We start from the raw sequence: 288,358 nt of genomic DNA, 5'->3' as shown, positions 1-288,358 counted from the left end.
TACACACAACGGCCAGTGCTCATCCCAACAAGTGCCCTCCTTAATACTCATCACCCATTTAACCCATCCCCCCCCAATCCCCTCCAGAAACCCTCAGTTTGTTCTCCATATTTAAGAGTCTCTTAAGGTTTGCCTCCCTCTCTGTTTTTATGTTATTTTTCTTTCCCTTCCCCTTTGTTCATCTGTTGAGTTTCTCAAATTCCACATACGAGGGAAATCATATAATATTTATGTTTCTCTGACTGACTTATTTTACTTAGCAATATACCCTCTGATTCCATCCGTGTTGTTGCAAATGGCAAGATTGTATTCTTTTATATTGCCGAGTAGTATTCCACTGTGTGTGTGCGTGTGCGTAAGATTGTATTCTTTTATATTGCCGAGTAGTATTCCACTGTGTGTGTGCGTGTGCGTGTGCGTGTGTGTGTGTATACACACACATCTTCTATGTGACTTTCTTGGTTGATGCAGCCAACTGTGGGCCCAAAATAGTCCTATTGCCAGATAGGAGGGATGAACTTTGGAGGACATGGTCTTTGAGACCTCGCCCAAGTGAAGCAAGAATCTCTTCCTCAGCTCTTTTTGCAAGTGGCCAAACCTTTAGTTGTTCTGGGAGAGAAATTCAACTGGAAACCAAAAGAAATGCCTTGAGAAAGAAACAGACTCCTCCCACCTCCACCCCCCTCAAGATAAAAAGTGAAATAACACACATCACAGTAGACTCTTACAAGCCAAATTAAACAAGCTAATAAACACCAGTGCTGTTCAAATGTTCAATTCATCTAAACATAAAGATTGCTGGTTTCCAGCCTGTCTGGCCCTAGTCCAACAACTCTCACTAGAGGCCTTCATTCAGCCTGATAGGGTTGGGGGTTTTGTTTACGGGTATGTGTCTTTTAAGTATATCTGGAGAATTTCCTCACTGAAGACCGTTATGTTGCTCAAGGTGCCTTGAATTCTGTTGGATGAGTCCACGTTTTGAACCTTAGCCTCCTGCAAGTTGCAGAGAGAAGCATCTTTTCTTATGTCCTTATAGTGCTGAATATCCACCCAGCAATCCACTCAGTCATTCATTCACTCCTCAAGCACTGAATGAGCACAGCCATGTGACAGACAACGTGCCTGACACAGCAGATATGAGCTCCCATCTAGCAGTGGGGTTTGGGGGTCTGGACAAATAATCAGGCAAGGAGTGTAAAGGGTGGTTGGCCCTGGTCCCTCCAGGTCTGGGCTCCATCAGTGATCTCTCTTCTGAAGTGTGATCAGCTTCTCCCTCTTCTCTGCTTCTCCTTCTCTACCAGTTCTTTTTAAAAGCCTATTTCATATCATAAAGCTCCACACTGAGCTGGTGGTCCTTCTAGGTATCATTCTACTTTTCTCCCTCCTCATTCAGACTTGTAAGCAGAAGAATCTACATTCTCAGTGTCCACCTCTTCACTTCATTCCTCAACCCATGGCAATCCATTCACCAACTTCAGTCATTACTGCTCTTTTGTTGTTGTTATCGTTGTTTAGCTTTTATTTCATGATCATACTCTTCGCTCTGCAATCCAACTGAACTTGGAGGGGAGTGAGGAAAACAAGGGACCGTGGAACTGCAGAGGGAGCACAAAGATTTTAGGAGATTTCGAGCAGATGGGGGCAGAAGGGCTCTCTCCCGAGCTACAGAAGGAACGTTCTGGTAGTTAAGATAAAAGTCAAGTCAAATTTATTAGATTTGTCCACAGTCAGCAATGGCGATCTTCTTGCTGGTCTTGCGGCTCCTGGACCCAAAACGTTCCATGGCTTTGGCGATGTTCGTGCCTTCCTTCACCTTGCCAAACACCACGTGCTTGCCATCCAACCACTCCGTCTTGGTGGTGCAGAAGAAAAACCAGGAACCATCGCGTTGGGTCCAGCATTCATCATGGACAGGATGCCAGGACCTGTGTGCTTCAGGACGAAATTTCCATCATCAAATTTCTCCCCATAGATGGACTTGCCACCAGTGTGATTGTGGCGTGTGAAATCCCCACCCTGGCACATAGATCCCGGGATAATCCTGTGAAAGCAGAGACCTTTGTAGCCAAATCCTTTCTCCCCAGTGCTCAGAGCACAGAATTTTTCTGCTGTTTTTAGAATTTTGTCTGCAAACAGCTCGAAGGAGATGCGGCCCAAAGGCTCCACGTCCACGGCGATGTCGAAGAACACAGGGGGGTTGACCGTGACTGGGCGGCGTGGGTGGTTCTGGGGTGGCAGCGTCTGCAAGGCCCATTACTGCTCTTTCTAAAGACTCATGACCTACTATGTTCTGACCAGCAGCTGCGCTTATCTTTTTCTTTCTACAGTATTTAATGGTGTTGGTCCTCTAGCCTCTGCTCTCAGCAGCTTCATTCTCCTGGCTCTCCTCGTCTTCTCTGGTCTCTCTCCTTGTCTGTCTCCTTTGTAGTGCTTCTCCTCCACCTGCTTCTCGGTGCTAATACTCCCAGACAACTTGGCTCTCTTCTCTGGACACTCCCTCTTCCTGGGACATCTTATTCACTCTCATGGTGTTAAACTAGAATTTACCTACTGATGGCTTTGCTGTCTAAAGCTGTAGATAGAGACTAATCAGTATTTGGATGCAAACCAGAATATCTGCTAGATATCTACATTTTGACTTTTCAGAAACAACTTAAATTCAACTTGTCCTGAATGAATCTTGGTCATCCAAGAGGATCCTGGCTTTTGTCTTCACTAAGAACCACCAATTTCTATCTTTCTGTTTTTATTTTTTATTATTTTTTATTTTTTTTAAATTTTTTTTAACGTTTATTTATTTTTGAGATAGAGAGAGAGACAGAGCATGAATGGGGGAGGGTCAGAGAGAGGGAGACACAGAATCTGAAACAGGCTCCAGGGTCTGAGCTGTCAGCACAGAGCCTGACGCGGGGCTCGAACTCACGGACCGCGAGATCATGACCTGAGCCGAAGTCGGCCGCCCAACCGACTGAGCCACCCAGGCGCCCCTATCTTTCTGTTTTTAAAATCGAAGCTTAATCTCTTTCTTTCATTCTATTTATGCCCTTTCCCAGCTCCTTGTCATCTTTCACCTGGATACATTCCATCTCCTTCTATCTCTGTCTCTTATTCTTCACCATCTCTCACCTTGGCCCTTCTTTTCCCTGATCCAGCAGGTCTCCCTAGCCCATGCCACACTGCTTGCAGCTCTGTCCACTGAATTACTGCCATAGAGGTCTTTGTGAAAACCCGTATCTGACCAGATTGCCTCCCTGTGCAAAACCCTTCAATGGTACTCATCACTAATGGGATAAAACTCCTTAACCTGGAAGTGCTGGGTGGTCTCCATCTGTCCTTCCAGATCGACTTGCCACCTTTCTCTACCCTTCTCTGACCTAGGAGACTGACCTCATAGACTGGTTCAGCTGGGCTCATTCACCCTCTGGCCTCTGCTTGGGTTTGGCCATGGGGAAGCACCAGAAAGATGTCAGGAGGCAAGAGGAGAAAGAAGCTGGATATTTTCCTGCTTCCCTCTGGACTGGCCAGAGGTTCTCTTACCAAAGGCTCCACATCCAGTGGGGGTGGGGGGGGGGGGTGGGGGGGTGGAGTCTCTAGGGTCAAAGTCACCATTTCCACCTTGGGTTCTAGTAAAATCCTCTCTTTTTGCTCCTTCTGGGTGAGCGCTGGCTGCCTGGCTCGGAGTTGCTGGCCCAGGTATCCCACTACTCCTTGGTGATTTCCCTCAACTCTGGCAACATCTTGCAATAGTCCCTTCATTAAACTCCCTTTTGTTGCCCTGCATCTTACATGCATCTTACACCTGTATCTGGCAAGCACTCACTCGATTGGTGGCAAATGAGGCTTTCTGTAGGCTGGCCACTGCTTCGTCTTCTCCATTCCATCCGCAGGCATTGCCCCCCAGCAACATCCTGCTGCTTGAGGCTCTCCGTGGAGTCACGCTTTCACTTACCACCATGCCCTCGCCCATGCTAACCCCGTGTCTAAGTCCTGAGGCATCACCTCATCTGACAAGGCATCCATGTGTCCAAGCTGGGTTTAAGGTTCTGTGTGTTTTCATTGTATTTGTCGCTTTCTTATTAAACTCGTCTTTTACCTTGACATTTAAGAGCATCGGATTTAATGACAGATAGCTTGGGTTCAAACCCCCATCCTGCCTCGATTTTTCCCTCTGAAAATCAAAAGTCCCTCCCTTGTAGGATTGCAGTGTTGGTTAAGTGAAGTAATACACGCTGAATGCATAATGCAATGCCGGGCACGTAGCAATGTCCGCTAACCGTGAGCTTTTAGCCGATGTCTGCCTCTTGCCCTTGAGAATCAGTTCTATGAAGAAAAGGATCTTTACTTGGTCAACTTTCGTCGCCCGGATGTGATTTAATGACCGGCATAGGGTGGGTGCTCAATGCAAAATTGTTGAAATAAAGAAGGAATAAAAGATGGGAGGAAGAAGGGAAAAGTTAAAAAAGAGAGAGGAAAAGGAGGGATGCCAGACTTGAGGGAAGCACAAGGGCACCAGAAGTCAAGAAAAGGAATCCTGGCTCAGCTGGAGACGGGAAGGGAACAGAGGGCGGGGAGGAGCGTTAGAAAAGGACTCTTACAGTTGGCCACAGGCGCAGTGTAGGGGGAGGGTCCTCCAGGCAGACACAAGCATGGGCAGTGGACAGAGGCAGTTGGCTTGAGAGGGCACAGGGCACTCTGGAAAGGGAAAGCGGTTGGATTTTGTTGGACGGTTATCTAGCAAGAGCTGAAGGTCATGGGAAGAGGGGATACTGGCAGGGCAGGTGGGGCCGAGCACCTCCTATATGCCGCACTGCATTTGGATTCTATTCTGAAGGCGATGGGGAGCCACTGAGGAGTTTGAAGCAAGGGAGTGACCTGACCAGATGTGCTGCCCACCACCCTTCCTGGTCTCTGAGCAGTCCATGCCAAGCAAACAACACCTGCCCAGCGTCTGCCTCTCCCAGCCAGCATCATCTGTCACCAGCTAGCATCTTTGACATTTGTCACATCCAGGGTGACCGTTGGGAGAAGGAGCTTTGGAGTGAGACGGACTTAGGTTCTAGGTTATTGGACTTGTTCAAACCTCATTTTTCTCCCCTGTAAAATGGGCATGAGGTCCTGCACCTTCCTGAGGGAGATGTTATGAGCTAATGTGCTAAGGCTCTCGGTTGTCTCCTGCCTTTCCTGATGTTATAGTTATAGCCTCAGGGCTGTGGTGTCCCAGCTGCAACACCCACCCATAAGACATGCTCCTGGTGAATCAGAACAATTTCAGCCATCTGTGAGAGGCCCTCCAAGTCCCTGGCAGGCTCTGGAATGTGAAGAGCCTCGGGCTGTTTTTCATCAGATGCTGCCGAGATTGCTTAAGTTTCTTTCTTATCTCTTCAAGTGAAAAAAAAGATTGCACAGAAGCCCTGGGAACAGATAGCTCCCACCTCAATCAGTGGCGGAGGGATGATTGGCTTCCAAGTTTGGGTTTGTTTTGTGCCTCCGGCAGCATGTGGAGCTGACGGGAGAGCAGACCTGGCCTGGCTCTAAACTCTCCTTCGTTTTGAGTGCATTTAACAGTCCATAGAGTCTTGAGAATCAAGAAGCCATTCTTGGAGACTCTTCTGAAAGAATCGAGCTCATGGGATGTTGCCTGAATTTCATCTTAACTCTGAAAGGACAACGAATCGCCCTGATACTGGAGGGGGTGATATATCACTGGTCACCTTCTTACTGAAAATGTCAACTCCAAAGTCGCATTCCAATATAATAGCTCTTCCTGACCATTTAGAAATTAGTTACTTCTTCTATCCGTAAAGGAATAGTACCATAAACCACACGAAATTGCTGTTTTGTGGGTCAAAAATGACGGAATGTTGGCAATGTCATGTGGCTTAGATTATTCCAAAGCACAGTGAATGAATTTTAAAGTACAAAGTGTAAAGAGATCTCTCTCCTATTCCAGCCACCTGCTTCCTCTCCCCAGAGGCCATAGCTGCTGCTAGTGACTTGAGAAACCACTGGATACAATTTGAGACATGCTTTCCACACGTATTAGTTTATAAGCATATGGAGAGGCCTGATAAGCATGCTGTTTCATTAAACCTTTATTTCTTTAGTTGCATCTCTTAGAAGTCATTCCAGGTAGCTCATTCATGTTTTTAAACTGTGCCTATGGATATGTCCATTGTTTCCAGTGTTTTGCTATTATCAACAATGCTGTACAAGCATCCACACATGCGCATCTTTGTCACGTGTAAGTAGACTTAGCTTAAGTCTCTGAAAGGGAAATTATTAGACTAAAGGGCTTAAGATTTAAAATTTTGAGGAATCCTGACAAATTGCCCTCAAAATGGCTTATACAATTTACATTCTCTCCAACATAAGAGAAGTGAAGGCATGGGGGGCTGAAGCAAACTCATCTTCTAGACTCCCTTGCCCACTGGCTCCTGTTAGGATTGGCCAGTGCAGCAGAGAGAGGGAAGAAGCCAGGACACTGCTCTCTCTCTCTCTCTCTGTCTATTTCTGCTGTCATTCCCAGTAGTCACTGATGCTAGTTCCCCCGAGGGATTCCTTCCTCCAGGGTCCCAGCTCCAGATGGGTGCCCTGGCTCCTGGACTCACTATGCCTTGTTTGTCCTTTTAGCTTTTCCAATATCTTTGTGACTAATTCCCCATTCTAAATCACCTCTATTGAATTATTTGCTTTAGTTTTGTGTGTTTGATTCCTTCCTGCCTCCCCACCCCTTAACTGGACACTGAACCGGCACACCCAGAGTTGGCAGAAGTGAGGAGAAATGGCCATGTTCTTATACCGTTGGGAAGAATGGAAACAGTTGCAAAATTTTTTGGTAGGCAGTTTGGCAATATGTGCCGAGAGCTTTAAAAATGAGTGTGCTCTTGCCCTATCTTTTAGAGATATGTGTTGAAATGTTTATGAATGAAATGATGTACGTCTGTCACTGACTTCTAAACAATCCGGGGGGGGGGGGAGAATAATTGGGACATCGTGTAGATCAAATGAGATTTGGGTTGGTAGTTGTTTAAACTGGGTGAAGGATACTTAGACATTCATTACGCCCATCTCCTTCCTTGTGAATGTTTGAATTTTTCAATAGTGAAAAGTGTCTTTCAAAAGCAAATCTTGGGCATTGCAGTCTACTTTTTAGGGATTTATCCTAAAGAAAACAAGTTCCTCAATGTAAAGACAAATAAATATTTTTAAAGATAGTTTTTTTGTTTGTTTTAGAGATGGAGTGAGTGAGTGAGACTAGGGGAGGGGGGCAGAGGGGAAGAGAGAGAGAGCCAGAGAGAGAAAGAGAGAGAGAGAGAATCTCAAGCAGGCTCCAGACTCAGCACAGAGCCAGTTGTGGGGCTCAATCCCATGACCCTGGGACCATCACCTGAACCAAAATCAAGAGTCTGACGCTCAACAGACTGAGCCACCCAGTCGCCTCTAAGGATAGTTTTTAACAGCATTGTTTATAATAAACAATTGGCAACAATCTAATTTTTCAACAGTGGAAAGGTTCTACCGTAATTTCAATATATCACATACCGCAAACTGTTTAAGCTTAAAAAAGATGTTGCAGAAACAAGTCTATCATCAGAGATGTTCTTGCCTTTTTTTGGTTTGTGACGATTTAAGTAAAAAAAAAAAAACAAGTTATAAAAGCATGAGATATTGTAATCCAATGAAAATATTTTTACATGTCTCTAAGGGAGGATGTGAGGGATCCATACCCAAGTATGATCAGTGTTGTCTCTCTCTCTCTCTCTCTTTTTAAAGTTTATTTATTTATTTTGAGAGAGAGAAAGGCAGAGGAGAGAGAGAGAGAGAGAGAGAAATGTGGGGTGACCGGGAAGGTCAGAGAGAGAGAATCCCACACAGGCTCTACGCTGTCAACACAGAGCCCAGCTCTTGATGTGGGGCTCGACCTCATAAACTGTGAGATCATGACCTGAGCTGGAATCAAGAGGTGGATGTTTAACTGACTGAGCCACCCAGGTACCCCAATCAGTATTGTCTCTTGACGGATGGGGCTGTGTTCTTTCTTCCTTACTTGTGTGCACTTTCTGGTTCATTTGTTATTGTTCTTGTTACGATGTACTACTTTGGAATTACCAAAAATGACTAGCACATTCTTTCCCTGCCCCCCTCCACCCCAGCCCCCCCTTTTTTTTAATGGCCCCTTTCAAATGGACACTGCCCTGGATGGAAGGTGTGCGTGCACTCATTGTGATAAGGAGAGGAAGGGGGTCACACCTTAGCTTCTTTCTAGTAAATGCCAATTATCTGTCAACCTTTGCCAGGCAGGGCTTAGGAGAAAATGAGCAGTTTGGGGACAGAGGGAGGGAAGAGAACAGTGGGTGCTAAGGGAGATGGGGGCGACCACAGTGGCTTCCACACTTGGCTGACACCTGTGATCAGGGACTCAGGGGTGAGAGGCTGTGGATGACAGGGACAGACGCTGCCTGGCATGGCCCCATCACATGATCCTGGCTATGCTGGCCTTGTCCCCTCTTACATGCCTCTGTCTATCAGACTACTGGTCCCCCCACCTGGGATTGGCTTCAGTTTTGCCTTTGCTTGCCCTTCAGCACATGATGCCTCCTATTTCGAGTGATGCTCTCTTCTTGATATCTGCTATCCCACCTGCTGACCCATTTTTGTAGTCTAATAATGATAAAGAACCAAGAAATAAATGATGCGCCAGAAAGACTATAAGAAGCTTCACAAACACCATCTCATTAAATCACCAGTGCTCTGTAAAAGTGACAACATCCCCCTGTTCAGCAGATAAGAAACTGAAAGAAGCAGAGAAATGAACGGACTTCCCCAAGCAACTCCCCCCACCCCGCCCAGGCACTAGGGGGGCTGGAGTGGGTTTCAAACCGAGGTCCTCGCTCTTCCCGTTATGTGGTAGGTGCTTTCATGCCTGTATTTTTGCCTGTGCGTGTGGGTTCTGGAGGCAGGCAGCCTGAGGGAGATTCTAGGCTCTGCCTCATTCCCACTCTGACCCTGGTAAATGGCGAACTTTCCTGCACCCCCGGCTCCCTATCTGTAGGACGGTCTTGACCACAGGGTGGTCACTAAGATGAAATGAAATCATGCAGGGAAAGCACGGTGAACAGTGCTGGGCGGAGCAGATCTCAACCTTAACCAGGCATCGCTATCATCTGCGGAGCTTGAAAAATCCCTGTGCTTCGATGACACTGGTCTGGGAACAGCCCGGGCAGTGCGGTTTTCTCAAGATCCCCGGGTGATCCTGACCTGCAGACAGGGTTGGGAGTCACAGCTTCTAGTATCAAAAAGCACCCTGTCTAGTCCTTACACCTGCTTCTGTGTCTGGTCCTGCCTGGTTCCCAGAGTCCGAGGTTCCAGGCTCAAGCTGCCCGGACCACAGTGGTGTGTTTCTTCTGGGTTCTTAGGCTCCTCCTGGAACCCATCTGGGTTCTCGGACTCCTGCTTTTGCTGAACCCCAGCCTGCCCTGGGGCTCCCAGTACTTGGCTCAGAGACACCCCCCTGCCCAGTTCTGGGAAAGACAATTCCAGAGCATTTGTGCTGCCAGAAGGGCGTGCAGAAGGTGTTGAGGCTTGAGCACCCTGGATGCTCTGGAAACTCCCCGTGGTCCAGCAGACACACCCCCTCCCCTGCTGGTCATTATGGGGGCTGTCACTTGGCTTTGGAAGCCAGTTCTGACTGCATACAGCACACCACTGCCATTGCCGAGTCACATTGCACATGGCGGTCAGGTTCTAGGGTCAGTGCCTGCTTTGTAGAAATTCATTTTAGTCAAAATTGCCTTGGGGCACCTGGGTGGCTCAGTCAGTTGAGCAACGGACTTCGGCTCAGGTGGTGATCTCACAGTTCCTGAGTTCAAGCCCCGCACGGAGCCTGCTTTGGATCCTCTGCACCTCTCTCTGCCCCTTCCCCACTCTCACTCTCTCAAAAATAAATAAAACATTGAAAAATTATTATTTAAAAAAAAATGCCCTTATGGACTTTCTTTGGCGGAGCGCCAGAAGAAGTCATTGGTTTGCATTTAAAGCTGAAATAAACAGGATAATTCTCAACACTGGGAGTGACGGAGTAACAGCAAAGTCACCTCTTCCACGTCGCGTGGAAACCCCTGCGGACCACCTGCTGCATTCTCACCTGGACACTTCTGTCTCCACCCCAGGCCCTCCGCGGTGTGGAATGCACTGTGCACCCTGAGGATGTGTCACAATTTCCCTGTTGTCCAGTTGTTCTCTAATAGGGAAGAGTCTGTCCCCAGGGCACCTAGGAACCCCACACCTAAAGGCGTGCTGCCTCTTTGTGCAGGTGAGGCTGCAGGAGACAAGGGATTGAATCAGAGACCCCCGTGTGGCCAGGACTGCTGAGCAATGTTTTGGTCCTTTTATGATGACGGTTGAGAGAGTCTCTCCAAGCTCCGCAGGGGTCACTCTCTGTGCACATTTGGTTTGCTCAGGGAACCCCCTTTCCCTAAAGGTCCACCATCATGTCTTTAGGGAAGGCTTCTCTGACCTTGCGACCACTCCTCCCCCTCCTCCGGCTACACTTGCTGCCTAAGCTGATTGCACTTCCCACCCCACCAGTTGGCCCTACACCATGCTTCCAGCCCCATGGCATGTTTACACTGGAGCTTCCAGCTTTCGAAAGTGCTCTAGTGGCCAAATGAAGGGCCCCTGCAGCCAGAACGCTTCGACTTGACTTCCACGTCTGATACTATGACCTCGAGCGAGTTTCCTAACTTCCTCGGCTCCTTCAGAGGAAGAAGGGTAGTGCCTCCTTGTGAGGGATTCTGAGGATTAACGGAGATAATACACATGGGTAGAGCAGGGCCTGGCTTGCGGTCCACGCTCCGTAAACACTGGCTATTCTGGTGATTTATCCCGTTGCCCCTGGTGGCCAGCACACAGAAGGCACTCAGTCGCACTTGCTGGATGAAGGAAGCAGGGTCTCTGAAACGTTGAGGAACACGCCAGGGTCGCACAGCTAGTAAGCAGCAAAGTCAGGATCCAAATCCATATCTCAGGAAACAGCGCCCAGGCTCTTGCCTCCAAGCCGGTCTGCCTGCAAATGCACAGCTCCTCTGAGCCTCTCACCCCACCCCCCTCTACTCACCTGGAGGAGATGGTAAGCCTGGCAAGAGCTCTGAGCCACGGGGCAGAACTGGCACCCCTTCCGGAAAACAGGGCCCTTTGCTTCTTGCCTACCAGAGAAAGCAGCCTGCTCTGGTCCTTTCTGATTTCTCCTTGCACACCCCCACTCTGTCCTGGCCCCTCTGCTGGCTAAGCTTCTTTCCTGTTCTCAGCAATCAGATTATCTGGGGTCCATGCTACACTGATGTGTTCTTTCACTTATCCTTTTTTCTTTTTTAATGTTTATTTATTTTTTGCCCGAGGCCAGCTCCAGCAGGTCCAGGGGTTCCCGAAGGAAGAACGGCGTCGGTGAAAATAAAATAAAACTAAAATAAAACACTGGAAAATAAAAAACTAAAATAAAAAACTAAAACGAAAATAAAAATGGACACAGGCAACAGCAGTGTGTTGAACTGGCCGATTTATTGTAGCAAACGTGGCATTATATTTGCTAGCGATTTCCTTGGAACATACGCCATCTATGTTTTTCTACAATTACCTAATTTTGAGAATGTTCCTATGTGTAAACAACCTTTAAGAAATAACATGGTGATTTTCCCCTAACTTTCCCGCATACCCTTTGATTATAGATTAATTTCTTACATTATCCCATTATGCATCTGCATTTATCTATAATGTACAAAGCATTCGCTTTGCTGTTCTCGTGAAAGGCCCTCCATTTCTCAACACCTCAAGCAGGACAGTTACAGGGACATGACCTCCTAACCACATGAGGCCAGAAGAACAATGTGTTTGCCTCGGTCCGAGGTGCCAGAAAGGGGCCGAAAAAACCTTAGAAACCCGTGCCTCATACATTCCGAGAGAGACAATGCATCTAGGAACCAATGAGCCATTCTGTACCTTAACCAACTAGGTTCAGTCATCATCTGGAATGCCTCCGGAGGCCAGGTGGGCCTAGGGGTTGAAGTCACCTGTGCCCAGAGATACACTCCTTAGTTGTCGGAGTGGGGCTTTCAAATCCATATGTCTCTCCTTCACAGGCCCTCTTTGCTGGCAAAGGGATGAGCCTATCTTTCCTGTAAGTAGAGGAGTCTCCATAGGGGATGGCAAGGGCTAACGTAAGGCCACGCAGTTTCTTGCGGAACCTTATTTTCTTCCTAATGGTTCTTTCCCCAGGGGGCCTGCCGAGGGCAATTCCCCAACAGACAACACCCCAGGTAGTTTTTAGGCCAAATTACCTAAAAGCAGGAGTACGAGAAGCTTCCCTGTCGGCGGGCCGCCCTGCAGTCACCCATCCGTCCACAGCCCCGGCCCTGCCACTCAGGCCGGGTAGCTCGGCTTCCAGCAATTTTTGAGAGAGAGAGAGATACAGATTGCAAGTGGGGGAAGGGCAGAGAGAGAGGGAGACACAGAACCCGAAGCAGGTTCCAGGCTCCGAGCTGTCAGCACAGATCCCGATGCGGGCTGTGAGATCATGACCTGAGCCCAGGTCAGACGCTTAATCGACTGAGCCACCCAGGTGCCCCTCCTTCACTTATCCTTTCAAAACATTTTCGTAAAATCAAAACCCCCTGTCTAATCAGGTTAGTGGAATGGAAATCACAAAGAAAGCGTCTTCATAATAATTGAAGCGTCTCCCACATAAGCTGGGAGAAATACAGAGTTTTCCATCTTTGGCAGGAACCCAGAGACCAGGCAACATGCCCTTTGGAAGGCATGATGTTTAATAATAATAATAATAATCTCGGCAAAACAAGAACAACTAGCATAGTTGTTCAATGACTTGGTTCCGAGCAGAGAGGTTGCTACTTTATATTTATCGACTCATTTAATTCATAAGAGTTTCCTAAGTATTATTCTCCAGATAAGGACACTTAGACTTATTAACGGAAGCACTTTAACCTCAATCACCTTTCACCTGAACGGGAATTGAGGCCGAGGGCTGTCTGACAGACAGAGAGCTTGTCTCTTGATTCTCTTGTGGTTACGTTGTTTTTTCAAAAACACGGTAAAACCTTGGATGGCAAGTAACTTGCTCTGCGAGTGTTCTGCAAGATGAGCAAACATTTCTAATAAATTTTAACTTGAGAAACGAGCGATGTCTTACAATACGAGTAGTAGCTGATGCCAAATATCACATGATCACAACTGAGCCAATGGTTCTTCTCTCTCTGTGGGATTGTGGGTGATTATCTTCTGTGCTCGGATACTCAGTCTCAGACCACAGTGTTTGGCAGAAATCAGTGATTTTTCAGAACGTCAGAAGGTTTCCACAACTGGCAGTAGTGTATTTTTTGTCACTTCAAAGCACCTCGGACAGTCCTTTGCTTTTCCATACAAGAGGAAGCTTAGGAATGCTTTGCTTCATTTTAGGTCAGGTGATGCCTGCAGATATAGACCCTTGCCTCTGCTGTTTCCTCTAATTGCCAGTTACACTAAATACAATATATGACAAGAGTTTGTTAATACTGGAGTGAGGTCACCATCTATGAAAGAGTACACAACGGCCCCCATGCAGAAAAAGTTTTAAAAGAAAGGCAGTAAGAAGAAGGAGATGATTTACGGTGGAAGTTAAGAAGGAAACCATCGAGAGGTATGAACGAGGTGGGCGAGTGGCCGAAATTGCAAGATTTTATAAGAAGTCTATGTCGGCATCTCGTCTGCAGAGGAGGAGGAGAAAAAGGCAGAGGAATCCCTCACTTCAAATGAGATTAGGGAGATGTGTAAAATGTAGGAAACCGTGCAAAATTTTGTAGAAAAGCACCATGTGAATAAGGCTGTAGCAGTGCGAGCGATGAATCTATTTGACGACAATGCGATGTCACACTTCCATGAAATCCGCAACAGGAGGCAGAAGCAAGTGTCATTGGATAGATTCCTTGTTAAAGTTGCACAAAAAGAAAAAGATTTCATTGAGCCAATAGATAGCAGTGATTCCGTTAGTGAAAGTGAAAGTCGTTTTACGCAGTAACCCTCCTCTCTTGTTTTCCTCATACCAGCCACAAAGGTTTTCAAAGGCAAGTACATGTTAATGTGTTTATTTTTCTTTATATTTTGTATTTTCTTATTCTTTTGTATTATTTTACAGTATTGTAATCATTTTTATATGAATATTTTTGGGTTGTGGAACGAATCATCTGAGTTTCCATGATCTCTTATGGGGAAATTCTCTTTGCTGTACAAGTGCTTTGGATTACAAGCATGTTTCCGGAATGAATTATGCTCGCAAACCAAGGTTTTGCCCTAGAGTTAAACAGGTATCTAGAGCTACACTTTTTGCAAAATGCTGGAGGAACAGCAGTGACCAAAACAAAGTCTGCTCTCAGGGAGCTTATATTCTGAGGGGAGGCAGCAAGAAACCGATAAGCAAGTGAAACAGGTAAATATAGTTACCTGTCGGGTGGAGAGAAGTGGTATGGGGAAAATAAAGCAAAATTGAGGACCAGGGTGACATTTGAGTTGACGTCTGAAGGAAGGGAGTTCTCTAGGTAGAGAGAATAGCAAGTGCAAAGGGCCTGAGGCAAGAGAGTACAGAGTGAACTCCAAGAACAGCAAGGCCAAGATGGCTGGAGCAGAGCACCCCAAGGATTATATCATAGGATATTAGGTCAGAAAGTAGTGAGGGTCTGGCTTATAGCCTTCTGTAAGGCTTTGTGACAATTTTTGGCATTTACTCTGAGTGAGATGATGAGCTGGGTAGTTTCAGCAGAGAAGGGGGTGCTCCTACAAGTACTTTGGAAGGGATACCACTGCTGCTGTGCTAGAACAGACCCAAGGAGGCAAGGCCAGCAGCAGGGAGATGGCTTAGAACCCTACTGCAATTATCCAGAGGACAGGTTGGGGCTTGGTCCAGACTGGCAGCGATTAGGTGGCAAAATGTTATGTTTCAGAATATCCTCTGCGGGTGGAGATGGCAGATGAATCAGATGAGCTCAGTGAGAAGAGTCAAGTATGACCAGCAACAGTTCTGACTTGACTCATGGGAGGGATGGAGTTACCATAAACTAAGTTGGGAAGGACATGGAAGGGTAAGAATTAGTGGGGGAGGTGGGGGGAAGATCGGCAGAGTGTTTGGGTATATGATGTTGAAGGCACCTTTTGGGTATTCAAGCAGTGAAGCTGAATGAGGCCGGAGGTCAAGAGAGAGGTCTGGCTGGAGATGCAAATGTGGGAATCACTGGTGTGCACGTGGCATGTGGAACAGCGCCTTCCAGGGACAGGACCCAGGCAGCCAGTGGTGCACTGAGGCTTGCAGCACTCAAGCCATAGACGTGTGTGAGACAAAGGGGTAGCACCGTGGTGGGCCACTGAAAGGCAGGTTGAGAAAGTCTCAAAGGTTGCCCCAAAGAACAGCTTTGCCTTCTTCCTCCTCCTATTTCTTGGAAAGTGCTTCCGTCCGTGTGTGTGGGATGCCTCCAGGGCCGTTAGGTAGAGGGTGGTCTTTGAGAGGTGATAAGGAGCAGCCAGGCTCCATTTGGCCGGCATAGTGAGTCTTGAGTCTCATGTAGCCTTCCTAGAACATTTCCTCCTTGTCTTCTCTCTCATCTAATTGGCTCATTCATTCATTCATTCATTCACTTAGAACCAAATCTTAGTGAAAATCTAATGTTGTAAGGATCTCACTTTAGACTTTAGTTAAATCATGTCTAATTCCTATTGGATGGATATTCAGACCCCTTTTATAAACAGGGAATCTGAGACTAAGAAAAAATAACCTGTCTCAGGTCACACAACTAGAAACTCAAACCCAGTTTCATTTACTCTGAAGCCCATAATCTTTGCCCTTGCCCTGATTTTTCTCCTTCTCTTTTATTCACTCAAGCAGTATTTACTGAGGATCGATTATATGCTGGCCTAAGTGCTGGGCTGTAGTGATAGATGAGACCACTTTCGCTGTGTGATTTCCCACATATCCAACTGTCTTGATGAAAATTCCCCTTGGATAACCCACTTCAAATTCATGAGATTCTGAAACACCCTTTTTCTGGAATCTCTTCCATTTTTCATCCCGATCCCTCATTTAGCAGGGTTCCTGATGGGTGTTTTCTTGCACATTGTTCATGAAGTCTCACTTCATGAGAGACATTTCACGGGGAGTACTGTGTATGTGGCATTATGAGAACCAACACCACAGATGACGGCTATCCTCGCGTTTGTCGGTTCCAAACACTTTTGCCTCCTTTCCTTGTTCTGCCAAGAACAATTCCAGAGGGAGCCTGGGGAAAGAGGTGAATGGGTAGGAGGCCAGTGAGATGGGCTGGACTCCAGAGATTCAAGTCAGTACCGGTATGGTTGTGAATTACTACACAGAGCCAGTGCTGGAGGCAGGGAAGAGGCTCTCTTTCTGCTGAGAGGTAGTTTTATAAGGAATACAAGACAATCCCATTGCTGAGCTTCTTAGGGAATGCAGACATGCCATCCTGAAGCACCTCTTACCTATCTGAAAGTGTCCTGTCTCTTGCTATTAAGAGGGAATCGTATCTTAAGCATACACACACACACACACACACACACACACACACACACACACACAAGCTGGCCTCTCCGCTTCACATTCAGAAAGTCTCCAGAGAGAAAATATTGAGTGGCAAGTTGGATGGAAGCTAATGAAAAATCTTTGTTGTGTTTTAAATTTGTTTTTTTTTTGTTTTTTTTTTACTGTGTTTTTAAAACATTGCCTTGGGATATGACTATGAAGGAAGGCTGAGCATGAACAAAAGCTTTAGCTTCTGGAACTTACTTTTTGTAGAGCATGGAAGGGGATATGTGCATGGAAGTGACAGGCATCCTGTTCACTTCACATCTTGGTCCAAGTCTAAAACCACAAATTTCATTCTTCTCCCATCAAGCGAAGAATATCATGAGCTTCAGACACAGAAAGGGCGGGGGGACCTCTGGACCTGGCTTTCTCACTTACAGCCTTTGCCATTTCATGCTTTGTGACCCTGGAAATTTGCTCAGCTTTTCTGGGCTTCAAGTTCCTAATCTAGGAAATAAGGATGGATAACACTTACTAGACGGGGGTGTTGGGGATATTACATAAAAGAAGAGGCAAAGCCACTGGCACATATTAGGTTATCAATATACTGGTTCCTATTCCCTTTCTGTACTAAAAAAAAATAAACTCTAACTTTTAAAGGACAAGAACCTTTTCAACTCCCTCCACAACTAGTGCTGTGAACTTTAGACAATCACTTGTGTTGAACAGCTCCTGAGCAAGCAGTGGGTCACTAGGTGCTTGAGATTTATTGACCAATGTGAGTCTTACAGCAGCCCTTAAAGGTGGGTTTCATTGTCCCCATTGTTGAGATGGGTTCATTGGAGTTCAGAAGAGTTAAATACCTGGCACAGTGATGCTGTACAGGAAGAATTAGAGGCAAACCTCCAGCCCAAGTCTAGATGACTCCACCATGTTGGAAACAAACCACCTCCCAGTTTTTCCAGTGGCCAAAGTCCATGAGTGAACAAGAAAAACCACCACCTCCTGGGCTGTAAATGACCTTAAAAGTCTCTGAATCTAGTTTGGTCAGTTCTTCAATGTTTATGTCACTCGTAACATAGTGTTATTTTTTAATGACCCCGGAAGTGTTCAACAGGACTATGTAGAACCGAAGTGTATGAATCGGGGAGAAGATCCAGAAAGCTCACAACCTGTGTCCCTCCTATGGAGTGGCTAGGAGAAGCTTGGGACAGACTGGGATGGTGGTTCAGTTCTCTTGCAAATGGGGTAAGGTTCATAAATCAGGTCCTGGGTCCTGTCCTGCAATGGTTCTGCAACCTTTGATGTTTCTGAACATGCCAAGCATGAGCTAGTCATTGGAATATAAGAACCATGAAAAAGAAAGATTTTTTTTCTTTTTGTTTGCTGCCATTTTCTAGCCCTAGAACAGTGTCTGGCATATAGCAGGAGCTCACAGTAGGCAATAAATAAACTAAGTAATTTCAGGGCATTTGCACTGACTGTTCCCTCCGCTTGGAACATCTTTACCCCAGAGAGTTACCAGCCTTGCTTCTTCACTTCATACACATCTAGTCTCAAAAGTTACCTCCACAGAGAAGTCTTCCCTTACCATCTTGCCTAAGACTGGGTACCCTTCATCACTGTTACCCTGTTCTCCTTTACTTTCCCTGTCTCTTGTATGTTTTTGATTTTTTCATCGCTTTCTCTACTGGTAGCTGCATGGGGGGTGATGCAGAATATCCACGCTGTGGACTGATGTATCTCCAGTGCCTAGAACAGACTCTGGCAGAGTCAGTGCTTAATAAGTTACATGTTGAATGAAGGAGTGAATGAGTGAATGCATGCAGACGCCATGGAAAGAGCCCAATGTCTGGAACATAGCAAGTGGGAGAGAGATGTTAGTGGTGATAATGTGAACAATGACATTCAAATGTATCTCTGAGGCTGTCACACTAGATTGGCCACTGACAATCCTCTGTGTAGGTCCTGGTAATTTGGTGAGTGTAAATGTCCACTCTTCCATCCCACATGCCATTCCTCCTTGTAACTTTCAGAGATTCTAAAGTGCAGGGTTTTTTTTTAACCATCTTTTGCTCCTTTTGCTCTTAGTGAAATTGTGACAAGACATTGGAGCTACAATCCTCCTTTCTCCCCAGCTCCTGAATGAAAACAGTTTCAGATCCTTCTTACTAACATGTGAATGACTAACAGTAGTGTCATCCCTACATCCCACCATATTCCAGCCACATGTCTTGTCCCAGCTTCTAGGATTTTTACGTCTCTTTGCTTTCACACATGCTGTCATCTGTCCAAAGTGCTTCCGTTCTGCCCTATTTCCTACCCAAGGATACTCTTTCCAAATTCCAGCTCCATAATACCTCCTCCATGAAGTTCAACCAGAGTTTTTCCAGTAACTTTCACCTCCTCTCTCTGGTTTTCCACATTGTCTTTTCCTCTTTCCTTTGGAATTTTCATCACAGGACACTGTACTTAACCAAGTCCCTTTTCCCCAGGCCAGAAATGAGCTTCTCAAAATCTGGGGTCCTAAATATAGCAAGAAGTTAATGTCCAGCCCTGACCTAAGTGGAGGGCATTCCTCTAGCTGTGTACTTGGCTGTACAGAAGTTCTGGGTTCAAATCTTGCCTCCCTTGTTACCATCTGTGAGACCCTGATTTGTGTTTTTAATTATACCATGCCTTATTTGTCCCACTTGAAATCAGGGATCCTAATTATTACAGTGCAGTTAGCCACAAACCCCATGGACCAATGGATGAAAAGACAAAGATAAGGATTCTGGAATGGGTCATCTTTGGGGATGACTTAGGATGGGTGGGAAACAAAACATCATTACTTAGATATTTTTTTTCCACGGATATATGGGGACTGTTTATGAGTTCATTGAAAGTTGACATAAAGAAACAAAAAAATTGTCTGAACATATTTCTGAAAAACATCCAGAGCTTTATTAACTTTGTTAATTCACCAGAAAGTGCATTGCACTGAAATCATCACTCTGGCTCATTCAACTCAGAAAATGGTCCTTGCTGCTCGTCTACACATAGCTTTGTGGGCCATGGTAACATATGCTGAGGGAAACAACCCCTGAAAATAAAATTTAAGGAAATGAATATAAAGCAAATTCCAAAACACAAAAACAAAAATTATAAAATCTGTTTAAATATTCTACTGCACTCTCACAGCACAAATGTTCATCTTACTCGGAGAGCTTTACCACATGCTAGAGAGGTTTACATAGCACCTCCTAAAGGACTCTGTTCTCTTTTGATCTCATTAGCATGTATTGTCCTGGATCATGGTGATGAAGAATTTGCAGATGGAGCTCCAGGATTCCCCACAGTAGTCCAGGGCCATCTTCTGCTTTATCAAGTCTGGGTCCTCTGCACACTTGGGATCCTTGGTGGCTGTGGTCTGGATCTCTGCTGGGCCAGAGGGGATGTGTTCTTTGACCTTTATCTGCTCCTTAAGGGAAAACCCTTTGGCTTTGTTAGGCTCCATGAGGGAGGCTTCACTGGCTTTGCTCTGCTCCCTGGATGAGGGTTCCATTAACTCCTGGCTGGGTTTCTTGTTCCAAATCAGAGTGGAATTCACCAGCTTGAGATTGGATTCTGGAAACTTCTTTCTGCACACCCTGGTTTTCAGGATGGTTTTGGCATCCCCACAGAGGACCTTCTGAGAGCGCAGGTTCCGGCCAATTTGTTTCCAATAGACATTCTTCTTGTTTGACTCTAGGCAGGAAGTTGGATTGCCCGTAAAGACACAGGAAAACTTGTTGTCCTGTCGGGTGCACTCGACCTTCAGCACTATGCCCTTTCCTTGCTCAGTTACCTCCCATCTGCATTTGGCATGGTCTTGGGTGACAAATTTGCCTTTGGTCAGGTGCTTGGGTGGCTCAATCTGGGGCTCTCCCAGAGTATGCAATTTCTCTGTGGTGCCTTTGCTGACATGCCTATTCTTTGCTTCCTTTTTGCTCTTCACCAGTGACACCTGAGCAGCCAGAAGAAGGAAGAAGAACAGGGTGAGGCTATGGATCCTCATGGCTTCAGTGTGGTGGGAACCTGTTTGACAAGAACAGGTGAATCAGTGCTTGGCAATAGTTCAGCAATGCAGGGCTGCAGATGACTCTCCCTTCATCCCGACATGTGTCTCCTTGCTTAAGAGTGAGGTCAAGAATCCTCTGGCTCCTGGAACTACTAGACCAGCAGCCCATCTATTCACATTTCTGCTTGACCAGAGTCCTGAATGTCAAAAACCTACTCTTCCTTCCTTCATTCACCACGTCCTGAGCCAAATGAACTCTCATCCCTCGCTCACTAGTCCTTTACTCCTGCATTTGCTCACTCACTCGCTCCTTCATTCACTCATTAAACAAGCATTTATGGAACATCTACTATATACCATGCACTAGACTAGATGTTGGATTTATCAGTGTGAATGAGGAGGTCGCATCTTAGAGATTAGAAGCAACTTTTTGAGGAATTTAAATAGCATTGACAAGTAGTCTGGCCCAATTTGGCCCCCAACTTGATCTTGGCCAAGTCACTCTCCTCTCTGGTCTCAGTTCCCCTGGATATCGAGGTGTTAGGTGAAATAATTGCCAAAGTCGCCTCTCGCTCCATGTGCTGGATTTCTAACCCAGTTCTACATGGACTCAGGTGATCACACAACGAGAAAGAACATGGAAAGTGACATGAAAGGTGATGATTGGCCGAAAGTTCAAGATGTGTGGCGTTTGGCCACTCTGAGATAGATGGGTTTGTGAGAGGGGGCATTTGGGGGTGCAGTAAGAGCCTAAGGAAAGGCATGAAGGAGCAGAGGTAATCCAATTTGACTGTACAAAGTAAACCAGATGGATGGGGTGAATTTCTACCACAGCATTTAGACTAGGAAGTTGAAGGGAAGGGTGATACCTAATTGATTTCTTGAGCCTTGTTGTGGCACAGTGCTGACCATGTAGAAAGCTCTTGACCAATGCTTTTAAAAATAAATAACTGAATAACTAGGATGACCTTGAATGCTACACTAAACTGCGTGGATTTTATCAGGTTAACATTAAAAAAAATGTTGAGGGAAGAAGAGAAATAGTGCTTCTATTTGACACCTACTATGTGCTATGCCCTCAACCACTATTTGATTCTCACCTTGTTTAATCCACTCAACAGCTGTCCCTGGTAAGTAAAAATAAATCACCCCCAGGTAACAGATGTAATAGTTCAGGCTCATCCTGGCAAATAAGTTGCTCAATATCCCTTATTGGGCAAGTGAAAAGGCTGGGAAAGAAGCCAGGCCTGATCTCTTTGGTCTTTTGTATACGACCAACTTTGCTCACCTCTTGCCTTTCAACTTTACTCTGTCCTTTGGAAAATATTGACAACAAATAAGAAAAGTTATGGATTACTCAGGGTTTCATTTGGTGTCATTCATGATAAGATGATTCATATTGTCCCTGCTCCGTTTTAAAAGAAAACACAGATTTTTCTTGTATAAGGAGCAGGCCCAGAAAATGGTTGAGATCTTATTTCCACCCTGGGCATGTGGCCTCTCCTTAAGACTGAGAGAGGGAGACAGTCACAGGTGTGTGGGCTCCTGAATGAAGGGCGGACAGGGGCCCCAGGTATACCACGTGAATACCCCCTTGTTTATTAGAGCATTGGGACTCTGCCTCCATGTGTCCCTGATGGGATCCATCGCCCAGGCTCCTGATGTCCTCAGGGGTATGAGAAAAAAAAGGTGGAGAATGAAACTCTTAAAAGAGCCAGGCTCTTACCTTGCTCTCAGTATGCAGATCCAATGCAATCCCAGATGTGAGAGTGAGCTTGCTGGTCCTCCCTCAGCTGTCTCGTCTGCAGTGCCAGCCACGGAAGTCCCTTGTTTTAGGGAGCCCTGGAAGAAAGGGATTTTATAACACACATACCTGTCAATCTTTATCGCACACCTCCCAGCCACGCCCCTTGGGAGGGAGCCAGTTCCTGCAAGGAAAGTGGTTGATGTAATCCTATGCGAGTGGGGTACATGCAGAGCATTACACTTACTTCTTCTAAGTGCTTCCCTTTCCCCCAGGGCCAGGATAGGAGGACAGCTCAGCCTTGCAGAGACCCTCCTTGATGGGATAAGGACCCCAGTAGCAGTATCTGTGGGAGAGTGATAAACAATAACAAAAACTATCATAGCTTCCAAGCCCTGTGCTGCCCATTTTACCTAAAGCTCTCCCTGAATTCCCATCATACCCACCCCCAAGATATGGTAACTAGGATTCTTACCATTTTACAGCTGGAAAATTGGAGTATATTGATAATTCAGGGCTTGTCCAAAGTCACAGAGCTGGGAGGATGAGGAACCCAGAGTTGAACCCTAGGACTACCAGCATGCGTTGTCTGAACTTTCCTACCTGTCTCTCTCAAGAAATACTTGGTGAATGATTGACTGAGGCTGGGGAAGCCATCTCAGTTTGAGCCCATTTTCACTGAGGCACCTGAAGTTACTGTGTGGGCAGAGGAATCCATGGGCTCTGAGAGGCTGATAGAGAGTGTGTTCCTGGTCTGGGGGGTTTCTGCTGAAAATATTCACTTTCAGGTCCCACAAAAGGACTTCTCTCTGGTTGGCCTTCTATTGGCAGGGTCTCGTACCAGAATGACCTATGTGGAATCTGGAGATGGCATTCTTTTAGCTCTGCGACCTTACCCCAAACAATAACCTCTCTGAATCTCCATTTATTCATCTACAGATTGCTGACAATAACAGTAGTTTATTTGGGGCTACATGCTAAGTATTTTATGGGGTTGAGCTATTCACAGAGAGTGAAGCAGAGTAAGTTTGGCTCATATTGGGGTTTCAAGTTGTATTCGTTAAAAACAGACATGCTTGTTTTTTACAATAAGTATATTGAAGGAGACTCATGTCATAAAGAAGGTGTGGACATTGCTACATGTTGTCACCCCACTTTTCATGCTATTCGGGCACAAAAAATTATTTATTTATTTTTATAAGTCAGGTATAAGGAAACAATAACACCAGAGTGATAGTGAATGCCAATTGACCCTTGCCTTTGGGACAGGGATAATAGAAACAGTAGGGAGTGTGACAAACTGGATGGTTCCTGATATCTAAGTGTTAACACACAGCAACAGTTGACTGAGAACATGTTGGCATGAGAGTCAGTATTTTCAGATCTCATGAATTCTTTTCACATATAGTTTTGTAAAAATAAAAGAGGAGACTTCATGTACTTCTAAGAGGTACATTAACATCCAGACGTGTACATATGAAATTGGGTTGGCATCTAATAGAAATTTTCTAAAAACACAGTCCTGGCCCACAATAAAGATACCAAAGGTCACAACTATGGTTGGTTTCCATTCAAAATCCACCTGTTTGGGAATTCCAAGGTCACAGAGATAGGGATATTGACTGGTTCACTCAGAGGTTCAAAGAGTTTCTTCATGAATTCCATCAGAGGTGGCTCTTTCCCCCAAACTCCAAGCTTCTTATAAAACAAGATCACCCCAAGATCCATCCCCATACACCTTATTAAACCATGACCTCCATATACACACGCTCACAATGTGGTATTTAGGGGGATTATTTGGAAATAGGAAAAATGAAACTGCTTTGTTTCCCAGGGAGCTATAGGCCACAGTGGTCTCTTGCAAAACAAGAAATTTGTCTTGATCCTCGGGTGGCAGCCATATTCTTTCTGGAAGGAGACTGTAGGTCAGAACATGAAGTATATTATAAGGAAACATGGACCCCAGAATATTTTTCTGAGAATTGTTTCTGGCCTTTGCTAGGGAGCATGGAACATCCCCCCACTGGCTTTGCATGGACCTTCAGCCTTCCTGTGATCTCATTCCAACTTCTGCCTTGATTGTTCTTTTCCAACCAGATGGAAAATATTACCCTAAGCTGTGTAGCTCTTCCCCTTTTGGCTCAGCCTGTCATTCCAAACTCATTTACACACACACACGCACACACACTCTCTCTCTCTCTCTCTCTCTCTCTCTCTCCATTCTGGACACACTCAACACCCCCACCCCCACCCCACCAACATTTCCTGAATACTTGGTGCATTTGCTTCTTCCTTCCAGTTGTTGATTCTGCTGTTCCCCTTACATGGAATGCCCGCAGTCCTACTTTACCAGGCACATACCTGCTTATCTTCAAGATTCGGCTCAAATGTCACCTCCTCTCTGTTGGTGTCATTGGTCCCTTCATCCTTAGTTATGCCCTCCACCCTTTCATTGATGTTCGTGGAGAGAAATAGACCATCATTTCCAGTTAGTGTATACAGTGTGCCAGCACTGTGCTGAGGCTGAGCTATTATTTCACATGTTGATATACTCAGAAAATGTTACGCTTGTACTACAGTGCACTGGGGAGACTGGAGAGGCTTGGGGCCCCAGCAAGGCTATCCACAACGGGTTCCCTCCAGCTCCCCATGCTCCCAGGACCAAGGGGATTACTGACTCCTGGAGAAATATGTGAGGCTCATTGACTTTTTCCCACATGAACCCTAGGAGGAAGTACATGTGGATCTTCATGGTATAGACATGGAGCTGAGGCTCAGGTGGGCAGAGCACATGCCTGGCACACCACTGGAGAAGAATTAAATGCAGGCCGCTTCCAATGTTCTTATTAAAAAGAAATTAATACTCTCAAACTTTGGTAAATTGTAAACTCTCATTTTTTTCTCTTCTCGTTCTAAATTCACGTATTTTCAAATATAAGAATATTATTAGACTTACAAAATAATTGGTATGTTTTTAAGTTTATTTATTTATGAGAGAGAGAGAGAACACATGCCTGAGCAAGCGAGGGGCAGAGAGAAGGGGAGAGAGAGAATCCCAGGCAGCCTAGTGCTGTCAGCTCGGAGCTCGATGCAGGGCTTGAACCCATGAACCGCAAGATCATGACCTGAGCCGAAATCAAGAGTTGGACACTTAACTGCCTGAGCCACCCAGGCACCCCTAGCCTTATAAATAATTGTAAAGTTGGTTCTCTTGCTCCACTTCTCACCCAAGTTTTTCTAACATTCATCTTTTACATTATAGTGCTACATTTATAAAACCATTGAGCCAATATAGATATATCATTACTAGTTGAACTTCATCCTTTGTCCAGCCCTCCAGAAAAATTCCCAGAGAATTACCACATATACCCTGTCACTCTCCGACACAGCTAATGACACTTGACAACATCGTCCACTGGAGAGGTACAATTATTGTAGTTGATGAGCCTTTCTTGGCACATTATAACTACTCAAAGTCTACAGTTTCCAAAATAGCTCACTCTTGGTGTACAATCTATGTCTTTTGACAAATGTATAATGACATGTTTCCACAATTATGGCATCATACAGAGTACTTTCACTGCCCTAAAAATCCTGTGTGCTGCCTATTTATCCCTTATGCCCCCATCACCTGGTAATCTTCAATCTTTTTTACTGTTTTCATAATTTTGCCTTTCACAAATATCATACAGTTGGAATCACACCAAATTTATTCTTTCAGATTGGCTTCTTTCACTCACTAATATGATTTCAAATTCCTGCCATGTCTTTTCATGGCTTGATAGTTCATTTCTTTTTAGCACTAAATAATATTTCTATTGTCTGGATGGACCACAGTTTATCCATTCTCCTACTAAAGGACATATCGGTTTCTTCTGACATGTTTTTGCAGTTATGAATAAAGCTGTTATAAACATTCATGTGGGGATTTGGATGTGAACATAAATTTTCATCCCCTAATGGATTATCCCAGCCAAGATTCCACATGACAGTTAACATCATGACTCTTCAAGTTCCTCTCGCCTGTGATGACTCTTAGCTGTTCCTTCTTTTCTGATGACCTTGAGAGTTTTCAGGAGGACTGGACAGGTGTTTTGAGATTGTGTCTCTTTTGGAGCTTGCCTGGGGTTTTTCTCATGATTGGGGTTATGTCATTCTTCTCTTCATCAAAGATTTAAATGATGGATGTCAGGTTTCCATGGGGGGGTGGTCCATAAAGTCTGAACATAATTGGTGATACCCACAGATTAAGGCTGGTAGTTGAATGCATGCCTCATGCATTCTGGTCACTGGCAGGTGATTTTAAGTTAAAAATCTGATTTTACTTTTTACTCTCATTTGTTTGGTACTACAATATGGTTCTTTGACATAGGGGGCTGGCACCTGTAAGTGCAGTCATCATTCTATTACTGGGTGCGATTTTGTTCTGAGCTGAATCTTAACTCCGCAGTGATACCAGGCCATACTTGGTAGAAAATCAGTCCCTTTGTCAAAAGTGACCTCACGTTTAGACAAAATGCCGAGTTGCTGCATCAAAGTGATATTAATCTGTCACATCATGTGCTTTGAAAACTTAATCAATGGCAGAAAAGGAGGAAGTTGGCTAAACAACATCAGCTGAAAGCTAATTAGGTGGCAAAAAACATTCATCTTAGACCTCCTGAACAGTATTGGCATTCCAAGCTTAAACTGCTCATTAGTCATGGGATTTCTGAATTCCTATTTAGCAAATCAGGTGGTGCATAGTGCTAAAGGTTTACTTTAGAAAAATACGAACCTGCAGAGTTGGTAGGGGATAGCATTTGGTATGAATGCAAATTGAAAATCTATTAAAGTTTATTAATCCTAGCTTTCTTGCAGTGGGTTTGCCACCAGAACACAGGTATCATGAAAGCCACCACTAAACCTAAACCAAAATGGGAAAGGAAAAGACTCATTTCAACATCATCGCCCTTGGACGTGTAGTTTTGAGAAGTCTACCACTACTGGTCATCTGATCTACAAATGTGGTGGGATCCACAAAAGAACTTCAAAAAATTTGAGGAGGCTGCTGAGATGGGCAAGGTCTCCTTCAAGTATGCCTGGGTCTTGGATAGACTTAAAGCTGAATGTGATCATGGTAACACCATTGATATCTCCCTGTAGAAATTCAAGACCAGCAAGTATTATGTGACCATCATAGGTGTGCAGGGACACAGAGACTATCAAAAACATGATTACAGGCACATCTCAGGCTGACTGTGCTGTCTTGATTGTCACTGCTGGTGTTGGTGAATTTGAAGCAGGCCTCTCTAAGAATGGGCAGACCTGTGAGCATGCCCTTCTGGCTTACACACTGGGTGTGAAACAACATATTGTTGATGTTAATAAAAGGATTCCACTGAGCCCCTGGAAGTCAGCACCTACGTTAAGAAAATTGGCTACAACCTTGACACAGTAGCGTTTGTGCCAATTTCTGGTTGGAAAGGTGACCACATGCTGGAGCGAGTGCTAACATGCCTTGGTTCAAGGGATGGAAAGTCACCGTACAAAGGGCAATGCCAATGGAACCACTCTGCTTGAAGCTCTGGACCAACTCGTCCAGCTAACGAGCCCTTGCATCTGCCCCTCCAGGACATCTGCAAAATTGGTGGTATTGGTGCTGTCCCTGTGGGCCGAGTGGAGACCGGTGTTCTTAAACCAGGCATGGTGGTCACCTTTGCTCCAGTCAATGTTACAACTAAAGTAAAGTCTGTTGAAATGCACCATGAAGCTTTGAATGAGGCTCTTCCTGGGGACAGCGTGAGCTTCAATGTCAAGAATATATCTGTCAAAGATGTTCGTTGTGGCAATGTGACTGGTGACAGCAAAAATGACCCACCAACGGAAGCAGCTGGCTTCGTGGCACAGGTGATTATCTGGAATCGTCCAGACCAAGTCAGTGCTGGATAGGTACCTCTGCTGGATGGTCACAAAGCTCACATTACCTGCAAGTTTGCTGAACTGAAGGAAAAGATTCATCATTGTTCTGGAAAAAACCTAGAAGATGGTCCCAAGTTCTTGAAATCTGGTGATGTTGCCATCATCGATATGGTTCTTGGCAAGCCTAGGTGTGTTGAGAGCTTCTCTGACTATCCTCCTGCGGGCTGTTTTGCTGTTTGTGACATGAGACAGGTGGTTGCTGTGGGTGTCATCAAAACAGTGGAAAAGAAGGCACCTGGAGCTGGCAAGGTCACCAAGTCTGCCCAGAAAGCTCAGAAGGCTGAATTAATATTATCCCCCATACCTGACACCCTAGTCTTATTCAGTGGTGGAAGAATGGTCTCAGAAATGTTTGTGTGAATTGGCCATTTAAGTTTGATAGTAAGAGACTGGTTACTGATGACAATGTATTGTAAAACCTTCAAAAGGAAAAGAGAATGTTTTGTGGACCATTTGTGAGCGTGTGTGTGTGGCAGTTTTAAATTATTAGTTTTTAGTCAGTACTTTTTAATGGAAATGTCCAAAATCCTGTCACAGAATTTTGAGACCCATGTGCAAAACTTGGTTCTTTTTCTGAATGCATCTAAAAAGTAACTCATGGTTTTGTATTAAATTAAGCCAAAAGAAATTGCTGTTCGTGGTAGGTAAAATTGGCAGAGGAACAGCAGTTTTTAATAGATAGACCTAATAATAATAGTTAAGGGCTTTTACCTTAAGTAATAGAGCTGTTTCAATGTTTTATATGTTCCTTAAAATTTTTTTTAGTGTCTTATAACAAATTATCCATAGAAGGCAAGTTCATTGATCATTTTTGTGTTCTTCATACCTTTAAAAAAAAACAGAATACAACTCTAAAACATCGTAAACATCTTTTAAAAAAGTCTGATCCTTTTGGATAAAATTGCCAAAGTACACAGATGGCTGTGCACCTATGAAACATGCACATACATGCACACACACCTATATCACATGTGGGTATACACATGTATACACACCTGCCACCTCAGTATCTCGGGGCAGAAAATTCTCCCTTTTAAATTTCCATTCTCTAACTGATGTTTGTTACAAAGCGTGCCAGTTGCCACGCTGGAAAGCTGGCAAAGGGAGAAGACAAGCTTCCCTTTTTCTGTGTTACTGCTGTGAGTCACCATGAATTTGGGCAAAGGAATTGCTGCTTCTGTCACATGAAGAGGTGAAGATATTTAGATGAAAGTCATCGGAAAACAGCTCTGAAAAGGATTTTAAGGCACCTGGGGCCAATGGCACCCATGCCCAGAGAACCAAACACTCTCACATGCTGACATTGGTTGGCTCTAGGAAGTACAGGGCTGATCTCTAACCGAACATCATTCATTCTGCCATGCAATCATTCATTCATTCTGTCATTCCTTCATTCTTGTATTCACACAAAGAGCACTCACGAAGCGTCTAAGGTGTCAGGCTCTCTCTGTCATTGGCTGAAATGCAGTTCAGAGTGACATGTCTTTTTCATTAAAATGATGGCAGACAATGGGGGGAAGACAAGGATATCAATCATGACAATATAGGAGTAATTGCTATATTGGAGGGAAAGCTGGGGTGATCTGGGTGAAGACATCTAACCTAGCCAGAGGCAGAGAGAATTTCTTAGCCTGAAACTGGCTAAGAGACACTCAAGAGCTGGAGGAAAAAGAACAGTATTTATTCAGTCATTACTCAGTAACCACCCTATGCAAAATGCAATATTAGTCATGGTGGGGAATGCAAGATGAGTGTGATTTGTCTCCTACTCTTGAGACTGCCAGCTTAGTCTCTGGCTCACTATCTGATGATTGCTATGGTGGTGACATAGTGTCACTTCCTAGCCTCAAGCTTCTGATAGTTTTTTATCCGCTTATAGAATGGGGTCCAAATTTTTGAGTCTGATATATGTGGCCTTTCCCTTCTCGATCCCAGTCAGCTTCAAGGTCAATACCCACTACACTATACACACATGTCCTTGGGCTTCAGCTGTATCTTACTGTCCACTCTTCTCCCCACATATCAGGCTGTTTCAGGACACATTACCTCTGCCCAACTGCTCTTTGCCTAAGATTCCATCCCACCCTTATCTACCTGGCAAATTCTCCCAGTACTTGACACCCTGTGTCCTTGACAGATTTCAATATTCTTTCATCTGGGTTCTCTTAAAATTTTTCACAGACTTCACCATTATTATAGTTGATTTGTCACCTTGTTGTGGTTCATTCATGTACGTGCCACCATCATCCTGGGAAGTGACATCTCTAGCCCAAAGCTCAAATATGAAGCTTAGAAAACATTTAGCACATACTTATTAGATCTAATTGAATTTTGCATTTATCATATTGTTCTGATTGTAATAATAGGAAGAAAATTGAAAAAAGCAGAAACAAAATTGGGAATTCATTAGAAGTTTCTTATAACTCATGGAGGGTACGAGTTGTGTAGGACTACTGTCTCAAAATGTACCTTTGAGATTTTAATTTATGGGAGTGACTAAATGGCTGTAGGAGAGGCTAATGCAATTGAAAGAAAAAATTATAGCTTACATTTCCCAAGAGAAGGGGGCATGCCATGCCATGCAGGGCCACATAGGGAAGCATCTGGTTTGGACAGGAAGTAGAATCAAGAGGGAGGGGGAAGCTGGAGCCAGAGCCCTTATTATGGTTTCCAGGGGAAAGGTCAGGCTGGGCAAAGTAAACAGTTTTGGATTGGCCAGTTTGAATAATTTCAGCGGGGCTTTGGGGCCTATAGGTGTTCCTAGCTGTCAGGTACTTGGCTTTGGGTGGATTTAGGGTGGGGTGAATATGAGCTTGCTCTGTGAGGGTCCATCTTTCTTGGGATAAAAGAAATGCTTAACTTGCACATGAGAAGTATTCTCCCAGTTGCTATCATCAGGAAATAACTAACCCTGGGAGGGGCAGTCCATCCTCAAGTTTGTAATGCCCTCCAAGATATCAAAACGTCATAAAATACAGAATATTAAAGCATACTTAATTCAATCTATCATCTGATATTTTGACATCATATTAAAGAAATCTTGGTGTGATGGTCATGGAAACTTTTAGGGAGTAGGGCATCAGTTGCCCCAAATAGCAAAGAAAATATTTTATTATGAAGGTAGTATGGAGGAACACAAGTAGAGGTATATGGAGTCCTTGTAGGCCAGCCCATAAATATGATTTTTATTATATGGCATAATCCAAGAAAATAGATCTAGAGCTTTGGGAGGTCTCTAACAACAATACCTTGGTGGAATTAGGAGCTGTTAAAAAGTGTAAGTTTGACAATAATATCTCGGTGCATTTTTTGGGTCAAGGTGGCAAGTCCAGCAGTTATGTTGTTGGAGGGTATGAACTGATAAGTTAGTAAAGTATACGTAAATATTAGTGGGATTGTGTGTAACTAAGGGGAAGGACTCGTATGGTGATCATGACTGGAGACCAAGGCAGCAGGCAGTGGTGCTAAGCTGGTCGGGGTGGTAAGAGAAGGCACTGAAGAGTGGGTGGTCCTTTACCCAGTGGGTCATGGGATTGACTGACAAGAGGCAGGTATCTCCGGGTGACAGCCATAATTTTCATTAATTTCTTGAATGGCACGGGCAGTAGTAACCTTTACCAGACTTCCCTTTAGATACTGGGGGGAGGGGTTTCATTTTGGCAAAGAGCAAGGAGTATAACAGGATCATGAGCTAAACACATGAGCTCAGAAACACAATAGATTCCTAATATCAAAGGAAAAAAAGCAAAAAATGTACCGTGTTCAATTTGTATCTTAGGATAGGCAGCCCATGGGCATAGATTTCAGATTAAAATGAAGTTGTCTGTGGCACAGGGGTTGGATTGGAGTCTAAGGTGAAGTCTTGGGTAGGGTGATGTCAACTGAGGCCGTGTCATTTCCAGGGATGAGCTGGGCCAGGTGATGTCGTCTGGGATGTGGGACAGGGGTGTCTTTCTGAGTAGGAACCCACTTGAATTGATATGGGTCTAAGCATATTCCATGTTTGATTGAAAAATTGGCTTATTTGGGGTATTTGGACCTCTAGACTATACCCAGGAAAACCCCGAGACCAGGAGTAATAAAACCACCATCCATAGAAGGTATACAGCTGCACTAGACCAGTTTTGTGTTCAGTGCAAGTATAGGTTCAAATCAGTCCTATGTCACATGAGCAACCACTTGACTTTGGAACAACGTATGGCGTATGGGTTTCAGAAGAATATGCGCCCTGGATCTGACCTCCAAACCTTAGGGGCTGGGGGCAAGATAGAAAATCTGTTAAAATAGATTAAGGCCTGGTACAAAATAGAAGCTCTTTTAGAGGTTTATTTGCTAGTCTGGAATAGTAAAACCAGTTATTTGAGAAGTGTCTCTCAATTACATTGGTTATCTGGGAACTGTCGGGGACATAGCAGATTTATTGTTTGTTTGTTTGTTTGTTTGTTTATTTATTTATTTATTTCCAGGAGCCCATCATTGTGTATTCCGAGAAATAAAATGTGTGTCTTAGTATTTGTAAAGCCTGTAACTCTGACGGGAATGTAGAATGCCCTGGCAGGCCTTGGGTTGTGGCCTTAGTATACACAGAGTCATGATTTTGATTGATGTTTTGGATATCCGTGAGAAAAGAGAATCCCGAGTTCTTGAACCTGAAGGGGACAATTTTTAGGCAATGGGCCAACGGTTTATAACAAATATGAAGATAGAGCCACTTATCCAATTAAAATTAAAATAAGTCTCTGGCCCTTGTTTTGTTTTGAGAGGCAGATTAACTTCCAGAGACTGGGATTATCTTTGCCAATGATTTAACTCAAGTTTGGTGCAAGAATTTTACAAGGAAATAAGCATACAGGATAATGTCTTTTAATAGGCTGTAAAGAAATAACATACCCCAAGCCAATGACTGATTAATCATATTGTCATTTCAGGCAAGGAGTGATGAAAGGGATAAAGTCCAAATTTAGTTGGGGTGGACCTTTATACTAGTTGGTATTAGAGAGAGAAGTTCAACGGCCAGTACAAAGTAAAAGTCTCTCATTGCTAGACACGTTGCTAGGGAACAATGGTGCTGGTGTTGACAGGCAAAAGTGTCTTTTTAGAGCCAGGCTGCTGCAAGGCTTTTGCCACTGCAGGTAAATAGTGGCCTTTACTGTGGCAGGAACTCATTGCCCCATGTCTTTGGAAAGCTCTTTCATATCAGCAAAGTGTAGCCTTGCCCAGACCAAACACTCTCAGATTGTCCTCACAAACTCTTGGTGTTGAGTTAAAGTGTCCCCTTGCCATAATGGTTTCTTCATATGTTTTTTCTGGATAGAACCCCAGTGGGGCCCCTCACCACATGAACTGCTGACTTCTTTTCAAGGGCAAAGGATAAGATGATGACAATCTCATACGGCTTACTTCATTTTTGTATCGGAACAACTTTGCTTCTAAAAACAAGTTCATCTTTCTGTCTTTGTCATGAACAAATGGGTTCGAAATCCCATTACACCAATACATAACAATACATATATATTTTTTATTTAATTACCCTTTTTTCTCTCTCTACTTATACGTAGGGATTTTTTGGTTTGCTTGTTTAAACTTTTTGTTGCTTACAGCCACAGTTTTCAGTTTCTGTCTCTGGCTGACGGGAAAAAAATGGGAAAGGAGAGGGGCCAGTGCCTTCGAGTAGCATCCTCCCCCTGTGGCAGCTCTGCCTGCAAATTAATCATCCCTTCCACTCTACTCCCTCTTTTTTCTCTTAAACAAAATATTTTAGAATGACATATCTCCAGAAGACTAAAATTGTCTTTTTTTTTTCCTCTCCTGTCTGGAGGACCATTTTTTCCCCCTCCCTGGGTATTTACCCAATAAGCTCCTGGTGGTCTTGAGTAGCTTCGGTTGGGACTGGCAACCTTCCTTAATAGGGGGTCCCAGTCAACCTCAGAGGGTCTGGGGTCTACATAAAAGAAAGCAATGGTGGCAGAATCCTGAGTTTATTTTTTATTTTTTTAATATGAAATTTATTGTCAAATTGATTTCCATACAACACCCAGTGCTCCTCCAAACAGGTGCCCTCCTCGATGCCCATCACCCACCCTACCCTCCCTCCCACCCCCCATCAACCCTCAGTTTATTCTCAGTTTTTAAGAGTCTCTTATGGTTTGGCTCCCTCCCTCTCTAACTTTTTTTTTTTTTCCTTTCCCTCCGCCGTGGTCTTCTGTTAAGTTTCTCAGGATCCATATAAGAATGAAAACATATGGTATCTGTCTTTCTCTGTATGACTTATTTCACTTGGCACAACACCCTCCAGTTTCATTCATGTTACTACAAAAGGCCATATTTCATTCTTTCTCATTGCCACGTAGTATTCCATTGTGTATATAAACCACAATTTCTTTATCCATTCATCAGTTGATGGACATTTAGGCTCTTTCCATAATTTGGCTGTTGTTGAAAGTGCTGCTATAAACATTGGGGTGCAAGTGCCCCTATGCATCAGCACTCCTGTATCCCTTGGGTAAATTTCTAGCAGTGCTATTGCTGGGTCATAGGGTAGATCTATTTTTAATTTTTTGAAGCACCTCCACACTGTTTTCCAAAGCGGCTGCACCAGTTTGCATTCCCACCAACAGTGCAAGAGGGTTCCTATTTCTCCACATCCTCGCCAGCATCTATAGTCTCCTGATTTGTTCATTTTAGCCACTCTGGCATAAGGTGATATCTCATTGTGGTTTTGATTCGTATTTCCCTAATGAGGAGTGACATTGAGCATCTTTTCATGTGCCTGTTGGCCATCTGGATGTCTTCTTTAGAGAAGTGTCTATTCATGTTTTCTGCCCATTTCTTCACTGGATCGTTTGTTTTTTGGGTATGGAATTTGGTGAGTTCTGTATAGGTTTTGGATACTAGCCCTTTGTCTGATATGTCATTTGAAAATATCTTTTTTCATTCCGTTGGTTGCCTGTTTCCTTTGCAGTGCAGAAGATTTTTATCTTCATGAGGTCCCAATAGTTCATTTTTGCTTTTAATTCCCTTGCCTTTGGAGATGTGTCGAGTAAGAAATTGCTGTGGCTGAGGTCAGAGGGTTTTTTTCCTGCTTTCTCCTCTAGGGTTTTGATGGTTTCCTGTCTCACATTCAGGTCCTTTATCCATTTTGAGTTTATTTTTGTGAATGGTTCAAGAAAGTGGTCTAGTTTCATTCTTCTGCATGTTGCTGTCCAGTTCTCCCAGCACCATTTGTTAAAGAGATTGTCTTTTTTCCATTGGATATTCTTTCCTGCTTTGTCAAAGATTACTTGGCCATACTCTTGTGGGTCCAATCCTGGAATGTCTATTCTACTCCATTGGTCTATGTGTCTGTTTTTGTGCCAATACCATGCTGTCTTGATGATGACAGCTTTGTAGTAGAGGCTAACGTCTGGGATTGTGATGCCTCCTGCTTTGGTCTTCTTCTTCAAAATTACTTTGGCTATTTGGGGTCTTTTGTGGTTCCATACAAATTTTAGGATTGCTTGTTCTAGCTTTGAGAAAATGCTGGTGCAATTTTGATTGGGATTGATTTGAATGTGCAGAATGCTTTGGGTAGTATTGACATTTTAACAATATTTATTCTTCCAGTCCTTGAGCACGGAATGTTTTTTCATTTCTTTATATCTTCTTCAATTTCCTTCATAAGCTTTCTATAGTTTTCAGAATACAGATCTTTTACATCTTTGGTTAGGTTTATTTTTAAACAATTTAGTTGTAAGAGAAGGCTCTTAGTGCGTTGATAAGCAGGAGAACTCAGGAGTACCCAAACACTTTGTCCAGGTGAGAAGCCTCTTCAGGTGTTTCAGGAAGAGCAGGAACCAAATGATCTTCCTCTTTTCCTTTTTCATTAAGCACTGGGCAATCAGTATTCAAGGATGTGATCCCTTATATCACACACAGAAGACTACAAATTACAACAAACAAACAAACAAACAAACAAACAAAAATCACCCAAAACCTCAAAAACCCACAAGCCCATGGATGCTAAATGACATACTAATAACCAATCAATGGGTCAATGAAGAAATAAGAGAGGAAATGAGAAAATACTTTGAGAAAACTAAAAATGGAAACACAATGGTTCAAAATCTTTGGAACACAGCAAAAGTACTTCTAAGAGGTATGTTTATAGCAAGCAGGCCTACCTCATGAAACAAAAAGTCTCAAATAAACAATCACATTTTACATCTGAAAGAACCAGAAAAAGAACAAAGCCCAAATTTAATACAAGAATGAAAATAAAAATCAGAATGGAAATAAATGAATTAGAGACTAAAAAAAACCGCAAAACCAACCAACCAACCAAACAAACAAAAAACGCACATAAAAAAGATCAATGAAACTAAGAGCTGGTTCTTCAAAAAGAGAAACAAAATTGATAATCCTTTAGCCAGACTCATCAGGAAACGAAGAGAAGACTCAAGTAAATAAAATCAGAAATGAAGAGAAGTTACACCAGCACAACAAAAGATTATAAGAGACTACAAAAAATAAATGCCAAAAAATATAAAACTTAGAAGAAATGGATAATATTTCAATATTCCAATGTTGAAACAGGAAGAAAAATAAAAGCTGAAAAAATTAATTACTAGTAATGAAATTGAATCAGTAAGCAAAAAACTCCCAACAAACAAAAGTCCAGGACCAGATGACTTTGCAGGTGAATTTTACTAAACATTTAAAAAAGAGGAAACACCTATCCTACTCAGATTATTTTAAAAAATAGGAAAAGGAAGAATGCTTCCAGATTTATTCTACAAGGCCAGCATTTCTCTGATACCAAAACAAGACAAAAACATTACAGAAAAAGAAAAGTACAGACTAATATTCTTGGTGAGCATAGATGAAAAATCCTTAATAAATTATTAACTAAAATAATTCAAAAAATAGTAAAAGAAACAGTCATATGATCAAGTGGAATTTATTACAGGGATGTAAGGATGGTTCAATATTCACAAATCAATCATGATACAACACACTAGTAAAATGAAGGATAAAATTCATATGATCACCTTAAAATGTGCAGAAAAAGCATTTGACAAAAGTCAACATCTGTTCATGATAAAAACTCTCAACAAATGGCTATGGGGGGCACATACTTAACATAATAAAAACCATATATCACAAACACATAGCTAACATCATAGTGGTGAACAGCTGAAATCTTTTCCTCTAAAATCAGGAACAAAATGATTGTTCACTCTCACCACTTTTATTTAATAGAGTGTTAAAAGTCCTAGCTGCACCAATCAGATAAGAAAAAGAAATAAAAGGCTTCCCAATTGGTAGGGAAAAAGTAAAGCTATTTGCAGATGACATGATAGTATATGTAGAAAACAGTATAGACTCACCAGGGGCGCCTGGGTGGCGCAGTCGGTTGAGCGTCCAACTTCAGCCAGGTCACGATCTCGCGGTCCGTGAGTTCGAGCCCCGCGTCAGGCTCTGGGCTGATGGCTCAGAGCCTGGAGCCTGTTTCCGATTCTGTGCCTCCCTCTCTCTCTGCCCCTCCCCCGTTCATACTCTGTCTCTCTCTGTCCCAAAAATAAATAAACGTTGAAAAAAAAAAATTAAAAAAAAAAAAAGAAAACAGTATAGACTCACCAAAAACTATTACAACTGATAAATGAATTCAGTAAAGTTGCAAGACATAAAATCAATATACAGAAATCTGCTGCATTTCTATCCACAAATAACAAACTAGCAAAAGGAGAAATTAAGAAAATTATTCCATTTACAATTGCATCAAAAATAATAAAATACTTGGAATAAATTTAACCAAGGAGGTGAAAGACCTGTACTCTGAAAACTGTAAGACATGAATGAAATTGAAATTGAAATGGAAAGTGATATGAATAAATGGAAAAATAGAGCATGCTCAACCCCTATCAAAATACCAATAGTATTTTTCACAGAACTAAAATAAATAATCCTAAAATTTGTATGGAACCACAAAGGTCCCGAATAGCCAAAGCAATCTTGAGAAAGAACAAAGCTGGAGGTATCACAATCTCAGATTTCAAACTATAGTAAAGCTGTAGTGATCAAAACAGTATGGTATTGGCACAAACATAGACACATAGATCAATGGAACAGAATGGAAAGCTCATAAATAAATCATACATATATGGTCAATTAATGTATAAGAAGAGAGGGAAGAATATACAATGAGGAAAAGGCAGTTTTGTAAATAAATGGTGTTGGGAAAACTGGGCTTGCAAAAGAATAAAATGGATCACATTCTTATACCATATACAAAAATAAATTCAAAATAGATTAAAAACCTAAATTTAAGACATGCAACCAGAAAACTTCTAAAAGAAAACATAAGCAATAAACTCTTGGACATTGACCTTAGCAGTATTTTTCTAGATATATCTCCCCAAGCAAGGAAAACAAAAGGAAAAATAAACAACTGCGACTTTCAAACTAAAAAGCTTTTGCACAGTGAAAGAAACTATCACAAAAAGAAAAGACAACCCACCGAATGGAAGAAGATATTTGCCAATGATATATCTGATAAGAGGTTAATATTCAAAATATATACATTCATACAATTCAATACCAAAAACCAAATAATTTGATTGAAAATGGGCAGAGAATAAAAATGTTTCCAAAGAAGACATACAGATGGCCAACAGACACATGAAAAGATGCTCAACATCACTCATAATCAGGGAAATATGCAAATCAAAACCACAATGAGATATCACCTCACAACCTGTGAGAATGGCTAGTATTAAAAAGACAAAAAAAAAATAACAAGTATTAGCAAGTATGTGGAGAAAAGAGAACCTTTGAAACACTGTTGGTGAAACTGGTACAACCATATGGAAAACAACATGGAGGTTCCTCAAAAAATTAAAATTAGAAACTCCATATGACCCAATAATACTACTACTAGATATTTACCCAAAGAAAATAAAAACACTAATTTGAAAACATATATGTACCCCTATGTTTATTGCAGCATTAATTATAATAACCATGGTATGGAAGCAACCTAAGTACTCACTGGTAGATGAATGGGTAAAGAAGGTATGGTATATAGATACACAATAGAATATTACTTGGCAATTAAAAAGTAAGAAATCTTGCCATTTATGACAACATGAATTGACCGAGGATATAATGCCAAGTAAAATAAGTCTGAGAAAGACAAAATGCCATATAATTTCATTTATATGTGGAATCCAAAGAACAAAACAAATGAACAAATAAACAAAACAGACTCACAAACACAGAGAACAAACTGGTGGTTGCCAAAGGGAGGGGGCTTGGGGAAATAGGCAAAATAGGTGCAGGGGATTAAGGGGTTTGAACTTCAGGTATAAAATAAATAGATCACAAGAATGAACACCATAGCATAGGGAATGCAGACAATAAGATTGTAATAACTATGTATAGCTGCAGAATGGTAACTACATTTATTGTGTTGAGCATTTTGTAATGTATATAATTGTGGAATCACTATGTTGGACATTTAAAACTAATACTATATGTTAACAATATTTCAATAAAAGTGAAAAAACAACCTATTAGGAAAAAAGAAATGGAAAGGAAAAAAAGACATGATCAGTGTCTTTAATAAATGTGAAGTCGTTTCCAACTCTATTTTCTAAAGTATTGATAGATATATGACTTCAGGGGAATGTAAAATAAAATACTATTAAAGGACCAGTCACAAGACCTCCCAGATGCCACCAGGATCAGACTTGAGCTCCACAGGCAGGAAAAAGTCCTTCATATATAGTATCATGTTATCTTCAAATAATGAAAGTTTTACTTCTTCCTTACCAATTTGGATGCCTTTTATTTCTTTTTCATGTCTGATTGCTGTGGCTAAGACTCCTGATACTATGTTTAATAAGACTGGTGGGAGAGGACATCCTTGTCTTATTCCTGACCTTAGGGGAAATTTTTCAGTTTTTCACCATTGAGTATGACATTAGCTGTAGGGTTTTCATATATGGCCTTTATTATATTGAGGTATATTCCCTCTAAACCTACTTTGTTGAGGGTTTTTATGAATGGATATTGTACTTTGTCAAATACGTTTTCTGCATCTATTGAAATGATCATATAATTTTTATCCTTTCTCTTGTTAATGAGGATGTATCGTGTTGATTGATTTGCAAATACTGAACCACTTTTGCATCCTGGGAATAAATCCCACTTGATCATGATAAAAGAAACTGAAGATGACACAAAGAAATGGAAAGACATTCCATGCTCAAGAATTGGAAGAACAGATATTGTTAAAATATCTATAGTATCCCAAGCAATCTACAAATGTAATGCAATTCCTATCAAAATACCAACAGCAGTTTTCACAGAACTAGAAACTACAATTCTAAAATGTTTGTGGAACCACAATAGACCTCAAATAGCCAAAACAATCTTGAAAAAGAAAAACAAAGCTGGAGGTATCATAATTCTGGACTTCAACTTACACTATAAACTATAATAATCAAAGCAGTGTGGTACTGGCAGAAAAACAGACAAAATAGCTCAATGGAACAGAATAGAAAGCCCAGAAATAAACCCATGATTGTATGGTCAATTAATCTTTAACAAAGGAAGCAAGGATATACAATGGAGAAAAAGACAGTCTCTTCAACAAACAGTATTGGAGAAACTGGATGGCTATATGCAAAACAATGAAACTAAATCATTTTCTTACACCATACACAAAAACAACTCAAAATGGAATAATGGCTTCAAAATAAAAGGCTTCTGCACAGCAAAGGAAACAATCAAGAAAACTAAAAGGAACCTACAGAATGGGAGAAGATATTTGCAAATGACATACCTAATAAATGTTAGTATCCCAAATAAGTAAAGAACTTATACAACTCGACACACAAAAAAGGAAAATAATCCAATCAAAAATGGGCAGAAGACATGAACAGACATTTCCTCCAGAGAAGACATACAGGTGACCGACAGACACATAAAAAGATGCTCAAAATCACTTGTTATCAGGGAAATACAAATCAAAACCACAATGAGATATCACCTCAGAATGGCTATAGTCAAAACCACGAGAAACAACAAGTGTTGGTGAGGATGTGGAGAAAAAGAAACCCTCGTGCAAACTGGTGCAGCTACTGTGGAAAACAGTATGGAGTTTCCTCAAAAAAATTAAAAATAGAACTACTATATGATCCAGTAATTGCACTACTGAGTATTTACCCAATGAATACAAAAACAGTAATTCAAAGGGATATATGCACTCCTATGGTTTATTGCTGCATTATACACAATAGCCAAATTATTGAAGCAGCCCAAGTGTCCATTAATAAGTTAATGGACAAAGAAGATGTGTTATGTATACACAATGGAATATTATTCAGCCATAAAAAGGATGATTTCTTGCCATTTGCAATGACCTGGATGGAGCTAGAGAGTATTATGCTAAATGAAATAAGTCAGTCAGAGAAAGACAAGTACCATAGGATTTCACTCACATGTGGAATTTAAGAAACAAAACAAACAAAAGAAATAAAAGAGGCAAACCAAAAAACCAGGCTGTTTAACTATAGAGAATAAACAAATGGTTACCAGAGGGGAGATGGGTGGGAGATGGGTAAAATAGTTGAAGGGCATTAAGGAATACACGTATCATGATGAACACTACTGGGTGATGTATAGAGTTGAATCACTACATTCTACACCAGAAACTAATATAATGCTGTATGTTAACTATACTGGAATTAAAATTTAAAAAAATCTTCCAAAGGGTTTCTTTAGCTGATTATAAACTACAATCATTCTGGAACTCACAGACCTGAATATATTTGCAACTAGACACATAGCAAGGGACTTCTCATGCTTATACTTTTCTTAGCCATTTTATTCAAAGCAGTAACATCTATCCGTGATCCTATACCTCTCTCAGACATTTATTAAATGCTCCTCACATACTGGGATGGTGGTTCAAAAGGTCAGTAATTGTCCCAGTGCCCAATGTTCAAATACTGTTTGGATCATTGAATGTGAGAGAAGGAATATGTATCAGAGATAATGTAGTTAAAGGTCATCAGTTTAAATTTATCAATTCAGTTAATTTGACGAATATTTACTGATGTTCCTATATGAAGCCCAGACAGATTATGCGCCACTCACGAGGTCCTAGAGTCTGTGAAGCAGCAGAGGGTAGTAGCTGAGTACTGCCCATTGCTATAACAGTAGCACCCTAACCGTGGAGGCTTCACACACGGAAACGTCCATTCTTCCTCACAAGAATCCAATATGGGGGTGTCCATGGTGGATTATCGTGAGCTAAATTCAGTTGTTTTCTCTAGAACCATGGCCTTGTCAGACTTTGTGAATGCAGCTAAATTGATTATGCATTTTGGCGGATTCTGTCTCGAATATGGCTAATGCCTTTTGTTCGATCTTTTTGGCACAAAGTGTCAAAGATCATTTGTGTGCAAGCTCATCTGGACCTGCAAACATGTTTCCTGTCCTGCCACAGGGACCCTGGATGCTCACACTCGGTGCCACCAAGGCAGGGCCAGTAATGGGACAGGTCTTCCTCCCTCAGGGGTGACTGCACTCATGACCTCAAGCTGATGGGCTCCCAGGAAGAGCAGGTGGAAACCACTTAGGAGAAGAGTCCTGAGGGACCAGCCTCTAATCAGTCTTAGGAGGACTTGTGGACTGAGGCTTGAAGATCTGGTCCTGATACAGGAAAGGAAAAGTTAGTCTCCCTACAGCCCCCACAAGCCAAGTGGGAAGCCTGGACTTAGTTCGACTGTCTAGGATAAGAGTGAATATGTGCTTCATCCTGGTATTTTGTTGAGGTTGAGCCCTGTGTACAAATGGACCAGAAAATCTGCCATGTTTTCCTGGGACCCGGGTAGCAGGTGTGTTAAAGGCAGCACCACAGGTCACCTACCCCGGGGCCTGTAAACCCCAAGGACCATGCTGGAATCCAGGATTCTGATTCTGGGAAGTGTGTTGAGTGGCACCTCTGGCAGTGGAGGCACTTCTGCCCAGAGTCACTTCTTGGGGTCTGACTTCCTGCCCATATGGCTCCCTGCTGTGCTGTACCTGACACACTGCTGCTGGCCTACTATTGGGCACTTGTGGAGAGCGAGTGGCTTTAGGGAGGACTGCCAGTTATCATTGTGTCCAGGTGTCCCCATCCTGCACTGGCCCCCTCAGATTCTGGGAAGGTAAACAGATTTCTCATAAAAAATGGAAATGGAACATTCCAGAACAGCAAGTCAGGTCCCACAGACAGGTGCTCTTCACACAAGGGGATAGTGCCTCATCTTTAGGGACCATTGTATCTCCCTTGATGACTCACAGGGGAACTTTTTGCTACCTGGAGATGGCTCCCAGGAAGGTCTCAGGATGCCTGGGCCTGGTTCACTGAAGGCTCATCCCAACTATAAGATGATGTGTCCATGGTGTAGCAGCAGCCCTTTAAAGCCAATGACAATTCTGTAAGACCTACTGTGGTAGAAGCCCATCAGCCAAGCAGCTAAATTCAAGGAAATTGGTAAATTCAGGAAAGCATTTTATCCCCTCTTCTTAGGCTCTGGTTGGCATGGCAATCTTGTCAGTAGGTGACAATAACAGTTTCAGTAGACACCCGTCTGTGGATTTAAGTGCTCTGGAAAGCTGTTGCTGCAAGCTTGGATGACATTTTCTGTCCCCCCATGCGGATGCCCATGGGAAGGTGCAAGCTTGGAGCAGACTCACTGGAGCAATGTAGCAGCATCAGTATCTCCACCCATTATTGGACTGGGCATACTAATCTGCCATAACCCAACAGGCTGTAAAGATGGGCCTCCCTATTCTTGCCAAGGAGACTGAAATGGCTTATCAGGACTGGCTCCTGTCAGCAGTTGATCTGTCTGTCTGAAGGTGAACCAGGACTCAGGTCTCTGCTTGGCCCCGCCCATGTCTAGCAAATTGAACACATTTGTCCTCTACTGCCACCATGTGGCTACTCTGGCATCTCTCGGCTTTTAACAACCCTATAAGGAGTTGCCATCCCGGTGCATGGGGTGGATTCTGGCCACACCAGAGTAGCACCGGCAATTAAACTGTGCCATATATTTTAGATATGGGAATCACTTCTGGTCACATGATGTCATTCCATTCATAGCAAAGAGGCTCTGACAGTGAGCTAATGACAGTGAGCTAATTCGATGGACATTTCATGTTCTTTTTCATTCTGAGGCTGGTGGCATCATCGAGTAGAATAAACTTTAAAAGAAATGATTGGAGGAGATTTCTAGATAAACCATGTTATCAGTACTGCACACTACTCAAATATACAGAGAGTGTGAGCATTAATTCAGGTGATGCTTATAAGGAACATTCCCTTTGAAGCTATTGCTTGGAAAGGATTAAAGCAGAAGATACAGGGGTATGGGAAAATTGGCTCTTCATATCCATGAATCCACCCTAATAACCCAACCACTGCTCTTTTTTTTTTTCCAACTAACCCGAAAGTGTGGGAAGCATGACTCTTTTCATTATCAGGTGCCATCATTGGTGAAAACATGGAGAGGATGTTGCTTCTACACTACCTGGTTTTGGTAACTGGATATAAAGCATCACACAGCATGAGAATTATAATCAGTAGACAGAATTTGTAAAGCCTGGAGTACTCTTACATTGGCTCAGTTGTGAAGCAATAGATGATTCCATTAAACAATGGAAGTTCTACTATGGTGCCCTGGCCCCTATGGTTCTGACCCATCTGGATGAAAAGTCTGAAGGTGACTGAATCATGGGCTGGCAAAGGGAGCTGTAGTAGTTGCTAGATTAGGACAAACAGATTATGTAATTATGAAGGGAAAGCACATACCTAACTCCTGGGGAAGGAACACCTTTTACATTTAGGCATATAATTCATTTTCAGTTAACGTTTATGTGTGAGGTGAGGTAAATTTTTATTTTTAAATTTTTATTTTTTTAAAATAATGTTAAATTTTTATTTTTTTCCTCATATATATCTAGTTGTTCCAATGTAATTTCTTTTCCTTTACATTTACATAAAAACTAATTTTTAAAAAAATTTGGTAAAATACACGTAACATAAAATTTACCATCTTAAACATTTTTAACAGTTCAGTAGTATTAAATACATTCATAGTGTTATATAACCATCACAACTTCTATCTCTTGAACTCTTTTCTTGCAAAACTGAAAACCTATGACCATTAAACAATACCTTCCACCTCTCTGTAGCCCCTGGAAACCACCATTCTCTTTCTGTCTCTATGATTTTGACCGCTCTAGGTACCTTATATAAGTGGAAACATACAATATTTGCCTTTTTGCCCCTGTCTTATTTTTCTTAGTAAATGTCTTCATGGTTTATTCATATTGTAGCATAGGTCAGAATTTCCTTTTTATGACTGAATAATATTCCGTTGCATGTATATACTACATTTTGCTTGTCCATTTATTTGTCGATGAACATTTGAGTTGCTCCCACATTTTAGCCATTATAAATAATGCTCAAAAATCCTGTTTTCAAGTATTTTGAACATATATCTAGAAGAGGAATTTCTGGATCATATGGTAATTCTAATTTTTAATTTCTTAGGAAATATCATACTGTATTTGACAGAGCTGTACTATTAACCTTTCTATGAAGAGTACACAGGGTTCTGATTTCTCCACAACCTTATGAACATTTGTCATTTTCTGTCTTTTCTTGACATAGTAACCATCCTAATGGTTGTGAGGTTGTAAATCATTGTGGTTTTCATTAGTGATACTGGACATTTTTCATGTGCTTATGGCCATTTGCGTATCTTCTTTGGGGAAATGTCTGTTCATGATCTTTGCCCATTTTTGTGTTGTACTGTTCTTTTGTTGTGAGTTTTAGGAGTTCTCTATGCATTCTGGCTGTGAATATTCATATATCCTAGATACTACTTCTTTATCACACATACTATTTGCAAATGTTTGTTTAGGTTTTAGACAAATAATTGCTTTTGTTTAAACTTACTAATCTTTTAAATCATGTAGGAAAAACTGACAGTAGACTTACAATTTTCTTTCAATTATACTAGCTCCTATAATTGCTCAATTATTTACCTTGAGATCTTTATTTTTTCATATAGCTTGGAGTTACCGTCTAGTGTCCTTCATTTCTACTTGCAGGACTTCCATTTACATTTCTTGCAGAGCTGATCTAGTGGTAATGGACACCTTCAGCTTTTGTTTATTTGGGTAAGTCTTCATGTCTCTCACTTTTGAAGGATAGTTTTGCTGAATATAGGATTCTTGCTTGACAGGGTGTTTGTTTTCTTCTTTTTAGCACTTCAAAGATATCAACCTACTACCTTTTGTCTTCCAAAGTTTCTGATAGGAAATCTGTAAATAATCTTTTTTGAGGATCCCTTGTATGTGAAAAATGTCTTCTCTCTTGCTACTTCCAAGATTTGTCTTTGTCGTTTGACAATTTGATTATAATGTTTCTAAGGGTAAGTCTCTTAATTCATCCTACTTGGAGTTTGTTGAGCTTATTGGATATTTGTATGCATGTCATTCATCAAATGTATTTTGGCCATTTTTTCTTCAAATAATCTCTGCCTTTTTCTCTTTTCTTCTTTTCTTTCTTTTCTTCTAGAACTCCCACAAGGTATGTTTGTCCACTTGTTGATCCCATAGGTCCTTTAGTCTCTGTTAACTTTTTAAAAATAGTTTTTATTCCTGTTTCTAATACTCAACAATTTCAATTGTTGAGTATTGTCCTATCTTGAAGTTTCAATTGTCCTATCTTGAAGTTTGCTGATTCTGTCTTCTACCTACTCAAATCTGCCTTGATTCTCTCCAGCAAAATTCCCACTTCAGTTATATTTAAGTTGTAGAATTCTTTGGGATTTTTTAAAGGTTTTCTATCACTTTTTTGGGTGTTCCTATTTTGTTCATATATTGTTTTGACTTTCTCCATAACCTCTTTCAGCTCCCGGGCACCTTTAAGACAACTGTTTTAAGTCTTTGTCTAGGATATCTGTCCTCTCCTCTTTCTAAGGCACAGTTTTGGTTGCCTATCCTCCCCCCCCCCTTTGAATGGGACATAATTTCTGTTTCTTGATATGCCTTTTTGTTGTTGTTATGTTGAAAATTGGACATTTCAATCTAATAATGTAGTAACTGTGGAATCTAGATTATTCTCATTTCTCAAGGCTTGCTGTTTTTATTGTTGTTCTTTTTGAATGTTGTGGCCTGTCTTCATGCCATATATCAGCCTGGGGTGTAAATCTAAGATCTTCTCAGTTCTTTTCTGAATCTGCATCTGTAACTGGGTGTGCCAATGACTTTGTAATTTCCTCTTATATGTGCAGTTGCTTTGGAATGTCCTAGTTTAATATCTGGCTTTGAAAAGGAGAAAAAGGGAAAAATGAAAAAATACAAAAAAGGCACTGGTTCTCTAAGCACCCTGGAAATTTCTCAAGCCAGAGATGCAGTGAATTGCAACCATGGGGAAGAAGTGAAATAATGGCTGGTGTCTCTATGTTTGTATCTCTGTAATTAGAAGAAGCAATTTGTGATCAAAACATAAACCCATATATTTGGAAGATAGAATCCTTATTTCCCAACCGATAGTCACAGGCTGCATGCAAACTGGCTCATGAACATGTTTAGAGCTGCCTGCCACAACACTGAGGTAGAAGATGCATAGCCTCTGCCCAGCTAAGAGAGGAAATTGATTTCAATCAATCACAACTGACTGTGCAAGCCATCCCCTAGAATTTGCAAGTTCTCAATAGACTAAAGAGTGCCAAAATAGTACACTGGACAGATTCTGCTAATATAATTGTTGACTGGGTGAGAGACAAATAGATACCTGGTGCTTCCCACTCTGCCATCTTCCCTTCCCTTTCCTTTCTGAATTGAATGAGGACACTTCTTCATTATATGTCATGATAGGTTAGCCAACCTATGAATCTTCCAGTAATTCCAGTAATAAGGATTTCACTGCATCACAGAGAACCTTGATCTGTTATTTATTGAAAGCCTACTATAGGCAAGTGGTATTGGCCCATATTTATTAAGCCTTATTCTGTGCCCAACATCACGTAGGCCATCACATCTACTCAATGAAGTGGGTGCAATCATCTCTCTATTTTTCAGAAGAGGAAACAAGACAGGATTTTGCGTAATTTCTCATGGGAGACTCATATTTAAAATGTGGTTCTGAATCTAGCATCTGTTCATACTGCCTCTAATGGTAAAGCATCAAAGAAATTTAAGATATAAGCCTTGTGTACAAGCATTTGAGATCTTGTTGGGGGAGAAGATTATGAAATAGGTGCTTCTTTAGGGAAGAGAGAGAAGTGATAGAACAACTGCTTTGGCCTGGGGAAGCATAGCAGTAGTTCAGGAAAGGCACAAGATGGAGCAGAAGCACTGTATACAGGAAGATGGGAATGGAGACAGACATTTCCAACTGAGAGTGGGCTTTGATCATGGTGGTTAGTCCTGTAAAGCTCTCCCATGGAAACACTCTTAGGATTTCCTCCCCCTTCTCCATTTTCTTGTACAAAAGTTATATATGCATAGATTGCTCTGTCAGCAATCTGTTGTTTTTGATTGGGCTGAGCCACAGCTTTGGGACAAATACTAATTTTTAAAAGGATCAGGACCTTTCTCTTTAGGGTGATTTAAAATATTGCTTGGCCAACTTCATTGTACTTAAGACTCATCTGTAAAGCTGTTAAAATACACATTTGTGTGTCACACCTTCAAAGACTTTAGTTCAGTATGTCTGGGTTGGGACCTGAGAAGCAGCATTTCAAGCTGCCCAAGTGATGCAGATGTGTCTGCTCCTCAGGCCACACTTTGAGTAGCACTGATTTAAAGTGCATTTCATCTTTTAAAAAATACCAGGCAGCTATATAGTGGTTTTTCTTTGTACTTTTTTTCCTTGAGAGTTGTTCTAGTGAGTTTGAAGTTGGGCATAAAGCAGTCGGTGCCCAGACTCATGCTAGACTGTGATATTTATGTATTAAAAGCTACAAGCTATAGAATTGGGCAGGCCTAATTCCCCTTTTTAGTGTAAAACCTCACGATCTGTTGGATTTTACACGACTCACACCTCTCTAAATTGCTAGAGTGTAGTTTATAATTAGGAATAAAACTGCTAACCTCATAAGGATGTGGTGAGGATTATATTAGGGACAAGTGAAAGTTACAAAACCTTTTTAATAAACAGAATTGATAAGTGTGTCATAATAGATGGTTGTATATTTTTGTTAGAAACTCAATGGCAGTAAACCTCCTCTGTCCTCTATCCCTCACCCATCATACTTCTGTATCTCTACACACTCATCAAATGTGTTGTCTTGGTCCCACCACTGACTCTGAGTTCCTAGGATGTTAGACATAGTCTGATACATCATAGCAGATCATAAATAACATAAAAGGACAAAATACATGTACAGGTTGAATTAGTATTTCTTAACAGATTTCATGTGGAAATCACCTATAAATTAAAAGAAAATACCACTGCCTGGGGTACACTCCAGAGATTTTGATTTAATTAATCTAGGGCAGTGTTTCTCAACCTTGGATGTGCTTTAGAATCAGCTGGAGAAATTTAAAAATCCACGTGTCTACCAATTACTTCAGAATCTCTGGTGAGGGGACCCAAGCATCAGTTCTTAAAAGTTCTCATACGTAAGTTCATTGTGTAATATGGGCATCACTTGACTAAATGGAGAGACAACTAAAGTACATAAGCAGTGGATTCCTAATGTGTTCTTAGATAAAGAGAAATATAAAATTAAGGGGAAGTGAGTCACTATTTTTCATGTGCCTGATAAAATCTTATTGTCTGCCTTTTCCAACTTTGTTCACTTAATTTACTTTCTGAGTGTTTAGAGCTGCTCTCCTTCATGTTCACTTCTCTCTCTTTTTGGCTATTTGCTATTGCTATTGGGTGACTGTGTTGGGTTGAATACTTTCTCCCAAAACTTCACGTCTATGTGGAACCTGTGAATGTGACCTTATTTGGAAATAGAAACTTTACGGATGTAATCAAATTAAGATGAGGTGGTAGTAGATGAGGATGGACTCCAGTCCAATGACTGTTGTCCCTCTAAGAAGAGGGAAATCTGGATACAAGACACACAGGACATGACTCCATGTGGTGACAGAGGCCAGGATTGGAGACATACTCTCCAAGCCAAGGTGTGCCAAGGTTTGTCCGCAGCCACCAAGAGCTAGCTGACAGGCCTCTATTGCTTGTGTGGCCCAAAACAATTGTATAGGGAGGCTGGGGAAGAAGGTGGATTGATGGATGGCCAGTGAGATGTGTTGGCACTGCCGTGGTTGTGGGTTTCTGTGCAAAGCCAGTGCTGAAATGTGGTTTTCTGAGGGAGGAGAAACCTTTCCAACACTGAGCAGTGTTGAGAGATGCAGACATGCCATCCTTCAGTACCTCTTACCTACCTGAAAACCTCCAATCTTTTGGTATCCAGGGGAATTATTCTTTAAGGGACACACACACACACACACACACACACTTTTTCACTTCATATTCAGAAAGTCTTCAGAGAAAAAATATGGAGTGCCAAATTGTACAAGGTAATGCAAAGTTTGTGTTATAGCTTTCTTTTTATTTATTTTTTGTACTGTGTTTTTAGAGGAAACTTTCAAGATGGGACGTGATGAGAAGGTTGAGCAGGAAGGGAAACTTAAGTTTATGGAACCTTCTCTTTGTACGAAAATGGAAAGGGACATACTCATGGAAGAGATTGAGGCATCCTGTTCACTTCACAGCTTGGTCCACATCTAAAACCACAAATTTCATTCTTCTCCTACCAAGTGGAGAAAATCATGAGCTTCAGACACAGAAAGGCCTGGGGGGCCTCTAGCTTTGGTTTCTCACTTACAGGCTCTTCCACTTCAGGCTTTGTAACCCTGGTAAGTTGTTCAGGTTTTCTGAGCCTCAGTTTCCTCATCTAGTAAACAAGGATGATAACACCTACCAGACAGAGTTGTTGGGGGTATTATATAAGAGAAGAGGCAAAGCCACTGTGGCATGTAGTAGGTTATCAATATAGTGGTTTCCATTCCCTTTTGTACTAAGAAAAGATCCCCATTAACTTAAAGAGTTTACATCAGGAAATGTTGATCTCCCTCCACAAATGGTTCTGTGCTGTGAACTTTAGACAGTCACTTGTGTTGAACATCTCCTGAGCAAGCAGTGGGGTACTAGGTGCTTGAGATTTATTGACCAATGTGAGTCTTAAAACAGCCCTTAAAGGTGGGTTTCATTGTCCCCATTGTTGAGATGAGTTCATTGGAGTTCAGAAGAGTTAAGTACTTGGCACAGTGATGCTGTGCACGAAGTATTAGAGACAAAACTCCAGCCCAAGTCTAGATGACTCCACCATATTGGAAACAAATCTCCTCCCAGTTCTGCCAGTGGCCAAACACCATGAGTGAACTAGAAGAATCATCACCTTTATGGACTGGAAGAATCTTAAGAAATCCTTGGATCTGGTCTGGTTGGTTCTCCAATGTTTCCATCACCCAGACCAGACCAGGGTTATTATTTAATGACCCCTGGAAGCATTAAACCATCTTTTATTATCTCTAAACTATATGGGACAGAGATGTATGAGTGTAAGAGGGGAACCACAGGGATGACAGTCTGTGTAGAGTTTAAGGAATATGTCTTTCCTATGGTGTGCCTAGGAGAAGCTTGGGGAGGATCAGGGATGTTGGTTCAGTTCTCTGTGGTGTGGAGAGGTCCTGGACCCTCTCCTACAATGGTTCTGCAGCCTTTCATGTTTCTGAACATGCAGAACTTGAGCATGCTTATATTCATGGAGCATGCTTATATTCATTGGAATATAAACACCATGAAAAGAGGGATTTTTGTTTATTTGCTTGCTTCTATTTCCTCTTCTTAGAACAGTGATTGGCACATAGTAGGAGCTCAGACTAAATAATAAGTAAACTAATTAATTAATTTCAGGGCATTTGCACCGATTGTTCCCTCTGTTTGGAACATCTTTACCTTAGACACCTGGGTTGATTCCTCACTTCACTCATGGTAGGCTCAAAAGTCACCTCTAGGGAGAGGTCTTTTCTGCCATTGCATCTAATACTGGCTACCCTCCATTGCTTTTACTGCTTTCTCCTTTACTTTTTTCTATTACTTGTATATATCTGAGTTTATTATCACCTTCCCCACTGGTAGTTTTGTGGGTACAAAGCATCCATCTCCTGTTCACTATTGTACTTCTAGCACCTAGAACAGAGTCTGGCACAGTCAGTGCTCAATAAATTATGTGTTGAATGAATGAATGTATGTAGACTCCATGGAAAAAGCTTAGCACAATGCCTGGCAAATAGCAAGTGAGAAGTAAATGGTAGTTTTGATGATGCTGCTGATGACATCTAAATGTCACTGTGAGGCTGTCACACTCTGGATTGGCCACTGATGGCCCTCAGCATTAGTTCTGGTAGGCTGGTGGGTGTAAAAGGCCAGCCTTCCACCTCACCTACCATCTTCCCTGCCACCACAGGGACTCTACAGAACAGTGCTTTCACCATTTCCTGCTCCTCACTTTTTGTTCTTTGTGGAATTGTGATGAAGTATTTGGGGGGGCACATCATCCTCTCTCCCCAACTCTTGAATTAAAACACTTTGAGATACTTTATAGTGAGATGTAAATTACTAACAGCAATGTTATCCTTGCATCCCACCATATTCTAGTGATGGCCTCTCCCATGTTCTAGGGTTTTCTCATCTCTGTTTTCACACATCTGCCTAAAGTGTCTCCATTCTTCCTCATTTTTTACCTAAAGGTACTCTTTCCAAATTCTAGCTCTAATATCACCTCTTCTGTGAGGTTCAACCTGAGGTCTTCCAGCAGTTTCTACCTCCTCTCTCCAGTTTCCCATGCTGCCTTTCCACCCTGCCTCAGGAACCTTAAACTCAGGACACTGTACTCACCCAGGACCCTACCCCCTAGATCAGAAAAAAGCTTCCTAGGGTCAGGGTTTCCACAAATTGAAGGTGGCAATGGACCTTGACTTGAGTCAATGGCAGGCATTCCTCCAACTTGTTGACTTGGCTTACAGACCTCTTGGGCTCAAATTCTGACTCCCCTCTTATCATCTGTGAGACCCTGAGAAGTGTCTTAATCACTCCATACCACAGGTGTCCCACTTGAAATCAAGGATCCTAATTATTACAGCTCAGTAAGCTTCAAACATCTCAGTGTTTCAACAGTGCTTCCAAGTATAAAAATAGGGATTCTGTAATGTGTCACTTTTGGGGTGACTTAGAGAAATAGGAAGTCACTCCTGAGAAATTTTTTTCACTTGGAATATGGTACCTGTCTATTAATTCATTTGGAACCATATGCAGAGCAACCAAATAAAACCATAATTATGTATTTAAAAAATTTTTAATGTTTATTTATTTTTGAGAGAGGGAGAGCGAGCAGTGGGGGGGGGGGGGGGGGAAGAGAGAGAGGGAGACACAGAATCCGAAGCAGTCTCCAGGCTCCCAGCTGTCAGCACAGAGCCTGACATGGGGCTCAAACTCACGTACTGTTAGATCATGATCTGAGCTGAAGTCAGACGCTTAACCGACTGAGCCACCCAGGTGCACCAGCCATAATTATATTTTTTTTGAAAAATGCTGTATTTTTTTACTAATTCGGCAGAAATTGTTTCACACTGAAATTATCACTATGATGATTGAGCACAAAGACTCATCCTCAGTGCCTTTATATGCACAACTTTGTGGGTTAGGAAAACATGTACTGAAGTAAACAGCCTCTGAAAATCACACACAAGGAGGTGTGACAGCAATTTTCAAACACAAAAAATTACAAATCCTGTTTAAAAATCTGCTATATTCCCATAGCATAAGAGTTCCTATCTCATGGGGAACTTGGAGAGCTTTACAGCCTATAGAGGAATAATAACATGACAACTCCTAATAGTCTCCGTTTACTTTCACCTCATTACAATTATTTGTTCTTTTTTTTTTTTTTTTAATTTTTTTTTTCAACGTTTATTTATTTTTGGGACAGAGAGAGACAGAGCATGAACGGGGGAGGAGCAGAGAGAGAGGGAGACACAGAATCGGAAACAGGCTCCAGGCTCTGAGCCATCAGCCCAGAGCCTGATGCGGGGCTCGAACTCACGGACCGCGAGATTGTGACCTGGCTGAAGTCGGACGCTCAACCGACTGCGCCACCCAGGCGCCCCTATTTGTTCTTTTAATAAAGGGCTGAAGATCTTGCAGAAGGAGCTCTCTGATTCACGATAGTAATTCAGGCGTCTCTAGTGGACTGTCTTCTCATATATACTCTGGTATGTCTGGCAGATTATCTATGGAAAATCTGCTTGATCTTGATATTTGAATTATCCCTACAGTTGGATTTGGTGGCAGTAACCTCTGGAGCGGTGGTCTGTTCTGGGGTGGTTCTCTTTGATCATGGTCTGCTGTGTAGTGATGGTGTCTTCCTCACTCAACTGCTCTGTGGTTTCTTCAGTTACATGTGGGCACTGTGGGGGGGGGGTCTTTAGGACTTTAATCACCTTTTTAGGTAAGGGCGGAATAGTCTATATCTGCTTCTTGGGAAAGTAATGTTTCACATTTTTAAAACTTGTTGGGGGAGCTCTTTTGACTATGATAGGCCACCAGGGATTAGGCTCCACATGATCATAGCTGGGACGGTAGATATAGTTGGATAACAACAATTTGAGACTGGATTCTGGAAACCTACCACCACATACTGGCTGGACCTCAGAACATGCTTTGAGTCCTCATAGATGGTAGTCTGGTGGCTCAAGGAATGAGCAATTTGTCTCCAGTAGATCATCTTGGGTTTAAAACACTCCATGCAGGAAGCTGGATTACCAGCAAGGACACGGGAAAACTTGTAGTCCAATTGGGAGAAAACAGTTTTCATGGCAGTGCCTTCTTCATGCTACATCACAATCAAACTGCATGTAACCTGGTATGGAGTGATAGTCATGATAAGGACCATGTACTTTTGTTGCCAGATCCCCTGCACATACTGGGGGCTTGCCCAGAGGGATCCTTGGTTGCTGTGCTGCTTTGCCCTTTCCCAAATTCCTGTTGGGCCTCCAGTGAGAATGCCTGAGAGCCAGGAGGAGGAAGAGAGCACGGTGAGGCTATGGATCCTCATGGCTTCAGTTTGGTGGGGACAAGGACAGGTGAGTCAGTGCTGAGAAGTAATTCAGCAATGCAGGGCTGTAGGATGACCCTCCCTCCACCCTGACACATGCCTCCCTGCTTAGGGAGATCAAGAATCCTTCTGGCTCCTGGAATCACTAGACCAGCAGCCCATGTATTCACATTTCTCCTTGACTTGAGTCTTGAATGTCAAAAACCTCTTTCACCATTTTCTGAGCCAAATTAGCTCTCAACCCTCACTTACCGACTCTTCCATTCACTCCTTCAATAAGCACTTATGCAGCACCTACTGTGTGCCATGCACGAGACTAGATATTGAATTAACCAAAGTGAATAAGAAAGTCTTATGTATTAAGAACTTAAAGGCAATTTTTTTGGGGAATTTAAATAGCACTGATGAGTTTGCCCCAGTTCTGTCACCAGTTTGATTTTGACCAAGTGACTCTCCCTCTGGCCTCAGTTCCCCTGGATATTGAGGTGTTAGATGTGATATTTGCCAAAGGAGAAAGACTGTAGGTTAGAACACAAAGCAAATTTAGAAGGAAACACATGGACTCCAGGCTTTTTTCTGAGAAGTGTCTCTAAGCTTTGGCAGAGAACATGGAACTTCCCCTCAAGAGCTTCCCATTGACCTTCAGCCTTCCTGCCATCCCAAACTCTGCCTTGATCTTTGTAAACAGGTGGCACAATATGAGACCAGGCTATGTAGCTGTTTCCCTATTGGCTCAGTCTGCTCTCAAAACTCATTTGCAGCCACACACATGCATACACCCTCCAATCTGGCCACACTCAACCCCTCACCCAACATCTCCTGAATACTTGGTTCACTTGCTTGCTCTTTTCCACCCTTTGATCTTGCTCTTCCACTTACTTGGAATGCCCTTACAGTCCTGTTTTGCCAGGCACACACTTGCTCATCCTTCAAAATCCAGCTCATATGTCATCTTCTCCTCATTGGTGTTATTGATCCCTACATCCTTGTCTATGTCCCCAACCCTTTCATGGATGTTCATGGAGAGAAATAGACCATCACTCTTAGTTAGTGTATACAGTGTGCCAGCATTGTGCTGAGGCTGTGCTAGTATTTCACATCCATATACTGAGAAAATGATGCACTTTTACTACAGTGCACTGTGGAGACTGGAGAGATTTGTGTCCCAGCAAGGCTGTCCATAGTAGGTTCTCTACATCCCCATGCTTCCAGGATCAAGGTGATCACTGATTCCTAGACAACTATGTGAAGTCTCTTTTGACTTTTGCCCCCACACAAACCCCAGGAGGAAAGTGCACCCTGGATCCTCATGGTAGAGACATGAAGCTGAGTCTTAGGTGGGCCAAGTCCCTTGGCAAATGCCCTGAACATTGTATGGCAGAACCTGAACTGATGGTGGGTCTGTTGTTGGTTAACCTCCCAACAGAGTATTTTGGATGTTGCCTTATGGCTCTGAGACTTGAATATTTCTCAATTCTACATTGTGAGGAGAAGACAATGCCCTGCTGTCCTATGTACTTCCATGTCCTTATTATCCACAGCAGTTCCTGGCTTATACTGGGTGTTTTCATGAGAATTGTTGAAGTGATGAGTTCAACAACTCAATTTCATCCACTGAAAAGAATAGACGAGGAAAACACTTATTGACCTATTTGACTGGGCTGTAGTAGGAGTAAGATGGTTCAGATACATATAGATCCAAGGGGTGAGATACATCTCTCTGTCTCTGTCTCTCTCATTATCTCTGTCTTCTGTGCACTCTCTGCCGTCTAGCTTCATCCTCAGGCAGGTCCCTTCCATTTGTCATAGAACAGAACATGACCTTTCATCCCTAGCACCATATGAATGCCCAGAAGAACTCTGATAGACCATCCCTGGTACATTTCACTGAGTCTGTTGCAGGGAGCAGAGACACGTGGTGGACAGCCCACCAGAAGCACAGGGAGTGGAGGATGGACAGTTTTCAACCAGAAAAGGGGCTTCTGTTATCCAGAGAAGGTGAAAAAGTGGACAAAAACAACCAATCTACATTTCAGCAGGTTCTCATTTAATGGGGACAAAGGCAGATAATGAATTATATTGGAATTCGCAGCTGTGGGTTAGTTGGCTACCCTCTGGAGAATGACTTCCTTCAGGCTAGGTAGGACTTCGCTAATTAGGGAAGCCATATCAGATTCATGGGACAGAACTGTTCCTAATCTGTTTGAGGATCAGTAAGTAAACTAGTTGCCTAAGGAGAAGGTTTGTGACAGAAGGAGAAGGTTTGTGACAGGAGAAGGTGGATGATCAGATCTCAAAGTCAAAGAGAGGTCTTGAATGCAAAGCTGAGGGTTTTGTTCCACAAGCTGGGGATGACAACTATTCAACCCAGGATCCCTCACTTTCCCTTCCAGTGTCCTTGGCAGACTGCCAATAGGCTGTGCAGGGCACTCCTGCTGAGCTCAGAGACAGCCCCAGAAGTCATTTCAACCCAGTTCTCCATAAAGCCACTCATCATCTATCGGTATTGACATGAAGGACAAAATCTATTTGCCATTCCTGTCATAGATGGGGCTTTTGACTATTTCTGGTATTTTTACCCAGAAGAGTGAGCAAACTCATACCTTAGAGAATCCACAAGCTTTACAAAAAAAGTGAACCTGTATCAGGAGTGGGACTTACACTGAAAATTTGCCCTTCCTTCACATTTAGATTCAGATTAAATAACCCTTGAGAAAAAGAAAAACAAATAGCATGTGTACCCAAGGGTCATGTGTCTTTCATTGATCTAAGAAAAGATTTATCTTTGGCCAACCAATCCCCCAGTGGAGATGGGAGGTAGAAACAATGCTATAGAGAGGAGACCATGGAAATGAATTCAAGGAAGCATGCCTGGCTGGTTCATTTGGTAGAGCATGCAGCTCTTAATCTCGGAGTTTTGGGTCAAGCCCATTTTGGGTGTAGAGATTACTTAAAAATACAATCTTAAAAAAAAAAAAGAGTTCATGGAACCAGAAATCTGAACATTGCCTTGATGTCATCAAGACTGTCTGTTGGGGATATGATGTTTAAAAATATTCACATAACTAAAATCATTTTATCCTTTCATCAAACTGTGAGACATTATCCCCATTTGATAATTGAGGAAAGTGATATTAAGCACATTAATATCACTCAAGATATCTAGATGATAATGATGATGATCCTGATAGTAGCATCATAACATAGTGCTTCTACATTCCAAGCATCAGTCTAAAGTGACCTCACTTCAAATCATGACAACTCTATTATGACTCCATTTCTATAATTACAGAAACAAAAGCACAATCAAGATAAGAAACCTTCTAGATAAGTTACTTAAACCTGCAATGTCAGATTATCTCATCTGCAAATGAGGAGAATTTGTACCTACCTCACAGGGTTGTATGATTCTTAAATGAGATATGACAACCGTGCTTAACACAATGCCTTACACAATTAGAGAAGAATTAAATGAGGGCTATTTCTGGCATTTTTATTAGAAATGAACTAATGTACCCACACTGCAAAAAATCCCCCTGTCCTTTCTTTCTTTTTTATTCCTCTCATTCTATCATAATAGTTTTTCAATCTTAGAATAATTTCAGATTTACAGAAATATTACAAAGAGACTTCTATTGCCCCACCTCTCACTTAGGTTGTCCTATCATTAACCTCTTACCTAATTAAGCTACATTTATAAAAACTATTAAACCAATATTGATATTTTATTATGAAGTACAGACTTTATTCAGACTTCCTTAAATTTCACCTAATGTTCTTTTATAGTTTAATAAAATTAATAGATTTTATTTTTTGGAGCAATCTTAGGTTAGCATCAAAGCTCATCAGCAAGTACAGAGTTTCCATACATGGCTTCCCCATACATGCATATCACTCACATGTAAACACCCCTACCAGAGTGGCACATTTGGTCCAATTGATGAATTTACATTGATGCCTCATTACCATCCTAAGTTGACAGTTTCCATTATAGTTCACTCTTAGTGTTGTGCAATCATGGGTTTTGACAAATATATAATGACATGAATCCACTACTAAAGCATCATACAGAATAATTTCATTGCCCTAAAAATCCTCTGGGGTCCACTGATTCCTCCTTCTTCTCCCCAACCTCTGGATATCCTCAATCATTTTACTGCCTCTTTAGCTTTGTCTTCCTGAATGTCATATAGTTGGAATCACGTAGAATTCAATTTTTCAGATTGGCTTCTTTCACTCAGCTTTGTAATTTTAAGGTTCCTCCAAGTTTTTTTTTTTTTTTTTTTTATGGCTTGACAGCTCATTTCTTTTTACCACGGAATAGTATTGTGTCATCTGGATGTATCACAGTGCAGTTATCCATTTGCTTTCAGGAAGACATCTCAGTTGCTCCCATGTTTCGACAATTATGAATAAAGCTACTATAAACAACTGTATGCAAGTTTTGGTATGTACCTAAGTCTTCAACTCCTAATGGTCTTTTCTGTCCAGGATCTAATTCAAGGTTAGCTGTGACAGTTTCTCAGCTGTTCCTTGTTTTTCACAACCTTGAGTTTTCAGGAGGATGGGGCAGGTGTTTTAAGACTGTCCCTTTTGGAGCTTGCCTTGTGTTTTTCTCATGATCAGATTGGCATTAGTCATTCTTCTCTTCATCAAGGATTTAAATGATGGATGTCAGGTTTCCATGGGGGTTTCCTTAAAGTCTGAACATAATTGGTAATCACTCACAGGTTAAGGTTGGTAGTTAAATGCATGTCTTAGGCACTCTGGTCACTGGAAGGTGACTTCAAGTTTAAAAGCTGATTTTACTCTCATGTATTTGTTACTGTAATATGGTTCCTCGACCTAGGGGGTTGGGACCTGTGGGTGCAGTCACCAAAATTCAACGGTGGGTGTGACATTATTCTGAGGAGATCCTTAACTGTGCCATAATACCAGGCCAAATTTGGTCAAAACCAGTCCTTTCTTCAAAAAAGACTGCATGAACAGGAATAGAAAATGCTTAGTTGCTACATCAAATTATATTAATTTTGGGGTCAAATCATGTGCATTAAAAGTGCTTTCATTGTCAGGAAATGAGGAACTTGGCTAAATAAACTTCAGCCAAAATCTTATTAGTCTGGCAAAAAGCATTAATCTTAGACCTACTGAACAGTATTGGCATTCCAAATTTAAAGCGCTCATTAGTCATGAGGTTTCAGAATTCCTGCTCAGCAAATCAGATGATGCATAGTGTTAAAGTTCTACTTTAGAAAAATGAAAAATGATGAAGGGTTGATGGTACAGCATTTTCTATGAATGCAAATTGAAAGTTATGAAGTTTATTAATCTTAATAGGAATATCCCATCTCACACCCCATATATTGAACCCATTTTGTTAGAAACCATGTGCAAGATTTTATTCTTATTCTGAATCTACCTAAATAGTAACTCATAGTTTGTGTATTAAGTTAAACCATCTGAAATCGCTATTTTTAGTGGGTCAAAAATGGTAGAATATCAACAATCTTAAATGAACCAAACTAATAACAACAGGTTTTTTTTTTTCTCAATAGGACTGTTTCAAAACCTTATATGTATTAAAAATAGTTATTTTTAGCTCTTTGTAACAAATTCTCCATACAATCAATCAATCTCCATTGATTATATCTGGGTTTTTTATATCCTTGTTCTTAGGGATATCAATCTTACAACATCCTTTTATTTTTATTTTTTATTGTTAAATATAATTTATTGTCAAATTGGTTTCCATACAACACCCAGTGCTCATCCCAACAAATGCCCTCCTCCCATCACCCACTTTCCCCTCCCCCCCATCTACCATTGGTTTTTTCTCAGCCCTTAAGAATGGAGGTTCCTCAAAAAATTAAAAATAGAACTACCCTATGACCCAGCAATAGTGCTGCTGGAATCTACCCAAAGGATACAGAAGTGCTGATGCAGAGGGGCACATGTACCCCAATGTTTATAGCAGCACTTTCAACAATAGCCAAATTATGGAAAGAGCCTAAATGTCCATCAACTGACGAATGGATAAAGAAGATGTGGTTTATATACATATCTTTTTAACGTTTATTTATTTTTGAGACAGAGAGAGACAGAGCATGAACGGGGGAGGGTCAGAGAGAGAGAGGGAGACACAGAATCTGAAACAGGCTCCAGGTTCCGAGCTGTCTGCACAGAGCCTGACACGAGGCTCGAACTCACGAACCGCGAGATCATGACCTGAGCCGAAGTCCGATGCATAACCCACTGAGCCACCCAGGCGCCCCAGAAGATTTGGTTTATATATACAATGGAATACTGCTTGGCAATGAGAAAGAATGAAACCTGGCCATTTGCAGCAATGGGGATGGAACTGGAGGGTGTTATGTTAAGTGAAATAAGCCAGGCAGAGAAAGAGAGATACCATGTGTTTTCACTCATAGGTGGATCCTGAGAAACTTAACAGAAGACCATGGGGGAGGGGAAGGGGGAAAAAAGTTACAATATCCTTTTTTTTTTTTTTTAATTTTTTTTAACGTTTTTTATTTATTTTTGAGACAGAGACAGAGCATGAAGGGGGGAGGGGCAGAGAGAGAGGGAGACACAGAATCGGAAGCAGGCTCCAGGCTCTGAGCCACCAGCCCAGAGCCCGACGCGGGGCTTGAACTCACGGAGTGCGAGATCGTGACCTGAGCTGAAGTCGGCCGCTTAACCGACTGAGCTACCCAGGCGCCCCACAATATCCTTTTAAAGAAAGCTGCTCCTATTGGATAAGATTTTCTAAGACACATGAATATCTGTGATTCTCTCACACATACACACACACACACACACACACACACACACACACACCATTCTGCCTCAGTATTTGGGGATAGAAGGTAAGGTTAGAGATTCTCTCTTTCAAATTTTTAGGCTGTATCCTATTTTTGTTACAAAGAGAGCTAGTTACCACCCTGGAAAGCCTGCAAGGGGAGAAGACAAGTTGCTCTTTCTTAGTGTTATCTTGAGCCACCATTCATGTGGACGTGTGTATTGCCCTCTGTCACAGTGAGAGGTGAGGATGTTAAGATGAAAAGCACACCCAGGACCAGTGGATCACACTCACACCCAGAGAGCAAAGCACTCTCACATGCTGTGGCTGTGGGAAGTCAGGGATGGGCAGGGGAATAAGACACTGGTTGACTCCAGGAAGAACACGGTTGGCTTCTAAGAGACCTAATTCTTTCTGCCACTCAATCATTCATTTATTCTGTCATTCACTCATTCGTCAATTCATCCAAAGAGCACTCATGAAACACCTAAGGTCTCAAGGTTACATGGTCTTTGTCCTCAAGGAGATGCAGACAGTAAGGGGAAAGACAAGGATCTCAACCATGACAATAGACAGGTAATTGTTATGTAGGAAGGAAGCCTGGGGTGATCTGGGTGGGAACACCTAACCTAGCCAGAGGCAGAGAGAATTTCCTAAGAGCCTGTAACTGGTTAAGGGACACTCAACAGCTGGAGGAAGAGATGTCATTTATTCAATGCTGACTCAGTAACTGCTCTAAGTCAGCTGTTAATATCAGTTTAGAAAATCAAAGGTGAATAGGATTTGGCTCCCGCCTTCAAGGTGGACTGGTCTAGTCTGTACCTCATTATCTGATGATGACTATAATGGTGGCACCTGTCACTTCGAAACATTCAGCACCAGATGTTTTTCATTTTTCCACAGAATAAAGTCCTAATTTCTGGGGGCAACATATAAGAACTTGCTTTTTTAAATTCCAGCCAAATTAGGTCCAGCATCATCACCCCCTATATGACATGTCTTTAGGCTCCATTTACATCTAAGTGTCTATTTTTCTTCCCAAATATTAGGCTATTTCAGAAGACTTTCTGCCAGACTATTATCTTTGTCCAAAATTTCCAGCCTGCAAATAGTTATTCTGATTTCTTTTTTTTTTCTTCTCTTTTTTTTTTTTTTTAATTTTTTTTTTCAACGTTTATTTATTTTTGGGACAGAGAGAGACAGAGCATGAACGGGGGAGGGGCAGAGAGAGAGGGAGACACAGAATCGGAAACAGGCTCCAGGCTCTGAGCCATCAGCCCAGAGCCTGACACGGGGCTCGAACTCCCGGACCGCGAGATCGTGACCTGGCTGAAGTTGGACGCTTAACCGACTGCGCCACCCAGGCGCCCCTAGTTATTCTGATTTCTTATACCCACAACAGAATCCTTGGTTTCTTTATGTGGGATCACCTAATTTTCTATAGACTTCATTGTTATTATAGTTCATTTGTCATTTTACTGTGGTTCATTTACATTCTTGCCAATGTCTTTCTTCATCCTGGGAAGTGACATATCTAATCCAGATCTCAAGCATGAATCTTAGATAGTAGTTAGCAAATATTTTCTGGATTGAATTGGATTTGTATTACCCGAGAGCCTTCTTGCAATAAAAAATTATTAAATATAGTAAAACACAGAAAGTTGAGAATTTATTGAAAGTTACTTATGAATCATGGAGGCAAGTATTGGTCAGGACCTCGCAGACATACAGAACAGGGGACTTAAAAGCAGGAGAACCACCTGCTTTATGTCACATCGCAGTTTTCTCTGCATGTGTGCTTTCTTTCCCTGCTTTTCTCCACGTGGTTGGAAACATGGGTGTCAGTAGCTCTGAGCTGAGCTGTAGTATGGAAATCTCAGGCCAAGACTTTGATACTTTGGGCTTGAGTCACATTCCTGCCATTGGATTCCTCCCCCCTGGCAAAAAGCAGGATTCTGGGGTGGAAGGCCCAGTCACCTAAAGCATGTAGTTGGATTTACAGGAGGAACAATTTTTCTCAAAGATGTGGAGAGCTGTTCCCAGCAGGGAGGGATTCTGTAGGTTTCATGTCTACACTGGAAGAAAGTTATGGATAAGGTAGAGAAGAAAGTGGGCAGGAGGGCATTCTAGATTCACCTGAGGCTACATCCAGACCAATGGCTCCCAATCTTTCCAAGCGTGAGAACCATCTATGACACCCACAGCCTGGGCAGACCTCCTTACAGCACTCACACATTTACTAAAAGTGCTGGATCAACAGGGATGCCTGGGTAGCTCAGTCAGTTAAGTATATGACTCAGCTCAGGTCATGATCTCGCGGTCCTTGAGTTTGGGCCCCGCGGCGGGCTCTGTGCTGACAGCTTGGAGCCTGTTTTGGATTCTGTGTCTTCTTCTCTCTCTGCCCTTCCTCCACTCACACTCTGTTTGTGTCTCTCTCTCTCTCAAAGGTAAATAAACATTTTTTAAAAAGTGTTGGAACAACAATTTGGTGAGGGTGACAGCAGCTCTCACATGGGCTATTACTACACATAGTTTGTGTTGTGAGCTCACTCAGTACCTGCTTAGCAGAGGGGTGATAGTCCTAGCCACATGCTGAGAGGAGGAAATGAAAGATCACAGACAGCTAGTGACTGGTGAAGCCAAGGCCCCAAATCAGTTCATGGAGACTCTAAAGAAATCCTTGCACTTACCATAGGCTGCTGTCAGAAGGTGCCACAAAGGAAATGGTAATCTATTTGCATTGGATTAACTACAATGCTATCTATTGTCATTTGAGCATGAGTTGTGCATCTATTTACAAGATTATCAGTAAGATCCTCCTGTACCCCTGCCACACCTCCCCCAAGTCCCACACCCTCTCCACTCCTTCCTCCTGGCCCCTGCTCTGGGGCCTTTGGTCCAGTGATTAGAAAACTCTGAGATCACACAGGCTGCCAGCTTCACATGGGAAAGGCTTGGAAACTCCATTCTGGATGGGGAGGGGGTGATGGGACCAGTAGTTTGTCACCAGCCCATCCAGGTTTGTCTTCAGAACCGAACACAGTTTTCAAATAGGAGAGCTGAGCTCTGAGAGTGACAGTGTCATCTGAGTGTGCCAGGGGGAAGGGACAGACAATAGGGCTTCAGCCATGGGGACCCAGATTGTTTTGGTGACTCTTGGGACTGTCTTATTTCTTCTGCTTAGTGAAGCTGTCCATTGTGACCCTAACTTGTCAATAAAAGTGATATTTATTGAAGAAAAAGATGTTCAACTGAAAGTGGTTAGACTCCACTCATAGTATATGCACCTCTCGGGCTTGTCTTAAATCCTTCCTACACACAGTAGGATGGTTTTTAAAAAAGGTCAGGAACCAGCCTGTGCCCAAATTGTCCCATGTTCATATAAACTTTGACTCACCAAATGTAAGAAGAAGGATATGTATTAGAGATGAGGAGGTCAATATCATCAGTTTAAATTCATTAATTCAATTAATTTAACGAATATTTATTGATGATCCCAGATGGGGCCCAGATTATGTGTCTCTGACAAAGACTTAAGAGCCTGTGAATAGCACAATGTGTAAATTAGGGGATGCAGTAGCTGTTCCAAATGCAGCCCCATGTCTTGGGGGCTTCACACACCAAAAAGTCAATTCCTCCTCACATGAATCCTATAAGGGGGTTTCCACAGTGGATTATCATGAACTAAATTCAGTTGTTGTCCCTAGAACCTCAGCCTTGTCAGACTTTGTGACTGCAGCTAAACTGATTATGCATTTTGGCAGGATTCTGCCTTGAATATGGCTAATGCCTTTTGTTCAATCTCTGGCACAAAGTGTCAAAACTCATTTGTGTGCAAGCTCACCTGGACCAGCAAACATGTTTTATGTCCTGCCACAGGGACACCTGGATGCTCACACTCAGTGCCACCAAGGCAGGGCCAGTAATGGGACAGGTCTTCCTCCCTCAGGGGTGACTGCACTGATGACCTCAAGCTGATGGGCTCCCAGGAAGAGCAGGTGGCAGCAGCCTAGAAGAGTCCTGAGGAACCAGCCTCTAGTCAGTCTTGGGAGGACTGTGGACTGAGGTTTGAAGATATAGTTCTGAGATAGGAAAGGAAAAGTGACTTCCCCTACAGTCCTCACAAGCTAAGTGGGAAACCTGGGACTTACTTGGACTGTTTGGGAATAGTAGCCAATATGTGTCTCATCCGGGTATTTTGTTGAGGTTGAGCCCTGTGTACAAATTGACCAGAAAATCTGCTAAGTTTGCCCAAGGACTTGGGTAGCAGGTATGTTACAGGCAGCCCCACAGGCCACCTACCTCTGACCCTGTAAACACCAAGGACCTTGGTGGAATCCAGGATTCTGACACTGGGAAGTGTGTTGATTGGCACCTTTGACAGTGGAGGTGACACATCCGCCCAGAATCACCCCTTAGGGCACCAACTTCCTGCCCACATGACACACTGCTGTTGGCCTACTATTGGGCACTTGTGGAGAGTGAGTGGCTTTAGGGAGGACTGCCAGTTATCATTGTGTCCAGGGGTCCCCATCCTGCATTGGCCTCCCCAGATTCTGGGACGGCAAACAGGTTTCTCATTAAAAATGGAAATGGAACATTCCAGAGCAGCAAGTCAGGTCCCACAGACAGGTGTTCTTCACATAAGAAAGTAGAACCTCATCTTTAAGGGCCCTTTGTATCTCCCTTGATGACTCACACAGGAGTGTGGAGTCCCAGGAAGGTCCCTGGAGATGGCTCCCAGGAAGGTCTTGAGGATGTCTGGGCCTGGTTCACTGAAGGCTCATCCCAACTACAAGGTGATGTGTCCACGGGGTGGCAGTGACCCTCTAGTGCCAGTGACAACTCTTTAGTACCTACAGTGCTAGGAGCCCATCAGCCAATCAGTTAAATTTAAAGACAACCCCTTCCCTTAGGGAATACTCTTAACTACCTAGAAAGCCTTTTATCCCTTCTTCTTTGGCTCTAGCTAGCAATCTTGCTAGAGGGTAACAACCAACTGGTGTATCTTTTTGGATCCTGTGTGGATGCCCGTGAGAAGGTACAAGCCTGGATGAGGCTGACTGAAGTGATATGGTTGATCAGCTCTGCCTAGCCCACGTGGCAGCATCAGTACCTCCATCTATTATTGGACCGGGTATACTAACCCTGCCGGCATACAACGGGCTCTAAAGATAGGCCTCCTTTATATGCCAAGGAAACTGAAATGGTCTACCATGGTTGTGGTACCTGTAACTGATCTGTCTCAGGGTGAACAAGGACTCTCAGGTCTCAAGGTGGGTCCTGTCCATGTCTGGCAAATAGAGCACATTGGTCTGCTGCTGCTGTCATATTGTTGCTCTGGCATCTAGTGGCCTTTGACACTTAACCTCACAACTAGAATTGCCATTCCTGTGCATGTGGCAGATTCTGGCCATACCATAGTTGCATTTGAGACCAAGCTTTGCCATAGTTTGGATATCTGGGACATTTGCAGTCATATGCTGCCACAATGCCACATATGCTATCACAGCAAAGGGACCCTGACAGTGGGCTTAAGAAACTAACATTCAGGGGACATTTCATATCCCTTCTGATTTTCAGGATGGTGGAATCATCAAGAAGCGTAATGAACTTTAAAAGACTTGACCGGAAAGGATTGCTGGATAGACCATGTTACCAGTATTGTACACTACCCGCATGGCCAGGCAGTATGAGTGTAATGCAGGTGATGCTCAGAGGAAGCATTCTCTTTGGAGAAGGTGTTTGGATAAGTTTAAGACAGAAGCAGTGGGGGGTGGGAGAGACAGCTTTTCATATCCATGATTCCACCCTCACAACCCCAACCACTACTGTCTATGTTTTCAAATGACAATACTGCTTTTGAAGCCTGTAGCAGGTGGCATCATAAGTGACAACACAGAGACTGACTCTAGTCTGTTGTTTCTATGGCCCCTGGTTGATTATTTAATATGGAATATTACAGGCAATTAGAATTACAATTAGTTGGCTGAATTTGCAACCCCAGTGTAGTCTTACACTGGCTCACAGGGAAGCAATAGGGATGTCATTGAACATCAAAAGTTCTCTTATTTTGCCTCTGTCTCCATGACCCTGATCCATCTGGATGGAAAATCTAGTTTTGGGTGGATAATTGGTTGACAAGGAAATAGTAGTGGCTACTGTATCAGGACAAACAAGTTGTGACCATGGAAGGAAGGCAATACACCCAGTGGTTGGGTAGGGAATCCCTTTTACAATTATGTCTATAATCCACTTGCAGTAGATTTTTTTTTTTTTTTGCATATGGTTTGAGACAATGGTCAATTTTCATATTTTTTTCTTATGGATATCTAGTTGTGTCAGTAACATTTGGTGAAAAGAATTTCCTTCCCTTTCTGAATTGAATGGAAACATTTCTTCAGGGTATCTCGTGCAGAAGTGGACAGGTCTGCCAGTCTTTGTTTGAACCCTTAGTGAAAAGGAGTTTGCTGCCTCAGAAAGAAACCTGATCTGTTATTTATTGGAAGGCTGCTTATGGGCAGGTGACATTGGTTCCCTTTTACTGAGCCCTACTCAGTGCCAGACCTGATGCTGATCATCTGCCCAATAAAGTAGGTGCAATCCCTTCCCCTTTACAGAGGGGGCATGTGGCTAAGGGAGCCTGTACTGCTTCTCAAGGGAGAGCCACATGGGAACCCAGGCTTCTGAGTCTGATACCAGCCCATTCTGCCTCTAAAGGACCATGGGAATCAAAGGAACCTAAAGACATGGTCTTTGTGCACAAGTGTTTGAAATCTTATTGAGGGAGAGAGAAATGAAATAATCACTCATTGAGAAGATTACAGAAAAGGAGTGGGAGTGTCCAATCTGACCTAGGGAATGGTAGCAGTAGCCCAGGAAAGGCACATGGGGGTGCAGGAACCCCTACCCTGGGAGGACAGGAATGGAGACAGTTATTTCAGATTGACAGTGGGCTTTGGGGCTGTGGTTAGACCAGTAAACCACCCCCCCCCAACCCCACCATGAATACACACTCAGAACCAACTCTACCTCTCCCATTTCCCCAGCAGTTACATAGCTACTGATGCTCTGTCAAAAATCTATAGTATGCAGTGGAGCTTAGTCATATATCTTGGGCAATAGCTATTTTCTAAATGGATCAAGACCTTTCCCTTTAGGCTGATTTGAAATATTGATTGACCAACCTTACTTTGCTTCAGACTCATCTGGAAAGCTTGTTAAAATACACATTCTTGAGTGATATCAATACGTTGGCAAACTAGGATGCTCTATGTCCTCTGTTTCCAACAGAATTAACAGCAACGTATAGCCAGAATAGTGTCATGAAAACTCAAGAGACCAGTTGAGAAACTACAGTTTCCAGATAAAAATAAAACCAAGAATGTATTCTTGTGAAAGCAGTAGAAAATTGTATGGCACTTTGCATTCCCATCTATGCCCCCTTCTGCTGCTTAGGCATAGTGTGGTACAACTAAGAGGAAGCCTCTCAAACTGGGGCTCCGCTCTAGGGAGAGACCTGTGCCCAATGTCCTGGAATGTCTGGGGGCTGCCAAAGGTACTGTTTCCTGTCTTTCCTGACTCAAAGCCTGGATGGGATCAGACTTAATTTGGTAGCCAGTGAAAACAGTGAGCACCTTAGCCAAGTTAGAATGCAGTCCCACAGGAAGCCACCAAAGAGAGGAAGAGACCATGGGCTTCTGAGAAGAAGCAGGAACAAGCTCCTTAGGGAATATGGGACAGTTTAAAGCTCATGCAGGATCAAAAAAGAAGACCCATCTATATGTTGTCTATAAGAAACCCACCTTAAATATTAAGACATTTATAAATAAAATTAGATTGATGGAGAACAATGTACCATGCTAACACTAATCAAAAAGAAAAAAAAGCTAGAATAATTCCATTAATTTCAGAGAGAGGAGGCTGTAAACAAGAAAAGTTGTAAGGGATAAAAAAAAAAAAAAAGGCATTACATAATGAGGGAGAGCAATGGTCTAAGAAAGCATAACTATCCTTAATGTACATATGCCTAACAACAGAGCATCAAGCTATGTGAGACAGAATAATAGATTTGCAGAGAGAGGAAGCAGTCCACCATCATAGTTGGAGACTTCAACATACCTCTATCAAAAATGGGAAGATTGAGGAAGAAAATCAGTAAGGACAGAGCTGAACTCAATACCACTAACAACGAACTGGATCTAATTGACATTTATAGACTATTTTATCCAACAACAGTTCAATACACGTTCTTCTCAAACTGACCTAGAACACTCACCAAGGTTTTAACAAATTTAAAAATGTAGTCATCAGTTTTCTCAACACTCTTTGTTGAAGAGACTTTTTCCCATTGCATATTCTTGCTTTCTTTGTCATAGATTAATCGGGCATATAATTGTGGGTTTATTTGTGGGTTGTCTATTCTGTTCCACTGATCTATGTATCTATTATTGTGCTAGCATCATATTGTTTTGATTACTACAACTTTATAATGTATCTTGAAATCTGAGATTGTGATATCTCCCATTTTGTTCATTTTCAAGATTGCTTTGGCTATTCAGGGTCTTTTGTAGTTCCATACAAATTTTAGGATTATTTGTTCTAGTTTTGTGAAAAATGACATTGGTGTTTAATAGGGATTGCATTAAATCTGTAGATTGCTTTGGGTAGTATAGACATTTTAATAATATTTGTTCTCCCAATCCATGGACATGGAATATCTTTCCATTTGTTTGTGTTATCTTCATTTTCTTTCATCCATGTTTTTAGAGTATAGGTCTTTTGCATCCTTCATTAAGTTTATTCCTAGGTATTTTATTATTTTTGGTACAATTGTAAATGGGATTGTTTTCTTAATTTCTCTATTATTTCATTATTAGTGTATAAAAATGCACAGATTTCTGTATATTGATTTTATATCCTGTGACCTTACTGAATTCATTTATTATTTGTACTTTGTTGGTGGAGTCTATAGGGTTTTCTATATATAGTATCATGTCATCTGCAAATAGTGTAAGTTTTACTTCTTCCTTACCAATTTGGATGCCTTTTATTTCTTTTTGTTTGATTGCAGTGGTTAGGACTTTTAGTACTATGTTGAATAAAACTGGTGACAGTGGACATGTTTGTTTTGTTCCTGATCTTGGGGGAAAAGCTCTCATTTTTTCACCACTGAGTATGATGTAAACTGTGGGGTTTTCATATATGGCCTTTATTATATTGAGGTATGTTCCCTATCAACCTGCTTTGTTGAGGGGTTTTATTATGAATGGATGTTGTACTTTGTCAAATACTTTTTTCCATCTATTGAAATTATCGAATGGTTGCTATCCTTTCTCTTGTTGATAAGATGTATCACACTGATTGCTTTGTGAATATTGAACCACACTTGCATCCCAGGAATAATTTCTAGTTGATCATAGTGATCTTTTAAATGTATTGTTCAATTTGGTTTGCTAATATCTTGTTGAGAATTTTTGCATCTATGTTCAGTTACATGCAAAAGAATGAAACTGGACCACTTTCTTACACCACACACAAAAATAAACTATAAAAATGGATTTAAGACCTAAATGTGAGACCTGAAACCAAAACATCCTAGAGAGAATGTAGGCAATTTCTCTGACATCAGCCATAGCAATGTTTTTCTAGATATGTCTCCTGAAGCAAGGGAAACAAAGCAAAAATAAACTATTGGCACTATATAAAAATAAAAAGCTTCTGCACAGCAAAGGAAACAGTCAACAAAACAAAAAGGTAATGTATTGAATATGAGAAGATATTTGCAAGTGATATATCCAATAAAGGATTAGTATCCAAAATATATAGAAAAAGGAGGCATCTGGCTGGCTCAGTTGGTTAAGTGTCTAACTCTTGATTTTGGTACAGGTTGCGATCTCACAACCATGAACTCGAGTCCCACATCAGGCTCTGCACTGGGCGTGAAGCCTACTTAAGGTTCTCTCTCTCTCTCTCTCTCTCTCTCTCTCTCTGCTCCTCTACCCACCACCTCTCTCTCTCTAAAATTACAAACAACAAAAACAACAAAATATATAAAAAACTTATACAACTCAACACTGAAAAAAACCCCAAATAATCCAATTAAAAATGGGCAGAAGATGTGAAAAGACATTTCTCCAAAGAAGACATACAGATGGCCAACAGACACATGAAAAGATGCTATCATCACTAATCAGGGAAATGCAAATCAAAACCACAATGAGGTATCACCTCATACCTGTCAGAATGGCTACTACTGAGAAGACAGGAAATAACAAGTGTCAGTGAGGATGGGGAGAAAATGGAACCTTTGTGCACTGTTGGTAGGAATGCAAACTAGTGCTGCCACTGTGGAAAACAGTATGGAGTTTCCTCAAAAAAGTAAAAATAGAATTAGCATATGATCCACTAATTGTACTACTGGGTATTTACTCAAAGGACAAAAACACAAATTTTAAAAGATATATACACCCTGATGCCTATTGCAGCATTATTTATAATAGCCAAATTATGGAAGCAACCCAGGTATCCATCAATACATTAATGGATAAAGAAGAGGTGATACACACACACACACACACACACACACACACACACACATATATATATATCACATGTATATATGTATATATGTATAATGGAATATTAGCCACAAAAAGAATGAATCTTGCCATTTACAATGACATGGATGGGTTTAGAGGGTATAATGCTAACTGAAATAAGTTAGTCAGAGAAAGACAAACACCATTTGATTTCACTCATATTTAGAATGTAAGAAATAAAACAAAGAAAAAAAGAGACAAACAAAAAAGCCCCAGAGTCTTAGCTATAGAGAGCAGATGGTCACCAGAAGGAAGGTGGGTGGGCAGATGGGTGAAATAGGTGAAAGGGATTAAGAGAGGACTTATGAAGATGAGCACAGGGTGATGTATGTAAGTGTTGAATTACTATATTGTACACCTAAAACTAATATAGCACTATATGTTAGTTATACTGGAACCAAAAAATAAAAATGTATTTAAAAAGTATAATTTACATACACTAAACTGTACATATTAAAACTGAAAGAAAATACTGGTATATACATCTACATGCTAAAAATTTATATTAAAGAGAGCAGATTAAATTTGCTGCTTAGTTCCTCACATTAAAATACATTTTGGATTCTTTTTCTAGCTGCATATAGACACTTTCTTTTTTTCTTTCTTTCTTTCTTTCTTTCTTTCTTTCTTTCTTTCTTTCTTTCTTTCTTTCTTTCTTTTTCTTTCTTTCCTTCATTCTTCCCTCCCTTCTTTCTTTCTTTCTTTCTTTCTTTCTTTCTTTCTTTCTTTCTTTCCTTCATTCTTCCCTCCCTCCCTCCCTTCTTCCTTCCTTTCTTTCTTTCTTTCTTTCTTTCTTTCTTTCTTTCTTTCTTTCTCTTTCTTTCTTTCTTTCTTTCTTTCTTTCTTTCTTTCTTTCTTTCTTTCTTTCTTTCGAGTGTGCAAGCCAGGGAGAGGGACAGAGGGAGATAGAGGGATAATCTTAAGCAGGCTCCACATTCAGCAAGGATCCAAATGCAAGGCTCAATCCCACAACCTTGGGATCATGACCTAAGTGAAAATCAAGAGTTGGATGCTCAACTAACTGAGCCACCCAGGTGTCCCATTTCTTCATTCTTTTTAATTAAAAAAAAGTAATTATATAATATCTGCTTTCAGGCCCCAATGGAATTGAACTAGAAATCAATAACAGAAAGATAACTGAAAAATCCCCAAATACCTGGAAATTAAACAACACCATTCTAAATAATACATGAGTCAACAAAGAAATCTCAAGAGAAATGTTTAAATGTTTTGAACTACATGGAAATGAAAATACAACTTACCAACACCTCGGGATACAGAGGAAGTAGTACTTAAAGGGAAACTTATGGCAGTGAATGCATGTATCAGAAAAGAAAACAATATGTAATACAAAATATTTAAGTTTCCACCTTAGGAAACTGGAAATAGAAGAGCAAATTAAATTTGCATTAAGAAGGAAAAAAGAAAGTATTATTATTAGAGAAGACATCAATGAGGTTAAAACCACGAAATCAATACAGGAAATGAATGAAACCAAAAGGGGATTGTTTGAAAAGGTCCCTAAAATTGATAAGACTCTAGTCAGACTAATTAAGAAAAAAAGAAAGAGAACACAAATGACTAATAGCGGAAATAAAAGAGGGGTATCACTCCAGATCCCATGGACATTAAATGCATTAAATGCATAATAAAGGAATGCTGTGAACAACTTTATGCCCACAGATTTGATAAACTATATGAAATGGACCAATTCTTGAAAGACACATTTGCCAAAACTCCCATAAGAACAATTGATTGGGCCTATATCTATTAAAGAAATTGAATCAATAATTAATAACCTTCCACAATAGAAAGTATCAGGCCAAGATGGGTTCACCAGTGAATTATACCAAACATTTAAGGAAGAAATTATACAATTCTCCATAACCTTTTTCAGATGACAGAAGCAGAGGGAATACTTCTGAACATATTTTATGAGGCCAGCATCACCTGAATGCTGAAACCAGACAAAAACATTACAAGAAAGAAGGCTCAAGAGCAATGTCTCATGAATATGAATGTAAAACTCAACAAAACATTAGTAAATCAAATCCAACAATGTATAAAAAAATTATATACCATGACCAAGTGGGATTTATGTGCTGTTGTCTCTTTCTCCCTTCAATTCTAGTCTTTTGACTAGACTTCAATTTTGACATAACCTCAATTCAAATGAAAGTTTGTTTCATATATTTAGGAGCTCTGATGTTTGGCCTAAATATTGGTTTTTCTTCTTGGTGAATTCACCCCCTTATCATTACATAGTGACCTTCTTTGTCTCTTGTAACAGTTTTCGATTTACAGTGTATATTAGTGTGGCCATCTCTGCTCTTTTTTGGTTGCCATTTGCATGAAATATCTTTTTCTATGCTTTCAATTTCAATTCACATGTGTCCTTAGATGTAATCTGAGTTTCTTGTAGACAGTATATAGTTAGATTATGCTTTACTGATAAGGAAGGACTCACTCTACTGTTTTTAAACATTGTACAGGTGTTGGCAAGGATGTGGAGAAAGGGGTACCCTCTTGTACTACTGGTTAAATGAAAACTGATGCAGCCACTCTGGAGAACAGTATGGTGGTTCCTCAAGAAACTAAAAATAGAACTAGCCTACAATTCAGCAATTGCACTGCTAGGTATTAATCAAAAGATACAAAAATGCTGATTTGAAGGGGCACATGCACCCCAATGTTTATAACAGCACTGTCAACAATAGCCAAATTATGGAGAAAGGCCATATGTTCATCAACTGATGAATGGATAAAGATGTGGTATATATTTATAATGGAATATTTCTTAGCCATTAGAAAGAATGAAATTTGCCATTTGCAATGACATGGATGGAGCTAGAACGTATTATGCTAAGTGAAATGATTTAGTGAGAGAAACACAAATATATGATTTCACTCCTATGTGGAATTTAAGAAACAAAAGAGATGAACATATGGGAAGGGAGAGAAAAAGAGAAGAGAGGGAAACAAACTACAAGAGATGCTTAATGATGGAAAGCAAACTGAGGGATGATGGAAGGAGGTGAGTGGGAGATGGGCTAAATGGGTGAGAGGTAATTAGGAGGGCACTTGTGATGAGCACTGGGTACTGTATGTAAGTGATGAATCACTGAATTCTATCCCCAAAAACAATATTGCATGGTATGTTAACCAACTAAAATGCAAATTTAAAAAAGTTGAAGAATTAACAGCAACCCTCCTCAAGCTCTTCTAAAAATTTGAAGAAGAGGAAAACTTCCAAACTCATTCTATGAGGCCAGCATTACCCTGACACAGAGCCAGATAAAGACACTACAGGAAATTAAAACTACAGACCAACATTTCCGGTAATTATCAATACAAAATTCCTCAACAAAATACTAGCAAATAGAATGTAACAGCACATTAAAAAGATTATACATCATGGCCAAGTGGGATTTATTCCTGGGATACAAGGATGGTTCAAAATAAGGTAATCAATCAATGTAATACACCACATTAACAAAATGAAGAACAAAAACCACAAGATCATTTCAACTGATGCAGAAAAAGCATTTGACAAAAATCAACACCCTTAAAAATCCCCAACAAGCTTGGATTAGAAGGAAACTATCTCAGCATAATAAAGGCCATTATTAATCTCACCACATTAAAGCCCACAGTGTACATCAAATTCAATGGGGAAAGACGGAAAGCTTTCCGTCTATGACCAAGAACAAAATAAGGATGCCCACTGAAAGCACTTCTCAGTAGTATCAGAAGTCCTAGCCAGAACAATGACACAAGAAACAGAAAAAAAGGAAAAAAAAAGTCATCTAAATTGGAAAGAAATAAGTAAAATTAGCTCTGTTCGGAGATGACATGATTGCATATGTAAAAAATTCCAAAGATTACACACACACACACACACACACACACACACCATAAATAAATTTAACCAAGTTGCAAGTTACAAAATTAATATACAAAAATCATCTTTGTTTCCATACACAGACAATGAACAACCCAAGAAGGAAATTAAGAACACAATTTCATTTACAATAGCATCAAAAAGAATAAGATACAAGGAATAAACATAATCAAGGAAATAAAAGAGCTGGGCACAGAAAACTACAAAACACTGCTGAAAAAAATTGAGGAAGTCACAAATAGAAAGACATACCATTTTTATGGGTTGGAAGACATGATATTATTAGGATGTCAAACTACCCCCAAGATTTAGAGATTCAACACAATACCTATCAAAATCCCAGTGGCATGTTTGTAGAGGTAGAAAAAATCATCCTAAAATTCATATTGAATCTCAAGGGACCTAGAATAGCCAAGGCAATTTTGAAAAAAAAAAAGAACAAAGTTGGAGGGCTCACATTTCTTGAATTCAAAACATATTACAAGGTTGCAGTAGTCAAAACAGTGTGGTACTGACATAAAGACAGATACATAGACCAATGAAATAGAATAGAGAACTCAGTAAAAAAAACCAGCAACACATATATTGTTCAATTATCATCAACAAGGGTGTCAAGACCATTTGGCGAGAAAAGGACTATCTTTTCAACAAATGTTGTGGGGAAACTGAAAAGTTACATGTAAAAGAGTGAGGTTGGACCTTTATTTTACATAATACACAATTATTAATTCAAAATGAATTAAATACTTAACATAAGGTCTCAAACTAAAAAGCTTCCAGGGGACAAAAAAAAAAAAAACAGGAGAAAAGTTTCATGACATTGGATTCAGCAATGATTTCTTGGATAAGAAAGCAAAAGCATAAACAACAAAAGCAAAATAGACATAAGGGACTGTCATATGTACATCAACCGACAAAATCCACAGAGGGAAAAGGCAACTTGTGGAATGGGAAAAAATATTTGCAAATCACATATCTGACAAGGTGTTAATACCCAGAATATATAAAGAATACCTACAGCTCAACAACAACAAAAATGATATAGCTCAATTAAAAATTGGGTGAAGGAGTTGAATAAACAGCTTTCCAAGGTAATATATGATTGGTCAACAAACATAAAAAGGCGCTTAACATCACTATTTTTTAAAAAGGTGGTCTGTGCATAGTTTTGACCCTACGAGGCCTCATAAGAATGAGCTTGGGCCTGAAACACTTTTTCACCAAGAGATAAGGAGTGTATACAGCTTGTGCTGGATTTATCACCTTGTGTGGGATTATCTTTCCTTGTTTCAATTTGTGCTCCTTTGTTCTGCTTAAACATGTACATTATGTGGCAATGGGGCCAATCTCATTACTGTATCTGTTCTCTGCGGAGAGGGGATAGAGTCCTTCTGCAAGGGCATAGGAGGGATGTGCTATATGCTAATAGCCCTGAACCAGCTGCCAGGAAGGACCTATTGGACATAGGGAACTGATGCCCATGATGCCCACTGCTAAAACTGATCTTGCTCTTTCTCTTTTCTACGTGAGTAAAGCGTCTTTCCATCCAGGGTTTGACTGCATGGTTTTCCTTGGCGACTCCAATACCACGATGCAATGGGCAGAAGTGCTTGAACTTCCACTCTTGATAGCAGGCAAGAGGTATCACTTGCTCAACACTTATCACTACACGAATAAAAATGAAAACCACAATGTGATATCAATTCACACTCACTAGGGTGGCTTCTATCAAAAACCAGAATATAACTAGTGTTAGCAAGGTTGAGGAGAAACTGGAACCCTCTTGCACTGTTGATAGGACTATAAAATGGCACAATCTCTATTGACGACATATGACTGTTCCTCAAAAAATTAAAAATAGAGCAATTATGTGATCCAACATTCCTATTTCTGGGTATATTTACAAAAGGATGGAAAGCAGGATCTTAAATACATATTTGCAGACCCTTATTCATAGCAGCACTGTTCACAATAGTCAAGAGGTGAGAGTAACTCAAATGTCCATATGTGGATGAACAGAGAGACAAATTGTGGCATACACATACAATGGCGTACTATTCCACCCGAAAAAGGAAGGAAATTCTATCACATGCTATAGCATGGGTGAGCTTTGAGGACATTATGCTAAGTGAAACCAGCCAGTCATAAAATGACAGTGTAGGGTTACACTTATAAGGTATCTAGAGAAGCCATATCCATAAACACAAAAAGTAGAATGGCAGTTACCGAGACTGGGGGTAGAGGGGAAGGGAGTTGTTTAATGGGTCTAGAGTTTATGAAGAAGAAATTCTGGAGATTTGTTTCACAACAATGGGAATATGCTTAACACTACTGAATTAGAAATAGTTAAACCACTTAAAAATGGTTAGGATGATAGATTTTATGTTGTGCTTTTATTCACAATAAAAAAATAATTTTATAAAGTAGACCTTCTTAAGCCTTAGCCTCCGAGATTCTGATTCAGTATGTCTGGGGCAGAGTCTGAGAATTACCATTTCTGAAGCTACCCGGGTGCTTCTGGTGTTCAGGCCACACTTTGCGTACCACTGATTTATATCACATTTCATCATTGGAAAACACCAGACAGCTACAATATGGCTCTAGTTTGAAATATTAGGAAATGTTAGGAAATGCTTTGTGCTCAAACCCACCCTAGCCTGTGATGTGCATGGACTGAGAGCCAGGGGTTTACATTCTGGGGGACCTGGTTCCTCTTCTGGTCCAGACACATGATCTGTGTGATGTTAGACAACTCACCTCTCTGAGCTTCAGGTCACTTCATTTATAATTGGGAATAAAACCGCTGACCTCATAGGGATGTAGTGAGGATTATGTGAAGTGACAAGTGAAAGGCACAGAGCCTTTATAAGAAACAGATTTGATAAGTGTGTCGAAGTAGACGCTTGATTCATATAATTTTAGAAACTCAATGGCAGCAAACATCCCGTGACCCCCACCACCACCCAGGCTTCTCTGTCTCTCACACACCTCCAATGGGTTGTCTTAATTCCAACACTGACACTGAGCTTCTAGGAGGTTATGCCTTGTGTGTTAGATCACCTTTGCTTTATCCAGTGTCTTGCACAGTGCTTATATGATAAATAAATATATATTAATTGTATAAAATACATACAGAAGCTGTATTAGCAGTTCTCAACCAGGGTATCACATGGAAAGTACCTGGGAATTAAATACAAATATGGCTGCTGGGGTACACTCCAGAGATTCTGATTTAATTAATCTAGAACAGTGTTCAACCTTGGTTGCACATGTAGAATTACCTGGGGAAATTTAAAAATCCACTGCTCGGGCCATATCTCCTACCAATTATATCAGAAGCTCTGGGCATGGGACCGAAACATCAGTATTTTTAAAAAGAATCTTCAGGGGCGCCTGGGTGGCTTGGTCGGTTAAGCGTCTGACTTTGGCTCAGGTCAGGACCTCACGGTCCGTGAGTTTGAGCCCCATGTCGAGCTCTGTGCTGACAGGTCAGAGCCTGGAGCCTGTTTCAGATTCTGTGTCTCCCTCTCTCTCTGTCCCTCCCCTGTTCATGCTCTGTCTCTCTCTGTCTCAAAAATAAATAAACGTTAAAAAAAATTTAAAAAAAAAATAAAAAGAATATTCAGGTGAACCCACTGTGTAGCAGGACTGGGCAGATTGGAAAGACAATTTACATACACAAGCAATGGACTCCTAACCTGTTCTTAGATGAAGACAAAAATAAAATTAGGAGGAGAGTGAGTCACTATTTTGCATGTGCCTAATAAAATCTTATTGTCTGCCCTTTCCAACTTTGTTCACTTAATTTACTTTCTGAGTGTTTAGAGCTGCTCTCTTTCATGCTCACTTCTGTCTCTTTTTGGCTATTTGCTATTGCTCTTGGGTGACTGTGCTGGGTTGAATACTTTCTCCCAAAACTTCACGTCTATGTGGAACCTGTGAATGTGACCTTACTTGGAAATAGAAACTTTACGGATGTAATCAAATTAAGATGAGGTTGTAGTAGATGAGGATGGACTCCAGTCCAATGATTGTTGTCCCCATAAGAAGAGGGAAATCTGGGGGCACCTGGGTGGCGCAGTCGGTTAAGCGTCCGACTTCAGCCAGGTCACGATCTCGCGGTCCGTGAGTTCGAGCCCCGCATCAGGCTCTGGGCTGATGGCTCAGAGCCTGGAGCCTGTTTCACATTCTGTGTCTCCCTCTCTCTCTGCCCCTCCCCCGTTCATGCTCTGTCTCTCTCTGTCCCAAAAATAATAAATAAAAACGTTGAAAAAAAATTTTTAAAGAAGAGGGAAATCTGGATACAAGACACACAGGACATGACTCCATGTGGCGAAAGAGGCCAGGATTGGAGACATACTCTCCAAGCCAAGGTGTGCCAAGGTTTGTCCGCAGCCACCAAGAGCTAGATGACAGGCCTCTATTGCTTGCACGGCCCAAAACAATTGTATAGGGGGGCTGGGGAAGAAGGTGGATTGATGGATGGCCAGTGAGATGTGTTGGCACTGCTGTGGTTGTGGGTTTCTGTGCAAAGCCAGTGCTGAAATGTGGTTTTCGGAGGGAGGAGAGACCTCTCCAACACTGGGCAACGTTGAGAGATGCAGACATGCTATACAATTGTAGATGTTTCTGAACATGCCAAACATGAGCCAGTCATTGGAGTATGAGCCCTATAAAGAGAGTGACTTTTTTCTTCTTCTTGGTTTTCTACCCTTTTCTACCCCTAGAATAGTGTCTGGCGCATAGTAGGAGCTCACAGTAGATAATAAATAAACTAAGTATTTTCCGGGCATTTACACTGAATGCTTTCTCCCTGTGGGACACCTTTATGCCCGAGAGTCACCTGGCTTGGCATTTCGTTTTACTCAGGTAGGCTCAAGTCACCTCCACAGAGTGGCCTCCCCTGTTGTCTCATTTAAGACTGGTTTTAGTCCATCACTTTTACCCCTTTCCCCTTTCTATCACTTGCATGTTTGTGACTTTATCATCAGCTTCCCATTGGTAGTTCAACGGGGCAAAGCGTCCATCTCCTTTGAGCTACTGTATCTCCAGGACCTATAACATGAGCTGGCTAAGTCAGTGCTCAAAAAATTATGTGTTGAATGAATGAGTGAGTGAATGAATGCATGCTGGCTCCATGGAATAGCTTAGCACAGTGCCTTGTACATGGCAAGGGAGAGATAAATGTCAGTGTTGATGTTGATAACATCAAATGTCACTCTGAGGCTGTCACACTCTGGATTGGCCACTGACAATCCTCAGTGTAGGCAGTGGGTATTGGTGAGTGTAAAAAGTCACTCTTCCACCCCACCTGCTATTCTTCCCTGCCACCAGGAAAGACTCTAAAAAATAGTGCTTTTACCATCTGCTGCCCCTGACTCTTTGTTCTTTGTAGAATTGTGACAAGGCATTGATTATCACATCTTCCTCTGTCTGTAACTCTTGCATTAAAACACTTTCCGATCTTTCTCACTAACATGTAAATGACCAAAAGCATTGTCATCCCCGCATCCCATCTTCTAAAATGTTCTCTTTTCTTTCCTTTCACATATGCTGTCATCTGCCTTCACTCTGTCTCATTTCCTACCTATGGATACTCTTTCCAAATTCCACCTCCCCCACCACTTTTCTGAAAGTTCAGTTGATGCCTTTCTGCTGTTTCCACCTCTGTTGTCAATGCCACTATGGCCCCTTCTGTTGGTGTTTTCACACAGGTCATTGTATTTTCCCGCGCTCCTCTCACCCAGGCCAGATGAATGTTCTCAAGATCACGGGCCCCACATATGGTGGGCATAATGGACTCTGACTTAGGTCAGTGAAGGGCATTCCTCCAGCCTGTGGACTTGGCTTACAGACCTCCTGGGTTCCAATCCTGCCTTTCCTACCATTTGTGAGACCCTGACAACTGTCTTAATCACCACATGCCCCATGTGTCCACTTGAAATCAAGGATCCTAGTTATTATAGTTCATAAATAATCAAATGCCTCAGAACAATAGATGAAAGTATACAGAGAGGAATTCTGAAATGGGTCACCTTTGGGGACAACTTAGGATGGGTGGGCAACAGAATACTATTTCTTAGATATTTTTCAGTGATATATTGAGAACTGTTTATGAATTCATTTGGAACCAGACATAGAGAAGCCAAACAACCATTGGACATATTTCTGAAAAATGCCCAGAACTTTATTATCTTTGTTAATTTGACAGAAATAGCGTCACACCGAAATCATCACTCTGGCTCATTCACCTCAAAGGCGGATCCTCCCTGGGTATATACACATAGCTTTGTAGGCAATGGAACTATACTCTGTGGTAACAGCCTCTGAAAATCACCTCACAAGTGAATATGAAGGAAACTTTAAAACATGAACACAAAAATTACAAAATCTAAATATTCCACCGTACTCCCATAGCACAACACTTCATATTCATGGACAATTTGGAGAGCTTTGCAGCATACAGAGGGACAAAGGACATGACATTTCTTAACTGACTCCATTTGCTTTTGCCTCATGATGATTATTTGTCCTGTAATTCAATGACTAAAATTTTGTCAAAGATACTCTTACTCCTCACAATAATCAAGGGCCATCTGCTGGGCAGTAACTGGATGTACCTGCTGTGCTGTCTTCTGAACTGTACCCTACTATGGCTGCAGGTCTGTATCCAGGTATGTCTGCTGGAACATATCCAGGTCAGACTGCTGGAACGCATCCAGGTCGGACTGCTGGAACGTATCCAGGTCGGACTGCAGGAACGTATCCAGGTCGGACTGCAGGAACGTATCCAGATCCGTCTGCTGGAACGTATCCAGGTCCGTCTGCTGGAAAGTATTCAGGTCTGTCTGCTGGCTTGTCTTCGGCTTAATTTTGATGGTAGAGTCGTCCTTAAAATTAGGTTTGGTGGTAGTGGTTTGTATCTCCACTGGAACGGTGGTGGTGGTGTAGAATGATTCTGTGGGGGTGGTTTGTTTTGGGGTGGTCTCTCTGACTGTGGTCTGCTTTGTAGTAGTGGTCTCTTCAACCAACGGTTCGGTGGGGGTGGTCTGTTTCGGGGTGGTCTCCGTGGTCGTGGTTGGCTGTGTAGTGGTGGTCTCTTCCACAACCAAACGTTCTGTGGGGGTGGTCTGTTCTGGCGTGGTCTCTGTGGTCGTGGTTGGCTGTGTAGTGGTGGCCTCTTCCACCATCAACGGCTCTGTGGTGGTGGTCCGTTTTGGAGTGGTCTGTTCTGGGGTGGTCTCTCTGATCGTGGTTGGCCGTGTTGTGATGGCCCCTTCCATAACCAACAGTTCTGTGGGGGTGGTTTGTTCTGGGGTGGTCTCTCTGACTGTGGTCTGCTGTGTAGTGGTGGTCTCTTCCTCAACCAAATCCTCAGGGGTGGTGGTTTCTTCATTAACAATGGGCACTGTGGGAGTGGTCTGTGGGACGGGGATCACCTTGGTAGGGAAAGGAGGTATGGTTTGGGTCCGTTGCACGGGATGGTAGTGTTTGACATCTTTGGAGCTTGCATCAGTGTCTCCTCTGACAAAGATACGACACCAGGGGTTGCCCTCCACATTAGAATAGCTGGGATCGTGGATCAGAGAGGAGTACACCAGCTTCAGATTGGATTCTGGAAACCTCCAACTGCACACCCTGGTCCTCAGGACCATCTTGGAGTCCTCACAGATGTTGTTTTGCCAGCGTAAGTTCTGGACAATTTGCCTCCAGTAGATTATGTCATTTCTAAAACATGATATGCAGGAGGTTGGGTTGCCAGCAAAGACACAAGAAAACCTGTGGTCCAGTCGGGTGCACTCCACCATCAGGGCGATGCCTTCCTTCTGATCAGCCACAGTCAAATAACATGTGGCTTGGTCTCGAGTAACAATTACGCCCCTGACCACGTGCCTTTCTGGCCATCTTCTCTGCACAATTTGAGGCTTACCCAGAGGGATCCATTCATCCTTGGCTTCAGTGCTGCTTTGCCTTTTCCATAATTCCTGTTGGCCTTCCACTAAGTGTGCCTGAGCAACCAGGAGGAGGAAGGAAAGCAGGGTGAGGCTTTGGAACCTCATGGCTTCAGCTTGGCGGGAACCTGTTTGGCAAAAGCAGGTGAGTCAGTGCCTGGCTGTAGTTCAGCAACACAGGGCTGCAAGATGACCCTCTCTCCACCCTGACACATTTCTGCCTGATTAGGAGTGAGATCAGGAATTCTGGCTCCCGGAATTACCAGACCAGCAGTCCTTCTATTCACATTTCTGCTTGAGTCCTGAATGTCAAAACCTCCCACTCTTCCTTCCTTCATTCACCATGTCTAAGCCAAATTAAATCTCATCCCTCATTCACTATTCCTGCATCTGCTCACTCACTTCTTCATTTACTTATTCACTTAAGAAGCACCTACTGTATGCCACGCACCAAACCAGATGTTGAATTAACCAAGTTGAATAAGAAAGTCTCATATCTTAACCTCTTAGATAGAACTCTTTGGTCAATTTGAATGACATTAACCAGAAGTCTGTCCCAACTCTGTCTTTAACATGATCTTGTGCAAATCATCTTCCCCCTCCAGGTCTTGGTTTTGTCAACTGGATATTGAGGTATTGGATGCAATGCTTGAGACTCTCTTATAGCTCTGTGTACTAGATTTGTAGTATAGGTTTATATGATGTCATTAGACCATGTAATGATAGTGGACATGGCAAGTGACAAGAAAGGTGATGATTGACTCAAAATTCAACATGGGTGGAGTTCAGACACTCTGAGATAAATGGGTTTGTGAGGCTGGGCATTTGAGGTGTAGTAAGAACCCAAAGAAAGGCATAAAGGAGCAGAATTTATCTAATCTGAATGGGCTAAGTGAACCAGGGTGGATGGGGTGAATTTCTGCCAGAATGTTTAGACTAGGAAATTGAAAGGAAGGATGATGCCGTCTCAATTTCTGGAGCCCTGTTTTGGTACAGTTCTGGGCGGGTAGAAAGCTCTTGACCAGTGCTTTTAAAAATAAACCATCGACTAGAAAGGGTGACCTTAAGAACTTAAAACGGACAGAGGGCCTGAATAATCATTTTTCCAAAGAAGACAAATGGCTAACAAACAACGGAAAGATGCTCGACATCACTCATCATCAGGGAAATGCAAATCAAAATCAGATCTTACATCTTATACCTGTCAGAATGGCTAGAATAAAAAAGACAAGAAAAGTGCTGGCAAGAAAGTGGAGAAAAAGAAACCGTTGTGTGTTGTTGGTGGGAATGCAAATTGGTGTAGCTACTATGGAAAACAGTACAGAGGTTCCTCAAAAATTAAAAATAGAATTACCATATGATCCAGTAATTGCACTACTGGGTATTTACCCCCGAAAATGAAAACACTAATTTGAAAAGATATATACACCCCTATGTTTATTGCAGGATTATTTGTTTTTAAAGGATTTTTAAAAAATGTTTACTTTTTAATTTATTGTTATTATTTTTGGCATGAATAGATTTAATGAAGACCTATAAATTTGCTAAATGTAAGTCACAAATCAATTTAGCACAAAGGTATTTAGCAGGTTAAACATGATCAGTTGTAAGATCCACGCAGCTTCCTGGAAGGTAGCAACAAATTCACTGATGCAGACACTCATGATCATTTCTAGTCCTGCAAACAGAGAAATTCATATCTAGGATGTAGTGTCATTCCTTCATATAGGTGGATTCATGCAGTATTTGTCTTTCTGTGACTGGCTTATTCCACTTAACATAATGTCCTCAAGGTTCATTGATACTAATGTCTATTGCAAAATGTCCTTTTTCAAGGCTGAAATATATTCCAGAGTATGTATACACTATTTTTTCCTTATCTATTCACCTGTTGGACATTTGGATTGTTTCCATGCCTTGACTCTAGTGAATAGTACCACAGTGAACATGAGAGTCCTAATATCTCTTCAAGACCCGATTTCAATTCTCTTGGGAAATATCCAGAAATGAATGGAATAGCTGTATCATATGGTAGTTATATTTTTAATTTCTTGAGGAATTAAAAAAAATTGTTTTCCATAGTGGCTGCACCATTTTGCATTCCCACCAATAGTGTGCAAGGGTTCCAATTTCTTTACATCCTTGCCAACACTTTGTTGTCTTTTTTTTTCTTTTTGTATTTTATCCTTAGATCTTTATTACTTACAGATAATATCGTGTATATATTTAAAACAAAACAAAGGTCAAATTAATATGATTTAACCCCCAAACTGTTGATGATATTGTAAAATATAGGCAACAGAGGCTCTTACAAAATACTTAAGAGAAAAATTGGCTCACTATTTTAGACTGAAATTTAATTAGTACACAAATGTTCAAGCTTAAAGAAAATTTCTAGTATTGATTTCTCTCAATTTAGACATTTTTAAATGGTTACATTATTTTCTTTAAATATGGTCAAACATTCTCTCAATGGTTTATACAAAACATGTTTCTCTGGAATAAATATGATTATCTCAAAGTTCCTATTTAATGATAGCAATCATAAAAGCAAAATAATAAAAATAATGAAAGCTCAGTTACCAAAAAACCTTGGACATTTTTCCAGTATTTATAATGAATCAATTGGCTTCCTGGCATTGTTCTATGGAACCATGATTGAATAAATAACCTTAGTGGTGCTATCTCATCCCTGTGGAGAGCAGCTGGATTTTATTTTATTTATTTATTTTATGAGAAATAAATTACTTTATTATCTAATTTTTAAAAATTTAAATCCAAGTCAGCTAACATATAGTGTAATAATGATTTCAGGAAGGGGTGCCTGGGCAGCTCAGTCGTTTAAAAGTTTGACTTTGGCTCAGGTCGTGATCTCACATTTGTGGGTCTGAGCCCCATGTCAGGCTCTGTGCTGATAGCTCAGAGCCTGGAGCTTGCTTCAGATTCTGTCTCCCTCTCTCTCTGCTCCTCCCCCGCTTGTGCTCGGTCTCTGTCTCTCAAAAATAAATAAATGTTAAAAAAATAACGATTTCAGGAATAGAATTTAGTGACTCATCACTTACACAACACCCAGTGCTCATCTCAACAAGTGTCCTCCTTAATTCTCCTTGCCCATTTAGCCCATCCCCTCAGCTAACACCCCTCCAGCAACCCTCAGTTTTGTTCTCTGTATTTAAGAATCTTTTATGGTTTGTCTCCCTTCTGTTTTTACATTATTTTTGCTTCCCTTCCCTTATGTTCATCTGTTTTGTATCTTAAATTCCACATATGAGTGAAGTCATATGACATTTGTCTTTCTCTGACTTACTTATTTCACTTAGCATTATACACTCTAGTTCCCCAAAGCAATCTACATATTCAATGCAATCCCTATCAAAATAACACCAGCATTCTTTACAGAGCTAGAACAAATAATCCTGACATTTGTATGGAACCAGAAAAGACCTCCAATAGCTAAAGCAATCTTGGAAAAGAAACCAAAACTGGAGGCATCACAATTCCAGACTTCATGCTGTATTACAAAGCTGTAATCATCAAGACAGTATGGTACTGGCACAAAAACAGACACATAGATCAATGGAACACAATAGAGAACCCAGAAATGGACCCACAAATGTATGACCAACTAACTTTGACAAAGCAGGAAAGAATATCCAATGGAAAAAAAAAGACAATCTCTTCAGCAAATGGCGTTTGGAAAACTGGACAGCGACATGCAGAAGAATGAACCTGGACCACTTTCTTGCGCCAAACACAAAAATAAACTCAAAATGGATGAAAGACCTCAATGTAAGACAGGAAGCCATCAAAATCCTCGAGGAGAAAGCAGGCAAAAACGTCTTTGGTCTTGCCCGCAGCAACTTCTTCCTCAACACATCTCCAGAGGAAAGGGAAACAAAAGCAAAAATGAACTATTGGGACCTCATTAAGATAAAAAAACTTCTGCACAGCGAAGGAAACAATTCAAAAAACTGAAAGGCAACTGACAGAATGAGAGAAGATATTTAATTTATCAAAATCAACACCCCAAAAAACAAATAATCCAGTGAAGAAATGGGCAAAAGACATGAATAGACACTTTTCAAAAGAAGACATCCAGATGGCTAACAGACACATGAAAAAATGATGCTCAGCATCATTCATCATCAGGGAAATGCAAATTAAAACCACAATGAGATACCACCTTACACCTGTCAGAATGGCTAAAATTAACAACACAGGCAACAACAGATATTGGTGAGGATGAAGAAAAAGAGGAACCCTTTTGCACTACTGATGGGAATGCAAACTGGTGCAGCCACTATGGAAAACTGTATGGAGGTTCCTCAAAAAATTAAATACAGAACTACCATATGACCCAGCAATTGCACTACCAGGTATTTATCCAAGGGATACAGGTCTGCTGCTTCAAAGGGACACATGCACCCCCACGTTTATAGCAGCACTATCTATAATAACCAAAGTATGGAAAGAGCCCAAATGTCCATCGATGGATGATTGGATAAAGAAGATGTGGTATATATATACACACACACACACACACACACACATATATATATTTATAATGGAGTATTACTTGGCAATCAAAAAGTATGAAATCTTGCCATTTGCAAAAACATGGATAGAACTAGAGTGTATTATGATAAGTGAAATAGGTCAGTCAGAGACAGTTGAAGCTAGAGTGTATTTATGTATTTTTGAGAGAGAGAGACAGAGCGGGAGAGAGTGTGTGCACAGGTGGGGGAGGGGCAGAGAGTGAGGGAGACAGAATCTGAAGCAGGCTCCAGACTGAGCTATTAGCTCAGAGCCTGACATGGGGCTTCAACCCATGAACCGTGAGATCATGACCTGAGCCAAAGTGGGATGTTTAAGTGGCTGAGCCACCCAGGTGCTCCTACTGCAGTATTATTTGCAATAGCTAAGATATGGAAGCAATCCAAGTGTCCATCCATAGATAAATTGATCAAGAAGATAGAGTGTGTATATACAACAAAATGTTACACACTCATAAAAAAGGAATGGGATCTTGCCATTGCAGTAACATCGATGGATTTGGAGGGGATAATGCTAAGTGAAATACATCTGATGGAAAGGCAAATACTATACAATTTCACTCATGTGTAAAATTTAAGAAACAAAACAAATGAACAAACAAAGAAAAAAAGAGACAAACAAAAAACAGACTCAAATACCAAGAACAAAATGATGGTTGCTAGACAGGAGGTGGGTAGGGGAATGGGTGACATAGGAAAAAAAAAACGCATCACCTTAAACAGTACATTAAACCTCATGGATTTTATCAGGTAGCCAGTAAAAAAACTACACTTGAAAGAAGAAAAATAGCATTTGTCTTTGTATTTGATCCCTACTACATGCTATGCCCTTGACTGGCATTTGATTCTCACCTTGTTTAATCCACTCAAGAGCTATGCCTCATAGGTAATAAAAAATCACCCCCAAGTAACAGATATGACAGTTAAGGCTCATATCACACAAGATCCCCCAATGGACAAGTGACAAAGATGGGACAGGCAGCCAGACCATATCTTTCTGGTTCTGAATGCCATCACTTGATTGATGGTTGCCTTAAACTTATTGTATTTTTCAGAAAATATTGGCAACAAATAAGAAAACTATGAACTACTCAGGATTTGCTTTGGTTTAGATGATAAGATGATCTATATTATTGTGGATTCACTTTAAAAATACATTAAAATCCATTTACAGTGCTCTACCATAAAAATAAATTCAGAATTTTGTTTGCATTAGGGAGACAGTCTTCTGTCTTTTGAGGATTGAGAAAGGGAGACAGTCTCAGGTACGTGGGCTTCCGAATGAAGGTTGGTGGGGAACTAAGTACACCAGATGAATATCCCCTAATTCATCAGGGTATTGGGACTCAACCCCTAAGTGTCCCTGATGGCTTCCAGACTTAGGCTCCTGAGGTCCTCTGAGGAGCTAGAAGGAGGATGGGGGCAGGTAGTGAAACTCTTAAAAGAGCCAGGCTCTTACCTTGTTCTCAGTATGCAGGTCCACTGCAATCCCAGATGGGAGAGTGAGTTGTACGCTTACAGCTGTCTCCTCTGCCATGCCAGGCAGGGACAGCCCTTCTTATAGAAGCCCAGGCAGATGGATTTTACAGCACAGATATCTATCAATCTTTATCACACTCCTCCTAGCCACACCCCTCGGGAGGGAGCTAGTTCCTACAGGGAAAGTGGATGGTGTAATCTTGTGTGGGGGGGGATGTGGGGGGGGAGTACACGCAGACATTAGACCTGCTTCCCTCAAGCCCTCTCTTTCCCCTAGTGGCCACAATAGGAAGATGATTCAGCCTTGCAAAGGCCCTCCTTGATGGGATGAGGATTCCAGCAGCAATATTCCTGGGAAGAGTTATAAACAACAACAGAATTATCATAGCTGCCAAGCCCTGTGATGCCCATTTTACCTAAAGCTGTCACTGAATTGATGGCAAATGACATCTGATCTTTTTCCTTGACACAGCACAATGGAGAATTGTGTGGACTGTGGTGAACTAGAGATCGTCTGCCTCTCTAAATGTCAACTCTCAGTTCCATTGGCTGAGTACACTTGAGGGTGGGGATCAGCATTGTGAGACTTTCTGAATTTCCAAATGCCTGAAATCCAGATGTTGATATGAAATTGGGTTGGCATTTAACTCATATCTTCCTAACGTAGTAATATGTTCCAATGATATACAGATCAAAAGTCGTAACTGTGGTTTTATTTTATTCAAGATTCACTTGTTTGAGAATTACAAGGTCACGGAGACATGGATGTTGACTTGTGCACTCAGTTTTTCAAACAGTCTCTTCATGAATTCCACTGGAGGTGGCTATGTCCCCAAACTCCAGGCCTTTTGTAAAATTGTTCATTAGGGGCCATCTCTATTATCTTGGTCACCACCGTTTAAACCCCTGATCTCCATAAAGGCAGATTTGCAGGGTTATTTGAACAAGGGCAACATAAAGCAACTTTGTTCCAAAGAAAGATATAGTTCAAGGTGACCACCTAAAAAACGAGAAATTCATCTTGGTCACAGAAGGCAATCAGATACTGCTTGGAGGAAGGCTGTAGGTCAGAATACAAAGCAAATTTAGAAGGAAACACATGGACTCCAGGATCTTTTCTGGGAAGGGTCTCTAAGCTTTGGCAGAGAACATGGAACTTCACCCAATGGCTTCTCATGGATCTTCTGCCTTCCTGTGATCTCAAATTCTGCCTTGATCTTGTATTACAAACAGGTGGCACAACGTGAGACCAGGCTGTGTAACTTCCCCTGTTGGCTCAGCCTGTCTTTCCAAATTCTTACAGACACACACACACACACACACACACACACACACACACACACACACACATATCTGGCCACACTCAACTCCCCAACCAACATTTCCTGAATACTTGGTGCACTTTCTTGCTCCCTTCCCGCCTTGATCCCACTGTTCCCCTTACTTGGAATGCCCTTCCAGTCCTGCTTTACCAAGCACACACCTGCTCATCCTTCAAGATCCAGCTCAAATGTCATCACCTCCCTGTTGGTGCCATTGGTCTCTTCATCCTTGTCTACGCCCCCCACCCTTTTGTGGATATTCATGGAGAGAAATAGACCATCACTCCCAGTTAGTGTATACAATGTGCCAGCATTGTGCTGAGGCTGTGCTATTATTTCACATGGAAATCCTGGGAAAGTGGTGCACTTGTACCACAGTGCACTGGAGAGACTGAAGAGGTTTGGGGCCTGAGCAAGGCTGTCCACAGCAGAATCCCTCCACGTCCCCGTGCTTCCAGGACCAAGGGGAAACCTGCCTTCAGCTGACTGACTATGTAAAGACTTATCCCCTTTTTTCCACAGGAGAAATGTGGGATCACCTTGGAGTCTCATGGTACAGAGATGAACATGAGGTTTGGGTGGCCAAGTGCTTTTTGCCAACCTCTGAATGGCAGAGCCTGAAATGATTGTGGGTCTGTTGTTGGTTAACCTCCCAGCAGAGTATTTTGGACATTGTCTTATGATTCTGAGACCTCAATCTGTCTCAATTCTACATTATGTGGAGAAGACCCTGCCATGCTGTCCTATGTACCTCCTTGTCCTTATTATCCACAGAAGTTCCTGGCATATAGTAGGTATAGTAGGTACTTTCATCAGAATTGTTGAAGTAATGAGTTGAAACCCTCAACTTCAACTGGCTTCAAAGACAAAAACATTTGACTGGGCAGTTGTAGGAGTAAGGTTGGTTCAGATACACATAGATTCAAAGGTTTAAAAGTCTCTTCTCTGTGTCTCCATTTTTTTTTTTTTTTTTTTTCTGAATCTCAGACTCTGTCTCTCTCACATTCTTGCTTTCTCTTCTGTGCACTCTCTGCTGTCTAGCTTCATCCTCAGGCAGGTCCCTTCCATTTGTCATAGAACAGAACATGACCTTTCATCCCTAGCACCATATTGAATGCCCAGAAGAACTCTGATAGACCATCCCTGGTACATTTCACTGAGTCTGTTGCAGGGAGCAGAGACACGTGGTGGACAGCCCACCAGAAGCACAGGGAGTGGAGGATGGACAGTTTTCAACCAGAGAAGGGGCTTCTGTTATCCACAGAAGGTGAAAAAGTGGACAAAAACAACCAATCTACATTTCAGCAGGTTCTCATTTAATGGGGACAAAGGCAGATAATGAATTATATTGGAATTCGCAGCTGTGGGTTAGTTGGCTACCCTCTGGAGAATGACTTCCTTCAGGCTAGGTAGGACTTCGCTAATTAGGGAAGCCATATCAGATTCATGGGACAGAACTGTTCCTAATCTGTTTGAGGATCAGTAAGTAAACTAGTTGCCTAAGGAGAAGGTGTGTGTCAGGAGAAGGAGAAGGTTTGTGACAGGAGAAGGTGGATGATCAGATCTCAAAGTCAAAGAGAGGTCTTGAATGCAAAGCTGAGGGTTTTGTTTCATAAGCTGAGGATGACAAAAATTCAACCCAGGATCCCTCACTTTCCCTTCCAGTGTCCTTGGCAGACTGCCAATAGGCTGTGCAGGGCACTCCTGCTGAGCCCAGAGACAGCCTCAGAAGTCATTTCAACCCAGTTCTCCAGAGAGCCACTAATCATCTATCAGTATTAACATGAAGGACAAAACCTATTTGCCATTCCTGCCATAGATGGGGCTTTTGACTATTTCTGTATTTCTATTTCTATTTGACTATTTCTATTTCTATATTTTTACCCAGAAGAGTGAGCAAACTCATACCTTAGAGAATCCACAAGCTTTACACAAGAAAGTGAACCTGTATAAGGAATGGGACTTACACTAAAGATTTCACATTTAGATTCAGATTAAATAACCCTTGGGAAAAAGGAAAGCAAATAGCATGTGTAGCTCAGGGTCATGTGTCTTTCATTGATCTGAGAAAGGCTTTGTCTTTGGCCAACCAATCCCCCAGTGGAGATGGGAAGTAGAAACAGTGGTACAGAGAAGAAACCAGACAAAAGAGTGTGAGAGACCAGAAATCTGACCACTGCCCCCATGTCATCAAGATTGTCTCTGTTGGGGATTTAGTTAGAAATATTCTCCTAATAAAGTTCTCTCGTTCTTTCCTCAAATTTGTGAGACATCGTCCACATTTTGCCTTTGCAGAAAGATAAGTTAAAGATACTGATGGAGTGTTTTCCCCTCAAGATAGCTACCTAATGATGGTGATGGTGGTGATAATGATGATGATGATGATGATGAAGATGGTGATGACGGCGGTATATAAGCATGGTCACAGCGCCTCTACATTTCAAGCACCATTTTGAAAGGTCACCTCGCTTTATTTGTACAACAACCCTATTATTACCTCCATTTTACACATGTAGGAACTAAACTACACCAAAGGTAAGGATCTTTCTAGACAAGTTACTTCAACCTGGGAAGTAAATATCTCAGCTGCATATGAGGGAGAATTATGCCTACTTCATAGAACTGTTTTATGCTCCAATGCAATACGTACAGAAAGTGCCTTGACCGTGGATTGACACACATTTTAAATCTCGTATACGATAGACACTTCCAGTATTTTAAAAATGAAATAATGTACTTATACGTTTAAAAACTCTCCCTGTTGTCCTCTTATTCTATTAAAGTAAAAAAATTAAAGTTTTAGATTTATAGAAAAAAATAGAAAAAATAGGATCCCTGCCCCATGTCTCACTCAGGTTGCCCTATCATTATTCTCTTATATTATTATGGTACATATATGAAAATTTGGGGGCTGATATTGATACATTATTATTAAAGTCCATACATTATTCAAACTCTTTAGAATTCACTTAATGTTCTTTTTTATTATTTTCTTATGTTTACTTATTTTTGAGAGAGAGAGAGCACAGGCAGGGGAGGGGCAGAGAGAGAGGGGGACAGAGGATCCAAAGTGGGCTCTGCACTGATAGCAGTGAGCCCAACGTGGGGCTCGAACTCATGAACTGTGAGATCATGATATGAGCTGAAGTCAGATGCTCAACTGACTGAACCACCCAGGCACCCCCTTAATATTCTTTTTAAGGTTGTTAATACAGTATTTTTTAAGGCAGCTTTAGGTTCACAGCAAAATGGCTAGAAAGTATATAGAATTTCCATATACCTCCCATCTTCACACATATACAGACACCCTAATTGTCAACATCCAGCACTGACGTGTACATTTGTTACAGTGTTTGAACCCACATTGACACATCATGGTCAATGTTTCCAGTCCATAGTTTACAGTGTAGTCCACTCTTGGTGTTCTACGTGCCATGGGTTTCGACAGATATAATGATAATGTATCCACCAATATGGTCTCAGAGAGAATAGTTTCATTGCCCTAAAAATTCTTTGTGTGCCACCTATTCATCCCTCCTTCTTCCATAACATCTGCTAATCACTGATCTTGTTTCAGACTCCATAGTTTTGCCTTTTCCAGAAAGTCATATGGTCAGAATCATAGAGAATTTAGTTTTTTTAGATTGGCTTCTTTCACTAACTTTATTATTTTAAGGTTCTTCTGTGTCTTTTCATGGCTTCAGAGCTGACTTCTTTTTAGTGCTGAATAATATTCTAACATCTGGATTCACCACAGTTCACTTATATGTTTACCTACTTAAGGACGTCTCAGTTGCTCCCATGTTTTGGAAAAATAAATAAATAGCTGTTATAAACACTCATGGTTTTATCGTGACCATAAGTTTTCAACCTCTCATGGTCTTTTCTGTCCAGGATGCCGGCCAATGTTCCACATCACAGTTAGCAGTCCTGACTTCATAGACTTCTTTGACTGTATGGTTTCTCAGCTGTTCCTTGTTTCTGATGATCTTGAGAGTTTTCAGGAGGACTGGGCAGGTGTTCTGAGAAGGTGTCCCTCTTGGAGTTCACCTGGTGTTTTTCTCATGATCAGATTAGTGTTATGTCATTCTTTTCATCAATGATTTAAATGATGGTTGTCAGGTTTCTGTGGGGGGTTTCATAAAGTCTGAATACAATTGGTAACACACAAAGGTTAAGGCTGATTGTTGAATGCATGTCTCGTGTAGTCTGGTCTGGCAGTTGACTTCAAGTTTAAAAGCCAGTTTTAACTCTCATGTATTTGTTACTGCAATATCATTCTTTGACTTAGGAGGACGGCACCTTAGGGTGCAGATACGAGAGATTCCTCAGTGGGTGCAATTTGGTTTGTGAGTTGAGCTTTGGCTGCAATAATACCAGGCCAAATTTGCTTAAAAAAACAAAAAACAAAAACAAAAACATAGCAAAAACAAGCAAACAAAACAGTCCATCCTTCAAAAGTGACCACATGAATGCACTAAGAAAATGCTGAGTCAGTGCATCAAAGCAATATTAATTTGTTGGGTCAAGTCATGTGCACTAAAAATTTATTGTCAGAAAATGAGGAAATCGTCTGAAAAATCTTAGCTAAGATCTAACCAGTCGGGCAAAATGTGTTTATCTTAGCTCAACTGAATGGTATTTGCATTCCAAATTTAAAATCCTCATTAGTCATGAGATTTCGGAATTCCTGTTCAGCAAATCAAATAATACATAATGCTAAAGTTTTCCTTTATAAAAATAAGAGACAGTGAAAGGTTGAGAGTACTTGGCATTAATGAGAACTGAAAGCCTATAAAGTGTTTACCTTAATAAGACGTCCAGATTCACACCCCTTAATATTGAACCCATGTTGTTAGAAGTCATGTACAATGCTTCGTTTCTATTCTAAACCCATCTAAAAAGAAATGCACATTTTTGATACCATTTTAAACCATATGAAATTGCTGTTTGTAGTAAGTCAAAAGTCTTAGAGTATCAGGCTTTTTTTTCCCCCTTCAAGTAATAGGGCTGTTTCAGCCTTATATGTCATTACAGTTTTTTTTTTTTTTTAGTGTTTTATAACAAACTCTCCAGGAAGCAAGTTCCTTGATCACCTCCAGGTTTTTCGTATCTTTGTTTTTAAGGAGAACATTGTAAAACAGGTTAAGCGTGCTTTAAAGAAGTCTATGTTTTTTGAATAATATTTCTGAGACATTCAGAAAAAGGCTAGTGGCCCTTTTCAATTTTCATGTGTTACAAAGAGAGCTAGTTGCCACCATGGAAAGCTGGCAGAGGGAGAGGACAAGTAGCCCTTTCTCTGTGTTACTTCGGTGAGCCACCATGCATGTGGGCATATGAAACACAGCTTCTGTCACAGGGAGAGGTGAAGATGTTAAGCTGAAAAGCACACCCAGGACAAGTGGATCACACACCCAGAAAGCAAAGCTTTCTCAAATGCTGTGGGCTGTTTAGGGGAAGTCAGGGATGGGCAGAGGAATAAGACACTGGTTGGCTCCAGCAAGAACAGGGTTGGCCTCTAACCAGACCTCATTCATTCTGCCACTGAATCATCCATTCATTCTATCATTCACTAATTATTCCATTCATCCAAAGAGCACTTATGAGACACCTAGGGTCCAAGACTCTCTGTGTCATTGCCTGGAATGCAGTCAAGGTGACATGGTCCTTGTCCTCAAGGAGATGCAGACAGTAAGGGGAACGACAAGGATCTCAACCATGACAATAAAGAGGTAATTGCTATGTAGGAAGGAAGCCTGGGGTGATCTGGGTGGGAACACCTAACCTAGCCAGAGGCAGAGAAAATTTCCTAACAGCCTATAACTGGTTAAGGGACACTCAACAGCTGGAGGAAAAGGAATGTTGTTTATTCAGTGCTGACTCAGTAACTGCTCTATGCCAGTTGCTAATATCAGTTTAGAGAATCAAAGGTGAATAGGAGTTGGTTTCTGACCTCAAGGTGGGCTGGTTTAGTCTGTGGCTCACTATCAGATGATAGCTCTAGTGATGACACCTGTCACATCCAAACATTCAGCAACAGATGATTTTCATTTTCCTCAAAATAAAGTCCTGATTTCTGAGGGTGACACAGGAACTTTTTCTAATCCCAGCCAAATTTGGTGCGGTATCCTCTGTTCCTTTTAGGCATATCCTTAGGCTCCATTTACACCTGAGTATCCATTCTTCTGCCCAAATATCAGGCTATTTCCAGAGACTCAACCTCTGCCAAACTGTTACTTTTGTCCTAAAACTCCATCCTACCATTGTCTACTTGGCAAATAGTCATTCTGATTTCCCGTTCCCACGTACACACACACACACACACACACAAAATCCATGGTTCTTTACCTGGGTTTCCCTAAATTTTTACAGACATCACTATTATTACAGTGGACTTGTCATTATATTGGGTTCATTTACATTCTTCCCACTATAATCATCCTGGGAATGAATCTCCAGCCCAGATCTCTGGCTTGACACCTTAGAAAAAACTTAGCATATATTCCTTGGATAGAATTGGACTCTGTGTTTTTCAAGAACCTTCTGCTTTCAGTAATAGGAACTAATTATTTTTAACATATTAAAACAAAGAAAGTTGAGAATTTGGTGGAAGTTTCTTAAATCAGGGATGCATGCATTGGGAGACCACCCAGACAGAGTTTGGGCTGGAAACTCTGTGGTCACACCACATCTCAGTTGTCTCTGCATCCGTGCTTTGATTTCTCTCTTCTGCTTTTCTCTATGTGGTCAGAAACATGGGTGTCAGCAGCACTGAGCTGAGCTGCAGTGTGGAAATCTCAGGCTGAGACTTTGATAAATTGGGCTTGAGTCACGTTCCAATGCCATTGGACCCCTCCACCCTGGCAAAGAGCAGGATTCTGGAGTGAAAGGCCCAGTTACCTAAAACATGTGGTTGGATTTGCAGGATGAACAATTGTTCTCAAAGATGTGGAGAGCTGTTCCCCAGCAGGGAGGGACTCTGTGGGTTTCATGTCTGCACTGGAAGAAAGTTATGGATAAGGTAGGGAAGCAAGTGGGCACGAGGGCATTCTAGATTCACCTGAGGCTACATCCAGACCAATGGCTCCCAATCTTTCCAAGCGTGAGAACCATCTATGACACCCACAGCCTGGGCAGACCTCCCCACAGTGCCCACACTTTACTAAAAGTGCTGGAACAACAATTTGGTGAGGGTGACAGCAGCTCTCACAAGCGCTATTACTACACATAGTTTGTGTTGTGAGCTCACTCAGTCCCTGCTTAGCAGAGAGGTGCTAGTCTTACCCACATGCACAGAGGAGTAAATGAAAGATCACAGACAGCTGGTGTCTGGTGAAGCCAGGGTTCCAAATCAGGTCATGGAGACTCTAACAAATTCTTTGCCCTTACCCTAGGCTGCTGTCAAAAGGTGCCACAAAGGAAATGGGAATTTGGTAATCTGTTTGCATTGGATTAACCACAATGCTACCTGTTGTCATTTGAGCATGAGTTTACATCTGTTTACAAGATTATCAGTAAGATCTTCTTGTACCCTGTCATACCTCCCTTCAAGCCCCACATCCTCTCCACTCCTCCCACCTGACAGCCCTTCCCCTGGGGCCTTGGGTCCAGTGGTTAGAAAACTCTGAGACCACACAGGCTGCCAGCTTCACATGGGAAAGTCTTGGGAACTGCACTCTGGACAGGGAGGAGGTGAAGGGACCAGTAGTTTGTCACCAGCCCATCCAGGTTTGTCTTCAGAACCGAACACAGTTTTCAAATAGGAGAACTGAGCTCTGAGAGTGACAATGTCATCTGAGTGTGCCAGCAGGAAGGGACAGAAAATAGGGCTTCAGCCCCAGGGTTGGGGGAAGAAGTGGGGTGGGGGGTAGGCTGGGTTTAGTAACATGATGCCCTCTTCAGTGAGCATCAAATGACCTAAAAGCAGAAAAGCATCAGTCACCTTTTCTTAATTTCTCTTTAAAACAATCATCTGGGGGTACCTGGGTGGCCCCGTTGGTTAAGCATCCAACCTTGGCTTAGGTCATGATCTCACGGTTTGTGAGTTCAAGCCCTGTGTTGGGATATGTGTCTTCTCTCTCTCTGCCCCCCCCCCCCACTCATGCTCTGTCTCTCTCTCTCTATCTCAAAAATAAGTAAACATTTAAAAAAATTAAAAAAAAATAAATAAGCATCTGAATGAATTCAAAGATTTATTTTGTCTGAGATTTAAACTTGTTCTAACCACCTTCTGTAACAGATTATTTATGGTTCAAGTCAGGCCTATTTAGGCTGATGGCCTTCTTGGTGTGATTGGGGGACCCAATTTCACTGTTTTCACGAGCATTGGTGACTCTATATCATAGCTATGTGGTGATCATATACTGGAAAAACAGATTGGGATGTAAAGAGCTTTTCCTCTCCCTTGAATATTTCCATATCTTTTCTCTTGATTGATGATCATACTACACTCCCACATGGCACCATGTCATTTCTAAAGCCTTCACTGCACCTTGCTATGTGAGACCTTATCACAACACCATCAGGAATGGCTGTTATTTCAAACAGAATTAACGAGGAGCTAACTGACCTAAACGACTTCCCTAAAGTCCCAAACTCATTTCTCTCAGTTGCACTAGATCTCCTGCTCCAGGTGCAGCCTTCTTTCTGCTCTGATATAATAAGATGAAGAGTGATACCATAACTCCAGACCAAGCCTGATGGCACCTGAGTGCAGAATTCTGGAAGAATCCAGGAGGAGAAGTCCTGGTAAGACTCTGGCTTTCAGCCTGGCCTGGAGTGGCTCCAGGGGAAGAGGGGAAGGAGAGGGAGAGAAGCAGAAAGGGAACAGGGATACCTGGAGGTGTGGTAGGGTGGTATTGGAGATGGAGAGGTATTGGGTGTGGAGATGGACCACACAAACATGGTCACTATCTTTAATAGGTCTGAAGTTTTTCCCAGCTCTAACTTCTAGAGCATGGCACGCATGACTTCAGGAGACCATTAAACAATATAATATATATATTATATTATATACATATATAATAATATATATATTATTAAAGGACCAGTCAGAAAACCTCCCAGCTGCGTCCCAGATGGCGTCCGACTTGAGCTCTTACAGGCAGAAAGAAGTCCTTCCGAGGGTTCCTCTGTGCTGATTATAAACTGCAATTTTCCAGGAGCTCACAGACCTGGATGTATTTGCAAGTGGACACAAAACACGGATTTTTCATTCTTGCATTTTTCTTACATATTTTATTCAAGGCAGTTAGACCCCGACCGTAATATATGCATCCCTCAAGTCATGTCTAAATCCTCCCAGCAAATGGTGGGATGATTGTTAAAAGCAAGCAACTGGTCTGTGCTTAAACTGTCCCATGAACATATAAACTTTGATGCACCAAATGTGAGAGGAAGAGTATATATTAGAGATGAGGAGGTCAACACCATCAGCTTAAATCCATCAACTGAATTAATCTGACAAATATTTGGTGATAGTCCTTTAAGATACCTAGTCAGATTATGAGCCACTCGCAGGGTGCTAGAATATGTGACCCAGCAGAGTGTGGTACCTGGGTACCGACAGTTGCTGTAACAATAACATCCCAACCTTCAGGGCTTCGCACGTTGAAAACTCATTTCTTCCTCACATGAATCCAAATGGGGGTTTCCACAGTGGATTATCATCAATGAAATTCAGTTGATGCCTCTAGAAGCCCAACCTTGTCAGACTTTGTGACTGCAGCTAAACAGATTACGCATTTTGGCAGATTCTGTCTAGAATATGGCTAATGCCTTTTGCTCGATCTTTTTGGCACAAAGTGTCAAAGATCATTTGTGTGCAAGCTCATCTGGACCTGCAAACACGTTTCCTGTCCTGCCACAGGGACCCTGGATGCTCACACTCAGTGCCACCAAGGCAGGGCCAGTAATGGGACAGGTCTTCCTCCCTCAGGGGTGACTGCACTCATGACCTCAAGCTGATGGGCTCCCAGGAAGAGCAGGTGGAAACCACTTAGGAGAAGAGTCCTGAGGGACCAGCCTCTAATCAGTCTTAGGAGGACTTGTGGACTGAGGCTTGAAGATCTGGTCCTGATACAGGAAAGGAAAAGTTACTCCCCTACAGCCCCCACAAGCCAAGTGGGAAGCCTGGACTTAGTTCGACTGTCTAGGATAAGAGTGAATATGTGCTTCATCCTGGTATTTTGTTGAGGTTAAGCCCTGTGTACAAATGGACCAGAAAATCTGCCAAGTTTTCCTGGGACCTGGGTAGCAGGTGTGTTAAAGGCAGCACCACAGGTCACCTACCCCGGGGCCTGTAAATCCCAAGGACCATGCTGGAATCCAGGATTCTGACCCTGGGAAGTGTGTTGAGTGGAACCTCTGGCAGTGGAGGCACCTCTGCCCAGAGTCACTTCTTGGGGTCTGACTTCCTGCCCATATGGCTCCCTACTGTGCTGTACTTGACACACTGCTGCTGGCCTACTATTGGGCACTTGTGGAGAGCGAGTGGCTTTAGGGAGGACTGCCAGTTATCATTGTGTCCAGGTGTCCCCATCCTGCACTGGCCCCCTCAGATTCTGGGAAGGTAAACAGATTTCTCATAAAAAATTGAAATGGAACATTCCAGAACAGCAAGTCAGGTCCTAAGGACAGATGCTCTTCACACAAGAAGGTAGTGTCTCATCTCTAGGAAACCCTTGTATCTCCCTTGATGACTCACATGGGAGCCTTTTGCTACCTGGAGAAGGCTCCCAGGAAGGTCTTGAGGATTCCTGGGCCTGGGTCACTGAAGGCTCATCCCAACTCTAAGGTGATGTGTCTACTGGGTGACAGCAGCCCTGCAGTGCCAGTGACAACTCTCCCACTGTGGTAGGAGCCCATCAGCGGATGGGCTAAATTCAAAGCCACTTCCCTTTCTGTGGACAGTACTCTTAAGTACCAGGCATGCCTTTATTATCTGTTCTTGGACCTAACAACCTAGTTCGTGGTTAAGAATGGCACATATATTAAAAACACCCGTCTCTGGAATTGTGAGTTCTGGAAAGCCGTTGCTTGATGAAACTCTTCTTGTACCCGATGTGGACGCCCATGGGAAGGCACAAACTGAGATGAGCCTGACTGTAACAATGTGGCTGTTTTAGCCTGTAAGTACCGTAAGGACAGTATTGGTACCTCAATCCATGTTGGACCGCGTGCAGTAATCCTGCCACTAACTGGATGCGCCCAAAGGACGATCCTCCATCTGTAGGCCAAGCAGAGGGAAATGGCCTATCAGGAAGACAGTACCTGTTTGCAGCTGATCTGACTTCCTAAGAGTAAACAAGAACCCTTAGAGCTCCAAGGGCCATGACCTTTCCAGGCAAATAGATTGCATGTGCCCTCTGCTGCCATCTTGTGGCAATTTGTGGCTTCTTGTGGCCTGTGACACAATAACTGAAATTGCTATTCTGAGGGGGTGGAAGATTCTGGCCACACTATAGTAGCACTTGAGACCAGGCTCTGTCATATTTTGGATATCTGGGATATTTACAGCCACATACTGACAGAGGGGCCTTGACAGCGGGCTAACGGACATGACATTCAGTGGACATTATATATTCCTTTTCATTCTCAGCTGGTGGCATTATCAAGAAGTAGAATGGATTTTATTTATTTATTTATTTAGTAATAACTTTTAATTAATTTATTTTATATGTAATTTATTGTCAAATTGGTTTCCATATAACACCCAGTGCTCATCCCAACAGGTGTCCTCTTCAATGCCCATCACCCTCATTCCCCTCTCCCCCACCCCCCATCAACCCTAAGTTTGTTCAGTATTTAAGAGTCTCTTATGGTTTGCCTCCTTCCCTCTCTGTAACTTTTTTTCCCCCTTCCCCTCCCCCCTTGTCTTCTGTTATGTTTCTCAGGATCCACATATGAGTGAAAACATATGGTATCTTTCTCTGCCTGACTTATTTCACTTAGGATAACACTCTCCAGTTCCATCCAAATTGCTACAAATAGCCAGATTTCATTCTTTCTCATTGCCGCGTAGTATTCCATTGCGTATATAAACCACATCTTCTTTAGACACGAAGTAGAATGGACTTTAAAAGACTTGGTTGGAAAATATTGTTGGGTAGATCATGTTATCAGCATTGTAGATTCCCCTTAGAGAAGACAGTGCAAACATAATGCAGCTGGTCCTTGGAGGGAGTGTGACAATGGCTGCCCCCTTCCATGACTGCACCTCTGTGATTAGAAGCAGCAGTCAGTGCTCAGAACACAGCTCTCTGATGTCTGAGGGACAGGGTCCTTATGGCCCCTCCTGGCACTCAAAGTCTGTGTACCAGCCACTCCAGGAACACATACACAGGTACCTGTCATCAGACTTGGATGAGGGGGGTTGGAATCGCAGAGCCAAGAAATGAAATTTACTGAAGTTAACCACAATTTACCATCCAAGACTCCCTTGGAATTTGCCATGCCTTCAATAGATTTGGAGTTCCAAAATAGTTCATCAGAAAGATTCTGCCAGTGTAATTCCTGTTTAAGTAGGGAGGTGGGTCCTGATGCTTCTTAATCTGCCATCTTCCTTTTCCTTTCCTTTTTGAACTGAGTGAAGACTCCTGTTCATGACGTCTCACAATAGGTTGACCAGCCTTTGCTTGAACCACAGGGACAAGATCACTAGCTCTGAAAGAAACTTCATCTATTTACTGGAAGGCTGCCATGGGCAGGTCACATTGGCTCCCTTTTACTGAGTCCTACTCAGTGCTGGGCTGGATGCTGATCATACAGCCAATAAAGTGGGTGCAATCCCCTCCCCATTTTACAGAGGGGGAATGTAGCTAAAGAAGCTTGTACTCCTTCTCAAGGGAGAGCCATATGGGAACCCAGGCTTCTGTGTCTGATACCAGCCCGTTCTGCCTCTAAAGGACCATGGGAATCAAAGGAACCTAAAGACATGGTCTTTGTGCACAGCATTTGAAATCTTGTTGAGGGGGAGAGAAATGACATAAATGCTCATCGAGAAGAGGACAGAGAAGGAGTGGGAGTGTCTGATCAGACGCAGAGGGTGGTAGCAGTTGCTCAGGAAAGGCACACGGGGGTACAGGAGCCCTTACCCAGGAAGGAATGGAGATGGGCATTTCAGACGGACAGTGGGCTTTGGGGCTATGGTTAGCCCTGTAACCCTTCCCCCATTCCGTGACCACTCTGGACCGGCTCCATCTCTCCCATTTCCCCAGCAGGTGCATAGCTGCTGATGCTCTGCCAACAATCTGCAGCTTGCAGTGCCACTGAGCTGTACATCTTGGGCAATAGCTATTTTCTAAATGGATCAAGACTGTTTCCTTTAGGATGACTTGACATATTGCTTGGCCAGCGTTACTGTGCTTCAGACTCATCTGGAAAAGCTTACTAGAATTCACATTCTGGGGCGTTACCCTCAAAGACTGGGATTCAGTGTATCTGGGGTGGAGTCTGAGAATTAGCATTCCCACAGCTCCTCAGGCCATCCAGATGCTTCTGATGTTCAGGCCATACTTTGGGTAGCACTGATTTATATTGCATTTTGTCATTAGAAAATACCAGACAGCTACAATGTGGTTCTAGTTTGAAATACTAGGAATGCTTAGGAAATAGTTTGTGCCCAAACCCACCCTAGCCTGTGATGTGCATGGACTGAGAGCTGGGGGTTTACATTCTGGGGGACCTGGCTCCTCTTCTGGTCCAGACACATGAGCTGTGTGATGTTAGACAACTCACTTCTCTAAGCTTCAGATCACTTCATTTATAATTGGGATTAAAAGTTCTGACCTCATAGGGATATAACGAGGATAGTATGAGGGGACAAGTGAAAGGCACAGAGCCTTTATAAGAAACAGATTTGAGGGGCGCCTGGGTGGCTTAGTCAGTTGAGTGTCCAACTCGATTTTGGCTCAGGTCATGATCCAGGATCATGGGATCGAGCCCCATGTCAGGCTCCGTGGTGAGCATGGAGCCTACTAAGATTCTCTCTCTCTCCCTCTGCCCTTCTCCCTGATTCATGCTCTCTCTAAAATAAAAAAGGAAAGATTTGATAAGTGTGTAATAGTAGGTGTTTGATTTATACTATTTTATTTATTTTTTTAAATATGAAATTTATTGTCAAATTGGTTTCCATACAACACCCAGTGCTCATCCCGACAGGTGCCCTCCTCAGTACCCCTCACCCACCCTCCCCTCCCTCCCCCCCCCCCCCCCCAATCAGCCCTCAGTTTGTTCTCAGTTTTTAAGAGTCTCTTATGTTTTGGCTCTCTCCCTCTCTAACCTCTTTTTTATTTTTTTTCCTTCCCCTCCCCCATGGTCTTCTGTTAAGTTTCTCAGGATCCACATAAGAGTGAAAACATATGGTGTCTGTCTTTCTCTGTATGACTAATTTCACTTAGCATAACACTCTCCACTTCCATCCACGTTGCTACAAAAGGCCATATTTCATTCTTTCTCATTGCCACGTAGTATTCCTTTTTGTATATAAACCACAATTTCTTTATCCATTCATCAGCTGATGGACATTGAGGCTCTTTCCATAATTTGGCTATTGTTGAGAGTGCTGCTATGAACATTGGGGTACAAGTGCCCCTATGCATCAGCACTCCTGTATCCTTTGGGTAAATTCCTAGCAGTGCTATTGCTTGGTCATAGATCTATTTTTAATTTTTTTGAGGAACCTCCACACTGTTTTCCAGAGCGGCTGCACCAGTTTGCATTCCCAACCGTGCAAAAGGGTTCCCCTTTCTCCACATCCTCTCCAGCATCTATAGTCTCCTGATTTGTTCATTTTAGCCACTCTGACCGGCTTGAGGTGGTATCCCAGTGCGGTTTTGATTTGTATTCCCCTGATGAGGAGTGACGTTGAGCATCTTTTCACGTGCCTGTTGGCCATCTGGATGTCTTTAGAGAAGTGTCTATTCATGTTTCCTGCCCATTTCTTCACGGGTTATTTGTTTTTCGGGTGTGGGGTTTGGTGAGTTCTTTATAGATTTTGGATACTAGCCCTTTGATATGTCATTTGCAAATATCTTTTCCCATTCCATTGGTTGCCTTTTAGTTTTGTTGATTGTTTCCTTTGCAGTGCAGAAGGTTTTTATCTTCATGAGGTCCCAATAGTTCACTTTTGCTTTTAATTCCCTTGCCTTTGGGATGTGTCAACTCAGAAATTGCTGCGGCTGAGGTCAGAGAGGTTTTTTTCCTGCTTTCTCCTCTAGGGTTTGGATGGTTTCCTGCCTCACATTCAGGTCCTTTATCCATTTTGAGTTTATTTTTGTGAATGGTGTGAGAAAGTGGTCTAGTTTCATCCTTCTGCATGTTGCTGTCCAGTTCTCCCAGTACCTTCTACATGTTGCTGACCAGTTGTTAAACAGACTGTCTTTTTCCATTGGATATTCTTTCCTGATTTGTCAAAGATTAGTTGGCCATGCTTTTGTGGGTCCAATTCTGGAGTCTCTATTCTATTCCATTGGTCTATGTGTCTGTTTTTGTGCCAATACCATTCTGTCTTGATGATTACAGCTTTGTAGTAGAGGCTAAAGTCTGGGATTGTGACGCCTCTCACTTTGGTCTTCTTCAAAATTACTTTGGCTATTTGAGGTCTTTTGTGGTTCCATACAGATTAGGATTGCTTGTTCTAGTTTCGAGAAAATGCTGGTGCAATTGTGATTGGGATTGCATTGAATGTGTAGATAGCTTTGGGTAGTATTGACATTTTAACAATATTTATTCTTCCAATCCATGAGCATGGAATGTTTTTCCATTTCTTTATATCTTCTTCAATTTCCTTCATAAGCTTTCTATGGTTTTCAGAATACAGATCTTTTACATCTTTGGTTAGGTTTATTCCTAGGTATTTTATGCTTCTTGGTGCAGTTGTGAATGGGATCAGTTTCTTTGTCTTTCTGTTGCTTCATTATTAGTGTATAAGAATGCAACTGATTTCTGTACATTGATTTTGTATCCTGCGACATTGCTGAATTCATGTATCAGTTCTAGCAGACTTTTGGTGGAGTCCATCGGGTTTTCCATGTATAATATCATCTCATCTGCAAAAAGTGAAAGCTTTACTTCATCTTTGCCAGTTCTGATGCCTTTGATTTCCTTTTGTTGTCTGATTGCTGATGCTAGCACTTCCACCACTATGTTAAACAACAGCGGTGAGAGTGGGCATCCCTGTCATGTTCCTGATCTCAGGGAGAGAGCTCTCAGTTTTCCCCCATTGAGGATGATATTAGCTGTGGGTTTTTCATAAATAGCTTTTATGATGTTTAAGTATGTTCCTTCTATCCCGACTTTCTCAAGGGTTTTTATTAAGAAAGGATGCTGAATTTTGTCAAATGCTTTTTCTGCATCGATTGACAGGATCATATGGTTCTTATCTTTTCTTTTATTAATGTGATGTATCACATTGATTGATTTGCAAATGTTGAACCAGCCCTGAAGCTCAGGAATGAATCCCACTTGATCATGGTGAATAATTCTTTTTATATGCTGTTGAATTCGATTTGCTAGTATCTTATTGAGAATTTTTGCATCCACATTCATCAGGGATATTGGCCTGTAGTTCTCTTTTTTTGCTAGGTCTCTGTCTGGTTTAGGAATCAAAGTAATGCTAGCTTCACAGAATGAGTCTGGAAGTTTTCCTTCTCTTTCTATTTTTGGGAACAGCTTGAGGAGGATAGGTATTATCTCTGCTTTAAATGTCTGGTAGAATTCCCCTGGGAAGCCATCTGGTCCTGGACTCTTATTTGTTGGGAGATTTTTGATAACTGATTCAATTTCTTCACTGGTTATGCATCTGTTCAAGTTTTCTATTTCTTCCTGTTTGAGTTTTGGAAGTGTGTGGGTGCTTAGGAATTTGTCCATTTCTTCCAGGTTGTCCAGTTTGTTGGCATATAATTTTTCATAGTATTCCCTGAAAATTGCTTGTATCTCTGAGGGATTGGTTGTAATAATTCCATTTTCATTCATGATTTTATCTATTTGAGTCATCTCCCTTTTCTTTTTGAGAAGCCTGGCTAGAGGTTTATCAATTTTGTTTATTTTTTCAAAAAACCAACTCTTGGTTTCGTTGATCTGCTCTACAGTTTTTTTAGATTCTATATTGTTTATTTCTGCTCTGATCTTTATTATTTCTCTTCTTCTGCTGGGTTTAGGCTGCCTTTGCTGTTCTGCTTCTATTTCCTTTAGGTGTGCTGTTAGATTTTGTATTTGGGATTTTTCTTGTTTCTTGAGATAGGCCTGGATTGCAATGTATTTTCCTCTCAGGACTGCCTTCGCTGCGTCCCAAAGCATTTGGATTGTTGTATTTTCATTTTCGTTTGTTTCCATATATTTTTTAATTTCTTCTCTAATTGCCTGGTTGACCCACTCATTCGTTAGTAGGGTGTTCTTTAACCTCCACGCTTTTGGAGGTTTTCCAGACTTTTTTCTGTGGTTGATTTCAAGCTTCATAGCATTGTGGTCTGAAAGTATGCATGGTATGATTTCAATTCTTGTAAACTTATGAAGGGCTGTTTTGTGACCCAGTATATGATCTATCTTGGAGAATGTTCCATGTGCACTCGAGAAGAAAGTATATTCTGTTGCTTTGGGATGCAGAGTTCTAAATATATCTGTCAAGTCCATCTGATCCAATGTCTCATTCAGGGCCCTTGTTTCTTTATTGACCGTGTGTCTAGATGATCTATCCATTTCTGTAAGTGGGGTGTTAAAGTCCCCTGCAATTACCACATTCTTATCAATAAGGTTGCTTATGTTTGTGATTGTTTTATATATTTGGGGGCTCCTGTATTTGGTGCATAGACATTTATAATTGTTAGCTCTTCCTGATGGATAGACCCTGTAATTATTATATAATGCCCTTCTTCATCTCTTGTTACAGCCTTTAATTTAAAGTGTAGTTTGTTTGATATAAGTGTGGTTACTCCACCTTTATTTTGACTTCCAGTAGCATGATAGATAGTTCTCCATCCCCTCACTTTCAATCTGAAGGTGTCCTCAGGTCTAAAATGAGTCTCTTGTAGACAGCAAATAGATGGGTCTTGTTTTTTTTATCCATTTTGATACCCTATGTCTTTTGGTTGGAGCATTTAGTCCATTTACATTCAGTGTTATTATAGAAAGATATGAGTTTAGAGTCATTGTGATGTCCATAGTTTCATGCTTGTACTGATGTCTCTGGTACTTTGTGGTCCTTGCAACATTTCACTCACAAAATCCCCCTTAGGATCTCTTGTAGGGCTGGTTTAGTGGTGATGAATTCCTTCAGTTTTTGTTTGTTTGGGAAGACCTTTATCTCTCCTTCTATTCTGAATGACAGACTTGCTGGATAAAGGATTCTCAGCTGCATATTTTTTCTGTTCATCACATTGAAGATTTCCTGCCATTCCTTTCTGGCCTGCCAAGTTTCAGTATATAGGTCTGCCACTAGACTTATCGATCTCCCTTTATATGTTAGAGCATGTTTATCCCTAGCTGGTTTCAGAATTTTCTCTTTATCCTTGTATTTTGCCAGTTTCACCATGATATGTCATGCAGAAGATTGCTTCAAGTTACGTCTGAAGGGAGTTCTCTGTGCCTCTTGGATTTCAATGCCTATTTCCTTCCCCAGATCTGGGAAGTTCTCAGCTATGATTTCTTCAAGTACACCTTCAGCCCCTTTCTCTCTTCCTCTTCCTATTTTACGGATATTGTTCCGTTTCATCGCATCACTTAGTTCTCTAATTCTCTCCTCATACTCCTGGATTTTTTTATCTCTCTTTTTCTCAGCTTCCTCTTTTTCCATAATTTTATCTTCTAATGCACCTATTCTCTCCTCTGCCTCTTCAATCCGAGCTGTGGTCGCCTCCGTTTTATTTTGCACCTCATTTATAGCATTTTTAGCTCCTCATGACTATTTCTTAGTCCTTGATCTCTGTAGCAATAGATTCTGTGCTGTCCTCTATACTTTTTTCAAGCCCAGTGATTAGTTTTATGACTATTATTCTAAATTCTTGTTCTGTTATATTGCTTAAATCGTTTTTGATCAATTTGTTAGCTGTCACTACTTCCTGGAGTTTCTTTTGAGGAGAGTTCTGTTTCGTCATTTTGGGTAGTCTCTGGGGTGGAACTGCAGGGCACTTCCCCTGTGCTGTCTGGAGTAATTTGTGTTGGTGGGCGGGGCCGTAGTCAGACCTGATGTCTGTCCCCAGCCCACCGCTGGGGCCACAGTCAGACTGGTATGTACCTTATCTTCCCCTCTCCCAGTGGCAGGACTCGCTGTGAAGTGGTGTGGCCCCTGTCTGGGCTGCTTGCACACTGCCAGGCTTGTGGTGCTGCTTCGATGGGATCTGGCCAATGGCGTATTAGCTAGGGTGGATCTGCAAGGTGCACAGGGGCGGGAGGGGCAGGCTCAGCTCACTTTGCCATCTGCGGTCCCCTACGGGAGGGGCCCTGCAGCACCGGGAGGGAGGCTGACTCATCAGAAGGTTGGATCCACAGAAGCACAGTGTTGGGTGTTTGCGCGGTGCAAGCAAGTTCAGTGATGGGAACTGGTTCCCTTTGGGATTTCGGCTGGGGGATGGGAGAGGGAGATGGCGCTGGCCAGCTCTGTCTTCCAGGGCTCAACAAACTTCCCTTCCGGTGTCCTCTCGCCCTCCCGCTCTCTGAGCAGAGCTGTTGACTTATAACATTCCAGATGTTAAGTCCCACTGGCTGTCATAACTCATGGAGTCTGGCCCCTCCGCTTTTGCAAGCCAGGCTCAGGGATTCCACCTTGCGGGCGGGCTGCCCCTCCACTGCCCCGGCTCCCTCCCGCCAGTCCGTGTAGCACGCACTGCCTCTCCACCCTTCCTACCCTCTTCTGTGGGCCTCTTGTCTACGCTTGGCTCCAGAGAGTCCGTTCTGCTAGTCTTCTGGTGGTTTTCTGGGTTATTTAGGCACGTGTGGGTGGAATCTAAGTGATCCACAGGACGCAGTGAGCCCAGTGTCCTCCTACGCTGCCATCTTCTTTCTCCAATTCATACAATTTTAGAAACTCAATGGCAGCAAACCTCCCTTGATCCCCACCACCACCCAGGCTTCTGTGTCTCTCACACAGAGAGTGTGTTGTCTTGGTTCCAACACTGACATTGAGCTTCTGGGAGGTTGGGCCAATCTGTTAGCTCACCTCTCTTCCATCAGCATCTTGAACTTGCTTGGGACATAGCAGATGATAAGTAGTTACCTATTAATTGCATGAAATGCACATGGAACTGTATTTGTAGTTCTGAAGCCAGGCTGCACGAGAACTGCATGGGGTGTAGCCCAGAAAGTGGTCTGTTAATCCAGGGAAGTGTTTCTCAGCCTTGGCCGTCTATTAGAATCATCTGAGGAAATTTAAGCATCCACATGTTCAGGCCACTATATCCAAATCTCTCAGGGTAGGTCCTCAGCATCAGCCACATGAATCCATTGTGTAGCAGGGGCCAGGCATCATGGTGTTAGATGAAGAGACACTTTCTGCTCACAAGCAGTGGAGTATTAACATGTTCTTCAATAAAGAGATGAACATAAAATTAAGAGGGAGATGAGTCACTATTTTGTATGTGTCTAACAAAATTTATAATTTTTCTATCTTTTGTGATTTTGGTAATTTAACTTAGTTTCTGTGTGTAGAGGGTGTATAGTGTTGCTCTCCTTTGAGTTTCCTTCCCTATCTTTTTGGCTATTTGCTATCATTGCTGGATGACTGTGCTGGTCTGAATGGTGTTCCCTCCCAAATTCATATCACCTAGAACCTGCAAATGTTTGCCAATAGGTTGTTTGCAGATGTGATGAAATTAAGATGAGATCATTCTTGATTAGGATGGGCCCTGATCCAATGACTCCTTAGAAGCAGAGGGAAATCTGGACACAGGCACCCAAGGAAGACTCCATGGGAAGACAGAGACAGAGACTGGAGTGAGTGTCCAAGGAATGCCGTGGATCGTCTCAATCATCAGAATCTAGGAAAAAGGCATAGAGCAGACTCTTGTGCGATCCCCCTTGGAGGAACCAGCTGTGCTGATGAATGCATTTCAGACTTCCGGCCTCCAGAACTGTGGGAGAAGATACTTCTGCTTTGAGCCACCCACCTTGTGTAACTTGTTACAGCAGCCTTGAGCAAATGACACAGTGACATAATCGATGTCTATAATATAGGTATGTGTTTCAATAAGAAGATTAGAGTCAGATTTCTGAAATCACTTTTATTGTTCACACACACAACTGCTATTTGCTGGATTTTGCCTAGCTACAAGTCTAGGTTCCCAAGCAATGAAATGTGACACAATTCATGCCTTGTTCTGAAAACTAAACTGGAAATGAATGAATGTAATACATATTGGAACTTTCATAGAAGGCTCAGATGATTAAAGCAAAACTTCTGCAGAGAAAACAAAACAAAAACCAAAACAGCTGTGAATGCACACTTTTTACTCTTTGGCGCATCAGTGAGTGTTGCATACAAAAATCACTAAACTCTGTAAACTCTGGAAGGGAAGGTTTCTTTTCCAGTATTCAGAGACGCTGTAGATCAAGAACTCGTGCCGTTGGCTCTGTTTAAAAACTTTGTTCATACAGTCTGAGTGGAATGATGTCTATGAAAACCAATATTACCATTTTCCATACTGAAACAAAAATAAATACACCAAAAACACCATGTTATCTCTAAGATGAAGTATTAACATTGCGAGCTACAAAGGCAATGCAAGGGGTCATGAAAAGCACGTGAGCATTTGTTAAATCTACAAAGAGAGTAAAAAAGCTATATTCACATTCTGCTCCCTTTAAAAACCAAACACTGAAACAGCCATTTTATATATTAATAAACTTAACCTATAAAAATATCATTAATTTAACAAGTATTCCTTCAGTGCCTTGTGTGTGCTGGCCCTGTTGTAGAGGCATCAGCACAGATTTTTATCTGGGCATATCTAACATTGTCATGTAATTTTAAGATGCTATTAATTCCGTTTTAAAAGTCCATCACATAATAATAAAGACCTCCCAGTCCCATCTTAGGAATATGGTTTTAAAAAAAAGAAAAGGCTTACTTTTTGACGGATACAGTTTCAGCACTATAAAATACTAAAAAGGGAGATACAATTATTGTTTTTAATTACGATCACAGCTCGACAGCTGGATCCCCCACATTTGTTTTTACCCTAATACAGACATTACCCAAGTAAATTCAGGAGAGACACACATCACGAAGGAGGTGAGTGGCATAAAACATGAAGCATAAAGGTATATACTACAGAGTCAAAGTGAAAACTAGTAAACACAGCTATAAAGTAAAGTGCCAAATCCCCAAGACAGAGGATCTGCAAACAAGAAATAAGAAGGCTGGTTAAGGACACTGAGAAGATGAAGCAAGAGGGAGAACAGTTAAAACAAGCATAAGAAAGGTACAAAGAAGACACCTGACCAGAGTGACCCCCTACTTTAAAAAAAGACCAAGTTTAATCTCATCAGAGCTCGTTCTGAAGTCAGTGCCTCTTAGAAAATGACCCCCCTCCCCCAGCCTCTGTAGAAACTTGTCTACTTACTCCTCGTACACATCCTCTGAATCCATTCGACGATAGTACTTGGCCAGCTTTACAGCAAAAATGAGAGCCGGAAGTAGAAATACGGTGGCTTTTCCTATGCCGAACCAAAATAAATTCTAGGGAAAAAAAGAAAATCAGGAGGATCAGAGGCCTCAAGACGGGAAAGTGGAAAGCAGCAGTTGCTTTTTTCTTTTTTCTGCCATTGTTTAATGAGGTTTAATTTTGTCCATTGAAACCATTTGTAAATGCCACGGGAGTCATCTACTGTGTGAAAGGCTACACGTTGCTGCAATTCATTAAATCTCTCCGAAAACCTTGACTCGATCCTATAATATTTATTTTACAAATGAGGACCAGTGGGAGCAAGTGGGGAAGCAAGGGTTTGCATCTAGGACCCCACCAGATGGCGTCCCTTTGCTGCCTACGATAGGAGCATGGCGGACCAGCAGGCCTGAGCTTAATCCCTTTTCTGAGTTGTTTGACGCGGCTAATTCACCCTTCTGGCTTTGCTCTGCATCAGAACCGCGGGACCGTAGCATCTTTATCCCATAACACTATTGTGTGGAGAAGGCAGGACCGGCGCTCAGCACCTACTAGGCTCTCAACAAACATTCCACATTTGACTTAACCAAGCTTAAGGGCAGATCATAGGCTGCATTCAACCCTATTTTGTTTAAAAAGCATGCGAAGGTATTTTCAAAAGATAGTTGCCAACATTCCTAAGTCAGGCTTCACACAGAAATCTGGAGTCACGTCTTTCTTGAAAAGTCTTCAAGTTCAGTCTCACAGACTGAGCCCCCATCCCCACAAGGCAACACCAGCGGCCGCTGGGTGGTGGTTCTTCCATCAAGAAGGTCCGCGTTTGGTTGGGGCCTGGCCACACCACTAGCTTTTGCAGGGGTGACGCCCAACGCTATTTAGCCTTATCCACCAATCAGAAGAGACGCAGCTGGAGACCCCGACGACACCATACGCCAGCCAGTGTCTTACGCTTGGCCTGTAGAGGTTCGGGTCTATGGCCGCTGCCTTAGGGTGACGTTGTAGGTAACATCAGGACAGCCTCCCCAGCCTACCGGGAGGCAAAAGGCAGCTTGGATGTGACAGCGGCCCTCCTCCGCTGCCCTCCAACCCTCACAGCTCAGCCACTGACGTTCTGCCTTCCTCCGGACAGAGCGCACTGTCGGATGGCAGTGGCACCTCTTGGCCCAGAATTTCCAGTAAATTTGTTCTCCTTTCCCCACGTGTTCTTTTATTGGTAGATTTCTGTGCATTCAAACCTCGCTTTGAGAGGCTTTAGAGCTTTATGACAACCAATCCTTTTACTGGAAGCTGCCATAATTCTTTCGGGAACAATCAAGGTATAAAAGAAACATGTTGGGCAGCCTGGGGTCCACTTTCCTGGCAAAATCAATGCCCAGAGCTCTTTCTTACTATTTAAACCACCTCGCTACAAAGCTCCAGCCTCTAGGCCTCCCTTCCACTGGTCCTCAATTACTGGGGGAAAAGCATCAATAGTTGGGTGATTTGACTGGCTGGGGGCAGGCTGTGAAGACCAAAGGCAAGGAGATCAATTCAGAATCCACCAGGTTAGGGGCACCTGTGTGGGCTCAGTCGGTTCCACGTCCGACTTCAGCTCAGGTCACATTCTCGTGGTTCATGAGTTTGAGCCCCACGTCGGGTTCTGTGCTGACAGCTCAGAGCCTGGAGCCTGCTTCAGATTCTGTGTCTCCCTCTCTCTCTGCCCCTCCCCACCTCATGCTCTGTCCGTCTGTCAGTCTCTCTGTCTCTCAAAAACAAATAAACATTAAAAAAAAAAAAAAAGAATCAACCAGGTTAGTCCAGGACACACCTACAAAGCCATCAGCAGGGGTCCAAGAAGCAGGACGAAGGGGTTAGGGTCTGGGGAGGAGGGAAGCGGCCAGGAAGCCAAACCTTGGGGTCTGCATGGCCAGAAGAGGACAGGAGCGTCTCCATTCAGGTGTGAAAGTCCATCCAGCAGATAGATGGGCATGTGGATGTGGGACAGGGAGATGACAGATGGAGCAGTACAGATGCACTTGGACAGACAGCTGTTTGATCATCTTTCATTCATTCAACTGCCTGTGCCAGGCAATATGCCAGATGACAGGGACACAGCAACGCACAGGCCCTCTGCTCAGGGGGTTGACGGTGTTGCAGGGGACAGGCCTTTTTGTTGTTGTTGTTGTTTTTAAGTTTATTTATTTTGAGAGTCGGGGGAGAGGCAGAAAGAGAGGGAGAGAGAGAATCTCAAGCAGGCTCCATGCTGTAAGCACAGAGCCCGACACGGGGCTCAATGCCACGAACCATGAGATCATGACCTGAGCCAAAATCAAGAGTCGGGTGCTTAATCAACTGAGCCACCCAGCCGCCCTGAAGTATCCTAACACATTCATCTCAATTTTAGATTTCAGGTCTTGGATTCTACGGCTGTTAACAGACCCAAGCACAGAAGTATTTTATATCATAGGGTGTACTACAATCTGCAAACAAAAAATGAAGATTGATGAGTTTACTGTGTTTCCTTATTTTGAAAGATGAAATTTCACCATTCTTACCATGGGGTCAATAATGTAGCTGCACAGAAAGACGTCAACAGCAGAGTCTAAAGCGGTGGCCACGGGTTTGCAGGCTGCAATTTTCTCAGTAATCTAGGGGGTAAGAAACACGAGTGAACTTTGAGGCACACACACAAAAATCCACAAGAATCAGACATGCCATTTACCTTTGACCTATTTTCACCAAAAGGATCTCTACACCCTCGTTGATATGGAGCAGAATGCTGATTTCTATGGATGAGTTTGACAATGTTTAAAAGCAGGTACTTGAAAGCAAGATGCTGATTCTCTCTGCCTCTCGGTCTCTGGTTTCTACACTTGTTTTATGGAACCATAACACCCACCCTTACCAGGCTCCTGGGAGAATGGAGTACAAGTGTCAGGTCCAGGGTCTCGGGCTGAATTTCTTACCCGATCCCTTTGAGATCTGACAAAGGATGTGGAAGAAAATGGAAAGCTAATAAATCAATAATTATATATTTTGGACCAGGGCTTGGCAAACTCTTCCTAGAAAGGGCCAGAGAGTAAATATTTTCTACCTCGCAGGACAGACCAAGACATTTCTGTCGCAAGTGCTGGACTCTGAAAAAAAAATGGTGAAAGCAGCTGCAGATGATGTATAAACCAATGGGGGTGGCTGTGTGCCAATAAAACCGTGCTACCTGCAGACCCCATTTTAGAAGACAGAAAACTAAAATAAATAAGGAAATAAATAAAATAAGAAAAAAATAAGAAGAAAATAGGGGCGCCTGGGTGGGTTAGTCAGTTGAGTGTCCGACTCTTGATTTCAGCTCAGGTCCTGATCTCAGGGTTGTGGGTCAAGCCCCACTTTGGGCTCCGTGCTGAGCATGGAGCCTGCTTGGGATTCACTCTCTCTTTCCTTCTGCCCCTCTCCCCCCACTCACACACACTCTCTAAAATTAAAAAAAATACATTTTTTTTTAGAAGACAGAAGGGAGGAGAGGGAAGATGGCGTAGGAGGACGCTGGGCTCACCGCGCGTCCTGCTGATCACTTAGATTCCACCTACACCTGCCTAAATAACCCAGAAAACCGCCAGAGGATTAGCAGAACGGAGTCGCCGGAGCCAAGCGCAGACGAGAGGCCCACGGAAGAGGGTAGGAAGGGCGGCGAGGCGGTGCGCGCTCCATGGACTGGCGGGAGGGAGCCGGGGCGGAGGGGCGGCTCGCCGGCCAAGCAGAGCCCCCGAGTCTGGCTTGCAAAAAGCGGAGGGGCCTGACGGACTGTGTTCCGACAGCAAGCGCGACTTAGCGGCTGGGAGGTCATAAGTTAACAGCTCTGCTCAGAAAGCGGGAAGGCTGGAGGACAAAGGGAAGGAGAGCTGCTGAGCCCCCTGACGACAGAGCTCAGTTTGGTGGGGAACAAAGGCGCTCGCCAGCGCCATCTCCCCTGCCCATCCCCCAGCCAAAATCCCAAAGAGAACCAGTTCCTGCCAGGGAACTTGCTCGCTCCGCGCAAACACCCAACTCTGCGCTTCTACGGAGCCAAACCTCCGGCAGCGGATCTGACTCCCTCCTGCTGCCACAGGGCCCCTCCTGAAGTGGATCACCTAAGGAGAAGCAAGCTAAGCCTGCCCCTCCTGCCCCTGTGCACCTTGCCTACCCACCCCAGCTAAGACGCCAGGTCCCCAGCATCACAAGCCTGGCAGTGAGCAAGTAGCCCAGATGGGCCACCCCACCGCACAGTGAATCCCCCCCTAGGAGAGGGGAAGAGAAGGCATGCACCAGTCTGACTGTGGCCCCAGCGGTGGGCTGGGGGCAGACATCAGGTCTGACTGCGGCTCCGCCCACCAACTCCAGTTATACACCACAGCACAGGGGAAGTGCCCTGCAGGTCCTCACCACGCCAGGGACTATCCAAAATGACCAAGCGGAAGAATTCCCCTCAGAAGAATCTCCAGGAAATAACAACAGCTAATGAGCTGATCAAAAAGGATTTAAGTAATATAACAGAAAGTGAATTTAGAATAATAGTCATAAAATTAATCGCTGGGCTTGAAAACAGTATAGCAGACAGCAGAGAATCTCTTGCTACAGAGATCAAGGGACTAAGGAACAGTCACGAGGAGCTGAAAAACGCTTTAAACGAAATGCATAACAAAATGGAAACCACCACGGCTCGGATTGAAGAGGCAGAGGAGAGAATAGGTGAACTAGAAGATAAAGTTATGGAAAAAGAGGAGGCTGAGAAAAAGAGAGATAAAAAAATCCAGGAGTATGAGGGGAAAATTAGAGAACTAAGTGATACACTAAAAAGAAATAATATACACATAATTGGTATCCCAGAGGAGGAAGAGAGAGGGAAAGGTGCTGAAGGGGTACTTGAAGAAATTATAGCTGAGAACTTCCCTGAAGTGGGGAAGGAAAAAGGCATTGAAATCCAAGAGGCACAGAGAACTCCCTTCAGACGTAACTTGAATCGATCTTCTGCACGACATATCATAGTGAAACTGGCAAAATACAAGGATAAAGAGAAAATTCTGAAAGCAGCAAGGGGTAAGCGTGCCCTCACATATAAAGGGAGACCTATAAGACTCGTGACTGATCTCTCTTTTGAAACTTGGCAGGCCAGAAAGAATTGGCACGAGATTTTCAGTGTGCTAGACAGAAAAAATATGCAGCCGAGAATCCTTTATCCAGCAAGTCTGTCATTTAGAAGACAGAAAACTATGTACTCATTAATGAGTTTAAAATAAACACGTTTAATAAATCCCAAACAGATGCTCCAATCCCATTGACTTACGATAGCTATAGTCATGCGTTTTAAAAAACTTTGGGGTGCCTGGGTGGCTCAGTCATTTAAGCGTCTGACTCTTGATTTCAGCTCAGGTCGTGATCGCATGGTTTCGTGGGTTCGAGCCTGGCATTGGGCTCTGGGCTGACAGTACGAAGTCTGCTTGAGATTCTCTCCCCCTCTGTCTCTGCCCCTTCCCCACTCTTGCAGTCTCTGTCTCTCTCAAAACAAATAAATAAACTTAAAAGAAAATCTTTTTAAAACAAAAAAGAACCTTTGAGTACATACAATGAGCTCGACGTTAGCTCGTTTCCTTTATTGGTTGGTAAACCTTCCCTTTTTCTTCCACCATCTATACCTTCCAAGGCAATCCATGTTAACAACTTCATTTTCACCAAGCTCAACCAACCTACCTCTTTCTTCATAGGCTTTTTCACTGTCGGGTTTTTACAAAAACTGGGGTTGGAGTCATACTCTGTATGCTTTCTGCATCTTGCTTTTCTCCTTTATTTATAACCCTGTGAAAATCTCTCCTAGCCCCACAGCATAGCTCTGAGCCATTTGGTACCAACAGTCACCCAATATTTCCATGGCATGGCTCTCGTGTGACTTAACCATTCTTGTCCAGATTCCCTTTGGTTTCAGGGTATTTGTTTCATATTCTGGGTATGGATGTGACTAAAATGTGGTTCCTTGATCTGGTGGAGGATACGCACAGGGTCCGGTGGCCGTGGCGGCAATGACGGTCATGTATCTCTTCCCCGCTACTCACCCACGTGTGCACACGCCTCATGCCAGCACTGAGAGGACCCTGCGGTCTTCCCATCTGGTTGGTGGGAGGTGTCAGCACAGACATCAGGAAGCTGGGCCTTGAAGGAGAACCAGATACACGAGGCCCAGATGGTGGGGACTAGGGGTAGGGACTGGGGAGGGGGGTATGACACAGAGGAAATCACATGGAGAAGTGTGAACGTTTCAGAGAATCAAGCAGTGGGGTGTGGCTGGAATCCGGGGTGGGGCAGCAAAGAGGGAGGAGATGGTTGGTAGTCTGGGCTCATGCGGCCAAGGGCCAGGAATAGGTGTGAGAAGCTCATGACCGCTTGGAGGTAGTCGAAGACTTCCTGAGTCTCCAGACTTCTCAAAGCCCTTCTTGGCTAACAGCAAGTAGCCCAAGTGACTCAGCCCAAGTTGATCAAGTAACTCAGCGGCAAGCATCTCCCCCCCGCAAACCCTGCCCCAGTGGAATAATCCTCACAGAGGGGAGCTGGCCCAGAGCCCAAGATGACGAAAGGCATTTTCCAAGACACTATACTTCTCCACAAGCTGGCTGCTGGGAGCAACGTGCTGCCTTGAAACCACCGGAAACTTCACTCTGCTCCTCGACTTTCCTCTTCTAATGTATTCAGGGAGACCCAACTGTTGTGGACCGAATTGTGTTCCCCCAAATTCGTGTGTTAAAGCCCTACCTCCTGGTATCTCAGAATGTGACTGTATCTGGAGGTAGGGTCTTTGAAGAGGCAATTCAGTTAAAATGAGGTCATTAGGGTTGAGTCCTAATCCAATGTGACTGGCATCTTTATAAACGAAGCGGAAATTTGGGCACAGACATGCACAGAGGGCAGACCTCGTGAAGACACATGGGGAAGATGGTTGTCTACGGCCCAAGCAGAGAGGACTCTAAAGAAACCAACACTGCTGACACCTTGATGTCAGACTTCCAGCCTCCAGAATTGTGAGAAAACAAATTTCTGTAGCTCAAGACACCCCTAGTCGACTGATCCACCAACAGCATGGCAGGCTGAGCGCTGCCCAAGCCACCATTGCAAAAGCAGCTCACAGTTCACTGGGGAGACACAGTCAAGTGTGGCCAGAACTCCTATAATGGTGAGCAAGGGAGCTGAGGGACGATGTGAGGGGCACTTTCTCCCGCTCGGTGTCAGGCCCGAGAAGGGGTCCAGCGTGGACAACACGTGCTGTGTCTTACGCCACCTCCCATCATGGTCCCTATTCGAGGCCCTTGACTTATCTCTCCTACCCAATTACTAGGATTTTAATTTTATCTCCTCCTGATTGTATCCGACAACATGGCCATCCTAACACATGGCCCTCTTGTGTTCATAAAAGAGAAAGTACTTACTGAGATTTTGACCCATTGCAGATAGCGTTCAAAGTATCCTACTATCGTGTTCCCATACTTCTGACTTTCCTGGAAAGAAATCGAAGGGTAGGAAAACTGTTAAAAGGATGCTATGAGGTCACGTAGTTATGGGCACATGCCCACTTACTGGCATACGTATATATTTTTTAATATGAAATTTCTTGTCAAATTGGTTTCCATACAACACCCAGTGCTCATCCCAACAGGTGCCCTCCTCAATACCCCTCACCCACCCTCCGCTCCCTCCCTCTCCCCATCAACCCTCTGTTTATTCTCAGTTTTTAAGAGTCTCTTATGGTTTGGCTCCCTCCCTCTCTGGCTTTTTTTTTTTTTTTTCCTTCCCCTTCCCCATGGCCATACATATTTTTTAAAAAGAAAACTTACTTCAACAATAACCGAGGAAATACGGGTTGTGAGGAAGTCCTGAGCGGAATCCAAAGAGGAAAGGGTATTGGTCACTTTCATCTGGAAAACAGAGCAATCGACAAGTGTCACGTGACGAAGGGATTTCACTAGTTTGCCTGTCGGTGCCCGTGCGGTCAGCTCAGCCCCATCCCACGACGACCTGCTAGTCAAGAAGACGACTGAGCCGGCTCAGCCCTCTGAGGGCAGGGGGACAAGAGATGTCATACTGAACACTCACTTTGTGGCAGACACTGGGCTGGGCCCTTGATCCAAATCGCCTCCCTGAGTACAGGAGGTCCCCCTTATCCACGGTTTCCGTTACTCAGGGTCCAGAAGCAAAGATCCTCTTTCTGATAGATGGTTAGAAATGCTGATAACAGCTTAATGCTCCCTCACATGCCTACCTCATCCCCCGGTCAGGCATTTTTACCACGTCACATCCTCGCAAGAAAGGTGAGTCAGAGATTTTGAGAGTGGGACCACATTCACATAACTTCTAGTACAGTACATTCTTACAATCGTTCTATTTTATTATTGATTATTGCTGTTAACCCCTTACTGTGCCTAATTTGTAAATTCAGCTTTATCGTAGCTATGCACGCACGGGTTCAGTACTGCCCGTGGCATCCGCTGAATGTATCCCCCATGGATAGCGCGGGGGGCGGGCTCTTGTACTCAAAGGCTGCAGGAAGGCATTATCAGGCCCCCTTCACAGAGGAGGTGGCTGACCCTGCTTGACGTCACCAGGTTGGGGGCATAAGAGCCCGGATGTGCACCTAGTTTCTTGACACAGGTAAGAACTCCGACATGGCAGCTTGGTGCAAATTAAAAAGGTGCCCTTTCTGTTCTGCCCGGAGACCTCAGGGTACCCAGCTTGGCCAGTGGGTCAAAGATGCATTTCCACCCCAACTCGCCCCCCCACTGACCCCTCGTGAAGGGCAACGCGCAGCTCACGCTGTCACCATGAACGTCCAGATGCGCAGGATGGCAAGGGACGCGCACACAGTTACCGGTCTGTCCCAGGCTCCCTTGGCCCAGGACACACGTGTGAAATGGCAACTGTGACGAGAGGAACAGTGACGGTCCCCAAGCCGAGCAAACCTCACAGAAGAGCCTTCAGGGGAACTCAGGGTCTCCCGTGCCAACAAAGAAGCAGGCCCAGGGTTGCCCGGGGAGTGTGCTAACTACTAGCGAAGTTGCTCACGGTTCACGGGGACACGTGTCACACAGTCACACGTGGCAAGAAGCCCTGTGACCAAGGTCTGCAAAAAGAGCTCAGAGAAAAGCGCAGGGAGGAACGAGGAACGTGGGATTTTTGGTTGTGGGCTGACATCCCCAACCTCTCACGGGCAGCCCAATCCGCTCAATAAAGAGAGGTTTCCTGAGTTGCCCGTTGGCACTGAGGGTACCAGACAAACACATCGTAGCCGTGGAGCTCGGTTTCTATTGTGGGGGTGTCTGCAGTCTGAAGGACCCCCTGTAGTCGACTGTATTCACTGTTCCTGACTGCTGATACCTTTTGAGCTCTGGCTTCTCAGCCCAAGATGATGGGCCTGGCAGCCTCACTTGCTTTGGCTAATGGAACGTAGATGGAGCGGCCGGTTCTAAGAAGTTGCTTAAAGGGCAGCTAGTGTTTCTACCTCGAGGACATGAGGTGGCCCAGACAGGAGCTGCTCCCTCAGCCTGGGTCTCTGGGCGGGAAGGTAGGCGGACAAGCCCGCAGTCAACCCAACGGTGAGAATGAGTCTGTGGTCAAAGGCACTGGATTTTGTAGGCAGCATTAGCTCAGTGAGAGTGGCCAGTGTACCTTCTGAGCTTACATTCTACACATCAACTCATGGCTTTCACCTGTGTATCTAAGTGTGCCAAGGTGAGAGGTACTTGCAGGAAGCAAATGGTAGGAAAGCCCAGTTTGCATTTAAAATGGGTGGATAACCAAGCTTTAAAAAAATTTTTTTTTAATCTTTATTTATTTTTGAGAGAGAGAGAGAGAGAGAGAGAGAGAGAATCTGAAGCAATCAAGTTCCAGGCTCTGAGCCATCAGCACAGAACCCAATGCAGTGCTTGAACCCACGAACTGTGAGATCATGACCTGAGCCGAAGTCAGATGCTTAACCGACTGAGTTACCTGGGTGCCCCCCGCCCACTTTTTTGGGAAATAAAGTCCACTCACAAATGTGGGGCTTGAACTCATGACCCAGAGATCAAGAGTCATGAGTTCTACTGGCTGACCTAGCCAGGTGCCCCAAAGGATTTTTTTTTTTTAACTTAAATACTTGTAAAACCATTATCTCTGAAAGGCTGTGTGTGCTTTTATAATAAGACCCCGTGGCAGAAAAGGAAAGTAAGTCCTTACCCCCAATCCGCTGCTTTTTTGTTGAAGTTCCTTGATGCTTTGGTATACAGAGCTCTGGTGAACAAGCATACATAATATTTTCCAACTTATTACACGAACATTGTGTCTCCCTCTCCCCCTCCCCCCGCAGCCAGCCATCAAATATGACTTTACTGTGCAATATAGATGCAAGTAACCATGTGAGCCACACAAACCTCTGGTGTAAGAAAAGCAGAAGAAGAATAGCAGGATCTGTATTCTAGAACTTTGAAGGGCAGCACATCCCACACGAGGTGTCCAAGAGACCACTCGGAGTAGGGTTGGCTCAAAGTGGCAGGCGGTAATTACAAAAGTCTACCCTGGCTTCCCAGAGTAGTTCCATCTGAATGGTTTAGGTCAGGAATTGGTAAAACAAAGGCCAGATAGTAAATATTTTAGGCTTTGTGGGCCACGCCGTGTCCAAAGATGCAACTTTGCTCTTTTAGCGGAAAACGGCTGCAGTCATCTGTAAATAAGAGGGCATGGCTGCGTTCCAATAAAACTTTATTTACAAAAGCAAGCAACGGGCTGGATTATAGTTTTGGGGCCATAGTTTGCTAACCCTAGGTTTACATCATCGGTCACCTGTACACAGCAATTTGCCTATTCGTAGACAGATTGCCTCGGCTCTGCAAACGCCCAGGAGGCTTGTGTCTACTTGAAGGAAAGCCGTTAAGCTTAAAATGTTAACAAACTTGTGCTAGGCATAAACAAACAGAGCAGAGAATTATGATGAGTGCAGCACACATATTAAGAAAATTCAGTTTCCTTCTGAATGCTCCAATGAGTGAGAAAGTTGGGATGGAAGAGAGAGAGACAGAGAGATTGAAGTGGTAAAAACTAGTTCTAGGAGGTTCCAAAGCTGAAGTCAAGTGGACTCGTGTGCTTCTCCAAACCTGAGCAAGCTGACTCTGTAACAGGTCTCCCACAGCAGCGTCACAATAATCCCTCCTGTTTACAGAGTCTCTCTGGGACATCAGGGCTTTCGTCTCCAGGAAACAGGTTAACAGGAGGGCAGGAACCGTTCCCCCCATTTTCAGATGAGAAAATGGAAAATTCTAAGACTTTGGGGAGGTAGAAGCAGGGTCTGAAATCAGTTCCGCCTGAGTGCAGAGCCTGTGTTCTCTCTCTGCTACAAACTGCCTTTCCGGCATTTGGGAAAGAAGCCAGAAGGCAGCCGGAAGCAAAAGAAAGGGGAAGTCACAATAGAGGCTACGAGAGAGAAGACAGGGAACGCGGCCCATCGGATCAGTGAACGGAGCTAAATGAGGCAGGGGGAAAAGGACTTACCCTTGCCTTCCCATATTTCTTGGCAGGGTGTGGAGAAAAAGAATTTGAAAGTAAGTGCGAGCGAGTTCAGAACACAGACATCATCACCCCAGCCAGGTGCCTGGCTTCGGGGGCCTATCGAGCCGCAGGGAACCAGAGCATAGTGTGTGGGGCAAGCACGGGGTTGACCTACCTGGTCACTCCCAAGTGGAAAAGGCAAGGAGATAAAGCACAAAAGGAGTGGGTGGTAACATTGAAAATCTGTCTTGTTTAAAGCCCAGCTACTATCATCTATTGATTTATTGATTTTTAAAAGTTATTTATTTATTTATTTTGAGAGAGAGAGAAAGAGAGAGAGAGGAAGTGGGAAGAAGGGCAGACAGAGAAGAGAGAGAATCCCAAGCAGGCTCCGTGCTGCCAGCGCAGAGCCTGATGCCGGGCTTGAACCCACGAACCACAAGATCCTGACCTGAGCTGAAACTGAGTCGGACGTTCAACCAACCGAGCCACCCAGTTGCACCAACTATCATTAATTTTTAATTTCTTAGCCTGAGGCCAACTGGATTTGACCCCCGCGTGAGGTGCAGATGCTTCCTTAGGATACACGAAAGCCAACTAGTGACATGGGATTTGCTCGGGTCACGGGGAAATACCGGAGGTTGTCGAGCGTTACCATTGACTGTTCCAAAGGGATGACTTCGCTACGGTGAATCGTCCTAATTGTCTGTGCATTGTTTTTCAGGGACTGTTTCAGACTTCCGTGGGGCTGCAAAGAGAAGAAAAGAAACAAAGGTCAACACCACTTTTCCAGACTTTGGAGCGCTCTCTCTAACCACAGGGGCTCGGGGCAAGGTAGCCGTGACCGGCATGCAGCCCTCCTTGTATGCTGTGGGCGTGGGGCCCACCAGATGTGGGGCAGTACCAGGACACCCTATTTCAAGTCACAGGACTGTGATCTCTCAGTGGCCACTAAACCCATCAGCCTGTCCTGAGTGCCTGAGGCTGTGCTCTCTTTCTCACCTCCGCAAAATACAGCCACTAGAAAGCCATTTCACAGCAGCGATAGCCCCGTCTCGCAGATGAGAGCAGCAAGGCTCAACTGAGCAATTTTTCATTTGACCCACACTTAAAAAGTGTTTAATATACTATCGCGTGACATATTAATGGGCTCATTAATACATTAGTGAGCAACTTTATTGCTTCCGTTTTACAGATGAGGAAACTAAGGCACGGAGGAGTGAAACATCTTGTCCAAGTTCCCATAATTAGGAAGTGGCTGGGCCAGGATTTAAATCCCAGTCTTCCTCCTGAGCCCAGGTTCCTCATGGCCATGCTCTGCTGCTCCGTTCATGATAGCCATTTAGTCACCGGCCAGCAGGGGAAGTGAGGAAGGGAAGCTTACGGGGCTTGGGTGGCGTCTTTGCCTTCCGTTATCCACCTGTCACTGGTGATGCAAAGCACCAAATGGAAATCCCCCTCCCGTGTCCTCAGTTTCCATTCCCTACACTGCAAGAAAAATGGCACGCATGCGTGCACTTGCACATGTGTTTGGTGGCAGAGGGGTTGATGGGGTGAAAACAGAGCTGGTGCTAAACAGTGAGGGCACCCGTGCCACCAGCAGAGGTCGGGAGCAGGCGCGGGCACCCTGACGCCACCCTGGAAACGTCCACGTGCTCACCGACTTCCGGGCGCCACGGCAATGGCTGCTGGTGGGAAGTCTTGACGTGCACAAGAGACACATCTCTAACCAAAGCTTACTTGTGGTGTACCGGAGCGAAGAATAGTACTGACATTTGACACCTGTAGTGATTACAGCATTTAAAACCGGAATGTTCGAACTCACCAGATGGTTGGCTTTTACTTCTAGATCATCTGCAAAGGATAAAAGGTTCGCTTTGGTGGGGGCTTTACTCAGCTGCAAAAGAGGGGAAAAGAACTGCGTCATCAATGTGGGACTTTTAAGCCTTAACGGAATCTGATAGACAACATAGTGAACCATCGTCCATGCCCATAAAGGCTGGAAACTCTTACACGGGCGACTCCGGCTACATTCTTATTGATACATGTAAAACCAGATTATTTTTATCCAACCACATCCAGCCATAAGAAGAAATCAAGTGCTGATCCGTGCTATAATGGGGATGGATCTCAAAAACTTTAGGCTATGTGAAAGGGGGCCTTTTAAGGCCATCAGACACAAAAGGTCACATGCCTTAGGATTCCATTCAGATTCCATTCAAATGAAATATTCAGAATAGGTAAATAGATGGGTGGTTACCAGGGCTGGGGGGTGGGGGTGTGTGGAATGGGGCACAATTGTGTAATGGGAATGGGGCTTTCTTTTGTAGTGACGGAGATGTTTTGGAGCTGGATGGAAATGGTAGTTGTGTAGCACTGTGATTATACTACATACTAATGAATTATTCACCTTAAAAGAGTTCATTTGTGTTATATAAATTTCACCTCAGCTTAAAAAAAAAAACGCCCAAATTAAAAACAAACAAACAAACAAAAGAAAAACAGAAAAACAAAACAAAACCAACCCACGGGTATCTGCTGTGATTTTCCCCAAAAGATCAAGCATGAACTCATGGTCTCACCTCAGCCAAGTAGATGTTATAATTTATGGCGTCTATTCCTGAAAAGCTGAAATCCATAAGGTTTTTTCTTCCTGCTTCATCCAGCAGAACGATATTGTCAATATTTACTTTCATATTTTGAAAGTCATTGCTTATGTTTCCAGCATGCTGCATGATAAAAAGAAAAGTTATAAATAAGTCCATTCTTCACGATAGTCACATACTTAGAGCTTTAAAAGAGCAGTAAAATGACGAGGGACAAAATACACAGACATGCCCCTGACTGACATTTCTTCCCGGTAACCTTCTCTTCCCTTCCACCCCTTCCCCACTTCCCCAGCTCCTTCCTTATGCCCCACACCACGCACTATGTGAGGAGGTCGGAGGCAAAGCAAAATAATATTCCATCTCCACCCTCAAAGTCCTCAAAGGAAGAGGCAGTGTCATAATAAAGCCACATGAACTGCATCAGGACACCAGGCGCAGGAGACAGTCTTCAAAGGTAGGGGACTGGAGAGGACACCAGAGAGGAGGTGGCTTCTGAATGAGTCTTGGCAAATACAGATGCTGAAAGGGGCCAGGCAGGCTGCATCCCAGGGGAAGGAGGCAGCACACACTGGACTTGGGTGGTGGGGGACACTTGAGATCATGGGGACACGGTTGATGACTGGGGTTGTCCTAAGTGGCAGTCAGTAGTTTTAGGCAGCGTGTAGTGCCCGAGTGTCCCTGGTGCTCTGTCTCTGGTCCACAGAGAAAATGAAACATGGCATGATGTCAGATGAGTAGAGGGTATATAGTTAGGGCTAGATATTTTATTTATGTATACATGCAAGGAATATTTAAGAAGGATAATCAATACAATAGAAAATACAATGCAATACAAAATTTTGTATCCAGATTTTTTTTCTTTTTATTATATATAGACAGAGCACAAGTGGGGGAGAGGGGCAAAGAGAGGGAGAGGGAAAGAGAGAAAGAGAGAGAATATCTTAAAAAAATTTTTTTTAATGTTTATTTTTGAGAGAGAGAAAGAGAGAAAGACAGAGTGCGAGCAGGGTAGGGGCAGAGAGAGGGAGACAGAATCCAAAGCAGGATCCAGGCTCTGAGCTGTCAGCACAGAGCCCGACGCAGGGCTCGAATTCACGAGCTGTGAGATCATGACGTGAGCCGAAGTCAGATGCTCAGCTGACTGAGCCACCCAGGTGCCCCGAGAGACAGAGAATATCTTAAGCAGACATCATGCTTAGCACAGAGCCTGACTCCGGGCTCCATCCCATGACCCTGGGATCATGACCTGAGCTGATATCAAGAGCCAGATGCTCAACCACTGAGCCACCCAGGTGCCCCTGTATTCAGCTTTTAATAAACCTCTTAATATCTGAAAACTGCCAGGCCATCATGGTTTCATGGTGCTTCTGGAAGCCTTCTGTGATGCCTCAGTGGCAAGCTGTGGGGTTTGGGGAATCACCTCTTTCCTCGGTATCTCTTGGTATCTGCTTCCATTTGGAAGCCCAGAAGAAAGAAGTCTCCTTAAGTCCTTTCCTACAAGAAGGCCAGAAGGCCTCCAGATGTGGGGAGGCGGACAGTGCAGGCTGAAGGCACCCTAGGCCTGGGCAGCTGAAACTCTCTCGCTCTTTCTTCTGTCAAGTGTGCTGTGGAGTAGCCTCTCCTCAGAGTCTTAAGGCTCAAGACTAGAGCGTGGGCTTGGGCAAAGGAGAAGAGGAAATCATTCCACTCTGTCTGCTTCCATCATTGTGGCCATGCTGTCTTGCTGAGGGCCAGCAGACCTCAGCAGAGTCCACATGGAGTCCGGGGGACACAGCCGTGAGTCACGAGGGGCCACGACTGTGTGGACCAGAGTTCTCAGTGCCTCGTTCCCTCTTCAGGGACCCGGCAGAAGAGGCTGGCCAGTGTTGGAACGCCAATGTCCCCTGGGTTTGTCCCTCTAGGAGCAGCGACACACAGCAATATAAAATCTTCTTATGTAGTGTCCACAGCAAGACCCCTCTTGAGCATTGTGCGGTCTACTAGAGAAACTCATACATCCATAAAGACAACTGGTTGGGGGTGACGAAAATGTTTTGGAATTTGACAGATGTGAGGTTTGCACGACCTTGTGAGTGTACTAAATGTCACTTTCAAATAGTGAATTTTGGGGAATCTGGGTGGCTCAGTTGGTTAAGTGTCGGACTCTTGGGTTTGGCTCAGGTCATGATCTCGTGGTTCGTGGGCTTGAGCCCCACGTCAGGCTCTGCACCAACAGTGTGGGGCCTGCTTGGAATTCTCTCTCTCCTCTCCCTCTTCCCCCACCTCCCATTCGCACTGTATCTCTCTCTCTCAAAATAAATAAACATTAAGAAAAAAAAAAGAAAATGGTGAATTTTATCTTCTATGAATTTTATCTCCATAAAAAAAAAAAAATGAAAGGGGCCTCCAGGTGGCTCAGTAAGTTGAGCATTCGACTTCAGCTCAGGTCATGATCTCACGGTTTGGTTCATGAGTTTGAGTCTTGCGTTAGGCTCTGTGCTGACAGCTCAGAGCCTGGAGCTTGCTTCGGATTCTGTGTCTCCCCTTCTCTCTGCCCCTCCCCCACTCATGCTCTGTCTTTGTCTCTCTCCTTCTTTCAAAAACAAACATTAAAAAAAAAAACTTTAAAAAAGTATTTCTGAAAAAAATGAAAGATAACTGGATTTAGTAAAGAAATACGTCAATTTCATGATTCGTTCCAAGTCCTTACCTCTTGAATATTGAGATGTTCACTGATATTATAGCTATTCTCTAGCTTAAGTGTGCCATAAATGCCTTTATTTTCTTTGCAATCACTGTGGGAATAAACAGAGAAATCATGACCTAGAAAGGCAGCTGTGGCTGCCTCTGTCCACTGCTAAGGATGGAGAGAAAGGTTCACGGTTTATCTTTGATTTCAATCTGTGAGCAGAGAAGCAGCTTCTAAGTGCCGACGTGGGAGGAGGTCACCAGTGGACCCCCCCCCCCCCCCGCCCCTGGAGCCTCCCATTCCTGACTTCGTTCCCTATTTTGCTAAATGTCCCATCTTTGGAACCGATACAATAAAACTGGTAAATCAGCCTTCTGTCTGTCTCCTTTGTGCCTTTGGAAAAAGCCATGAGCGATAACAAATTCACAGATTGGGAAGACATCAGTTCTCATAAAAAACAAACAGCAAAGAGCAACACCTGCTAGAAAGAGGTGTGTTACAAAGCATATCATGGGGTTTAGGATAAGTTTCAATCAAACCCCTGCCAGACCATCTGCCTCCATATTTTCACGGTTGAGCTTCACTCTCCTAACATATGGTTGGATGTATATTCTAATGGCAGGATGGAGACAGGGAAGGGGGCCACAAATACCCAGATGGTGAGGACACCTACCTTGACCTCACCTCTCTGTGCTTCTCTAACATGTGCAAAATGCCTCCTCGACTGAACTAAGAAGGGCGGCCTTATCTGATGCATATCCCTGTTGCTGACACAGCCACTTCCTGGGAGTGCCTCTTTCATGTTCAGCAGCCAGAGCCCTCTAGAAGAGGGATGCCTGGGAGATGCAACTTTCCCACATCCCTGGGAGATGTGATACTCCTCTCCAGGGAACCCCGAGTAGGCTGGTGGTGTTGGAACAGAAAGCTTAATACACGAACCAGCAGAGGTAAGGCTCTGCAGGAGCCAGAGTCACAAAGAGCTGGCAGGCCAGGCTAAGAAGCTTGGTTTTGTCCTTTCAGCCCAGGGATGGTTCAATGGTGCGTAGAATCTCCAATCGCTTGATAATGTCCGCCTGCATGTTGTGGAGAAGGATTCTGAGACTCTCCGGGCTATGGACAAGACCACAGCTGACTACCAATGTCTACCACGAGGGTCAGGTGCAATGGATGGGCACATAAGCTACTCATTTGCTATCTCTGCTAGAGGAGCTGGGGAGCCTTTGAACCCTATTGAACAGAGAGGACATGAAACTGCCCAAGATCACCAAGGCCTGCTCCCTGGTGGCAGAGTCAAGACTGGAGCCCAGGCAGCCTCACCACAGAGCCTGGCCCTTCAGCTGCTTCACGATCAGCGTGTCTGAGATTTGGACCCATTGCTGAGTTCTTGTTATACATGGTATTCACTTGGGACAGGGTGATTTCTGTACAGGAGTTTTCAGAGGGTCTCATTAATGCATCTTAGGGTCACCTTAAGCAGTGAGGTCTAGTGCGTACTGGACAAAGGGACTTTGAGACATCACCACACCGAAGTCTAGCAGGTTTTTGGGGGAAGGATTCTCTTTCTGGTCTTATTTCTACTCTCTTTGCCAAGACTAGAGAACAGCTTAATTCTGAAACTGGAAAGTCTTATCGAGTCTTATCAAAGACACTTTGAAAGTAAAATTCTCATTCTGGAACAACAACATTTCGGTAGCAAAAAATGCATCATGCAATTATGTATACCTGTAAACTTGTTCAAAAGTGAGATTAATATCCGGTTTGTTAAATACCATGCCAGAGAGATAGTGTTTCCAATTCTCATTTAGTAAATACGGCGTGTCCAAAACCTAGAACAAGTTAAAAAAAGACTCTTAGTTTTTAAAAAAAGATACTTTTACACTAATATACATGCATATAATAAACTATTCTGTTAAACATATTTCAGGGATTTTTCAGATCATGGTTTTCCTCATTGATTTCCAACTTAAAACCAGAAAATAAGACTATGATTGGAAAAAACTGACTGACCACTGGGTAACATCAATAAGAATGACTCAAATTGCTTTTTTTTTTTTTTTGGAGAGCACTTCTCTTAGTAAGACAAACTCATAAGAAATTGTCAAAGAATAGACAACTTGATTCAGAATAGCTAATAGAAAGCCATAAGGCAGCTGGCCCACCTTTTCACTACTACTTCTCTATAGATAAAATGAATTAAAACTTTCATACTCTCTCACTTCATATCATATATTTAAGATGGCTAACATATGTAATGTAATATGTTATATATAATAAGATGGGCTCATTAGTGCATGATCACGTACGTGCTTGAGGAATGTAAAGGGTGTCAAAATATCCCCTATTTTTAAAGAAGTTCTTTTCAGCAATTTAATACGGCATGGAAGATAATGAAGTCTGGCTTGATGTATCACTATAAGTTTTCATTAAGAGGCCAAATGGACAAAATTTGACAAATTGACACTCTCAACTTAATTTTCCTCAACCAGCTGAATAAATAGAACACCATGACAACTTGTTACATTAGTATCTACTCACCAGATTTCATAACAGATTTGAGGCAAAAAAATATATATGCAATAAAACAAGAAAACAGAAATATATCTTAAAAAAATTATTTTTAAATGTTTCTTTTTGAGAGACAGCGGGAGCAGGGGAGGGGCAGAGAGAGAGAGAGGAAGACACAGAATCCAAAGCAGGCTCCAGGCTCTGAGCTGTCAGCACAGAGCCTGATGTAGGGCTTGAACTCATGACCCATGAGCTGAAGTCGTACGCTAAACTGACTGAGCCACCCAGGCACCCCAAAGAGAAATATATCTTAAAAAACAGCATCTGGAGAAAAGCACTGAAAAGCCAGAGTGACAAGACCCAAACAAGGGCCAAAATTTCCTCATTAATTAGTGAAGCTGAACAGAGAACAGGTCCCTAGAGTCCACAAGACTTGGTTTCAGAGGGAGAAAGTGAAGCCTGAATTCATGTCCCAACAGCCTCGTCAGACGTCTACCAGGGGCAACACTGGGCCACAAGGTGTGGAATTTTTTGGTGTCTTTCACTACAAATTTAGGGCGTCAAAACCATCTGTGTGGGCAACTGTCATTTGAGAAACTCTTTAAAATGTCAGAAACCTCCTGGGGTACCCCAACTTGGGAATTTTCTCCTCCAGCTTATTACAAACCACATTGATGAAGAGGCCTTAACTCCTGGTGCTGGTTTCACCTGACATTTGACAAATAATACCACCATGGGGGCGCCTGGGTGGCTCAACTTCGGCTCAGGTCATGATCTGGCCATTCCTGAGTTCAAGCCCAGCATCGGGCTCTGTGCTGACAGCTCGAAGCCTGAAGTCTGTTTCGGATTCTGTGTCTCCCTCTCTCTGCTCCTCCCCCACTCACGCTCTGTCTGTCTCTCTCTCAAAAATAAATAAACATTAAAAAACATTTAAAAAAGAAAGAAAATACCACCATATTTTTTTTTTTTTTTGCTTTGACAAAGTGAAGGGAATCTTAACTTACTGAATGAAAACCAAACTGCTCATCTTTTTTTGCACCCACAAGATATGGGGAAATCAAAGTTTCTAGTCAAGCCTTTCCATAACAGACCCTGAAAGTATACGTACCTGGAATAACTTCCTGTTTTGGTAAGGCTCACAGAGCAGTTTTTCCACGTTTGCACCAACGACAAAAGTGAGAACCACGATGGTCATCAATATCCAACAAATCAGGAAGCTGACTCCAGCCCCACTGGAAAAAAAGGAAAAACAGACACAAAATTAAGAGTTCTATGGTAGATTATTCAATATTTGGGGGTGTCTGGCGCTCAGTCGATAGAGCATGTGACTCTTGATCTCAGGATCGTGAGTTCGAGCCCCACGTTGGGTGTAGAGATTACTTAAAAACAAAAACAAAAACAAAAAAACTACCCTTCCCATATTACCTACCAGTACTTACTAATTCTATGTATGCAACGTAGGAAATGGACCTAGAGTCTTCGCTTTGTACAGGTTAAGTGAGCCGATTGGCTCAGGAGTGGAGACAGACAGCAGTAAGCACTGTTGACTCTTTGGTCCCAGGCATATAGTGAGGGAGTCCTTCGACTTAGGTCTCTGGTCTCCCTGCAGCCCAGTACTTTGGTGCAGACACAGCCTCCGGGGTCGCTTGAGTGAACCTAGCCTTCCGCAGGGCACACAGTGAGTGGGGAGGTTCTTAGGCAGGAGAGGTACCACTGGGAGTCCGAAGGGGGCCAGCCTGGTTCGGGGAAGGAGGGCCATGAGCGGCATGGCTACAGCTCGAGAGGCAGGCCGGGGTGCACGAGAGGGGGTCTGGCTGGTCCAGTAAGGGGAGGCTGCTGAGGGCCTTGACGCACAGGAGGAACACAGCCCAGTTTCTCTCTGAGGAAGAACACTCTAGGCAGAGCCCGAGGATGGGATGGAAAGATGCCCACGTGGACGGGGCTACGGCTGATGAGGCTGTCATCCTGGGGTGGTGGCCCGACGTGGCCGGAGGCAGTGGTGAGAAGTCAGCCGACGGAAAAGACACGGGATGTGCTGAGGATGCTGCACGGGAGGAGGAGGCAAGGAGGGGCCCAGGGTGAAGCCAGGGCTTGTCAGCAGGGAAAGGAGACACTGGGTGCTGAGGAAGGGAAGAGAAGGCGGGATCTGGTCCTGCTGCCGGGAGATGTGGCGGTGGAGACGCTGCGGGCAGTCAGCTGCGTCTGGAGCACACGTAGCTGGGCTGCGGGCCTGCACGAGGCAATCGGCTGCTCAGAAGTGACCACTGGTCCCCGGAGCTGAGACTGGAGAGAGAAGCAGCCCGGGGCCGTGCCTGGGGACTTCGCCATTTGAGGAGCAGGTGGCAGAAGGGCAGCCAGAGGATGAGACCGCTAGGAAGACTCATAAAGTAGGAAGGAAACCAGTAGCGCTGCTGATGGGGAAATAAAGGCGTGTCTGCAGGAAGAGGGGACGGGAAGCCGTCCCAAACACTGCAGACAGGGCACACTCCAGGGGATCTGAAGCCAGTCCAATGGCTGGAGGCAAAGAGGCTGCTGCTGACCTGAGGGAAGGGGCGTGGCCTTGCCCAGGACGCGGACGTGAGTAAACAGGCAGCAAGCATCATTACTTTTGATGTCTGTGAAGGGAAGGAGTGGTGTTGGGAGAGGTTTTTGGTTTTCATGGTGAAAGAGAGGAGAGAAGAGAACACAGTTAAGTGTTGAGAAGCAAGTCTTGGAGAGGAGAAGAGATTGAGGACACAGGAGAGGGAAGGGCTCATCCATGACACCCTTGGGCTGTGCGCAGGGATTGAGATTGGGAAAGGAGGGTGGGATGGGCCCAGAAGAGAGGGATTGGTCTGCACTTGACCCTGCACACGTGTGAATGCAGGTGTACTGGAGTTTTGGTGATGGGAAGTTGTATGATGGCTTTTATTTCCTTTGTGAAGAAGGAGGTAGAGTCAGCTGCTAAGCGAGGGAGGAATAAGGAGGATGGATGTATCAGTGTGGAAAACGCCATTGCTGAGCAGAGGAAGGAGGGAAGGAAGGAAGGAAGGAAGGAAGGGAGGGAGGGAAGGAAGAAACTTATAGGGCTGTGAAGGATCCATTTGAGGTGGGGATCATAATTTTGTAGGGATACCAATGTGCCCACTGCATGACTTCTCTCTAGAGTGCTCAGTTACTCTGGTGTAGACACAGACAGAGCAAACTCTTGAATCAGTCTAGGTGGAGTAGTCAGATCATCACTGATGATTGCACCGTCACTGGTGCAAACAGGAAGGACCCTCAGAAGTGTCTACTAGGCTGATGTACTTAGTAACAATGGCATCCCTTCCTAAGGGCATGATTCTGCCCAGTGGACACCATTAAGGAACAATTTCGAATATTTGCCTGGTTTGGCTGAAATAAATAACAAGATGTGCCCACTGGAGGGGCCTCTGTCAGCCTGAACTTCTCTGACCTAAAAGGCTTTTGAGCGTGAAGAAAGGGAACACGTGGGAAGCATATGCTAGTCACCATGGTTTGAACCGTGTGCATGAGCATGTGTGTATATTAGAGTTAAAAAAAAAAATTGGAAACCTTGGATAGAGCATTTCAAAACAACACTGCTAATCTTAAAGAGCTTATGTCCAGCCTTTATTTCTTAAATATGCCTATATCTAGATAAGGAACGCAGCACTGCCAGAGGCCTGTTTTTGTAAGGTCACTCAGATAAGAATGGCCAATGTGTGTTGAAAGTGTTGCAAAGAAGGAAAAGGAGAAGAAGTAAAATAAGAACAAGAAAAATAACGTGCGACAAAGACCTTATGTGGCCGGCCAAAGTGAACGTATCTATTATCTGGACCTTTACAGAAACGTGTGCTGACTCCCGCCGGATCTACACAGCTGTGAGGACCATAGGCGATAGTCTTGTGAGCCCTTGTTGAACATCTTAGGGACTTTGGTCAACAATCCAGGGTAGCCAACCTAGTTACATTTCACTGGCCGCAGGAATGTCCCACTCTTTGGTGGCTGATGTTTGTGTCATTTCCAATGCCTCACTATTATAACTAAAGCTGCAAAAACATTTCTCTGCTTGTGATACTTTGCCCATGGTTGGGTCCTACTTCCTTAAAACTGATCCCCTAAAATGGAATGACTTGGCCAAGGAGATTACTGTCTCTTTATGGCCCCTGCTACAGCACGACAAAATGCTTTCTGAAATATTTGTAACCACTGAACGGCCACTGGTCATGTAAGGGCACCCATTTTGTGACCCCATGGCTATACTGGGTATTAGTCTTTCTTCAAAGCTCTGGGTAATTGGAGCATGGTTTTCAAGAACTAAAACTAGAAGTTTCAGAGTGGGCTTCAGTACAAGACTGTTTTCTTGCTGCCTTGTTTAGGTGTCCTTACCTCCAGGGAAACCTTCTATGTGCCCCTGAGACAGATGTACATTCCTCGCTGTATCCTCTTTGGCCCCCAAAATGCTCCCTGGACCCTCAGAAGACACAGGATCAGAGCAGAGCCAGGGCTCTCTGTCTTTCCTCCCCCTAGACCTTCTGGTAGGATCCCCCTGGGAGATAAGGATTCTTGCTTGGTTTCTGAAGAGACCACACTCTTCAACGTCAACGTCAACGGATGGTGTTACTGTTTTTAAGAGCAGGTGGTGTTGTGGTTGCAGCTGAACAAAATATACTTTCTTGTTTCTACAAGTAAATAAATGATTTTTAAGAAATTACAGTCTTCTAATGAGTTGTATCATGCTTTCCCCTTTACAACTCTCGAGTTGTTTACCAGATGTCTCAAGAGATGGAAGCTCCTGCCAAGCAAGATTTCCATGTTGAGCCATGGGTGGCAACAATACAGACCCCACAGCCACCAGTTTGTTTCCTATCGGGTGAAAAATCCCCTTGTTCCCAAGCCACATGCTTGCATGTGACTTTGTCTCTTCAGGGATTCCTTCCTCTGCAGAGGTGAAAATTATATCCAAACTGAAGTAATTTTAGCCTCCATCAAATTGCTCATGACTCCCCTGTTTCCATTTTCTTTGAAACTGGACAGCACATATTTTGGTTTTGTCCCTTAAAAATGTTCAAATAGGGGCGCCTGGGTGGCGCAGTCGGTTAAGCGTCCGACTTCAGCCAGGTCACGATCTCGCGGTCCGTGAGTTCGAGCCCTGCGTCAGGCTCTGGGCTGATGGCTCAGAGCCTGGAGCCTGTTTCCGATTCTGTGTCTCCCTCTCTCTCTGCCCCTCTCCCGTTCATGCTCTGTCTCTCTGTGTCCCAAAAATAAATAAACGTTGAAAAAAAAAATTAAAAAAAAAAAAAAATGTTCAAATAGAATGTTATGAAAAGTGCACATTTTCAGAACAATTTAAGCCCTCCCATCAAGCAGTTAAAAAGATGTGAGCTATAGAACCACCATCAAAACACTGACAAAACAGCCAAGTCCCAGGATTAGTAAATCCTGAACATTTAACTCATTTTCTATCTGTAGCTGCATACATTTAAACCAAAAGGAGGGGCAATATACTCTTCCTTGCTGCATGAATTTCTTAAGCGTAGCCATGTGAGCAAATAGGCTTTTCCGTGCACGGAGTTCTGTTCAACTTTGTCTAAATCTGGCAGACTCCTGTGTTGTTAGTTTTAAAGTTATTTGTAAAACTCTCGTGCCTTGATTTATGTGCCTTTCTTGGCTTGTTGTGCTATCCTGGAGCTGAAAGGTTTCAGGGCAAAGCTTTACAATCAGAGCTCATAAGTCTGATTCATTATTGTGGTGACCCAATGTTTGAAAAGGCACGTTAGTGCATGACAGTGGCTTGCAGCGTCTCCCAGCCTGGTACTAGTGACATAAGCAATGACAGCCATGGCTGAGGTGTTGATTCTCCATGGCTCCAAGGACTTGTTCCAAATCTTTACCTTGCTCTCCAAACCCATCACACTCCCTGCTGCCGATTCTTGATGTACTTATTGGAAAAGGAAATATCAGTTTGGAACCCACACAGCTTCCTCTCTGGGGAGCATTCAAAGCTTTAACCTCTGCCTCTGGGTTTATGTTTCTGGCTCCAAGTGCAGTCACACCCAGTTGGTGCCCTCTGCACTCGTCACACCCTAGTAAAGATTTTTTACGTTTATTTGTTTTTTTTTTTTTTAAAGTTTACTTGTTTTTTGTTGAAGGGTCAATTCTTTAAAAAAATTTTTTTTACTCTTTATTTTTGAGAGACCGAGAGAAAGAGTGTGAGCAGGGGGAGGGGGGAGAACAGAGAGAGAGGGAGACACAGAATCCAAAGCAGGCTCCAGGCTCTGAGCTGTCAGCACAGAGCCTAATGTAGGGCTCAAACTCATGAACCATGAGATCATGACCTGAGCTGAAGTCTAAATCTGGCAGGCTCCCGTGTTGTTAGTTTTAAAGTTATTTGTAAAACTCTTGTGCCTTGATTTATGTGCCTTTCTTGGCTTGTTGTGCTATCCTCAACCAACAGAGCCACCAACAGGCGCCCCTTAAAGTTTATGTATTTATTTTGAGAAAGAAAGAGACAGTGCGAGTGGGGGATGGACAGAGAGAAAGAAAAATCCCAAGCAGGCTCTGCATGCGGGGCTTGAACTCATGAACTGTGAGTTCATGACTTGGGCGGGAAACAACAGTTGGACGCTTAACTGACTACGCCACCCAGGTGCCTTGACAATCTCTTTTCTAAGTCAAGTTTCCAGAGTTTCAAAGCAAACAAGCTGAAGAAACTGGTGACCACAGAGAACAGTGTCTGATACCAGGCCAATCCTCAGCAAGTTTCTGGTGAATAAATGGATGGATGGATGGATGGATAATAATCCATAATGTGCAGCCCAGAGGCCACCAGATTCGTGTCATCAGTCTGCTCTTCTCCTCTCATTTCCACCCCCCACGTGGCAAGGAAGAGCAAACACTCACACCATGAGGAAGATGCCTCCAGTGTTTGAGACGCAGCCTCGTCTGGTCGGGGTGGCATTCCGGTCATAGCCACACGTGCCACACAGCAAGCCCAGGTAATAAAAAATCACGATGAGTGTCAGCAAACAGCAGACAACCAGGCCACCTAGCCACCTGGTGAAGCAAGCACAGTGTTATCATACATAAAAGAGGTGGCCTCACAATAACGCAAAAGCTATCGGACTGGGGCTGGAGCGATTGAGTAATACTTGGCAATCAAATATCTGATTGGCCCGCTGATTCCTCAGAGGGTGACGTTGTAGTGAAAAGATCGCTTCCCACCCCTAGTCCTCCACCCCAGCCAGCAGGAAACCTTAATTTTTATCTTGGTTTTGAAGAGATCTAGCTCACTCACTGGTCAGGAGAGACTATGGCTTCCTTCCCTTGCTTCATTTCTGCGGGGGTCCTAAGCAGGGCCCTTGCTCCATTCTCCAAAGCTACTGATAACAATACCCGTTTAAGACTTGGAAGTTCTGTCAAGTTTCCTGCTGCTGCGAGCGCTTATTGCAACGTTGATGACAACAGGTGGACAGGTTATGATCTGACAACAGATACAGAAATACCTAGCTCTCTTCCCGGGTCTTCCTCTAAAATGCTCTGTGGTTGTGGGAATATTTGGGAGGGGACCTTGCGTTCTTTGCTGAACCAGAAACCCTACATGGGGACCGTGCTGCATATCTTAGAATTTATGAGCATCCTAAGTCAAGTGCCTGCAGAACGCAAATCTCAATTTCGTAATGGCCCTGCGAGACATTTTAGGATAATGGAGCCTCAATTAGGTCTTACTGGCATTCCCGGAAGGTACAACAACCTTTTCCAGCAGCCGGGGAGCGTTCAAGGGTAGAAATGCTGCCCAACCATTAAAACACTAAAAAATAAAGCGTTTACTTCTGCGACAAAAGCTGCCTCTGGAGCTTTTCATTAAATTAAGAGCAATCTCACTAATTGTAATGGCCACCTTCACCCTTTCTGTGGCATTTTATTCCAGATACTGGAGATGCCAAATTAAAAAGCCATGGGACCTGGCCTCAGAAATCTTTTACAGTGAATGCATGCTTCATCTGCTTAGATTTCCTTTAAAAGTAACCTTCTAGTCTCAGGGCAATGGGAGTGGACGTGTAGATAGCAGTTGTATCATTCTTTCCATTTGTGAAACTCTAACCTCTTAAGAGATTGTGAATTCATTGGGAAACGGTCTGTCTTTTTTTTTTTTTTAAGTTCATTTATTTTTTTTAAAAATTTTTTTTTTTTTTAACGTTTATTTATTTTTTTGGGACAGAGAGAGACAGAGCATGAACGGGGGAGGGTCAGAGAGAGAGGGAGACACAGAATCAGAAACAGGCTCCAGGCTCTGAGCCATCAGCCCAGAGCCCGACGTGGGGCTCGAACTCACGGACCGCGAGATCGTGACCTGGCTGAAGTCGGCTGCTTAACCGACTGCGCCACCCAGGCGCCCCAAGTTCATTTATTTTTGAGAGAATCAGAGACATCATGAGTGGGGGAGGGGCAGAGAGAGAGGGAGAGAGAGAGAATCCCAAGTAGGCTCCGTGCTGCCAGCACAGAGTTGACGTGGGGCTTGAACTCCTGAAACCATGAGAGCATGAGCTGAGCTGAAACCAAGAGTTGGACCCTTAACTGACTGAGCCACCCGGGCGCCCCAGAGAAAGGGTCTGTCTTATGTTTGCCCTGATACCTGCTGGAGTATCCCAGCCACACGGTAGGAAAATGCCTTACTAATTACAGGGCAATAATTAAGAGTAGAGTCAGATGGGGATTGAAAACCCACCTCTGCCACACTGTTGTTGGCCTTTTGTAGGTCGTTCTACTCCCCTGAGCCTCAATTTCCTTGTCTACGAAACAAGATTACAAATAGAACACAACCCTGGAGTTTTTTTCTTCTCTTTTCTTTTCTTTCTTCTTTTTTTTTTTTTTTTTAGTATTAAATGAGAAGTCACACGTATAGCACTTGGAGGGCACATTGTAACTGTTCCTGAAATGCTAGCAGTTATTATTTTATTATTTATTATTATTTTATTATTTACCTTGAGTTCTTGCATAATAAATAACCAAGCAGGACTGGAACTCTCTGGAATCTCCATGAGTTTGGACAGTAAGAACGATTCCCAAAGTGGTAGGGCGTGGGGCTGAGTGTTTCAGAGAGGACAGCACATCTTGTATCTTGCATGGTTGTCGAATAACTCAAGTCTGCAAACCTATTGTTCCCTGAGATGTCCACTGTCATCTCCAGGGCCCAGACCCCATCACTAACATTGTCTAATGGGGCAATCAGCAGCTGGGGTCTAGAGCTGCTTACCTGAGGTCTCCAGCAAGTTCCTTATTTCAAGGATGTTTTTCTGTAAGAACCAACCTCTGTGTGTTTATTTTACAAGCCAATGAAAAGAAGAATATTATCCAAATGCCCTCCTTAATTACTTTAAGGCTTTAAAATCCTTTTCCATGTGTTAGATAATTATAACTAAGATTATAGAAGCCATTAATGACATAAAAATTGCAAAGTATTGACCACTTGGCTCAAGAACTTACAGTCTCCAATTAAAAAAAACATACATAATACTCCATGATTTTGCATGCCATCCTTGTGCAGGGATGCTAATCTTCCCTGTATAGTTCCAATTTTAGTATATGTGCTGCCAGAGTGAGCACTCCAACTTTTTAAATAAACATAAACTAGGATTAACACATATCTGGTTACGGCTTCTTTGTACAATTTTCTCCCACAAGATGATCCTGCTTATCATGTCAGATTTCTACCCTGTTCTAGAGCAAGGCTCACTCTCTAGTTTGCTAGCTCAAGGGGGCACTCACCTGTACGAATCATACTCTTCCAACGTGGGTAAATTGCGGTGGATGTAAGTTTCAGTGTCATTAATGTAACCCATGAAATTCGATAGCTGATCCTGAATAGGAATCTGTTCGCCTATACTTTCAATATCTGAACCAATGGAATTCAAGGTACTTTTGACATCTGAAAACAAAGATACCCAGGTTATGCATTTTCAAACCCAGGGGAAACAGACACTTTGTTTTGGAGCCAAAATGAAAAGCTTCAACCACTTTTAGTTTTCCCCATGTTATGTATGTTGTTAAAACATGAAAAGGTTCTACAACAAGCACGAATGTAGCCAAGACCATCAGAAAGCAATTACTCAACAAAACAGCAAGCTATGAGCGCTGACTTTAATGATATGGTGCTGAATTCAAGCCAGAGTTTTCTTCTGTTACTTACTTCACTAAAAAATAAAATGAATCTGATGATTAAAACTTATGGTGTGCCTACCATGGGCCACTCACTTTTATATAAATGTTAACTAATTTATTCCACTGAAATAGATATTCTTATTCCCATTTTACCAACAGTGACCCTGAGGCCCATAGAGGTTAAATTACTTGCCCACAGGTCTTTTTTTTTTTCCAGAAAGCACTAGAAATGAAATTTAACCTTGGGTTCGTCTAACTCCAAAACTTCTGTTCAGTGATTTTGGAAAAAATAATTTAATAAGAAATAGCATTCAGGAATGCAGTAATTCGCCAGGACCAATTTTTTGAACAAGTGACCCCAGGGGATATTTTTCTTAAAATTTTATTTGACTCATACAAATTGAGACTTGTTAAAGTACATCTGTGTATCTCATATGCACAGAGCAATTTATTCCCAGTGGTCAAAGAGTTTCTATTAGTATCTACTCTAACCTTTCTGAGAGAAGGTAAGTTCCAATTTTTGAAAAGTGTTTGTCCCTTGTGACAGGTCCTGGGATCAAAGATACTCAGGACATGGGTGTCACTTCATTTAATGCTCACCCAGGTCTGAAGCTGGTGTCATCTCAACGTGTGATTTTCGACACGGATGTACTAAGAACATGCTAATCAGTTAAATATCCACCGGTCCTGGAAGGGAGATAAACCTCTTTGCAGCAGCAAAGGCAAGGTTAGCTGTTCTCACAGTGTGATCCCAGGGCTCCTGGTGAACTTTGGGTACCGGGTAGCATGACCCATGATGGAGTTACATAAAAGGGTGGGAATCTTTTTCAAAGTGTGCTGTTCACACAGATACGTTGAGACAGAGCTACTAGGAGGAGGCCGTTATCCACAGTGGCTCAATTCTCCTCCAAATGGATTGTGCACCCAAAGGCCTCAAGATCCTCAACAAGGTGACTCGGTGGGTCTCGTACTTAACTCTGGGATTTCTGGGAGTTTGTAGGGATGTGGTCTGCAGATTCCTCCTCTGAACACTTCCCGAAACTCAGAATGGGGTTCCTTCTGCTTCTCAGGCTGTCCTGCCCTCCCACACAACATGGCTCCCTGGCTTTGCCAGCATGGGTGATTCTGTATGCGGCTGGAGTCCTCTCTCACTGAATGCTTCCCTCGGACCTCAGTTTTGATGTTGCTTCCTCCAGGAAGCCTTCTGCTACCCTCTCCCACCTTGGATCTCTTGCACGTATCCTGTCATGTTACCAGAGTGTGATAACTGGCATCTGTATACATGCCCTGCTGAGCGGTAGGCGGGGCTCAAGCTTTATTCGTCTCCCATTCCCAGAGCCCAGCAGAGCCTGGCACACAGTAGGCACTCAAAATAGGTATGCAGGGTGGGACCGGATGATCAAAATGTGGGAGCTAAGGGTTTTTATTCGTTTTGGAAGGGCATGAATCTAAGCAATTAATATTCAGGCTGATGGAGTGATATTCTCCCAGACCCGGGAAAACTCTGGCTTGTGTTTAGGCAATGACACCATGTGTGATGGGCCTCGCTCACACATACTGCACACCTCGCTTTGCCAGACTTACAAGGGAGGGCTGCATGTATTGGCAGAAGAGGTCCAGAAAGGGGGAACAGAAAAAGTAAACACAGAAATTAGTAAGCAGGTGGCTATTAGATGTACAGCATGTGTTAGCCTTCAGACGCTAGCACAGGAAAGCGTGAACTTTGTCTTTAGTATCAGTATTTTCAAGTAGAATCTTAGATTAAACAAAAAGGAACCCACAAAACATCTAAAGCATATGTAATAGGATAAAATACTTTTTACCCAAAGTCTTAATGGGTTGAAAGAACACTATTGGGGGGAAAAATCAAGTACTTCTAGCACAACATCTTAAAATCACTTGGTCAACAGATAAAAAGAAGCACAGAGAAGATGATTTAAAAGAAGAAGATCTTACATAGCTTCAGAGATTTCTTCTTTAAGCAAAGAACCCACATTTATTGCCATCACTGCCCCCAAAACTACTTATACTGCACTGTTTCTCTGTACCTTCACACCAAATACCATGACCTGAATACAACATACTTCAATCATTTAAGACTAGCAGAATTCTCTCAATATCAGTTGTCTTTCCAAAATCGTAAACAACCTTACGAGCCTAAAACACATTTATAGCAGCATCAGAAGGCAGATGTACATCTTCCTAAAAAGACAAAATCAATCCTTAAACATAGTAATTCTGGAAAAAAAATTGATTTTATGTTCTTTTAGAGCATATAATACTCTACGGTTTTTCCCTAGTGAAACCAGTCAAAATGTGACTTTCCAAACAATAGCTGTCTTTAGCGCTGACAGTTCAGGATGAGGGCTCATCATTACAGTGTGGTCCTCAACCTTGCAGCCTCTGGCCAGCAGGACCATGTTAATCAGCGTTCAATAGGGTTATTATTTCTTAAGATCAAACTTGTGGTGTGAAAGTGGCACAATTAAAAAGCTCTGATTCTCATTTACTTTTCAAGATCAGTGAGAGGACTTTTTTTTTTTTAATTTTTTTTTTTTCCAACATTTATTTATTTTTCGGACAGAGAGAGAGACAGAGCATGAACGGGGGAGGGGCAGAGAGAGAGGGAGACACAGAATCGGAAACAGGCTCCAGGCTCCGAGCCATCAGCCCAGAGCCCGACGCGGGGCTCGAACTCCCGGACCGCGAGATCGTGACCTGGCTGAAGTCGGACGCTTAACCGACTGCGCCACCCAGGCGCCCCGAGAGGACTTTTTTAAGAGAGAAAAATAATACAGTTCTTAACAATACATTTTTTTGCCCTGATCATCCATTTCTTAACGGAGAGAAAAAAAAAAAAGGACTTCAAACTCTGACTCACCTGATATGATGTCTGTGGTTTGATTTTTCACCATCTCAGGAATATCATTAAAGGATTTATAGCCCTAGAAAATAATTCAAAGTAGATTGATGGACATAGTGAATGGGAGGGCAGTGAACGAGTACCCATTTTCTAGCTTAGTTTGGAGTAGAGAAGCAAACTAAAAATGAAACAGTCATCTTAAGGAGGAAATTATCACTATATGGTCATTAAAAGACTACAGAAAAGTTCCCCTTTAAAGAAGATTTTCTTTAAATTGTATCCACTGAAGTTCCCATGAAAAGTTTGTTACTTAAAAAAAATTTTTTGGGGGTGCCTGGGTGGCTCAGTCGGTTGAGCGTCCGACTTCAGCTCAGGTCATGATCTCGCAGTCCGTGAGTTCAAGCCCTGTGTGGGGCTCTGTGCTAACAGCTCAGAGCCTGGGGCCTGCTTCGGATTCTGTGTCTCCCTCTCTCTCTCTCTGCCCCTCCCCTGCTCATGCTCTGTCTCTCTCTATCTCAAAAATAAATAAAAACATTAAAAAACATTAAAAAATTTTTTTTAATGTTTATTCATTTTTGAGAGAGAGAGAAAGACAGAGACAGAGCATGGGCGGGGGGGGGGGCAGAGAGAGAGGGAGACAAAGAATCTGAAGCAGGCTCCAGGCTCTGAGCTGTCAGCATAGAGACCGATGTGGGGCTCGAACTCACATGTGAGATCATGACCTGAGCTAAAGTCGGACGCCCAGCCGACTGAGCCAGCCAGGTGCCCCAAAAGTTTTTTACTTTTAAGCTTTTAACTTATCTACATCAGCATTTCTCAATGGGGGGAAATTTTGTCCTCCAGGGGACATATGGCAATGTCTGGAGACATTCTGGTTATCACAGCTGTGGCACTGTGTGAGCAGGGTCCCCTACGACACACAGGACAGCCCCATAACAGAGAATTATCCAGCCCCAAGTGTTAATAGTGCTGAGGTTAAGAAACACCTGATCTGTACAGTGTACCATGTGCAGATATAACGTGAATTTCCAGAACTGGAATCGTAATTTCCAATGCAATTATGAAGCAAAACTAGAGATCTCGTCTTACAGAAAACAATAATGCCCCAAAACACAGCTTATAGAGAATATAAATTATAGTGAGGCTCCAGTGAAAACAAAAACAGCAATGTCAAGCTCTGTCATTTTGGGGCTAAATCTGTGACAGGAAGAGGTCATTACTTCCCTCCAAGCAGCTCAACTAAATACACAGCTTTTCCTCTGGAAGAGGTTTAATTTGTGTTTCTTTACTGTCTGCTGGTGTATTTAGCCAACTGCTAAGGAATACGATATCGATTACAACTTATCATGGACTGAATGTCTGTGTCCACCTCCCCCGACAGTCAGCACCGTATGTTGAAATCCTAACCCCCCCACGTAAGTAATGGTATTAGGGGGTGGGGCTTTGGGGAGGTGATTCAATCATGAGGATGAAACCCCGTGGATGGGATTAGTGCCTTTATAAAAGGGACCTCAGACAGCTGTCTTCACCACATGAAGATGCAATGAGAAAACAGCCATCTGCAACCTGGAAGGGTCTCTCACCAGAACTCGATCATGCCGGCCCCCTGATCTTGGACATCTAGCTGCCAGAACTGTGAGAAATAAATTTCTCTTGTTTAGAAGCCAACCAGCCTATGATATTCTCTTACAGCAGTCCAGCGTAAGTGACAGACTTTATAAGATTTATGGTGCCAGCAAGTTTCCAGTTTAGTCTAGAAACACGAATGCCGTAAGAAGAACATCTACCAATTCTGTTTCCTCGACGGTGACTAAGTTCGCAGCCTGTTTGGATTACTGTCCACCTGACCTCCTACATTTATCTGCAGTTGGACTTGTGGAGGCCCCCCACTGTAAGAGGTTTTACGGCCAGAGAGGGCCTTACAGATCTCCTGGTTCAATTCCCTCATTTAACAAATGAGGGGACACCAGGACAAATGACCAAGAGTTTTTAATGACTTGTTTAAGGGGACACTTAACTTTGTCAGTAGATGAGTATTTAACAGATACCTGATGATCTTTTTATACCCCCTGCTAAAAGACATAGAGGCAAGAATAAAACTGTTCTCTCCCTTTCCTGCAGGCCCCAGCATTCTTGTTGAATCATAATCTACAATCTATTGTGCGCTCAATATATAGGTTGAATAAATAGCAATAATTGATAGGCTACCAGGGAAATGATGATGCCCTAGACCAACGTGGTCCCTGCCATTTTCAGGGTTTACACTCCAGTGGGACAACAGAAACATTAAAGCAATAATCACAGTCAGGAGGATGTTAACAGAGAATATCTGCTGTACCGTAGGAACGTATTAAAAAGGGTTTGACTTGGTCAAGATGAGCAGGAAAGGTCTCATTAAGAAAGTGATACCGAGGGGTGCCTGGGTGGCTCAGTTGGTTAAGTGTCCGTCCGACTTGGACTCAGGTCACGATCTCATGGTTCAGGAATTGGAGCCCCCGGTTGGGCTCTGTGCGGACAGTTCAGAGCCTGGAGCCTGCTTTGGATTCTGTGTCTCCCTCTTTCTCTACCCCTCCCCCACTCGCACTCTCTCTCTTTCTCAAAAATAAATAAACATTAAAAACATAATAAAAGAAAGAAGGAGATACTGAATGCTTTAAGTAGTTAGTATTTAGCAGCATAAGTAGTTCGGAGAGGGAGAGGGAGAAAGGAGAGAATGGTGGGCATAGCTCACAGCATGTGCAACTGTGCAGAAGGGGGAGGAGACAAAAGCAAGGGGTGTGACTCCCAGCACAGTGGGAGGGACCTTGCCTCAGAGTCAGTATGGGGTTCAGCACCACCCCTAGCAAATTCTGAATCCCAGGAAGGCGAGAACAGGTTTTGCTTTCTACCTCCAGCATGGTGCTGTGCACACAACAGATGCTTAATCCCAATTTCTCGAAGTGAAAGGAGCAAAATTATCTGGAAGATAACAGTTATGTCCTTCTTGGCAAACCCCTTTCCAAATTTTCACTGCTTTTTTGCGGTTACGTATTTTCTTATGTACTTGTCTACTCTTTAAAGTGATGTCAAATAAACTACAGTATAAACTACTGTATGTTTTTTCCCCCAAAATACGTACCTGTTGAACCAGGCTGGACAAATTTGTTTGAAGAATATCATTAATCTTATCAATTGGCTTATCCAAAGATGGGAGCTAAAATTTGTAAAACAAAACATAAGGCAAAGTGGTTACTCCCAACATTATTTGTCATAAAAAGGAATCATCTTATATCCAAAGTCTCTATAGTCTCTTAAGAGACTTAAGTCTCTTAAGTCTCTTAAGTCCCCAAATCTCTATATTTAACTTGCTTTTGAACAATAGAATATTTATTGGGGGGGGGGAATACATTTAGCTCAGGGTGGCCTCTACAAGCATCAAGTTTTAGATGTTTGGTGGGTTTCTGTTGCAGTTAGCTCAAAATGCAGGAAAGAAATCTAACACAGAGCGAATATGGATGACCTCACAATTTCAGGTACTGAATACTGTTGAACAAAGTTGTAAATAATACGGGCAATAGTTATACTGGTGAGTGGTCTGGAATGAAGTTTCCATTATAGCATCATACCTGGGTTTAAAGTGTTCTGTCTCTTGCCAACACTGAGACAAACATCATGGACCTTCTGACATGATGTACCAAGAAGGACACAATATCACTCTTGTGATACCCCCGGGAAACATGCATAACTCAAATCTAATTACGGGGGAACACCAGATAAACTTAAATCATGGGTCCTTCCATAAAACAAATGGCCTGTGGTCTTCAAAATTGTCAATGTTAAAAAAGAAGAAGATAAGCTGGGGACTGTCCAAGATTGAAGGGCCTAAACAGACATGACAAGTAAAGACCAGGTGTGACTCTGGACCGGTGTCTAGACTGGAGAAAGAAAAACAGCTGTCAGTTTTTTAAAAACATCCACAAAATTTGAATATAAACCATGGACTAGTCAGGAGTCTTGGGTCAGCATTACATGTCCTAATTTTGATAACTGTCCAAAAGGTTGTGTACGTTTAGGAAATGCACGGAAATAGTTAGGGGTAAAAGGACATATTGTCCACAACTTATCGCCAGATGATTGAGAAAAACACAACATGCATCATACTTTATATGTATACATGATAATGAGTAGACGGTAGATACACAAATGGAGAAACAAAGAAAATATAAGGAAGCAAATGAAGCAAAATTTGCTTCCATCCTTGCAAATTTTCTGCATGTTTAAAAAGACAACAGAATAAAAAGTTACCTCCCTCCCCAAAAGACTTGAGTTCAAACAATTTCAATGCAAGTGAAAATCCCAGTCTCTGAAAAGCTATTCAATGGTGACCACAGTGATGGTGGTAGATATGTAGACACAGAGGCTGAAGATGAAGAGTCTGCGTAGTATTGGCCCATGAAACAGGAAGGTGAGAAGAGTAGATTTTATATATTAAAATATTATTTTAGAAAAAATGTGGCATGTATATACCGCTATCTCGATAAATTAAAAATCATGAGTAGATGTGATTATTTATTCTGTATCTTGGGACTTTATATTTTCAAGATGCTCCAAATTCTTTTTTTCCCCCTAATTTTCTCTTTGGAATAGGAGAATTACTTCTATTTAGATATAAATGGTTAATGTAGGAGGCATGCCCTTTGAAAATATATTTTAATTTTTAGAAGTCTACAAAAACACATGCTTCTTTCTTTCTTTCTTTCTTTCTTTCTTTCTTTCTTTCTTTCTTTCTTTTAATGCTTATTTATTTTTGAGAGAGAAAGAGAGAGAGAGAGAGAGACAGAGAGGGAGCAGGAGAGGGGCAGAGAGAGAGGGAGACACAGAATCCAAAGCAGGCTCTAGGCTCTGAGCTGCAAGCACAGAGCCTGATGTGGGGCATGAACCCACAAGCTGCGAGATCATGACCTGAGTCGAAGTCGGATGCCTAACTGACTGAGCCACCCAGGTGCCCCTCTTTTTTACTTTTAAAGCTGAATTCATTCTGGTAGCTTCCATCAAATCAATTGCAGAGAACACTTAAAAGGGGTTTCCCATTATCCTTTCTCTCCTGCTGCAGCCATGCCCATGTGGCGATCAGATAACCAGGACAGGCTGACAGACACCCAGGCCACTGTCCACTGGACAGGTGTACCCACACTGAGTCCTGCACAGTTGTTCCAATGACACTGCTCCGTAGCAGAGTCACCTCCTCACCTGATCCATGTTGGTATTGTCATCCAGCTGGCTTAGAGACGTTCTGATGTTGTTGCAAGTGGTAGCCACTGGAGGTGCAGAGCACATGGGGTCATTGAGTGATTGTTCCAGGTCCCTTTTAACGTCACTGAGGCTGGTGTTCAGTTGTGCGCTTGACTTTTTCAGCTCCTTTAAGGTATTGTTCACATTCAATAGGGCTTCTTTGGTCTCTTTGATTGCTGTAGGAACACACCTTGCTTTAGAACAGAGGCACCCACTAGGCTGCCAATGGCAAAATTCCTTCTCATCTACCAAGTACCCTAAAGGGACTTGAGGCGAACTTCTAGATGACACTGGAAGGCAACCAGAGGAGCCTAAGAGGGGAATATAGGGACATGCTTGGCTTCCTCAGCCAGCAACTCCAACCAGCTCAGCTTTCCCGCCTGCACGCTTTTCAGACAAAAAGACAGAGCAAGAACCAACTCAGGGACACAACAGGGCATGTAGGTGTAGCATTAAGTGGCCTGCACAGGAGCAGTAACGGCAGGAAAAGGGTCTGTAGCCCCAACAAGCTGGCATCTTCAGCCCCGAGCAGTTTTAACGCACATAAACACTGATCACGCCCGGACCTAGCTTTGCTAGGAATATTCAAATAGCTGGAATCAAACACAGAGCAACAGCTCAAGAACGTGGTTTTGGATTCAGGCGGGTGTAGGTGCAGATCTCAGCTTTGCTATTTTCTGGTCACCGGAAACTGAATCCTGAATGTTCTTTAGCAATCTCCTCATCTGAAAATGGTGGAACCACCACCACAGTCATCATGAAAGGTGGGGGTTGGATCGATCGGAAGGAGGTCCTCCATGGCAGGGAGTCCATCGGTTCTATGTGGGCAGCCTCACAGCCTAGGACACGTGCTTGCGTTAGGAAATCCTTGATAACTGTTTGCTATCCTGGTTTTTCTGAGCTGTGGAGCTCTGTATTCATGGCCGTGCAAAAGAGTATGGCAAAACACACTGCACATCACACAACACATACCTCACATTTTAATGTGGTTTACCCCTCATAGTCCTTTCCATTTAGAGGTAAGGTAAATTTTTAAGGCAAGAAATAAACAATAACCTAAAATGATGGATAGTAAAATAAATTGATGGTCCAGAATACGTGTGTCCATTGAAATGAGGTCTATAGACATTCTGGGTTATGGGCACTATTCTATCAGACCCGAGAAAGACTCAGAGGTAATAAATATACATTTTTCCCCAAAGGCTTCGAAGCATTTTATGTCTATAAAGTATCTACTGGATCTGGGAGTCATTCCAGACCTAGCAAGACCACGTATATTATGCATCTGAAGTCACTGGAAAGATATTTCAGATTCTCAATCTTGGTTAATTAGCATTTTACCAGCTCATAGCACATTTCCTTTGTAGGTCCTGATCTGAAGCTCAAATAAGATTTACACAAATCAATATGCATGTTTCTGCTCTCTGCAAAGCCACTAAACACGGAAAGCTGCAAAGAATTTTAAGCAAAAAAATTGTCAAAGCATCGCTTCTCAGCCTTTTGGCTAAGATCCAGCGTAGTATCTATTCTTAGCAGCTTCGTATCAGATATGTCCTCTGTCCGAGGGTAATAGATTAAATGGATTTTTAGAGCAGGGAGATTGAAGAAGGGTTTCTTCTGTCTGCTCCATACATTGACCTGGTCCTGCATTACCTCCAGGAGAGTGACCCCTCAAGGACAAAAATATATTGTCAAAGCAGTTTATTAAGCATACTTTTAAAAGCTCTGGCAACACCAGAAGCTGAACTGTAATTTACTCAGGCTGTCTTAAAGACAAATAAAACTTTAACCCTATTGCAGGAAGCACTGAAGAGAAAAATAAAATCCGCTTTAATTGCCTTTAATCCAAAGAGAATTCTAATTCAAACATTGAAGATTGGGCAAATGATGGGCCACAAGTAAAGGTACATGCCAAGCACATTACATCATTCGTATATTTTTGCACAGAATTTACCATCACATAATTTTGGAGCTGGAGGAGATCTTGGAAGACCATTTTCCAAATGCCTGGCATCATCCCGTGGCCACAGCACACTCGAACTCCAGATTCCTAACTCCTCTCCCAAAGTTACTCTGTGCTGTCTTCCCACGGACGGCACAGAAACACCCTACATCTTAACACTCTCAAATGTACCCAAATACCATCTAGTGCAGACCAGGCAACACAGGCTTTATAGGCAGACCCACATCTGAATCCCAGTCCACCATTTCCCAGGTACCTGGTCTTGGACAAGTTACATCATCTCTGAGCCTTACTGTCTTGAGTTGGTACAATGGAGGTGACTCTACCCATTGCACAGAGCTCTTGGGAGCACTAAGAGGGTTTAGGAAAAGTATCTGCTATGTGGCAGGCCCTTAACACTCAAAAGCTTTCTAAATACTACTTTATAGCCAATCATCTCTACAAAAACTTGCTGTGGACTTTGGTGGTTGGCATCTCGGAAACCATGTCACCTGTCTCCTGCGCTGCAGCAGACTTGTGTTTCAATAACATGGGTCCCACCTCTAGCTTAAGGAGTGGGGCCTGACTACCTCTAGCCAAACCACTTCCCCTGTGTAGCACTGGTCCACAGATGGCCGTAGAAATCCAGATGGCCCAACTGGAGGGAAATCTGGTTGAGGAGGAGTAGTGATGAGGCTGGTGTCAGCCCTCTTGCAACTACAGGGGGAGTTTGCATTAGAATGATATAGGCATTATAGAGAACAGCTGGGTGGAGAGAATCTCACCACTAGATCAAGCCTTACCTGAAGCCAGATATCAGTTACATGAGCAAATAATCCACTTACTTCGAAGCCAGATAGAGACCGATGTTCTATATGTGTCAGGGAAATGGCACATAGTTACTCAAGAGATATTAAAATAAGACAAGAGAGATGACTGGAGACATCTGATTGTCAACGTCACAGAGCCAGCCCACATCATCTTCAATCCATTGGTGAAGACACACAAGGCTATGATGAGGGGACGTGGCGGATCATCAGCAAGAGCAATGCCAGAGATGTGGGCAGTGGAAGGTTGGCATTTTCCAGGAGTGATGGTTCTCCCAGTGAGGGAATGAGGAGCCAAAAGACCCTTACCTCCTTCCGTAGTCTGATCCTGGTGGTGATGTAATATCTCCTACTAACCACAGGACGGGGCAAGAGCATGCAGGCTCCTTGACAGTGCTGAACCCCCGAATCCACCAACTTTGGAACTGCCATACCTGCAATATCTTGTCCTGTGTGATAGGCTTCCTGTTGTTTAAGCCACTTCAACGATCTTTGGCATTGATAGCACATCAATGGCACCTCCCAAAGATCTCTAAGTGTAAGAACTGTCTGCAAAGTTCCCAAAGCAAATGAAAACAACTGTACCCTGATTTGAATAGATAGATATATCCATAAGGCACATAGTTGCATAAAGCAACTAAAAAAAATCAAATGATTACAGACATTAAAAGTAAAAGATCAGGAAGCTCATGAAGTCAAAAGAAGTTGCCTCGCAACTGAGGCAGGACTACGAAAGAATATAATCCATTTTCTACTCTATAACCAGTGAAATTACAGGATTCCAAACTTGGAAAATGAAGGTAAGGGCTTCAGGCCTTTCTTTATACGTTCCAGAAATGAGAACCTACTCCAGGCCAGACACTCTGCTGGACTGTCCCCAGACACAAGTTAGGGGAACAGAGACATGAGCGATATCAACACGTCTTGCCCTTAAGGAGCTCGTTGCCTATCAAAGGTGGGGGTGGGCAGGTAGGGGGCGGTGCTGTAAATACCACAAATGAGCTGTACGTTTAGGGTCACAAGGTAAGGAGCAGAAATTAGGAGGCTGTCATGCTCTGGGACGGGAAAAGGAGACATGAGGTGAAGCGTGCAGAGAACAGAACACTTAGCTGTGGTTTGGTATGTGGTAAGAAGATGTTGGGAAGGTCCTGTGGCACTTCACACAGAGAAAGCACACGCAGTAAAAGGGTCTGGGAGGGAATGATGCCTTTGGAGACCCACAGAAGAATAACACTGAGGTTCATGGCTTGGAATGGAAGGTTTGGGGGCTGGAGGGTCGAGACAAAAAATGATTGGAATGATAGGCAGGGGCCTGGTATGGAAGGAAGGCAGGAAGGGAGGGAAGGAGGGAGGGAGGAAGGAAGGGGCTACATGTAAAACTTTAAGAAAGGAAGGCAGGAGGCATGGATGCTTGCAGTCACATCCCTTCTCTGGGCCTCAGTTTCCTTGCATTGGTAGGACATGGTTGGTGATGCGGAGAACAGGTGTTGGGCGGGGCGGGGGGGAGCATCTAAGGCATCAACAGCAGAGGTCAGACCTTCAGTTGCAGGTAGACCTTTTGCAGGGCCAAGGAGAGAGCAAGGAAAGACTGATCAGTTGGTTAAAAGTAATCTTACCAACTCCTGGCCTGTTCTGCACATCACCCTGTTTCCATACATCACCTGAGTCTTTGAACTCTTAAGTGGGGGGTGTCAGGGAGGAACGCCAAAACGAGCGGGCATAATTTTCTCACTTCTACACTGTTCCTTCCTTTGTGGCCTGTCTTCTCAGGAATACTGGCTCATGACAGCCACATTCATGGTGGCTGAATGACGAATGTGGCAAGTAGGTGACATTGTCCTCTCTATGAAATACTAAGCACAGACATCTCCTCAACATTTGGAAGCATCTAGGAGAGCTTTGACTCACTGCAATTGAATACGTAGTTTCTTCAAATCAGCACATCTGCTCACTTATATCACTGTCTGTGGTGTCTTAAAACGTGTGCAGATTCTTCTTTCCCAAAGGTGGTTTTTTCCAGGGAAAAGGAAAGAGTAACCAATAGACCCCACCCCCACCCCAGACCTAAAATTCTCTAAGCTGCTCATCTTCTATAGCAAGAGCCCACAAGCTTTTTCTGTAAAGGGGCAGAGAATAAATAGTTAGGCTTTGTGGTCCACGGGGTCCTGCCAATGTTCAACTCTGCTGTCAGCCACAGTGTGAAAGCCACCTTAGATGCCACCTCACCAGAGGAGCGGGGCTGCCTTTCTAGAACTGTATTTACGAAAAGACGTGGCAGGCTCCTATCGGTTTCTGCTGTTGTTATTTCAAAGGACTTTGAGATAATGAGTACAACTTCTCAGGCACAAGCTTCTTAAGCAAACAAACCAACAAGCCACACCATTGCCACCGCGTGTGTCTGGACGTGGCCTGTGGGCATGTCCGCATCCAGGAAAAACGAGAAAAGGGGAGCAGGATCCTGGGAAGCCGGAGACCTCCAGGGGGAATAGTCTCTTGCCCATTTCCGTCACGGTGCTTACCTTCTGCCATGGCTTTGATGTCATCAAGCGCGGGGATCACTTTAGGTCTCAGCTGTTCGTGAATTCCGCCTCCTAGCAATGATTTAACATCTAAATCCCAAGAAGCAGAAGGGGCTATGAGGGTAGGATCCACGAATTTCTGCCCCCCACCCCTTACCTGCATTCTCCTCCCCCTGTGGGATTTCCTTTCCTAGAAAGTCATCCATCTGTGGTCTCGCCTGCCCCGAAGGCCCCTTTTTTTCGTCCTCCACCCCCCCCCCCCAGGTGCTGATTCTTGCCGAGATTTTCTTCACGCTTTTCAAAGTTCCCACACCCGCAGTTCCCACACCTGCGGACTCGGCATGTAAACGCGCAGGTGTCCCCGGCTCTCCGGAAGTTCAGATTATGCATGTTTTGCCTTTACGAAAGACCTACGTTAGTACCAGTTTTCACTAAGGTAAAGGATTTTTGCTTTGATGAAAACATCGCTCATCGCTGGTTTTGCAGCGAGATGAGCCCAATCAGAGACAGCAAGAGTGGCGCCCCCCAGCGCCTTCCGCGGGAACCACACCCGGCATCTCAGGCGCAAGCACCAGAGCTCCGAGCCCTGTCTGTGAGCATCTGGGCTGCAACTCCATCAGTCGTATGCATCCGTTAGCAAGATGTGTCCCATGGTATCAGGAAAGCCTAAGAGAGGTGATTTTGGGGGTCTGGGAACGCTCAAAACATTTCCCGTATACATTAACGGTAATTGTTTCTTTGCTTTATGCCATTTTTGGTTTATAAAAGTATTCACAGGGGGGCGCCTGGGTGGCTCAGTCGGTTAAGCGTCCGACTTCAGCCAGGTCACGATCTTGCGGTCCGTGAGTTCGAGCCCCGCGTTGGGCTCTGGGCTGACGGCTCAGAGCCTGGAGCCTGCTTCCCATTCTGTGTCTCCCTCTCTCTCTGCCCCTCCCCCGTTCATGCTCTGTCTCTCTCTGTCTCAAAAATAAAATAAACGTTAAAAAAAATTAAAAAAAAAAAGTCTTCACAGGAACGCTCAGCATTCGGTTAGCGGTTAGCGCGGGCGGGGGCGGGACCTGTCCTGGAAACACAATGTTGATGAAGTTGAGCTGCAATCGTTATCTCTAATCTTTCCAGCAAGGCCCGGGGTTCCCAACATTGGCACTATCAATGTCTTGAGCTGGATAATTGGTTGTGGGGGCTGTCCTGTGTGTCGTAGGGTGTCCGGATGCATCCCTGGCCGCTACCAACTGGTGCCAGGAGCTCTGTCCCCACCCTCACTGTAGGGACAACCAAAATGTCTCCAGATGTTGCCACATGTCGCCTGGAGGGCAAACCAGCTCCTGGTTGAGAACCACTGAGCCAGGCAGTGTGTGAACTCCTCGTGGACCCGCAGGGACCAGCACTGACCGCCCCTCGATTTCTGAAGCCCACTGGTTTCTCTGGGGAGCCCACTGCTGTCTGTAACAGGGGACCTGACAGAGACGCATCTCCTCTGTCACAAGGGGAATGAAGAACAAACACTTCTGACTAAAGAAAGCAAAAGCATTTTTACAATAAAAGCTGGGCTTTACTCATCAGGTAACAAACTGCAAATTGTCACTGTCGGGAATTGTTCTCTTTTGCTCCAACTTTCATGAAGACATTGTAGACATCGCATACTTTATCCCTTAGCCCGTGTTTTATGGGAGATGGTCATCGCATCTTCTAGCCAAAACAAACAAACAAACAAACAAATGAATTTGAGGCAATTTTAAGTCTTACTCACTATCCAGATCTGAGAATGCCTTTTCCTTAGTGGTGGTGTACTGGCTCAGGATATAGCTGATTTCCTAAAAAAAAATAAAATAAAATAAAGTAAAATTGTATGAGACCTCTTCTAAAGTTCAAAGCCACAATAAAAAGAGATTTAACATACAAAAACTACCCTGAATCCAAACATTAAAAAAAATAAAGCAGGTTCTTAAAGACGCTTATATGTTCTGATACACAGACTTCCTAATAACACTCCAAAACTTCTTGGCTCAGGAACCATGATTTATACTTTCTCCTGATTCTGAGAGTCTGGGCGGGGCCAGCTCCCCTGGGGACAAATGGGCCCCTCTCCTGACATGGCCTCTTCTTCCAAGTGGCCAGTCTGGGTGTTTTCACATGATGGTCCTGGCAGCAAGGGAATGAGAGCGAACACTGCAAGGTCTCTGGGAGCTTGAGGCCAGGGTCACGTGCACTGTGTTCTTCTTGCCACGGCAAGTCACAGGCACAGACCAGATTCAAGGGGTTGGAAACAGATCCACCTCTCTGTCTTTTTTTTTAATGTTTATTTATTTTTGAGAGGGACAGAGTGCAGGGCGGGGGAGGGGCAGAGAGAGAGGGAGACACAGAATCCGAAGCAGGCTCCAGGCTCCGAGCTGTCAGCACAGAGCCCGACGTGGGGCTCGAACTCACGAAGTGTGAGATCATGACCTGAGCCGAAGTCGGTCGCTTAACCGACTGGTCCACGCAGGCACCCCTAGTTCTAACCACATTTTTAAAAACTGATACAATATTTAATGTGTTAGTATTGTTTTGGTAGACTAAACTTAGAAGAGTGCATTTCTGTGTGAAAAAGCCCATGGATCCTAGTGGGCTCTGATTAGTGAATTCAACAGGAGGGCATCCTTCTGCACATTCTGGTACCCATCAGCCCAGCATCAATTATTTAAGCTGCTTTCTGCTCAGATATCTTTAAAAACAGTATTTTGTACAGGCAAGACATTAACACGCTTCTGGGATACAGAAAAAAATGTGCCCTCCAGCCACCCTGTTCCCCTTCTCCCCAAAACAACTTCTGAGTGTGCGTGTATGTGTGTGTGCATGCGTGTGTGTGCATGTGTGTGCATGTGCACGCGTGTGTGTGTGTGCATGCATGTGTCTCAGTGTCCCCTTCCCGAGGAATTCTACACAACTGTACAGATACTAGCAAATGGGTATTTATAAAGCAGAAAATTTTCATGACAAGAGTAACTGCACACAAATGGCAGGTATTCCCAAAGGGAAAGGACAATAGCACCCAGATTTTTCTTTTTAAAAAAATCACTGGGGCGCCTGGGTGGCTCAGTCGGTTAAGCGGCCGACTTCGGCTCAGGTCATGATCTCGCGGTCCATGAGTTCGAGGCCCGCGTCGGGCTCTGTGCAGACAGCTCTGAGCCTGGAGCCTGTTTCAGATTCTGTGTCTCCCTCTCTCTGACCCTCCCCTGTTCATGCTCTGTCTCTCTCTGTCTCAAAAATAAACGTTTAAAAAAAATAAAAAAATAAAAAATAAAAAAATCACGAGACCCTTAAGATAGTTAAGCAGTTTTATAATAAGTATTATAATCTTATGTTATACCTTAAAATAATTAAATGTTTTTTAAAGTTTATTTATTTATTTTGGGAGAGACAGAGACAGTGTGAGTGGGAGAGGGGCAGAGAGAAAGGGAGAGAGAGAATCCCAAGCAGCCTCTGCACTGTCTGCACAGAGCCCAACATGGGGCTCGAACCCACAAAACCATGAGATCACGATCTGAGCCAAAACCAAGAATCAGATGCTTAACCGACTGAGCCACCCAGGATCCCCTGTTGTGCCTTAAAATAAAGTAAAATAAATAAAATAACAAAGTAATGACACCAGATCTGCAATTACGCTTTTATACTCTTTTGAAAATCACTTGCTGGGCCTTTATTTCCTCATCTATAAGATGAGGATAGCACCTGTCTATGCTGATTTACTGGGTCTCTAGACATCCAAAGGGGGTCCCAGATACATACAGGGACTCTGAGAGGCCCAAACACAAAGCATCATGGATGCACAAGTGTGGTTTTTACCGCTGGAGCTCCGTTCAGGAGAGTTCTCAAGTCTCTGAAGTTGCTGTCTGCCAGTTTCCGAGTCTTTTCGATCTGGGCCCTCAGGTGGTGGTTTGCCACAAAACCATAGATGATACCAATGCTGCAGGAAATGAAGAAGAGAAGAGAAGAGCATTCAGTGTGTGACCCGTGGTCACCTGGCCAGGCACAGAGCAGCTCTGTAGATGGGAGGGGAGCAGGGCTTCTGAGCAGAGGCCCCACGATGGCAGGACCCTCCTCCCCACCAGGCCCTCTTCCCCTGCCACAGCCTTCCTGCCAAGATCCCATAATCCAACACGTGGGCCACAAAACAGGACTCGGTCCTCTTGGAGGAGGCACATACCTGTTTAAGATATGCTGTTCTGTTGAATAGGAAATCTTATAAATGGAACAATGTTCCCAAGAAATTGTGGAGGAAACGGAACAAAGGTTATAAGACAGAGCGCGTCAGAGTCCCATTCCTGCACACATGTGAATATGGCGGTACATCCTCCTGCACAGTGCACGCATAAACGCACCTCCCATGCATACCTCTGCTCCCTCCAAAGGCAGGGATCTCTCTAATTGTCTCTATTAGTTTTATTTTACAGGTTAAAAAGAAACATGAGTTACTTTAGTATTAAAATGCCACATGAGAAGCTGTAAACAAAGCATACATACTGTATCGTTCTATTTTATGTAATGTACCACCTCGAGAAAATGATGGTGCTAAAACTCTGGTTCTGTTTGGGGAGGGGTGGCTAATGACATCATCTGCACGTTCACGACATGGAAGTTGACGCCTACGTACTTATGATATGGATGCTCCAGTCTATGTAAAATAGACTTAAATAAAAGAGTTTAAAAAATACTATGAAAGGCATTGCTCATGGAAAGCTACTGTACGTGAAAATTAAAAACAGAGTTTTCAATTCATCTAAGATGTCTGCATTTGATCACTTTAAGCGTTCTTAATGCTAACTAGTTACTAACAATCTCCTGACTTAATTTGACCAGCTGGTTTTTGTGTCGGAGCCTTCCAACGTTAAAATGTTACACTGAGAATTGGGAATTACTAAGGCTCTTCTGTATTTCACCACTAGATGGCAGCAAGGAATTACACAAACTCCTAACAGAACAGTAAACCTACAGAAATGTACAACAAATCTTTTGTTTGTAACTATCCAGTGGAAGATGTGGATATGTTTCCAGAACAAAGTTTTGTAAGTAACAGACAAACACTGTGGCCAAGTGCCTGTTTTTTTGCACCCAGAGTCCCATGTTCTCAGGCAACTTCTCCATCTTGGGAAATGGGGATAATCATTCACCCTATATATAGTCACGATTCATTCCAAACAGCATTGGTTCATTGCTGGTCTCACATAAAATGTATTTGCCCTGAGCAGTATTACACAGGTACATTATGTTTGCCAAATGAAGCCAAAAAAAGTCTGTAAGAATACACAGTGTTGAAAAGTATTTCTTATGGTTAACAAGTTGCCATGGAACGTGTACTGGAGTAGGAACATGAGACTCAGGTTCTAGTCCTTCTACTGCCACTAACTTACACCGTGGGAGCTTGGGAAAGTCACTTTCCTTCTCTGAGTTTCAGCCAGTACTGCAAAACTGAAAGTTAAACTGGATAAGTACTTCTCTTGTTGCAAAGGAGAGGGGTAATGGATGTCCACAAGCTCTCCAGGACTTTTTTTTTTTTTTTTTAATGTTTATTTATTTTTGAGACAGAGAGAGACAGAGCATAAACGGGGGAGGGTCAGAGAGAGAGGGAGACACAGAATCTGAAGCAGGCTCCAGGCTCTGAGCTGTCAGCACAGAGCCAGACGCGGGGCTTGAGCCCACGGACCGCAAGATCATGACCTGAGCCGAAGTCGGGCGCTTAACCGACTGAGCCACCCAGGTGCCCCTCCAGGACTTTTTTCTAAGGTTTGGGTTCATGCGGATGGTAATTAAATAAAAAAAGCATATTAACAATAATCTGTGCCATTTGGAACGATCACCTTACAATCCATCTTTGCCAGTCTTAAGTCTACCTTTGTACTCATGAGGCAGGCAATATAGCATAAAAGTAATAGTTATCAAATGATGCACCCATGCCAAATGAGGCCAAATGACCCAAAGCAAGGACTTTGGAGTAGTGTGAACAGAAAAATAAAGGAAAGAGTGGGTTGTAGCAACGCACCTGGATCTTTATTACCAGGTCCAGTTTCAAACAGTCCACCCCATGACGAGTCAGTGCTAACACCTGAGTATACCTGCCCACCCCAGCATTTCACGCTGGGGCCCCTTGCTCTCTCTCTCTCTCTCCCCCGCGTGTCCACATGGTCACCCATCATGCTCCAGACCGATTTTGTCATGTAAGAAGGTAGAATGAACTTGAGAAACACACAGGTCCAAGTGTACTTGGCTTTCACCGAACCCCCTAGACGGAAGAAGAACCTCCTGGCCCCGAACTCCCAGAGCGCTCTCCCTGAAATTCTCGTGGGCCATTGCTCACTTCATACTCTATTTTGTCTTTATTTCTACTTGTATTTAATTTCCCTAGAAAGAGGTGGGAACTGCTTCTTTGTCAACTTTAGGTGAACGATGGGTCTCTAGTCCACGGGGTGGGGGGGGGGGGGGTGCTCAGTGAAAGTGGGTTTAAAGACTGGGCTTTATTTCACTTGATCCATTTAGAAGATTAGCCTTATGTTTGGAGAGTCTTGGTCATAAACTGTGTTCCTTTACTGGATAGATGCCTTTACTCAAAAGATCATCAATCAGTAAAATGAAATGCAATACAACTCTGCAAAACAATACTGAATTTCAATGCAACATATTTAAAAAGACCCACATTTCTGCCAATCAGTTACGAATCCAATTAAAATGAAAGTATTGATCTTTTTTTGAAAAACCAAACTGTCCTACACAGAATTCTGGAATAAAATTCAGCAGCTTTCAGAGCTGATTTTCAGACCCATAACACATTGTAAATCTTATATGAAGGATGGCAAATTCAAATGCCTACACAGAAACCACAAAGGGCAAAACCTACGATATGAACCGCTAGGAGCTGGGAGGTGGCAGGTGGGGGTGGGGGCAGATGCTCTGCACTGCCAGACTTTCCACTCATTCCAAAAATCCGGAAATCTGTATTCTTATGTAAAATTTCCCCCTTTAAAATATTACCAACTAAAGGATGCCTGGGTGGCTCAGTCGGTTAAGCGTCCCACTCTTGGTTTGGGTTCAAGTCATGATCTCACGGTTCGTGAGTTCGAGACCTGAGTGGCGTTCTGCACTCACAGCTCAGAGCCTGCCTTGGCTGCTCTCTCCCTCCCTCTCTCTGCCCCTCCCCCACTTGCACTGTCTCTGTGTCTCTCAAAATAAATAAAAAAACTTTATTAAAAAGATAAAATTTTACCTACTAAGTAAAGGGAAAAAAAAACCTCTAAATACTAAGCAGACCAACTGACAGTCTCCATTTGCAATGTCTAATTTAAAACTCTCATTTAAACACAAATAGAGAATAAAGAAGTTATGCTTCTTGTTGCCTTGATTTAGAAAATCCTATTACGCAATATGTTTTGTTTTCTTTTTTTTGTCTAGTGTTCTGTTTTGAGAGAGAGCACGTGTGTGCGAGTGAGGGAGGGGCAGAGAGAGACTCATAAGCAGGCTCCGTGCTCAGTTCGGAGCCCGATGCGGGGTTTGAACCCACGATCCTGGGATCATGACCTGAGCTGAAATCTAGAGTCGGTCACGCGCTCACTGAGCCATCCAGGTGCCCCCTCAATATATTTTTTAAGCAGAAAAAAAAAATCACATGAATGTGTCAGCCAACTATTAGAATAGGAGAACACTGAGGGAACTGTCTCACACAAAAAGGGGAATCTGGCATTTGACATAAAAAATATTAAGAACATATGCTTTTATGCGGTACAACAAGATCTCTTGAACTTTTTAGCCAAATATAGGAATTTTAATTTTTATGGTATATTAATATTACATCTTCTATATTTTTAATGGACAGACCAATCTTCTCGCATATACACTTAAAAGTGAACTTAGAAGTTTTAAAAACTGAGGTTAACCCTGTAAAATTTGTAGCAATTTTTTTTTTACCAATTTCCACTGACTTGATGAAATTAGCCAATAATTGCCAAATAAATGCTCTCAGTCTATAACTGATCTCTTGTTTTTTAAAGATAGTTTTTTAATTTTAATTTTAATTTTAAATAACTCTCTCATTCACATCTTGAAAATCTCATGATTTTCAGGCATGCTCAGTTTCTTTTCTAGAACCTTGTGGCCTCCATGCCAGGAATTGACCATCACAATCCTAATTAAAAAAATGAATTTTGAAAACAGCCATCTTCCTGAAAGAGACTGGAATTCAATTTTCACCATGGCAACTGGAAAAGCTGGTTTGCTGTAGTCAGAAACTTAGAAATATACTGGAAAAATAAATATGGCTATTTGTTTCTCTTTTGTTACTGTCCATAACCTTTTGGAATTCTAAAAAATGCAGCGATGACAAAGTGTAAAAGAAAGAAGGGAGAGGAAACTTGGCTTTTTCTGGAGTAACACACATCTGCTTCAACAGTCTACAGTGAGAGATGGAAATTCAATTCTGCTGAGGGTCAAAAAGACTTACATAAACATATGTCAACGTCTATGAATTCTAACATTCCACAGCTGCCTCTGGAAGAGCTCAGAGAGAGAACATGACCACATATATTCCATATGTACTAGGGGACCTTTCTCCTTAACACCTATGCCTTTCTCAATTAAAAAAAAAAGATTTAATTTGTTTTAAATTAAAAAAAAAAGGATGGATGAAAAATAAGAGGACTGAAGATGCATTTAAAAACCAACGTCGGTATTAATTGTGATGTAGTGGAATGCCACGAAATGAAATTGAGCCTGATAAAAGGCAAGTAGACTGCTCTGGGTTTACAAAAAAATCATATGCAAAAAATAAAAAAAATTTTAAAAATTAAAAAAAAATCATATCCAAAGATTATTTATCAATAGGACCCAATCTCTGCTGAGGTCAGTGTAAGCCAGAAGCAAATATCTCCTTTTTCTTCTCTTTCTGCCTCCTAGCTTTATTGACATTCTTTCCCCTATTATTTTTATCTCCTATGATTTCGTGGACATACTCTTACTCTCCTTTCTATCGAATTGTAACAGAAATCTTCACTTTCCCTTGGTCTTTAACCTCTTTGGCTAGTTCTGATTACTTTGCAAAGAATATACAGCTAGTATTTGACTCACGATGTTGAAAATACTTGCGAACAAATAGAGGTTTCAAAAGACATCATGATAGCGATTCTAAGTTTTTACACTTCCAGCCAAGAAGTTTAAACTTCTAGTGTGAATTTAAAGTAAACTAAGTAATCTCAAATGGTACTCCTTTTTAGAGCTGTCTATAATTCATATATAAATTCAATGTATTATGTAAAATTTGTTTTAAATTTGTCACTTGGCCTCAAATAGGTGATCAATTTTGTTTTAATTATATTGAAATTTGAAGTTATGGGTTTTAACATAGTAAGTTTTACTTGAGTGGGGAAAAATATCTAAACTGAATGTATACAAGGCTGTAGAATCACAGCATGTATTTTTTAAAAGAATTTTTTAAACTAAAATATCCCTGGGGAGAAAAAAAAAACACTTATCTAAATTTGTTTGATGGATCTGAGTTCTGAAGAAAAAAAAAACTGTCACCTTCATTCCACATATAAATGAAAGTCAAGTTTATTTCCAACTTTGTAGCTTTATTGTTAATTATATTTTGGTATTTTAAACATAATATAAATAATTCAAAGAGTTCCGGGGGAAGTATGACATATGTGACACATAATTTTACGTAATGTAAATAAAAGCCCAATTTAAAAGTAGAAACCCAGGGAAGGAAAAATAAGACAAAAACAGAGAGGGAGGCACACCATAAGAGACTCTTAAATACAGAGAACAGACTGACGGCTGCTGGAGGGCAGGTGGGCGGGGGATGAGCTAAATGGGTGATGGGCACTGAGGAGGGCACTTGTTAAGATGAGCACTGGGTGTTATATGCAAGTGATGAATCACTAAATTCTACTCCTGTAACCATTAATACGCTATATGTTAACTGACTTGGATTTAAATTTAAAAAATAAAAATAAAAATAGAAACCCAATATAGAATATGTGCTTCATTCAAAAAAACCTGGGAAGTCCATTATTACATATGTAAACATTTATCTGGGTAAATAGGTTAACTACATGCAACAAAGACTTTTCCTGAAATTATATCACATGTATTTATATCAAGTGAAAACTATTAACTATTAAGTAATCATGTGAACAAGAAGCCCTAATGGCGAGTATTTTTAGATGACACTTTGTCATGTGGGCCTCATTTTGGATGTTCAGGGTATGCCTCTACAGAGGGAGAAGCATGGCTGTCCAAGTCTCTGGATGAATGAAAGATGGAAGTTTTAGGCTTAAAAGAAATGCACAATGATCTCTGCTGGGTCTGACGTCTCTTTGGACTGCAACTAACACTTTCCTGGTAGCTGGGAGGAGGTAACCACTTCCATAGCTGTAAGGTCCGTGCATTCCTGAAAAGACTTCAAACACAAAGCAGAGAGACAGGGACATCTGAAATCACCATTGACCTGATCTCAAGCTGCTCTTCAGAATTCAATGTGCAGAAACAAATTATTTACAGAGAGAAGTAGACAGACAGACAGAGAGACAGAGAAAACAAAAATAACTCCCTGGTGGTCAAACAAGGGTGCATGAAATTAGCAATGTATTCACTTGGGTCCTGTTTGCACATAGACCGTTAAGGTCTATTATTTAACTATTTGCAGCAACAGTGTGTCTTTGTTCCAAAAAAAAATGATTGCCCTGGAGTCAGTGGAATGCACTGCCTTTTAAGCTTTTTGTGAAGATTTTGTTTGGTTGTTCAATTTTTGGTGCAATGAAGTCGGTAGGTAATACCTGAGGCATGGTAGGTAATTCAAAAGAGACAAAAAAAAAAATCTATATGCCGTGAGAAGTGATTTCCTTCCTACCCTCCACAACCACCAAAGTTCCTTCCCAGGGGCAACCACTGCATCAGTGTCTTGGCAAGCCTACTACAGATGCTCTGTGTAAATATAACCAAGTGTTTGTGTCTCTCTCCTTTTTGTTTTTGTCGTAGGGACCATGTTGTATATATACATGGTCTGCCAGTTGCTTCTGTGAATTCATCTCTCTTGGGGACTGGTTCATATCAGCACGTCGGGATCAGTCCAGTCCTTTCCAATACTGCCTTCCTTTTTTTTTTTTTTTTTTTAAAGTTTATTTATTTATTTTGAAAGAGAAAGCGTGAGTGGGGGAGGGGCAGGGAGAGAGGAAGAGAGAGCGAGAGAGAATCCCAAGCAGGCCCTGCACTGTCAGCATGGAGCCTGACGCAGGACTCGAACCCACGAACCACGAGACCATGACCTGAGCTGAAGTCCAACGCTTAACCAACTGAACAACCCAGGCATCCCTAGGTATACCGCCTTCCAATGAATGATCACCCCAAAGAGTAGGTCTTACCAGGATCCCACTAATAGCCACAACTGAAGAACTTTTCTTCTTGGATTTCCATCTAAAACTTCAGCTGGTAGGCCAGCTTAAATTGTTCTGTTTAATCCTGTTTTCTGCTTAAATTCCCGAACATCAGTTATTTAGTGAAACCAGAAAAATCTTACAGCTACCGAGCAAACACGGTGCTTGGAGGAAACAGCGAGGAGGAGGCTGACTGTCAGTCCTCACGGTCTCTGTGCCTCCTTGGGGCCTAGCACTAGTCACGTCATAAGCACTTTACTTCTGTCGCTAAATGTCATGACATTCATTGGCTGAATGAATGAGGAAATGTGGAACCATGACCAAATATCGCAACCAGGGGACCCCTAACGTGAAGCACCTTCCTCAGCCGAGGATTCTGATTTGGACTCGGCAAAATGCTACTGTCTTAAGAGCAGTGTACTCCTGATCTGTCAGGCAGTTGGAAAGCTGATGGAGCAGAAGGGACCGTAGAAGAAACACATCCTAAATTATGAAGTGTGTTCCAGGCCTCCGCAGAGGGTAGCAGCTTAACTGCAAATTCAGGAAAAGTGGGTTTATTATTAGAAAGTTAATTCTGTTCTACAGTGTTCTCACATTCCCCGATTCAGGGACTGTACCCATCCTTCAGGATCCCTTTGGATGCACAAATCAACAAGCAAATTCTCTGCCTTCTGCAGGCCGCCTGTCTCCAAACAGCTATTTAAGGAAGGAGCTGCTGGGGCGCCTGGGTGACTCAGTCGGCTGGGCGTCCGACTTCGGCTCAGCTCATGATCTCACGGTTCATGAGTTCGAGCACCACGGTGGAGTCCGTGCTAACAGCTCAGAGCCTGGAGCCTGCTTCAGATTCTGTGTCTCCCTCTCTGTCTGCCCCTCCCCCGCTCGTGTTCTCTCTGTCTCAAAAATTAATAAACATTAAATTTTTTTTTTTTAAAGGAAGGAGCTGTTGTTCTGCGGGGTAAAAGCTTTCTGCAGGCCAAGATTTATCAGCTCGTCTTCGACACGAACAAGCACCGAAGGGTTGGCTTGGCACCCTGATGACAACCCTAACTTCTGGTTATGGTAACATTGTTTTGAACCACCCCGGACAAGCATTTTTGTCTTCTTCTGTTTTATGGCTGTGTTGTGGTGGTTGTTGTTTTGTATTAAAGGCATGGGCTGAACAGTTCAAAACACAATCAGCTGTCCCCCAAGATTCTACTCGCCTTATAAATATAGAAATCACCAAGAGGGAGACCGCAAAGCACTTCCTCAGGAAGGGCCCATTCTTCTTCTGACGCTGGTGCATCTCTCCACCGCACTTGTTACAGCAACGACACAGACCGAAGCAGAACCCTACCAGGGGCATCAGAATGACAAAGAGCAGTCCCAGGACAGCACAGATGATGACCCCGATTTCATAGTAGATAATCTGCAAGTCAAACAAAAGAAACAGCATGTCCTCTAACACAAAATAACGAGTAAAACATTCCACGGTGTACCTGTTTTGTTTTTTTTAACCTACTTGCCACTGTGAGTTGAATCTTAATGTGTGTGTGTGTGTGTATGTGTGTGTGTGTGTGTGTGTGTGTGTGTGTGTGTGTGCTTCCATTTTGATGCTCCTTTTTGAAACAGAAGTAACAGAGTGGTGCCTGGGTGGCTCAGTCGGTTAAGCAGTTAAGCGTCTAACTTCGGCTCAGGTCATGATCTCACCATTTGTGAGTTCGAGCCTCATGTCAGGATCTGTGCAGATAGCTCAGAGCCTGGAACCTGCTTCAGATTCTGTGTCTCCCTCTCTCTCTCTCTACCCCTCCCCTGCTCATGTTCTGTCTCTCTCTCTTCTCTCAGAAATAAACATTAAATATTTTTATTAAAAAAAAAGGAGTAACAGAGATTGGAGTTATCAGAATGTGTAAACAAGTCATTACTATCTTCTTTCAACTCACAGTAAAATGTCCAAATGCAGGGTCAAGTTGCAAATGACTTACTTTAAACCCCAAATATATTTTGTTTGTGTTTAAATGGTGTAACAAATTTTGGCAGAAATACTTGCATTATGAATAATCTACATGACAGGATGCTTTTCACCAGAAAGACAGGACCAGTAGAAGTTATTAAGAATTCAAAGCAGTTCAGATCGGATCAATTAATGACAAACCCACAGTTACAAAAGAATCTGGAATATATCTAAATTTAGGAAAAAAGCTCAGACTTTCTGAGTCAGATATGTTAATCACTGGCCACTCACTTTGTTTCCCTATCCATATGCTGGGAGTAATAATACGCATCTTGTAAGGTCATTGAGAACATTACAGATAGTGTCTGATCAGTGATAACGTGTCAGGGGAAGTATGTGGCCCAGAGCAGACACTTAATAAATGGTCTTTTCATGCCGTGTGGGTGAGGCTGGGCTTGCCGGCCCGTGTCTCAGACAGTTCCCTACGTTCCTAGGAACTAGCACGGCTTCTGGATACAATCATGTGACCTAAATATATTTTTATAATCACTGCTGGCTTTATTCTGGGATAAAAAAAAAAATAATGCCCCTGGATGACAAAACTAGAGCTTACTGCAACTCATGTTTCCATAAAGCAAGACATTGTTTAAAGAATGACAATTACAGGCTGGCTGTTTACAACTAATGGACCGGTTCGCTAACAACAGATTCTGAAGCCAAGCTGAGCGAAGTAAAAGAAGACACAAGTGTTGTTCCTCGAAATGAATGTGAGGTCTTAACACTGAACTGAGAGTCAGAAGACCTGCTTTAAATTACACGGGGTAGGGGCGGGGGAGGGCTTCTGGTTCCCTAAACCGGAATTAGCATTAAGGTCATACGCATATTGTGAGGGTCAGATAATTAAACGATTGAACGTGAAAACAGCCAGCCAAGTGCCCAGCACACAGCAAATATTCAGTCAATAGTAATTAAGTCTGTGGACAAATGTCTAAGAGGACCGAGGTGCACATGACACCTGAATATTATGTACTTTGAGATTAAGGATAAAATGCTAAAAAAAAAAAAAGTGGTTGAATTTTTCATTCATTCATCAAATACATGCTCCCGCTTAAACCAAGCCCTACCCCATGGCCACAGAGAGTCATTACCTACTGGTGCTTGTAACCTGCCCTTGAGGACCCACATCATCGGCCAATTGAGATACTCCAAACTCTTATTTCTCTATTTCCCTATCATTTCCCAGAAAATGATCTAAATTATTTACTATTTTGAAAATATTTTTTTAACATTTATTTTTGAGGGAGAGAGAGACAGAGCGTCAGCAGGGGAGGGGCAGAGAGAGATGGGGGACACAGAATCTGAAGTGGGCTCCAGGCTCCGAGCTGTCAGCACAGAGCCCGACGCGGGGCTCGGACCCACGAGCAGTGAGATCATGACCTGAGCTGAAGTTGGATGCTTAACTGACTGAGCCACCCAGGTGTCCCAATTATTTACTATTTTAAAAGGGATTTAAAATCCTTTCTGAGTCCAGAAGACACTGAACTCAAATGCAGGAGAGAAGGTGTTTTCAAAATGTTCTAAATGCACTATGTTTACGTCCAAGTACAATTTTCACACTTTATACACAACCTTTCCAACGTTACGGACTCAATATTATGTCAAACAGTATCAGGATCAAGGTATATGTCATCTCAAGAGTTCACTTCTGGGTGAAGTCTGGCCAAGGTCTGGCAAAGACCTGAGTTTCTGATACGCCAGGATCTCCAGAACGCTTTGTGGATTACGAGGAGAAGATCAAGATGGAAAGTTGCTGAGGTGGGTCGCTATTCTTTGGTGAACTACTAAAACTGGAAGAGAAGATTGATGACGATTCCATAAACAAAAATGAAAGGAGCCATTTAAAACACCATCACAACGGAGACGACAGTGGAAGGACAGGAAGTTCTGGCAGAAGCATCTCATTCCCCTTGGCTTTAGACAGAGTCACGAGAAACAGCAAACAAGGACTTTACCTTCAGGGTCAAGACTACATTTTCTGGCTGTGGAAGTCAAGGCAGTGGAGGAGTTGAGGAGAGTAAGGCAGAGGCAGCATGCATCAAGAAAACAGAAAAAGTTACATGAGCGATTAACCACAACTGAGAACATTAACATTCCATACAGCGCAAATCAAGTGAGAGGTTGATCCACATAAGCCAGGAACATAAAACTTGAGTGTTTATTAGAGAAACAACTGGAATTTACATTTGGAACATATATGTGGATTTCCTGAAAGGTTCTTATCAGGATGCTAATCAGGTGTGGACAGAACGGGGGAAATTAGAGGGAAAGTAACACAGGCTTGACACACGAAACGTGTGGTCTTTACACAGTAGAGGATCAGCCGCTGAACCCCAGCCGAAGGCAACAGTTTCCAAAGTGTCCTTTCTAAACTGAGAATCGGATGGGGTCATCTCTTGCTTACCTGCATTTCCTGGATTCCCATCATGTTTAATTCCAACCTCTTAATGTGGTCCTGTTATTTAATCCTGGCCCCATGCCTTGTTCTTCTTGGCCGTTCTAGTCCTAAGAAGAAGCCTCATGCTCCCCCTTCCTGCCTCGAGCTCCCCGGCAATGCCTCCTTGCCCAGAACGTTATTCCCTTCACTCCTCTGCTCATGGGACTCAAGTCTGCCTGGATGTTGCTTCCTCCTGGAAATCTGTCTTGATAACCAGGTCTGGGTTTGCTTTCATCCCTCCTTCATGCTGCCTTGGAGCCCACACTTGCCCGTTGTCAGCATCTGCCCCCACAGGAGCCCTGCCTGAGCGGCGTTGTTTGCTCCTGGAGAGCAGGAACCATGAGGTCACGCCCACCGTTCTCTGGCAAGCACCCACCCGGGGACCCGGCATGCAACAGGTGCCCAGTCGGAAGCAGGTAAACTGGTGAACCGAGGGAGTTCCCTCAACGGTGGTCCAGTGATGGGGATGGACCACCCTGCAAGGAAGACAGAAAAAGTAGGGTGCAGCGAGTTTCCCGTGAGGTGAAATTTGTTCAGTTTATCCTTTTGGTGGGGAGAGGGGGGTGGTATGTGCGTGAGAGGGGACAAAGTTGATACGGTGTTGTTGTTATGATGGGTGTTAAATGTCTTTGGGTGGCATGGGGCACCTGGGTGGCGCAGTCGGTTAAGCGTCCGACTTCAACCAGGTCACGATCTCACGGTCCGAGAGTTCGAGCCCCGCGTCGGGCTCTGGGCTGATGGCTCAGAGCCTGGAGCCTGTTTCCGATTCTGTGTCTCCCTCTCTTTCTGCCCCTCGCCCGTTCATGCTCTGTCTCTCTCTGTCCCAAAAATAAATAAACGTTGAAAAAATAAAAATAAAAAAAAATAAATGTCCTTGGGTGGCAAAATAAACGTTAGGCTCTGTGTCGTTCCCTGGGTTACTTTCTTGCAACTGTGTGCTCTGGGAAATCCAAAAGTTTGGAAACTATCGCTTTAGATGGCAGATTTTCACAGAGGTGGGAGAACAATGTTTGTGATATTAGTACCTGTTAAATGAGGCATCCAAAGTGTTGGGGTGGGCAGTTCAGGTACACATGCCCCCAGGGTCACATGGGGCATCTTGAGTGACCCCGGACTCCCTTCCTGGGCATGGGCCCCACAGTCTCCCCAACTTACCACCATAAATGTGTGAAAAACACTGACTTCAGGCTCCTCCCCTAGAGCGGGTATCAGGAGATTTGGGTAAAACCAGGAGCCTGTCTTTAAACCAACCCTGGTGTCATGGCCTGATCAGGTGGGTTTGGGACACCTGCTCTCAGCTCCAAGGGCAGATGGTGCTGGGCTGGGGCCAGAGCAGAAGCACCTGTAAGCTACAACAATCAGCTGATTCTTTGGTACTTAATATTCCCACCCAGGAGTCAGTCTGGTCTGATTTGATGGGGTGCCAACAACCGCCCCCCCACCGCTGGAGCTGGGTGAATCTTCATCTTTTTCCTGTTCGTGCCGGCTGTCACACAGTATGAGGTTATTACCGTGCGGTGCAGCAGTTTGAATCCGGCTATGCCGCTTTGCGTCAGCGACCCCCCACTCCGCTTAATTACCCATCATCGTCTCCCGGGGACCTTTTGAAAAATATCAATAACCAGCCAGCCCTGACCCATTACATTAGAATCCCTGGGGGACGGGCCTAGGCCTTGTTGCCAATGCTACTCTGAGCCTTGGTTACCTTACTGATGGAATCTGGATCAGCAGAGACTCTATTTTATGCAGTTTTTCAGAGACAACAAGAGAAAACGGTGAGAAGCAACATGCTCAGTGCCTTATTCTGTTCTAAACGCTTTAATGTATGCGAGGTGAATTAATACATGTGAAGTGCTCAGACCCGGGTGTCCCAGGGTCATGCTCAATCAATTGTCATCACAATCACGAAGATGATGTTTAACAAGAAGATGTAACGATCAACGCACGGTAGCATTATTCCCATCCCTCAGTTCCAGCAAGCCCCAGACATGATCCTGGGCACAGACTGCCGTGCACTGCTTGCTCTCTAAATGCTTCCGAGATCTCTGGAAGGTGCTTCTCTTGCCGGGAAAGGGGAGTGTGCTCTTCCAGGCAGCATGCCTCGCTCTCCTGGAGGGCAGGAAACAGGGAACTCATTCACTTACCTTTCGCGGACATGCAGGGTGGGCTCCAAACACCACAAACCCATCTGGAATAATGACCTGACGTTTCCTAAGTGCCAAATCGATACCCAGTGACTGTCAGCACTGGTGAGGTCAAGAAAAGCAGCAGGGATGAGGCCCAGGCCCAGCACCTGCCCCCAGAGGAAGCTTCAAGAAAGGGAAAGGTGAGCCTGGGCGGCTCAGTCAGTTAAGCATCCCACTTTGGCTCAGGCCATGATCTCACAACTCATGAGTTCGAGCTCTGCATCGGGCTCTGTGCTGACAGCTCAGAGCCTGGAGCCTGCTTCGAGTTCTGTGTCTCCCTCTCTCTCTGCCTCTCTCTGCCCCTCCCCTGCTCACACTCTGTCTCTGTCTCTGTCTCTCTCAAAAATAAATAAACATTAAAAAGTTAAAAAAAAAATAGGGGCGCGTGGGTGGGTGGCTCAGTCGGTTAAATGTCTGACTTCAGCTCAGGTCATGATCCCACGGTTCATGAGTTTGAGTCCCATGTCAGGCTCTGTGCTGACAGCTCAGAGCCTGGACCCTGCTTCGGATTCTGTGTCTCCTCCTCTCTCTGCCCCTCCCCAACTTGTGCTCTGTCTCTCTATGTCTCTCAAAGAATAAATAAATGTAAAAAAAAAAAAATTAAAAGAAAGGGAAAGGTAATAACCGAGGAATGAAATGAAGGACGAAGATACAAACCAGCCAACCAAGAGGCAGGAGTGGGGATGGACTGTGGCCACAAGGAAATAAATCCAGGAGGTCATTGCAAAGAAGCCGTCCATTCCGACGGACCGGGATGTGCAGAATCAAAAGACGGAGGTGACGGGCGTTGCTGGGACAACTGTCCCCTGGAAAGGTTTCTAGAGGTGCAGGTGGCACTTAGGGGTTGCTGGTGGGAAGCGATGGGAAGCCATCCACCTACACTCCACACTATGCATCCTTTGAAGACAGGAATTGTGTCCTTTTATTTCCTTGGTGGGGGGGGGGGGTCACCACCCGACAAGCCAGGCTGAGGGGCTCTCTCTGCAGAAACTCCACGTGAGCTTGGAGGAGGGGGAGGTCATGCTGTTTTCCCTGGGTTTCCGTCAGCCGGCGCTCAGAGAACCCGGGAAGGGGTCCGCCTGCACTCTGATCCCTGAGAGAATGACACTCAGGGGCTTGGCGTGGCTCAGGTTGTATCTGGAGCATGGCGTTTGGCACACGCTGAGTGGACAGATGAGTTGCCCGTGTCATCTCTACCTTAACACCTCGAGTGAAGACAGACCACTCCTGTAAAGTCTAAACGGGTTAATACTCGTAACTCGTGACCGAGGGTACCTGCCTCACTGTGCGTGCTGTAGAGATGCTAGAAACCGGCGGTTATTAGAGCCGTTCCTCGGATTTCCGCGGCTTCCTCTGCCCGGTCCTCCCTTTCCCTCATTTCCCTTCCCAGGGTTAATTACCCACTGTAACATTTTATGGTTTAATAAATAAAAGGCACGACACTGAGGCTGTGACGGTCTTTTCACACAGCTCAGAATACTCAACGCGAGCTGCTTCCAAATGAGTCACTTTAGGACTCCAGTACAGTGGCCCGGGTTGAGCTGAATTTTTGTTGGCCGCACGTGTATTGGTTTGGAGTCAGACCGGTCCCGGGAAGTGTCCCACCTTCACCACTTAGTCACTGGGTGACCTTGGGCAAGTTCCCCAGCCTCTCCGAGGGCAGGATTTTCTTGCACGTGCAGCGCAGAAATACTTCTGCCTTGGACAGGTGTCATTGTGGGGGTTGGAAACGATGTCAAGTTGGGGCACCTGGGTGGCTCAGTCGGTTAAGCGTCCGACTTCGGCTCAGGTCATGATCTCGAGGTCCATGAGTTCAAGCCCTGCATCGGACTCTGTGCTGACAGCTCAGAGCCTGGAGCCTGTTTCAGATTCTGTGTCTCCCTCTTTCTCTGACCCTCCCCTGTTCGTGCTCTCTCTCTCTCTCTATCTCAAAAATAAATAAACGTTAAAAAAAAAATTAAAAAAAAAAAGAAACGATGTCAGCTCATAAGCCAGTGTTGGCCCAAGATGGACAAGAAACAGTGGCTGTTGTCATTACAGAGAGGACGATGACCCAGTGTAAGCTTCAGAGGCAGTGGAGAAGCTTTGTGCTTCGAGCCTCATGCTCATGAAGAAAGGCTGTAGCTCTCGTTTGTGCTACATGCCTTGAGGTCTCAGTTCGTTTATTTGTTTACTATTTAAAAAATTGTTTTTAGAGACAGACTGCATAAGTGGGGGAGGGGGCGGAGGGATATAAAGAGAGAATCTCAAGCAGGGTCCGCGCTCAGCGTGGAGGCTGATGTGGGGCTCGGTCCCACAACCCTGGGATCATGACCTGAGCCGGAATCAAGAGTCAGACGCTCAATGGGCTGAGTCACCCAGGTGCCCTAATGAAGTCTCAGTTTAAATGCATCCCAGGTGTAAAAACACTCTCCCTCCTCGGAACATTCTCGTTCACGGCCCTCTATCAGAACTTCTTGCGTGATGCGTGTCCCCCTCCACCTTACGGTCCAGCTGTGGACTGCATTAGTCTGCTGTGGCTGCCTTCACAAAGTGCCGCGGACCAGAGTGTTGAAACAACAGAAAGGTGTTTCCTCACAGGTCTAGGGCCTGGGAGTCTGAGATCAAGGTGTGGGAAGGTCTGGTTTCTTCTGAGGCCTCCTTGGCTTGCAGATGGCCGTCTCCTCCCTGTGTCCCCACACGGTCTTTTCTTCGTGTGTGTCTGTGTCCTAATCTCCTCTTCTTATAAGGATGCCAGTCAGACTGGCTTAGGACTCACTAATCACCCCATTTTAAGTTAATTACCCTTGTAGTGACACTATGTCTCATACGATCCCTCTCCGAGGTGCTGGGATTACGACCTCAACGGATGAATTGGGGGCACAATTCAGCCCATAACATCCATGCGTATTTCTTATCCCATAACCTCCCTTCCACCAGCTGAGAGTTGGTGGAGTAATGGCCACACTTTCGCAAGTCTGTCCCCTGCGACGCACTGCTCCTAGCCAGCACTCTGTAAAATGAATACATGAAAGAGAGAAGTACATAAAAAAATGTCAAGGAGGAGAAGGGGCCAAGGATCTTAAAATATTACCTTTAACTTTCAGCTGAAGTATAAAGAGGAGGCAGTTCTGTGAAAAGGAGTCCTATTTCCCTCCCAAAGTCGGGCCCAGCGCTCGGAGCAAAAGGTCAGCTGAATGCTTCTGAACCTCCTTCTGAAGAGAGTTCACTAAAAGAACACCCAGCTGGAAAGTCACTGACCCCGCGGCCCAGGCTCCTCCGCCATCTGAGAACTCACCAGAAGAGGAAATGCTCGACTCAGGACAAAAGCTGAAAAGACTCCCCAGGGCCCCTCACCTGGACAGACCTTACCTGCGAGTGCAGTAATTACAAAGCCAGTGGGCACCGGTCAGTGTAGAAGACGCTGCTGGGGCTCCCATATCTCTCAGGCCTCAATCATCTCCATGTACCTCCTCAAGCTTCTAGCTACCGGCATCTTTCACTCTGTGCTTGCCGGCCTTTTCCGGTACCACAGCAGGTCAGAAGTGCTTAGGGCTTAACACAGTCCTCTGCCCCCACACTGCCCCTAACCTGTGCCCCTTCAGTCCGGAAACCTCAGCTCCCTCACACTTCCCAGGGACTAATTTGGACACTGGGGTTTTACATCATTGCCCCGGCAATTCTACAGGATGAAGCTTCAGCCGTCCCGTGGCCGGTGGCTTAATGCCACACCCTTTCCAGGCTGCCCTCTCTCCCTCGTGTTACCTCTCCACTTCCCCGCCAGTGTCCCCTGCACCTCCCAAACCAATGACGTGACCGCGAGGCCTTGACTCAGGGTCTGCTTCAGAGGACTCCAACCCAACACAGCCGGCATACGTCAGACTACAAGCAATCAGAGAGCCCCCCTCCTGAGGTGTCTGGCTTCTCCAGTGTCTCTCCCTAACCAAATCCCTCTTTCTTGGACAACAGTGGAAAACGTGACCCGATCCCACGTGAAGGGGGAATTCAGGTCATGCATGAGGACTCAGTGCACTTGTCCCCCATGCCAATGGTGTTGGTCCATTTGCAAAGGCACCTGAGGTGGAGAGGAAATCAGGCACCAGGGAGATCCCCAATTTCACAGGAGCTCCAAATCTAATACCAAGCCAGCCATAAAGGACTGGCCCAACTAAGAATCTCGCCACGGGTAGTGGCTGAGGTGCCCAGAGTCACCTCAAGGTCTCAGGACCCCATCCTCCGAGGCCTGGACCAGGTGAAGCGCAATCCCCACCCATTCTTTGGCAGAACTAGCTGGCACTCGGGCCAGGCTGCTAATGGTACGTTATTTTTCGATATCAATATACAAGCAACGGTCATTTTGTTCTGCCCAGGGAGGCAGGCATACATCGGCAACCACGTTTGGGAGACATAGGAAGCCACGGGCATTTCATAGCGAAAATGTTTTTCCACGGTACTAGGGAAGGCTGTGAGCGCTAGAGAGAAACTAATTCGTGTAAATGGTCTTTAGATAAGGCTTTCCTCTTTGGCATCTGCATTTGTTTTCTCTTGGGTATCACTTTATTGCAAACTGAGAATATGAGGCACTGTCACCACAGCATCTGAGGTGACCATTCACTGGGCGAGAGATCACCGCCCTCCCCATACATTGCCCCCACCACACTGGGACGCTGTCATTCACGTTTGCTGTGCTGGCCATTCAAGAATGTCCCCCGTGTGTCTGCTTTTATTGTTCTCTTGATAACCACTTTCAGGAGAGGACAAAGTACTTAATCCTTCAGGACTAAGAGCCTGACAGATTCAACTATTTTTTTTTTTTAATTTTTTTTTTGAACGTTTATTTATTTTTGGGACAGAGAGAGACAGAGCATGAACGGGGGAGGGGCAGAGAGAGGGAGACACAGAATCGGAAACAGGCTCCAGGCTCCGAGCCATCAGCCCAGAGCCCGACGCGGGGCTCGAACTCGCGGACCGCGAGATCGTGACCTGGCTGAAGTCGGACGCTTAACCGACTGCGCCACCCAGGCGCCCCTCAACTATTTTTTTTTTTTTAATTATCCTAACTTTCAGTACAACACACATCTGTTTATTTCACTGGCAACCTGCACTCATCGTAAACCAAAAGCAAAGGACACTCTTGTGTTTGGGTAATCCATCACAGATGCAAACAGAATGAATGCGCAACACCTTGGTATTCAGCAGAGGCACACAAGGTCCTTTAATACTTTCTGAAAATACCATCTGCTCATATTAGCGAGCGTTCAGGGTCCCAGGCCGCCTTTCCTTCCTCTCCACTCTTTCACACCTTGTCCTGGTGGCTCCCGTGGTCCCCGAAGACTCGGATGCCAGCAAAGCCACCTCCCCACCTGCTCCAGCCCTGCTTATCCTTCTTCTTTTTTTTACAACAGGCCCCCCAATCACCTTTCATGCAAGAACTCCTGGTCAGAATTACGTTTTTTTCACCTACGTTCCTCTTCCTGTTACTTATAAATCTACTTATTTCCTTCTTCTCCTTCTACTTCTTTAAACAATCAAGTATGGTCTCTGCCATCTGGCTCTTTGCCTCCTGAGATCAAGGGCGATTTTCCTTATCCTTAGCCCAGGCAAGTGCACACACAGAGCTCTCAATACACCTGTTCCAATGTGAAGCTGCTTTTTACCAAACTGTATTTTATTTTTTAAAAAATTTTAAATGTTTTTATTTATTTTTGAGAGAGAGACAGAATGAGTGGGAGAGGGCAGAGAGAGAGAGGGAGACACAGAAGCTGAAGCAGGCTCCAGGCTCTGAGCTGTCAGCACAGAGCCCGACGCGGGGCTCGAACTCATGAGCGTGAGATCATGACCTCAGCTAAAGTCGGAAGCTCAACCGACTGAGCCACCCAGGCGCCCCTACCAAACTGTATTTTGAAACAAAGTACACATCCCTGTTTCTAGAAATGGTCAAACAATTCTACTTAGTCTGGGAGTTCTCTCCTCCCTTAGCTAAAAAAACCCTACCCCATTACTTCCCTTAAGGAAATTTCAGTTTTTAAATACAGAAATACATACAGCTTAAAAGGTGAATGTTTTTTCAAATGCTACTTTTGGAATTTCTGCTTTAGAAATCAAAGGGGATTTATAAGATGTTTCAATATTCCATAAAAGTTCTTAGTCAAAGAAAATTACAAAGTTCACAGGTGAACTGATTGCTTAAAGATTTACTTTCAAGTCAACCAAAATTTTGTTCATACTTATTTTTACTAACAAATGTATCAATAAAAATTACCTTCTCATAATCAGTTGAGAGGTCAAACTTCTTCTGTAGAATTTTTCTTACAATATCTGGGGGAAAAAGTCACAAAAGAATAGCAAGGTTACTTTTACAGTAAAAACACAACATGTATGTTTAGAAAATAAATTTTATATATGCTTACAAATCATTGTACCTCTATGTAGTATTCTTATCATTTTATTTCTATTTCTTAAGGTAGGTAAATCATTAAGCTAATGAGGCTCTAAACAGAAGCAAAGAATGGAGGGCAAATATTTTTGACTTACTATTTAGCAGTGGTGGAATCAGACAGTTGCCATTTTTGAGTTTTCGGTTTCTCACAAGACACCTTGATATTTACCAGCGTATAGGTCATTAGTAATTACTGATAAAACGTTACACTGAAATTGCTCACTCTTAATTTTTTGGAACCACAAATGCAACTTATTCTTTGGTAATTCTACATTTACATAATATTTTACAAATAAAAAGAACCTTACAATTAATCCAAGCAGTGCATGCAAACCTGAAATAATATGCAAAATGGTATTTTTCCCGCCATGTTCATTTTGGGCATTTCCAAATTCTCATATAGGTTAGGATTCACCTCTTATCCTGACTCACCAATCTAGCAATGATATGCCATGACTGATGCCCAGACAGAGAGAATAACTTGTCTAAAATCTGGGATGTGTGAGGAGGCCAGACCAAGGCCCAGGCGGGTCGTCATTTTTCTGCCCCAGGGTCCTTCCCACGCTGCACATTGTAATTCACCCTGGGAATGAGCTTCTGGAATGCTGTGGCTGTATCCTGTATACATCACTTCTAAAGTGTACTACAAGGGGCGCAAAGGAAAACTTGTTGTGAATGCTTATTTAAAGCAAGGAGTATAGATTTCCATGCCGGCCACCTCCCCGCAGGGCTTTTTGGAAAACAACTTCCGACCTGCACAGACTAAATGCAGCGACCTGCAAACTAAATGGAGCAGATCTTTAAAAGGTGTGCTGTAGGAGCAGGGATCAAACTCGTAGGTTTGGGATGCTTACCCTATCCCTAGGGTACTGGGAGTCCTAGTTATTCATTCCTCCAAGGGACGTCAGGGAGACCCAAGGACGGGAGAAACCTGAGTCTGCTCAACCCCGCAGATCTCCTCCAGCCTTGAGCTAGCCACTTTGCTTTGGTTTGTTGTACAGATTAGGCTTCTGTTCTAGATTTCATTGGATGAAAATGTCCACCGATGATTTTTTTTTTAATTGAGAATCATCCATTTATTTCAATATATTTAATGACACAGGTGACATTCCTGTGTGGCATTTTGGGATCGTGATCTAGTTAAGAGTTGGGATGGAGTCCAAGCTCCGCTACTTTCCACGGTGTCTCCTCCTGGGTGAAGAATTACCTGCCACAAGTATCCTCATCTGCCAATCGGGTTGATATTAGTCTCCACCCTCAAAGGACCACTTCGGGTTAAGTGAGATCGTGCAGACGAAGAAAAACGGTACAGGGCCTGGCACACAGCGGGCCCTTCACTGTTCTGTGAAAGGGTTTTAGGAAATGTCTGCTGCAGAGCAGTACGCAAGGTAAGTATGGCATGGAAGGTGTTCTTGTGCGGCCACGGACTATGCATTCACTTGGCTCATCTTTATAAAACCCAAATGAGAACTTTGAATCTCTTCCGGGGAGCCGCCCCCTCCTTCCTCTCAGGTCACAATGACCAGGTAAGCGGTGGGCATCCCCCACTGGCCTCAGCGGGCACAGCTCTGAATGTGGTCCGCGGACCCCTTGGAATCGTCAAGATATGTTCAGGGTGCCCACGAGGAGGAAGCAGAAGACGTGATCCGCCTTTCCACGGTGTTGATATTTGTACTCAGGGTGCAAAAACAACGGTGGCAAAGACTGCTGTGATTTAGCAGGAACCACATAGCATCCATTCTATTCTTCGCTGCCATCAACTCATGGGAACTAGAAGCCCAAGTCACAAGAATGATCTCGATGATTATTACAATCATAGCGTCCGACTTCAGCTCAGGTCATGATGTCACAGTTTGTGGGTTCGAGCCCTGCCTTGGGCTCTCTGCTGTCAGTGCAGAGCCCGCTTCACATTCTCTGTCCCCGACTCTCTCTGCCCTTCCCCAGCTCACTCGCTTGCACTCTCTCTCTCAAAACTAAACATTTTTTTTTTAAAAAGAGAATAATCTTGATGGAGCATTAAAAACTCGTAATTGTATTAAACTTCAATCTGTGAGCAGCCATCTTTTTATTATTCTGTGCGAGGAAATGGCAGTGTGTGTAAGGTGCTTTTGTTGCACACCCGTTTCCAGCTGACTCCAGAAAGAGCACTGGGTGCTGGTCTTGAGTTGGGAGCTAAACTCACCACATTTCTCACGGAGCGCGATTTTCACGCACAAGAAAGAGAGACAAACCACGGTTATTCAGACTTGAGGATTTTGGAGACACTTTCCTTAAAATGGAGGGAGTGGAGCCCACAGCTTCGAGAGGGCGACTCACAGGACTTGTTGCCAATGATAAAATTAGAGCATTTAAGCAAAAATTAGAATTTTGCAAAATCTGCTTCCATGGGGTTGACAGACGTGGGATTTTACCGCATCGTTCTCACCACACTTGAACACATGAAGCAGGTGCGTCTCTAACAGACTATGTGGAGGCCAGTGAATATGGGACACATGGATCACACGTTGGCCGTGGCCCCAGTGAGACAGTGCCAGTCTTCCAGTGCCAAACAGATGCTCCCAGCATTTGCTGGAAGATCCCCAGCCCCTCCCAAGTACACCGGTGGTCCCGGGTGCTGAAGAAGGGTCCCAGCTACACCAAATGACACTCCTTACTGACAATTGGCCCCTGCCCTTTGTCTGCCAGCTGGCCCCATCTCTCTGCCAAACTGATCTTTGCCATGAGGACCAAGCACCCATCTGAGATTTGGGGGCAGGAATGTTCTCCCTCCCCCTGGTTTAGGGCAGCGCTGCCTGATAGAAATATATTACAAGCCATACAAGTAATTTCAAATTTCCTAGTAGCCACATTTAAAAAGTGAAAAGAAATGGGTGATTAGTTTATTTTACATTAATTTTAATAATATGCTGCCCTTAATCCAGATATATGCAATACACTGTCATTTCTGTATGCCATCAATATAAAAATATTAATGAGCTGTTTTACAGTCACTAAGTATTCAGGTCTGGTATAGATGTGCTCAGTACATCTTAGTTCAGACTAGCTATAATTCAGGTGCTCAGGGGCCACACGTGGCCATGGCCTCTGTACTGGACAGCACGGGGTTAGAGGCTGCAGGTCATCGACCTTGGAGGCCTCAGTCCTTTTGCTCATCCTCCCTCCCTCCCCGTGACAGTGTACCCTGTCACAAGAACACAAAATGAGCATCCACCATATCCATTTTTCCTTTGCCTTCCCTGTGGATCTCTAAGTGGCTCTCAATCCAGGTAAATGAACATCAGCACAAGGCCCGTAGGATGCAGCCCAGCATCTTCATTTGTGAGGTCTTGGAATTAACTCTGCTGTTCACGCCTCATGCGGGAACTCATGAGCCCCCCACCCCCCACCCCCACCACTAGGAAACTCCATCTCAGTCCTAACACGTTCGTCGCTGTTGAGAACTTTTAATCGATTATGGTCCATCTCAGAAAGCGTGTGGAAGACCCAGGGTCCCACTTCTGCTCCCCTACCCACCCCCCCCACCCCCCCGCCGCCCCTGCTTGGGGGTCTGGCTGCACTACAATCCTTTGTCTTTGTCTCTGTCCTCCTGGCCAGCTTCCAATGGAACCAATCTCTACCTCTGGATCTCCTACATTCCCAGAAAGTTCCAGGGATCCAGCACCGTTTGTGGTACTGATTCCGCAAAAACATAACATTATCCAAAAAAAAGTGTTGCCTCCTTTTTGTAGATCAGATGGGATCCCTGAGGTCTGTGATTAGTTCCTCGTATTGCCTGGTGAGCGAGGTAGCCAGTAGGATTTGGATCACTACAGTGTTATCCTGACCTCTGTGAGACCTCAGTGTGGACAACAGTGGCCACCCTGTCCTTCCTAAACCGAGGGAGGGTCTGTTCTGACAGAGCCTGATAGGCACTTAGCATGGGCCAGACAACTCCCAGAGGCCAAGGAAAGATTCTCCCTGCCCTGAACTCAGGGAGTTATCTGGCCACCTTTCCCATGTGGCAATTCATTTTCCACTATAGAAATCCCATGCTCTTTTCACAACATAACAGTTGTCTCTTAAGATATAGCAGGAGGGAAATATGGACTCCAGTGAACGAAGAAGCTCTTGTCATGGTAGATTGTTTCTCAGCATCTGGTCCCATAAAGGGGCTCTGTGGGTCTTTCCGGAATGATGGTGGCTATGAGCCTCTCTTCATTCAACTCTTAGATGGTGCAATGCCCTCTTACCTGGGACTTAATTTTAAATTTCGTGTGATGATGGAAATTAAGAAAGGTAGCAGCCAGGGCTAATTCTGACCTCTTGTGTCACACCATCAACTTAGAAAGTAAGTTGCTTGGGTGTGGTTGGTTGGTTGTGTGGTTTTTTTGCTGTGTGTGTGTATGAATAATTTCTCTATGAATATTTTTGATGTCTGAAGCCATACAAATAAGATAAAATAAGAAAAGTGCCTTGTGCAGGATCCATATATTAAAAAATCCATCTTCCTTATCTTAGTTGAAACACATCTTTGACTAAGTAAGATATTTCTGTTTCCTAACTGGGCTTCTTTTAATACACATGTAGGTTCTGGTCCAAGCTAGGCAAAATAAAATTCTATTCTTGGAACGTTCTCTTGTAAAATGGATAGACAATTTTTTTTAATGTCTATTTTTGGGAGAGAAAGAGAGACAGAGTGCTAGTGGGGAAGGTGCAAAGAGAGGGAGACAGAATCCAAAGCAGACTACAGGCTCGGAGCTGTCAGCACAGAGCTGGACACGGGGCTCGAACTCACGGACCGCAAGATCATGACCTGAACCAAAGTCAGACGCTTAACCAACTGAGCCACCCAGGCACCCTTGGATAGACAACATAAAACAAACAAACAAACAAAAAAAACCCAAACCTGCTGTTGTCAGTTGATCCGTCGGATTTGTGACGAACTTACGTGCTCTCACAAAGATCTCGTTGCTATCTATTTAATGAGACTTACCTGGCTAGGTCTCTATTTAAAAAGATACGCTACCTGATAGCTTCTAAAGTGTGTTCCTGCCATTTACTGGGAACAGAATCTCTCAAAGGTGCTAAATTATATTTAAAAGTTTTTTTAAAGAGATTTTTATATCTGATATAAATAAACATTTAGTATGTGGCAAGCCATTCTTAATCTATGTAAAACAATATTATTTGTAATGCAGTTCTTGAGAAAATATTTTTTGGAATGTTATTTTGTTCACAGCTGGTAATTTTTCTGCCCAAGTATTCTAATCTTGGCTTGTTTTATTTTAAAGCCTTTTAAATTTTTTTTTTTTCAACGTTTATTTTTTATTTTTGGGACAGAGAGAGACAGAGCATGAACGGGCGAGGGGCAGAGAGAGAGGGAGACACAGAATCGGAAACAGGCTCCAGGCTCTGAGCCATCAGCCCAGAGCCCGATGCGGGGCTCGAACTCACGGACCGCGAGATCGTGACCTGGCTGAAGTCGGACGCTTAACCGACTGCGCCACCCAGGTGCCCCTTAAAGCCTTTTAAAAAAGTTTAGTAAAGTTTTATGTGCAGGTCATTTTAATTAGTCTTTTGCTCCTCTCTACCTGATGTTTTCTAGTCTCTTTAACTAGAATTTTTTAAATGAAACCAAAAATTAAGTGATAAACTTAGAAGCACTATGGTGTTAAACATCAAAATTGAGAGATTAAAACATACAGAACAGGTTTTTCTTTGCGGACAAATCTTAGAAAATGACTCTTTTTTTTCCTTTTCTTTTTTAAATTTTTAAAAAGAATGTTTATTTATTTTTGAGAGAGACAGAGCACAAGTGGGGGAGGGGTAGAGGGAGACAGAGACACAGAACCCAAAGCAGGCTCCAGGCTCTGAACTGTCACCGCAGAGCCCCGTGCGGGACTCAAACTTATAAGCTGTGAGATCATGACCTGAGCCAAAGTTGGACGCTCAACTGACTGAGCCACCCAGATGCCCCTGACTCATTTTTTTCTAAATGTCAAGTTAGATGTATTTGTACTCAGAACTCTTATTAATGAAAATTAAACCCATGCCTGCGAGCGCGCGCGCGCACACACACACACACACACACACACACACACACACACACAAAGTAAGCTCTCTTTCAGGCACTTGAAGTGTTTTCTTGGAAATGTGATTAACTAAGGGCATAAACAGTGTGAAATGTTCCCTTGTGGAGACACCACAGTGTCCCTCTTTGACCTCCAGTGGCATTGTCTGAGACTCCAGTAGTGTGTGGGGCTCTCTATTAAGAGTGACTTCATTTAGTATTTTGTGCATGAAATCAACACTCAAATTGAAAGAGATTGTTCAAGTTTTTACTAAAAGTAGCATAAAATGATATTCAGGTTCAACTTAGAAACCTACAAAAGTTAAGTTTGTGAATGTAAAACTTTCATGATTAAGTGTTAATTAAAACTTTAGTCATTTCTTTCCAGGCACGAAAGACTTTCTGCAGGCTCTTAAATTTTTTTTAAGTTTATTTATTTATTTTTGAGAAAGAGAGAGAGAGAGAGAGAGAGGAGGGGAGGAAAAGAGAGAACCCCAAGCAGTCTCTGTGCTGACAGTGCAGAGCCCGACGTGGGGCTAGATCCCATTAACTGTGAGATCAGGACCTGAGCTGAAATCTAGAGTGAGACGCTTAACTGACTGACCACTCAGGCGCCCCTCTGTAAGCTCTTAAACATCAATTTGACAACTTGCCCCCCCCCAACTCTAGACTAAATTCCTGAGGGGACAAGGGGCAGGTAGGCACCAAGTGGAATGCCTGACAAGTGCGGATAAAACACAACCCTGGACAATTCAAAAGTATTAACTTCGCAGATGTGCTGGTATTATGCAGGGTGTGGAAGAGACAGAGGCATTCTGCCCTATGAGAAATGTTCAGTATGGTGTTTGTATATGATCCACTAACATGGAAACATTAGCGTCTCCTACTTCCATTCTGTACCTTTTCATGCTCTGCCTTTTCCTGTCCTTCAGCTTGTGGTACAGAATATGAATGCCCAGAAGAACCCATGTGTCACCTCATTTTCCTTGGCCCACTGCTTGACTACATTCCCCAGCCCCCAAGCACTTAGATGGGACATATGACTTGAGTCCTGGCCAATGGAACATGGGCAGGTGTGCGGGCACAACGCTTCCAGACCCGGCCTCCAAAACCTCCCACAAGAGGTTTGCATGAACACCCTCTTTACCCGTCTCCCAGCCAAATACGAAGGATCTAGTAGAGAATCCTGAAGCCCATGGTGATAGAAGGCCCATTAGATGGAGGGAGCCAGAGTCCTAGGACCTCTCCACTCCATCACTTCTATATCAGACCATTAGAAAGAGAGCATTTTTCATCAAAATTTGGGCTTGTTTGTTATAACAAATGGTGTCAGTTTCCCTAACTGAAAAAAGCCTTAGCCGATGAAGACTCCCAACATATTTGTGCTGCAGGCATCCTCTACCTGTTCCCTGTCTTGCCAGCTTTGACGACACAAAGGTTAACTCGTTTTTCTCAGGAGCAGGTACACATACACATAACACAGCAGACTGAGGTTTGGTGAAGCCATTATGTTGGCGCTAATGGAGACATAGATTTCAAAAGACATCTTCATTAAAAGGTTGAGCTTTCTGTGTTTATAAAAGAGAATGTGTGGCAAGGCATTCAAACCCAGAAATATCACTATAAAACGTGGTACAAGGTAGCTCAGATACAGCATCTTTCTAACTGCTTCTCATCTGTGGGTCTACAAAAGCTCTGGAAAACCTCCACAGCCCTGCCTTAAATCTCCATACGCCCTTCAACAGCTTCACTACCAACTGAATTTTCCTAATCTACAAAACACATGTTCAAAACACGCTGATTCAGGCGTGTGTCTACTGCCAAAATATTTAAGGAAAATGCTCTCAGGTTACAGTGTGATCCTGGGAAGTTTGCATTGAAAAGGAGTTACGACTAAGTTGGCTTAAGATCTTGGGACCATCTCCAAGTCATGGGCACAACATGGCTGCTTAGATGGGTTGAGACCACCAGCTCCCAGGGCCAGGCTGCTCTTTCTGGAGCAGAAGGCAGATTGTCATCAAGATGACAAGTTAGTTGGTGAAACTGTGAACATTTATGTGGTTCCTACGCGGCCCTTGCACCTTCTCCAGAGCTCCCACATGAAGGGGTCTTTAGACTACAGACAGGAAACTCACTGTGGTTGAATCTCGTCCTCCCTCACTGGGCTCAACTTGCTGGGTTTTGTTTTTGTGTTTTAGAACTTCCATTCAGAGTTCCAATGAATGAACATTTATTTCTTCTCGTGTCAGGGAAATATTTCAATGTGAACAAATCGGAAATCTTCTGGTTATTTGGATTATTTGGTTCAGTTCACCTTTTATCAAGAAAAATGTTTAAGGAGCCAACTCATTGCATGAAATATGTTTAAAACTACATTAAGCCAGCACAGTAAGTATGATCAGTTCTGATATCCGATAGGTTAGTCGAAAGAGACAAAGCAGGATAATCATGCCTTAGATGTTTTACCTTAAGGCACATGAATACCCATTTGTTGCCCATCATTGGATGTGAAGCCAAGGTCCATTTTTGAGTATGAGTCACTGGCCAGAATGGAGGTGAGTTACGGTAAAAGCAAGCTCCTCTCTTATTTCAAGGTAGACTCATGCCAACCACTCCATCTCCAAACTGTACCCTTAGGGTACATGAGGAGGAGTCATTGTCTCACAAAATTACACCACCTACACATAGTGTGGGTCTTCCAGAGAAAGCACTTGGTGATCACAGACTCTGCCTCAAGATATGGGGGTCAGGGGGGAACCTGGCTGATTCGATTCTTCAGTGACTGAAATGGGGAGTGGAGGGGTAGGCTTTACCCCAGCTACACATTTCCTGCCCCCCAGTCCCCAGACATTGAAAATGATTGCCTGTGTCAGTCGGGGTTCGCCAAAGAAACAGCATCAATGAGCAAGGAGATAGAGATAGAGAGAGAGGAGGATATTTATTTATTTATTTATTTATTTATTTATGTATTTAATCTTTTGGTGAATGTTTATCCACTTTTTGAGAGAGACAGAGTGTAAGCAGGGCAGGGGGCAGAGAGAGAGAGGGAGACACAGAATCGGAAGCAGGCTTCAGGCTCCGAGCTGTCAGCACAGAGCCCGATGCGGGGCTCGAACTCACGAACTGTGAGATGGTGACCTGAGCCAAAGTCGGATTCTTAACCGGCTGAGCCACCCAGGCGCCCCGAGGGTTTTTTTAAAGAGATTATGGGGGTCAGACAGTTTGAAATCTTTAGAGCAGGTTGGGAACTCAGACAGGGGTTCATGTTACAGTCTCAAAGCAGAATTTCTTCCTCTTGGGGAAATCTTAGTTTTTGCTCTTAAGACCTTTCGGCTGATTGGAGGAGGCGCCCCCACATTATGGAGGGTAATCTCCTTCACTTAAAATCAACTTATTGTAGGTGTCAATCACATCGATAAAATACTTTTATGGCAACACCTCGATTAGGGTTTCATTAAATCGCTGGGTGCCAGAGCCCGGCCAAGTGGACCCAGAAGACCACAGCCCTGCCCCAGCCAGCTGTGTTAGCCATAGAAGGGTCCTGCCCCAGAGCTGTATCGGAACCGAGCATAGCTGAGCAGCCCTCTTACAGAGCAGGGGGACTCACTGTCACTAACGGCAACTACTGACAAGCTGTGCCAAAGGACCGCAATCGGGGGCCCAGTGAGTGCAAGGGCAGGGGATCACATGTAGTCTCAGAGGACAACTGATCCTGAATGATTTTCCTTAACCAGCCCCCACACTGACTTAAGTTGGTGTGCGCTAAACTACGAGGCAGGCAAATAAATGCCATTTGAAAAGATGTCCATCAAAAGGAGCGGAACGAAATCTGTTTGGCACTTGCATGGTTAATTGCTTCCCTATAGAGTGTACCTAGCAAGGCCCATCTTCCTGAAGCCCTGGTCGCTTTTATGTGTTTGCTGTCCTCTGACACTGAGATGAACACCCTCTGCCCAGAGCTTGGCTCACGTCTTCCTGTGGCTGATGTGAGCGAGGCTGAGCCTAAAGAAGTGATCTGGGGACCTAAACAATGCAAGTGTCTCTGGTCTGGGAGTTCATCAGATTCCCCGAATGAAGCACACTTCCTTCTGGAATGGCTGCCAAGAGCCTGTCTGAATTTAGTGCTCCAGGGATATGCATTTGAAGAATCATTTTGTGCAGCAACCGTCCTGTACTTTTCAATCGCACGGAGCACTTCATTATATGGTTCCAGTCCTCCGGCAACAAGACGAGACTCTGGTTTGGTTTTTAACACGGGGATTGAGGCTTCAGAAATTTGGGAGCCAATCCGCAGGGTCTATTGGCACTTATCAAATGTACTCCCCCTGCCTCTGAGTACATAATCAAGTTTTCCGGAAGGTGAGTCCCCTTTTCCTTTGTTTAAAATACAGTGTGAACACCCTTGCTTTGCTATTTCCTTCATTACAGCTGTCAACACAAGACCCTGTGTGGTTCTCCTTTAATTGACTGGAGTGGCTTCTCCCAGAAGCAATGAGGCACGTTGGCTTGCAGTAGAATTTGATGGCACTGACTCAGGCTCCAAGAAAAGAGCTTGGGAAAAGTGCTGCCCGGGAAGCTATTCTTAGGAAAACATCTGGGACCATTCTGGCCCCTGCAGCTTTCTCCCTGCTATGTGCTCACACTGATTGTGCACTGGGGTTCCGTCTTAACCCTTAGCATGTGGCCCGGCCTGCCCTTAAATCACCTTGAATTCCTTTCGAGAAGGTGGGAGCTCCGGTCGCACAGGTGGAGGGAAACTTCTGGGGTCTCCTGGGGCCCAGGGCCCTTGATAAAGCTGCATGTGGGTCCCCGGCCTCAGTGCTGGGAGGGGTGTGGGGAGGGGTCTCTGTTCCCGGGATGGACTAGGGGCTGTGTTGCCACCACCCATGAATCCAGGGAGGGGAGCAGGGAACATGGTCAAAATCTCTGTCGATTCCTGAAGTTTTTTGGTTCGTTTCCTTCCCTGAGACATTCCTGGAAAGCGTAATTCCATTCGCCGCCTTTGTCTCTGCTGTTTGTTGGGGAAAGTTTGCCTCGAGAATCTTGGAAAGGAACACAACGTGCTTGAAATCCTTTGTTCTGCACCGGGGCCCTCATAATCTCACATACACGCCCGTGAGAACGTGGGTCTGCTAAACCCCACTTTGTCCTGCCTTGTGACAGAAGGCTCAGCTGTTGGCAATGGAGTCTTCCCGACTGGGGACAGAGAGGGACTAGGGGCAGAGCAGAGGGGGACTTTTGTTTTCCCGCAGGTTTTTTGAGCTCCCGGGAATTTCTGAAAGAATATTTAGCAATTTTTTAAACAAAGTACTCTTACTTACAGGCTCTTCTACCCCCTTCTCCCTCAAAAATGACATTAAAAAACACAATTGTTAGGGTGCCTGGGTGGTTCAGTCGGTGGAGTGCCCAACTCTTGATTTCAGCTCAGGTCATGATGTCATGGTTCATGGGATGGAGCCCCACCCACGTCGGGCTCTGCGCTGACAGCGTGGAAACTGCTTGGGATTCTGTCTCTCCTCTTTCTCTGCTGCTCCCTCCCTCTCTCAAAAATAAATAAATAAACTTAAAAAAAACCCCATAATTCTTAACACTATCAAGTTAAACATGCTACTTCCTGTAAATGTAAGTCAGATTTTACCGTTATCTTGCATAGCCTGGGGCCACTTCTACAGCATTTCAAACACATACAGTTTGTCACCAAAAAACTGGAAAAGAAACGAGGCTGAAATCCGCAAAATTGTCCATGCTTCCCAATAAATAGTCTTTGGAAAAGTAATAATGAGATATTCAAGATCTAGAGAAGCCCAATTTTGTCCCGATAAGTGTTTGGTTCAGGCAACATACACTCTTCTAGTGTTTTGTTAATAATGTACCAGAACCAACTTTTTTTTGTGGTTGTGTGTCCACCCCCTCTGCTTGTGCAGTGAAGCTGTAGGTTCTCCAAGACGCTCTTGTCTTTGTCCCCAGAGCGCTTTCTGCTAGTTGTCCTTGATGCAATTGCATCACTTAACTGAATATTATGTAAACAGATAAAGAATGACTATAAAGAGCAAACGTTGCTGTTTATACAAATTCTAAGTTGAATGTTTTTAAAAGCTCAGTAAAGAAGAGGGGTCTTAGAAAGAAAAGATCTGTTGCATTCAACGTAGGGGACACAACTGAAAAAGCTCAGCGTGAAAACCAGCAAAAATCTAGGGGAAAAAATATCAGCGCTGAGTCTACACCGTAAATTCTCGTTACTTGAATAAAATCCAGACTGGAAATCATAAAAGTTGTGTTGACAGGGAAATTCCAATCGGGAGACTCACACTCACCTGATATTAAGGATGTAGGAATCTGCAAAGCAGTGTCCCTCCCACCAGCAAGAACTAGCTAGATGAAAGACGATGTTATGGCTTTAAAAATAATTTTTTTAATGTTTACTTATTTTTGAGAGAGAGAGAGAGCGTGTAGGGGAGGGGCAGAGAGAGAGGGAGACACAGAATCCAAGGCAGGCTCCAGGCTCTGAGCTGTCAGCACACAGCCTGACATGGGGCTCGAATCCATGAACCATGAGATCATGACCTGAGCCGAAGTCGGACGTTTAACAGACTGAGTCACCCAAGAACCCTTGTTATGGCTTTTCATGGGCCCCCCCCAGACAGCTGAGCCTGCAAAGCAGTCAATTCCACACAGAGCGCCAAGTCTCTCTGAGGAGAGACAAGGGATGCACAACCTGTTTCCCTTTTGGTGGTCTGGTGAAAAGAAATCACTGAAAATGCTGACAAGCTCTTAAGGCTGAGTGTGGCTGGCATGTCCACTGTGGGCCCAGAAGGCTCAGAAATAATGAGGAATTTCCATTTGCTTGCGAGCCCCCAGTGAGTGCTCTTGAGAGCGACTGGGGCAGGGCAAGTGACGGGAGAAAGTCTCCCTGGTGGCATAGGTATACAGGAAGTGGAGGGCTGCAGCTGAGGACAGGCGCGGAGCCCACATACTTCCCTAGGCCTTTCTCTCCAACAAAGCAAAAGATTTAGAGCCACTGAGTGAGAGGCAGGGAACTCTCTCAGTCCTATGGCCAAGGCAAAACTCCATTGTTCCTAGTATGGGGGTAAAAGTAAAACTCATCTGCTTGTGGGGAAGAGGCTGGAAACCCTCCCACCTATAGGATACAGGTAAAGGCTTATTGCTGCTGGGGGACAGGGCAGAAGCAAAGCCCCTCTGTGCCTGGGGACGAAACCACTCTGAGGCACACTACTTTTGGGACCAGGGCAAAAAACATGCTCCTCCCCAGACCAGTACAGATTCCAAGGAGGAGTTTGGCTGTCATGGGAGAAGGTACAGGAACAAAGAGAAAGCCCCACTCCCCAGGCTCAGTGGCACATGGCCTGCCTATGCCTGAAGCTGGACCAGTTCAACAGAGACCCGCCATGAGCCTGGCACCAAGTGACAGGCACCTCCACCATGGGAGAAAAAGCAGGGCTCTCTGTGCCACAGGTAAGCAGTGACTGTTGAAAGCTGAGGGTGAAGCAAGAACACTGAGTGACACCCTCCAGCACACCAGGCCCCACACCACACACAAGGTGAGGAATTTAAAGCCTGTGGCCCATTGGAGGTGATGGCAGTAACAAACTGACCCAGGCCAGCTCAACTCCTAACCAGAAGGACTCAGTCCCCCACACAACAGCTTGATGGGATGGAAATCATGTCCACATCCATGGGTAAAGACAATTCACCCCACTTTCTACCAGTCTACACAGGATGTCCAGCGTTCAGTGAAAAATTACAAGACACACACACACAAGAAAGAAAAACAAATGACCCACTGTCAAGAGAGATTCGGACCCAGAGATCATTCAGATGGTAGAGAACTTTCTGACAGGAAGTTAAATTTTTTTTTTTTCAACGTTTATTTATTTTTGGGAGAGAGAGAGACAGAGCATGAACAGGGGAGGGGCAGAGAGAGAGAGGGAGACACAGAATTGGAAACAGGCTCCAGGCTCTGAGCCATCAGCCCAGAGCCCGACGCGGGGCTCGAACTCACGGACCACGAGATCGTGACCTGGCTGAAGTCGGACGCTTAACCGACTGCGCCACCCAGGCGCCCCTCTGACAGGAAGTTAAACATAGGTTGTTGGGGGGAATTTACATTTATACCTCAGGGTAAAATAAAATGTTTCATGAAAGTGTGTAAAATGTTTAGGATTCCCAATATTTACCAACTTTAACCAACTAACTACCAGTTATATTGTTGAACAAGAGGGTTCTACTCTCCCTAAATTAGTCTTGATTTTTTTTTTTTTTTACCACAAATCAGCCCTAGTGGCAATTCTATAGGAATTATGATAACCTGTCCTGCTCTATCCGAGTCTCTAACCTATGGATTGTATTCCCCTACTCTATCTTCTAAGTTTCTCAGTGTGCCTTAGAAGAAAGAGTGAGAGGAGAATATTAGCTGTCACCATGAATTACCCACTGAGCTAAGTGCTTTGGGCCATGTGGCAGAGCAGGAAGTGCGGGGACTTGGCATCAGCCGGAGCTGGCTTCAAGGTCTGCCTCCAGCACTTAGAAGCTCTGTGGCTGGCTTGAACGTGGACCAAATTACAAAAACTCTCTGGGTCTCAACTTCTGCTCCTGTAAAATGGACAGACGGCAACTACTTGTGACCTTATCAAAAAGATCATGAACGACTCAAGGTGCCGTCTCACCTTCCAGCAAATGTAGGAGGAGATGGGACATCATTCCTATTCCCAAATGGGGAAGCCGGGCCTTAGCAAGGCTTAGTGGGTTGCATTACATCACTCAGTGGGGCAGGAATTCAAACTCAGGATCACTTTCCACTACACAGCTCTGGGCGGCTTCAGAGTCCAGGGCTGGCCTTGCTGCCCATGGGCACGTAGACTGACTCAGGCCACTGGCTTCAGTTCTCTATGCTCCCATGTTCTCATCTGTGAAATGGGGAATCATACTTACCTTGCTCGACTATCCTAAGCAAGGTAAATGGTATGTGTAAAGCACTTGGAAATGGTACCTGACACAAAATAAATGCCCCCAAATAGTGGTGGTGATGGCGGTGATGGTGGCCGTGGTAGGGGAGGAAGCAGTAGGTCTAGTGGTAGTTTATGAAAAGATAGACCTCTGGGCTTTTCTTGTCTTTTCTTTCTTTTTTTTTAATATAAGTTTTTTTTTGTTTGTTTGTTTGTTTTTTTTTTTTTTTTTTACCTATTTTGAGAGTGACAGAGACAGTACAAGTGGGGGAAGGGCAGAGAGAGGAGGGGAAAGAGAATCCCAAACAGGCTCCACACTGGGCAAGTTCCTTACCTGCCTCGGGCCCTCAGTTTTCTCATACTGACATGGTCGCACTACACTCACAAAGAGACTCAACAGGAATGAACATGTCCCAGACCCTGTTCTGGGTGCTAAGGATACAGAGATGAAAAGATGCAAGCCACCCTGTTAATGGGCTCACAGTCTGTTGGGAAGATATGGAAGTGAATCAGATGAAATGGGGGTGCTAAGATGTGGTCCTAGGAGGTTCAAAGTCAGCAGGCTAGGTGGGGGGGAGGGGCCTGTGGGGACTAAACAAAGATTTACCCGAGCAGACGATATTTGAACTGTGGCTTAAAAGAGAAGTAGACATGTATTAAGTGGAAGGAAGGAACTTCAGGGAGAAAGGACACAGTGAGGACCCAACCTCTGACCCTGGCTTAGCGAGCCCTGCACGTGAACACTTCCAGTTCCTCCTCACGGCAGGCATGAGGCCAGAGTCCTGGGATTAGCGGGAACCTGGTGGCCCCCAAAGACAACTCTCCAAACCCCAAGACAAGCACAACATATACTTATTTGTTTCAAATCCTTGTTACATAACTTCCTCTTTTTTATCTTTTTAAATGCTTATTCATTTATTTAGAGAGAGAGAGAGAGAGCACTCAAGCAAGGGAGGGGCAGAGAGAGAGGGCGAGAGAGAATCCCAAGCAGGCTCCACACTGTCAGAGCAGAGCCTGAGGCAAGGCTCATGAGATCATGAACTGAGTCGAAGTCCAGAGTCAGACGCTTAACCAACTGAGCCACGCAGGTGCCCCCAGGAGAATGGCTTTTTCTTCTGGAGTATTGAGCGGTGTGGCAAAATATTAGCAACTGATGAATCTAGGTAAGGGCTCTACAGGTGCCTGTTTGTAGGATTCTTATAACAGTTCCAAAGGTTTGAGATTATTCAAAATAAAAATCTGGAAGGAGAAACATCCCTAGATCTCATCCCATCATTCTCTGTAATCACTTTCCCTTTACTAAACTGTTTCCAATAGTCGGTGAGCCAGTTAACCTATTTTCCTATCTACTAGGCTCAGAGGTTTTGATGGTTTCAGAGAGTAGCAATGTTTTATTTCTTGTCGGGATTCTGACTCAAGGGAAGAAAGGAATCAGTAACAAGCCAGTTGGAAGAATGTGGAGATTCAACTTAATGAGAATTAATAATAAAAAATTAAAAATTCTTATTAATTTTTGTCGGTTGGTAATCATGCTGTGGATAGTAAGAAATGCCTATATTTTTTTAGAAATGCACATTGAGATGCGAAGTGGAATGATATTATGTCCACGTTTGCTTTAAATGTTCCAGCAAAGAAAAAATGGAAAGAAAAAAGGATTAGATAAAGCAAACATGACAAAATCAGATAATTTTTCATCTGGGCAATTGGTCGGGTGATTCATTGTATCATTCTTTCCAGTCTGGGGTAGGTTTGAAATTTTTCATTATAAACAATGTACAGGAAATCTTACTCCTCTCGCTCTCCGGTATCCCAGCCCTTCATCACACACCTAACCCACTTTCAGTGAAGCTTTTAGTGACTAATTACTCCTTTGGGCTCTATCTCTCTTCTCTCCATTCCATTCCACACAGTGCCACCAGATGAATCAGTCTATAACCTCCTTTATATGGCCTCCATTAATTACCTTTAGAGCTATCCATTATGTCACCCTATCCTTCCAATTAAAATCAAAGTAAGCACAGTCTTTTGGAGACAAGGTGGCCAAACATAGTTCTTGGTTTGCCCAGACAGTCCTGGTTCACACTTATGGCCCTGACTAATCATTACCAGTGTTCCCTTTTGACTCTTCAAATACCCTGGTTTAAATGATAAACTGAATGTCACCCAAATCGAGTGATCCTAAATTCAAATTCAAGATCTGATACTTAATGCTGCACGATCCACTTAATATTCTTGACCCTCAATTTTCTCATTGTTGAAAACTAATACACAAAAAGCCCTGAACAGGATGCCCAGCACATATCAAGCAATCAATAGGCAGTTGATATCATTATATCTCCCTCCAAACCAGATGCCCTTAATCCAGCCAGATGTCTTCCTTGGTGCCCAAACCAAAACAAGCCTTCCTCATGACCCCTTGAGTCTTCTTGATGCTATTTCTCCACCTATAAAAACCCTCCTTTAAGGTTAAAATTTGAGGTTCTCAGCCAACTTTCCTCATCACTAAATACCTACAACTCATCACTCACTTGTGACCTTTAATGATCTACCAGCTTATGTGTTCCCTGGACTACTTATTCTCTGTAAATATATTTGTCTCCTCAATTACAAACCATTCTTTCCTTAAAGCAGGAAAGTTCTCTCTCCCACATAGATCCTGTGACCCCTAACCTGGTGCTATGCACCTGTGGCATAAGCTCAGTAAAACTTATATGCCCTAAACGAGACAGCTAAATGAGACCCAAGAAGCTGACATCCTTCTAGGAAGAATATTTTCCTTGAAAAAAGAATCTACAGATACAGTCATGGTAGTATTCATAAGAAGTTGAGCATCTGACTCTTGATTTTGGCTCAGGTCATGATTCCAGGGTCGTGGAAATGAGCCCCGTGTGGGTCTCCATTCTGAGTGTGGAGCCTGCTTAAGATGTTCTCTCTCTTTCCTTTTGCCCCTCTCCCCTACTAGTGCTCTCACTCTAAAATGAAAACTAAAAAAAAAAAAAAAAAAAAAAAAAAAAAAAAAAAATTTAAAGAAGTTCCTTTTTGATTAAGTCCCAAAAGGGGTGGGGATGGAAAATCAAAGACTTGCTACAAACTAAAACACAATTCCAAACCCCCATTATTGTTGAACTTTAAAAACCCCAGTCCTTCCAATGGTACATAAAACATCAGACAAAATATGATTTCCCTGCAGCTCTAAGTGCTTAATTCAGTCTAGTTTTTAAATGTGCAACCTATTTTTTAAGTCTCATTTATCTTAATAAAAGAATTATTAAACCCTCAAGCACAGTCAGGTTGGTAATCTGCATACGCAAGAGACCAACGGGTAAATGGTTTGAAACCAGATGATCTAAATATCTATTTTTCATCTTTTTTTAAAGTTTATTTATTTATTTTGAGAGAGAGAGAGAAAGCACGAGCAGGGGAAGGGCAGAGAGAGAGAGAGAGAAAGAGAGAGGGAGAGAGAGAGAATCCCAAGCAGGCTCCATGCCATCAGCACAGAGACGGATGTGGGGCTCGAACTCACTAACCACGAGACCATGACCTGAGCCGAAACCAAGAGTCGGACGCTTAACTGACTGAGCCACCCAGGCACCCCTTTCTGTTTTTCTTCTGGGTCATAACTTCATGCTTCCATCCTATATGGGGTAAAATGTGACTTTAGCTATATAAAACAATAACAACAAAAAATCTTTGCCTAGGAAAAAAAAAGTCTGAAAACATTAGACCAAAATGTAAACAGAGGTTATCTTTGGATGGGAGAATGAATACTTGCTTTATTTCTGTTTCTGTGTACTCTGTATGAATGCATTCTACCTGCAAGATGGAAATAAATACAGGTGTGTCTGTTGCATTAGCAATGAATGACATCACAAATAATTATGCAATTCGCTTACTTAAGTCAATAGAAGCACAGTCATTCAATGAAAGCTCCGGCTGTGCTCCAAGAACCAGGAATCTGTTTTGAACAACAAAGACAGCACTTCCTCCCCCTCCCTGCATGCTGAGAACGGTCCCAAGCAACAACATCCCCTGTCCCCTTTCTTGCTTGCTGATCCTACCAGCTCTCATTGGCTGTACCGGCTTAAACAACCAAGCTTCCTATGTCCGGGCCTCAGTGTTCTCATCCGTACAATGGAAGTAATAGGTTGGATAATGATTTCTGATCAGATGATGTTCCCCACATGACAAATTCTCTAAATCCAAATGGTCTAATGGCAATTACCAGTAGACAGATTGGGCAAAGGGTTTCTGATGTCGTGGAATCAATACAAAAAGGACGAACTCTGCATTTCACGGAAAAACTCCCCCAAAAGGAAACAAACACATAGGAACACCATCCATCTCACTAGTAGTCACAAATAAATATTAAAGTACTAACATGCTATATCCATTGCAATTAATTCATTCTTAAAAATGCCCAACATGTTACGGGTGGTGGTATAAACCATCACAGGACCTTCTGGTAATTCTTTCTAAAACTGAAAATGATCAGATCTTTCCACTAATAATCATTCTTCTTGGGGCAAAGAATTCTAAATGCCTGGATAACCCTGAGTGAAAAACTGGAAATAAAAGTAGGGAGGGAGGAATTAGTTTCTATGTGATTCCATCCGTTTTCTCCATGGAGTCTGAGATCACTGGCTGGTGGAGGAGGGTGTAGGGTAGAAACTGGAGAAGAGCAGAGAAAGTAGGTAAGTGGGAAATGGGAACATGCTCTCGAACGTACATTTAAAGTGAGCCCAGCAGGCACAGCGAGCGGCTCTGACAGCAGCCTGAGAAAATGGTGCATCCAGGTTTGGAATTGTGTAGGAAGAGAATCAAGGTGGCGGGTGGGGGGAAGGAGGCGTCTACAACGCAGGGCAGTGGGTGCTCACAGAGTGAAGGTGAGGAGCTCTCAGAGTGAAACTGGGGGTGTAGAGTCAGAGAAGAATAATTGAGGAGGAGGCTTGCCGTGTTGTGTCGGGGGACCACCGACAGAGGAGGAACCACTGGCAGAGATCGCGAAGATACAAAGGAACTGGCCTCCTAGAAACAGGATGTAGAGCACACAGGTGGGAGGTACAGCAGGTGCAAGGGCACTGGTGTCACAAAGTAACTTGTCTGTAGGAACCGTCTAGGCCAGTGTGACTGCAACACAGTGAACGGGTGGGCTATGCGAGAGCGAATCCAATGACGCATGCAACCAAGATTTACATCCTACGCGCTGTCCCAGGCTCTGGGGATACAGTGTTGAAGAGGTGAACAAAATAACATCCCCTCCGTGAAGATGCTTAGAGGCTAATAAGCAAGATAAACCAGGATTTACTATAATACCAAGATCCGTGTTACAAAGAAAAATGAAGCAAGATAAGGGAGTGGGGAGCTGGCCAGGGACAATCTCTTCAAGGGGATGAAATTGAGCAAAGCCCTGAGTGATGTGAATAACAAGCCATGCAGAAGAGTGGTCAGGAGGCCACTGCAATGGTCCCAGTGATGCGTGGCCTCAGCTAGGGGAGCACCGTGCTGACACAGAGAAGTGGACAGATTCGACACATATGTTCACAGTAGAACATCTGGCTTTACCAGCGAACAGACCGGTCTTCAAGAAGACCGGTCTGTCCCCGTTATTGTAATGGGATACTTAAGAGGCACTCATTTCTGAAGTCAGCTATTGACTTGACATTCACAGTAGATACTCACTTCTACTTAGCTTTACTCCTACTGCATGAGTTATACCTGGACTGACTCTTTAGAGAAATGTCATTCCTTGCAACATAGGCACCCAGGGCATCCAGTCATTTTGGAGACGTGGCGGCATTAAACACAGCATGTCACAATAATTCCTCTCCGAGCAGCCTGCTGTCCAAATCTCATTAGGCTGAGTTTCTGGGTCAGCCAATTTCCAAGAGGATATTACAACATACAACCCCCTCTTCCCCAGGATATACGAGGCTATTTAATTCCAAATCAGGTTTGAAGGGAGCCTTCCTCTCAATTAATAAACCTGTGCCATTGAATCAGCGACCCCATCAAATTAAAATATTTTAAAATTAAAATTCAAGAAGTCACTGGTTCCTGCCTGATGTAAAACTGCTAAAGAAATGCCAGACAAACATAAACAGGTCTGTCACCACCTTTCGGCTCCCAGTGTGGACCACAAAGCTTCCTCCCCACAGAATGAATACACAGACACCTTGTCTCTCAGGCTGCAATCTGGAAGCTAACCACCACTCTCCCTACAAAGCTCTAGAGACTTCTTTCCCCTAAGCTGCTGCCCTGGGGGTCTTCTCCAACTTTCCTCCTCTAGTTTTAAATGAGGTAGTTCTCATTTTTCTTAATCCCACTCAACAAAAATTTGGCCTTTAGGGTTTCTTATTTGGCCTATAAAACAGCATGAATAAGAAGAAAGAGGAACCAGGCCAGGGACAGAAGCCTAAACTCCTTAGGAGACGTTCTGACCAGTGGTTCCATCCCCCACGTGCTTTTGGCATTCGTGGAAAAGGATGACATGAGGCAAAGGGCACACGGGAGGCTCTTGTACCAGTGGCCAGAGGCAGAGCCACTGTTCTAGAATGCCCAGAAGCCACCTGCAATCACCTAGACCAGTTGTTCGGGAAAAACTCAAGCCTAGAAAGCAGGTTTTTCCCCCACACGCTCTCACCAAAAGGAAACGCTGAGACACCATCAACAGCTACCTTAACAACATCCTGACAGTAGCTGGTAACCAAAGAAATGCCAGAAAGTTCCAGAAAGCAAAGAGCAGAGATGTGTGAGAGGAGCGCTCACCACCAGCCATCAGGGGGCACAGCTCACAGCTCACAACAGAGCCCAGGCAGCGGCAGAAGGTACCATTGGAGCATTTAAAAATAAACGGACCAGAACAACTCGCACTTAGCCTTTGTCCTTTATGCCTTTTCAAAAACGTAAAATGTACTCAACTGACATGAGTCCAATGGGATAAAAGAGGAACTCAGAAGATAATTATTAGAAATTAAAAATGAACATCTATATTTCAAATCACAGGATACAGCTGAAACTATCTTTAATAGATTTGAATGTATCTGTTAGGAAATGAGAATAAAAATGAAATAACGAAATGTTTAAGTCAAAAAGCTAAAGAAGAAGAGTACCTGGGTGGCTCAGTCCATTAAGCGTCTGACTTTAGGTCAGGTCATGATCTCATGGTTTGTAGGTTCCAGCCCCACGTCAGGCTCTGTGCTGACAGCTCAGGGCCTGGAGCCCGCTTCGGATTCTGTGTCTCCCTCTCTCTCTGCCCCTCCCCAGCTTGTGCTCTGTCTCTCTCTGTCTCTCAAAAATGAATGAACATTAAAAAAATTTTTTTAAGTTAAATTAGAAAATTAAGGAGACTTCCCAATGCAGAAGGGAAGAATTACTAAAAATAGATTGAACAAAATAAACATAATTGTTTATTTATTTTAATGTTTATGTATTTATTTTGAGGGGGGAGGGGCAGAGAGAGAGGGAGAGAGAGAATCCCAAGCAGGCTCCATGCCACCAATGCAGAGCCTGACACCGGGCTTGAACTCATGGACCGTGAGTTGAGCTGGAACCAAGGGTCGGACACTTAGCTAACCAAACCACCCAGGTGACCCCCACATTTTTCATTGAAAAAACACGCAGGGAGCCGGCTAAGGCCAGTCCTTAGTTTTGAAGTTTATTCCCGTTGCGGCAGGGAAGACTGATGTGGAAAACAAGCTGTGCGGTGTCTAAAAAGGCACCTGGAAATGTTCTCACATCCAGGAGTGATAACTGGAGCGAAACTTCATATCAAAAGTTAAAGTCATCCTACTTCTTACCCTTTCTAGACTTCTTGCAAGTAGAACGTACAGAACATTTTCCATGAGGTGCAATGTTTGATCCCACTAAAAGCTATCATGCAATAGCTTCGCCTAAAAGCAAGATAAGAAGAGTAAGAGGGGCGCCTGGGTGGCGCAGTCGGTTGAGCGTCTGACTTCAGCTCAGGTCACGATCTCACGGTTTGTGAGTTCGAGCCCCGCGTCGGGCTCTGGGCTGATGGCTCGGAGCCTGGAGCCTGCTTCCGATTCTAACATAAATAAATGTTAAAAAAAAAAATTTTTTTTTTTAATTTTTTTTTCAACGTTTTTTATTTATTTTTGGGACAGAGAGAGACAGAGCATGAACGGGGGAGGGGCAGAGAGAGACGGAGACACAGAATTGGAAGCAGGCTCCAGGCTCCGAGCCATCAGCCCAGAGCCCGACGCCGGGCTTGAACTCACGGACCGTGAAATCGTGACCTGAGCTGAAGTCGGACGCTCAACCGACTGCACCACCCAGGCGCCCCAAAAAACAAATTTTAAAGAAGAGTAAGATCCTGAAGCCCGACAGATCTGAGTCCACACCCCTGCTCTGCCCACTCACAAGCTGTGTGATCCTGGCTAAGTGAGTTCCTCTCTTGGAGCCTCTATTTGCACATATGTAATACAGAGGTGATGTCCACCTTATAAGACACTAGACAACATCAGTAAGATTTTTTTTTTTTTTTTTTGCATTACCAGTGTAGGTTTGAACTGGACCAACCTTTCTGGGGTGCAATTAGGCAACATTTATTATAAGCGAAAATTCATAATATCATGTTGACTTGGCATTTCCATTTCTAGAAGTATATCCTCCATACATACTTGCACATTTATGAAGTAATTAAAGTGACATACAACAGTGTTTGTGGTAGCCAAATGGTGGAAATGAGCTAATAAGCACTGGTCTATGTTTACAGCAATAAAAAAAGGATGAAGAATTAGATCTTCATATACTAATATAAAATAACGACCAAGATGTATGTTTAAGAAGAAAGCGTTGGGGCTCCTGGGTGGCTCAGTCAGTTAAGTGTCCAACTCTTTTTTTTTTTTTTAACGTTTATTTATTTTTGAGACAGAGAGAGACAGAGCATGAACGGGGGAGGGGCAGAGAGAGAGGGAGACACAGAATCGGAAGCAGGCTCCAGGCTCCAAGCTGTCAGGACAGAGCCCGACACGGGGCTCGAACTCATGGACCACGAGATCGTGACCTGAGCTGAAGTCGGACGCTTAACCGACTGAGCCACCCAGGCGCCCCAGTGTCCAACTCTTGACTCAGGTCGTGTTCTGATGGTTTGTGGGACTGAGCCCTGTGGCAGGCTCTGCACCAAGAATGGGGAGCCTACTTGGGATCCCTGTTCTTCCTCTCTCTTTGTCCCTCCCCTGCTCTCTCTCTTTCTCTCTCTCAAAATAAATAAATGAATAAACCTAAAAAAAGCGAGGTGCCTAATGATATGTTATCATTTGTGAAGAAAAGACACAAATGTCCTTTTTGGCTTGTATAGGTAGAAAATAAATCTGAAAAGACACACTCACACAAATAGACACATAAAACTGAGACCAGCGATTGCCTGTAAAGAAGCTAACTGGGTGGCTGACAATCAAGAAGGGGACAGAAGCCTCACATTGTGTATCTTTTTGTACTTTGACGTTTTGAGCCATGTAAATATGTTACCTATTCAAAAAATTAAGTATTTTTAAAATTCAGTGAGATACTGGGACAAATCAAAGCAGAAAACACCAGTAATTGAACTGAAAAATAAGCAAAGGCAGGGGCACCTGGATGGCTCAGTCGGTTATGCGTCCGACTTCGGCTCAGGCCATGATCTCGCGGTTTGTGAGTTCGAGCCCCGCGTCGGGCTCTGTGCTTGCAGCTCGGAGCCTGGAGCCTTCTTCGGATTCTGTGTCTCCCTCTCTCTCTGCCTCTCCCCTGCTTGCTCTCTGTCTCTCTCTGTCTATCAAAAATAAATAAATGTAAAAAAAAAAAAGAAAAAGAAAAAGAAGCAAAGGCAAAAACAGGAAGTTCTTTGAAAAATGGAAAAATGTATAAAAGGCTATGACTCACCAGTGATTAGAGAGACGCAAATTGAATCATGTTTTTTTCCTATAACGTGTCACACTTGTTATGATAAAAGGTTTAATAACCACAGTTGGAAAATGTGTGGGTAACCAAGCACTTTCTTGTCCTAATACTGGGAGTGCAAATGGGTATGCGAATTAGAGAACAATTTGGTAATATCAGTCAAAACTTTAAATACACATACCATTTGCCACAGTAACTCCTCATCTAGAGGTTCCTCCTGTTGGATTTACTTGCTCAGGAACATAAAGCGAAACATTCAAAAGTAGTCTTTGTAGCAGCGTTTGGAGTAGCAAAAAGACCCGATAACCCAAGCATCCACCAAGAACAGTGAAACACACTGTCTAATCAGTAGAGCACTACAGCAGTTACAAGGATGAGGAAGAGAATAAAAACTATCACCAGAGGACAGAATAAACACAACGTGGCTTACTCATTCAATGGGAGGTCTGCACAGCTCAAATGAATGCATTAGAATCGATGGGTTTCAACGTGAAGAGAAACCCAAAACTTAACAGTGGGTAAAAACAAAAACAGAGGCGCCTGGGTGGCTCAGTCGGTTGAGCGTCCGACTTCAACTCAGATCATGAACTCGTGGTTTGTGAGTTCGAGCCCTGCGTTGGGCTCTGTGCTGACAGCTCGGAGCCTGCAGCCTGCTTCAGATTCTGTGTCTCTCTCTCTCTCTCTCTATTCCTCCCCTACCCGCACTCTGTCTCTTTCTCTCTCTCAAAAATAAATAAAGATTAAAAAAAATTAAAACAAAAACAAACAAAAAACACCCCCCCCCCAAAAAAAATAAGCAGACACAAAACAAGACACACACAAAACAAAACTCTCTGGGTATGTGGAGTAACATAAAACCATGCATTGAGAGGAAACGAGTGTCCGTGGAGAAGCAAAGGAGGGAAAGCAGGAGGGGAATGGGATCAGCGACGGTACGTAAAGGGGATTCCGATTGTGTCAATTATGTTTTCTTTCTTTTATTCAAAACAATCTGACTACTTATTCAATCTGGGAGCATAAGAAAACTACCAATGTTTCATGATTTTTTTTCCTGTACTTTCCTGCATTTTGTGAAGTTAAAGAGAAATGAAATGGATGTCTAGAATAATCTATCAGCTATGTTAAGTTGAAAAAGCAAGGGGCTAAGAAAATGTTGAATAATTCCTTTAAGAAACTGTGTGTGTGTGTGTATGTGTGTGTGTGTGTAAAACATTTTTTGGATGTTTATTTCCAGAGTGCAGAACACAGCCTCGTACTTGATAAGCACTCATAAAATACACACTGACTGACTGACTGACTGAATGAATGAATGAATGAATGAACAGCTGCATACAAAACTTGTAACAATCCTTACCTTTGAAAATTTTTTGCTTTTTATGTGTACATATTGCCTTTACATTTAAAAATAAATTCAGCTTTAAATTATTTTAACAAATACTGGGCCTGACAGTAATGAATATAATTGGCCCCATGTAGCGATTTAGATTTAATTCAATATTTATTCCTTCTCAGTTCAAGTATCTCCAGGACTCCTTGTCACCTTTAGTCTGAATCACATATGATGTTCCTCAACCTCAAGGCCTTCACAGATATTTAATTCCTGTTAAGTTTGAAAATCCTGTTGGCTAAAACATTATAAACTTGAGTTTTCCCAAACAAGCAAAAAAGCAGTAACCTTGGAAATAAAGTATTAAGTCTCCGAAATATATATAGCTATCATAAAGCCCATGCACCTTGAATTCTACAGGAAAAATGGAGTCACCCACTGCAACTCAAGTGTATAAAGTGAAGCATTAGGATTCTAGAAAGCAGAGCTGCATTAACAGCTGATAACGCAAAAACAAAAGAAAAAGTTGCATGGGGCACCTGGGTGGCTCAGTCAGTTGAACGTCCAACTTCAGCTCTGGTCATGATCTCTCAGTCCATGAGTTCGAGCCCCGCGTCGGGCCCTGTGCTGACAGCTCGGAGCCTGGAGCCTGCTTTGGATTCTGTGTCTCCCTCTCTCTCTGCCCCTCCCCCACTCATGCTCTGTCTCTCTCACTCTCAAAAATGAATAAATGTTAAAAAAAAAAAAAAGAAGAAGAAGAAAGTTGCAAACCTGACAGTAAGGGAAGTTATAGAAGAAAATTTCAAAGGAGAGCAACACACTCTAGAAAGACACATGGCCCTGAGGGTTTTACTGTATAATAATAGCTCAGCGGTATCATCATGACACCAGTATTTCAAGAAACTACACATAGCAAATACTCAATCTTTGTTGAGTAAATAAACTTGGTAGGGAAGGAAAAGTATAATCTTTTTTTAAATTCAGAAATCCCAGAACAAAAGCAAGATATGATGAAGGATCTCTGATGTGCCAGGCACTGCTGACATCAATAAGTTTATCATCTAGGACTGCAAACGATCACAAGGCAGTGTTAAACACGTAACACAGTGAGAAAGTGATACAGAGATAGTACAGACAAAATAATGAGGTCAGAGGTTCCAGATTTCCAGAATACAAATCATGTGGGGAAGGTTTTTAAAGAAAAAACAGGACTTTGCTTGGAGGCATGTGAAGGGTGGGAGGGAAGAGAATGAGGTGTCTGATCTTGAAGGGGCTTGGGGCCTCGCATCAGGCAGGGACACCAGTGAACACAAAGCAGATAGAGAGGAATTATCTCTGAAAATCCCTTAAATCTCTGGCCTCAACCATCAATGCCAGTTTTTCTTTTAAGCGCTGATGGAGGCAGTAAGTCCTTCAGGTGAAAACTACGTGATGTGGTTGTAGATGGGTGGAGAGACACAAACATTTCTACCTTTTGTTCCTTTGCAGAACATATTGTTGAATCTTCATGAATTAAAGTGACTCAGATGTATGTATAAACGCACAGTAGAGACTTGCGGAGCTAACTTCTCCTTTCCAGCTGACCAGATTACCTCGCCATCAGTTCCTTTCCTCAAAAACATGGCTGTTCGCTGTCCTTCACCGTGAAGTGACCACCTCTTCTGGATACACTGCCCCCCCCCCCCAACAGTTCACTCATCAACTTCCCGGGTGAATACGTTGGCTAGGCCTGTTGCAACAAAATACCACAAATGGAGTGGCTTAAACCACAGGAATGTTTTGTTTCACAGTTCTGGGGGCTGGAAGTCTAAGATCAAAGAGCAGACAAGAGTATGCTCCTTCTGAAGGCTCTAGGGAAGGGTCTGTTCTCCATCTCTCCTAGATTCTGGTGGTCTCTTGGCTTGTGGCAGCATCCCTCTGGTCCTCACATGACACCCTCCCTCTGTCTATATCTGTGTCCAAGTTTCCCCTCCTCAGGACACTAGTCATATAACTTTAGAGGCTCATCTTAACTCCTGGCATCTGCAGGAACCTTATCTCCAAATGCGGTCACATTCTGAGGTACCAGGGGTTAGGACTTCAACATATCACTTTGGGGCAGGGGGAACAATTCAACCCATAACACCCAGTTTGTTCCCAAGCTTCTTTCTACCTCTTTATACGTGTAATAAGTTCAACATGTAATTAAATATTATACAAACTGAGAAAATATGCACATAAAAAGAATTGAGCATAGAAAACTAAATGTTCTATAAAGACTTAATAAAGACCATTCAATTGGATGAAATTATGTGTGAGTAAACTTTAAAAGTCTGGGAAGAAAAAACAAACTAAAAATACACAACTATGAACTCTAAGTGTTTTCTCTGAATTCAAAGAAATCAAAACAAAGAAACCAAAAATTATGGAGGATACATTTTGGCTGCTATTTATATCAGAAACACTAATCAGGAAACTTCAAACAATTAACTCATGATAAAAAAAAAAAATTTCAGTCTTGGCTCTACATCAAAAGGTTGGGGAATAAATGTTTCCAGTTCCTTGTTTAAAAAACCTTTCTAGTTTGGGCAACACCCAAACAGGAACAGGTATGGAAAGATGTCCATGAAATATATTAAGTGAAAATGTGCAGTTACAGAATATGCAAGGTATTCCATTTTGTTTCTTAAGAGTTTTGATAGTTAATAGTATCAAAACCTTTCATACTTGAGAGCATGTTTGCAAATACTACTCAAAGGGCTGGACCCATTATGAATGAATGAATGAATGAATGAATGAATGAATGAATGACCAGACAGTGATCATCAATGCTGTTAACATCATAAAAAGAAAGACAATCAGACAGATAGTATCCATATCCATACAATATCATCTATAAATTGCTTTTGTGCCCCAAATGAACTTGTATCTGATCTTTATGAATACTGGTTTACAGGAAATGAAGAGGACAGAGAAACATGTTAAGAACACCAATGAAAATGGAACCAGTCAAGTCCAACCTGTAAGAAATACTAAAGGAAAAGTAACTAGGTTCTTCAGCAAACAAACTGCAAGGAAGAAAAAGACACAGAGGAGTATCCTATAAATTCAAAAGAGACAGAAGGAGGGGAGCCTGGGTGGCTTAGTTGGTTAAGTGGCTGACTCTTGATTTCAGCTCCAATCATGATCTCACCATTCGTGAGTTCGAGCCCTGCATCGGGCTCTGTGTTCACAGTGCGGAGCCTGCTTTGTATCCTCTGTCTCTGTCTCTCTCTCTCTCTCTCTCTGCCCCTCCCCAACTCGCTCTCTCTCAAAAATAATTAATTAATTAATTAAGAAAAGAAGATTTGACTGTTAGATCACCTTGGAAAACTGTTTGTTCATGTGATAGAATAGTATACAAAAGCAAGAATAATATTTACAACTACATGTAACAAGCTGGGTGAATCTTACAAATAAAATGTTGAGCTGAAGAAACCAAAAACCAAGTGGCCATACTGTGTTGCATCAGGCATAACTAATCTATGCTACTGACAGGCAGAAGAGGGGTTACACTTGGGATGAGTTGGGGGACAATGAGCAGGAAACAAGACAGGGTTCTTCTGGGACCTTGTTCTTTTCCTTGATCTGGGTGTTAATTACACCGATGTATGCAGTCTGTGAAAAGTCATCAAGGTGTAGATTTAGGGGCGCTTTTCTGTATGCATATTATGCTTCAACACAAAAAATGTTTTCAGTAATTTTTAAATTAAAAGAAAGATTTTGATTTGCTAGATATGGGGTGGGACCTAGGAATTGGCGTTTCTAATAAGCTCCCAGGCGATATGGAGGCTCTTGTTCCAAGTGCCATGCCTCGGGTAGCACTAAGCTAGGCCACTAGTGTCCAAGTGTAGCTGAGAATTTCCAAGAACAGGCTCAGTGGACAATGCATTCTCCCCATGGCCTCCTTCCTGTAGCTTAGGTCAGGGGGACAGGTTTACTGAGCGATGCTCACCCTTCACTGTCAGCAGATCCCCATGCAGATGTGTTGGCATCTCCCCAGGCTGATGGCCTGGCCATCTCTCAGGCAAACAGAGCTCTAGCCTCATATCCAGGCCACATCCTATGAGCCCCGTCTCAACCTGCATCACTCAGGCCTCTGCTTATACACCTGGGACGTTGTCCTCTGCTTCTTGAACCTTCCACACCCTTACGGCTCAGTTCAAATGCCACTTCCTCCATGAAGCCTTCCGTTGGCCCCATCGTGACTAAGTCTTCCTCTGGACAGCCAAGAGCCCACTGTTGACACTTGACACTGATCGAGGACAAGCATGCCCTGAATAACAACAGATGGCGGTCTCCTCACTCAATGTTACTCTTTTGAGAACAGAGAAACCCAGTCTACACCATCTCTGCCAAACAGCACCAGGCGTGGCCTCCAGGAGGAGCTCACTACCTATCTGCAGGATTAGAATGTGAGCCCTTGAAATCAGTCAGGTTTGAATCTGGTTCCATTTTTCAGAAATATGACCTTGGCCACATTACTTGATATTGCTGAGACTTTGCGGAGGACTAAAGAAGTCTGTCATGGGTGTGTGTGTGTTGAAAGGTAGCCTTTGAAAAAGACATGCCCAACTCTCGACCCCAGGAATCTGTGAAAGCGACCTTATTTGGGAAAAGGGTCTTTGCCGACCTAATTAAGTTAAGGATCTTGAGATGATATCATCCTAGATATAGGGTGATCCCTAAAGCCAATGACAGGTGTCCTTATAAGAGAAGAGGGAGCCAGTGACACAGAAGGGGGCCATGTGAAGACAGGCAGAGATTAGAACACCTAGAGCCACCAGAAGCCGAAAGAAGCAAGAAGGATTCTCCCCTGGAGCCTTCAGAGACAGCGTGGTCCTGCCGATACCTTGACTTTGGACTTCTGGCCCTCAGAAGTATGAGAGAATAAATTTCTGTTGTTTTAAGCCACCAAGTTTGTGATAATCTGTTATGGCAGCTTTAGGAAACCAATACAGTTGGGGGTCAAATAAATACTTGTTCTTTTGTCCATGTGACCACCCCAAATCTGACATTAACTTAAAAGCTTTTAATGAATATGAATTTTATACACTCCTATCTTATTCGACACACACCTAGCACTTACTGTGTATGAGACACTGTCCTAATCGCTTCACAAACATGATTTATTTAGGAATTATGTTGCCCCCAAAAGTACCTTGATTATTCTCTCCCTTTTACAGAGGGAAGACTAAGGAACAGAGAGTTTCAGTAACTGGCCCAAGGTTACAGAGCTAGTAAACAATGGAGCCAGGATTCAAACCCAGGCAGTGGCTCCAGGATGAGAGGTCTTCACCACGGCTCAAGTGTAGGGCTCCTTTCCGAATCTAGATCCCCATCAAGCAGAGGATACATGGCAGGCCTGCTGGGCCTCTCGTCTCTGCTGCTAACGTCCGTCCTGCTCTGCGGTTCTGACCCGGCACTGACTTCCCAGCACAGGCCGCACTTTACAGCTGCTTCTCCAAGTGCAAATTTTAGGACTTCTCTCCCACTCAATGCCTGTGGACAAGTGGTATTTAATACCGCACCAGCTTCATCCAGCAGCTGCTGGGGTGGCCTATCTTTATTTACATTCATACTTAAGCTCTCATTTCCTGCATGTACTTGAAGGCTTCCTAAAAGGACATCATCGCTAGAGACCAGAAGTGTAGGAAGATTTTCTTCTTGTGTCTTTTGTGGGACTGGCACACATTTCCCCGAAGAGCAGAGCCTGCCTCTTCTGTTTACACACAGAAAGTCAGCAGCACGTTCCAGCAGCACTTTGTAGACAAGGTTACAGGAATATATAGTCAACCAGACTAGATTTTCAGGTTCGCGTGAAAGCTGTTCTATGAAGCAGAAGACGTGTAGAATGGATTAGAGTCGTGCCCATGATAGTCTATGGACATGTCGCCTCCCACCCAAACCCTGCCCCACAGGTAACTGGGGACATGTAAATGCAATCTGTACAGCAGAGCTCCTCCACAGAGGCGACATGGTGCAGCACGGTGAGGTGGCAGGCAGGGGGAGGAGGACAAGTCATGAGCCCTGGGTCAAATCCTGGGTTAACCACTTACCTATCAATGTGTGTAACCTTGGAACAGTCCCTGAGTCTCCTGAGTTGCTGTTCGGCAAATACAGGCAGTGACTATGAGCCTGGACAATAAAGCCAGCCTACCTGGATTCCAATCTTACTCTGCCCCTGACTAGTTGTGTGATGCTGGACAAGTCAGTTATTCTCTGGACCTCAGCTCCCTTTTCTGTAAAATGAGAAGAGTACCTAGCTCACAGAGTTACTGAGTTGTTCAAATCCCGGAAAGTGGGCACATCATAGCTGTTTGCTCTTATGAACGTTAGGATGGAAAGCGATGACAGTTGTAGACTGCCCAATGTATTGAATGACGCCAGGAAGGAAGGATCACTAGATATTAGTTCTTTCCCTCAATGACCTTTTTTTATGGCCATGCCCGTTGCCAATACAAGTCATGTGATCGAAAGAAGACAATGCCAGCTTTGTCTGAATTAAGTAAGAACACACAGGTGTTGGATATAATACAACATCCTGATTCCCAGTGGACTTTGGCCAAGACACAACTATTGGGCCGTCCACCCAGCCATCCTCTTTCCCAGGAAGCACCACCCTACCTGTGATGCCACGGGTAAATTGACGGCTCACAGCACAGGACCATGAGCTGTGATGCTGGCTGGCCACTGTTATTCAGTGGGTCCACGGTTGGTCACTGGCCCAGGCAGGACTGGAATTGGGGCTGGGGACTTAAAGAGAAGAACTCCCAACCATTCTCCAGGAAGTTGGCCTGAAATCTATGATGCTGGCATCCTGGTTCTCTGCCACGAGTAGGGCAAAAGTGGAAGAACCCAGAGGGAGGGGGATGGGAAGGCGAAGTAGGAAGTGGCTGTGTGCAGAGAAGAGCCAAGGTGGGAGGCAAGGAGGCCCCAGGTGAGACCTAGTCTTTGGTGGCTGGGTGCCATGGAGAAACCTGGAGTCCTGGTGATAAACTCTTTTTTGACTCCTTCAACTAACAGGTTTCTGTTACCTGGAATGGAGGGAACTCCCATTCACTAGAACAACCTGCCGGATCTCAGATGCACTCTTCCCTCCTCCTGTGCCTCCTGCTCACCCAGCTCCAATCGGGCACGCACCAAATCCCAGGCTCAAATCAGATTAGCCCAGAATGCTGTTAGAAACAGGTCAACCGGCCTAAAGTCTCATTTAAAAATACACCAAAACAGAGCAGAGAATAATTTTAGAGACTTTCTATAAAAATAAAAGCAGAGAATGCTTTTTTTTCCCCACTTGCTCCAATAGAATAGCTCTGATCTGGGTCATGATTTATGCCAAATTCATCACAGACACATGAAACTGAAAAGGCACTAGTCAGCATCCACAGCAGATGATCTTCTGCAGCACACGCTTTTAGTGTGTAAAAATTACCATTTTTTATAGTGACCCGCAGACACTTTTAAAGCACTTTGGTAAAGTAAAAGGGAAATAAATTACCCACAAGGTAGGCTGTGGAATAGAGGAGAAATAACTACTCCTGGAGACAGGGGTTTCTCAATCTGCCAGAGGATGGTTGTGTACCTTGAATATATCATCTCCTGACTCAAGCTTTCCAATCTCTAACGGTGGGTATAATAGAAATAGAAATAGAAAAAAAAATAGAAATAGAAATAGAAATAGAAATAGAATAGAATAGAATAGAATAGAATAGAATAGAAATAGGACCACCAGTTACCACCATCATCTACCTCCCAAAGTTGCTGGGAGAGTCAAATGAGCTAACACTTAGCAAAGTACGCCTTACAGCAGATACTGGGGACAGCAGGGAAGAACAAAGAAACAAAAACGGATGTGAGTGTTTTTGTGGAGGAGTAAAGACCACTCAGTAGACAAGCACTGCACCCAAGCCCTGCCTTCTAGACCCCATTCTGCTACTGTGGGGCTTTACCAGGAGACACAACCCGCTAAACTTCAAAAGTAATGGAACTAATTCTTACAAGGCAACTCCATGGAGAATATTCCTGATAGAGCAGCAGCAAGGACATTTTAATGATCCCTCCTGGAGACATCCTTTTCCCACGTCCCTTTTCGACACCAATCTTGGCATTAAATTTGGTCAATTCTTCCTCTCAAATAATATTAATAGCAGCTACACTGAGGATTTGTGTCTATGCCTTTCAGCCACAGTTTTAAACATAGGCTTTACATACGGCCTCACAGACAAAGCTATAAAGCAAGGTATGATTACAGTCATAATACGTCTATGACAACAGAGGTTCTAAACATTAACTTGGCCAAGTCATTCGGTAGGTAATAGGCAAGAGTATGTTTGAACCAAAGTCCTTTGAAATGAAATCCATGAAATGGATCCTGCCTCTGTTTTCCCCATTACCTTTGCCTTGTGCTAAGTTAGTCCATTATTACCTCCTTCTGGACCTCTACCTCCCTAATACGTCTCCTACCAGCCACTATCAGATTCTTTTCCCAAAACTCAATTCCCCTTCCACCCTGGCTCACAACCCCTAGCAGGTATATAACAGAAAGCAGGGGCTCTCAATAAATGCTTGCCAAATGAGTGAAACCTTTGCTCATGCTGATTTAGGTTCCTTTTCTCTACAAAACTCCCCAGCCTGCCAGTCAGGGTCCTCTAGCTCTGGCTCTCTGACCTTCGCAGACTTATTCCATGAATACCCACCTCATGGGTCCCCCATGAACCACTATCTCCGCCACTCCCTGGGCATGCTATTCCCCATGGCTAGAACACCCTTCCCTCAGCTCCCCCTGGTCATCCTGCCATTGACACCCTTTCTAAGTTGAATGAATGGACAAGTGACTCCTCCCAAATGTAAGCCATCACTCTCTTCTGAGTGAGTTCAAGCCCAAGACTCAGTATCCTTCTTGAAGCTTCAGACCAGGGCAGGTATTTATGAAGTACCCACACCAGGTTTTTGGGCATATTCTGTTGTGGCATATGGCAGTTACCTGTATTTCTGGTCTGCCCAGGAAGTTAAGTAGGCCTTTGTCTCAAGTCCCAGCTAAACAAGACCTTCCATCTTGTATTTATAAGGCTACAACCCAGGCTTTGCTTTAGAGAGTTACAAATGCAAAATGTGGTATGCTGTTTTGCTCGGACACAGGAGGTAAAGTGGAAAACTTCCCAGTCCAATGGCATGAAAAAAGGGACCCCAGGCTGGAAGGTCCTCCTTTCTCTCCCACTCCTGCACTGGACCCCGACTCTGAATCTAAATCACTCTATTCTTGGGTGCCTGGGTGGCTCAGTTGGTTAAGCGTCTGACTTCGACTCAGGTCATGATCTCACGGTTTGTGAGTTCGAACCCCACGTCAGGCTCTATGCTGACAGCTCAGAGTCTGGAGCCTGCTTCAAATTCTGTGTCTCCCTCTCTCTCTGCCCTTCCTCTGCTGGTGCTCTCTCTCTCAAAAATAAATATTAAAAAAATTTTTTTAAATAAATAAAAAATAAATCACTCTACTCTTCCGAATGAAAGAGTATACCTAGGGGATAATTTTTTCTGCGAGGATGTTATTTTATAGAAGACCTGTCCTGAAGTCATCTGTTTCGGTTAATGCCTTGCATTAGTTAAGCTACTAAATAGGATTCCTTTTCTCTCTCTATCTCTCTCTCTTTCTCCCACTGTTGTTGTTTTATATCTTCAATTATGAAGACACCTGCCTAAGATCTGGTGCTCATGCAATGCGCTGGCCCCAGCAGGAAAAAATGTGTCTCGTATTTTTCCTTTATGTGACAAAGCACCTAATGGACACTTTGAGACCATTATGAAATCTAGTAACTAGATGAAAAAATTTAAATAATGAGGTGGTGGGAAAAAACCAACACTCCATGATGTCACCTGTGAAATTCAATATAATATTCTTTAAGGAACCTAATGAGTTTTGTTTTGTTTTGTTTTGTTTTGGTTTGGTTTGTTTTTTGAAAGGGGCACTGCTGGTCTGCTCTGATCTCCTGTTGAGACTTTTGGGAATTTCTTCTTCCAAAGTAATAAGTATTGATGAAGGTCAAGGGACAAGCAAGGCTAACACCCTCAGATTACAGCAGGATTTAAATTCTTCAGACGCCTCCTTCCAGAGTAATAATGATGCTGGAGTTCAAAATCTTAGAATGCATTGGAAGCAAAATGCCATTTGACCTGATTGTTTGAATGAAGACTTTAAAAAATATGGCTTTCCCTTGTAAACTAAGTGCGAGGAAGCTGCGCTATGAAATCTAGAGGAAGCAAAATAAAGCAACATATGGAAAGAGATTATAGGATTAACTAATTACATGATATGCCTTAATAACACATGGATGCTTCACAATCTTTTTGAAGATGTCACTATAAATTCATATGAAATAACTGAATTCTATTCCTTTTGCATAAAAAGCAAAGAAGCTAAGACTAAAAACGCTAGTAGGTATTTGTTTATTCAATAATATTTACACCAACGCTACAAATAAGTGAAAAGGTATCTACTAAGAATAGTGAACTTGTATCCAATATTAATAAATAAACTGTTTATTTTCTACTTCTGTCTTTTGGATTTCCAGATTTAGTCTCTTAAGCAGGGACATAAATAGTAAGTAGTATTTGTTTAGGATTCTCTTCAATGACGATAGGGCCCAAAGTGATTTGTTTCATTGAATTAAAACTTAAACTAACAAAAAATTAAGAACTACACTTCGAACTGTTTCAGTTGCTTAATCTAAGATAAATAAATGAAAATTTTTTCTTTTTTTTATTTTAAAGAATTTTAGTGTTTGTATTTATCTTTGAGAGAGCGAGCGAGCATGAGCGGGGGAGGGGCAGAGAGAGAGGGAGACACAGAATCCGAAGCAGGCTCCAGGCTCCGAGCTGTCAGCACAGAGCCCGACGCGGGGCTGGAACTTGTGAACTGAGAGATCATGACCTGACCTGAAGTCGGATGCTTAACCAACTGAGCCACCCAGGTGCCCCAATCCAAAACAATTCCAATATAAATGGGTCTTAATGAAAATCTACCAATGCCCATAATACAAACAAGTGTTAAAGTCCACTAAATACATTCTCTTTCCCTCTCACCCTCTCTCCATCTTTCTGTCTCTGTCTCTCTCTCACACACACACACACACACACACACACACACACACACACACAATTCTCTTATGAACAACAGCTAACCAGTTAAGGAAGATGATAATGATTACCACAAATTTTTAATTTGTATATTGTGGTAATAATAGTGTTCAAATCTTCTTAGTTTAAAAAACAAGCCTAGAAGAGATCTAATATTAAGTCAGTAAGTATTTAGACTGCCAAACCCTAAGAGCACATACTTCCCACAGACCATTTAAATCTTCATAATCTCATTCCTGAAAACACATACCCGCAGATTTCTGAGTACAGGGAGTAGGACAAACACAGCGGTCCTCGCGAAGTGTGAGGCACCATGCCATCAAGGCTCCAACAAGGAGCCATCCCTCCTTTCCTCACACGTAAGGTCTTGGAACTGAAGCAAACAGTCACTCAGGCAAACACACTGGGTCAGGCCTGTCTTTGTCCTAAGCAATGCGAAATTGCACTTTGTGGTGGGTGGAGGAGAGGCCAATTTGTAAGTGCAGGTCTAGCCACCAGAGGTAATTATTAACTTATTTGATGTCAAAGAATTTGCATTTTTACCCTCATTTTTACCTGCAGTTTGCACTTGAGAGTAAGTCATTGCTCTAACCAGGAAGGGAAAAAAAAAAAAAAAAAAAAGAGGGAGGGAAGAAAGATCAAGACTTGGAAAACCAACTTAGCAACACAGTTTGATTTCATTTCTTATAATCACATTCCTGACAGTCTATTTAAGCTGGTGCAAGTTTTCTTAACTTCTGTCTCAATACTTTCTGCTCCTGTGCAGTCCAATCACTTTGAATCTCATGCTTTAAAATGCTGAGTATATTACACACTTACTATATCGTTATTAACAAACAATATCGTGTGCGCACACGGCAGCGTGTCTGGGGACAAGTCCTCTCTGTTCTATGCAACGGGCACTCACCTTCGGGGAAATCATTGGGCTGCACCACGCGGAGGAAGATGTGCACGATTTGAAAGAGACCGCCAATGGGCCCAGCTTTGTAGGAGTCTTTGGTCTCATAGTTCGTGGCAGGCAATTCCAATTCCGAGACCTCCGTACCCTCTGTAGATGACCGTGATCCCAGGGAGAGGGTATTCCTGCAGAGCTCCAGCAGCAGCAGCAGGAAGCCGAGGAGGAGGGCCATCGCTAGCAAGGTCCCCCACGCATGAGGTGGAGCTGGTGGCCTCCTGTCTCAGAGGTTCTGGAAGCCTTGGGTGAGACAGGAGCCTGCGTTCCTTTTCCTGCGCGGAGAGCCCGGGGTGTGAGGAGTCCTCCCTTTCCTGGCTGGGCTGGCATGCAGTGAACCGCGTCCAAGGGCCTTCTGTGGGTGTGGGTCTGGCTCCGTGGCTCAAGGCACCATCCCTGGTGGGAGAGAAGGGCAGCAGTGACTTGGCATGCAGCCTGCCCGCCCCAGGACCTTCCCTGCAAAGCTTTAGAGCCAGCACTCCGCCTAATCCGCTGTGTGGGAGGCAAACACAGAGCCTGCTTAGAACTGCTGGGGCAAGAAAGCCAGAAGGTCCCTCCCCAGGGGCCAGACGCAGAACACAGACCTTTTATGGGTTCAAGAAACACCCTATGGTGTAGAGAAGGCTTAGAAACCGACACTTACCGGCCACTTACTATGTTCTGGACAATGTTCTACATGCTGTGCTGGCTGGACCCCATTTACAGATAAGGAAACAACCACAGAGAGGACTTCCCGGGGACTTGCCCAAGGTGACGGCTGTTTTAACGGTGGGGCCACGGTTCAAAACCAGGACATTGCCTTGAAAGCCCAAGCTCTGAGCAGGACACCAGGACACCTTTCCTAAAGAGCCCTGTGTCTCAGGGGTCCAGAGCCCTCCTGCCATAGACTGCTTTTCTCCAGGCTGCTGTTGCTGTCCGTACCTCTGGAGATTCATTTTCTCTGCCTTTTATTCTACTCATTTGCTCACTGACCTTATTTCAGGCATCCCCCTCTCCACTTCACCCTCAACCCAAACTAGAAGGCCTCAAGGGCAGGAACCAAACTCTCTAAGGCTGGATGACACTGGAATCTATCTTTCTAACACGTCCACTGGGTAATCGTGATGGAAACTTCTGCCGCCAAGTCACTACCTGGAAATTGGGGGTCCCAGTGATGAGAGACAGGGTACCCGCCCCAAGGGTCGGAGGGAGAAATGAACAGGAATTCTAGAAGCAGCTACCAAGCCAGTGTCTAGTGAGGGCACGAGACCTAGAAGGTCTCCAAAGTGGACCCTGTCCCTTTGTGTTTCTGTCCCCAACCGTGAACGGGGGACAGGGCACAGAGTCAGACGCAGTAAGTGCTGCACGATATAAATCAAAATGATGGTGTGGCTGGTGCCACTGCGAGGAACTAGGAGCACCAGAACAGAACCTACCAGAAGACCTGGGATGCTGTGCTCGTACTCTCTGAACTGGGGTCAGGAACGCCCTGATTGCGTACCATTTTGTACATTAGATACATGCTCAGTAACTTTCAGAGTAAGGGCAGGGTGCTCCTGAAACACCGTGAGAGGGTGGAAGGGGGGTCCAGACAGTGACGCGTTGCACAAGGGGCCGGAGGCCCCACTGCCTGCATTCCCCCAAGTCAAAGAAAGCTCCAAACAAAGGTGGGATTTCAGGAACTATCTGAGTGTTCCTGAAAGATGTTAATTCGAATTTAATCCCCTGGATGTTGCCTCATCTTCTAAGCCCCGTTCCACTCAAGTTACTTCTGCACAGAGCTCCCAACAGAATGACCCCGAACACTCTCTCTATCTAATCACGGGCTGCTCAGCCCCTCTGGCTCCCGGCACCAACCGGGTTAACCCCGTATGGGCTTCCGCGTCCACGCTCCATCGCACCCACGGGTACACCAGGACCCTGGTGACTTTGCACTGGCCCTTCCAGGCCTGGCTGCTGCAGGCGCCCCGTCCTCGGCGCTGCAGGCTCTAGCCTTTCACTGGTCCTGACTGGAAGCCACCCGCGTGTACGCTCAAACACGGGCCTGTTCTGCGCCACCTTCCCATCGTCTCCAGAGAGGACAGATGAGAAAGACACGAAGCAAGCTGGCCTCTGAAGGTCACTCTGGGCGGGTCTCCGGGGCCACCCCGCGCGGGAGAGAGAGGGGAGAGGAGACGGTGTGTGTTATTCAGGCTGGCCGCCGTCCTTTAGACCAGCGGGCAGGCATGCACACACACACACACACACACACACACACACTACACAAAACATCCACATAACACACACTAACACACAGATACACCACACACTGATACACTACACATTCACACACCACACACAAGCCTACCACACACACTAACACGCTCCATACATGCCCGAAACTTACATACACACAGCACACACACTCACCACACGCCCATCTTATCTTGTTTGCAGCTGAGGGAGGGGCAGGGAGCACAGCAGCTGGAAGGATTAGAGGCTCAGCGGGTAAGAAAAGCTGACTTCCTGGTGAGGCCACCACCGGGCCTCAGCCAGGGAAGGAGAGAGACGGCAGGAGGCCTGAGGGAGAGCTTGGAAGAAACAGTCTCAACCTTCCTCCTGAAAAAGTGGGGGAAGGCAAATCGCACATGAGAGGCGGCCCCACTCACTGCTGCGAGGCTGGAAGCACCAATCAAGCCAGCCAGGACCGCAGCTACCGTCCAGATTTCTTCACCCTTTGCTCCAAAGTGTCGTGCCATCCCCCTTAAGTGTGGGCTGAATGTGAGGAAAATACTAAAATCTCACGACTTAGGAAACCCCAGATAATTAATAAAAGTCAAGGCGAAAGGCATCTCGGCGGGGACCTCACCTGTTAAGCTCAGGGGGCAGCCAGGGCATCTCAGGGCAGCTCCTGGAACTGCCCGAACACACGGAGGCCAGCTCTCCCGGCCCCAGAGCAGCATCCCCATATAATGGGGTATTTATATAAAATGCTAATTATTGGGCACAGTGTCAGCAGCCATATCCAGGGCCTTGTGATGGCATCTGTGGCCACACACAGCAAGTGCATTAATCTGCACTTCTAACACTCTTCCCGGTGACTGATTCTCAGCACAACTGAAGTTTGAGAACCAGCACTGTTCCCGCGCGCTTCCTCACCTAACTCATGCCAGTTGGCAATGACGTCTTCCCCAAATGCCCTTCTTCTATTGCATTGAGCTGATCCATCCCAGCTGCTGTGTGGGGCCCCTGATTTACTCGTCTCTGTACCTCGGAGTCGGGCACACAGTAGGCACTCAGTAAGGATTGCTGAAATCCAGTGGTGAGGGGTAGAGGGAGAACTGACATGACACGGTCATTTTTACCTATTTCAAAATTGTATCAAGTGTTTATCAGTGGTCCCAAAGCCTCTGGAAGGGAGGTGTCGGGGTGTTTGTCGCTATTCCCACAATATATGCAGCAGATTGTCTCCTTGCTGGATTCACCCATCGCACAGCAACTGGTCTACCATCCTGGGGCAGTGCCTTCTGCTGGGACCCTCAACTTTGCAAGCCTTGGAAACTGTTCCCTCGGGGGCTACCTCCTCACACGGGCACTGGACCAATCAAGAAGTCGAATTCACCATTTTTCTGATTTATGGGGTGCAGATTCCTGGTGTCCATTGCAAATCCACTGAGTTCAAACTGGAAAGGGGGCCCAAGAATGTGAAGTTGGAGCAAATATTTCACATGATTGTGAGCTTGGAGCCCGGAGGATGGAACTTCCACAAAGACTGTTTGAAAAACAAATATGGTGACCATCCACCTTCATTTCTTCTTCTTTTGATGGAGTTTCCTTCAAAAGGAGCTTTGTAGTAGGAACTGGTCATCTGGGATTTGGGGGAGGGATGAGCTGCTCAACTTCAGACTCCGCCTTTGTGAGTCCTGTGGGCAACAACCCTGGGTTTCATGGTGAGGTCAGTGGAGGTGCCCAAATTGTGCCCTGGGGGGTGCCTCAGACTCACCAAGCAGATGCTTACTCCTGGGCTTGTGCCTGGAGCGCACACTCACGCAGGGGCAGTTTCTAATTCATTCTAGACACGATGGCACAGTGTCAGCAGCCATATCCAGGGCCTTGTGGTGGCATCCGTGGCCACACAGCAATCAGGGGTCCTGTTGTATGTCCCGCATGAGCTCCTGAGCCCGGCTAGCCAGCCTCCTTGTCACTTCTCTAAGCTACCCAGTCCTCAGTCCCATTTCTGCTAAAATTACCGAGAGTGGGCTTCCGTCACTTGCAACAAAGCATCCTGCCCCTTAACATATCTGAGGTAGCTCTTGGTCCCCTGCAAAACCTTCATATTTTAAATGGTACCAATAAAATAATATTTGGTTTAAAGCCTTATTATTTTGATACACTTGCCCTTTGATACACTTGTTTGCTTCACGGTGCTGGGAATGCACAGAAATAGTCCACGGCAGAAATCATAAAGAAGTTCATTTAAAAAAAATTATGGGGCATATCAAGAAAACAAAACAAAACTAAAGGTCATTGCTGAAGTGACAACAGGCCTCACTTGAGACAGGGCAGGAGTCTCTAGTTCCCCTCACTAACCTTGCCATGAGAAGTTGCTTACCTTCTCAGTGCTTTGCTTTGCTCATCTGTAAAGTGGGGTTTTGAATGGTGTTGGAGGGTGAGACCCCGAATGCACACAGCTGCTAGTCAATGAAAGGTCTCTACTGCCATTGCCAGGATCAATCCCACAAACCCCACCGCGGCCCGGGGCTCACCCTGATTGACAGGACAGCTCCGAGGATACTCTCAAAAGAGTGAGAAAGTCTTTGAGCCACAAAAACGGCTCCATTTCGCAAGGTTCAACCTGACATGTAAAAGCAGATGCCTGAGTCTCCAGTGGGGCGTTCAAGGACCCCAATCATTCACCTGCGTGTCTTCACAAAGGTCAGCCGCAGCCCACAGGCGGCCTGGAAAGCCTCTCGGGATCCGGGAGCCCGGGCGGGAGAAGGGTCAGCGAGCCGCCTGGGGCTAAGGCTCAACCTGTTGCTGCAGGAAGCCTGGGGCGCCGGCCCCCCCCCAGTCTAGCTCTCCAACCCACCGCCAGGCCGGGCCCCCTCCTGCCCTCTCTTCCTCCGCCGCAGGAGGCTCTCCCGGGCTGCGGGACACAAAAGAATGGGCTGCAGGGCTGGCGCGGGAAGCGAGGAGACTCAAGGAATCCGCCGCCGCTTGGGGGAGGGGGTTGCCGGAGTAACTTGGCTGCCGGAGCGCGTCCGCGCGGGTTCCCCGCCGCCGCCCCGGGGAGGCTGCATCGGGGTCGCCTGGGAGGAAGGGGACCGGGGCGGTGTGCCACCCCATCGGATCCCCTCCCTCTCGGCGCGGGCTTTCGGGGAAACTGACCTCGGGCCCCGCCTCTCCCGCACCTCGAAGCTCCTTCCTCTGTCCACGCTTCCCTTTGTTGTCCCAGCCGGCGCCGTACTGGCGAGGTGCGCCCGGAGCACGCAGCACCCAGTGCTCCACGCGGCAAACGCCGTAGGTGCCCGAGCTGTGCACCCAAGTGGGCAGGGGGCTGCGTCAAGCCAGCGGTGCGTGCGCTCTCCCATGGGCGCGGGGAGACGGCCTCTCATTGCTCCCCCAGGGTCCCCCTCTTGCTGCGGTCCTTTGCACCGCGTACTCCCATTTGGAAAAGCCAGAGGGAGGTGACCCCTTTCCATCCCCAGCAGGGAAGGCTCCGTGCCCCGCGACCTCCTGGCCACCCCCAGCACTCCACTCGCCGCAGAACAGTTCCCCAACTCCCTGACGAGCCTCCCCTCGGTCCTCCGCAGTCTCTGAGAGCTAGCCCCCCGGCCTCGGGGGTCGCGGTCCCGCTGGCTTGTGCCCTGGAACCTGGCGCGCCGCAGCCGCCGGCTCCCCTCCAGGGGATGGAAAGAAGACCCACCACACAGCCACCCGGCAAAGTTTGCGCGCGTCCGCCCTCTGCCCGGAACTCCCGCTGGCCCCGGCGCCCGAACCACCTCGCCCACTTTGCAGCCCCCTGGCTTCCCGGCCGCTCTCGGGGGGGGGGGGGGGGGTCCTAATACCTGCCGCCGGGCCAGCGGTAAGAGGAGGGCGCACAGCGAGCCTCTCCGGTCCCGATTTCCTGCCCCCAGCCTTCTGGCCGGGGGTGCGCTCGGGCCCCCACCGTCTCCGCAGACGCCTCCCGGGCTCCGGGATGAGGACGCCGCTACTCACCGTGCGCCGGGTCCTGCTCCCGTTTCGGCCCCAGCGCCGCCCGCCCTCCCCCCTGCGGCGGGGCTCGCCCGACTCCGGCTCATGAATGATTTATGAGCCGCTTGGGGGACCACCGGGACGGCTTCCGGAGTGGCCGCCCGGCTGCCCCGCGCGCGGGTCAGTCCCCGGGACGCGGCGCGCCGGGAAAGGCGCCGGCCCTGGAGGCGCGCGAGCGAGGCCCGCGGGGTCCGCGGGGACCTGTTGCGGCCTCCCCCTGCTCTCGGGCGGGCACTCGCGGATGGAGCCTCGGGAATGGCAGTGCTATCTCGAGCGTACTCACCCCCCCAGCGGGAGAGCTGAGCTGGCGGCCCGGTTCCCGGTCCGGGACCGGCTCGGGATTTTAAAGGTAGCTAACTAAGCCTGGGGTTCTGGACGCGCCCCGGACTGGGTCGGCAGGGCGGCTTCGCCGCGACGCCCCGAGGCACCCACCGGCCCAGGACTGCGTGCATTTCCTGAGGCGGGAGTCCTGCTCGGCCGCGCACGCCCCTCGCACAGTACCCACGCCCCCTTCACCTGGGCCGAGCCTCCGGGTGGAATGCAGCCACCCCGCGGAAAACTCCTCCCCTCTCTGGCCCCAGCTCGGTGGGCCTCGGTTGACCCCGCCCCCAGCTTTAGATATTCGATTGCCGACCCCCAACAGACCTCTTTTCTAATTTACCCAAACAAAACCCAACCCAAATCGTTTGGTGCGGTAGTCTGTACGGATCACAAAGCCTGGAAAACCCGCCTAAAGCTGTCCTTGCTCTCGTGTACGCATCTAGGCATCTGCTGTAGCACGAAGCAGGATGTAATTGCTCTTTTCAGATGCGGGGCGGAGAGTCCCCTGACATCCCCTCGTCCCCGAGCTGCAGCGGGTGGAAACCGGCCCTCGGCACTCCCTCCCGCCCCTAACTGCTCTCACCAACGGGCACCTCACGCCTCACTCACCACTTCCTGTCTCGAAATGAGATACCCTTGTAGGAAAGGTAAGATTTAGGGAAGACTAGCACCATCGGGATGCTACCGGATAGTACCCGGTAGGCGTTTAATGTTTGCGATACGGATGGAGGGAAGAATGGACAGGAACATTCCCAACGTAGCTCGCCCTTACCCCAGGATCTAGCATAAAACCGCTGCTGGAAGGAGCATTGTTTGTTTGATTTAAAGTTTAAACTGATCTTGAATGTGCATATTTCTAGGACGACAAGTGCTAGTTCAGGGCATTTCTGAAAATGACACTACAGGCATAGCCCGTTTAGGCGGTAGTTTAAGTCTTCTGATCAGGCCTGAGGTTTTCTCTCTGAAGCTCCTACTGGTCAGAGGCCTCTGCCTCAACACCTCCAGAGGCCTCCCAACACCTCTGCTCAAAGGCAGCCCTCGCAGGGCTGGGCCCAGAGGGGAGTCCTCCCTTCCTGCCAGCAGCCAGCTCTGACTTGCCTAAAACCTTGACCCTGTCCCTTTTTATCACTGTGACTTTGGCTGCTTATTCTCCCCAAGCCTCAGTTTCCTTGCCTGCAAAATAAAGACAATTATGCCTCATAGGGCTCATGTTTATTCCTACCAATAATAGTAAAAATAACAATGACGACAGTAGTAGAAGTGAGTAGAAGTGAGCACTAACACCTAATGAATGTTGCCTCTGAACAAGGCACTAGGCCAGGTGCTTCAAGTGCATTATTTTGTATAATCTCAGTGACAAAGACAGCCTATTATCTCCATCTTAAGGCTAAACACAGGTTCAGTAATTTGCCCGAGGTCACAGAGGTACTAAGCGAAGCGCTGAATTTAAACCCAGATCTGGCTTCCAGAGCCCATCATTGCCCTAACCGCAGTATACCAGAAGATAACATAAAACCCTCTGACCGGTGCTCCCCTGATTGACAATGTGGCATGGCATTCTAGCACCTCATTGAAATGGTTGGCCATCTGTCTTCCTGTAGGCACTGAATGCTTCAACTGTTTGTATCCATTTTCCTACACTCTCCCCCCACCCCCCAGCACCTACTCTATGTGGACCATTGTAGGGGTTCAATAATTTAATGAATATGTAATAAACATAGAACACAATATTAAGATCGGTTCTGAGCAGCCTTAGGCAGATAGTAATGCAGGACTTAATGATTTGTTCTGTTCAATTCAGCTTGGAGTCCTAATGCTAGTCTTCTAATCTCGAATTAGAAATTCTAGCACAACTGAATTTCTCTGGCTGGGAGAGGTAATATTATTCGCATTTTTCCACCCAGTCATTAGGTGCAAAAATTAGGCCTTCCTTTCTGAAATCGCCCCTCATTTTTCCTGCCCAAATGAAATCAAAACATGAGGCATCGTGGCAGCTGGAGAGAGCCAGGAGATTCATTCAGGTTCTGTCACTCACTGCCAATGTCGTCCCTGGGAAGTCATGTAACCGCCCTGGGCTTCACATTCCTCATCTGTCCAATAGCTTTGCTCAGTGACCATATAAGGCTCGAGGCTGCCATTTGGGACCCTGGAGATCGGAGATCGGGGACATTTTCATCAGCACAGGAAGGTCTAATGGATGGCATTGGTTTAAATAGTGAACCGTAATAAAGCAAAAATGACAACAGGATGGGATAAGAAACTTAAGTTTCAGTGGAAATGATCAGGGTTCTGTGGCATTAGAAATGAAGTGTTGACATTAATTACTGTGAGAGTATACAACGCTTGGCCATTCAACATTCCTCAATCTTTGACAAGCCATTCCTTACAAAAGACTTTGGATAGCCTTCTCTGAATCACCCAAGACTGAAATAAAATAGGTTAGTGAGTATATTATTCTAATTATTCTAATTAATACTAATAATCAGTATAATGTTCTAATTAATTATTCTAATTAATTATTCTAATTAATTCTGATTAATAATTATTCTAATTATTCTAATTCTATAAATAACTATGTCCCTCCCCAATAATGTGTTTGTATGACCAACAAACATGACAGTGTATGACCCTTTAGGAAAACAAGTTTGTGTCATTTCAACATCTGCTGCCCTGTCTTAAGACTGAAATTTGTGTAAGAGACGGCTAAGGAGAGAGGGAGAAGTTGACCGGGGGCAGGAGGTGGGAGTTGTGGGGAGAGAGAAGGAGAGAAACTGACTGTTCCAAATAGAAATGCCACTCGTTTTCAAAGGAATGGCTTCGTGCAAGCCAGAGTTCTCCCATAAACGTTTTACCTCATACTTTCCTGTTCGTTCATCTTGCTTTTTCTCCCCTTGCCTCTGGGCTTAGAAACCAAAAATAGCATTGCTGATGTTTAATAACCCAAAGCCAAAAAAAACATTCTTCTTGAACCTCAAGAACCTTCAGGTAAGATTTGTAACTCATTCATCAAGCCCATTGTGTACGAATTCAAAGGCAGAGGAAGAAAACTTCACCCCAGTTTGGACAAAGAGGAGGAAAGACAGAGCAAGGGCCAGAACAGGGCCAAGACCAGTGTCTCAGCGCTTGGATGCTGAACTTGGGAATTTGGAAAACCCCATCCCATTCACTGGGGGCCAGCGTGGGGTGGTTTTACATTTTATGTGCTGAATCTGTCTTCCAGTAACGGTTTCAAATAAATGCTTCATCTCTAGGGCTGGCTTTCATCTGTGCCGACATCGTTTTTAACGCACACTAACTCAGACAGGGCTTCATAATTTGCCTTTCGTCACCATATGGGAATAAACGAGCGGCACAGGGCAGAGAATTACAAAGCGTTAGGATACTTGATCTCATTTTCTCAAGGAGGGCGAGGTGCCTTCGTCTCAATGCTTGGACTGAGATTGAGGAAGGGGGTAGGCAAGAAAGTTCCGCAACTTCTGGTTCTATAGTTGTCAGTTTTTATCATATCCCCTAAAAGGCTCACCCAGGGACGTGTAATTCATACAACAGTAAAAGTGACCTCTACACTAAGAAGTGTTTTACCCCTCTGGGAGTAATTGCTACTATTACTTCCTTCTAAGAATTGGCACTTCCCCGCCCATCATATGAAAGCATTCCTTAAGGCATTTGTTAGTCACTCATTCAGTAATTTTTATGCAGCACCTACCATATAGGTCAGGAGCTAGAGATTCCACTTCCTTTGATCCAGAACATTCTTGGGGGAAAAAAAATAATAAAACTTTTATCAAATGCTATCTCTCCTCTTATTTACCCCTTGTATATTTCCCTCATTGGGAGACTTTTATTCATTTATTTTTAAATGTTTATTTATTTTTGACAGAGGGAGAGAGACAGAGCATGAGCAGGGGAGGGGCAGAGAGAGAGGGAGACACAGAATCCGAAGTAGGCTCCAGGCTCTGAGCTGTCAGCACAGAGCCCGACGTGGGGCTCGAACTCACAGACCGCGAGATCATGACCTGAGCCGAAGTCGGACACTCAACTGACTGAGCCACCCAGGCACCCCACTTTTTTTTTTTTAATTCATTGTGAGGCTTTTAAAACATCATTCTCCTTTGCTTCATACTTTATCTGCCACTTGAGCTGTAATCAGGTATTTATTTTAAGCACAATAAACTGTCTGCTCATTAAAACACTCATTTTTGCCAGAGTAACTAAAATGTTATAGCCCCACCCACCTTAATGCCTTGAAGGCATGAAGCCAAGTGAAATAAGTCAGAGAAGAGAAAAAACAAATACTGTATGATCTCACTTATATATGGAATCTAATAAAACCAATTCATAGAAATGGAGATCAGATTTGTGGTGGCCAGGGGCAGAGAGGTTGGGGAGTGGGGGAAAGGGGGAAGATGGTCAAAAGGCACCACCTTTCGTTTATGAGATAAATTAGTTCTGGGGATGTAATGTACAGCATGGAGACTATACTCAACAATACTGTTTTGTATATTTGAAAGTTGCCAAGTGACTACATCTTAAAAGTTCTCATCACAAGGAAAAAGAATTTTCTCAGTAAAACTGGAAAACAAAATAAAATAAAAACTATGAAATACAGTATAAAATATTATAGCTCTGGGGCGCCTGCATGGCTCAGTCGATTAAGCATCCAACTCTTGATTTCAGTTCAGATCATGATCTCATGGTTCATGAGTTTGCGTCCTGCTTGGGAACCTCTCCCTCCCTCCCTCCCTCGCTCTCTCTCTATCTCTCTCTCTCTCTCTCTCGGCATTCCTGATTGCCTATATAAATGTCTGCCTGTGCATGCATGCTCTCTCTCTCTCTCTACATATAAATAAGTAAACTTAAAAAAAATTATAGTTCCATCCAGCTACCTTCTCCACGGAGTGAAGAAGGACAGCTATTTTTTGTGATGTAGTGTAGTGGAGAACTTATGGGATGTGGTGTTTGAACAGATACGGGAATGAGTCCTTGCTCTGCTCTTTCATTCATTCACTCATTCATCCATTCATTCATTCGCTCATACATCGCTTATCCATGCATTCAATGGATATTGACTCAGCCCCTTCTGGGGGCCAGACTGAGCAAGATATGGCAGAGAATAAAACAAAAGGGTAAGCCCTTGCCCTCCCAGAGCTCACTCCCTTAGAGACAACATGAAACATGGAAGCCACCAAATCAATAAGCATGTTCACTGCATACCCTTGAATAAGTTACTTAACCTCTGTGAACCTCAGTGTCCTTACGTACAAAATAGAGGGGTTTGCAAAGATTAAGTGAGCTGACATATGTAACATCCTTGGCACAGAGTAGGCAATAAATGGTAGTTATTATATCTGCTCTTTTTTGAGAGAGAGAGAGAGAGAGAGAGAGAGTGAGAGAGAATTCTTGAACAGGAGAGAGGGACAGAGGGAGAAAGAAAGAGAGAATCTTAAGCAGGCCCTATGCTCAGCACGGAGCCTGGAACAGGACTCGATCCCACCAGCTGCGAGATCATGACCTGACTGAGCCACCCAGGCGCCCTTCTATGCGCTCTTTCTATTTCTTTGTCAAACTCTCTCTCTCGCCCCTACCCCCCTTTGCATTTCCAATTTCATAGCTTAGGAGAGTGAGGCTGTGGGATACACAAGCTAAATGTTCACCCCACAGATACTCACCTATTTCACCCCAAAGATTGGCAAGGATTCACACCAGAAAAAAATATGTTGAGGACTTATTCCAATCTCTGCCCTGCAGAAGAAGTTGTCCAACACGTGGAAATGGGCAACGCAGATGACTGGCATTTTGTCGGTGTGGCGAGGGGCATGATCTAAGGGACGTTCAGGGAACTTGCGGCTTCTATAGAGGTGTATACCTTTATTTGGATTTCTATGGACTGGGTCATATTACAAATCTGTAAGCATCTAGTGACATGTTTTGCAACTACTGGAAAATATTCATTTCAGTGTTGCTGATTGCCTGTGTAAATGTCTGCTCTTCAACGTGTCCTCGGAACCGGTCATAACATCTTACTAGTCCCCTCAGTAATTACTGAGTTGAGTAAAATCTTTGATATGCGTCCACTATACATTTACATGACAATCATGCTTTTAATTCCTCGAAAGTTACAATTTAGAAGCCCCAATGGAACTTATGGTCTGTAGCAACTGGCAAATTTTAACAATAATTAATTCTGTAAATTAAAATTTGAATATATGCTGGAAAGGTGAAACTCTAAATCTTTGCATAGGTTCTAATATTGTAACAGCCTCTTCAGTGGGACAGAGATGCTGTAAGGGCCACACTAAAGTTCCTGCCAACTTCTCTCCCAAAGCCTCCCTACAGCCAACTCATTTAGAGCAGCCTTTGACCCAACACTCCAAGAAACTGCTAGGGACAAAGGGAAAGATTTCAAAAAAATTTCAATAAACTCTGACGGCTGAGAACACAGAATAATTTGTTTTTTTAATTAATAGGTTTAAGGAGGGGAGAGGGAGAAAGAGAGAGAGAGAGAGAGAGAGAGAGGATCCCAAGAAGGCTCCATGCTGTCAGCGTAGAGCCCGAAGTGGGGCTTGATCCCATGAACTGTGAGATCATGACCTGAGTGAAATCAAGAGTTGGACACTTAACTGACTGAGCCACCCAGGTGCCCCAATAGGTTTCAGGTTCTTAAAGATCAAGGAAAGTGGCTGGGAAGCAGTTTCAAATGTTTACAAATGAAGTTCTTTGGTCCATTCTCAGAACTCAAGTGGACACCTCACCCACAGAAGATCAGGGAATGTGGATGAAGGACTGGAGTATGTGCAGGAACCGTGCTTGGAGATGGGATAATCCCTTCCAATGGGTAAAATCTGGGAGAGAATTCCAGAATAATTTTCATTATGGAAGGAGGAAAAATTACAAAGTGAGAAAATTGTTCTAGATGAGGGTTTTTTAACTCCATTCCTCTCAACATTTTGAACTGGCTAATTCTTTGTCACGGTTGGTCCTGGGTGTGCAGGACGTTCGACGGGATGTCTGACTTCTGCCCACCAGGTAAAAGTAACACCCTTCTTCCAGCTGTGACACCCACAAGTATTCAACACCTAGAGTTCGATTTTTTTTTTAAGGCATAGGAAAAAGTATTGAGTTTGGACAGAATTTTATCAGGTACATTAAAGAGGGACTCCTGGTAGCAGATTTGGCAAATGCTAAGGATCTGAGACATAAACGGAAGCGTATTCGGCACCCAGGTCACTTAACCACTCATATTATCTACCTGGCCCTGCAGAACCAGCTCCCGTGTTGACTTCACATCACCTCTACGCCTGCCCTGGAGGAGTTGCAATGTGAGATATTTCAGGAAAGCAGTTTGCCTACTTGTATTCCTCCCGGAGACATTCAGAAATGTCCCATGCTGGGGGCTGGGTACTGGGTGCTTGTTCTGAGTATAACCTAGCTTGGAGAAACTCAACATTTTACTTATAACTTGGAGCAGAGAAGCATCCAAAAAAAGGGAATCAGACTGTAAATGATATTAGCCATGATTTAATGAGAAAGGGCCTGACACATTATAGGGCTTCAATAAATCTTAGGGAAAAATATGAGGAACAGGTGAAACTATTACCCCATCATAAGAAGACAAATAAATATAGTAACTGCAAGACGGTGCTGAAAGGTAGAAAAAGCATATCCAGTGTGTGTACTCGTTGTCACTTATTAACTAAGTACTATCTATCAAGCACTGAGCAAAGTACTTTCCATTCATGCCCTTATCTAATGAACTCTCCTAAGGGGGTATTATTACCCCTATCTTCCCGGGAATCAAGACACACCAACCAAGACTGCATTTTATTGGTTTCATAATAAGAGTAACAGTTACCGTTTATCAAAGTAACGATTACTCTCAATATCTCATTTAATATTTATGATAATCATAGGAAGCAGGTATTGTCCGAGCAAATTAAACAAAAGTCTATTGAACACGATGTGCCAGCATGGTGCTACGTAGCGGGGGCATGAGAGCAGACAGTCCCTGCCCTCATCAAGTGTATAGTATAGGAGAGAAAACAGACATGAACAAATACTTACAGGTGGGATGATTCATTTCAAATTCCCACCTTCCCTCTCCCAGTTGGAAGCTCTTACCACAAAAATACAGATGGCAGCTTTCAGACCTAAGGCCAAAATAAAGACATTTTCTCAGTGAGCTTTAAATAAACATCTAACCTGTGCCGGCCAAGGGACAGGTTGGAATGTAGGAACACAGAGGTGACTTCAACCCCCTCCCAATGAGAAACAATTTGCTTGGACCCGGCTGCCCAAATACTGTAGTTACGTAATTAAACTCCATCACACGGCAAATAACAGTGGTGATAGAAAGATAATATAAAAAGAAGGTGTAAGAGGAACAACAACAAAATCCTGGAATCTGTTGGAATACAACAAAACAACGATGATAAGCCTGGGGAAGCAGGGCCTTGGAAAAAACTGAGCTGGGGTTAGGGGATTTGAGAGCTTAACTGGGACAAAAGACAGAATTACAGACGTGCGGAAAGAAATATCTGCATGGGGGTCATTCTGCAAAGCATTTCAGAAGCCACTTAACGCTGTCTAAAAGTGCTAAGATGCATAAGACCAAAAAGAGGGTTTACTGCTTTTCCAGGCATCTCATTTGAAGAAGTGGGGGCTGGAGGCAACCAGAAAAGTAAAATTAAGCTTGAATCCTAAGGAAAAGTCCCCCGGTAAGGAGACCTAGTGATTCAGGGAACACTAATGAACTTTGGAAGCGTGCACTGAAGTAGAATTTAAGTCAGTAAAATTTCTGAAGCTCAGTAATAGGTATCAGGGGTTCTGTTTCATGCCAGTTTGAAATTTTCCACTATAATAAGGTAAAAAAAAAAAAAAAAAAAGTCAGTGGCTGGAATATTGGGCAATGGGAAGGGGCCCTGGGGCCCGTCTATGAACTTCAGTGAGAATGAGATGGCTGCCGGGGCTGAGTTGAATGTGGGGTGAAAGTGCAGCCAGCAGGCTAGGAGAGAGATCGGTCTCATCTTGGCTACTTTTGACACATTAGTTCTTATGGAGGGAATGTGGCAAATGCCTGGGAAGTTTAATAAATAAGGGGCAGTGACGGATGCAAATTGCTCACGCTTGGTTATGAACCAGGGAGTGACATGGATTCTGGAATAGCGGACCGTGGAATAGACCAGGCTGGGTTTGAGTCTGGCTCTGGCACACTAAGTCCATGTGTTGCCTCGGACGTATCACCTAACTCCCGTGAGCCTTGGTTTACCGCACCTGAAAAGTGGAGTTAACACCGGTAGTACCACTGGGGTTTGAGAGCATTCAAGGAGATCTGCACATCGGAGAGTTCCAAGGAGAGCTGGTCCTTTCGTCCTGACCACTCCACCCCCGATTGTATCTAGGGCAGAACAATGATCCTTCTTTACTCTACCTTGCTTTTTCCCATCCCATGGGTCTGTGGCTGGTTGGATTAACTGGATAAAGTGATATCAAAAAGACACAGGAGCTACAGATCATAGGATGGCTCTGATGCCCCACTCCTAATCCCCACTGCAAGAAGGCAGCTGCTCGCTAAAACCATACTAGAAGGTGTAAGAGGGCCACGCATCCCCACAGCTTTTCACCACCATGGAAAAGAATCCAAATGTGTCCTACTGGCCCTCACCTATGTGTGAAGTAGAACCAGAACACATATCTGAAAGTAAAACCAATTTAGTATTTTTCCCTTTGCCAGAGTTTTCTATCTTAATTAATGGCTCTACGCAATCTCTCGGGAGAAATTCAACCTTAGCCGTATTTAGTATTTGCCATTTGTAGAGTTGTCCAATGCTCAATTTCTTTTCTAGCTGAAACAGACATCCTCCGTGGGGGTAGTAGTGGGCTACAGTCCAACATCTCCCACCACAAAAGCCAAAAGATTTTCCTCCCATTGACCTGTCATGCACCCAAGGCATTGTCTTATCCAGGCCTGGTCAGTTGGCTACTCTTGCCTGTGACTTTGACTCTTGGATGTGTGAGATGGCAAATAGGGCCAATCAGACCAACAGAGGGTAGCAGTGATGGTGGTGCAGGTGGTAGCACGGGCTAACAGCCACATCCTAACCAGGCTGTCCCCACTGTCCTTGGTTCTGATTCTGCTCTCCAGCCTCCTGACAAGGCCAAGAATCACCCAATACATTGCCAGTACATCCCTTCTCTGGCTAAGATTGGCCAGGATTGCTTCCTGCTGATGTCTGATGGATGAATACACCACCTCCACTATCTCCTTCGCCTTCACCTTACTTTCTAACCCACGTCCTTCTCGCCAGTCTCACGGTGGCAGTTGCTAACTCAGCCACTGTGCACGTATGTTGGCAGTCATTCCCTCTGAGCAAATTGTTTAGGCCAGGACTCAGGGGAGGTGAATGTCTCCTAAGGTGCAGGATCAGATCCCATCTTTTCTTAACATACTGATTTTTTTCATCATGGAGTTGGGGCATAGATATTGGAGTTTTAGAAAATATTGCATTAAAATATTATTCATCCTAATTAATGAGCTCTGTGGGCACCTCCTTATATTTTGTGCCAGCCTTTACATGGCTCTATGCAATACTGGTCAAGACCAGAGTTCACCTATACATTTCCCTTCATTCACTAAAAAAATTCTTTAGGGTTCTGCTCTGCACCCCATTATACTAGGCTGTACGTGTGCAGAGATGATTAACACCAAATCCAGCCCTCAAAAATGTCACCATCTTGTGGGGCAAACAAATACAGGGCACTCTGAATTCTAGGTGGCCCGACAGAGGGAGAGGATGAGGTAAATATGGGCATAAAGATAGCAGTGAATACTGAGTTCAGCCCTGAGTGGGTCAGGAAAAGTTTCTGACCATGGGCTCTGGTGCTTAAGCTAATCCTTTGGAATGAGATGTTCATCAGGTGGAGAATAAGGAAGACATTCTGAGCAGAAGAGTAACCTACCCAGCTGTGTTCAGACTCAGCCAATGATATCGTGAGGCTGGATTGTAATGTGCCTGGAACATAGTGTTGGAGAAAATGAATAAGGAGAGATAAATCTAGAGCAGGAGAATGGAAGGGGTCAGATTGCCATACCAAGGGATTTGGACCATGTGAAGGCAATGGGGGGAGCCATGTGAGGTTGTAAAGTAGAGGGGTAATGGTGTTATGTTAGTTTCAGGAAGGTGAGCCCGGAAGGAGGACTGGGGAGGAGAAAACTGTGCGGCGTGCCGACAGATGAGCCTGGCAGGAGACTGCCTGGGTTGGGGGGTGCTCAGGGACTGGTTCGTGAGAGCCTCAGTGTCCTATTAAGGAGTCCAGCCTTTTCCTATAAGTTGAAGGGCTCTGGCCTTTGGAAGAATCCATTAGATCTAACATCTTGTGCTGCCTTTCTCCTTCCAAGTGCTGATTAAAAAAAAAAGTGCAATTATTATGTGTAGCAAATATCTGCAGGCCTCAACATCTTGGGTCTACACAATAAACTTTCATTTACACTTAGGTCACAGTTAGAAACTCCATGCCCTGCCCCACTTCCTCCCCTCCCCAAGCAGGAAATTAGATGCAGGGAAGAGGCTCCAGGACACCTCTTCCATCGCCCTCCAGGGCTCCAGCTTCCTGCTTCTCAAGGTGAAGCCTGAGACAGCCAGTGCGGAGCCCAGCCCAGGAAGGTGGCCTTGGAAGGCCAATGTCCTTCAGATGCCGCATCAAGGCCTGCTGTCCCTTCCTCTGTTACACATCACCGAAGTTATAGGTTTCCATGACCTGTAAGCTCTGTAAGCTTTGTTCACTCAAATATCCCATGAGCCTAAAACTGTGCCTGGCACAGAGTAGGAGCTCAATAAATATGCCTCTATTGAAAGTGTTTAGTATAAGCACCCTAACCTGGCTTCAGATGGGCTTTGCTACATGCTGGCTGAGTCCCTTTAGACTAATCATTTCACCTCTCCAACCTAAGCGTCCTCATTGGAAATTGGCCTGCCAGTGCTTAGACATTTCCTCCAGGTATTTTAAAAATAAAGGTATTTTTAAAAATAAAAATATTGTAAACTAATACATACACAAAGAAAATTCAATATAGAGAGTGCTTGGCACCTAACAGGTGCTAAATTCCTTTCCTTCTTCCTTCTCTTTCCTTTCCCCTTCCACCCTTTCTCCTACAAATATTTATTGAGTGTCTTCTATATGTGCCAGGCATTGCCCCAAAGACATGGCAGGAACCACGACAGAAAAGGGTCAAAGGTTACTGTCTAGTTTCTGAGATACACAGAAAAATCTGTACACAAATCAACCAAGTGGACCATTTCAGACGGTCTTAAGAACTACGGAGAAAGTCATACTGAATGAAGTAATTGACTACGGAGGTGAGGGGGCAGTTTTTCTGAAGCCATGTCCAGATTTTAATTTGGGTAGAAATTTCTTTTGCCCCGGGCTTACGGACCAAAGCTACATGCTAACTGGGGTCAAGAGCTGGGAGTTCTGGACCTGATGGTCTGTCGGACTTAGAGAAGTACCTAGTGCTGGGGGCCCTCTGTTTCCTCATCCAGGTGCAGAGTCTCTGAGGTTCTTCCCACGGTCAAACACTTCCGTGATTCATTGTTCTCCCCAAGTCCAGCACTGTGTCTGAGCCAGTTTGTGATTTGTAGGGAGCTTAATATTTTAATTTAGGAAACGACTGTTAAATTACTTAATAGACACGCTGTCTTGCTGCTTGGCAGCTTCCTCGGTCCATCCTGAGTTTCATTTTATTTTATTTTTTTAAAGGAATCTTTAAAAAAATGTTTACTTATGGGGCACCTGGGTGGCTCAGTTGGTTGAGCGTCCGACTTCAGCTCAGGTCATGGTCTCACAGTTTGTGAGTTCGAGCCCCACGTCGGGCTCTGTGCTGACAGCTCAGAGCCTGGCGCCTGCTTCGGATTCTGTATCTCTCTCTCTCTCTCTCTCTTCCCCTCTCCTGCTCATGCTCTGCCTCTCTCTGTCTCTCAAAAATAAATAAATGTTAAAAAATTTACAAAAATGTTTACTTATTTATTGATTGATTTTTAGAGAAAGAGAAAGAGAGAGAGAGAGAGGAGAGCGTGGGCTGGGGGAGAGGGAGAGAGAGAATCCCAAGCAGGCCCTTTGCTGTCAGTGCAGAACCCGATGTGGGGCTCGAATTCACGAACAAGAGATCATGACCTGAGCCAAAACTAAGTCAGACACTTAACCAACAAGGACACCCAGGCATCCCCCAATCCTGAGTTTTAAACTTAAGCCAGGAATCCCATGGTGACCCTCAGTGTGACTGTGGATACCATTAAGAGGCATATAAGAGCTTATTCTGAGCTTCCTACATTCACGTCTGCTTGAACCAGCTTGTATTCTCGTCCAGGTTTCTGGACACCCCTCAGAGCACCCTACACTAGAGGAGACTTTGATCGTGGTGTTTCAAAGACGTTTTGAGTAAACGTGCGCTCTGGGAGCCACTGCTCTGTGACACGGGCTCCAGAAACCCTTGGATATGACGAGCCTGTTCCCTGCAGGATCAGTTCTAGGCGAAAACGGGAAGTAGGCATGGGAGGGAAACTGTGGGCTTTGACCGGACAGACTACGTGTACGGCCTTTGGTGTGGTTTTGGCATGTCTTCCGATCTCTCAGAATTCGTTTGACTGCGGACAAAATGGGAATAACGATGCTTATTTCACAGTTACTACAAGGGTTTTATGAAAGGACGCAGTGACGCCCATAGATACTTCCTGTGGGCCTCCTCTGGGTGCCTGCACCTCTGTGGTGTTCTCGGGGTGCTCTGCCACCCCTCTGCTTTCTCCACCCTCCACCCCAGCTTTGCAAGCTCTGCCTCTCCCTCTTTCTCCTTCTGTTCAGCATGAGCGCCCAAGGCATTCAGACACCTGGGGAGCACCTCTGTCTCCCTGGGGAGACCCTCGGCGAAAGGGCTACAGCCATGAACCTGAGTTACTTTCCCCCAAATTGCTCAGGTTCAGACTTTCTCACTGTGATCTCATCAGGTGCTCATGACACCCCATCGTGTGTCCCCGGCTCCCCTGCAAAGTCTCGCCATGGTTGGGGCCCAGCACCTGGTGGTTGGCATCCCTCCCTTCCTGCCCTCAGGGAGACTAGGTGGGCTAGGCATTGCCAGCCTCACCCTGTCACTTCCTGGGGCCGTCAGGGTTGCTTACAAGCTTTAAGGTATCCAGAGACTTGGGGGCACCTCTCTCCTTGATGTGACCCTCTGAACCCTCTGTTAAAGGGGCCCCAGGCTAGCACTGCATATCTTTCTCTTGAAGACATTTGGGGGAAATGTTCCTTTTGTTTCTACCTCTCAATCCCCTCTCTGGAGATGCAGGCCTGAGGCCACAGGATACTGGGCAGGACGGAACAAAGAAGAAGACCACAGAGCTGGCAGTCCAATCCTTGTCTGGGACTACCGCTCTGCCCACGTTGTCTCCCTTGGCTCCCCATCCCAAGTCTGAGTTACCTCCTGGGGAGGCCTTGACCCTCCAGCCACTGCTTCCCAGGGACATTCCCACCACCTCACTGGCCAGCCCGCACTCATCCTGTCCCAGCACTGCAAATGCCCCCAACCGCAGCAGCCACCTGCACAAGAGGACACTGAGACTCCCAGAGACTGCTCATTCGGCCTTTTCCATCAGAAGGGTTCAGTGCTGACATTCTGGAGGCCAACTGCTGGGTGTTTACCACCCACGTCTGCTGGACACCCTGTGGAACCCCCTCGGTGCTACAGTTTCCTGGTCTGTAAGTCGTAGCTAAGACTAGCACCTTATATGGCGTCAGATTGTGAGGTTTTGGTGACAAAGAACTTGCACAGGGCTGACATATAGTATTACTCAGCAAACATTTACTGCGAATCTGCCGTGTGTTAGCTGGTATCTTCTCCAAGGTCACAGTGCTGATCACCGGAGGGGTGAGTGATGAAATCTCGGGGCTCTCAGACTCAGAACCACCGCTTTGCCTGGGACACATGTGCCTCCATCTTTTCAGGCCAGAGAAAGAAAGGAAGACTTGAAACACATCAAGCACGCCCTCCCTCTTCTCAGGGTCAGTGCTGAGCTTGGGCTCAGCTACTCTTGTTTCCCAGATGTAGTTTAAGGAATCCCTGGGCCTCTGACTTCAGAGTCAAGTGGAAGCTGTGAAGGCCCCCATTGCTGCAGAACCATTCCTGTTAATAAGGAGAACCTGGGACATGGTTCTCCCCCGTGGGCCTCCTGGCTCCAGGCACCCTAGTTGCTCAGGATAGAGTAAATAAGGCCACAGGACTCCCAGAAAACACCCGGCCCCTGGTCCTCAAACTCTGCCCCATCCATCACTGAGAGCTGGGCCTGGGGTTTCCCCATTCAACCCATTGTAACCCAAATAAACTTGGAACTTCCTGCCTCTTTAGGCCTGCCTGAACATGCCCTGGCGTTCTAGGCACAATACCCACTTATATATCTGCCTCCAAAATGCCCTGTGTGGTGATTGTGGCCGTCTCCTGAGGGATGCTGGAACATTGCCCAGCAAGGGCCTGCCCGCAGACCTTCCTTGTAGTGCCCTGCCCTCCTCGTCCTGCAAAGCCTCGCTCGGATCTCCCCCCCCCACCCCAGCTCTGCTTTCCATGGACTCCCCGCTCACGTGACCCTGGTGCTGGCACAGAAGCAGCAGGAGTCAGGAGGCGAGAGCTAGAGAATTACTAGAAGATGACTACCGAGAGTCTGGGTTCCTCGGCTGAGGAATCCTATAGGGGACAGCAGAATATGGGGAGAGACCACACTGGGCCCCTTCATCATGGCATGAGGGGGCAGCTTGGGGATGGAAAGGTGTATTCGTCTGGGGCCCGCTGGCTCTGTGACCTGGCACAAGGGATTTGCCCTCTCGGAGCCTCGGTTCTGCTCCGCAAAACAGCATGACAGGGATGTGCGTCTTACAAAGCTAGCACTCGATGAAAGTCTATTTATGCCTTCGTTACCAAAAGCCTTGTCTCTAAGGACTTCTGGTCTGAGAGTGGGGCTTTCTGCCTGTGATACATGGAGCCCTAGACTTTGCCTGGACGTCCCCCAGACTCCCAAGGCCTGTTTCAAGGACAGCAAATGCCCAGACGTCAGTTACACGTATTAGGTTACTGAATACAATTCCCACTTAAGAAAGAGCATTCTATTCTCTCAGCCTCAATTCAACATTTAAAAAAGGTGGGCCTAAGAAAAGTCCTGGCCTTGATGAGTATTCAAGCAGTATGCAAATAATGAGGATGTAGCCCAGACTTCTCTTCCTCCATCAATTTCCACTTCCCCTCCTTCTTCCACCCGGAGATCTCGAACTAAGCAGCATACATGGCCTCCTTGAGGAAAGATATGTTTCGCAGCCCTCCTTGGAGCTGGCATGCCCATACGACTAATTCTGGTCAAACGGAATTATGCAGTAGTGGTGTGTGAAATCTTGGGAAAGGGTCCTCAGAGGCTGTGTTACTCAGGATTTTCCAGAGAAACAGAATGAATAGGATGTCTAAGAGGTATTAGCAGGAGCTGGCTCACGTGGTTTGGAGGCCACGAAGTCCCACAGTCTGCCACGTGCAAGATGTAGCCCCAGGAAAATCAGCGGTGAACTCGGGCCAAGTCCGAAGGCCTGAGAACCAGGAGGACCAATGACACAAATCCCAGTCCAGGAGATTCTCCCAGGGCAGGAGAAGATGAAATGAAATGTCCCAGCTCAAGCAGGAAAAAAAACCTTTTTGTTCTATTCAAGCCCGCAACAGATTGGCCAATGCCCCACCACACGGGGAAGGCAGCTTCCTTTACTGAGTCCACTGATTTAAAGACTAATCTCATCTGGAAACATTCTCACAGACACACCCAGAAACAGTTTAATCTGGGCACCGGCAGCCAGTCAGGTTGACACATAATGTTAACCATCACAGAGGGAGAAGAAGCCTCTTTCATTTCTTCCTTCTACCTGCTGGCCAGAATTTGCACTGATGGCTGGAATCCAGCAGCCATCTTGGACCATGAGCTGACCTTGAAAATAGAAGCCATGCACGGCCCAGGAACAAGAGCGGAGCATCAATCCAGCCCTGCACTGGCTTCCCTCTGCCACCGTGATCATGACTGACAAATAAATAAAGACCCTAAGAAGGCTTAGGTTACTGTGATGCTAGCCAAACTTCCTCTTAACTAAGAAAATGCAAATATACCACACTCAGTGGAAGATGATGGGTCCTGTGGGGGCTTCTTTAATTGCCATTCATTTTTCTGTCTAGTGTGTTTGGATTTACACTCTCCCCCCAGCCCCAGATTTCATTCAGGAAAGGCCCAGCTACAGGTGCCACACACTTGTTACAGAGAGCAAGAGTCTGGGAGGAAGGGGAACAAATTCCAAATCCAGAGCAGAACAAGCCACTTCCCCCAGCCCCACTCATTTGTCCTTTCATGTAGCTAACGCTGACCGATGCCGTGCAGGCACTATGCAGCATCTCACCTAGTCTTCACGAATAACGCAATGATTTTGGCATCATGCCCATCTTCCAGATGAGGAGACCGAAGTTCTGAGAGGTAAGGAAATGGCAGAGTAAAATTCAGGCTGCCTCCCTTGATCATGCACTGATTATTTTTTTCGTCATCAGGCCTATATCTGTTTGACTAGTGGGAACCCGTCTAAAGTATTCCATAGATATACTCCAACGAGGCAGAGAATGAAATAGTCTGGAAAGTGCCCTGTTTCCAGGTCAGGATTGATAAGAGGGTGGGGTTGGTCAGTCAGTGAACCCCTATCTATCTTGTGCATCCTATGTGCCGTGCGCTGTCCTTGTGGTTTGTCATCACTGATGTCTTTGGGGCACCTGTTGCCCTGAAGTGTGAACATCACAGTTTTCTGTAAAGAACCCACGTTGCCCTGGCACAGTCTTGTGGTTCAGAAGGGAAAATACTGGCCAGGGGTGCAGAGCGCTGAGTCTGGTTCCATCTCTACCACCTACCCACTGTGTATTTTCAGATGAGCTGGGCCGTTGAGAGCTTCCCCTTTGCTTGTGTTCCTTTTGAGTCATTCAGACTTGGCCAAAGCTCATCAAAGAAGTGCTATTTAAGGTTGTCCAGGAAATTACACTCTCAGTGGAAATTCAGGAACCTTCTGTTAGGCCCCCAAAATAATTCACATAAATAAATATCAGGCTTCAATTGCAGCTTCTTTTTATAAAAGAGAGGAGATATTTGAGAAGGAACTGTTATTAGAGTTGAAAGAGTCACTGTGATCGTGTTTTTATGTCCTCTTTGACCTTTCTTTTTTGGGGACTTCTCTGAGAAAGAGTCTCAGTGAAATGTGTTTCCAAGACTTACGTGGTGATAAGAATCACTTAGGGCTCTTGATTAAACTGACGAACACACAGAACCAGGATTCCAAGGCGATCTTGGAGTCGTGATTCTGTCGGCTGGTGTGAGACCAGGAATCCGTGTTCATAAGAAGTGCCCAGTGCCCTGGAGCTTCTTGTGGTCAGATGAATCTGGGGAACACCAGAAGGGCATGAAGTCGGAAAGACACTCAATGTCTGATGCTCTCTTTGTAACGTTGGAAAATCGAGAGCCAGAAAAATGAAGTGGCTCTTTCATGAGCCATCAGGAGCTGGCACTAAAAAAAGTCAAGACTTGAGTTCAAGTTCTGAAGCCACAGGAAGTTGGAGAGAAATTTGAACCCTGATCTTCCTGCTTTTTAGCTGTGTGATCTTGGGCAAGCTTTCTATTCAACTCTGAGAGTATTAATTAGCAAGTGTTCACACTAGGTGCCAGATCGTGTGCCTGGCTTAAGTGCTGATGGGTGAACAAGAGAGAAGCTAGACTGCACTTGGGTGTTCTGGAGCCCAGAGGGGAGACCAACAAAGAGTGGGGCTCTCAAAGGTGAGGACTGCAGCCAAAGTGGAGGGGACCCTGCCGAGGTACCCAGCCCACGTGGCTTGGTCTGTGGAGACAGGATCAGCTGTGGTTAAGGGTTCAGAGGATGAGCAGGACTTAGCCAGGTGAGCAAGTGGGAGGAGGGCACTGCAGGTACCAGGAAAGATTTTTAAAAAGGCCAGGGAAATACCTAAACTCGGGCCTCGTGAGGAATCAAAGAGACAAGTCCAAAGATGATGGCCGTGAGGGAGCTGGGGAGGGAGGCTGAGGCAGACCACGTGGGATCTCATCTGCATACATGAGCTCTATTATAAAGGCAAAGGGAAGTCACTCAAAGATTCCAGACGGTCATGGTGCCATCAGATTTTTGAGACGTTCTTGAGCCTCTGAATCTTCATCTGGAAATGCGGGTCATAACTTGCCCCTTCTGCTCTCTCTCTTGCCCACTTATGGGCTAATTCCCCACACTAGGGCCAGAGTGAAGCTTTCACAGTGGAAGCCAGATCCCATCACTCCTCTGGTCAAGCGTCCCCGGTGGTCCCCATCCCAACCTGTGCTCAGAACCACATCCGAAGTGCCCAGTGGGACCTAGACCTATCGCCTATAATCCTCGACCACCTCCCCCAGTCTTCCCTCCTGCCCCAGGCATGCAGGGAGCACTTCCCCTCTGGGCTGTGCATGGACTGTGCTCTCTGCCTAGGGTCTCAGCCCCAGACACCCACATGGTTCTGAGACCTTCGCTGACGACACCCCTCGCTGTCCCTTGAGGTGGCTCAGGTTTTCTTTGGGACACTTTCACCTGTCATCTCCTGTACTTGTGCGCGCAATTCTATCTTGTGTGCTCCCCCCCCGTTAGAGGGCAAGCTCCACAGGGTGGGGGGCGTCTTCTTGCTGCCTTCTCCCCAGGGTCTGACACAGAGCTGCCAGCCCATGATATTTGTGAGTAAATGGCTGAGCAAGACTGATCTCGCGGGGTCACTGAGAAGCTCGAATAACAGAATTGCTGCATATGTAGTACTGGCAGCAGCAAGGACTTAGCTAGTGGCAGCTTCCTTCTTTCTTTCTACCCCATTCCCTCTCCTTCCAGACCCCCAGTTAGAAGTCCTTCCCAGGGCGCCGTTTACCCCTGGGCCCCCAGTTGCCCCTGGATCCTCTTTCTGCCTGCCAGCGCTAGGCTCCGTCCCCGACTGCCCTGCCCGTTCTGTGCTGCCCAACGCTGGCTTGGCTGTGTCCCTAGAGGAAATGGGATGTGTCACAGTTACCACACATGGAGGCTGACGGGGGGGTGGAGGCTGGCCGCTCAGAACTGCTCATTGTCCTGGACCTGTGCGGTCAGAGCCTGGCTGAGGCCATCACACCTGGGCGGCATCAGATGCACGCCAGGGCGTGTTTTGCAGGCACAGAAAACACAAAGCACTTCCTTAAGCCTTGACTGATGGCTTCTTTTCTTCTGCCCTTGACACAAATGGGCTGTGTGGGGCGCCTGGGTGGCGCAGTCGGTTAAGCGTCCGACTTCAGCCAGGTCACGATCTCGCGGTCCGTGAGTTCGAGCCCCGCGTCGGGCTCTGGGCTGATGGCTCGGAGCCTGGAGCCTGTTTCCGATTCTGTGTCTCCCTCTCTCTCTGCCCCTCCCTCGTTCCTGCTCTGTCTCTCTCTGTCCAAAAAATAAATAAACGTTGAAAAAAAAAAATTAAAAAAAAAAAAAAAACAAATAGGCTGTGACCCCAGCAGTGTGGACATGGGATCACGAGGGGAAAGTCCCCTGCCCCACCCCAACGGCAAGGTTCACAGAGATGGCCATCTGTGGTGGGGAGGCCCAGGCAGTGTCCTGGGAAGGCTCTCCCCTCCTTTGCTTCCTACTCAGAACTCATGGGCGGTGTAAATAAATATACGGGGGCATGAGCTGTAAGCTGCCAGGGGCCGCCTTTAAAATCACCTATTTCAGGAGTGTTGCCTCTGAGGCTCCCAGCTGGCTAAGGGGTTTGGACATGGGTACCGAACTTTCATATGAGTTTCTGTCTAGTTTCTGTCGAGAGAGGCTTTGTTGCAATTTTAGCTTCTCAAAACCCACCTGTATAAACATCCGGCCTGGAGATGAGAAAGAACTCACCTACAGTCATAGTGTGAATGGCAAACTCAGTCTCCTGCCGCCCTCGGGACCTCCATTTCCCAGGTCACCAGTACTGTTGATGACGAAACAAGAGTCAGATAAGCAACAGCAAATGCAGAAACAATGAAAACCTAGCTTAAAAAAAAAAAAACAGAGCAGAGCAAAAGGAAATATACCAACACGTGAGCCATGATTGTCTCAGGGAACAGTGTGACAAAAGTCTTTTTTCTTTTCTAGTCTTCTTAAAATTTTTCCAGATTTTCTATTAAAGAAAATCTTTTTTCTTTTTTTCTTTTTTTTTTAATCATTAAAAGAAGAAAGAGTTCTCTGAAGGAAAAAAAAATCACTACAATTGTATCAAAGTATCTCCATTCCATCCTTCTTTTATTATTTTTTGGGGTTCTTAAAATTTTTTTTTACCGTTCAAGTTTGTGGGTGATACATTTTGGAAATCCGCTCTTCTGGAAAAAGCATGAAAGTTAAAAAATGCATTAGCTTTCACACTGGAAGTATTTAGTTTAAGAAGTTCATAGAAATGGTTTAAAGGACAATCTTCATGTTCTTATAAATTTCAATAAACGTCAGAGCACATTGGTTGGAAACATACCTTTTTTTATGGATAGCTTTTTTTTTTCATTTAATCTCTTGTAAAGATTTATTTCTTCAGGGACTGAACTAAATTCAATGATGGGGCGCCTGGGTGGCGCAGTCGGTTAAGCGTCCGACTTCAGCCAGGTCACGATCTCGCGGTCCGTGAGTTCGAGCCCCGCGTCAGGCTCTGGGCTGATGGCTCGGAGCCTGGAGCCTGTTTCCGATTCTGTGTCTCCCTCTCTCTCTGCCCCTCCCCCGTTCATGCTCTGTCTCTCTCTGTCCCAAAAATAAATAAACGTTGAAAAATAAATAAATAAATAAATAAATAAATAAATAAATAAATAAATTCAGTGAGCTAACTTTGCCCCCATGATACCACTTGGGGCCACTCTCTTATCTTTCTATTCTTAGCTTCAATGGGGATTTTAAAAATATCAGTTTTAAATAGTGGCTTCAGCTGATGAACCCATGTGATAGCTACTGAACTCAGTAATTATAAGATTTCCTAGAATAAATTTAATTGCCAAATTCTCACAATCAGCTGTTACTGTTGCTATAAATACCCCTCTTGCCTTTTCAAGCCCTGAGTGAGCCTACAGTAGCTGTTCTGGCCTCTAGAAAACTGTGAATTAGGCATCACCAATTTATGGGACCTCACTGTAAGCCAACTGCTTTGATTCCTCTAGGGCAGGTGTCTGTGTAGTTCAGAGTCTCCTCACACAAAAAGAAGACAATTTCAAGTTATTTTCATCCTTGTGGAAAAAGGACACACTGTTTTTATTTACTTTTCGGCATGTTAGAATCAGGTGTACAAACCCATGCCTCTTTGTGTCTAGTTACGTCATCTTCTAGAATTCTATGAATTTATAAGGATTAAAATAATTTAACTGAATATAAGCCATCTTGTCTTCTTTTTTTCCCAAAATTTTACATCTTTATTTGTGTTTGGGAGAGAGAGAGAGAGCATTAGCAGGGGAGAGCCAGAGAATCTGAAGCAGGCTCCTGGCTCTGAGCTGTCAGCACAGAGCCCAACATGGGGCTCAAACCCACCAACCACAAGGTCATGAACTGGGCTGAAGTTGGACGTTTAACTGACTGAGCCACCCAGGTGCCCCAAAGCCATTTTGTCTTTTAATAAATAAGTCTGACTTTAAACCCTGGTTCTATATCTTACTAGCTGTGTGACTCAGGGCAGCTCACACAACTTCTCTGACCCTCACTTATAAAACAGAGATAGTAAAATAGATTCGGTAAAACGGTTGTGCTTTGGAAATAAGGACTTTGGAAAATAAACTACGTGATGGCATTTATTAGCACAGTGCATAGCACACGGTGCATATTTAAATCTACTTTCTTTCCTCCAGCCAATTGTCAGAGGACAATCCCAACTTTTTTCCATTAGGCAAACATGAACTGAGCACTTACAGGGAAGTATGAGAGATGCCAACACCCTGTTCCGCAGCTTTAAGGATCTCACTGTCTCATGAGGAGGGCAGAGACCTGTTTGTGTCCTAATTACTCCAGACCTGTGAAAACTGGTTTTTAGAAAACATGTCTTTAAAAAAATGTTTATTTATTTATTTTGAGAGAGAGAGAGAGAGAGAGAGAGAGTGCACACACACGCAAGTGGGGGCGGGGCAGAGAGAGAGAGAGAATCCCAAGCAGGCTCCATGCCGTGACTGGGGGAGACTCTATCTCACGAACCGTGATATCATGATCTGAGCCAAAATCAAAGGGCCGGATGCCCAACCGACTGTACCCCCTCAGGCTCCCCTCAGTAGACATTTATCACCTTTGATCATTCACTCAGCAAGTATTTATCGAGTGTTGACTATGTGCCAGGCCCTGAGGCCCTTGGGAGTCACCGGTGAGCAAAAATACAGTTCTTGCCTCCATGGCAAGAGTACATTCTACCAGAGCAAACAGACGGTAATCAGATGAACAAATACACATCTTGTAGAGCATAATTTCAGGGAAGGAGTGCTGTGAAGTAAGAAGGTGTAGGGAGAGACAAGAGTGGCTGTTTTCTAAGGGGTGGTCAGGGGCGTCTTTCTGAGGTGATACGCGAGCTGAGACCCGAGTGAGTCCTTGCAGGCAAAAGGTTTTTGGGAGAAGTAGGTCATGTGCAAAGGCCCGGATATGGAGTTGCTTCATGTGCTAACGGAACAGTAAGGAGCCTGGGTGATTTCAATGCAGTGCTAGAAAACGGGGCCAGAGAGGTGTGAAGGCACAGATGCTTTCTAACTCACCCTCATCCTGTTCTGACCCTCTGAGCTTGGTTCTCCCTGAATTTAAGGCCCTGCTTGGGCTTTCCAGGACAGGCTCTCTTGGCCCCTGCTGGCTCCCTCTGCCCTGACGGGAACCCCTGACCCACATGTGGCCACCGCACACAGGCCTGGATGCCAGTCTCGGGAAAGGAAGCCCACAGAGAAGGGCGCCTCCCCCACCAGTGTCCTCAACAAATTCTCACCTTGATTCTGCAAGGTAGGTAGCAGGGGAGAGGTTCTCACCATGGGAGGGCCGTGTCAGTCTTGCCTCTGAGACTCCCCTTTCCCTCCGGGGTCCGCCTGGTGTCATCACACCCCTGATGTCCAAGGCCCTGCCTCTTTACGCCCTCTGACCCAACCCTGAACACAGAACTTTCCCTCAGTTTGCCCCAGCCCAGCTGCGATGGGGCTGGGCTGTTTAGCAAGATTTTATAGGGAGTCTTTGGAGCACCGAAGGGGCGTAAACAGAGTAACTGACAACTACCACCAACATGACTGCTTTCAGAACCCTCGAGGCCATCCACATTGATCCCTGCCTGGCCCAGCCTCTTCCCAGGCAGCTGCTGCCATGCTTCAGCCCTTGGCACCCCTCCTTCTCACCCCTGGAGCCCACGTCCCCACAGAGGGGCCCACAGACAAGAAGGTGGCAGTTCCTCACCAGTTTAAGACCCGCCTTCCAAGCCACTTCCTGTCCCAGCATCCTTCTCTCCCCCACCCCCTAACCCCCGCCCCACTAACATCAGAATTGTCCACTCTCATCTGGGAGACCTGCCCCTGCCCCCAGAGGCTTGAAGCCCCGCTTATCCCCATCAGAGCACTGTCCCTCAGTGTCATTCAAAGGTCTCTGATATTCCTGTGGGAGGGACTCCTCACAGCCCCACCCGCTGTACCTGCACTCAGTCCCCTGAGCTGCTTGGGGCAGGAATCCCCGCCTGGTCATCTCGACCCACCAGCCCAGCACAGAGGAGGCCGGGGAGCCCGGCAGGGGCTCAGCCCTCCCTGAGCAGAAGCTGGGTCTTTGGTGGTGGTCATGGTGGGCTTGCTGGGGACGTCCTGAAGGAGTCTCGGGAGGGTGGGGAACATGGCTCCTTGCACCCATCATGCCTCGGGCTGAGGAGGTCTTACCCTGTTTACAGGATAGGTACTAAAGCAAATGGTCCAGAGCTGTTGTCCAAATTCAAACGGGACACAAAAGGAATGGGGCCCAGAGAGGCCGCCAGGGGAAAAAAAGACTAAAAAAATGCCAAGCCTTGTAACACAGGTGCGTATAGTGATATTGCATATATGTGACCTTGAGAGACTGGATTCAAGATCGTATTATACCCCAGACGTAGAGATTCATTTTCTTGATTCCCTGGGTGAAGAGACGTGAGCAAATGCCATTGCTGGGGAATGGGGGGGGGGGGCGGTGAGGGGGGTTGTTGGAAGGCAGACCGCCCTTACCTCCGGGCTTGGGGTTTTGACCACCACACTCGATGGCTTGGCAAGCAAAGAGGCCTGAAGGTCGAGGAAGAGAAAATAAGGTCTGGAAGGATTCACGGAACCAGGTTTCTGGGCCACTGTGACATTTTATGCTGAACTCATGACCCGTGTCCATCAAAGAGTGTACTTGGAATTGTCTGGAATATGGTAGGAAACCACCCAGTGAGAGCTGCTTTGGTCAGGGCAGTGGGGGGGTTCAGGTGCGCTGGGGTTTTCCCACACCCGGAACAAGCTGCACCCTCGTGCTGTAAGCAGAGATGGTTCTGTCTGTAATTATGATTACTCGCTGCCCTTCTGTGGTTGGGTAACAATGGTACCAGAGATCTCCTGGGGTGCCCCGGGCAGGACTGTTCATTTCCTGTTTCTCTGAAGCAATCTGATTCCTGGCAGCCAGGGGGAAGAAAGGCCCAGCAGCGTATTTCCTTATTCTAAACCCAGGAGCCTTGTCTTGGGAAAGTAAATACGGTGGCTGCAGGAAATTTTTGAAAGTGAAATGGGTGGCTGTGGGCGGCTGTCCCCTGTCCCAGGCTGTTGTCTTCACCTCGAGGCTCTGATTTAACTGAACTCTTCCAGGTATGGACAGCCTGGGATGGGGGAACACCCTGAGGAGGGAGGCACAGGCCGCTTTTAAGGAAACTAAGGTTCCAGGAAGCAGAGAAACGGCCCAAAGGCACCCAGCTAGTTAGTGTCCAGAGCAGAGATTCAAGCTTGTGTTGTCTCTCTATAGAATTCATCAGGAGATCATTACTGAGCGCTTGTTATTTGTACGAGGGAAGAAGGAAGAAGGTAAACACAGCCAGCCCTTCTAGACTGTCTGGAATTGGCTCCTCTGAGCCCTTTCTCCTTAAGGGCCCCCTCACTAACTGGGTTTCCCAGCCATTGCCAAAAGCAGGGATCACATCAGTCTGGCCACTGAGGCCCCCAAGACCACCAAGCAAGTCCAGTGCGACCACCATCCTTTTGCAGAACTGTCTTCCGAGAGGCAGCTGAGCAGGGAGAAAACTCCAGGTTATAAGATTGCTTGGGGGCTACTAAATTCTACCACTGCATTTCTGTCTTGTTAATCCTGTGAAATCAACTTTCCAGTTTTGTGCTTCAGGGGGACCCAGGGAGTCGGATTCAAAGGAAGAGGGTGCTTATGGGCAAAAAGGATTTACCTTGAATAACTACATCAGAGGTAAAGAACAATGATTAAGTCCAGAGCAGGCCCCAGCATTCAATCAGTCCCACCCCACCCCCCGCCCCTGTCACTGCCAGGCCCTGGGGGGGGGGGGGTGCTGCACCAGGACCAATGGGGGCCGCATCGTGGGGCAGTTTTAACAAAGTGGGGAGGACAAAGTTGTCATCTAGGAAAGACTCTCCAGACTCCAAGAGGCCTGTCAAATGCCTCCTGCTCCGCCAGGGGCAGCAGGGCCCATTACAGGGGCGCTGGCCTCTCCCCAAGAGGTCCCAAAAAGCTTCGGGAGGAGGAATTTTCAGCTGAAGCTCCTGCCTTGACGAGGAGAAGAGGGAGGGTCATTCCAGCAGATTCAGTTATTGGACAGGAACGGGCTACAGGTATGATCCCACTCTCTCCCCTTTTTTTTTTAACTTGAGGTTAAATTCACATAACATAATATTAACCATTTTAAAGTGTACAATTCACGGCACTTAGCACATTCGCAGCGCTGTGCAGGTACACCTGTCCCTGGTTCCAGAGCCTCTTCAGAACAAAGCTCATTTCCCCCATTACCCCCTCCCAGCCCCTGGCGACCAGCAGTCCGCACCTGTCTCTGCGGATCTACCTGTTCTGATATTTCATATGCATGGAATTGTACCACGGCCTACAGGGCATCAGGCTGAGGGCAGTTGAACTGTGGTTTTCCTTTTGATAGATCCCAACCTTTGTTGAGACTTTTGTGTGTGTGCAGAAGTGATGCTTTTCATGGTGCAAACCCTGGACGTTGACAAGAGCCTCTCCTCCTCCCGTCTTTCACAATCGGGATGCTAGTATCTCAGAGAAAAGCCTTCTATGTTACCCCCGTGCAAATATTGAGGAACATCTGGGCCGCTTGCCCCGTTGTGACCCTTGGGCTTAACCTCTCGGTCTCATGTCCTCACTTGTAAAATGCAGATGAGACAGTACCTCCTTCACGGGTTTATTGAGAGGAGGAACGAGTGAACGCTACAGGTGGAGTGAAAGTGGGGTGAGCCACAGAATAAATGCTCAGTCAATGCCTACACTTCAGCTGTTATGTTTTTCCCAATGTAGGGACATGGGGAGTATCATATCTGTGGAAGGGAGAGCCAAAAGAACTTGCCAAAAGAAAGCAAATATGTTTTTTTTTTTTTTTTGAGTGCCTATGTTTGCTAAGTCATCATCACTGCTCCATTTCACGGAGGAGGAAACTGAGGCCCTGAGCGGTTAAGTGTTCCGGAGGTCACACAGCTAGTTAGGCTGAAGGCCTTGGGCGTTCCTCTATCTGGCCCCAGGGTCGCCTCCCGTGTATCAGAGGCCCCTAATCTGGGGTTTAGAATCACACGGTCAGGTCCCCTCACCTCTGTGCGGTTCCAAGCATCTAATTCCGCCTTCCTGGCTTCACAGGGCTGCTGTGGGCTTCCCGCCTGGCTTGTCGCCCTCGTCATCTGGCTGTGACCGGAGACACTCATGCAGTGCTTCCAAAAAGCAGAGCTGCGGAAGCAGGCTTTCCAGTCACTGGGTTTCTGCCGCTGAAGCCGGCCGGGTACCGCTCGGAGACCGTGCAAGGCCCTCGGGTGATGCCTTGCCCGGAAACCCCGGCTGCTGCCGGCTTGGGGCCAGGCACCTGGCCTGCCTTTACTCGCGCCATCTCATCAAAGTCTCCCGACTCCCTGGAGAAGGGGAAGCCTTCGGAAGCAAGAGGGAAAGGAGCCTCAGGCCCGGAAAAGCAAGGAAGATGTCTCGGGCTTGGCTTCTTGTCCAGCGACAGCACCGGCTCGCCGTGGTAGGTATTGGATCCTGTTGCCAAAGCAAGCCGATGGGCCGTGGAGCTTTCCCTGAGATTCCACAGGAGGATGGCGAGGCTGCAGCCTTTTCCCAGGATGCTAATTAAAACTGCACGTCGACCAATGCAGCAGCATAAATAATTCAACTTGGAGGAGCATGGGGACCAGGGTTCACACGGCTGCTCAAATCCCTCCAGAGCTCGCAGTCCTGGTTCACATGCCCCAGAGAGGACAGCGTGCACCGGTGGGAGCTGCCCTGCCTCGCGGGGAACCCTGGATGAGAGGCCTGCACGGCCGCCTTGGTCCTGGCAGCCCATGGCACCTGGGCGTGGCCACTGAGCCCCATCTGGGGGTGCTGCCCGGTCCGCCTATAGCTGCCAAACGGGAGCTGAATCTGGAGGAAGGATGTCTCTCCCCCTGATGGCGTTTCAAGCGCCCTCCAGTTTGGGGCTTGGCCTGGACTCATGTAGGCCTTCTGGTTTCTGATTCCCAGAGCGCCCACAGGTGAACCCTTCTGACACCAGCCTCCTGACGTCACTACCTCTTCCTAGTAGAGACCCAGGAGCCCGGCTGGCACTGCCGGGGGGCCGCGGGCCCCGCTCTCCACCTCAGTGGAACCCAGCTGGCAGCTGTCACATCACCCTGGGATCCTAGGAGGTCAGGGCGAGAGGTGCCAGAGGACCACCTTGGTCCTCTTCTGCACTTTCCACTGTCACCGTTTGGGGCCAGGCATTCCCTAAGTGACCAGCACGTCACCGTCCCCTGCACTCGTGAGGGGAACACTCTCGTGACCCTCACCTTCCAGAGAGACCAGCCGGGGTTCACGGAGGTTGTACGGGCTGCCCAAGAGCACACAGGGGTGGTGGTGAGGCCAGAGCCCACAGTCTTCATGAAGGTCCAAGTCTGCGTAGATCTGCTGGTCACGGGATGGCTTATGGAGCCACGCTCGGCGGTTGGGAGAAGAAACGAGAGGCTCGTGAGGAGGAGGAGGCAAGGATGTTTAGTTCCAAAGCCACGTCAGATGAAGAGAAGGGAGCACAGGAGACACCACAGCTGACAGCAGAATCTGTGGATAAACTGACGCCAGGGCTGAGTTTCTGGCATGAGTCTCTTAACTGTGGGTGGCCGCGGGGGACTTGATTCGCGAGCTCAACACGCCCTCTCCTGCCTCTTCCTCACCCTGGACTAGACAGACCCCATCCTTGTGTCAGAGCATTCAGCAGTTCATGTGTTAGCTTGCTGTATTTTTTCTTTTTTTTGAGAGAGAAGGGGAGGGGCGGAGAGAGAGAATCTGAAGCCGGCACCACATTCAGCACAGAGCCCGACGCAGGGCTCCATCCCACGACCCTAGGATCATGACCTGCCTGGGCCAAAATCAAGAGTTGGACGTTCAACCAACTGAGCCCCCCAGGCGCCCCAGTTCCCTGTTTTTTCTGAGCTAAGAACTGAACTGTGGTGATGAGAGAGACCCATCAAAATAGTTTGACGTCACAGTGAACAAATACCACGACTCCGTCCTTCTCAGACAGGGACCTGATCTTCCTTGCTTTCTTCTGTTCACTATGCATTTTCCCCTGGTTTTCAAAGTGTGTATTCAAATCTCTTTCCAGATGTATATCTTACCTTGTGTACCATTATTCCTCCTGCTTTCAAAATAGAGGCTCACAGCGCTTGTCAAACGTGAGCCATTCGTTTATTCCCTTGTAAGTACCAGGCCCTTCCCTGTGTGTCCCCGAATTCAACACAACGAAAAGCTTTCTGGAAAGGTGCATGTGTGGGGAGGGCATAGGGTACGTAGAATTTAAGCCCTGCTCATGGGAAAAACAGAACCTATAAAACTGAGGGATATTCGCTTGGCTTTCGCTACTGGATAAAGCCCTCACTTCTTCCGGCACACAGACTTTTTATGAGATAACTAAAGTTTTATTTTAAAACCTCCTGTGTCCATGATCTTTTTTCCACTCTGTGTGCAGAAAGAATCACCCACAAGTGAGTGAGCCAGCCTGCCTGCCCGGCACCCACATCTCAGTTCACCCCTCTCTACACCTGTGGTCATACCTGATATGAAATGTACTTGGTGCATTTTGTGGGGGCATTTACATGCTATCGTGTTCCTGAATTTAGAAGTTACAGAAGCCTTGGAATGTATCCATTGGGAATGTCAAGCACCCACGAGATGATGAGGTGGCTAAATGTGTATGGAACACTGTTGGTGTAATGGGTGTGGTCTTGACACAGGGAAAAGCTTGGAATGTCCACACCAGATAGACATGAGGGGTGTGCGATGCCTCAGGTGGTCTCTGTCCACCTGACCTCTTTCCTGGGCCTTTCTGAGCTAATGAAAAACTCGCCTGATACACCTTGACAAATCTCCATCATTCATGACCCATGGGTGAGGCTCCCCAAGACATGGAGAAACTTCCAGAACTTTGACTTTACTTTGACTGAGGCATCCGAGTGACCACAATTGCTCCCTACTCCAGACTCTACTCCTATTATACGTGTGGCACACCTTCCTGGCTGTCCACACACTTCCCTTGGTGACAAAGCTCTGACTGGGTCTGGTATTCACTGTTCCATGTGCCCAGGGGAGCCAGCCCCTCTGTGGCCACAGGTGATGAAGGTGACCAAGTCTAAGCCAGTTGTGGTCATTTCATTTCCCGTGACCGTGATCATTTAGGCACCGGCATGGGAGGCGATCCTAGCTTCTGGCGTGAAAGGAGGGGTCCTTTGGAGATTTGGGGGAAAGATTTCCTCCCTGATGAAAAGGATGTGAGGAGAAATCGCCCTTCCTGTTCTTGGACGTGATTCTATAAAGATAAGCTATTGGAGGCCGAGGCCACATCTTGTGGCAGTGAGATAGTTGTCAGTGAACCTAGCAGTGGTATAGGAAGTACCCACACCCTTGACCTCTCAAAACTAAACAACCTGCCCCCAGCCATCTTTGTACTACTTGTTATACTAGATAACAAATCCTTTGTTGCCGAAGCCATTGATTTCCAAACTTCAGTGTGTGTAAGGATCACTCAAGGAGTTTGTTGTAACACAGACATTCTGACTCAATGGGGCTGGAGTGAGGCCCATGAATTTGCATTTCTAACGTCTAGTGATACTGATGATGGTCCAGGAACCACACTTGAAGTAGCCACGGCTTAAACTAATTTAAATTGCATGCTTGACTTCTTACAACCCAAACCATCCTGGCTGCTAAGTGCTTTTGGAAGCTACGTGACAATGGATACTTTTGCTTCCTACTTGCAAAGCTCTGATGCGATCCTAGTTCATTTGATCCTCACCACAGGCCTAGGAGGCAGCTGATTTTGCAGAAGGGGGAAACTGAAGCTTAGAAACTTACGTTTTCCAGAGCCCTTTTATTTGCGAGTGATGGAAACCTGGTTCCAAGGGAGTTTAAGCACAAAGGGAAAGTTGTTGACTCAGGTATCTAGACAGAATAGGGGCGAACCTAGGAACAGCTGAATCCAGTGGCTCATATTGTGTTGTTGGTCTCTTTCATTTTATTCTTAACTGCTGGCCAGCTTCCTTCAGGTAGCAGAGAACCTGACCACCGGCTACCCAAGGCTCCCATCCCATGACACTGGATTGGGACTCCAGAGGAGAGGGTTACTTTTGCCCAGTGCCTGCACATAACCTCCTGCACCCCCTAAGAATGGAAACAGGGAGAATCACGGGGGAGACAGTCATATCTAGGCTGAAGACGATATGGCTCCCATCAGGTGGGAGGCGTGAGGGTTGTGGAAAGCAGTTGGATGTGTTTAGATTCAGATACCATTGTAAGATTTCCATATAAACATGTTTAAAACTCAGAGGAGACTGCTTTATCAGAATTCTTTCTGCAGGGTTTGATCCTGAAAATGTGGTCCCTGTGATGATAGCTCTTATTTGACTCTGTAGCTTATAAATACTGAATATTACCTCCCCCACTAGGTAATATGGACCCTGACAGCAAGAAACATTTAATTCATTTATTTCCTCAGCAAAAATGTGTTGGCCCTGCTGTGTGGCTCGGGGAATGTCACTGATAATGTTGAGTCTGTTCTAGTTAGGAGGTGGCATCTAGACAGTTTGACTCCAGGTGGGTCGGGTGTTCTGGGAGAGGTAGCCTCGTGGCAGAAAGATCCACTTTATCACACTCTCCAGAAACGGAAACTTGTTTAATCAAGTTAATTTTGCTACACGCGCACACACACACACACACACACACACACACACACACACACAAGAATGGGTTTGACTACATATACCAATATAGGGCTTAAATAGATAGTTAGAAGGAAGGAAGGAGGGGAGAAAAGATGCTGAGAAGGCCACCAGCCATACCTATCATAATCTATATGTGTAATAAGATGCTCTGAGATTGGACCTAGTACTTTTGAATCTTCGATGCACAGAAGTGGGAACAAACCACTATTTTCGCCTAAAAGCTGGTCTTCCTATCGCCCTAGGGCAGACTTCATCTTTTGGCAAAGACTGCACATTGATTTTGCAAGGATCCTGTAATAAGTCTCCCGTCATCCAACAGAAAAGGTCAGAATCTCTTCTGAACTGAAGGAATTCTGAACAAGTTGTTGCAGCCCACTGGTTGCAAAGTGACATGGGTAGATGTGTCCATGGAAGGCAGTGTTGTATTTTTTTGGAAATCCACGTTTGATCCTTCCCTTGGCATTGAAGATGAAAGATCCCTGGATCTAGCAGGGAGAGATGGCAAAGGCTGTCATCCTATTTCGGAGACCAAGATGGTAAGAGGTAGGACCCCTCGAGGGATCCCTCCAGGTAGGACTTGGCCTCTGGATCTCTGGAGCCATAATATTTTGTATCTTGTTTAAGTGATTTATTTTTTGTTTTGATTGCTTTCTGAGAATGTTGCCTACAGGAATAATTTATTAACTATCTGAGCCTGGTCTCAGCGGTGGTCTGGGGATTAGGGAGGAAGTAGTCATGCTCGGGAAGGCAGCGGTTCTAAAATAGTAGGGATATATCTAGGGAATGAGCTAGATACGGAGAGGTTGTTGGAAGAGGAAGTGACAAGGGACATGTAGGGCAGGTTTCGAAACACGCTTGTCTCCCTCTGGGACCTCTGGGTGGGAACCTATTGAAACCCTGTATCCTGCTAAATGGATTATTTGGGACATGACCTTACCTTGGCTATTTAAGGGGAGATTTTCTAGTAGATTGAGCAATTTGGGAATACCTGGGGAAACACTAAAGGGTCATGAAGTTTGACTTTGTTCTCAGTGTTTGTTCACATATATGATTACATTTGGCCTTGCCCTTTGGGAGGCTAAATAGCCAAGTGTCTACCTCTTCGTCATATCTGGCATCTCTGAGCTTATTTAAAGATGCATTTTATCCTTCTACACGAAGAAAAGGCTAAATTTGTGTGCATGCAATGAAAACGGAGGTGTGCTGGACAATCAGGTGTGATTTTATTCCCTCGAAAGCAAATAATATTGCTCCATTACCACATTCCTAGATACAAAATTTGAGAACACATTTTTTTCAAAGGATGATGTAAAGCAGTAAGTACACCCCCAAATAAAATTGCAAGAAGGGCAATAACCTTAAGGGCACCTCTGCAAATATTAATGAAGCATCTTCTTTCTTTGGTCCTAATCTGTAGGCCTTTAATTTCTTATTCTTCTCATGTTGCACTTAGGTGGAACTTCTGTACAATGTCAAACAGCAAAGGTGAGTGAGGACTTCTTTGTCTTGTTTCCAGTCTTAGGGGGAAACAGTTCAGTTTCTCATCATCAAATATGATGTTAGCTCTAGGGTTTTTTCATATTCCCTTATTGTATTAAAGAAGTTCCCTTCTATTCCTAGATTTTTAAGAGTTTTCATTATTACACGATTGTATGGGTTTTTTTCTGAAGTCTGTTAAAATTACATTGATTGAGGGGCACCTGGGTGGCTCAGTCCATAAAGCGTCCGACTTCAGCTCAGGTCACGATCTCATGGCTTGTGAGTTCAAGCCCTGCGTTGGGCTCTGTGCTGACAGCTCAGAGTCTGGAGCCTGCTTCCAATTCTGTGTCCCTCTCTCACTCTGCCCCTCCTCCACTCATGCTCGCTCTCTCTCTCTCTCTCTCTGTCAAGAATAAATAAAAAACATTAAAAAAATTTTTAAAAACTACATTGATTTATGACTGTTGAATCAGGCTTGTATTCCTGATTCTTGAATCACACTTGGTTGTAATGTGTTATCCTTTTTATATATTGCTGGGTTCTATTTGTCAATATTTTGTTAAGAACTTTTGCATTCATATTCATGAGAGATAATTGGTCCACAGTTTTCATTTACTGTAATGTTTTTATCTGCTTTTGGTATCCGGGTAATTCTGCTCTCTAAAAATGAGAATGGAAGTTTTCTGAACAAAAATTTGTAGAGAATTGGTAATGTTTTTTTCTTAAATGTTTGATAGAACTCACCAGTGAAATTCTAGTGTTTTCTTTTTCTGTAAGAGCTTTAATTATCAGTTCGATTTCTTTAATATAAAGATATGAAGGTTACCATTTTCCTATGTGAGTTTTGATATCTGTTTCTTTCAAGGAATTGGTCTGTTTCATCTAAGTTATCAAATTTGTGAGGGAGTATCTTCTTTGAGTGCCTAAAGCTTTGGTTTGTGAAATTGCTTCTGTGAAATTGCCTGAGCATCAGAAACCAAGCTCTCAACTCAAGTAGGTGAAAAGATGATAAATCTTTATTTTAATCGCTACTCTCAGAGTTTGGGAAAAGCCTGGTAATTAATTTGCTGGCAACGTCAGCCATACTTCTCCCGACGGAGTTGGCCTAACATATCTTCCTTTCCCAATAGTGGAAAGTGAGCATTTATTTTGTATAACAAATGTGCGGGATAGTGACTTAGCAGCTGCACAGCAGCTGGGGGTGATGATACAGAGTTCCTACACTACCATTTCAAGCTTTAAAATTGACTACTAAGTTGTGGGGCACCTTGGTGGCTCATTTGGTTAAGTGTCTGTCTTAGGTCTAAGCATGATCTCACTGCCCCCGAGTTTGAGCCCCACATCTTCCTTGACTGCTAAGTTGTTTTACTAACAAAAATGTAACATTGTTTTTTTTAGTTTTCAAAAAAAATTTTTAATGTTTATTTATTTTTGAGAGAGAGACAGAGCATGAGCGGGGGAGGGGCAGAGAGAGAGGGAGACACAGAATCCGAAGCAGGCCCCAGGCTCCGAGCTGTCAGCACAGAGCCCGATGTGGGGCTCAAACCCATGAACTGGGAGATCATGACCTGGGCCGAAGTCGGACGCTTAACTGACTGAGCCACCCCGGCGCTCCTAAAATTAATGTATTTTGGATGAAATATCAGATTTATTTTTTATTGCCTGATTTTATTCTACTATGAGTGTAATATTCAGCTTTTGCTTTACCAAAGACTGATTTTTACCATTTGCCAGTTAAGAATTCGGCCAAATACAGGGGTACCTGAGTGGCTCAGTCAGTTGAGTGTCTGACTTCAGCTCAGGTCCTGATCTTGTGAGTTCGAGCCCCATGTTGGCTTGCTGTTGTCAGCCTGTCAGCACAGAGCCTGCCTCAGATCCTCTGTCCCCTTCTCTCTGCCCCTCCCCCCACTTGTGCTCTCCCGAAAATAAATAATAATAATAATAAAATAATTTGGTCAAATACCTAATCACTGTGCCTCAAAAATGCACACACTTGAACACACACACCCCCCTCATTATCTCAACGTCTTCAAGTCTCACCAGGCTGTACTTACGATCCCACTGACGATAATCTCTATGGTTTGCAAGGAGTGCTTTTGTCTACATTTACATTCTGGGCCTTTCTTACCTTAAAGTGCATAGTAACTGGGTCGTAATGAACCTCAAATATTAGCTTCCCAATTATTTTCAGGTCCCCGGGACTCTACTCGGTAGCTTAAGTCTTGAATCTGACTTGTTTTGCCAAAATCCCACCCCTCTTTTTAATTCTCTTGCAAGCATCCTCCAGCACTTTCGGTGGCTGTGTAAACCCACCCCTCCCTTGGTTCATAGAAAGACAGGGAAATCACAACGGGACCTCGCCTGCAATGTCTGTGACTCATCTCACATCTGTACCATTTAGGCCTTAGGATTAGCTTTCCTACATGTGACCAGACCATTAATTGACAGTGGTCTAAACAAGACAGATGTTTACCTCTACCTTATGTAAATGGACTCTAGAGATGGACTGTTCAGAGGCCAGAACAAGGCACAATAGAAGAAGCAAAAGGGTACACTCTCTTCCTTGTCCTGAGCCTTCTTGGAAGTTCCACATAAGACTTTTGTTTGTGTTATGGCTGTAGAGATGCTTCTTGTCCACGAACACTAACCTCCTTAGAAACAGAACATCCCCATTTTTAGCGGGGTTCATAATCGTGTGAAATAAAAGCTATCTCAGACATCTAGCCAATGGAAAGGAGACAGACTGTCATGTCTAACATTTAGAAAGTATCCTTAAGGACAGGAGCATGCCTTTCTTCCTCCCTCCTTCTCCTGCTGGCTAGAATGCAGAAATGTCTGCTAGAGCTCAGAAGGCATGTTGGACCATGGGGTGGAAGCTATATATTAAGGGTGTGAAGCAACAATACGGAAGGAGTCTAGGTCCTTGGCAATCCTGGAACAGCTCTACAAGATTTGGTTTGCATCCAAGCAGACTGTTTTCTTTTGAAAGAGACATAAACTCCGATTTTGTCCTTTTGACCCTTGTAGCAGCTGAACAAATATCACAACGAACACAGATGGATAATGCATCTAAACTGGAAGATTGGGGGTTGGAACTGGAGAGCCACGCCCTATTTGGGGGCACTGAGCGCAATCTCCAGGGAGCTTTCAGTAACTTTGCATAATTTTCCAGCCCGGCCTCCTACTCAGAGATTCTAATACAACCCCCCCCACCAATCCTATCTGAAATAATTATAGGAACGATGTCACCGATGGACATGCGTTAGATGTGATAACAATGTGGAGGCAGGAAAGAACTTGAGATGAATTATGCTGGAAGGCTGAGGGTGACATGGGCAGAGTCAGGAGGACAAGAAGGGGAGGTGGATGGTCCGAGCTGATGGCATCCACGTGGTGATGCCCAGCAGCCGGTAGAGCAGCCGTCTCAGAAGGCTCCTCAGGGAGTTTTGCTTGAAGGCATGAGAGGAAGCTGGTGAATCAACAAAGGAGGGCAGCCCCAAGAGGGAACTCACCCTGGAACACATCTGGGGTTGAAGGGCAGAGAGGAAGCAGAGAGATTCAGTCAATGGAAGAGACGAAGAAAAAAGCAGCCTGAGGAAAGGCAAACGGGGCATTGTAAGATGTTCAAGGGCAGGAACAGGTCTGGGGGGAAGGAGAAATGGAGTGGAAGCACCAAGAAATCAGTCAAGTGGGGCTGGCAGCAGCAGAGCAGGGGGGTAGGTCTGGTATTCAGGCGAGGGTGTTGCTCAGGGGCTATTACAAGTGGGACAGATGGTGGTTTCACTAAGTCTAAGTCAAAATAAACAGTAAAAATAAATAAATAAATAAATAATAAATAAATAAAAGGCAGCTGTGAAAATAACTTTGATGGATTGGACCATTTGCTAGTAAAACAAAGGTTATAACCAGCCCTTACATTTGCATGATGCTTGGTGCCTTCCGGGCAGGACAGGCGACATAATTTGTAGGGCCTGATGCGAAATCAAAATGTGGGTCCCTGCTTAAAAATGACTAAGAATTTCAAGATGGTGACAGCGGAGCATTGGAACATGTGTGAAGTGCTGTGTGACTGCATAGGTTGCACGCCCGGTGAAGCCCGCCTGCTTCCGAGCAGTTTCCTCCTCTAATTTCAGAGAGAATCTTCGAGATGCTCTACCCCATCCAAGTCATTTGGAGTGGATAGCTCTTTTTTTGCTGTTCAGCATTAGACCACCCCTCTTGTCTGGGGGATGGAGGGATTCCCCCACTGAATTGGTGCAGGTGGGAGGCATGGCCCCTCCACCATGAAAACCTTCTCCCAGCCCCCAGGACACCAGGGATCCAAGGACACACTTGATCCAAGCTTAGCTCATCAGATGCTGCCTCACGGGATTTCAATTTTTTGCATTACTCTTAGGATGCAGGACTCCCAGAGATGCTTCTCTGTGGCAGTGGCAGAATCAAGAGGCCGGGGCAGAGGCGAGGATCCAGACAGAGCAGAGGTGAGTGTCCAGTGGGAACCAGGGGTAGCGTCCCATCCCACGTTTCCCTGGGAGCTGCTCTTGGATTCCCTGCTACTGACCACTCCTTCCTGTCGCCCCTTTTCCAACATGTAAGTTCAGGAGAGTCCCCAAGACCACCCTCAGGTTCAGCAACACGGACATACTCATGTTGACGCTTTTCTACCGCGAAAGCTCATAGATTAAAATCATCATTAAGAAGAGGAGGCCAGTGGAGGGGCCAGGAGGGCTCCAGGAACAAGCTTCCCCTTGTCATCTCCCACGGGAGGTAAGGGCAGCCTTTACTTCTCCCACCAACCACGTGTGACAATCCTATGCTCTGAGTATTGACGCCAAGGGCACTCACCCAAGTCTTGGTAGCCAGAGTTTCTATGAGTGTTCACCATGTCGACACAGCTGACTGCCCTGCCCACAAGACTGACTTTAGTATCCAGTCCCTCCGGAGGCTGAGCTGATACTGTGTGGCCCGAGGCCCCGGCAGAGTTCACAGTATTAATGTAGACCATCTGGCACAGCTCAAGAGCCCCTCAGTAAATAAAGACCTTCTTTTTTTTTTTTTTAAATTTTTTTTTTTTCAACGTTTATTTATTTTTGGGACAGAGAGAGACAGAGCATGAACGGGGGAGGGGCAGAGAGAGAGGGAGACACAGAATCGGAAACAGGCTCCAGGCTCTGAGCCATCAGCCCAGAGCCCGATGCGGGGCTCGAACTCACGGAGCGCGAGATCGTGACCTGGCTGAAGTCGGACGCTTAACCGACTGCGCCACCCAGGCGCCCCAAAGACCTTCTTATCGAGCAGAACATCCCAAGGGCTTAGTGGTTACCTCCCAGGAGCTAGAGGCAAAGGCTACACCCTTCTCTGGGCAAGGTTAGTTACTGCACACCACGCGGCCCCCAGCTTTCCCATCCATTTCTCCAGGTGCCCCAAGCCCTTTTGGGAAGCCCTTCCAAAGCATCTAGCTGCCTGGATCTTCTAGATGCCTCCTGAGGTAAGCATAGCCGGTGCTGTGATCTCTGGTTCCCAGATGACTCAGCTGAGGCCCAGACGGACCCAAAGTCGCACAGATCGTTCTGAGGCGTCATGTCCGGTGACCTAGCCCCGTGTCCTTTTGGCTGCACCTAGAGGCCCAGGGGCAGGAATTACTCCACGAAGAAGGAATTACTCCAAGAAGAATCAGTCATTGGAAAGGTCAGGAGATGGAGGTCATCTGAAATTCACCTCAAATATCTGAGGATGTGAATTTTTCTTTTTTCTTAACTTATTTTTATTTTTTTATTAATTTTATTTTTTTTTAATGTACATCCAAATTAGTTAGCATATAGTGCAAAAATGATTTCAGGAATAGATTCCTTAATGCCCTTTACCCCTTTAGCCCATCCTGCCCACACTCCCTCCAATAACCCTCTATTTGTTTTCCATATTTATGAGTCTCTTATGCTTTGTCCCTGTCCCTGTCTTTATATTATTTTTGTTTCCCTTCCCTTATGTTCATCTGTTTGTATCTTAAAGTCCTCATATGAGCAAAGTCATATGATATTTGTCTTTCTCTGACTGAATAATTTCACTTAGCATAATACCCTCCAGTTCCATCCATGTAGTTGCAGATGGCAAGATTTCATCCTTTTTGATTGCTGAGTAATACTCCATTGTACATATATACCACATCTTCTTTACCCATTCATCCATCGATGGACATTTGGGCTCCTTCCATACTTTGGCTATTGTCAAAAGTGCTGCTATAAACATGGGGGTGCATGTGTCCCTTCAAAACAGCAAACCTATATCCCTTTGATAAATACCTAGTAGTGCAATTGCTGGGTCATAGGGTAGTTCTATTTTTAACTTTTTGAGGAACCTCCATACTGTTCTCCAGAGTGGTTGCACCAGCTTGCATTCCCAGAGGATGTGAATGTTTCAAAACCCATCTAAGCCTGCTGAAATTAACCAAGGCTTGGCCATCCACTAGTGTTCTCAGGAGAGTATAGAGGCAGTTTGTGGATAATTTTCTGTAGATATTTACAAGTTTCCAAAAATACTCTCCCTTTTCTATGTTGGGGAAGCTGGCCAGTCTTCCTGGGAGACATGGCAATACCAGGGGCCATCCTACATCCACTGAATGGAAAGCAAGCCTTTAGCAACTAGGTGACTTCCCTGAGCCACTCGTCCCCCACCCTGACCCAGAGGTGAAAGTCCTTTGTGAAGCACAAGATTTGTCTCCTAGCCAGGAGGGCAATTCACCCCCAGCCCTACCGCCAGCTGGTCCCATCTGCAGCGTGGAGCCCTGGGAGAGAGACGATCACTAAGGTAACCACAAAGCCCCAAGGGTGGGCAGACGCAGACACACAGCAGCTGCCACGGCTGGGCACACAGCATGTGCCCTGCTCTGGAGGGACTCCCGCGGGCCTTCCACCAGCTGAGGCCTCAGACCCGGGGCATGCAGGGTTGCCTGGAGAGAGCTGCTTGCATAGAGGCTTCCTGGTCTCTGCAACGCTCTGTTGGATCCGAGAAAACCCTGGCATCTCTGAGACCCATCTCTTCCCACTGGGGACACCAAGGCCACAACTGGGAACTTACATTTAGCAGCAGAGCTGGGACTTAAAGTTGATGTTCCTGACGCCTAGTCCTCCTTTAGGCATGACTGTTGGAGGCAGTGGGCTCTCCAGGATCTCACAGAAAGGGGCTGGGTACCCCTGCAGTGGATGGTGCATATATGCATTCGTTCAGTAGACACTGAATGTCTACTGTGTTCTTTTTCCAGAGCTACCATCACAATTATCACAAACTTGGTGTCTTAGAGTAATGGAAATTTATTCTTGTGCAGTTCTGGAGGCAAGAAGTCCAAAATCAAGGTGCTCACAGAGCCGTGTTCCCTCTGAGGGGGATCCCTGGGAGATTCCTTCCCTGTGTCTTCCAGGTTCTGCTGCTTCCCAATGTTCTTGGCTTATAGTTGCATGTGTCTGAACCGCAACTGTCTTGATGTGGCCATCTCGTCTGTGTCTCCTTCCTTTCTCTTGTAAGACAGTGCCATGGTTTTAGGGCCCACTATTTTTTTTAAATGTTTATTTATTTTGAGAGAGTGAGAGAGGGGAGAGGCAGAGGGAAAGAGAGAAAATCCCAAGCAGCCTCTGCACCATCAGTGCAGAGCCTGATGCAGGGCTCGAACTCACCAACTGTGAGATCATGACCTGAGCCGAAGTCAAATGCTCAACCAGTGGAGCCACCCAGGGGCCCCCTAGGGCCCACCTTAATCTGGGATCATCTCATTCCAAGATCCTTAACTTAATTATACCTGCAAAAACCTTTTCTCCAAATAAGGCCACACACATAGTTTCTGGTGGGCATATCTTTTTGGGGGTTGGTGGAAGGATGTGCACCATTCAACCCAGTATACCTACCACGTGACACACTCTAACCCTGTCTAAACCTTGGATACAGCAGGAAGTGCGGCTTCACAAAGTTTGTATTCTGGTGGGGGAGAGGTAAACAAACTACAATTTAATGTAATTTCTGATAGAACCACTCTGAAGCATACTTGGGAAGGGTAAAGGGGCAGAGATGATCCGGGGGGGGGGGGTGATCTCTTCAAAATAAAGTAGTTGGAGGAGTCTTCTTGGAGGATGCAATGCAGTGAGAGGGATGGTGGTCGGCTCATGTCAATCCCACACACACAGACCCCCACCTATCCAAGCCCAGGAGCCTGGTAGGCAATATTATGGAACCTCGGAGAAAGTAAAAATTTGGTAGCTTGTCTTTTATAGAGCATGCATAGGAATACAGCTTTTGGGGAGCCTTTGTGGCTGCAAATGTCTGCACAGCAATGAGAAATGAAACGGTAGTAGTGGCATGGAAGATGCTGGAATTTGGACGTTTAAGACTGCCTGTTATTGAGTAGTGTGAACGAGGCACTATATCCATCTTCCAGCATGCTAGATAAGACTTCTACTGTCTGGAGAGGTTTCCTGAACTTCTCCAATTGGAGGTAATGGGTTCTCACATGTCCTGTAAGGGGGTGGTAGGCACATTCCCCCTAGGAATACCCATATCTGCCAAAAGCTGTGACCCTGGCTCACCATGCTCCTCCTGGGTGAGCAATTCAGAGATTGATCAAAGGCTATCCTTTTTTTCCCCTAAAGTTTAAAATGTTTATTTATTTATTGAAAGAGAGAGAGAGAGAGGACAGAGGGAGAGAATACCAAGCAGGCTCTGCACTGTCAGCACCGAGCCCCACACGGGGCTTGAACTCACAAAGTGTGAGATCATGATGTGAGCTGAAACCAAGAGTCAGATGCTTAATTGACTGAGACACTCAGGCGCCCCTCACAGTCTGTCCCTTAAAGCAAATTCACAGATGTGGAGAATATGTGTTTCTCCTTCTCTCCCAAAGGAAAAAGAAACAGGCGAGCTCCTCATCCCAAAAGGGGGCAGGGGACTGGAGGAGAAACCCTGGGAGAGGTGAAGGGTGCAAGTGGGCCAGTCTGGCATCGATGGACTCAGCACTGAATGTCTCCTGAGCTGCTGGAGAGCAGGCCAGGGGCCACCACAAGACCAGAGCGCAGTGTGGTGACAAGTGGCACCCCTTCCCTGGATGCACAAGGAGCAGTGAGGGCAGCAAAGAGAGCGTCCTGCATTCCGAGAGGCTAGTGGGGCCAGAATCATGGGAGTCTTCTTGTGGCCAAGCAATTGCCAAGGAAGGACCCAGACCAGAGTCACCCTGGAGAAGACTTTGCCCTGGGGGCTGCTTGCTGAGGCAGGGGACCCCCATGGTGAACTTCAGGGAATGTATCTCCCATGCCAGGGGGTGCAGGGATGGGAGTGAGCAGGTGGGTATCTTTGAACCCACAAAAGCACTCCCTAAAAGACAGAGGACAAAGAGGGCTGTTATGTACAAGTTGACCTGTGTCCCTCCAATAGATATGATGAAGTCCACAACCCTCCAGTACCTGTGAACATGACCTAATTTGGGAATGAGGTTATGGCTAATGTAATTAGTTAAGATGTGGTCATACTGGAGTAGGGCAGACCCTTAATCCACTGTATCCTTATAGGAAGAGGGAAATTTGGACACTCAAGAACAGGGCATTTGAAGACAGAGGCAGGGACTGGAGTGATATGGCCACAAGCCAAGGGAGGCTGGAGCCACCAGAAGCTGGAAGAGGCAAGGAAGGATCCTCCCCTAGAGATTTTAAGGGGAGCGTGGCTCTGCCCAAACCTTGATTTTGGATCTCTAGCCTGCAGAACTGTGAAAGAATAAAGCTCTGTTGATTTAAGCCAGATTGTTCTGTTGATTAAGCCAGATTGTGGTAATTAGTTATGGCAGCCCTAGGAAATTAACATAAGGACCAACCTTTGGGGATCCACCCCAGCAGGTGTCAGTGGCCAGAGGAATATCCGACAGGAGTCCAGCAGGACTGGCTTGTCTTCACATCTTCTGTCCCCCTGACTACGCTTCTCCCCTAATTCCGAATAACAAGGCATAGTGGGGAGAAGAAAGGAAACAGATGAGCTGAAGGACACCCTCCTGCTCCATTTCCGCTGCTCTTCTGCCTGAGCTGGGGGGAGAGGCACTGCTTTGAATGAGATGTGAGATGAAAAAAAAAAGGAAAAGAAATTTCTGGCTTCAGTTGGACTGGAATCTTTTTTGCTACCTGAACATGACCAGAACAAGCCATAGGATCCACCTTAATGTGGGAAGCTGCCTCAAGGAGCCAGGACTTGGAAAGAACCCACAGGAAACACACAGGTAGAAATAGCTGATGGGCCCCAAGCCTCCACGGTGCCGAAGTTGTCTCCAGCAGACTGCGAGAGGCAGCCAAAGGTTTTCTGGGATTCTCTGCCATTCCTTGGGCTTTTCCATAAATGGAAGGAACCCTCCTCAGTTCAGCTTCACAGAAGTCTAGGATTCCTCCACTCTGAGAGCTGAAACCTAACCTAGAGCCCAGGTCACTGCAGGGAAACGATCCAGACCTCAAGGGATGGCCAAACACTTGCTCAGGCAACAGCTTCACCTGGAGGCTGGCCAACGAATGTCATGTACTGGCCAGGGCGACACTCTGGGGCAGGGAAGTGCTTTCAGGGGGGAAAACCTGTGAGATGGCAGATAGTGACAGAAATGCCAGTGTAAACAAGCAAGTCTTCTGGCGTGAGGGCTTGGGTGTTCGAGGCGGATGGCGTGGGGCTTTGTTCCTGGCCAGTTGTGCAGTCTGGGTAAGTGGCTTTACTGTCAGGATTTGCTGTAGGAAACAAAAACCGTCTAGTGGTTTCTAAGCAAAAAGAGACTTTGTACAGGGAATTGAGTGCTTACAAAATCGTCTGAAGGCTGTTGAGGAGTGAGGGGTTCTAGACTGGGTCTCCAGGAGCGTTTATTTATTTATTTTTTAAAATTTTTTTTTTCAACGTTTTTTATTTTATTTTTGGGACAGAGAGAAACAGAGCATGAACGGGGGAGGGGCAGAGAGAGAGGGAGATACAGCATCGGAAACAGGCTCCAAGCTCCGAGCCATCAGCCCAGAGCCTGACGCGGGGCTCGAACTCACGGACCGCGAGATCGTGACCTGGCTGAAGTCGGACGCTTAACCGACTGCGCCACCCAGGCGCCCCTCCAGGAGCGTTTAAAGAGTAGCTGGGATTTGTTTCGATCAAGTATGGTGAGACATACGGGCATAGAAGGGACTGTCATGGAGGAAGAAGTGTGTTATCATCACAGAGCCCTGCAGCACGCTATGCGGGGCCACAGAGGGAAGTGTCTGGGTCTGTAGGGAGGTAGAGTGAGCAAGTGGAAGTGTGGACAAGAACCCTTCTCATAGTTTGCAGGGAAGAAATGTGCTACAGGACAAGCAGGCTTGGGATTGGCTAGGGTGCATAATTTCAGCGGACTCTGGGGCATGGGTGCTGACCCTTGTTGTCTGTACCTGGCCCTCTGGTGATTAAGTCAGGTAGATTGTGGCTGAGGTGAGCCCTTATTGAGAAGGTGGTTGTGGTAGGGGCTCTGGATTGGTTGGTTTGCACAGGAAAGACTTTTTTTTTTACAAGTCAGCCATTTCATATTTCCAGGAATTAGCTATGCTGGGGAGGAATGGTCCTCCAGGGCCATGATGTCAAAGCATCAGAAACACAGAATAAAATGATTTAATTAATACAGGAGGGCTTTCTTTATTTCTGTAGAACTGACCGATTGGATGAGGAATGGCTTCTGTAACCTTCTGGAAGGCAAGGAAACAGAAGGCCGCAAGGAAACTCCTGAGCCCAAGAGAGTGAAGAAACCAAGAGTTGGATGCTCAACTGACTGAGCCACCAGGTGCCCCCCAAAAGACAGACTCTTAAATACTGAGAACAAGTTGGTGGTTGACAGAGGCGAGGTGGGTGAGGGGGTGGGTGAAATAGGTGAACAGATCAAGAGTACATTTATCATTATGAGCACTGAGTAATGTATAGAATCATATTTATCCCTGAAAGAATAACAGTGTATGCTAATTATACCTGAATAAAAAAATAAAAGTAAAGGGAAGATACACGAATAGAAAAAAATTAAGGCCTATATTTTAAAAATCACATAAGGGAGGGGCACCTGGGTGGCTCAGTCGGTTAAGTGTCCGACTTCAGCCAGGTCACGATCTCGCGGTCTGTGAGTTCGAGCCCCGCGTCAGGCTCTGGGCTGATGGCTCAGAGCCTGGAGCCTGTTTCCGATTCTGTGTCTCCCTCTCTCTCTGCCCCTCCCCCGTTCATGCTCTGTCTCTCTCTGTCCCAAAAATAAATAAACGTTGAAAAAAAAATTAAAAAAAAAAAATCACATAAGGGAGGGGCACCTGGGTGGCTCAGTCGGTTAAGTGTCCGACTTTGGCTCAGGTCATGATCTCCTGCTTTGTGAGTTCAAGCCCCACGTCGGGGTCTGTGCTGGCAGCTCGGAGCCTGGAGCCTGCTTTGGATTCTGTGTCTCCTTCTTTCTCTGCCCCTCCCCCACTTGTGCTCTGTCTCTCTCTATCAAAAATAAATAAACGTAAAAAAAATTTAAAAATCACATAAGGGAAAGAAATCAGAGTCTGATCACACATACGTGATCACTCAGCAGTCTGACCCATATGCATGCAGTTTCTGTAAACAGAAACTTCTTATATAAATAGTTTCATGCTATAGGGTTTTAGCGTTTTTCTTCACTCAGCAACATGCTGTAAACATTTTTCTAGGTCAAAAAAGACTTCATTACATTTTATGATATCTGCATGTAAATCCGTTATGTAGATGAACTACAATTTATTTAAACACTCCACATTCTCAGACATCATCTTAATTTGTGTTAGTATAAATACACTGTGATAAACATCACATGTTCTTAGAGTAAATTTTTAAGTTTTTTTTAACGTTTTCATTTTATTTTTGAGAGCGAGAGAGACAGAGTACGAGTTGGGGGAGGGGCAGAGACAGAGAGGGAGACACAGAATCCGAAGCAGGCTCCAGGCTCTGAGCTGTCAGCAGAGAGCCCAATGCGGGGCTCGAACCCACAGACGGTGAGATCATGACCTGAGCGGAAGTCGGATGCCCAACCCACTGAGCCACCCAGGCACCCCTAGAGTAAATTTTTAATGACAATGAAATAACGAATATTTGTTGAGTGGTTACTAAGAGCCAGTGACTGAGTCCTTCACAAATGTCTGGATTCAGGAACTCTCAGAGAACCCCAGAAGGCAAGTCCTATAATTAGTCTCATTTTACAGGTAGAGCAGCTGGTGTTGGATATAGGAAACAACTTGCCTGGTAAACAGCTAGTAAATGATCGAGGCTGCCTAAGTTTATCTGATTCTCGTTAATAATTTCTGATGCCTAAACATACCAAATCAGTTCCTGTATCTTTAATCCTTTCCATACCTTTTGTTAAAGAGCCCTCAAGAAAATTCATGCTAATCTATACTCCCCACTAAAAATGCAGGAAAGTGCTCACAACCCCCATCCACGCTTGTGTTACAGTTCTTTGTAGTATGTGCGTTAATCTGCTAGGCCAACAAATGGGCTCTTGTTTCAATTTGTAATTTTTTAAAGTTTATTTATTTACTTATTTATTTTGGGGGGGGGTGGGGGACAGAGAGAGAGGGAGAGAGAGAGAATCCCAAGCAGGCTCCACACTCAGCACGGAGCCTGACGCCGGGTTCCATCTCCCGATTGCAAGATCATGACCTGAGCTGAAATCAAGAGTCAGATGCTTAACCGACTGAGCCACCCAGGCGCCCTTCGATTTATCATTTTTAAGTTACTTGAGAGATTGTCTATTTTGATACTTATTGGCTGTATGTATTTATTTTCTCAAGAATCAATTTTTCATGTGCCTTTGTTCTCTTTCAATGGGCCATTTATCTTCTTTGCATTGATTTGCTTAGCCATATCCCAGCTGTCATGTACTTTCCAAATGTTTTTCACACTTCATGCTTTTTTATTGACAATTCCATTGACAATTTCCATTATTTGCTCATTGAAATTCTAGGGTTGGACTTTGAAAGCAACCCCTTACTAACCCCTCTAGGCACGAGACGGGGGCAATAGCCCCACAGACCAGAAAGCCGACCCAGCCTCAGAGGCGCCTCCTGAAATGCTTTAAAATCCATCCCTGCTTGTACTTTCTCTGAGATCCAATCCAGAGTAAATATCCATATTCTCTGCCCTCTGTCACAGAAGGTCGGAAAACATGTCAGATATAGAAGGCCAGTAACAAAAATTTGGAGCTGAAATTTGGTGTAGAGAAAATAAATACTCTCTCTGCCTCTACTCCGCTAGTACTTTCTCTCTCTCTCTCTCTCTCTCTTTCTCTCTCTCTCTCTCTCTCAAAAATGAAATTTGAAGCAGAATACAGCACACATCACAGCAGAGTCCTCCTCATTTATTTGCTAACTGGTTTTTTTTCATTAAGATATTTCACATACTATAAAATTCCCCATTTAGAAGTGTCAATTTCAGTGGTTTTCATTATATTCCCAAGGCTGTACCACCCTCCCCACTTTCTAATTTCAGAAACTTCTCGTGGCTCCAGAAACTCCACACCCATTAGTGGCCATTCCCCAAACCCCCAGTCCAGCCCTGGCAACCACTAATCGACTGTCTGTATGGATTAACCCATGCTGGACATTTCCTAGAAATGGAATCCTACATTATGTGGTCTTTGGATTTTGCTTCTTTCACTTAGCCTAATGTTTTTCAGGTTCATCCACCTGTGCCTGGCACATGTCAGTACATCATTTCTTTTTTGTGGCTGAATAATATTCCATCTTATGCAATGCTGTCTATCCATTTAATATGGATGGACATTTGGTTGTTTCCAAATTTTGGCTGTTACGGAGAATGCTGCTATGAAAATCCATGTACAAGTTTTATTTTTTTAATTTTTTTTTTTTGAGAGAGAGAGACAAAGTGTGAGTGGGGGAGGGCCAGAGAGAGAGGAAGCCACAGAATCTGGAGCAGGCTCCAGGCTCTGAGCTGTCAGCACAGAGCCTGACGTGGGGCTTGAACTCACAGACTATGAGATCATGACCTGAACCGAAGTCAGACGCTTGAAACAACTGAGCCACCCAGGCACCCCAAAACAGATCTTTATTTCTCAGTGCCTTATCTGTTTATTTATTTTTGAGAGAGAGAGAGAGCTTGTGAGAGGGGCAGATGAGCAGAGGGAGAGAGAGACAGAGAGACAGAGAGAGAGGGAATTGTAAGCAGTCTCCACACGTGGAGCCTGACATGGGGCTCAGTCTCATGACCTGAGCTGAAATCAAGAGTTTGACACTCGAACCAACTGAGCCATGCAGGTGCCCCTATTATTATTATTTTTTAATGTTCATTTTTTTTTTTTTTTTTTTGAGAGAGAGAGAGACAGAGCACGAGCGGGGGAGGGGCAGAGAGAGAGGGAGACACAGAATCCGAAGCAGGCTCCAGGCTCTGAGTTGTCAGCACAGAGCCCGACAAGGGGCTCGAACTCACAGACCACGAGGTCATGACCTGAGCCGAAGTTGGAGGCTTCACTGACTAACCCACCCAGGTTTTCCCATGTACAAGTTTTTATGCAGACCCATGTTTTCATTTCTCTTGTGTAGACGGCCCGTAGAGTTGCTGCACCATTGGATAACTCCATGTTTCATGTTCTGAGCACCTGTTAGACTGTTTTCCCCAACACCTGCACTATTTTTCGTTCGCACCAGCAACGTGCGAGGGGTCCGATTTCCCCACATCTCTGCCAACACTTACTCCTAAGGTTTATTTATTTTTGTAACAGCCATCCTCGTGGGAGAGACTTCTCTACTGGATGAACTCGGAGTCAGTTTAAATAAAGACAATCCTTTTGAGTGGGTTTTCAAGGGAACCAGCAGTCAGGTCAAATAATGACATGCTTTTGGGAATGACATTTTGGGAGAATTCCAGCTCCCTTCTGCTCCATCCAATACGGGGAACGTGGACTTACTTTTCAAGGCTACTGTTGAGCTGGAGAGTGGAGGATGGGACTGGAGGAAGTTAAAAACCAGAAACCACATGTTTAGGCAAAACTTTTGGATTTTTCAAACACCTTTTGACGGCTGCAACTGAAAACACTTGTAGATGAAAACCAACTGTGGGCCCCAGTTAGAACCTTGGGCGTAGACGGAGATGGGTTGGTGGAATAGAAACGTTTTCAATTGTTTCAAGGCAGTAGAAACGTTTTGCTAGATAGAGTTGCCTTCAGTACTGGGGCGCCTGGGTGGCTCAGTCCATTAAGTGTCCGATTTAGGCTCAGGTCATGGATCTCGTGTTTTGTGAGTTCGAACCCTGCATGGGGCTCTGTGCTGACAGCTCAGAGCCTGGAGCCTGCTTTGGATTCTGTGTCTCCCTCTCTCTCTGCCCCTCCCCCTCTTGTGCTCTGTCTCTCTTCTGTCAAAAATAAATCAACATTAAAAAATTTTTTTGATATGGAATTTATTGTCAAATTGGTTTCCATACAACACCCAGTGCTCATCCCAAAAGGTGCCCTCCTCAACACCCATCACCCACCCTCCCCACCCTCCCACCCCCCATCAACCCTCAGTTTGTTCTCAGTTTTTAAGAGTCTCTTATGCTTTGGCTCTCTCCCACTCTAACCTATTTTTTTTTTTCCTTCCCCTCCCCCATGGGTTTCTGTTAAGTTTCTCAGGATCCACATAAGAGTGAAAACATATGGTATCTGTCTTTCTCTGTATGACATATTTCACTTAGCATAACACCCTCCAGTTCCATCCATGTTGCTACAAAGGGCCATATTTCATTCTTTCTCATTGCCACGTAATATTCCATCATGTATATAAACCACAATGTCTTTATCCATTCATCAGTTGATGGACATTAGGCTCTTTCCATAATTTGGCTGTTGTTGAAAGTGCTGCTATAAACATTGGGGTACATGTGCCCCTCTGCATCAGCACTCCTGTATCCCTTGGGTAAATTCCTAGCAGTGCTACTGCTGGGTCATCGGGTAGATCTATCTTTAATTTTTTGAGGAACCTCCACAGTGTTTTCCAGAGTGGCTGCTCCAGTTTGCATTCCCACCAACGATGCAAAAGAGATCCTCTTTCTCCACATCTTCGCCAGCATCTATAGTCTCCTGATTTGCTCATTTTAGCCACTCTGAATGGCGTGAGGTGGTATCTGAGTGTGGTTTTGATTTGTATTTCCCTGATGAGGAGTGACGTTGAGCATCTTTTCATGTGCCTGTTGGCCGTCTGGATGTCTTCTTTGGAGAAGTGTCTATTCATGTTTTCTGCCCATTTCTTCACTGGATTATTTGTTTTTCAGGTGCGGAGTTTGGTGAGTTCTTTATAGATTTTTGGACACTAGCCCTTTGCCCAATATGTCATTTGCAAATATCTTTTCCCATTCTGTTGGTTGCCTTTTAGTGTTGTTGATTGTTTCCTTTGCAGTGCAGAAGCTTTTTATCTTCATGAGGTCCTGATAGTTCATTTTTGCTTTTAATTCCCTTGCCTTTGGAGATGTGTTGAGTAAGAAATTGCTTCGGCTGAGATCAGAGAGGTAAAAAAAAAAAAATTATTTTAAAGAATTTCAATCAGTACCAAGGGTGATATGTGAAATATTTCACAAACCAAAGGCACGGGCACCCACTCATCAGAACAGACAGACTCAGGCCTTAGCTGTGCCAGGTGCTGCTGCCCTTGAGTGGCTGGACTGCGGGGACGTGACAGGGGGTCCAGGAGGGGTCCCTCCAGGAGCAGCCCCCAGGGGAGATCTGCCTGCCACAGATTCTCAGATGAGACTCTTGTGCCTGGACGTCCTGCACCACCCTCACTTCCTACAGGGGAAGGGGGGACACAGAGCTCTGGAGAAGAGTTTAAAACATCCTGCTAGAGGATAAAGAATTGCCACCAGCTCCTGGGCCTCCCTTGCTTTGATCTTTTGGGGATGTCCCTCTCACCCAATGGAGGGTGGGAAGGGAATTACTAGGGTCTCCCGGGGCACGGGGGCTCGGCTCTGGCACAGGGGTGGGGGATTTCTGGGGACCCTCCCATTCCCCTCCGCAAGGGTGGCTACCCCTTCTCGGGAACCTGCAGACCTGCTGTCCCCACTACTCCTCTGGGAAGGTCACGGGGTGCCCCGGGCAGGCTGCTGGGACAGAGGTGGGAACTTCTACCTGCCGCCTTTGTTCCCGCATCCCCACCGCTTCCGTACCTCATGAGGGGGTGCTTCTGGGGAGGGGTGTCTCTGACATCACCACCTCTTCCAGCACTCCAGCCCCACCGGCAACTCTACCCTCTTTGCGTGGGAGACGCTTTCTCCCCCCTTCCCCCCCCCCCCATTGTATGGTCTATAGCCTGGTTTTGCTGGGCGCCCAGGTCTCCTGGGTGGGTCCCTCTGAACCAGGTTCAGTCTCCCTGCGGGACAGAGCTGGCCGAGTTCCACACTTCTGCCTCAGAAGGAAACATGGTCAACGTGAGCATCGATCTTTCTTGAAAACAGCCATATCTCGCCTCCCTTAAGGAAGGCGTATCCGTCCACTGTGTGTGTTGGACCCCAAGCCTGGAGAAGCAAAAGCCTTGGCATTATTGAAGTTTTACTCAGGAACCTCTGACTCCTGGCTGAGCCCCGTTTATACTGGGAGTCTCCTCAGCTGGCGACAGGCTCCTTAACTGTCGTTCATGATCAGCACCAGGCCTGGCAGGATTGTTTTCTCTGCTGCCGTTTTTCATTCAGCCTCAAAGGCATGGTCTTCGGGGTCAGCCAAGGTGGTTTGACATTTCCACAGCTGCTGAGTGATCCTAGGGGCTCGCGGGGTCTCTGTGGACCACAGACTCCTCAGTTATAAACCTGAGAAAAGTCTTTCCTCCTTGCTGTGAGGGTCCAGACGGTGTGGGGCAAGTGCTCCGCCCTCTTGCAGGCGTTGAGTAGGTCATCAACAGAAGCGGGTTTCATTCTCTGCCCCCTTGGCTCCCTGTGCTCACCAACTGATGTCCCTGCCATCTGGAGGGGCCCCTAGGAGGGTACGATGCTCTGACCGTCAGCTGCTCTGCTGGCCCTGTCTACGCCGTGGACAGGACCGTGATCCAACCGGCAAATATGGGCCCGGTGTGCGGAAACGCTACAGTTAGAGCCGAGTGGCATTGTGGGTCCCTGTGGGGTCTGGGGGCAGACTGCCCGGGTTCGAATCCTGCTTCTGCCTGCCCCTTACTGTGCTCCTTTGAACTTGCGTCTCCTCTGTAAGTCTGAGTCTCACCTGCTGGGACTAGGCTGCAACGGTACCCAGTCAAAAAAAAAATACGTGCAGCGTGAATGTCCCAGGGCTCTACTTTAGTAGATGTCCAGATGTGGTACAAAGCACCCACGAACCCAAACTGGCACTATAGGGCATAACCTCTCGGGGCTGCCCCGAACGTCCCACGAGATAATGGCACGTGGGCTCCTGGGGAATTGTAAATGGCTATTTAAAAATAAAAGCTTGTTGCCTTTTGGTCAAAACAGCAGAAGAGGGAAAAGGGCCAACTCTAGGATGAAACCCAGGGCTTAGGAGTCTGCCTTGCGAGTCTGGACCGAGTTCATGAGTGCACAGAGAGAAGATTCTAATTCCCAGTTGGGATACTGTTTCCACACTGAGATGCAGCCTCGGCTTTTTGAATCGGGTCAGCAGCTTGCTGGGGGGATGATCCTGCCGCCTAATTAAATAGTTGGAAGTAAAAGGACATGTGCAAAGTGGAGGAAAGACTACTTCACTATCGGGTCATCTATGTTAAAGTGACAGCTAATTAATGCCATTTTAATTAGGGACTGACAGGAATTTAATTTGTAGTGGCAGTAGGGTGCTCTCTGCAGGGGTGTAGAGGGACACAGGTCAGAGCTGCAGGTCAGAGACCTAATTTGGGTGGATCTTGTCTCCATCACCAGCCACATCGGAGCACCCAGGTCAGGCTCTCCAACCTTTGCTGGTCTTCTTTTTCCTACGGTGAAAAATGAGTACAATTAAACCTATTTAACCATTAAACCATTAAACCCGGTAACTGATGGGAACCCACTGCAGAAAGTATTAAGTCCATCCCGTTGCCGCCATTTCTCTCGTCACCAGTCCAGGGGGGCCCAGCGTTACCAGAGAGGGGTGACGTTTGTCTCTGTGTTCCTTCATTCTTTGTGGACCACCATTTTCCAACAAGGGCTTGAAGCGGCACATAGACACGGGGAGTACACACAGCATCATTCCAACAAATGCCCGAGTGGGTTTCAGGAGGCTGTTTCTTACAGGTGAGACAGTGCAGAAAAAGTGATTATTTGGGAATCTTCTTCCCACTTGCTGTGTTGAAGGAATGAATGAATGAATGAATGAATGGAAAACAATGAGTTGAGATTAGCTTTTAGTAAGATTCCTTTGTACAGGGATATAGGCATATTTCATAAAGACTGTAGGTTTCGTTCCAGACCACTGCAGTAAAGTGAGTGTCACAATAAAGCAAGTGAAACTATTATTACTTTTTTGGTTTCCCAATGCATACGAAAGTTCTATTTGCACTATGCTGTAGTTTATTAGGCGTGCAATTGCATTATGTCTAAAAAGTGTACATACCTTAATTCAAAAATATTTTATGGCTAAAAAATGCTAATATCATCTGAGCTTTCAGTTAAGTCATAATCACATCACCGTATCAAATACAGTCATGACGAAAACGTTTGAAATAGTGCAAGGACTACCAAAATGTGACACAGAGACACAAAGTGAGCAAACACTGTTGGAGGAACGGCGCTGATAGGCTTGTTCCAGGCAGAATTGCCACGAACCTGCAATTTGCAAAAAGACACAGTATCCGTGAAGCAAAGTGCAGTCGAGCGAGGTACGTCTGCTCATACTGTTGCAGTCCATGATAACCAGTTGGATAACCTCTGCCTTCTAAGCGTAAGCCAGTCACAGAGGCATCATGGGAATGGCATCCCTTTTCTGTCTGCCATCATTGGCCATCACCTATATGATGAAGAAACTGACACTCCAAACGGACAGGAGCCAGGACTCTCATTAGGGTGAGTATCAGATCAAAGATCTGGTGAAGGGGCGCCTGGGTGGCTCAGTCAGTTAAGCATCCGCCTTCTGCTCAGGTCATGATCTCATAGTTTGTGAGTTCGAGCCCCGTGTCGGGCTCTGTGCTGACAGCTCGGAGACTGGAGCCTGCTTCGGATTCCGTGTCTCCGTCTCTCTCTGCCCCTGCCCCACTTGCCCTCTCTCTCAAAAATAAATAAACATTAAAAAAAAAAAAAAGATCTGGTGAAGCCTTAGTCCAACAGAATGGGAAAGAATCACTGGTAAAAACAAAGGTGCTTTATTTCTGAACACGAAGAAAACTGAGCAGAGCCCTTTTGGCAGGAAGGGAATTTGGTATCCAGTCTAGACAGCACGGGGATCACTTCGTACCCAGTTTCTGGGTCCTCAGCCCGCCGGGGCAACAACAGTGAGGGGCAGTGAGAGAGCGCTGAGCGCCACGTCCCAGAGGCCGGTGTGGTTCATCAGACACTCTGGGCGCCGTGGCTCCCGGTGCTGCGGGTCCCATCGCAGGTGACACATGTTCTGGACGACACAGGGTTGTCCAAAGCCACTTAGGGAAACAGCCAGATGATGAGTTTAAAGAGGACCTCGGGGGAGCCTTTGTAATGACTATACAGTTGAACAGACATTAAGAAAGCGTATTTCACGTGAAAAAAAAATAACTCACCAAATGAGTTCCAACCTGAGTGCACCTGGAGAGCAGCCCCGAGCGGGGTCAGCCTGTTGTTAAAAGAAACGAGTCCTGGGAAGAAGGGCTGCCGGGCATCTGAGCATCCCTGCCCAGGGATAACCCTCTCTGTTAGGGCCTGAATGTGTTCCCCCATCCCAAATTCATATGTCAAAATCCTACCCCCGAAGGTGGGGCCTTGGGGAGGTGATTAGGTCATGAGGGTAGAGCCCCATGAATGGGATTAGTGTCTGGCTTCGTCGGGGTTCTCCAGAAAAAGAGAACCAGTAGGAGATACATAGTTACCACAAGAGGAGGCCTACTCTGGGCTTTGGCTCACCTGGGAATGGAGGGCAGGAAGCCCCACAGTCTGGTCTGCGAGCTGGACAACCTGGGGAGCCGAGGGTATCATTCGGTCTGAGGCTGAGGCCGGAGGACTGAAGAAGTTGCTGGTTTTAAGTCCCCGAGGCTGAGGGCCCAAAAGAACCACGAGCTCTGGGCTCTGAGGGTGAGAGAAAACGGTGAGAGAAAATGGAGCTTCTGTCCCGAAGCTCAGGGACAGAGAATTCACAGAGAATTCACCCTTCCTTCACTGTTTTGTTCCAGTTGGGTTCTGCGTGGATTAGGTGATGCCCATCCACATCTGTCAGCCCACTGAACCAAACACTGATGGCTTCCAGAAAGGCCCTCACAGACACGCCAGAAATAATGCTTTCCCAGCTACCTGGGTCCCAGAGCCCAGCCAGGCTGATGAGTGAAATGGACCATCACAGTTCCCTTATCAGCAGGCAGCAGAAAACTTGCTTTCTTTCCCTCTGCGCTCCACCATGCCAGGACACGAGAAGCCAGCCATCTGCAAACCCAGAAGAGGGTGCTCATCAGTTATCGGGCCTGCCGACACTTGCAGCCTCCTGAACTCCAGTCTGTGGTGTTGATTATGGCGCCCGCACTAAGTCACTCCCTCAAGAGGCTCTCCTGGAGCCTGGCAGCCAAGGTCCTCTGTGGCAGGCAGGGCTCAACCAACTTTCCCAGCGAGCCTCCTTCCACACATCCCAGAGCTCAGCTGGTGTGGTGCCGGGCACATGCACACTTTCCCTGCTCCGACCTCCTCTCTGTCACCGGGGCTCTCCCAGTCTTCACCTGCCTACACCCGGCCCACCCTTTAAGGTCTGAGGGTGACTGTTACATGTCTGCTTGATGTCTACCTCCCTCTTATCAGGGCCAATATGTTCAGGCAGCTGACGCTGTTGGGTCTAAGCCAGTGTTTTCAAACTATGGGACACAATCCATGGCAAGATTATGGACTCAATTTAATATGTAATGACTAGCGTTTAAAAAATGTAAATAGAACTACCCTACGACCCAGCAATTGCACTACTAGGCATTTATCCAAGGGATACAGGTGTGCTATTTTGAAGGGGCACATGCACCCCCATGTTTATAGCAGCACTTTCAACAATAGCCAAAGTATGGAAAGAGCCCTAATGCCCATCAACTAGTGAATGGATAAAGAAAATGTGGTATATATATATACAATGGAATACGATTCAGTGACCAAAAAGAATGAAATCTTGCCCTTTGCAACAATGGAAGTAGGGTGTATTCTGCTAAATGAAATAAGTCAGTCAGAGAAAGACAGATATCATACGATTTCACTCATATGTGGAATTTAAGAGACACAACAGATGAACACAGAGGAAGGGAAGGAAAAATAAGATAAAAACAGAGAGGGAGGCAAACCATAAGAGACTTTTAAATACGGAGAACAAACTGAGGGTTGCTAGAGGGGAGGCGGGTGGGGGTGGGCTCCCCCCCCACCCATTTAGGGTGGGCTAAATGGGGGATGGGCGTTAAGGAGGGCACTTGTTGGGATGAGCACTGGGTGTCATATCTAAGTGGGGAATCACTAAATTCTACTCTTGAAACTATTACTACATTGTATGTTAACTAACTTGAATTTAAATAAGTTAAAAAATAGATATAGAGAGACAATATTTGAAAAAATCAGAGTAAAGATAGGCATTGTTTGGTAAAAGTTTACATTTCAGGTATATACGTGTGTGTCCACTGGGTTTTGACGTAAAATATATTATGGGTCTCCTTCCTATTTGGGTCTTCCTACTATGGGTATCTATCCAAAATGTTGAAAAACGCGGGTCTAGGGCGATCAATAGGTTCTCAGGTCCCCATTTCTTTGTCCTATTTCCAGCTACCACTGAGAAGAAATATTAAAGATACAAATATGCATGTCACTAAAATGAAAAATATTTCATAAATATATTAAAAATATCTAATCAGACTCATAAAACTAGGTCCCCTTTTTAAACCACTTATCAAATTGACCAGGGTGAGGACAGTCACCCGGCCCAGGGCTGGTGAGAGCGTTCATATACTCTGTGTCTCTGGAAGGTGATTTTGGAGCAACACATCAAAGGTGGTTTGGAGCCTTTGCCCAATTCCAGCTCTAGGAATGTATCCCAAAGAAATAACCAGACAAATGTACAACAAGAAGGAATTGATCAGATAAATTGTCATATGGCCGTACATGGAATTCTATGCACGCATTGAAAGTATTGTACACTGTTGACACGGAAAAATTCCCACCACGTGTAAAGGAAATGAAGCGTGCTGAAAATCAGCACGTAGAATGTCACTGACACATATTTACGTGTACAAACCCGTACCTGTGTGTATAGTCGCAGGAACAGTTGGAAAGAATATGCATCAAATTAAATGCTGAAATTCCTCCTTTCACCCCCACCTTTTTCTTAGCGGCTTTCTGATTTTCCAACAATGAACACGTATTACTTGAGGATCAAAACTAATACAAGCTTCAAATGTGTGGCATTCACCACTGTCCCAGCCAGGAAGGATATGCTCTCCCAATGCTCCCTCCTTAGTCTGGGGCCTGCAGTGCTAAGCGTGTTATGACCATGTGTTGAGTGACCTTGTGCCCTGTGTTGGGTGGGGAGTCCTCCTGTCTGGACCAGGCACTACAGCCAAGCAGCTGGAAACTCAGGGCCCTGGTTTCCTGGTCGGCACATGGACATCTCGATCTCTATTGTACCCACCTTGCAGGGGTGAATAAGAAGCCAAGGAGAGACTATTTGAAAAGTGCCAGGCGTCACATAAATCCGCGTTGTTATGCCTCATCATGATTCAGTAGGGAGAAAAAAGGTGATTCGCCAATAAAGAGAACCAGAACAGTCCATTCAGAATCCAAATTCTAAAAATAACACTCAGCCGCGCCAATCTGTGGAGCATTAGAATCATGAGAGTCTGGGAAAGGTGAACCAAAGGAGGTCAGAGGGGGTGGAAAGTTCGTTAACTACGCATGCTTTTGTTAGAGAACTCCTGGATGCAAGGAAAAAAGATCGTGTGTGTGTCGGGCTCCGTGCCTCGGTGACAAGCTGACATTCTGCCATCACAGGGGCCGGGCTTTAAATCTCGGTCCCGCTCCTCTCCAGCTGGGTGACTTGAGAAAGGAGCCTCGTAGCCTCGGTTTCCACATCTGCAGAATGGGAGACTTACTATAGGTATTTCCCATCCCAGCTAGGTGACAACTTATCAGGGGTGCAGGAGAAACCCATTATACTCACAAGGGAAAGTCATGTTCTTTCCTGCTGTGTTTTGCAATTAAAGATGGACAGAATCTGAAAGTGCATGGCTTTATTTCACTTGCCAACGGCTTCTTCCCTGCCTGGGTCCAAGGCGGGAGGGCTGAGCCCAGTTCCCTGCTACTCAGCATGGGCCCTCGCTGCTTCCTTCCACTATCTTCAGGAAACGTGGTTTCTGTCGCGGGCCAGGGAGCAGCCCGGCCTGCCCCGGGGAATTATTTCTACAGAGCAGCACCTCCGGAGGCTGCTCGTCACCACGCCCATCCAACGAGAAAGTCAGACAAAAGTGGATTTTGTGTCCGTGTGGAAGAAACGAGGGGATCAGGTCTAGGTGGAGCCCTCTGTTCTGTGACTGTATTGCCAGTGGAGGTTTAGAGGTTCCTGCAGAGGCGCCAATGGTTTGCCTTTCCCGGGTGCAGACAGGGCCAGGTCAGTCTGGGGGACTCCGGGCCCGGCCCTGGCGTGATTCCAGGCCGGCCTGAGCCCAGTGAACTCCCTTCAAAACAGTCCCATCACCGGTCTCCCTGATTCCGCTCGTTAGCTGCTCTGCGACCCAGTCTCCACAAGGTCAGAGAAAAGCAATATCCTAACTCCTTCCCTGGCCCTCGGACCAGCAGTACCCTAACTCTGTCCCTGGGCTTGGACCGCCTGGACCCCATCCCCCCGTGGCCTCCGACTCTGCCCAACTTCCTTCTGCTGGTAGAATACACGCTGCTTGCTCTCATGCCACCAGCTTTGAACTTCTGGCTGTCTGCCTCCATGACACTCCTTCTCGTTCAGGCTGCAGCTGACACAGAGGTCTTCCCGGACTGTCCAATTTCAAGAAAGCAAACCCACCCTTTCTTTTATTTAAAACATTTTTTTTTTTAATGTTTAGTTTTGAGAGAGAAAGGGAGACAGAGCACAAGCGGGGGAGGGGCAGAGAGAGAGAGAGACACAGAATTGGAAGCAGGCTCCGGGCTCTGAGCTGTCAGCACAGGACCCGACACCAGGCTCGAACTCACGAACCATGATATCGTGACCTGAGCCGAAGCTTAACCGACTGAGCCACCCAGACGCCCCAAGAATCTGCATTTCTAACATGTCCCCGGGTGATGGATGCTGCAGGTTGGGGACCACACCTTGAGGGCCAATAATCCAGGCTACGAGGACTTGGGTGATGACAGTGAACAGCTTCGATTCGCACAGTGCTGCATCATTTACAAACCGAGTGTCAGATGCCCTCTTGTTCCTCCCAACGACCCTGAGGAGTGTGTGTTATCAAGCCCGATCGACAGCTAAGCAGGTGTGCAGTGTCACGGAACGACCCTCTGACTCCAACCCCACGCAGTCGGTTGGCTCTCCCTGAACTTCCCGGAGGGGCAAACACCCAACATCCCAAAGGTCGCCACAGCCTGCATCCTGTAGGTCCTGTTCCTCTGGTAGGAAGGACCGTGGTGGCCCCCTTAAGGGTCTCGTGGTTTCTGCTTCTCTCTCCTCTCACAAGCAGCAGAGAGCCCAGAGGTAGAGGGCACAGGCTTCTCCGGGAAGGGGTTCGGCTTTCTGCTCTGATATGCGCTACGCATGTGACCTTGGACAGGTTACCTAACTCTTTATGGTTTACAAGTAGCTTTTTGTTCCCCATTTATCCTCTCATCTGAGAATTCCCACGATCCAGTGTAAGATCCCAAGTAAGCCCCGTTGCCTGCAGGATCAAGTCCAACACTCTTTGTAAGGCATTCAAAGTTCTCCAGATCGAGCCCCTGCCTCCTTCTCCAACTGCCCCCTGGAGCGAAGCTATTCCTTCTCGTATTCTGAGCGCGACAGTTGGCGCTCGACAGGCACTCAGACATGCACCCAGTGAGTGGACGCAGCCTGTGCTGTCATGTGTGCTTTCCTCCTTCGTCCGTGTCTGGCTTGCCCTTCCTTTCCTATCTATCTAATTCCTTCTCTCTTTTTAAGATAGTCTCCGTGCACATTCTCCACGAAGAGTCCCATGTTTATTTATCCAATGTTTATTGGCCACCTGCACGTGCCGGGAACCATACAAGATAGACGCTAGGGCCCCAGCGGGACCCCATCTGAATGAGAAGCTCTGCGGCAGCCAGTCCCCATGTTTATGGTAGCACTTGACTCATGGGACTGTAACTGCCAAGTCAGTTCAACCATCTGTCTGCCCACTAGACCTTCGATGAGCTCTGTGATCAGCGCTTATCCACTTCTGTGCTTTCCACAGTGACTGTGCAATTAATACGTTAAAT

The 288,358-nt window shown here is 44.6% G+C and overlaps 3 protein-coding genes, 1 long non-coding RNA gene, 2 other non-coding genes and 2 pseudogenes across 17 annotated transcripts; 3 read left to right on the top strand and 5 right to left on the bottom strand.

Annotated features, from left to right (window-relative positions):
- Window positions 1-1,685: 1,685 nt before the first annotated feature.
- On the bottom strand, window positions 1,686-3,967 carry LOC112858651 (peptidyl-prolyl cis-trans isomerase A pseudogene; annotated as a pseudogene).
- Window positions 3,968-19,494: 15,527 nt separating this feature from the next.
- LOC112859003 (fibroblast growth factor-binding protein 1) lies at window positions 19,495-22,469 on the bottom strand. Its single transcript, XM_025922343.2, has 2 exons — window positions 22,342-22,469; window positions 19,495-20,632 (listed from the first exon to the last, which is right to left on the bottom strand). The coding sequence occupies exon 2, from the start codon at window positions 20,610-20,612 to the stop codon at window positions 19,848-19,850; it is 765 nt and encodes a 254-aa protein (XP_025778128.1). The 5' UTR covers window positions 20,613-20,632; window positions 22,342-22,469; the 3' UTR covers window positions 19,495-19,847.
- Window positions 22,470-27,213: 4,744 nt separating this feature from the next.
- LOC112858652 (elongation factor 1-alpha 1 pseudogene) lies at window positions 27,214-28,771 on the top strand (annotated as a pseudogene).
- A 54,190-nt stretch (window positions 28,772-82,961) lies between these two features.
- LOC147582091 (uncharacterized) lies at window positions 82,962-84,876 on the bottom strand. Its single transcript, XM_086702939.1, has one exon. The coding sequence runs from the start codon at window positions 84,858-84,860 to the stop codon at window positions 83,451-83,453; it is 1,410 nt and encodes a 469-aa protein (XP_086559065.1). The 5' UTR covers window positions 84,861-84,876; the 3' UTR covers window positions 82,962-83,450.
- Window positions 84,877-113,298: 28,422 nt separating this feature from the next.
- Window positions 113,299-251,183, bottom strand: PROM1 (prominin 1). Of its 12 annotated transcripts, none has more exons than XR_015250568.1 (27): window positions 226,825-226,967; window positions 220,284-220,724; window positions 181,813-181,868; window positions 172,904-172,930; window positions 170,161-170,366; window positions 161,385-161,505; window positions 159,310-159,373; window positions 157,560-157,649; window positions 152,230-152,447; window positions 150,119-150,193; window positions 147,019-147,082; window positions 143,745-143,904; window positions 140,880-141,032; window positions 135,103-135,226; window positions 133,212-133,315; window positions 131,511-131,595; window positions 128,795-128,941; window positions 128,038-128,109; window positions 126,868-126,960; window positions 126,216-126,233; window positions 124,908-124,961; window positions 122,531-122,611; window positions 122,126-122,194; window positions 117,236-117,328; window positions 114,660-114,775; window positions 114,165-114,434; window positions 113,299-113,855 (listed from the first exon to the last, which is right to left on the bottom strand). XR_015250568.1 is itself a non-coding variant. In XM_086705390.1 (27 exons), exons 3-27 carry the CDS (start codon window positions 220,504-220,506, stop codon window positions 113,684-113,686), a joined length of 2,568 nt encoding a protein of 855 aa, XP_086561516.1. In that variant the 5' UTR covers window positions 220,507-220,724; window positions 247,830-247,902; window positions 250,891-251,183; the 3' UTR covers window positions 113,299-113,683. The 12 variants fall into 12 exon arrangements, 10 of the variants coding, with proteins under 10 accessions (XP_086561516.1, XP_086561524.1, XP_086561523.1 ...); XR_015250567.1 differs by having other exon boundaries at window positions 113,299-113,738; XM_086705390.1 differs by lacking the exons at window positions 114,165-114,434; window positions 226,825-226,967 and adding exons at window positions 247,830-247,902; window positions 250,891-251,183 and having other exon boundaries at window positions 113,299-113,738.
- On the bottom strand, window positions 143,479-143,582 carry LOC112859134 (U6 spliceosomal RNA). The gene has a single exon (XR_003223453.1). It is a non-coding gene; the product is annotated as a U6 spliceosomal RNA (small nuclear RNA).
- LOC112859204 (U2 spliceosomal RNA) lies at window positions 153,756-153,945 on the top strand. Its single transcript, XR_003223502.1, has one exon. It is a non-coding gene; the product is annotated as a U2 spliceosomal RNA (small nuclear RNA).
- Window positions 155,282-170,425, top strand: LOC147582090 (uncharacterized). The gene is made up of 3 exons (XR_015250569.1): window positions 155,282-155,840; window positions 158,046-158,234; window positions 169,892-170,425. It is a non-coding gene; the product is annotated as an uncharacterized LOC147582090 (long non-coding RNA).
- Window positions 251,184-288,358: the final 37,175 nt, after the last annotated feature.

Source organism: Puma concolor, chromosome B1, assembly GCF_028749965.1.
Source record: "Puma concolor isolate L17-30 chromosome B1, mPumCon1.1.hap2, whole genome shotgun sequence".
Taxonomy (NCBI): Eukaryota; Metazoa; Chordata; class Mammalia; order Carnivora; family Felidae; genus Puma; species Puma concolor.
The sequence above is the reverse complement of the archived record's forward strand: the minus strand, read 5'-3'. Positions and strand labels throughout refer to the sequence as shown.

What these genes read in the sequence shown, in the direction of transcription:
- PROM1 (XM_086705390.1), bottom strand. Translation starts at nt 220,506, where the DNA reads ATGGCCCTCCTCCTCGGCTTCCTGCTGCTGCTGCTGGAGCTCTGCAGG. An exon ending in ATGTAGTCTTGACCCTGAAG is followed by an intron (nt 170,367 to 172,903) that starts GTAAAGTCCTTG and finishes TTTGACTTGCAG; the next exon opens with ATTATCTACTATGAAATCGG. An exon ending in GGAGGCATCTTCCTCATGGT is followed by an intron (nt 135,227 to 140,879) that starts GTGAGTGTTTGC and finishes CTTTTTTTCCAG; the next exon opens with TGGGGCTGGAGTCAGCTTCC.
- LOC147582091 (XM_086702939.1), bottom strand. Translation starts at nt 84,860, where the DNA reads ATGAGGTTCCAAAGCCTCACCCTGCTTTCCTTCCTCCTCCTGGTTGCT.
- LOC112859003 (XM_025922343.2), bottom strand. Translation starts at nt 20,612, where the DNA reads ATGAGGATCCATAGCCTCACCCTGTTCTTCTTCCTTCTTCTGGCTGCT.